The 285,092-nt window shown below is 41.6% G+C and overlaps 6 protein-coding genes and 1 long non-coding RNA gene across 16 annotated transcripts; 5 read left to right on the forward strand and 2 right to left on the reverse strand.

Annotated features, from left to right (window-relative positions):
• Positions 1-15,710: 15,710 nt before the first annotated feature.
• LOC119151237 (alpha-1-antiproteinase 2-like) lies at positions 15,711-36,291 on the forward strand. 2 transcript variants are annotated; one of them, XM_037394949.1, is made up of 5 exons: positions 15,711-15,815; positions 20,654-21,310; positions 22,310-22,580; positions 24,377-24,524; positions 34,524-36,291. In XM_037394949.1, exons 2-5 carry the CDS (start codon positions 20,671-20,673, stop codon positions 34,530-34,532), a joined length of 1,068 nt encoding a protein of 355 aa, XP_037250846.1. In that variant the 5' UTR covers positions 15,711-15,815; positions 20,654-20,670; the 3' UTR covers positions 34,533-36,291. The 2 variants fall into 2 exon arrangements, with proteins under 2 accessions (XP_037250846.1, XP_037250845.1); XM_037394948.1 differs by lacking the exon at positions 34,524-36,291 and adding an exon at positions 25,133-25,379.
• A 6,367-nt stretch (positions 36,292-42,658) lies between these two features.
• Positions 42,659-55,870, forward strand: SERPINA10 (serpin family A member 10). 4 transcript variants are annotated; one of them, XM_037394673.1, is made up of 6 exons: positions 42,659-42,755; positions 45,831-46,576; positions 48,061-48,334; positions 49,071-49,218; positions 50,393-50,590; positions 54,093-55,870. In XM_037394673.1, the coding sequence occupies exons 2-5, from the start codon at positions 45,868-45,870 to the stop codon at positions 50,582-50,584; spliced, it is 1,323 nt and encodes a 440-aa protein (XP_037250570.1). In that variant the 5' UTR covers positions 42,659-42,755; positions 45,831-45,867; the 3' UTR covers positions 50,585-50,590; positions 54,093-55,870. The 4 variants fall into 4 exon arrangements, with proteins under 4 accessions (XP_037250570.1, XP_037250568.1, XP_037250569.1 ...); XM_037394671.1 differs by lacking the exon at positions 54,093-55,870 and adding an exon at positions 52,812-53,239; XM_037394672.1 differs by lacking the exon at positions 54,093-55,870 and adding an exon at positions 52,089-52,805.
• On the reverse strand, positions 54,095-123,536 carry PPP4R4 (protein phosphatase 4 regulatory subunit 4). Of its 4 annotated transcripts, XM_037394666.1 has the most exons (25): positions 122,968-123,536; positions 122,378-122,451; positions 98,240-98,342; positions 89,966-90,113; positions 89,171-89,244; positions 86,892-86,998; positions 84,263-84,370; positions 79,923-80,044; positions 77,226-77,348; positions 74,462-74,631; positions 73,279-73,398; positions 71,206-71,283; positions 69,595-69,678; positions 68,136-68,318; positions 67,278-67,383; positions 66,333-66,480; positions 65,401-65,545; positions 64,554-64,595; positions 64,388-64,462; positions 62,040-62,115; positions 61,560-61,640; positions 61,129-61,222; positions 60,613-60,683; positions 59,680-59,818; positions 54,095-54,209 (listed from the first exon to the last, which is right to left on the reverse strand). In XM_037394666.1, exons 1-25 carry the CDS (start codon positions 123,082-123,084, stop codon positions 54,185-54,187), a joined length of 2,613 nt encoding a protein of 870 aa, XP_037250563.1. In that variant the 5' UTR covers positions 123,085-123,536; the 3' UTR covers positions 54,095-54,184. The 4 variants fall into 4 exon arrangements, with proteins under 4 accessions (XP_037250563.1, XP_037250564.1, XP_037250565.1 ...); XM_037394667.1 differs by lacking the exon at positions 64,388-64,462; XM_037394668.1 differs by lacking the exons at positions 98,240-98,342; positions 122,378-122,451; positions 122,968-123,536 and adding an exon at positions 91,772-91,848.
• Positions 123,537-134,057: 10,521 nt separating this feature from the next.
• On the forward strand, positions 134,058-149,925 carry DDX24 (DEAD-box helicase 24). 2 transcript variants are annotated; one of them, XM_037394798.1, is made up of 9 exons: positions 134,058-134,185; positions 134,646-135,372; positions 138,418-138,795; positions 140,480-140,633; positions 141,021-141,536; positions 143,576-143,651; positions 144,254-144,442; positions 146,840-146,969; positions 148,729-149,925. In XM_037394798.1, the coding sequence occupies exons 2-9, from the start codon at positions 134,652-134,654 to the stop codon at positions 148,962-148,964; spliced, it is 2,400 nt and encodes a 799-aa protein (XP_037250695.1). In that variant the 5' UTR covers positions 134,058-134,185; positions 134,646-134,651; the 3' UTR covers positions 148,965-149,925. The 2 variants fall into 2 exon arrangements, with proteins under 2 accessions (XP_037250695.1, XP_037250694.1); XM_037394797.1 differs by having other exon boundaries at positions 134,064-134,185; positions 134,632-135,372.
• Positions 149,926-189,259: 39,334 nt separating this feature from the next.
• Positions 189,260-193,767, forward strand: LOC119151706. The gene is made up of 3 exons (XR_005105518.1): positions 189,260-189,863; positions 190,362-190,454; positions 193,567-193,767. It is a non-coding gene; the product is annotated as an uncharacterized LOC119151706 (long non-coding RNA).
• Positions 193,768-201,873: 8,106 nt separating this feature from the next.
• On the forward strand, positions 201,874-228,402 carry ASB2 (ankyrin repeat and SOCS box containing 2). Of its 2 annotated transcripts, XM_037395919.1 has the most exons (9): positions 201,874-202,284; positions 203,882-203,986; positions 209,161-209,327; positions 210,002-210,157; positions 212,099-212,344; positions 214,618-214,789; positions 219,632-220,193; positions 223,978-224,131; positions 224,877-228,402. In XM_037395919.1, the coding sequence occupies exons 1-9, from the start codon at positions 202,040-202,042 to the stop codon at positions 225,011-225,013; spliced, it is 1,944 nt and encodes a 647-aa protein (XP_037251816.1). In that variant the 5' UTR covers positions 201,874-202,039; the 3' UTR covers positions 225,014-228,402. The 2 variants fall into 2 exon arrangements, with proteins under 2 accessions (XP_037251816.1, XP_037251817.1); XM_037395920.1 differs by lacking the exon at positions 203,882-203,986.
• Positions 228,403-231,310: 2,908 nt separating this feature from the next.
• Positions 231,311-232,180, reverse strand: FAM181A (family with sequence similarity 181 member A). Its single transcript, XM_037393253.1, has one exon. It carries the CDS (start codon positions 232,178-232,180, stop codon positions 231,311-231,313), a length of 870 nt encoding a protein of 289 aa, XP_037249150.1.
• Positions 232,181-285,092: the final 52,912 nt, after the last annotated feature.

The raw sequence follows: 285,092 nt of genomic DNA on the forward strand, positions 1-285,092 counted from the left end.
CCCCACTTTTTTGTTTAGATGTAAATATTAGATATCTGAAATAGAAACCTTTGTAAAAATCCTTATCTTCTTAGCAGATCTGTAAGATTTTCTTACAGAAAATAGTGCAAGTCCACTTGGTGCCCTATGGGTTAAAAGCAGTTATTTGAGGGTGGAAAAACTGTTTCAGCTGAGGGGATAGCTCCAGCTATGCTTTTGTAACTTCCTTACAACTGCAAGTAAGAACCACCACTCAAAAAAGTTTTAAAAGGCAGGCCAGCGATTTCTCAAATAAGAACTTAAGTTCAAAGGCTTTGTTGAAGATTTATATGTTTTTTTGGAAAGGGGTTTAAAGAGTTGGAAGAGAGCAAGAGTGTTGAGCTGATTTGCTCAGGAATTTTAGCTCCATGGTGGAACTAGGGGGAGTATAGCAAGAACATGATGATTTAACAGAAAAAGTGAAAACTTTACAGATGTTCAGAAAGCCTGCCATAAAACCAAAGGCGATGTAGTGGCCCAGCTGTAGATACCCTGAATCAGCTCTGGCTGAAATTCTACCAAAAGGAAAACATATCACCCTCAGCCGAGATAACACCAGCAAACTGCAGAGCCTTCACATTTTTGGGAGCAACATGGAAAGAAGAGTGGCGGGAGAGTAAAAACTTTCTGAAGAGGACAAGGAACTCTTGGTCACACTTGAACATCCAGATGCTCCTCACGCTTAAGACATACTGATCCAAGGGAGAGAAAACTTGGAGCCAGCACATGGAAGGGACTGCCAATAAGCTGTGCCCCTCTGTTATCAGGGGATAACTATTCTCTCCTCATCTCCCACCAGCACAGTACCTGCAGGTAATTAGCTAAAATCCAAAGATATGGATTTTGAACCTAGATGACTTCCCTTGTTAACTGAAACAGTAGCATGTCCCCTTACCATACAGGAATAATGGGCAGGATGTAAAACTGGACTGCATTAACTTTACAATGTTTTACCTCTTTTTCCCATAGAGTTTAACAGACAGGTCCCTTTATGCCTTCATTAACCACCTGTCTCTGCTACTTTTGGTGTCAAGGCCCTATCTGAGAAAACAGGCATCACTGAAGTGCTCAGAGACAGCAATGCTCTTGCCAGAGTCAGAGGGAGCCTGACCTGGCACTGCCTACCGACAGCTGTAAGTGGGGATGGAGATTGTCTGAGAAGTGGTAATGTTTTGTATTTCCAAACAGTCTAACCTGGCATCCAGCAAAATTCAGGTTTATGAGGAGCAATAGAGAATGTTGTAGGTGGCATGAGGAGCAATAGAGAATGTTGTAGGTGGCAAACTGGCATATTTGAAAAATAACATACTGCCCTTCAAAGTTACTGTAAACTCTCTTGATTTCTCTGCACTGCACCTATTGAAATAATGACCATAAACTGCCACCAAATCAGAAAGGGTCAGAAAAAGTCCCCATGTTTTACCTTTGATTAATATAAAACTGTATATTAAAAATGTTCTACAACAGCTAGATATGTTGGAGTCTTTTTCTGTTATAGGTCTTTTCAAGTCCCCCTTTTCTGTAGGGTTACAGTACCTCTCAGTTCACTTAGAAATTACATTTACAACTGCCTTGCAAGGAAGGGAATGCATCTGGGGATCTCAGGTCCACACATGTTAAAGGAATTCCATAATACCTTGAAGAAGGCCAGTGCACTCAGCTTCCTTGCTTAGAGAACCAGGCACTGGGAACCCACTTGGCATGAGTCATTTCTAGCAATACCTGGAGCTCCTCGGTGGTTGAGAATTTGAGCAAAGAATTTCTCATGAGCCCTTGGGAAAAGTGCTGGCTTAGCCAATAGCTATTATATGCACAGTCAAGTGGATTTTCTTGCCAGCTATATTTCTTTAAAAGTGTGGCAGTACAGGCAATGCTGGGGCAGCTTGTAAAACAGGGGCACCATCAGGTTTATAGTAATTTAAAACTAACTATTACTAGTTCTGTTAGTCTTCATTTGTAATCTGTGATCTTTAGGTAAGTACATCATATTTACATCAAAATTTTGCATCCCTACATGCTATGTGGAGGTCAATGGGAGCTGTAAATACATACTGACTGCCTGTTCTGCAGGTGGGATTGATTTTAGCCTTTAAATATGGCACCGAAAAAGGAAACAGAAATCCACAACTTCTGTCTAATTTAGGAATGCAGCCATTTTTTCCAAACCTCTGCAGGGTCTGTGACATTCACTGCATGCACAGTGCCTTTACACTGTTCTTTCTTCAACTCTCATTCAAGAACAAAGTGCCCAAAACTAAGTACTATCTGTTCTGTTTTGTGAGGGACAGTCCGCAACCCTGGATATTCACCTTAGGGCATAAAAATCAATAGCTGGAGCGTTGTGACTATTCAGAAAGTGGTGAAGTTGACCCTGATGAAGCAGATCACATGGAAGAAACAGGCCCCCCATCCCCAAAACAGCAGATGGCATTAGACCAAGCTTGAGATGTTGGTTCCCTGAATGTCCCTGCTCTCCCGTGTACAGCCTCGCTGAGGCCCACATGTCCGTATGGATGGGAAAGAGAGAAAGCAGCATCAGGATTTGTTCTCCCTGGCAGTATCAGTTTTGAACAATTTAATTTCACATACTGTAGACTGCTTGGTGTAAGGATTTTTGGTAGTCCATAAGCAGTGTAAGTGGGGGGTGAGTTGTGTGGAAGTCCTCTCATAACTTTTAAATTATTTGGATGACATCAACAATTTTAAACTAAAAAAAAAAAAAAAAAAGTATCTTAAAAACTTCAAACACTTGTCACTTTCCCATCTAGGTCTCTATCTGTTGCATTTGCTGTGCTACTACAGAAGGAAGGTAAATTATATATAGCTAAACATGAGGCAGCTCTCTCATTCAGCCATTGAACCACAAGTTGTAAAGGTTCAAGGGAAGAATTCTGAGTTGCACCAAGGAAACAGAGGGTTTATTAATTTCTTTACATTTCTAAAAGTGAGACAGTTTGACCTGGAACTGATCTGAAACACATGCAAGGGCCTCAGTGGAACAAGAGAAACAACTTAAAAAACAATTTAGAAAACTAGCTTTCCTAAAACTGCAGACTTAAAGAAAACCAGTTTCCATTCTTTTCACGTTAGCCTTTCACCCAGAATATTACTAGCTAATAAAACTTTCAGAGCACCAGTAATTATGGGTACTGCTTGGTGAATCCAACTATCTGGTTACAGGCTAAAAATGTCATTGCAGAAATAAGATTTCTGTGGTCAAAAAAACTTAAATAACTGTCTAAACAGATTCATTGGATATTTCCTAATGATTTCTCTTTTGCTTCTTTTAGCTTCATTTTCCACTGTTTCTCAAAAGCCTCATGAACAAAGAATTTCATTATAAAATAACCCAGGATTATGTTGGTTTTTCCTGATGGCAAAATGTCAGTTGAAGCCCAAATGAAGGCTGAACTGAGTAAAAATTATAGTAAGCCCTGTGAGCATTGAATGCTTGCCTGCCTGGGTGGTGAAATCCCATAGACATAGTAAATCTCTTGTTGTTTATTTTACAGGAATGAAAATGAACAAGGCATAGAAGGGCCATTGGAATGAAATGCTATATAAGCATAGAAAAAAATTCAGTGGAGTACAAATTTTTATCAGTTGCTATGCTTACATACACTTAAGGACAGAACAGGCTAGAAACCTCATGATACATATGGGACACTGTCAAGACAAAAGTCTCAAGAGATTTTATGATTATGCCATATGGGGACACTACTGGTAGCTGCTTTTTTTACTAATAATCTATAAGCAACGTTCCACTTTGGGTGACACTACATAACACTTCTACTGCAGTAATAATTACCTGCTTTTGGACCCAGAGTCTTTCAGTCTGAGATGATTACCTTTGCCTAAAGCAGCTTGTATTTGCAATACCTGGGCAGTGCTGTGCTGACAGGTCAAAATGTGTGGAAGGTCTGTGTAGCTGATCTGCAAATATTAAAGAACAGAGACAAAATAGGAAAGAGCCCTCACTGGCATCACAACATGCTGGAACAAACACATGGGAATTCCTGTTGGAGTTCAAGGCAAAAAGGTTGGCTTTGTGGTATCCTCACCACCTGTAAATGGTACTAGGATGTTGCACTTAGCAATTATTCCTTACATCTTGAGCTTCTGGCAGGGGTGAGCAAACACACCTACATGAGGAAGAGGGTTTTGTAACAGAGGCAGCCCTGTGACCCCAAGCCAGTGCAATGTGGCCACCCTGGGATGGCTGGAAGTGAGTCCAAGAATTATGAAACTCCTCAGGGAAACAACTGCTTCTCTTAGACAGAAACAGGAATGAAGAGAAAATTAGGTTCTCCCAACAGATTCTAGTGCAGATTTCCAGAAGGCTTTCTGGGGAAATCCTGAGGACCAGAGACCTAAGAAGCTATAGCGGGATTTGAACTGACAGTTCATTTCCTTATTCCAAATCCTTGTTATTAATCATTTCAGACAACAGTCAGTTTAGAAGCAATGAAGGACACCCCTGCCCAGTGTCAATGAGCTGCTACTCTGAAGAACATAACACTAAAAGCACCATATTTCAATTCTGAAACCTTGTGACCCACCATCCTTGATTTAAGAGGCAATAAAAAGGACATGTTACGCTCAGCCTTTCTTTGCAGTCTATGTTACTAAAATTGGATTTACCATTTCCTTCCAGTGGAAAAATCCACCAGCCACTGTCTGCCACTTCCCCTCATCTTCATCCCTGCTGCTGCATGGACTGACAAGCACAGCAGCACAGGGAATAAGGATGTGCAGCAGCCACTGCAGGTATCCATCCACTGAGATCCTCTAGAAAACGTTACTGTCTCTCTGTCAGTCCCTGGCCCTCATGGTTTGCTTTATGCATAGGCATAACCAAAAGACGGTCTAAGATGGCTAAATTGCTCACAACTCACGAACTGCAAGAACACTACCAGCTGGTTATTACCAGAGAGTTGGGATCTTCAGCAGTGGTGTTTTTCAGGTCTAAGGACAAACGAGGCTATAAATTATGTGCTTTAGACACCTGCAGATTCCACACTGCAGTTCATCTCATGGGCTATCTGTGCTTTCTTGTTGGTTTTCTTCCACTTCTATTTTACTGGAAATGTCCCTTCTTGATCCTGACCAGAACTACAGCCTTCTTTCTATACTGTTTTTCAAATGTGAATTTAATTTATTGAGCAAATAATTGCACATTTCGCCTTGCTATATCACTCTCCTTTGCTTATACTACCTGAGTTCAAAAGAAGTCACCTCTGACTGACTGAGGTGACTGATTTACATCTCAGACATGAGACCAGCTGCTCTCTCACACCCAGCAATATTGTTGTCCTTAAACACATCTGAAGAAATTAGGAAAAAAGCAAAACTGAAACAGGTTTCTTAAGAGCAACACCATTAATAATATTTCATAGCAATTAATTACCAGAATTTTCCATGCATCCATCATTTGTGTCATCTATTCCTTGTGCTTTCATGACATTCAGGAGTTTCAGTCAGCAGAAGCAGGACTCAGCTGCTGCTGAAGTGGGTGTGCATGGGATGGGAGCATTTCCCCTTGGAGAAATGTTGGTGTCTCTTTATAGTCCTGCACACTTTCTTAATCCTCACCAGTCTCATCCCCAGGTCTACCCCAGTGTGAACAAAACACCATGCCAGACTGGTGTTAACAACCAATTTCGTTAAGCCTCAGAAGAAGGGAGGGTTGGGAGGAAGTTGCTTTTCTGATTTGAATGGTAATAAATTAAATAATTTCCTCACGTTGAGTCTGTTTTGCCCATAGTGGTAACTGTTAAGTGATCTCCCTGTCCTTATCTTGACACATGAGCCTTTTGTTATATTTTCTCTCCCCTGTCCAGTTGAAGGGGGGAGTGATAGAGAGGGTTTGGTGGGCACCTGGCATTCAGCCAGCATCAAACCACCACAGATTGGTAGATGCCAGCTGAAGAGAAGTTTTGGTGAACTCCCTGAGGGACAGGATTTTGCTGCAGATCACCAAACAAGTTCATTATCTCTGGGAGAACAATGTATTACAAACATCCTGGGTGAGGGTGATCAGCTGCTGGGCCTTCCACTGCAGTTATCTTCCCTGGGAAATGCCAGCAGGTTTTTCACTCCACCTGATAAAGCACAAATGAATAGATGGGAAAGAACATAACCTGCCAGAAGAAAATCTGAGCTAAAAGGAAAACCAATTTCATAAAAATCCTTCATCTCCTCCTTTCTCCATGGATATTTTAGAGATGGAGATAAAGTGCTGAATTATGCACCATAGTTTACTTTTCCCTTGACTAGAGGACTAAGCATTAAACAAAAGAAAACAAGTCAAAAATGTGGGATGCCTTTAGGATAGGAATAACAGGCTGCATAGACATCAGAGTCCTGGGGTGGGAGCCAACTCCCCTCTGGGTGAAGCTGGATAGATGCCTTCTAGGACCTCCCAGCATGTCTACTCAGTGCTAGGAGACACCTGGTCCAAAGGGAAACTCCCCTGAAACAAGTCCAGTGGAGACAGTGGGTCCCCAGCACCAACAGGTTTGCTGCCCAGCTATAAAATAGCTCTATATTAGTTCTGTGCTTATTAAAGAAAAAAGATTAAATAAGATGAAATTATCTGTAAAAACAGCTTTAAAAAGTCTGTGTTTCCTCTTGTTGGATGTTATAGTTCATCCAATTCACCTCCTTCCCAAAGAGATTTCTCCTTTTTATTTACAACTTATGTACTGAGAAAAGTCTTATGCACCAGGGGTGAATAGATACTGATTTTCAGTCATCAATCATTGTTGATTGATCAACAACGTTGGGTGGTGGTAAATAGCTTCTTTTCAAACAGGCACCCTGTCACATGTGGGGTCCCCCAGGGATCATTATTGGGCTTAACGTTGGTTAATATCTTCATAAGCGATCTGGATGATGGATGAAGTGTACCCTGATGAATTTTGCTGATGATACCAAACTGAGTGGGGAAGTCATTATCCCACCCTCCTCAGTGCTTGTCAGGCCACACCCGGAATACTGTGTTCAGTTTTGGTCCCCGCTATACAAAAAAGATGGGGACAGGCTAGAAAGGGTCCAGAGAAGGGCCACAAAGATGATCAAAGGACTGGGAAGCCTGCCGTATGAAAGGGAAGACTGAGAGATCTGGGTTGGTTCAGCCTTCAGAAAAGAAGGCTTAGGGGAGATCTTATCACTATGTTCTGGTATTTAAAGGGTGGCTACAAAGACAGAAACCTCTTTTTTACAAGGAGTGACATGAAAAAGTTGAGGGGTAATGGGTAGAAGTTACTTTTGGGGAGATTCCAACTGGACACAAAAGGGAAATTTTTCACAAATTTTCACAAATTTCACAAAGGAAAACAATCAGCCATTGGAATAATCTTCCCAGCGAAGTGGTGGATTCCCCAACATTGGATGCTTTTAAGATTCAGCTGTACAGGGTGTTGGACCAGATGATCCTTGAGGTCCCTTCTAACCAGGTATTCTATAATTCTATTATTCTATGATTGTTATTTATGTTTTCAGTAAATGTTCATACTGAATCTTTTCCATACTAAATTTCACTGAAACTATTCACACTTATTTCAGACCAAACCTTGCTGGTTTTCTCCCCATTCTCTCCCATGTGTACTTCCATACTTTTCTGTTGGTTTAACAGATTACCACAGCATATTTGAAGCTTGAAGCTGAGGTTCAAGAACTAATAACTTTCACTGTACAGCATTTCCAGAGCAGATGGGCGATTATGTAGTGTGTGTAAGCTGATACTGGTTTAAGCATGTCATAAATACAAGGAAGTGAAACTAAACTTGTGCCAAAATATTCACTCGGTTACCCTAATTACGCATACAAGTGCCACATATTGCCACTAGTCTCCTTATCAATCAATACAAACGGCACCTTTTAGTGGTTGTGAATAAAGATTTTGACTACATACATGTAAAGTATTTATGATATTTTAAAGAATATAGTCACTTAAGTGCTTCAATCTTTATTGTAGGTTTCTTTTTCTGAGCAGTGGCAAATGTTTGTGTAACCCAAGATTGTCCAGCTGGCGTGAGCAAATGGACCTGCTCAGGAAAATGAGTGGGACCAAAGTATTCATTAAAGCAGCCTGATCTTGTTGGGAGTAACTGGGAAGTGAAACTGCTATTCAAAGCAGGTGAGCAGTGCCTAGACATACCTCTGTGTATGTCCCATACATACTTTAGGAAGGGTCTGCCTACCTACAAGGCATTTCATCAGCTCTGACCCAGGCAGTTCCTTCATGTTTTGATGAAAACTAAGTTAACTATGCATCATTCTTAGCTAAGAACCTTCATATGCTCCAGGGACGACTGCAACCTCTCTCTCTGTGCCTGCTTGGTGTGAGCATCACTGTTGGCTGTCACCACAGCCCTAAACTCAGGTGAACAAGACAATTCCTGCTCTGCTGTGCCCATGCAATCCACAATGCCATCTCATGGGCTGCTTGGATTAGACCAAGGACAGACAGTTGTCTGCCTGAATGAGATTTATTTTATTTTGCTTTTCTTTAATTAAAGATGAGAGTCAACCGCTATGCCTAATTTATCCATCTGTTGGGACAGTGATGGACAGGACAAGCCCGCCAGTCTGCTTGGACCTGCCTATGGTGCATGGTCTTTCCACCATCTTTACACAACAGTATTGGGAGATATTTTCCTCTTCCAAGAGTACAAGAACACTCTTGTTTGCTCAGTGAAAAGTGTCAGGTATTTGTCTGTTCAGGGGGCAATTCTCTTTAAAAACAGTTCACATCTACAAGTACTTCATCATAGACCCATGTCGCACATTCAAAAAATTAGGATTACTTCTTATTATTTCATTGCAGGCTGTTCCTAAGGATTTGAGATTGGAGAGATGACAATTGCTGCAAGAGATCCTTACATACATACAGAGGCAGGATCAGTTCCCCCTTCAGTACAGCTGACCTCACTGTGTTGATAGGCTGACCATCTGGGGGAGACAGTCAATCCTTCAGAAAACTCTATACTTGGCAATACCTACTGTTTACCTTTGAATCATTGATTACAGTGGGTTAGTAAAGCATGTTCACATCAACAACAGAAGGTGACTATTAAGGTGTATTTCCACAGTGGTTAATCTGTTACTAATTAAAAGCCTTCAGCTGGAGGGGTTAACACTGCCAGCACTGATTATAATGAGTTCTGCATAGACAGACATGACTTTGTTTTTACACTTGTGCATAATTCCTACTCAAGCAGTGGTTTAGGGAAGTGGAGAGAAAAAGTGTTTATGTGGGGGTCACCCTCACATTAATTTCCTGACATTTACAACTTTCCCCATCTCTCCACCCCAGTTATGGACACCTCATAACCCCTCAGAGCTTCCCAGTTTCCCCCCAGCCCCTGCAAAGGGGCAGAGAAGACTGTGCTTCTAAGTGAAAACAAGCCAACCTTAAAAAAAAACCAAACAAAAACAAACCAAAAGAGAAATAAATTTGCAGAGAACTGGAAAAGAATAATATGTATTTTTCTTTTTTTTAAAAATAGAAGAGTTAGAGAATTATAGGTCACTCAGCCCAACTCCAGTTCTTGGAAAAAAGTTGGAAATATTAGTAAAGCATCTAGAAAATAACAAGATGATAAATATCGAGAAAAAAACAGGATGACAAAATGAAAATAGCTTTGTCAAAAACAAACCACATCAGACCAACCTAATCCTCTCCAATGGCAGAGTAACAAGCCTTGACATTAGGAAATAGTTGAGCTAAAGTACAGCCTAGCTAAGCAATAGCTAGGTTATATTTAGGTTTAGTAAGGCGTTATTGTCTTACGTGGCATATTCTTACATAAGGTACAGAAATGTGCACTATAAGATTGGTGCAAGATTGGAAACCATTTTCAAAGGTTTTAGTGACCCATCGTTAAGGAGAAATTGGGTTCTCTCAGGGTGTGCTCTGGGTGTAGGCTGGTTCAATATTTTCATTATCACTGCCATGAAGACACCAGGTAAGACAGGAGGGAGAGGCAGAGTGCAGCTCAGGGGCAAGATACGGCAGCTGGGTACAGGAACGGGGGGGGGGTGGGGGGTGGGGGGTGGGGGTGGTGTGTCCAGTTTTGCTTCTGGAGAAATGTAATGTCAAATCAGTGTCAGCGGGGCCTGACTCCAGCACCTACCTCTGGCCAAAAAGCACAGCACAGCCACCTTCATCCTGGCATTTCCTAACCGCAGGAGTTTACAGTTAACATGGCAGCCTGTCCAAGAGTCCCACATTTTATCACCTGCAGTATCCCATACTATCTGTTTCTGAGGTGTCTAAGTATATAATAATCACTACAGATGGTAGATGGGACAAAAAATGAGATTCTGGGGGAAGAGAAGACAATGCAAATTCTGGAGCGATCAGCCTAACACACAGGTGATGGTAGATTTATGGGGATTAAATTCAAGCTAAATAATACGCTACTTTTCCCTCTGCTGGGTATTTCTGGAAGTGGCCAGGCTCCAATTTTGTAGCCATTTCAGAGAGACCTAGAGACATCTTGGCAGAGGTGATGTGTTTTTTAAAGGAGGGTTTTGAAAGAAGAAAGTGTTTCCACAGGGCATGTGCAGAAGTTGATGCCCTCTGGGCGGTTTACAGGGTTTAAATCTCTTATGGATCATCTATCTCACAGCATAGGGCAAGAGGTGTGCAGACATTTTAAACCTGCAGAAACCAAGGGCTTTTCTTTGGTGAAAGAACCAACCATTACCAAAAGAAAGATCTAATACAGAGTATGTTTAGACCACATAGAAGCAACAGGTTCACTGAATCTTCCTCTTCCCTACAGTTCTCTGGAGGGAACAATTGCAAACAGACACAGAAAGAAATGTGATTTTCCCAGATAAAAGGTAGAGAACTGTCAACATTTGTTCTCAGACCCACTCACATATATTTTTTATTCATGGCACAAGAAAATAGAACATAAGTCTACTCAGATAATAAAAAAAAGTAAATGTACAAAACAAATTAATGTGCATTTGAACATTTTCCAAACTCTGTTCTTCTGTGCTAAAGGATTTTTTCAATTACAGACGGTTCTCCCCACTGCAAGTTCATCTTTGGAGATGCTTTATCTTGTCCTGAGGCTAGATAGCAAAGAGTCAGACCCATTGAGACACCCGTGGTCATGCTTCTTGCATTTCTGAGGAAGAAAACAGAGTTAAATCTCAACTGCTGGCATGCCCCACTAAGGGCACATCTGAAAACTTACCATCTTAAAGGAGATATGTGAAGGAAAATAACAGTATCAAGTATTTCTTTGGCAGCAACTTACTTCTAATTTTGAAATAGCCCATTCAAGTTTTCTGCTTCCAAAGTTCACCATTTTCCTTCTCCCCTCCCACACAGGCTTTTAAAAAGCATATCATAGCAGGTCCTAATTACAGGCAGGTCTAGAGAAATCAAGGCAGATACATGGATCCCTACTGAGACCACGATCAGTGCTGGAAACTTTTGACATGTCTGAGGACAAAAGCACAGTCCTGTGCAGTGCTGCAAGCCTGAGCTCAGGCAGCCCCGCTGAGCAGAGCGTGCCGCCTGCCGCGGCTGTGGCCTGCTGGGAGCGTGGCAGATGGTCCACCAGATTTGTTTGTTCCCAGTGTGCATATCGTGTGCTGTGCTCTGGCAGAGCCTGTGTCTGGGCAGCCAGGAGAGAGGCTGTCTGATTGCCTTGTGCTGGATCTGCTGCGGTATGCCAGAGGATGAGGGAGATGATACCTTCCCAGGGGGCTGAGTGCTTCAAGGTTAAAGCCTGTGGAGTCATGTGGTGAGAAGCAGAAGGAGGTCTCTCTGCAGAGTGCAGTGCAAGCATGCAGTGCGAGTGGAGACAAGGACTCCTGAGAGCATGGTTTCACAGTCATTTTTATCAGAAAAGTCAAATAATTTAGGTTGGAAGGCACCTCTGGAGGTCATCCAATCCCACCACCTGCTCACAGCAGCACCAGCCTGGAATCTAGCTCAGGCTGCTCAGGGCCATGTCCAGCCAGGTTTTGGACGCCTCCAAGGACAAGCAGTTTCATAGCCTCACACAGTGATCTGTCCTTGTGTTTCACCTCCCTGTGAACATTACTTTCCTTATATCTCATTTGCATTTACCTTGCTGCAGCTTGTGTCCCCTGCCTTACACACTGCCACTGTTCACCTCTGGCTCCATCTTCTCTCTAATGTAGCCCATTATGTAAAGGAGGATGGCAGGTATAGCCTCCCCCCCTCACCTTCTCTTCTCCATGCTGAACAAGCTCAGGTTTCCCAGCCTCTCCTCACTTGTCCTGGGTGCCAGCCCACTGACTGTCCTGGAGAGATGGCAGGGATGCAGGAAGATGAGACACCCCTGGCAACAGCATCCTGCACTTTGGTGGAGTTAAAGCAGTTGTGCAACCACAGCCTGAGAAGAGGAGGAACTGGACTCCAAGCCAATTTTTGGAAGCGACTGAAAGTAAGAGTCTTCTTGGGACCCAGAAATAAACTGATGTTAGAATGAAAGCAAGGGTAGGGACTCACTGTGGCTGTGGTGGCCTGGGGACAGTGCTAGGTGTGCATTACCTTACCAGGGCTAGAATTAATGTCCGAGTGAGATGCTCCCCCTTGGAGTGAGCCTGGACCTACTGTGTGGGGCTGGCAGGGGGCAAGACCAGAGTACAGCATGAAATCAAGGAAGCAGCAATTTAAAGGTAAGGGTCTGCCCTATCTTCTCTTGGAAGGACTGGAGCAGACACGACACAGTTGTGCCTGATCTGTATTGGCACTGTGAGTAACTTCTTCCAGCAGGTCACTGTTGAACTATTCACATAACCACAAGTACATTTTCCCTTGAAACACAGAGAGCAACAGAGCTCCACAAATTAAACAGCCTGGCAGCGGAGAGAAAGATACAGCATTCACCAGCTCCATGCTGACATTTAACCTCAGCACTATCATAGCAGGGACTTGTGTGCTCTCTGTACTCCAAAGGGCACCATCAGAAGAACAGCAACCCATCGTGTTTTAGAATAGCTTTCAGAGTAATTAGTTAAATATTTAAAAATATTAAAGCATTTCTTTGCCACAGAAGCAAGCATACAGTTCTTCTAATTTAAATAATTAATTCTTTTTGGACTACAGCCAGACTGTTTCCAAGGGAATTCATGCTGCATGACACTTTTTTTTATGTTGCCAATTTACTGAAAATGAAATAGCATTATTAAGATCTTGCAATGATAATAATAATTTTAAAACCCCTAAAGTAACTTGGGGTTCAAATTATTAGGATACCTAATGTCCCAGACCAAGAGGAGCAAATGGAAGGATTCCTAACAGCATTACAGCTAATGAGCTGTCTTTCCAAATATCAGAAAAGTGCCTATATAAGCCCTCTGCCTGCACAAAAAGAGAGCTGCAAGTTCACATGCAATATATTCTGCCATCAAATATTGAGAGTCTCTGCAAATTTCAGGATAATTTACATGATTGGATGAAATTGTTGTATACATGAGGGAAAAAAAATCAGGTAACATATTGCATATAACATTGGAGACTGATATAGATTAGATATTATTGCATTCATTTTCCTTCTTGCACTGCCATAGAAATGTCAGCAAGTAAAGGGCACTTTCTATTACAACACTAAACCACTCTTAAATGAAGTCATGTTAAGTCAGTTGGGTTTTTCTTCACTATTCCCAGTAACTTTACTCATAGCTGCAGGTTTTTCTTCTTTAATTTTGTTCTCGTTTGTCTCTTGGTGCATGTATTATTCATCTTCACTCTGCACAGGTTCTGGGTAATGCTCTGTAACTTCAGAGGCTGTTTTCATTTGTTATTTTAAAGAGAAACAGGTTGCATGTGCCCAGCTGTTCTTTTCACTGATAAACAGGTTTTGCTGGTAAACAATTCAGACACATGTTCTAGCAGCCTGGATGTGAACTCTGCTTATCTTTGCATGGGTGAGAGACACCCGCAGAGGAGAAACAGAAGTCATGAAAGAAATGATTTGTAACAGCTCTGACAGCCCTGCATGCACAGAACCCTCCATGATACACCTACTCGTAGTTGCAAATGTGCAGGGATACATCCTGGAAAACAGAGGAAAATACATACTTCCATTTGTTCTTAACCACTGAGGAATTTCCCAGAGGAAAAACCCACCAAAAGAGTTATCCCATTATTCTAAAGCTTCTCTTTCTGAAAGATTCCTTCTTTGAAGTATAATGCAAGAAAAGACATATTCATTACAAGAAAGACATTGAGGCGCTCAAGCATGTCCAAAGAAGGACAACAAAGGTGGTGAAAGGTCTAGTGAATAAGTCTTACAAGGAGCAGCCTAGAGAACTGGGGTTGTTTAGCCTGGAGAAAAGGAGGCTCGGGGGAGACCTTATTGCTCTCTACAGCTTCCTGCAAGGAGGTTGCAGCGAGGTGGGTGTCAGTCTCTTCTCCCAAGTAACAAGCAATAGGACAAGAGGAAATGGCCTCAAGTTGTGCCAGGGAGATTTAGATTGGATATTAGGGAAAAAAATTTTCACCAAATGGCTTGTCAAGCATTGGAACAGGCTGCCTGGGGAAGTGGTTGAGTCACCATCCCTGGAAGTATTTAAAAGAGGTGTAGATGTAGCCCTTAGGGACATGGTTTAGTGGTGGATTTGGTTGGCAGTGTTAGGTTTATGGTTGGACTTGGTAATCTTACAGGTCTTTTCCAACCTAAATGATTCTATGAATTATAGCACCTTTTCTCCTGCAATCCCCCACCTCCCAAGGGGATGCTCCTTCCTGGATGGAAGGTATTCAGCTAGGCACTGACCTGTTCCAGTTCCTCTGTTTTTCCAGTTCCTTGGTTACACCCACATTAGCACAGTCCCTGTGGTTACCCTTCTATAGGTGCTGCAGAAGCACAGACTCCTGCGTGGAGTTTGGCTTTAAAGGGGGATCATGTAAAACACAGGTGGCCTGACCACATGGGTTCACCCCTGTGTGAAAGCAAGCTCTGGTGTACTGGCCTGACACTTCCTTGCCTGCATTTCAGCAATGCCTGCACCTTGTGTCAGCCCATGCTTGCAGAGCACAGGGCAACACTTTGTCCTTCAATTCATTGCTGCATGAGGTACAGGTGACACCAATTTGGCCAGGGTGTGCTGGGTACCATGACCTCCTGAGAGCCCAGCTCTGCTGTCAAGTAGCCAGCCCTATAGCAACCCTCAGCCACTATAAATATTAGTACTACTGCTTTAATTTTAAGTTTATTAGTGATGTTCCCAGAAATTGGCCCTTATTAATAGCAATGTAGATAATTAAGAAATAGTGGATCATTTAAAACAAATATGCCAGATAAAAGCTATTAAAAGTCTGGTGTAGAGGAAGCAAAATACCTCTGTGCAAAATACTAAGAAGAGATCTGGCTGCAGCATGCATCCAGCTGCCTTTTCCTTAGGCTCTTGCCTAGTATTATGTATGTTTTTAGTTTTACTCATTTCAGCACTTCTACTGCGTGAATTCATGCACTTTACAGAAGTTAATGATGCATGTGAAGTATTTCCTGGAGTGAGGGGCTGGATTCCCAGCAGGAGGATCTGCAGAAATGCAGGAAGACTCATGACTGTTGTAAGTAAAGTCAGGGTTTGACCATGTGTATATAGCAAAAATCAGGTGCCTTCCCCAAAAAATTGTCTTCACTGTTGCACCATTCCTAAAGTAATAACACTTGTCTGCCCTGGTTAATGTTTTCTAGAGGACGCTCTGCTTTCATAATGCTCTTTACAGTATAAATAAGAGAGGGAGCTGCAGGGTAGTCCTAGTGAATACAGCAGGATCCTTGGAAGCTACTGTAAGTAATTTTTTTGTTTCCTATAGAAACTTGAAAAATGTATCTTCTTGTTCCTTGCAATTGATTTTAAGTCTTTCCTAGGGTTGTATCTTATATTGAAGTCTGTTTTAGGAATTGTTCTAGTCATAAAGAAGCTTTTATTGGATCAGCTGGATATAAAGGACATAGGCATCACAGTTTATGCATGGAGTTGCCTGTACATTGTTATGTAGCTGACAGGAGGAGTAAGAATCTAAAAGCCAGGGTGGGGTGTCAGTTCCCTTGCAGGGAAGCAAGATGATCTCTGGAGCCAGCGTATCCTAAGCAATACCTAATGTATTGGCAGTTCGTTTTAAGTAATTCTTCTGATTTTTATATCCAAGGTCTACAAGAAATATCTTTGCTTAGGGAATGGAATATCTAAGGTCTGCTTCCCTTTCAGATGAGGCATCTCCCTGTTGCTCTAATCACCAGATTACAGGGCCATTGAAAGGGAAGGAGACAAAATTATGTTCTCCTCATGCTCAGGGGAGCTAAGATCACAGTGAGGCCAACATGTTCATGGAGCCAGAGACTGGGTAGTGGTCAGGTGCACACTTGAAAGTAGAAACTGTGAACCTGGTCTGGTCTATTCTTGGCACTGCTGCTGTTTTGAAAAGGGAAGAAAAGTTCCTTTGTCCCACCTGACTGCCCTAACCACTGCACTGGTTCTTTTTTATTTTCTTTTTTATCCTGTGGCCTCAAGGATGCTTCATCCCTGACTATGTGCAGTAATTCCAGTTCAACAGAAAATACTGATGGTAGAAGAGTGAGAGCTCATGTTCACCTCTTCCCAGGCAAAAGGAGGCCTAGAAGTGGGTGATGTCACTCTTGGAGGGTACACTTGCCAGGGGAGCTCTCCAATGTTAAGCTGTTTTACAGAAGATAGATGGCACTGGGAACAGCTCTGTGAACAGTCACATACATTTCTAAAGGATAGTGTAAACTTGGCTTCCTTATTTCTGCTGCAAAAGGAATTACTTTTAATGAAATAGTCACAGTGGTTGGATTCTCTGCAGAATCCAATGCCCTTGACTAGTGCTTGCAATCTTCCCAGGGGCCTCAGGCACAGAGACATTAAAACTCTGAATCACAAGAGTTATAAGCACCTAGCTGATCAGCCTGTAAAAGCCCTGGAGCATGTCCAGGCACATGCAATGAGGTACACAGAGATCTTTCTGGCTAGCCAGCAAAGCACATTTAAGTTTGTGGTGCTCCTGTGAGTAGGTGGTCCAAGACAGTAGGCTTCTGAGGTAATTTTTTCACACACAGATGTCAAGTCTTCCTTTTGTGACTTTTTTTGTGCGTTTAGGTGATTTGGTTTTGTTTGTTTAATTGTTTTATATGGCCCTGAGAAGCTGAGATTACTTCATCAGATACCACTGGGGGGGGGGGGGGGGGCGGCGGCGGTGGCGGCCGGGGCATGTCTTGGTGTACCTGGTGCTCTCCCAGTGAGCTTTCAGGAAACAGATTTCTTACATTTCCTCATTTAGAAGCAATCAGGAGGGAAGCAGCACCATCTGGTGAGCAAACAGCTTTCCTATATCAAGCTTGCATACGTTTTTGAGCAGTGCAAATTTTCATGTTGTCTGAAATGAGATTATCAGTGAGGACCCCTCATGGGAATAGCATAGGATGAATATTAATCTCCTGTACTATTACATGGTAATCTAAAGGCAGAAAACTTATTTCCAAATTGTTTCTCCAAATCATAGAGATAAAAATTAGCCCTAAAGTGGAAAAATTAGCTATACCCACAAAGAAACAGGCTCTGTCGGTCAGAAAACTTAGTCCAGCTCCCTTCCAGGTCTTCTTGCAGAATTATTCTAAGGTAACTTCAGCCAATCCCAGTTTTCTACATCTTCTTCCCAGAATATACTGTCCAAAATAAGTATTGCCATTCTGGGTTGCATGGTAGGGAAGATTGCGTAACAGGGAAGAGATAATACATTCAACAAGTGTCATTATGAAGTCTATTACAGATAAATTGCTTAAAGGAACACTGTCCTCCAGGTGTTGGCATGCTCTTGTGCCATTGTCTGGTTTGATTGAAACCTCTTCATGAAAGCAACCTTTTGAATACCACAAATATGTTGTCATTGCATAACATAGACAAAGAGAACAAAACAGGTTTCCTTCCAGGCTGTTCAACAAGTCAGTGTAGATTTGGAATTAGATTTTGAAGAGCTTTCCGCTTCTACTCCCATGTTCATGAACAAATTGTTTTTATTATATGAGTAAAGGTCTTAAAATGGAAGTTTCCTGCAAAAATAGTCCTTTCAGACAGGGAATTCACTGAGGTCTTTTTAGCACAGCGTCTCAGCTCTTTGCTTTTTAATAAATTGTTAGCAAATATGCTCAGTAAGAAAATCCCTCGATCATTAAGAACATATAAGAATCTGCATCTTCTGCTTCATACTGAAAGGATCTCTGTTGTCAATTTATCATTGGCTGATCACTTGCTAAACTAAAAGCCACAATAATATCAAATGGAAAAGTAAATATAAAGTATGAAATAACAATCACAAATCATATTCTAAAGGCTTACAGGATGCAAAGTCTATTATACATGTACCTTTACATTTCAAAGAAGGGCCTATTAGAGTGGGCCACTTCTTTATTCAAGGCTTAAACAACAAAAAAGACCTCTACAAACTGCAGCTAATGAGTCTTTTCTAATCTTATGATTTTAAAATCAACCATTATCAAGATTTTTGTGAGGGCTGAATCATGTGTCTTGACTGTTTGTGGTTGGCCAGTACTGAGTAACAGATGGATGATTCAGATTCAGACTGCATTTAATTATCTGTGAATTCAGAGCTGTAATAAAATGAAATTAATTCCATGAAAGTACATAAATTAACCATGAAATGCAAACATGTCATAACTACATAGAGCAAAGTATCAGGATAGGAAAAAACCTTCAGAAAACTGTAGCTGATATTTTACAGAATCCTTACAGCAAACCCATGCTATCTATATATCACATTAGCCATAATTGTGCGGCCAGGTCAGTTAAAATCTATGTCTATTTTGCTTTCCAAATAAACACAAATTGACAGTTGAATGTGTATATAGAAAAGTCTATCTATCTGCTGTATTTTATAATAAATATTAATGTGATGAGATAGGGAGCAGGTGATGACTTATATTTAAAATGAAATGTTTTATTCTTTGGTATTCGTGTTATTCTTAATAAATTATGACTGCAGCTGAGTAAATAGTTCACAGTGAATAATTTATCCAGAAGCGGCTTCTGAATCGCCCTGCTGGATATGTGGGGATAGATTAGGCTTAGCTCTCTTGCTTTTGTTCGGGAGTTGGTTTCTTTTCAAAGTCTGACTAATACATTGGCTCACTGATAGCGCTTTCAAACATTCAGAACTGGAGCTCTTAATGTTGAGTTACAAGTAGCTAGATATATTGAGAAGTATCATTTCAATGTCAAAATCTGAGAAGGCCAAGCTATAATTTAAAACTACTGTGCACAGTAATTGAAAATATAGTTACCAAGAACCCTTATGGTTCTTCCATTTGTCAGTAACACAGTAGATGTTATAGCAAATAGGCCTGCTTTTTAGAAATACTTATATCAAACATGTAAATGTTTGAATATTTGATTATAGCTCAAAAATGTTTTGTTGTTCTTATGCATGTCTAACTGTAACTGCATAGTCAACTAATAATACAAATTCCTCCCTCTGATGTTATGGAGAAAGCAGGACCATGAGCGTAGCACTTTCTGACAACAGGCTCTCAAGTTGAATCACACCAGAGCAGAAAGGTGCAATTGGTTTAATATGTCTTTCTTTGCACAATTTTTAGGAAATCTGGCTTATCTCCGCAAATTCTTTGCAAGTCTGTCACAGTTTCTTTGCCCTAGATTTCTCCTCAGAAATGGGGATCACTGGGATACTCATATCCACATTTCCAAGGTCCCTCTGTAAGAGCTTATACAGCGCAGAGTGTCAGCTCTGCAAAGGAATGCAGCTACCACAGCCAAGCATTAACAGGCTGATAAATGTATCGCCCTTTGACCAGTAGAGCATCTGATAAAAATAAGGCCTTTTTTTTGTTAATGACATCGACTTCTGCTGCTGTGCTGAAAATGAACCCACTCCAATGGTTCAGTTTCTCTATTAAGAGACAACATATTACTTCAGGTTCTTACTTATTTATTTAAAGTGTTAATCACTTTTATTCAGTAAGAAAGAGCACCTATTCCTTAGAGATATAGGGCTTTATATTCTATTTGCTACTGAAAAACAGCTGCCATCATTTGTCCTGTCTTGAAATAGGGTGCCTTACCAACCTGACCAAAAGTTTATTTAAAGATTTCCTTCATGCCTGTTTGCTCAAATTCTGTTTGTATGTAGCTACTGATTGCTGCCCACTTGCATGGATTTCCTCTTCCTCCCTTTAGTCACAAACCATCCAGACTTCTCCTATGAAGCACTTTGCAGGAATTGTCTTAGACCATTAGTGACAAAAACATGGTAGTATCACAACCTTCCAGTGATTAGCCATAGTGTGTTTTCTGATGGGATATGTTCCACTCTCTGGCATGCTGAGGTTGCTGTGTATTCACCTAATCCACGCTGAATTTTGCCTGCACAGGTGTTTAAGTTGAGGGTGGTAGGAAGAATTGGCAGAGACTTGCCAGGAGGCCAAGGGGATGGGGGTGGGGAATAATAAAAATCTGCCAAGAGCTGAAAACAAAAGAAAGAGTTAAGATTTCTTATTCACTGGAAATGACAGAATAACTATTTCTACTTAATTAATTTACTTATGTTAGTAATAGTTTCTTCTTTGTTCCATAGGATTTTAATACAAGAAGATGAAGACCACATTCTACATGAGTTTGCTTCTGGCTGGGCTTCATGCTGTTGCCCATGGTCAGCTCCTACCCAGCCACCACAATGGACATGATACAAATGAACATATACACCATGCACATGAAGCAGTTGCTTGCCTCAAACTGGTGCCAAACAATGCTGACTTTGCATTTCAGTTTTTTAAAGAGATTACACTGGAGGCACCTAATAAGAACATTTTCTTCTCTCCTGTAAGCATCTCCACTGCATTTGCAATGCTGGCCCTAGGGGCTAGATCAACCACTCAGACTCAGATCCTGGAAGGACTCACCTTCAACCTTACAGAGATTCAGGAGAAAGAGATACAGGAAGGCTTCCACAACCTCATCCACATGCTGAGCCATCCTGAGGGCGGGGTCCAGCTCAACATGGGGAATGCCATCTTTCTAACAGAGAAGCTGAAACCTCTAAAAAAATTTTTAGATGATGCTAAAGCTCTGTATCAGCTGGAGGCTTTTACCACTGACTTCAATAATCCCATGGAGGCTGAGAAGCAGATCAATGATTATATAGAGAGGAAAACACATGGGAAAATTGCTGATTTGGTCAAGGACATGGATCCACAGACTGTAATGCTTCTGGCTACCTTTGTTTTCTTTAAAGGTAAGTCCTCTAGGACTTGCATTCACGTTATTCATTCTTATCAATAGATCTAATGTCAGCTACCTCATTTGAAATTTGGTCTGGGGGAAATTTCAAATGCTCTTTGCTGGGTCAGAAGAGCCCCTAATGGCATACTGGAGGTGGTGGAGAGGTGGCAGGACCCTGCTTGGCACGAGGAGGCAGCCAGGGGCCACACAGGCTTGGTTCTTTTTGTGGCAGCTGCAGGACCTCTGATCCAAGCCGCAGCTTCCTGTGCAGCCCGAGCTCACTTTCATAGTTTAGCCATAACTGATGATTGCCCCATGTTCTTCCAATTTTCAGTGAAGGAGCTGAGATGCACGCATGACCTAATCCTTTTAATACCTCTCTTTAAAAGTATGCATGATTCAATGGCCTAATTTACTACATACTCTTTTTTTTATTTTTCTATCAGAATCCTTTATGTATAGACACTAACATATTTATATATGGAAGAAGCCAGGGATGAACAGGAGAGGACATTTCAAGGAACAAATTTGAAACATGGTGCATTTCTGATGCAAAATAGGTGGTGTGCTCTTCAGCCTGACATAACAACACTGAGAGATGAAATCCTGCATTAATTTTGTCTACAAATTGAGGCTTATGATTAGAGTCAACAGAAATGAAATGCATACAGTACATGAGAACACACGATGTCAAGTAAGCCCTTAAATGACAGCTTACAGAAAGGCCACGTAGATCACCTAAACAGAAAAGTAGTGGTAGGTATGAAGAAAATGCCTAATTAGTTCATTAACTAGCATCTGAAAAAATAAAGTGAAATTTAAATCTAATGCACTCTTTTGACCAGGTAAAAGATATTTGCCTTCCTGTGATACACATTTTAAAATATTATATTTGAAAATTCTGAATTTAACAAATGGACCAATAGGTGAATATTATTACTAGTTACCTAAAATACAGTTTATGATGGGATGAGGCACGGATATTCAGTTGTATTCTCCCTCTCTCTATCAGGCAGCTGGGAAAAGCCTTTTAAACCAGAGCATACCGAAGAAAGGGAGTTCTTTGTGGATCCTGAAATGACTGTGAAAGTCCCTATGATGCACCAGACAGGCAGATTCGACCTCTATTTTGATGAGGAGCTGTCATGCACAGTGGTACGTCTTCATTATAATGGGAGTGCTACGGCATTTCTGGTTCTGCCAGCAAAAGGGAAAATGAAGCAGTTAGAGGAAACTCTGGTCAAGGAAACCGTCCAGGAATGGTCAGAACATCTCTTCCAGAGGTAATCTTCTGCCAGTCAGCTGCAGCAGCACCTAGATTTATAGTCTTTTTTACTTTTTTTGGGAATGCAAACACTATGAATTTGCTGGTTCTGGGAACTGAGTGGGTTATTTTTGGCTTGTGCATCCTAGCTGTAAATATCTTGCAGCTGGCTGGTATTTAACTATTCTTTTGTTGATGCCTACATGACTTGCTGCTTTCCTCACTAGAGTGGAGACCATCCTGATGGGCTCCCAGGAGTCCCGAATAGCAAGCCTCAACCGACACTTCTAAAACAGTCCATTGTCTGAGTGGGAAGGTGGAAATTCTAAGGCAGATCTCCCATACTGAGGTTTCAGCCAATATGTTTTACCTCTTATATGTCACTGAACACAGCATGAGTCAGACATATGTACTAAACCTTAAATAAACTATAAACAGTTTGTAGTAATGCTTACATACTTAACATGTCCTACACAAATATATTCCTTACAAGAACCATTGCAGCACACAGTGGTTGTTAGAACAGGCTGGTGATTAATTGCAGGTGTGCTGATTTTCTGACATTTTGGTTTTAAAACTGTAAGAATCTAATGAGGTTCTGTTGTAGCTCCTACCATTGACACTAACATCAGCTGACATGTTTTACAACTTTCTTTGTCTCGGAGGGAAGAGCTCTTAGCACCAGTAGATGAGTAATATCAAGTTAATGTGTGCCTAATACCAAGCTCAGCCCTGACTCACAAGTAATAAGGCTGTGCAGTTCACAGCCACGATTCTTGGTGCATCATTATAGAAATACCAGCACAGTTAATAAAAACATAGTGGGTAACAAACTGGTTATGAACTATTAATGTGATACCTCAAATATGAAAAATACAAATATATAATTCTCAGCTGCAAAATCAGCAAAAATCCTTATCTAAATGAATTCTTGGTTCAAGTGCCTTCAAGGTCAACACAGGAATAAGCTCTTTACGGGAGATGTTGTGAGAACTGGATGGTAGTTTCAGATCTATTATTATCTTGATGCCAGTGCTAATACACTTGGTCCCATCTTCTAGAGCACTGGACACTATCAGATAAAGGCTACAGCTGTGTGGTTTGGTTCCTATTTGTTTTGCTATTCAAGCCAGGCTGTCTTTGAGTGAGACAGCAAAAGACTTGAGCTACCTAAAGGGAACCATTGCAGCAGGTGACTTGGAGGCTCTGAGGATCCTTAGACAGTACATGAAGAGAAATCCAACAGAAAGCACACTATGCAGGAGCTGCCTACAGATAGCTCGTAGTTAAAGGCAAACTCTATCACAGCCAACCCACAGGAAGAAGATTAGAGGATAGGGGTGTCCAAAGGTGCAGGCAGCAGGGCACAGACCTTCCCTGGAGCCATACCAAACGCCACAGTTATGCCAAAAACGCTGCTTCACTTTCAAAGTGCTGGGGTTTGTTACACTTGTCCCCAGGCAGACCTTGTCTGTGCCCCACTTCAGGTCTTCACCTGCTTGCGCAGCATGGGCTGTCACCTCTGCACCTTGTCTTCTCTAGCTGTGAAGAGGGGATCTTGTTACTGTCCTCCTTTGCAGACCACTCTCAGATTTGCTGAAGCAGAATACCAGATAGGTAGTATTAGTAGCAGTAGTAGTAAGAATCATAGTGCTTGTGTCACCATCAGCATCAGCAACTGAATTAGTGCTTATTGTATACTCAGGGTCTAAGCCACTGGGGTTTGACACTCATGGGAATTACAGAGCTTTCTCACCATCATTTACGTTGGTGAGGATATTTCACTACCTTCTGTGTTTCTCTTCTACATAACAGCTTGGTGAGCCTCTACTTCCCCAAATTTTCTATTTCTGGGAGCTACGAAATAACGAACACTCTTAGCAAGATGGGAATTGTGGATGTGTTCAGTGACCAGGCAGATCTCTCTGGCATCACTGGCACCCCAGACCTGAAGGTTTCTAAAGTAAGTCCATGGCTGTTGGCCCTCTCCTTTCTTTCACAAACATGCAGGAAAACACCTCTGTGGTAGCATCCAGAAACACCAGCTAAATTTGGCTCCCAGCTTGCCTGCAGCTGGGCTCACCCTGGCCTCAGCTAGTAAGCTTACAAGAAGAGTTTGGCCCTCAGTGACAGTGGAGATCAGATCACTTTGCTGCACACCTGTTTTTTCCAAGACTGGTATTGGCCAAGATTTCCTGGACAGTATCTGAAACATGAGAGGACCCAGCTCCTTGACAGGAGCCAGTAACACTCCTGGGCACACCACAGCCTGTCCTCCTACCCTAGAGACTCAGTTTTAGAGATAGAAACTCTTACAAGTGGAGCCTCCATCCTTCATCCAATCTTTGGGACAGAGGAAAAATAGCCTGGGACTTTTTTTTTAGGACATTTCTGTATCTCCATCACTCTGCTTATTTAGAGCAGCCATGACTACAACACAGCTCACATCTCTGCGGCTTCTACTCACTTTGCAATGGATCCTTCAAAACAGTGCTGCTTTAAATGGGGTCTGATTCATCTCCCAGGTGGCTGCTGTCTGCCCAGAATGACTGTCTGTTCTCTTCTTCTTAGGTTGTTCATAAGGCTGCTCTGGATGTTGATGAGAGAGGTACTGAGGCAGCAGCAGGAACTGCTGCTGAAATACTGACACTGTCTATTCATCCAACCATTGAATTCAACCGTCCTTTCCTCATGCTGATTTTTGATAGAGATACAAACAGTACACTCTTCATAGGAAAAATAGTTAACCCAACTATCACTAGTTGAAGTGACATGAATTCTGCTTGCTATTGCTGATTAAAGATGATGTGAAACTGCATGATGTGAGTTATTTCCATTTGTACCAGCCTAGTATATAGTTTCTTAGCAAGAGTTGTCATTCTATGCCATTTACCAAAACCTGCTGGTATTGATCGAGACACTTGCTTAAAAGGAAACAAGGAAAATGTTTTAAATTGAGCTAGCAAAGAATGACTTTTTTACTTGACTGAAAGCCAAGGGAAGACCTAAGACTTGCCAGCATTCAGAGAGAGACATCTGTATTACAACAGAAGACTCTTGCTTAATATGTGGTTGTCAGCCAGAATAGCAGGTAAAATGATTAACACTCTTGCAAACAAAGCAGAAGTGGTTGTAATTTGCCATAAGTAAGTAAACAAGAGATGGGAAGAGTTGAATCAACAATGCAGGGTCACGAGAAACAGAAGCTTCTAGTGGAGGGCAGCACTGGGAATGTGAAAAGCTGTCTTCAACAGAGAAAGAAATCTGCTTTCTCCACCAGAAACATTCTGTCATTTTTACTATTAATCTAGCAGCAAATCTTCCTGAGTTTCTTGCAACTCAAAACAGAGCAGAAGGATCAAATCTGCTCTTGAACCCAAAGACTTTTCAACTACATAATGCCAATTTGAAAGACTTAGCTAGCCCTTGCAAGCAGCTGACTGCTCACACATGTAACCATCAGTGGTCAGAAGGAGGAGGTAGTTGGATGGACAGGCGAGGTATTTGGATGGTAATTACACAAGCATACTGTCAGCTGAGATTTGTGGAAAACATATAATGATGGTCTAGAAAATTGTAGATATTTCAAGTGCTGTCCTCTTTACATCCAAAAAAGTAGGTAGGGAGCACCCAATAAGCAGATTGCCTGAACCAGGGGGTGGCTTGAGGGCTGGCTGGTGACTGCTTTCAACAGACCTGCCTTGGCAACAGGTACCAGAAAGAGCACAGTTGCCCCTTTCTTCCCTACAGTTGTGGGTTTTTTAAGGCGATGAAATGGTGGCATGGCATGGGAATCACACTGGGAGCAGTCAAACAGCTTGGAAAGCTAACACAGCCTCAGCAAGGTCTTGTGTGCCCTCTCTGAAATAAAATCATACCTGCTTTTAATGAGTCTGGTGCCAAGGGCTGTCTCCCCTTTCACAGCCAAAAGGAAAGCCTCCTTTCTGCTCTGTCTTCATAGTAAATGTTCCTGTTAACTCTTATATGTGGTGCTTGATGGTGTTTTTTGACTAAAGCATTTTGATGACAGGCATTGATGGCAGGGCTCCCAGTGAAAGAGATGCATGTGCACTACATCATCTTCCTGGCTCCTTCCTGCACTCACCTCCATCTGCTTGGGTGGCTTTGTGGCCTGACATCCACACAGGGATATAATTCATAAGGTACCCTGTCTGACTGTGCAGGTTTCTTGTCCTCCTGAAATATGACTGCACAGTGCAGCATCAATAGGGTCAGTCTTAGCCAGCATCACTCCTACTGTCAACTACTGTTCAAGAACGGGTATTCAGCCTGTAAACATTAGGGATGAGAGAGCTCACAGAGCTGAGATCCTTCGCTATGCATTGAATTCCCTAGAGTAGCACCAATTTGCACCAGTTGAAAAACTGACATAATTGATTTTAGTAGAGTGATCCTCATTTTACATCAAGAAATGTGGAAGAAACAGAGGTCCCAGATGCACAGTGCTGTAGGAGGGCGGTGCAGGGGCAGACATGCTGCCATGCAGAACTGTCACTCCACAGCTTGTGCTTCCCCTCTATACAATTTCCATGTGTTTGCAAAATGTGTTGGAGAGGTTGCAGGGACAGCGAATGATGCGGTACCTGTGTGCCAGCCATGGGAGACAGAGCGGTGGTGATGAGGGGTGTCTGCCATTCCCGCAGGGGATTTCCTGCCAATGTCAAGATCGGCATCCAGGAGCTGTCTGCCAGACTTGCTTTATCAGGCAATAGCTCCTGGTGTATTGATATCGTGCTGTGATTTTCCACTGCAGGATTTGCCAGAGACAGTGTGGAAGAAGAGGCAGGCACCACACTTAGCACAAAAGAGCAGCAGACAGCTTGCTCCCTGCCTACGTCCATGCTGCGCTATGCCATTTGTTTTGTGGCCCATTCTCAGCTCTCCCCCCCACATCCACCGAGTCCTACTCCCCTAAACCTGCTCTCGTCGCTGCAACACCAAACAGATTTTCCCTATTACGCTTGCTCTTCGTGTTTCCTCTCTGCACCAGATCTTTTTCACAGCCTCCCACTCTCCCTCCTGCAGACTAACATTTTACCTCTCCCACCCACTGGCGCCGTTTGTTCATGCGGGCGGTGGACGCTGCTGGCTCGGCTGTGTTGCCTGCTCCACCAGCAGGTCCTGCTCTCCTCCTTCCCAAGAAATGGAGGGCGTGAGGCAACAGGGTTCCTTGCCTCCCACAGACCACCTCAAGGGCATAGCACAGCCGGGAAGGCTGGGCAGAAAGGCAGGGCTGCAGGTCACTGAGCTATTTCTGTTCAGGCCGGTGGGTGATATGTGGATATAAATGAGCCAAAGGCTCACCTTGGGAGCAATTAACGACCAGGTTCATTAGCTGTCGACACAGCTATAGAGTGTGGGGATGTGATTCACAGCTGTGCTTGTGGTGATCCCAGGTTTGGGCACCCTGGGTGTCCTCTGGCCAGGCAGAAACCCCTGTCTCACTGACTGCACCCGGGCTATGCCATCGGCTGTAGCCCAGCAGCCTCCACGTGCTCCACGGACAACGTCACCAGGCTGCAACGGCCTCCCTGGCTCACACACTGTTTCTGGAAGGAGGCACTTGGGGTATGTTTTACTCTTTTCTCACTATCATCCAAGGCTGTACCTGGAGGAAGGGAACCAAAACTCCCCTCACTTCCCCCCCCCCCCCCCCACATCCCTCAGCCCCGCTACAAAGACAAGTCAAGGGGGAATCTCACATTTACACTTCAGGCAGGTGTAGTCTGACATCTCTTGTTCAGCATGGAGACAGACATGGGTCAGCATAGCCTTTAGCTTTGCAAATACAGCAGAGTTGTTGCTTGTCACACAGCTACCTGCCTTGTGTTAAACTGGCAGCACAGGCCTCAGGTCTCTGCACTTGTCAGGCTTTGCTTGGACTTGTCCTAGCCTGCCTGGTTGTTTTTTTTTTTTTAGCTTCTTTGTTTGTTACAGTAATTATCCAGCAATCAGGTACTATTACCTGATTTTCTGAAATTGTTCCTTAGCTTTATATGATTGTATGGTATAACATTTACATAGTTACACATCTAGATATTTCTGTAACTAGGAGATATTAAGTAGTTATTCTTAAAGTGAAGTTGTCTATGGCCCTAGTATGAAAAATGAAGGAGTACAGGCATGGCAGGATGATAGCAGGGGACTGAAGAGTAGAGGCACAGGATGATATTGGAGGCTTCAGGGCTATACCAGCTTGCAGTGCTCAGTTACTGGTCATCAAAGGACAGCAGCCTTGCAAGCTGGGTAAAACCAGTTTGAGGGATAACAGAGACTGAGTACCCAGTGTGTGTAAACCACAGCACAGGTAGTAAACTCACACGTAGTGTGGACCTGTGAACCAATGAAGGAAGAGCAAGGGGTAGAGCACACCAGCGAATGTATAAAAATGACCCCAGGCAGGCTCCAGAGCACAGAGGTTGCATCCACCACCATTGTACTCCCCCCAGCAAGGGTGCAGGATGCTGCCATCCTGCCGCCTCCTTCCCTTAGGGCTGAAGCCATCAACCTGAGGAACCAGTGGGCCAGAGAAAGGGTGAGCATAACACCAGAGAATGGGGAAGATACTAAAAAGTTTGTGTGTACTAATTTTAACAACACATAATCTGAATTGTAAGTCTCAGTATTGTAACCAGACTAACAATTCTTGGTTAAGACTGTTAAGATTTTAAATATTCTGCTGATAAATTCTTATCTTTGCATACAAGGCATGGGTTTTTTCACCATAACAGGATTTTGAGTATAAGAAATCCGTGGTAATTCAAGCCACCTACTCTGTTAACTGGGTGCAAAAAAACTGGTAATACTGAGTGCCCTGCACACCTGGGTAGAGCCAAAGCCCCATTGCTTTCTTGCTTGCTGTATGTGATATGAAAATACCCACACAGTGCAAGGTAATCTCTGAAATGAGTGGAGCAGCATGACCAAAGCCTCAGCTGTTCAAGAAGAGACAGTCCTGCCAGAACATGGTGTTCCCCTGACCAAAACTCAAGGTAGGGGCTGTTTCAGGCCACAGATGTGAACAAGGATGGCTAGTATCTCACTTGCTCTCTGTCATCGTAATTACTGCAGGATGTCAGAGACACTGAGCAAGACCCCAGGGCTGGGGAAAATGGGAGCTTTCAATGAGGAGGCACCAGCACCCACTACCCCACAACTGTCTACAGCTTCTCTCTGTTAAGAGACACCTGGAGGGCTGCCACACCAGATGCAATGATGTATCAGTGACAACAGACCTGTCCAACTTGTCGTCTTTGGCAAAAGGGGAAGGCAGCGGGTGAGCAGCCCCAGGGTGCACTGAGGCTGTGGCACCAAAAGTCCCTGTTTCAGCAGTAAGTCAGAGGATGTCAGCACCCATGGGAAAGCACAGAACATGGTGCACGCAGCAGCACAGCCATGGGAGGATGATCCCAGAGATTTCTGAGAAGGGAAGGGGGGCAGAAATATGCAAGAGACTCACAAGTAGACACATGCTGTGTCTGGAAAAGGAATGGTAAAGCTACCCCGGATGCCAGCTTTTGTGGTGTTTAGAGCAGAAGCAGGAGTAAATCGTGGGTTTACCCAAAAGGCAGTGTTTTAGCACAAGATCAGCTTCACAGGGTGATACGAGTGTCCCAGAGGTCCCTTCTCCCAGTGCCTAGGTGATGGCACATACAGAACTGACGTTTTGGGAAAAAAACATCCCTTCAAAACCCACCCCTTTGCAGTCAGTCACTGAACTCGTCCGGCTGCCGAGCATTTAAAACCTTGTGGACCAATATGGGACAAAAGGCAAAAAGATGGTGCAAGAAGAGGAAGAGGGATTCAAGGCAATGAGACAGACCTGGGAGGCAGCCATGTCCCCATCCTCCTTCAATGATCTTTGCCTAGCCTTCCCTCCCCACAGGTCCCCTGCCATGTGTCAGACCCCAGGACTTCCAGCTCTTCCCCACAGCTGGGCAGCAAGACCGTAGGGAAGACTGGTGCAGGGCCAGCCACATCACTGAGGGACAAGATCTGGGTGGCCACAGGTCAGAGACCCTCGCCACCCCCGCTCCCTCTGGGTGCAAGGGGCAGCCCAGGCAGGAGGCTGTGACCCACAGCCCAGGGACCTTCTGGGTCACCACTCCAGGGCTAACAGGCTCCCCTCCGCTCTGCTGAGGTGGTCAGAGGAAGCCTGTCCCATGGACAATACTTAAAACCTCTTTGTTAGTCTGGAAATAGAGGAAAGCAGGACAAAAGCGTTAGTATGTCTCCTTTTTCTTTGCTTCCTTACCTGATGTACTGATACTCTGTTATTCAGTCACTAGACATTTAGCAACTTGACCAAAAGCACCTTTTTTTTTTTTTTTTCACAGATAGCCATAAGAAATAAGATTTCATCATTATTTATTCTGTCTTATCTTCAGTGACTAATCCAGGCAGCTACAGATTGGTGGAAGGCATCAGCATGCCTCTACCACTGACAAGGGACAGCAGCTCACCAAGAGGAGGTGAAATCACAGCTGAAAGCTCTAGTAGGTAATTTTCTTCACGGTTACATGGAAAAACTATTTAAAAACAAATGTTCCCAGCTGTAAATGACTGTGACTGTCCTCCTGTGACAGCTACTCAGAAGTTGCTGTGGCAAACCGCCCGTGTGCTCATTCACATGTGTCAAAATCACGGCTCCCAGAGCACCCAGCCTCTAACCAGAACTGACATCAAAACATACGGTTCTGTTGGTGCTGGGGCACTGATAACAGCCAGCAGTTTTAAGGACAGCTTGTTGCAGGCCAGGTGCAACATGGTTGTGTGGGTTATTGCTTGAAGGAGACCAGTGTGAGAATCTGATTGTTTGTGACCACTCTCCAGTCGATCTGAGCATATGAATGTCACAGCCTGATCTAGTTCTATCCATTATTTTATATCCCTGGGTGTGCTATGGTTTTTTACACAGAGAAGCTATCTGCCTGCTAAATGATGCAGCTGAGAGATTATCAGACTACCTAGTGTGTTGAAATAGCTGGCTTCAAAGCAAGGGAGATAACTGTTTAACTAAGGTAACATGTTTGGCCACAGATAAAAGCCTAGCATGACTTAATATTTGTATACCAGCCAAAACTTTAACAAAAAGCTTTAGCAATATATGCTAGAGGGATTTATTTTTCATATATTCTCAAAATATATCTTGAGTTCTTCATACAGTAGTGAGGAAAAGAGACACTTTCTGGAGTGGCCTTGCAGTGGAAATGAGCTCAGCCTGTCACGCTGGGCAGTGAGGGTAATGCTGTCCCACGTAGCCCCCCAGCATCAGCTGGGGAAGCCTGGCTGACTCAGCAGTCTTCCCAAACTGGCAGATCTCATGTGCATTTTTCTTCATGAAGTCAGCTTCCTCTGGTCTCAGAAGAAAAACTTTCTAATGATTCCAGATTTTAGCGAAACACAAATCCAAAGTTCAAGAAACAAAGTATGTGTTTAATTTGGCAGCTGCAGAAAAGCTCAGCCTTCCACGTTAGCATGGGAGGTTAGCTCGGTCTGCTTCTGCTCCTGGCCACCAGGACCAGCAGTGCTGGGGCAAAGCCTGGATACGTACAAGGCCACTTGGGATGAGAAACCAAGGGTATCCTTACGGTGAGGGCTGAGGATAAACAGGAGCTCTGGTGGAAGAAGCCACAGGGCTGCTGCTCCCAGCCTCGCTGCCAACAGGAGGACCACTGGCCATGATGCAAGAGCCCCAGTGTCACCCTTCCCATGCCCCTGCCTGTGCTGTCCTTCCCTGGGTAGCACAGACAGGGACTGCAGGGGAAAGAAGAGATCTCCATGAAGCTGGAAGTCTGAAGTCAGGAGCATAACTGTGTTTGCTGCCGCATTGAGGGCGCAATCTGCCCCACAGAAGAAATACCGGCATCCAAATGTCCCTTCTAACCTGATACAAGCAAACCCCATATTTTTAGGATATGACAAATGGGATCACCATACCATTGCAGAATCAAAATTAGACACTTCAAGACATTTTGTTTCAGCTTAGTTCTGCCTACTATGTGTATCATATTGTAACCAATGCAGATTGCATTGACCAACACAGGGCGTATATATCTCAGTGGTTCCTTAAGCGCTTCAGGAAGATGTGAGCCTCACACCCCAAGACCATTCAACAAGGTAGTACAAAATCTGGACATTTTCTAGATTATTGGGAGACTGTGATGACAGCGCTTTATAACAGAGATTTTGTCCCAGCTCAAATGTATTACTGTTGAGATTACGGAATGCGTACAGGTTCTAGGACCCTGTGCCCTCCTGCCTGCTCCCCCACTGCTGAGCCGTGCTGGTGCTGCTTGACATGCTAGGAAGGCCTCCTTGGGTGCTGTGCTCCATCAAGGCATACTTTCTTCTCAGCTTCCTTCTGCAGACCTGCTCTTAGACTGACAGAAATTTGCTACCATTCCTGAGCAAACCCTCCTAACGGGCACCAGGACATTGGCCAGATCCTGCCAGCTCTGCACCTGTTTGCCCTGACGTTCTGGCATTTAGCTATGTTCATTGTCATCTCTCCTACAGATTCACACACAAATGCACACGCACACACACACACTCATCTTTGCTGTATGTTTTGGGATCACAAAAGTGTTAACCGCTCGTATAATTAAACCAAATGACTCTATAGGAGATTGTGGCTAAGACACTCTCAATGCACAGTAGAGATTTTGTGAGAAAATGCTTTGCTAGTTTATACCTTTGTTTTCCAGTCTCTCAGAGTAAACTTAAGATAACCTTCATGTTTGCATTGCAGCAAGCACGCTGATTTTGCATACTTCTTCCACCCCATGCCTTATCACTTGATTTTAAACTAGGAGATAAAACTCTGGGCAAAGACTCCATTGCACAGCTTATTTTTCTTTCCAGCAGAACTGAAACAGAGAAGAGGCACTGACATTTCACCAGTGCTTAGGACCAAATTTCAGCCTGGCTTCCACTTTTGCTTTTGCGACCTCCTTTGTTAGAACTTGTTTGCTTGCAGGCTTTTCAGTATCATTGTGCAGACTGGCCTCAACATCTGCATCTATCATATCTACGTGAACTAGATGTGTTGTTACCAACATGAACTGCAGCATGTGCAATCGATTACTAAATTGGTCCTTGCCTGAGCAAGGCCTGTTAAACCCACAGCTTGCTCAGTGAAGTAATACAGTTACGTCATTACACAACTGCTTCATACAGAGACTGTTTATCGCACTTCCCCTGAGCAGCACGAGCTATACTGCTATAGGCCCAGCTGTATTCATTATCATTGCTCCTACAGAGGGGTTCTCAGTGGCTCAGCTCTCAGTGAGAACTCAGAACCCATGACACCATGTCCGGGCTGGGCACACCTAGGGTAAGAGCTGTGAGTCAGGTAAGTGTGGGAGTCACACAGACACAGGGTGGGCAATATACCTATTCCTGTGGTGCTAGCTAGCAGTGGAAGCAGTGAGTTTTGCAAGGCTTCACATGTTGAATTTTGGCCAAAAAGGCAGAAACAGTTGCACTGATTTCCAAAAATTATATTTGATGAACAATTCCACCTTCATATTAAAATAGTATGCACACAAGAACAGGTTTCTGCTATGATCCAAAGGATTAGTTTAAAGCAAAATACTTTTAGAGTGAAAATATTCTGTACAAAACTTTTTGTTCTGGCATAAGACATCCTTTTAAATTTGTCATCTGGCAAAGAGTTTAAGCTCAACCAAGAAGTCATGCTGGAATGAAAGTCCACATAAGGATTTAGGGTAGTAACACTTTCCTGTCACAGTTCTACTGCTTTATTTCCTCATGTAGACAGCCCTGTGTCAGGTAAATTTTACTGATACAATGATAAAACATACCCACACTGAAAAAGACTGTTAATTTCCCTCTCTTTATTATTGTAATGGTTTGTAACTTATAGGTTTCTTTCTTCAGATGAAATACATGAGTTCTCTATTTTTCATGTTCTCTTTAGGGCTTCTGATATGGCTGCTAGCAGACATCCCTCCTCTGCAGCCCATGTTACACATTACCTGGGAAGAACAATTTGATCTGGTACACAACAGCAGGAGGCTGAGCATCTAAGCACGTTTGTCACATGCAGTCCATGTTACTCATACACAAGCCTAAGAAGGAGTTGAGACCTGATGTTTGGAACATGTTAGAAGTGAAGACAGTTGCTTATACAGTCCAGCCTGTATGGAGTACAGACAAGGTGGATTATCACTGGGTCTGACCTACCACAGGTATCAAAGTAGGTCCAATGACTATATTCTTTCTATAGAAAGAGACTGCAGAGCAACTTAGTGTCCAAGCTTAGGTCTCCCAATGCATGTTACGAATGTGATGTGCCTAAGCTGTAAGATAACTAAGGTCAAGCTGAAGATATGAGTTTGGGTGACAAGTGTATGAACCATGATGCTAAAGACTAAAGCCTGTTCTCAAGCGCTCTCTTGATACACAGTCCTCAACTTCATGCTATTACTGCACTGGTGTTCCCAAGAGCACTTGTTTTCCTCTTGGTCAGAGAGCAGTCTTGTTAAATATAGCCACTTGCTTAATAAAAATGTAGTTGAAATATCATATTCACCCTACGTTTATCTTCTACTAAATAGACATGTTGGCTGACAAGAAGTCTCACCACAGGACTGGCTGTCCTTTAGAATGACAATGACTGGAACTTGAAGACACCACTGCTGACTGAAGAACGGGTGGTGAACGGTAATTTAAACCTCCTGTCAATGCAAATGCTTCCATGCTCGTTACAATGCCAAGAAGAAAAATGAATACCCCCATCAAAGACAAATTATATGATGCAGAAATGTCACATTCATTCTATAATCAGCTACTGACCAAGGTTACCATCATTCAGTATGGAGTGACTTCAGTGGGATCCAAAAATTGTTTCATTATACAGGGAGCAAAATAGGTGCTTTCAATCAAAAATGACTAAGAAGGAAACACTGAAGATACTCGATGAGGCCTTCTGGGAGGTAAGAAGGATGTCCTCGATGTGTTTAGCGACTTATTCTGATCTGGCCACAGAGCCAGGAAGTGTCTGAAGTAAAACTGCTCCCATGCTGGACACACCACTCTCTGTAAAGGCATATATAATACCATGTATTACAGGCTTTCAAATGCTTCAGTTTGGCACAAAATCCTGACTGTAGGAGAGCGGGAATCTTTCCAAGAAAAGGCATATAGAGCAGTGCTGATATGGTGCTTATGGCTGTAGCACAGAAAAGCAGGACTTACAGCTGAATCTTCAGAGAGGCTCTGACAGTGAAGGTGCTTTAAGTTGGTCCATGGTCCACAGTCCACATCCTGTGGGAACACAACTTTCTACTCCAAGTGAGTCAGTGTCCAAAGAGACTGCTTTGCCAACACCAAACACGTGGCAAAATGCTGTCACTAGCCAAGTCACAAACCTTGCATGGCCAGTTATGCTTCATGACCTGATGAAATCTGAAGCCAGGTTTTGAGCATCTCCAAGGAAGGTTACTATTTCTGAGCACTGTTCAGTAAAGTCCCAGCTTCCTGCCATCTTGCTTGTCTTCCTTTTTTCTCCCCTCCTTCCAGCTGCCCTATCACCCTCTAGGTATGGATACTTTCATAAAAACTGCTCAGCAAGAACGTATCTCACTACTCTTTTCTATCCAGCAAGTGAATGTTATGATTTCATTTTCCTCCAACACATCGATGGGCCTAACTTACCAGCATAAAAATAAACAGGCAAAAGCAAACCTGTGCACTTTTTTTGGGGTATATAAAAATAGTTATCTGTCCTACAGATTCAGTGAAACCTGGTTTCCATAGCTGCTCTGGTGTGGATTCTCTGATGTCTAGCAGACAAACTCACCAGCTCCTCCCACAGTGCTGGCTGAAGAAGTGTCTCTGTCCTAGATCAGGCCATTCAATTTCATGAAATTTGTATGAATTTGGTATGTTTCAGACCTTTATAATTTTTTCAGATTGGATGCCAGAAGAGAATACATTCAAAATATATAAAATGGAATGGAGAGAAGGGGGGAGAGAGAGAGAATGAGACAGAGAAAGTATAACCAAAATTTCCTTAAAAAAAAACAAGCTGAAAATTCACTGTGTCACAGTTGCAAAGTTGGATGGCACTTTAGCCAGAAAATACCAGGAACCAGGAAGACCAACAAAATGCTGTAGTGGTCTAAAGGAAACCTCTCAAAAGAACTATAAACTTTTCCCCTGGTTCCCATCAGGAGTGAGAGAGATTCATGCATTTGCTCCATTTCCCAAATCATTTTGCTAACTTAAATGTTATTCTCACTAGCAATGTATATGCATCCTTAAAAAGTTCCGTTTCAAAGACGAGTAAGGTTGCTAAGTGACATTAGCACTTAAATCAAGGAAATGAATAATTAACACCTCACATCTGGCACTGCCCACATATTAAACACAATATTCTTATGAAACATAAAACAGTCTTTGAGTCCCCACACAGCTCATAGACAGGGGTTGCTGTCCCATTTAACTGTTTCACTGTCTAAATATTTTTCCTTAAGGGAAAGAAACAATGAAAATATTAGTTACAAATTTTCAACTGATAGTGGATTTTTAGTATGTCTGTTTCTTGAAGACATTATATGTATGATCAAGTGATAGACACAAGTATCCAGTGTCTCTGGCCTTACATTTGAGACTGATCATTATGGATGTCTCTTGTATCTAGCAGTGTGTAACGTACTATCCTTGTAACTCAAACTCACAAGAACTATGCTGTTGCTATATCGCAGCTTTATGCAGAGTATTAAGAAAATGTTCGTGTCTCCTTAAAGATTTGTTTATCTGCCCTTGCTTCTCCACTTTAGCTTTATTGTTTTCAGGTAAACTCAGGGATTGCCTTTAAAAGGGACTGGTCCCAAAACTAGCATGCAGAATTTAATAGAAGCACACAGATACTGACTTGTCCCATTGAAGAACAGGTAAAGTGCTGAAGCAGCCTAAAGACATCAAGTCCTGTATGAAAACAAACCCTTATTTAAATGCTTTGTGAAAGCACAGCCAGGCAGATACATACTTTCTCTAGGAAGAAGAATTCCTTTTGACTACCCACCACATGCAGCCTACAGGAAGCTCACACTCAAGCCATCAGAACTAGTACCAGACCTGTAGTAGGTTACTGGATTGACATCCATGTTTAAAAGGAAAACAAACAAACAAACAAAAACAAACAAACAAAAAAACCCAACAACCCCACAATGCAGAGCTCTTTGCCAGCCACTCTGGACAATGTGGATAACGCTACCTGGCACACGTTTGGTACTTAGTAAACCTCAGCACATTTCACAAGTGCAGGAGGGCATCTTTTGCTTGTCTTTTAGAGAGGCCAAAGTGCAAAGATTTCTTCATTACATCAGGCCAGACAAAGACTGCAGGTCACAGGAACTCAACTTGATTATTACAGCAGTAAGGAGATGCCTGCACAGTGCACATAAACATGGAATTTGCATAAGGAATAGTGGGAAAATGCCATATTTGAAGTTCAGGCGATCAGAAATCATCAATGTTAAAATTTTCTGCCACTCTAAAGATGCAATAGTAAGGTTGGGGTATTTTTTTTCCCCTTAGACATACCAGTCTTTTTTATTAGACACTTTGTAATTCCTGCCTTTAAACTTGATTTTTTAGGGGAATTTAGAATAAAAATGCACTGGCATATCACATCTACTGGAGAAACTTTCAGACGCCTTCCCAGCAAAACAGAAATATCTTTCAGTGCTGTTTTTTTTAGATTTGTGTCTCCTGCCTGCTGAAGTCCTGCCTCACGATAAAAACTTTGTACAGCACAGAGAAGGGCAGATGTCCAAACACACAACATTGTCTTTCTTCCCATCAGAGAAACAGAGGTTTGGATGACACCTGCTGGCTCCGGGGGACTAGGCAAACAGCAGCTTGTCCATTCCTGTATGTAACAATGCGGGGCAAAAAAGTTATCAAGAATGAAGATGTTCCTGTGCTGTGAGTCAGAGGATCACAGGAAACAAGGGTGGGAGTGACTTAAAAATGTCATTTACTCGGTGGGAGTGACTTAAAAAGGTCGCTTACTCCATCTCCTGGAATAAAGCAGGATTCATGCTACTTCCACCATACCTCCTGGATGATTGTTTTACCTGTTACTGAAAACTGACAGTACTTCTCTTGACACAAATATACTTCAGTGTTGCAGCATTTTTGCTTCCCTATAAAAGCTTCCATAGTAGACTGTCCTATTAACAGATAATTATAAATTCATTTCTGTGTTCAAGGACAAATAGTGCTTGACTGTGAAGCTGAAAATGTTAAGGAGATAATTCAGCCCTATGATATGAAATACTGCAGCTTTACTGCTTTGTCCATCTTGTACAGTAACGCACCCATCCCACCCCAGGTGAGAAGCAGGAATATATACCTTCTAAAGATGCTTTCACTACAGGAATCCTCCCATATGAACAGCTGCATAGGCCTAGCTCTCTACGAAATGGGTTGGGCTTATAAAAAGTGTAGGTGTGGAGCCATTAGGGTGTTTGCATCCAGCTGATTTCAATTATAACTTGGACTCTGAGTGGGAGAAACAGCAGCAGCCACCTTGATGAATCATCTTGTTGACAAACTAAATTATGTTCAAGAGATTGTACAGAGAGCTGGTTTATACCTGTTAGAGCATGTTCATTTATGTGTTATGAGTAATTTCACAGTGAGACTTCAGAAGAAATATAGATCTTTGAAAATTATTTCTGTATCTCCTGCGCTACTCCTGGTACACTGGTATTTTGCTTAGTCTAAGAAAAGCAGAAGAGTTTAGATAACATTGAGCCCAAATATTGTCCTAAATTAACAATTTTTACCCTAATTCTTCTCATCAGACTCCAGCCTGGACAGTATTTTTGACTAACCTCAACTAGCTCCATCAAGACAGATGTAAATACCCTGTGTCTGCCCTTGAGAAACCAAATGGGTATCCACTAGCTGAGGACAGAAATTTGCAGGGGCTTGAGTGAAATGTATCTATTTTTGGTTACTACCTTTTTTGAGCAAGGCAAGAAAGTAGGTTCCAGAAAATCTCTTACTAGGAACCTGGTACAGATGCACTTAATTAAATCACCAGTTTCCTTCCTGGAACTGGTATCATGCCCATCATATCTCACAGCCCACCTGGAAGCTCAGCTATGGTCAAGTTACAAACATCACCAAAATGGGTCACAGCATGTGAAACAGGGGCTATTGCTGTACCAAGCAGCTTGTGACTAGAAGCAACCACAGTTAGCACAGGGAACCTAAACCCAAACCCCCCCAAATATTAAGATGACTGGTCACTCCATGGTCACTGAATATTTCCTAAAACAGACTGGCGAAAGTAAGTAAAAGGAAAAGCAGCCACCAAAGCAGAGGTGTTGCCAGCCCCACAAGAAGAACTGCAAAAGGATGAAAGGGCCTTATAACAGAAACCCTCTGAATACTTGGAACAAGCAACTGAGCCTGCAGTATCTACCCCCAGGTACTCAAGAGTCACAGGGCCTTTGACAAACAGATTGGTGAGGACCTGGAGTACATAATCACTGCCAAGTTTTGCGGAGCTGTATATGCATCCAGAATCGCTTTGCCTGTTAATGAACAGACAGTCTTTAGCTCAGCTGCTTACGTACCAGTCGCTTATTGCCCAGCCTCAGCACTGTCCTGGCACAAGCTCCCAGCAGAGACGCAACTGGGCAGCAACACACGTGTACTGCCCTTGTTTGTTCTGTTCTCAGGGACAGTTTTGTCTTAACTGTGGAAAAGTGCAATTTTGCCAGTGTGACACACCAGCAATCCTCTCCCAGTAAATCACTCTGTGGATACGTATAGTTTGGCAGGGTTACCCATATGCTGTGTGGTGTTTTACCGCTCAGAAAGCTCTGTTGAATCCAAGGGGTGACTGACAATATAAATAGTAGTTGGTGGGAGGAATATGTTACTCACAATAGTGTGTAGAGGATACTCTCAGGAAGGTATTACCCAGCATGAAAAACTAGCAAGGCCTTTGTGAATAACTAGAGAGGAAGACAATTCCCTCAGATCTCTGTACACAGCCAATACATCTCATAGCAGCCTCCTTTTTCTTCCAGGTAAAATAGGATTGATGTGGGTTTTGTGGTCCAGAAAAGATTTAACTGGAAGACTCAAAGACTTTAAGATTTCTTCAAACCCTTATTTTTCCTACCACCTATGAGCAAGACTTCAGCTTTTGAATATTAACTATCAATATTGTTGCTTCCTAACTCAGGCAGGGCTTTCAGCGGTCACCATGCGTGTCAGGGTCCTGGTGCAAGGGCTAGGAAGAGGCTTGGTTGCTACTGTCATTGCAAATAACATCGCTAATTTTGCTGAGCACAAAAGCTGGGTATGGTTTTGTGTGCGGCAGGTTTTCCTTGTATTGTCATCTTGGGTCGCAACCACAGTAGTGCAGCCTCCAGAAGACAAATGGATTCAGAAGCAATCACAGTAATACAGCTTTGTTTGACCATCAGATGCAAATTTCTTCCATATAATGAGAAGACATTTGAATTTCAAATCCAACTGAATTAACCACAAATAAATATAGACTAAGAAGAAGAAAAAAATGTCCAGTCATCTGGACAGAGAACTCAAGTTCTGGAGTCACTGGGGCATTCACGGTGGAGCTTTTTACATTTAGGAGATAGACCACATGATGTTAGGGCAGGGCCTTCCGTCAGTAACTCTGTCTTATATTCCTGCGTTCTTTAATACAATACCTGCACTTGGGGTCTACTATGACCAGGATTGTTTCTAAAAGGAAGAACATTTTAAAATAATTGAAACCAAGGAAGAATTTAGGTACCTAGAGCCTGCAACTCTTCATGACCCCCCCTGTTGAACTTCTTAAGAGCATAAAAGCTGCAGGTGTCCTCCAGTAATGTGTCCCTGTGACGTGGATACAAACCTGGTTAGACCATGGAGAGGCTACATTCAGGTCTTAAGCACTTCTTAATCAAATCTTATACCTTGTAAGCAAACACTGTTGTCACCTTTATATAAGTAATAATCAGCAGCAACAATGCCCTTCTGCACAGAGTCCTGGATGCCCAATTTCTTTATGGACTTTCTAAAATTTCATCCTTTGCTCTGACAATGCCTCCACTTAGACTGCGTATAATAATATATCATAATATATTATAAGTTGAAAAGTAGAGACTAGTCCCCTTATCTCAACTTTTAAGGCTAAATTATTTTTCTTCTACAATTTAAGTCAGAACAAAATGTTCTGTTTCATTTGCGAGTATTTTAAGAATTTAGGAACATGAGGGAAAGATAGGTAGTTCCATGTTTATATTTTATTTGGAATTAGGCCAATGATCAAAATAGTTACGAGTTTAGATCATGCCTACACCACAGAAATTGCTGAGTAAACTATCTGTCTTAAAAAACATGCCTTGCCCAACTAAAAATACTCAAGACCCAAAACTGGCCTGTCAAATCTGTCCAAGCAAGACAAACTGAAAATTCAAAAAGGTTATTTTTGCTTCCCATAGCTCTGTACAACTTTTGCAGGAATGTCAGCTCTCTCCATTTTGTCTTTTATACGAGAAACCACTCAGTTCTTATCAGTCAGTGAATTTTGGCATACTGATACGTTACTGAATAGCTGGCATGCTCTTGAAACAGGGAGCGGAGCCCCGGTCTCTCCTCCAACAGGAATGGCTGAATTGCAGGGCAAGGGAGCTGACAACAACCCTACACGTGTTCTGCACCTTCTCTGTCCCTCCCTCATGTTCCCACTGGCCCTGGTAAGCAGTGACCTATTCTTTTACAAAAGTGGGTATTTTAAGCAGGATTGGATACTGCTTCCACCACTGAGTAACTTGGAGCCTGCCTGTAAAATAATTCTCATGGGTGATTGGATGTGCGGGGCCAAATCCTGCTGGGGTGCTGAAGGGCTGGATGTAAAGAGTTTACTGTTCTCTTTTTTCTCATGGAAGGTATAACATATTTACTGGAATATAACCCTCCATCATTATGCCATTTATGGGAAACACAATACTTGGTATTTATAAAGCAGTTAATTTTTAACAGACAAAACCAGATTATCACTCTTCGGAAGAGCAAATATTTGTTGCAAAACTTCTATGTGGGACAGACATCTTCATCTCATTTTTCAACATAGTTGATTGAGAATAGTAACAGAGGAGCTGCCTAATAGGTAAGACAAGATTTATATGAAACATTTAGATTATAAAGGGAAGGATTATCATATTTTTATATATATATATAATTCTATATATTTATCAGTTATTCTCTAAATGTGACGTTTGAAATGGTTCTTAATGAGCATTCTATTTTTCTCCTGCTCTAATGCCTTCAGAAGAAAAATACATCTGAGCAAGAAACTTCTTTGATATCTGAAACTACTAGAAACAAATGTTTCTTAAAATGGAATGACTGTCAACTTTGCTTTAACACTTGTCTGTTTATTAATGAACTGTCTACTCTATGCATGCAGTGAGTTCTCTAAAATCAGCAATAAGCTTCACTCAGGTCTAAAAATACAAGTCTATAATGTGCAAAAATATAACTGTATTGTTTCCAGGGCTGTTTTTCCTAGTCTTAGAGGACATGCTTTATTTCTAACTGTTACTAAAGGTGAGCCATAAAGCTGCTGCAAGGTGAACTTTCGTTATTTGCAATCCCAAATTTGCAGTGAATGCTCAGTGCAATTGTGAGTTGCCTATTCCTGTGATGTTCATACCACCCAAATCAGTAGCAATTGTGTATGCCTGAGGGAGGACTCTTCCTGAGTGCTAAGTGGTCTGGGATGTGCCTGTAAACAAGGGCTTCTGAGTTTGCCCCATCCTTTCAATCTGAAAGCTCTTTGTGTTTGGAAGGCAGAGCCCTCTGGAAGGCAGCTCACCGCTTGATGGAATCTATAAGCACAAGAATTCTAGGCAGCATGTGGTAGAAATGACATGCTTGCCTTTCACAATTTCATTTCACTTTTCATCCTTCTGCTATTGGTTGTTTATTACTCCACTGAGATCACTCTTGTGATCACATACCATAGGATATGATTCATTCAGTCCCTTTACATGTCCCAGGGGATCTGGCAGCCCACCCGAGCGAAGTACTGTCCCAAACTTCTCAGGGACACACAACAGTGGCATCTGCCAAACGCAAGGCTGTCAGATGTTACACAGAAATTGCACTGTCCCCAGAAAAGATGGGGAAGATCTGGTGCTCTGCAACACTTAGTGAGCAGTTAGGCCAGATGCTCTCTCAGAGGGACTGCTGCTGTCACAGAAAGCCCTTCCTGTTGACTTCATATGACCAAAAGCAAAGTTTTCCAATCCCTGCCTCTTTGCTAGAGCCAGCTCTGCAGTGTCCAAGGATACCTCTTTGAAGCAGGGATGACTACCAGGGGAAAAGACCTTATTTGATGCCCGGGCAGGCATAGCACTGTGGCAGAAACAGTACCTTGGTGCCTGTGTTACTTTGCACAGAAGTGGCTCACTACATAATGAGCAGAAATTCCTAGCAGTTCTGTAATAGCTCTGGACAGCGCTGCTTGCAGTCTGTCAGGGGAGAGTAAGTATCCCAGCCCTGGCAGAAGTCACATGCGCCACTTGGCCAGCAAGGCAGCAGCTGAAGTCAAGTCATCCCCTTCCCTGGTCCAGTCCTGCAGAATCCAGACACTGGTAATCTCAATGAAAATAAAGTAAGAGCTAACGGGAAAGAAGAATAAAGGAAAATTATTCAGAACTACAGCATGCTGCATATTTTAGTCTGTTCCCTGGCTGCCATGCACGCAAGAAGAGGCATAACATTCAGGGATTCGCTGCCTCCTGATTAAGTCATTATAGCCCATCTGTGTTGCACCAAGTACAGAACGTGACCTATTATCTCAAAAGAAAATAGCACACCACCTGACTGCCAAAAGCACCCTGTGAGTTGGCACCCAAATGTCTCAGCACTCACATCAACACACCTTTTCAGCACTAACTCCCACATCCTGAATCAGGCAACTGTGAAATTCAGCTGAACTGTGAATAAATGGCAATCAAATAAAACCAGCTTTCCCATATGCCACATCACAAATTATACAATGACCGTAATTTGCTGTTACAGATCCTTAACTTAAAAGGAGTAGTTAACAGCTGCCATGTGTTTTCTAGATTGTTGAATCACTTACTACTTTAATGATGGCCCATATATTCCATCTTTTCATCTCCTTTATCCATTCCCATGCCACTGGTATACAAAAGGATTCTGTGCAGGCTTGGTGGTCTTGAACATCCTGTTCAATTTACAACAGGAAAATTCGTCTCTGAAGATTATGGCCATTCAAAATTTTTCCATACAGTGCAAATGAACCCTGCTGTATGGGAGAGCAGTTCATATATTGCTTGGATGGAAAGATGAAAGATGGGCATATTTGCATTTATGCTTGAGAAGTGCATTTGCATGTGCAAATTTACACAAGCAATGTCTGATGCTAAAGTTTGCCTGAGGTCTTCTGTAAGATGTGCCTAGCTCTCTCCAAACATTTTGTTGGACATAATGCAGACACCCTGCATTAACTTTGCTCAGACAACTTGTGTGAAATACTGTATTTTTAAGAACAGAACAACTGTTTCATCCTTGTGCTATTTCACACTGAAATATGGCATTTTCGGGGAGATGGCACTGACAAACCTGCTTCAGCGTTTGCTGGACAGAGAAGTACAAAAGAACAGGGAATCCTATGGTATGTGATCACAAGAATGATCTCAATGGAGTAATAAACAACCAATAGCAGAAGGATGAAAAGTGAAATGAAATTATGAAAGGCAAGCATGTAATTTCTACCACATGCTGCCTAGAATTCTTGTGCTTATAGATTACATCAATTTCACAGGAGCAAAAGCTGCAGCAGAGGTCCAAACAAGCTGATTTTTCATCTATGAGCTGTGTATTGTACTTGAAATGCAGGTTTTGTTTTGTAAAGGAATTACAAGTTAGCAAGGGAAAATTGGTGGAATACTTCTGATGTGGAACCACCAACATCAGAAGATCATAATTTTTTTCTGGATTCATTGAATGGTGTTGGAAACTTCTCTCTTTCACTGATCTAAATTAGACCTTTCAAACAGGAACGAGATCTTACATTTAGAGTATATACACTGAAGAACCAGAAAGACCATCTTGCTGCATTATGACTTTTTGCATTGTGAATAGAAGAACAAACTAAAAAATCACTGTGTTGCCTTTTTAAAAAAAAATATTTCTCCATTTTCTTTACTAGAAAAAAAAAGAAAAAAAGCTCATTACTGGATGTCAACATGAAAACAGGAGTTTACCTATTTCTTTTAAGTGAAATGTGTGTTGAATTCATCAAGGCTGGCATAAACCTTAACATTCCAAAGGAGGAAAACGAGAATAATTTATTAGAAGGAAATAAAAATGTCAGTATTTCTGAAGAGTTACATTATCTTGAAAATATCTCTAAGCCTTTTGAAGACCGAGGTCTTGAAGAGTTCACTCTTTACAACTTCACCGAAAAGACTGCAAATTTTGGATTTAACCTCTACAGAAAAATTGCAATGACACATGACAACAATGTAATCATCTCTCCCCTTTCTGTATCAGCTCTCATGACTGCATATACGCTTGCAGCCAAAGGGGAAACACAGAGACAAATAGTAAAAAGTCTAAACCTCCATGCTTTGAAGGATGGAGTGGATCGCCACCGTTTACCAGCTTTGTTTAAACAACTGAAAGATAACATCACAATGAATGAAGAACTACTCCTTGTGCAAGGTACCCTTTCTTTTATCCAAAAAGACTTCAGACTCAAGGAATCTTTCCTCAATTTATCAAAGCAGTACTTTGAAATGGAATTCCTGAGAGTGGACTTTCAAAACTTTACACAGGCAAAATCTGTCATAAACCAAAACATTAACAAAAGGACCAAAGGAAAAATCCCAGAGCTTTTTGAAGACCTTGACCGCCAAAATAAACTGCTACTTGTGGACTACATTGTCTTTAAAGGTAAATTGTTTTTATTTTGCCAAATTATTATTTATTAGAAGAATCAAGGATACAGCTTTGGCTACATCAGGGAAAATTTAAATTAATTCAGATGTCCTGTTTTCTCTATGTCTTTATCTAGATTTACTTTTGACTATTAGGTTTATTTAATAGGAAATGATTTTTCATGATAGGGAACCACAAATTCTTCTATGCTTTCGTCTATACAACAGAGTCTCAGAGAGAACAAAAAGCTCTGCATCAAACTACCTCAAATCCATCTCTGAATGATCCTTCTTCATGACTAAAAAGGATGTTTAATTTTCATTCACCAATTAAAATGAAAAAGCCTTAATCGTGATAGTCTTTTGAATGCTGGATACTGGGCCTAAAATAATTGACTGATTTTACACAGTAAGCAAAATTATGAAAAAAAAAAAAATAATTTCTCTATCTCAGTCAAGAATTTTTTTCTTCAGAGGAACTAGAATGCTCCGTTATATTACCTTACACAGTGAAGGGGAAAAATCGCAGTGATGAGCAGAGACTGTTCTGTGGAGAGGTCCTCTGTTGCCAAGTATCTTATGCTCCTTTTCCTGTTGTTGGGGTCTTTCTGACTGCTGGCTTAGAAGATAGATAAGGGACTCCAAAAGGAGGTCCTGGCAGTTGACAGGGAGCCACAGCCCACCCTTTACTCTGAGACAGCCATACAGAAGCCAGAGACACCCAGTTAGGTAAAAAGCAAAGACAAAGAGCTGGGATGACAAAGGGGATGAGAGGAATGCTGTGCAGAAAAAACATCATCATAGCCACTACAGTCCAAAGCACTCAGCAGGTGCCATCCACGGGACACCCCCCTAAAATAAATGCCCACGTGAGGACAAAGAACATTATCCCCCAGCCCTACAGCCTCCCTAAGTTTATTCTTTTGTATTTACAAAAGTGCAGTTTGTCCAATGATGAAGTTACTTTCCCTAGGAGAAAATGAGAGAAAAGGGATACATGGCTGTGGCTACTTTTGAAAGTAACAGCAGAGTTCAGAATCATTAGTATAGAAGAGGTCACATTCCAGTGCACCTCGTAAGTCAGTGCACTGCTCAATCTCCATCTAAAAGATTGTATAATTAATTTAAAAACAGGGTGTTGAACAGCTGGTACAGAATTTCAGAGAATGTGACATGTTAATAAAAGGCAGATGCTCATATGACATTCAATAAACAAAAAGATTATCAGTTCTAATCTTGACTGGCAACTAATCAACCTCACAAAAAGATTTCCCTTCTTTCCCTGCAAATGAAGAAATTCATTTTGCAGATTACCTCCTTTTCCTGCTGTAAAAAACGTAAAGCACACATACGACATATACTGCAATTTTCATCCCCATATCCCAGACACAATTAACATCCACTTCAACTAGATACATAAAAAATCCTATACTTTTTTAAGGGTTTCTGAACATTTTTCTTAAGTCTGAATGCACATAATTAATTTCTTTCTTTCCTCAGGCAAGTGGGTCTACCCATTTAATTCCAAATTCACAGAAATGGAGAATTTCCATATAAACAAATACAGAAGTGTAAAGGTACCCATGATGTTCAAGTCAGGTAAAGTTAATTCAAGTTTTGATGAGAACTTAAGATGCACTGTGATAAAGCTACCCTACAAAGGGAAAGCCCACATGCTGATTGTCATCCCAGAAAAAGAGGGAGATTACATTTCACTTGAAGACCATTTGACTACAGAGCTTGTGGAATCCTGGCTTGCAAACATGAAAACCAGGTATGTTTTGATACCTGTTGGTCTTAATGTCTTTCATGTCTACTGCAGCAAAGCAACAATGCACAACAAAGATTAGCGGGTCTTCCTAACCCTTTTCACATGCTAGCATCTCTGTGGAATTAGGTTTCTACAGAGTAGAGGTCTTTTAAGGTCTTACCCACAGCCCAAGTGGCATATGAAAGCTTCTACTCTGAGGTGACAAGTCAGTGGCTCATCTCAGAAATGTCCGTCTCTCTAAAGGCATAGTCAGTTTAGCTTTTCCAAATTCTTCCTGAGGCTTTCTCTCTCCTTAAATTTAGCACTGCTAGGCAAAGTGCAAAATAAATCTAGATACGCAGTATATTTATTAAACTTTTCCTACCAGTAGAAACCTAGAGTAATGAATAAATTTGCATATGAAAATGGAAACCCAGATTATCCCTGTGAAATGTAATTCCTGAAGTGGCAATTCTTTTCACTGGTCAGTAAATTATTGTGTCACCCTGGTGTCAGGGCACTGTAAGTGCTGGTGGAAGTATTTTACACAGAGAAGGAAACGATTTCTAGAAGTCTCTGGCAGTCAACAGGTCAGAGATCATATTCTATCAACCCAAATTGCAGCAAAGACTATTTAATTTTTGGCTCCTTTGCTTCCTTTTTCTGTGTAAAGCTTAACTCCTGAGTAGTGTGCCTTTCAGCAGTCAAGTGACCTACCATATAGTCTAATTTTGCATTGAAATATTTTTTTTCCAAACAGAAAAGTGGATATTTCCTTTCCAAAGTTTAAACTAGAGCAAAAATACAAAATGAAGAAATTGCTACATGCTCTTGGAATTAAAAATCTCTTTACACGTACAGCAGATCTCGGTCATCTCACAGATCAAGGATATGTAGCAGTCTCACAGGTAAGCCTTCTAAAATTACTTGCTATTCGGATTATAGTAGTATATAAATAGCCCAGTCAAGAGACTGTCATCTACATTTATAGGGACAGTAATGGGAAAGGACCCCATGTCCCAAGTATATGCAATCTGCACACCTTAATCAGTACGGACCTCACTTCAAGTATGAGGTGTGTAGAACTGAACTACACTGAACTGAACTACAGTTTTTCAAAAGTCTGCTGGCTTAAAAAAAATAGCCTTTCTGGGAAAACGTGTAATCCTAAAAATAAATATTTAATGGATAAAGTTGCAGTGATTTTCAGTTTGGGAAATACAATGGCAATCTGCAGCACTTTTCTCCCTTCCTCTTGATCATATAACTATTTCGTGCTAATTCTCAGCAGTTAACTATTGTGTTACGGGAAAAAAAAAAAATCACACCTAAATAGCAGCAGCTGGTAACTGATATTAGAAGCAGTATGTGCATCAGCTACAAAGTGCCAGAGGAGTGTCCTGTCCCTATGAATCATGATAGTCAGCTTCATTATTTAAGAATGTCTAACAGAGTGCTCAACACTGCTGAACTCCTTCAACTGTCTTCACCTAAGTCATTCCTAGAATTAGGAGTCTGGGAGTTTGGAATGCACTAGCTGTCTGGGCAGTTCGCCAATACAGACCCAAATACAGGGGAGTTACTCAGAGGTACACACAGGCTGAAAGAACAAAAAGGGAGAAGAATCAGATCCTGCCAGGCTGCAATTTCAGTGTGAAGGGAAGGTCCTCAGACCAATCCAGGACTGCACCTCGTTGCTGTACATATTTACTCTGTGCTACCAATATGCAAATTACAAATAAGCAGGAAACAAGTCAAGATGCAGATGCAATGGCTGCTTCACGCTACCAGCTGCAAGGACAAAATCTCTAAGTGAGGCCTATGCTCAGAAATGTGGAAAAGCACAATGACACCTGTACTAGCATCCACACTGTCGGTATTGTGGTCGTGGTGGCTGTACTAACCCATCTGCTGCTGAAGTAGACAGCATATGGGTCTACTGCTCTAACAGACAGAGCTAGATTGCACAGACGTACTCATTTCAATCCTTAATAGAAGCCTACATCAACTGAATGCCTTGGAACAACACTCTTCATGTTAATATTTATTTCTGTCACATTTTATTGCTACATTGCATTTCAGGTTGTCCAAAAGGCAGCAATCGAAGTGGATGAAGAAGGAACTGAGGCCACAGCAGCTAGTGGGTCAGAAATAACTGCATTCACAGTGCCTCCTGTCATCAAAGTGGATCGACCTTTCCTTTTTATGATTTTTGAAGAAACTTTTAAAACATTACTATTCATTGGCAGGGTGGTTGATCCAACAAAAATGTGAATACAGGTAACAGTTTCTATTCTGGGGTATGTAAGAGGCTTTATTTCTATTTTATTAATTTACACTAGAATAAAAAGACAGTTAAATATGAAAATGTGAAACCTGTTTTGTGTCTCTGGCTAGCAGTAGGTCATCCTATTAATGCCCAAGTAATAAATTAAATTCATTAAGGCCCAAAGTGACTAAAATATGTCTTATAAAATCTACCATGCAAATTAAAAACCCCACAGAACTGAACTTTGGAAATTCAGCATTTTAGCGATAAGTCTGAATAAAAACCCAGAAATTCATATGCCGTAATATTCAGGAAGCTCATTCACAAACAATGCAGGCATGATATCTGATGTTACCTTCTGTTGCAAAGAGCCTACTGACTTCAACGTTAGCAGGACTTTGCTGCTTATAAAAACAAATGAAGGATCAAGCCCTAAAAGAGAATGTACAGCCTCTGTCTAAAGATCTTTATTTTATTACTGCAGAAATTATGCTGAGTCTATCATGACGTCCATATCATCTGGAAGTGTGACCTCTTTCAAAGTGTTTATTCAGAGTATCAAATCACCTAATTTTCTCAGGGTACATGATGTGCCTGCTTTTAAAATACTCTATTGAAGACAAAATAATTATGAAAAAAACCTTAGGTATTCTGAACCTGGAAAATCCGAATCTGTACTACTTCATAACACCAAACTGGTCCTGTCCTAAAACAGAATTTCTGCATGTATTATTGTCTAGGTATTAGGGTGAACTGTGTAACAGGACTCTACACCTGAACTAAGACAGACTTTGGTAGGAAAAAACATGCCTCCATAAAAGTGGCATAAACCTGTTCACAGAGTTGGTCCTAAAATCCAAAAGGTGTTGCCAAAATGTTTCAGAGAAATATTTCCATGATCTAAACGCAATTTACATTATTCAAGTGATACAGTGATTCCCACAGAACAGCAAGAGCTTTAACATTTAGTAAATTTTAATTAGCAGCTGAGTTCTATACATAAAGTACAAAACAATGCAAAAAGCTATTTCTAGCTATATGTAACTAACAGATTTAAGCATTACTCTACTTGCTCATACTGCCTTCACAGAGGAGCTACCCAAAAGGAGGTAGAGGAGTTTTTAAAATCATTTGGCATAGAAGATTCAAAAATATCTGTCAGTAATTGCACATAGAGAGATGCATCCACAAGAGAAGATACAAAAGATACATTCCAGGGTAAAGCTGGTAAACATGTCTAAAAATCACTTCAGTTACCATCAGATGTCTACCCACAGAAACTACCACCAGGCACCTGGTGTAAGCCACTCACAAAAGGATTTAGCAGGCAGACTCGGGTATTTGATAGACTACAAAGGTGCATCTAACCTGACTCCGCATTGCAGTACGTACTCAGAAAGAAAAGACACTCCTTCCTGCCTCCAGCTGACTGATGGGAGGAATGCTGCTATAGAGAGCCACCCAAGTATCACTGTACAGTTGACCTCCAGCTGTTACTCTGAATTGCAGGTAAAACCAATGCTACAGAGGGTTCCAAAGTATTGGTGCTGCCCAACAGAAGTAACCCAGAAGTAAGCAGCCTCATGAAAGATTGCTGGGATGGAGGTCTACAGTGTGAAGGACTGATGAAAGTATACATGAGACACTAGGAATATTGTACAAGGAAGATGTGCAGACCAAAAAACGTCTAAATAGAGCATTTAAATATTGCATAAGCAGAAATTTAATATACAGTAGGATTATTGAGTGGAGCACATGTTATCAGCACTAAATAAATTAATCAGTTAAAAATGACAGACAAATGACAGCCAATAAGAAACAAATGACAGACTGTATACAGAATTCGTTAGGTGCTTATTAAGGGGAGAAGTAGCCTGAATTCAAGTTTCTGGACTTACTGGTTGTTCTGCACTGCTCTAGTAAAGGCATCTGAGGGTCAAACGCAGTTTTGAGTCCTGTTCTGCAGCTGGGTACTGCTGATCTGAGTTTGGCCCCTGGCAGAAATCAGGCTGAGAACGGATTGAACAGTGTCCTGTGGCCCATGGGTGAGCAGCTGTAGCTGGCACGTTGAGTTAGATGTCCCTGGGGACCAGGGAGCATGTGCCTTCATGGATGAGACAAAAGCAGAAACTGGGAGGAGCCAGCATACGTCATCTCTATATCTGCATCATTATTGCATGTTAAACATCGTAATACTTGAAAGAAGCTTTTAAAGAAATCTGTGATTTACAGGACCCTACACCAGGCTGCAGAACAAACTGAAACTTGAGTGTCTCTACAAAATCTGAACAGTGTTGGTGACTGAAGAAAGAGAAGACACCTAAATACAGCTGCAGTGTAAGAAGCTTAAGAATTCAGACAGTAAACCACTGCTAAAACTGAAGACACATTTTGTACTTCACACATGACAGCATACCTCTAGCATTATTACTATTTAAAATAAATACCTTCTATAGGTAAATGGTTTTAGTTATTTTAATTATAAAAGATGCCCTGAGAAATTTTTGTTTCAAGAACATGCATGTACAGCATTGTCCCACATTTTATTTTGAGTAAATCATCATTCATATTTTTACATTATAAAAAGTAACCACGCACGCATATGCATTCACAGATCAGATCATCTTTATCATACACCAATAAATTTTAAAAATCACATACTTCTGATATCAATATATTTATGCTGCTTCCATTTTGAAATAGAGAAGCTGACAATAGCTTCATAGGCTCTTTCTCAAGTATTGGCATTAATAGAACTCTTTAAAATAGAATTGCATGTTTTTCCACAGACAAATTTTGATAGAAACATTAGCATTAATACAAACAAATGCAGATGACATCACTAAAGCATGATAGCTTGCAATAGCAGTAGATTAAAAACTAGATTCATCATTATAAATTGTTCAAGTGAAAATACAATCTGAAATACTAAAAATTAAAACAAGTATTTATACAACAAAAATTATGAAACAAAACTTTTTTGTATCATCTGGAGACATCTACTTTTAGATTGCTTTGAAACGTACACAGGATTTTTATGAACTCTACTTAGTACTTGTGAAAACATTACCTCCAAATTCACAGCACAATGCTACTGAAGTTTACATTTTTTTATAGACTGATCAATGGTTCTGGACTTTGGTCTTAAATTAGGTTTAAAGGTTCCTTAAAATGTGGGATTACTTTTTCATATTCATAACAATGCCTTCTATTTTTGCATAAAAGATGGGTGCTAAGAATTGCTATAATTGTAAGTAAGCCAATTAAATAATGGATATGTGCATTCTAAATCCAAGAATTTGAAGTACAAAGGCATAATTGAAGAAAACAAAATCCTCTCTTTTAGCTGCAGCAGTGAAGAGCACATAGCTGAAGTTATATTTTGTAACATTTCACTACAACGTAAGAATTCTGCAACCGTTAGATTACTTACTGGAACATATTCTACAGCTTGGGATTTTATTTCAATGATAAAAATTTTTAACGTTGCAAGATGCATTTTATCTATTCCAGGCATTAAAGAGTCCCATCTGCTGCTCCCACTTTATCACACCAGAACATTGCTTCCACCAGTCTCTGGTTCCCTTCTTTTTCTGTCAGAAGATCTAAGAGTTTGATTTTCTGTTTTTTCTTCATACAAAAGAAGAAACACACATAATATGTTGTTGTTATATTAATAATTAACATAGCAAAATAAATTGCTATTGCATGCAACATTTTAACAAAACTCCTAGCTGCTGTACCTTAAAAATTACTAGCTGCTATACTGCACCCACTGAAAAAGTCAAACAGACACATTCTGAGGGCATTCTTCACAAGATGGGTGTATTTCATCATAAGTTTTCTACAGAAGCTAATGTAGGCATACTTCTAAATGAGATCGTTAAGGTAATACAATTAGTCTACTCAAGTCTACAAATAATGCCAGAGGTGTTCAGCTTAACCCATGATAAGATAAAATCTGGGAAATGTGGGGAGGGGGAGAAGCTTAGAGCTCTTTACAGTGTTATTTCTAGGTCTTCTGTTGATCATGCCACTTGGGCAATTTCTGAACTTTTCATAGCCTGGCTAATTTTGAATCTTTACATACACTGTTTTTGCAGAGTTGTAGTTATGTCAATTAACAATTGTAATGGTCAGAGATCTTTGGAAGAACAGGGTTCAACTTTTAGAACTCTGTGGAAATATTTGCATCCATATTTTAAAACACTATTTACAAACAAAGCAAGATACTGTTCTGTTTCACCCTTTTAAAATCGCTGATGGAACCTTTCATGATAATACACCACTGTTAGGATACCAACTAGCTTTGTCCTAGAAATGGCCCCTAAATCACATGCCAGTCCTACTGGAGCTCAGAACTCTTACCAGCTTAAGTGGCAGAAGGAAAACATGATCAGAAGCTGTAAGTAAGCAACTAAAACTGTAGTAGCTTAGTAGCAGAACTACTTCATCTTGTGCTCAACTTCCTAAGCAGTTATATGACTGGATGAAAGACACTACTTTAAGATACTTACGCATATAATTGTTACAACATAGTCACACCCCAATGTGGATGCCTTAAAGGTCAGCTGCGTACATATTATAAATTATTTTATTTATTATTTATTAATTTAATATTTATTTATTCATTATTAAGAAATTGATTTGTATGCAATGATAAATCTACACCCATTTTTTACAGGATGGAAAACCTGCACCCCTCATTCTTGAAGCAGGTTTTAATTGAAAATGAAATAAAATCAAGCACTATCTGTATGTCTATAGGCCAGATGCAAAATTCTGAAATGGTGGATATTTTTATTGATGAATCTATAAAGTTCTGGAAAATAGTTTTAACCAATTGCATATCAAAATCAGTCCCATTACAGTTATGTAAACTGAGGCAGAACAGCTATTCTCATCCTAAAACAAAATATCTCTAATCTCATAAAAATGAAAACATTTAAAAAGATCATAGAACTACATAGCATAATAATACATGATCGGACTACTTAATGGAACACAGTTTTTAGGAATCGTGAATTTCTGCACTAGGATGATTCATGGTCTTACTGGCGACTCTTCAACAGAAGAAAGTCAGAAAAGCACATCTGCTCTGCAAATTGACTTAAGAAAGGTCTCTTGTAGGATGAAATACTCAACCAGTGCTCTTTGTGATTCTTTCCTATTCCATAAAGTACTTACAATCAGCATCTTTTGTGATACCACCATTAAGTTATATCGGTGCATCTTCAGCATAATTCTTGCATTTTCTAATGCCTAAGTATTAAATAAGGTCTTACAAATGACACCGAATTCATGATCATTTTCTTGTCACCTGCTTGTGAGCAATGGATCAGGATTTACTGAGATTTTGGGGTTTTGTTTACATCTACATTATTTTCAAAAAGAAAGAACATTTTAATTGGCACAGACATCTGAAATGGGACAAGCAAAGTGTTTGAACTCATGAGTATGGTAAGTAAAGATCTCAGTTCTGCATCAAAGTAACTTTGGGTTTTGACAAGTTCCTCTAACAACATGAATATATGAAATTAGAAATTCTTCATCCCTGCAAACTGCACTATGTTGTCAAAAGTGAACATCTGCCAATATTCAGCAGAGCAGTTTTATGGAAAAGATTACTCTTAAACAATTAAATATTTTCTCCAAACATACATCACTTTGAATTAAGAATCAATAACTATATCCGTTGGTATTTTAATTATTAAGCAACATATTACTCCCCAATCTTCCATTCTTCACAAACACATAATTACTTAGAAAAAGTAGTATAGCAGAATTTACATTATTCATGTTGCAGAGTCAAACAAAAAGCTAGGACTTGCCAGAACTGAGATGGTCAGTGCAATATTTAACCAGCACATATAGAAATTTACATAATGATATAGTCTAAATATATACTCAGTTATTATTTTTTTACAAGTTTTCTGCCTTACTGAATGCATAGATTGTGACACTCATGAATATCTATTCAATTGCAGCTCTTATTGTACAGTTTCCAAATTCTTCTCTTAGTGATAGTCATTTCTGTGAGCCCATATATTTGGATATTAATTTTTCCCATCATTCAACTCAGCAGAAAAATGTTTCCTTGAAACTGACTTTTTTTGTATTTTAGTATGTGTATATTTAACACCAAGACTGACTTTCTGAACAAAGGAGAGTTACACCCAAATATATCTGTGGTCAGCAAGGTTATCCAGATGAATGCATATACCACCAACCATTCCTGTATATGTATCTCAATATCTCTTTATTAAGGTGCTCCAATTTTTTATGAAAACAATTAGGTATTGAGCCAGATTACAAAAGAGAAATCGAATCTACAGTGCAGCAGACATTATACCAACTTGAGAGATGTGTTTTCCCATAAGACCACAGAACACTGAAACTCTTATTCAGGGCTAAATGTAGGTCATCCTAAGCCTGCTATTCTTTCTTTAAAAATGTTTTTCTTTCCCTAGTATATCCTTTTGGCTATAGTGCAGTTTAGGGACTTTCTGAACGAGGGAGACTGTCCAGATCATTGTGTTTGATCAGATATCTACTTTTAAGTAATGTGCTGTTAAAGTATTCACTTGGGAATGGTACAATGAGACTTGAAGCTGAGCCTGCTACGTTCCAGTGTCCTGCCTGAAGACAAAGGTACAAACTTCTCTGCATGGGTCTTTTTCTGTCCCCTTGTATTAAAACAAAAGATATCAGTTTTATGTGACAGATAAAAAACCCTGGAAATCTGGAAAAGTTTTGTGATATAAAAAATATGTTTAACTGATCTTTGCATCTAAATATGAATGTTATAATTATTATAATATTATTATAATTATGAACTTATGAATATTAATCCATTTATTTCCCCAAAATCCTTGTGAGTTGAATAAGTAATTGGAATTTCTACATTGGTTGTTAAAAATGTTACAACATTTGAACTAATTTTCTGCTTTTAAAGAGAGGGAACAAAGGTATACAGTGAAAGCATATGGGGTTTTGAGCACCCCTAATTTTTGAGAGTATGTAGCACTGTATATCATACTCAAGATACATGTCCCATTTTCTTTATAGATAGCTGAAAATGTCAGCATGCCTACAAATCTAACTGCTGAGTCTGAAATCACAAACTTCGAAATAAGCAACCATCTAATGATCGCCTATAAAAAGCCTGAAGTACCATGTGTAGTGTTTAAGAGAATCACAGAATGGTCAGGGTTGGAAGGGAACTCCACAGATCACCTGGTCCAACCCCCTGCTAAAGCAGGTTCACCCAGAGCAGGTTGCACAGGATCGCATCCAGGAGGGTTTATAAAGTCTCCAGAGAAGGAGACTCCAAAACCGCTCTGGGCAGCCTGTTCCAGTGCTCTGGCACCCTCAAGGTAAAGAAGTTCTTCCTCACATTCAGATGAAATTTTTGTGCTTCAGTTTGTGCCTGTGTCTGGGCACCACTGAAAAAGAGTCTGGCCCCATCCTCTTGACACTCGTCCTTAAGACATTTGTAGACATTGATAAGATCCCCTCTCAGTGTTCTCCAGGCTAAGGAGGCCCAGCTCTCTCAGCCTTTCCTCACAAGGGAGATGCTCCGGTCCCTTAATCATCTTTGCAGCCTTCCACTGGACCCTTTCCAGCAGTTCCCCGTCTCTCTGGAACTGGGGAGCCCAGAACTGGACACAGCACTCCAGGTGTGGCCTCACCGGGGCAGAATACAGGGGGGATCACCTCCCTTGACCTGCTCGCCACGCTCCTCCTAATGCCCCCCAGGATCCCACTGGCCTTCTTGGCCACCAGGGCACACTGCTGGCTCATGAAGGCATTAGACTCTGGCAAAGACAGAGATAGAGTTCAACTTGATTTGACACCTAAAGGTACTTCTGCTGTGAAACCCTGCCTTGACACAGTTCACCTTCATTCACTACTTACCTTCCAACCTTTTCTACATAGAAAAAGCTGTTTTTAAAACAATAGGTCACTATATGCAAGCTTGATTAAATTTCATATCAAATTTCTCTTGTACAGTGAAGGAGGTAAAATTCCAGTAGAACAAAACCTACATGATCACACAGCAAGAGACTGTATCATCATATAATGTATACAATTAGCTGAATGCAAGCCTCGCATTCTGGACTCTTCCTTTCATTCTTGGTCTCTCACCCCTGTTCAGACTCACGAGGCCTACTTGCATCTCCCCATCCTTCTCAGCTTCTAGTTCTACTTGCTGTTACACTCAAGTCTACTTTCCCAACACTTCTTGCTATAGCTGGCTCCTTTCCTTTCTCCATTCTGCCTTGGCTAAGAAAGAAAATTTCTGATAGCAGAGAAAAAAAAATAAATCTCAGTTTGAGCACTCAAACTTACAGGCAGTCCAATGATAATAATTCAGAACTACAAGTTACAGTGTAAAAGGAATCTGCAGGGAATTAGCTGCTAGAGTCTACAGAGATTTAAGTGTACATCACAGCAATTTTCTAAGATTGTTACGCTTTAACACGGGAGCAAACAAATTAATTTTTCATTTTGTTCTTGCGAAACAGTGAACAGTTTAGGCTGATGTTTAAAGAAAACCAGCCTGAGGGAGATGCCTAGCATTGGATATTTTTTTTTATCTAAATGATTAATGTAAGGCAAGGAAGGCAGCCTTAATAACAAGTAGCAGTACCAGTTCATTGTAATTCTCAAAATTCATCATGAAATTGTTACATAGTAAAACATAAACATATATAAGCACATAAAAGCAGGAAAAGGAAAAATAAAATCATCTAACACCACATACATTCTGTATCTCAAACTATAGGCACCTAAACCACAGTGACTGTAGTTATATATCAAACGCATTAACCTTCACTTTGTCCCATTCCACCCTCCTCATCATTCATCAGCTGAATGCAAAGTGCAGGAGAACCAATGTGAAAGACTAATTAAAAGGGAATGCAATGCAATCTTAAAAACACTTATAATTGCACACATCACATTTCTAACCTGTTTAGTATTTCAAAATCTGGGCAGAGAAGTATCATAAATATAGATTTCATTTCACATGGTGTTTTTGAGTTCCCTTTGAAAATGTTACCCATAAGCTTAATTTCACCTCTTGACAACCACTTACATGCTCATCTTTCGGGACTGACTCTCCTTATTTCCAGTGGTCTTTTGGTCAGCTGAGTTAAATAAGTTGCGAGAAGAAGAACTGGAAGGGAAGGCAGCATTGCCACTATTACCAGTAGAATGAGTCCGGAAAGAATCATCTGAAATAAAGAGTTGAAGTTTAGACAAAGAATTATGTCTGGAAAAAAATACACAGGAGTGTGAATGGACCAAGCTGTTTTTCCTGTGGGAGTAGTGGCATATTTCCTATGGCAATAATGCAAAGTTTAACTTTTTGTAAGAAACCGGTTTCAACTTAATATTTCTTCAAGTATTTTTATGAAAAAAACACTGAATAAAAATAAATAGAAGACATGTTTTGGAAGAGAAGTTTAATACCTTTAATATAAGAAAATAGTGGGATTTAATTGGCCAACCTTTAGCTGCTTAAAATGTACTTATTTCATCTAAGCCAATTGTCTAGTGAATGGAAAAAGACAGTTTCTTCTAGGAAGCAATTAATCTCATTCTAATCTTTAATCATCCAAACATCCACCAGCAAATTGAAAGAGGGGCATTTCCAGGCAGCGGTTTCTCTATCCTAATTCAAAGAAGTTACACATAATATCCCTTTCCTCACATAAAACAGGTCGAGGCAAATTACAAGACTGACCGTTTTATGACATCCAAAATTCCAATCAAGAAATGTCAAACGCGTTTTACTTTTACTACTTTAAAATGTAAATTTAAACAAATGTGTAACAAACACACACAACAAAAGAAGAATCTGAAAAATAAGTCACCTAGACTAGCACTTAAGTGCTCAGATATATTTGATGTATATTACTCTGTGTTCTTTAGGAGTATGATATCTTACAGTATGCCTGCTTAATGGGGCCCCAATACACTATAACTAAACAAAAACCTAATGTAAACTACATTATAACTTACTTACCACTAAAGGATAACATACAACTCTTTCCCAATCCTGATACTGAAGATGTATATCCTGTAGCAGAGCTTTTACTTAAAAAACAAAAGAAAAATGTCTTATTACAGAAAAGAATTCTTCTCAATTGCATCATACTACTGTTTATAATATTTGAGGTTATTTCTTAATTTTTGAAAAAATAAATTATAAAGTTATGCTGAAATTTCTTTAGAAATGTAAAAGTTTAGATTTAGCAGTTCATACTGAAAAAATATTTTTGAATATATAATAAAAGTTGATATACGTTAACTTAAAAAGAATTCATAAGAATTTGTAGACCTCGGCATGCCTTAAAATGGTATTTCTTCCCTCAGTTCAAAACTGCATACCTTAATCAGTTAAACAGAAAGCTGAAAATTTGGGTCACAATTCAGTGAGCATATCATTACTTTCAGACATTTATCTGCATATAACTTCATAACTGTTGTCTATCAGGTAAACAGTTGCCTATGAGGTAAGCAATGAAGATAATAAAGATACTTAGGACACTTGTCTATGTTGCTGTATTTTGGATGTAGTGCTTGAGTACTGAAAGACTGACTTCGAACCAACTTGGATTTCTTGTCTTCTTTGCCTAAAATTGTAAGTAGCAAAAAAATTCAATATGGATATCATTGCATTCCCTCAGTAATTAAAAAGTTTTTTATATATCATTTTCTCTGCCTATGCTAGCTGAAGAAACTGATTTAAATACTTCAATAACAATAAATAAACCTTACACCACCTATTTATTTACTAAAGAACAAAACAAAATTAAAAACTATAGAAAACACATTCAGTTCTAGGAGTGGAATTTTTTCCTGTGGGCAGTAGATGAAACTGGCCCGCAAATGCCAACAGCAGTTTTGCTGGGCTTTAACCTGCTGATGTGAGATCAAAACATTATAGAAGAGTTTTTGAAGAATTCTTACCTGCTGATGTACCAGAAGAGTTTCCAGGAACAGATAGAGTGATACTTTTTGCCAAAACTGATGATGTTTTACTGTCTCTACCTAAAAAAAAGTCTAGCATGAATACTTCTTTCTTAAAATTTAACTTAAAATAAAGAAAGAGGATATAACATGACAGAGTCCTGGGGTAAACAGTAATAATATGTAATCCAGTGCTACTAACACTTCATAAATACCACAAACAAGTACTTACATTACATCCCAAAATGAAAAATACCAGAGAACTAAGTGTCATGTATTTTATTAACAAAAAGTCTTCCTTCTAACATAATGAAGCCAGTTTTCATAAATCTCTTTAAAATTATATAGACAAAAAGTTTTATTGCCAATTTCTAGAAATATGTTATTTGCTGTACAGTCTCTTTTCTGTTCCCTTCTCTTCTACCTTTGTAGAAGAATAATGCATGCACAAACAATATGTACACAAAAAACCAGACTTACGCTTCTTTTCAAAAATTTTATCATTAATATTTGTAGATCTTCCTTCATTTTGTTGTTTCTCTTTTTCTAACTGTTCCTAAAAAAAATTGAATAATTTTCTTAGGTATCATTCAGGAAAATAAAAGAAAGAAATTGTATTTCAGTTAGGGATTGTTTAAAATCACCAAAATAACAGTTTCTATTCCCTCCTTCTATTAGTACAACCCCTAGTAAATATCCAGAGGACCAACTAAATAGCACAGAATGAAATAAAGGTACATATCCCTATATAAAAATCACACCAAAAATTGTTGACTTTAATTAGGAAGGAACCTCAGAGTTGAAGTTTGCATTTATAATTTCTTATTAAAATTATGCCTGGCCATTTGGGTTTTTTTAGTTAAAAAGATACAGAAATTGGCAGCTCATGATGTAAAACTTTTGTGCTACACAGATACTCTGATAATAGAACTGGCAATATTTTGAATTCAACCATACAATTCAATTAAGATGTTTTTCTCAAATAGTAAGGTGTGTCACATGTTCAAACTTTTTAAAGGTCTAAAATTAACATCTACAGTTGATAAGCCTTTATGCAAAACAAAACCAAGTATTACAATTCCTTATGTTTAAGAATTTTGTTTGCCTTTCGGTAATATTAGCTAGCCTCAGAATACTTTTTGAGAGCACATCCATAGACAGAAGACAGTGTTAACACAGGTACATCAATAATTTCAAAAGTCAATACTTACTTCAGGATTCTTGGTGAATAGATATCACACTATCAACTTCAAAAAGCTATATGATATTAGCTTATTTTCTGTACTATGTTCATAATAGAAAGTGCCAAGTGAACCTTAATTGTCCTACTCTGTTTTTTCATTTCACTCTAGTACCAGAGTTTAAAAAACTAAAAAAAAGGTAACTAATTCAGGTCAAGGTTGCTGGATAATATCTACAAAGTCAATTACTAAAATTAAGGAAACTTATTAACATGTTCAGTGTTAAAATCTGTAGCAGTCAAATACATCTAACTGGGTTCAATGGCTCCTTATCTATTTGGGACTGCAACATAACACAATTTACTGCGTACATCTCAGTCAATCCTTAATGAGACCTTTCTGATACAGACAGTATGCCTATATCAATGGGATATATCATAAAAATACAGGTGCTTTTCTAAAGTCTAGCTGTGGAAAAAGGGTAAAAATTAACGTTAGACAATACACAATAATACAGAGCACACTGGAGGCTATTTTACCACAGCCCCAAATTGTATCTACCTAAAAAATGCTAAAGCTCAGTTCAAGTCTTGGAATATGTGTACGCAGGTCCCGAGAGCAAAGCTGGAACCTTTGGCTCGAGCTAAGGGCAGGTGCCAGGAGGTACACGAGGCAGGCGTCGTGAACAGAGGAAATCAGCTGTGCCAGGGAGCACCCGTGACCGACATCAAAGCGGGCCACAAACACGGGCTCTGCAGCAACCCCAAAGAGGAAAAAGTCACACTTTTTGGACAGTCTTGAACCTGTTTTGGTTCTCCACAGAGGAGTTTAATTCCGACAAGTCAGAGGAACCATGCTAATGAAATTTAGCCTCTTCTAAATCCTGTCAGCTTCTCAGCGTCTCCAGCCTAAGCGGAACAGAGGACTGCAGCAACCTCCTCTGGGCTTTGTGAAGGTGTAATAGGCTATGTGGTGAAGTGCCTGCTGCAGCTTCTGCTTACAGCCACAACTGGGGATAAACAGTTTTTGTAAGTTAAAAAAACATTCTTCAGACTTGTCTTCCAAATCCTAAGTAACCTGTATCTTCTTTTGCTCAATCCAACCTGCACGAAGTCCCCCTCCTGCCAGGCTGAAGGTGTCAATGGCCTTGCTTGCTTTTTTTCTGGCTAACAGGAAAGCTTGTAACACAGAGAGCTTCCTTTGGCTTCCTTGGTACAAAAGACGTTACGATATTAATTTCTTTGCCTAAGGAAGCTGTATGTGAATTCTGAGGTGTTTCATTATTCAATTGATTATGTTATACATGCATGACAAATTGCTAAGTGCTGTCAAAAAGATTTCCTAAAGGTGTACTGAAGGGCTTGGAATATTAGAACTATAGATGCATCAAGCATGAGTATTTTTCAAGAAATTCCAGTTTGCCTTTCTAATTGATACAGTAAAATTTAAGTGGTAAAGAAAAGGAAGTTATTCATTACTTTGAAGGACTTAATCCTACTGTACAGTGTAGAATAAAACCACGCACAGATTATGAACCTACCAGGGTGTCTCCACAGTATACACTTCCCTTACCTTAAAATTATTGCCTCATTAATATTTAAGCTACAAACTATTAAAAAAAGGACAGAATGTACTTATAAAATATACCATTTCCAAAAGCAGATGTTCTTGTCTCTCTTTTTCTTGATCCAATAAATCATTTTCGTAAAATCTTTTCTGAAACTTCAAAATAAAATCAATAAAAATAAAAAATCACTACAAGAAAATGGGAATTAAAAGTACTTGGCAAGTATTAAAGTTAGTAAGTACTTACAGCGTCCATAGAGATCTCCATTCTGTCCAATTCCAACACTGTCTATAAAGAAAATCAAAACATTATCCTTACTCAACAGTATGGCACATTTAATTAAAAAAAATGTCCAGACAAGAAGCTTAGAATAGTGGTATTCATAATTAAACATGCCTTTTCTTCTTAAATATTTGAAGCCTATGCTTGTACAAATGCTACCAATGCAGTTAAAAACTGTCATAGTTTTTAAGAACTCTTAAAAGAAAGAAACAACTCAGGAATCTGTGAATAAGCCAGGGTGCTCCAAGCAGGTGTTCATCCAACCTCTCCTGCAGACTGGCTCTGTAAGGAAGCCAAAGGAAGCCACCTACTTTAGCTACTTAATTTCCAAGCTTATTTAAGGGGATGCCCATGCTCTGTCTCAAAGATGAACTTTTTCATGAATATTCACATTACAAAGACACTTGTAAATTTCAAAATCCAGCAAATCATTTACCTGTATATTGTAAAATAAATAAGGCTATCAAGCTATCTCTACCTCAAAGACATGATCATTTTTATTACTGTCAACCTTTAATCCCATCTTTACTCATCTGCTATTTTTTTCACAAATGGTCATTGAGCCAAAATTCTGAATCCATCACTAAGAAATAACTGCAACATAAGTAACCAAGGGAACACTAACTCTTAAATTTGACAGAATGCACTATACTACATGTTCTCTTAATTGTTCAGAAGTACATAACAGCAATAGAATTCTTTAGTCTTTTGTTCTTACATTAAGAGAATCAACAGAAGGCGTAAGTTTGATCATCTTAACTTTGAGTGATAACCCCAAGATAAAATGCTGCGGGAAAAGAAAAATACTTACTCTTTTCACAATAGTCAGGACATCTTTGTCTTTCTCTTGACACAAAAGTTTCCTTATACATAATTCCAACTGCTGAAGTAAATGTTTATCAGTGGGAATCTTCAGAGTAGATTTAACTTTTGGCAACAAGTAGCATAGTTTCATTCTAAAAAAAAAAAAGAAAAAAGTAAATATTCACCTTTTGATGCAGGTGTTTATTAAACCTTATTTTTTGTATTGCATGCTAGCATTTGACATAAAATAAGTTAGTAGGTCTGTTTAAACCGTTTCACTTGGTAATCAACTTTACTTAGCAAAGCTTACTGAATGCACACATGTGTGTGCAAATTATGCTTATGTAAATCTCTGCAGCATTAGTATTATTAGACATGTTAATGATGACAACATGAAGTACACACATCAGGAATATGATTAAAAGCATAAAATCACACAAAATACATTTAAAAAAAAAAAACCAACTATCTTTTTTACCAGTAATGACTGTTTGGTCCCTATCTCTTTAGTAAAGAAAAAAATCTGTGCAACCCAGACCACTGAAAGAATTGCTTGTGTGTCTTACTTTCCATACCACAATGTTGAAATGGATGGAAATTAATGGAGACTGTGAAGTTATGCTTCTTTCTCTACACCCATGAAACAGCATATTGCTTAGATCTCACCTGTTGCTTGCTCCTCTGCCTCCGTGTTCCTTTCTCACTCCCAAAAACTGACACTTTGAACCAGTCCCCCAAACATTCAGACTAACCTGCTTCTGTGGTTTCCTGACATTGTCCTGTAGTCCCCTACACCTTTAGTACTGCTCACTTTGAAGGAATCTATCTTTTTACTTAAGTCCCATTATTTAAACAAGACATAAGACGTGTAACTATATTTCGTAATATATTATTTAGAGCTTTTTTCCTGTACACTGTTACATACTCTTCATACAGTACCTCACATTTGCCACTGGATCATGTGTAAGTTCAAGCACAGGTAGAAAGAAGTATTTACAGAAGAATGATTTTGAAAACAGTTCCATAATGAATTCACAAGTATCTAGAAACCGAAGCCTGTTCCAATAACTTTTTCCTTGGCCCAGTTCTGAAAAATAACAATCCACAGATATTGTTGGTTAAGTTTTCAATGTCAGCTAGTAAACATTTCAAACATTAACCTTTGACTAAAGATGATTATTACACTCCTCACAAGGCACTCCTTCTCAGCCTGTCTTAATTCTTCCTTTCAGTGAAAGCCTAACCTTTTCAATTCAATGACCATTTCTGTCAGCGAGCATTTTTTGTCCTCAGAAATTTAATCCATCCCTTTAACCATTTGCAAAAGCAAAACCAGCAAGTTAACTAGCTACTGTGTTGAACAAAGCCCTGTACGCCATTCAAACCACATCATAAGTGTGGCAGAATTACTATGTAAGCATTAAGGATTGCCAGTGGGAACTATTCAACCTTCTAACCTATCTTTAAAACACCTAGCATAGACCAGAAAGTTAACTTAGGTGACTAACTCACTCATAAATTCATTTCTGAAAAGATTTATTCAGCACTTCTTACGTTGAAGCCTCTAAAGAATTTTACCTCTACAGAGGAAGTGTGTTTTGTATGTTGCAGCACCTACAGCTGAGCAATTTTGGATTCAGGGAGTAGGGTTGAAGGGATCTTGGCATATTATCAATTTCCCACATTGCCTTTTTCCCTATTCCTTTGCATAAGCTTTAGATACATTCCTCGCATACACACATGTTTTGACTGATGATAAAAGGAGCAACTGACTGCCTTCTAAGTAATGATAGCAGGAAGTTACACTGAATAAATATAACCATAAATAGATCTTCAGTCAAAACTAACTTGCATCTCTAAGTAATCATGGAAAAATCATCTTACGTTCAATCAGTTTCTGAATAACCTCATGCCTCTGTTCTTGTTTGCGATTATAACGCAAATAAACGCAGAGAGTTCGAGCAGCTGCTTTTTGGACTGGCAGGACATTCTTGAAAAAACAAAGGGACCAGAATTAAACATACTTGAAGGAATGTGACTAAAAATGTACAAAAATTCTAGAAGCAGAAAAGTAGCTAAAAAGTTTAACTTCATAAATTTTGAAGTAATTGCCACAATATAAGGGAGAATAAGGAAGTTTGGCCAATTCATGACCCACCTATGTCTTTTATCTCTTCTGCCTAACATGTTTATTCAACTATTTCATAAACACCTTAAAGTATTCCATGTTTGGAAGGCACCTTCTATATTGCAGGTGTTAGAAAATAAATCTTACATATTTTCTTACAACAGACAGTTTTACTCTTGATTTAAATTCAGTAAAATTTCAGATTAGTGGCTCTAAATGATCATTCATTTTTAGAGTAAACTGTTCTTTCATATAGAACAAAACACAATGGAAAGTCACGTATGGAATCAAGAAAAAGGCGCATCTCAGAGGGAAAAGTTTTGATTTACCTAGAAATAAACTGATAATAAGCACAAGGAAAGGAAAGAAATCTTGGGTGGGAGGAAAAACATGACAATCTGTCAATCCAATTTTGTTCCTCAAATGGGGGTTAGTTCTCAGAGCAATTTCTCAGTCATATAAAAAAACCCCAACCTGATATACCACATGCAATGAGAAACAGTACTTTAAGACCCTGATATATTTAAGTACTACACATAGCAAATATCTGGCAGCCATTGTTCTAAATAGCATAAACAGATAAAAAACAATGTGAAAGAGACAGGCAGGCTCACATTTGTCAAAATGATTGTCAACATTCTGTGAAGAAAACGGTAATAAATCTGATCACTTGATATGATATGAGGGAGACATGCATATTTTTGCAGTAACTTCTCGTGAGTTCTCCATTTTAAAGAAGTTGCTGCCCTCTGTTCTGCTGTCGTTAATGCAGGAATCAAGTCAGGAATAGACAATAACTAGAAATAAAAATATAAACATGAAAATAATTTTACATCTTCTAGCTGTATGGTGTGTTACTATGCGTAAAAAGTACATCACAACAATGTAAGAAGGAAAGAGATTTTAAGGGGTCAATTAATTACTCTCCTCAGACAGGATCAGCTATGCTGTGATCATTTTCAGCAGATATTAGTTTAACTTTTTCTTACAAAAAATTAACGATCGGGATTAAGCAATCTCCCCTAAGCGGTAAATTCCACTTAACTAGTCAAAAAGCTATTCCAATACCTGATTAAATACACTTGCATTTCCAACCCTCTTCCTGACAAAGAAAAACTGATCACTGTTCTCTTCATAATACTCTTTTATAGCTATGAAGACCATCATAACACCCCTCCCCAGTCTTTTTCTCGAACCAAATAAACCCCATTTTCCTTCTAGCCTCTCAGTTTTTGCATTTATTCTTCCCAGCTCCCTGATTAATTTTAGCAGGAATTATATATCTTTTTTCAGTAGGAAGCAAAACTTTATAGTAGCCAAGCTAAACTCTCTTTAGCACTAAGCAAAATGAAACAGACTGCCACACTTGACATTGCAGTTATATACATTTACAGCTATAAACATCCAACAGATTCCCATTTTAAAATTACACTCTCAGCTTTTGTCCATACATGAAAATAAATTGATTTAGTTCTTATGTTGTAATATCTCAATTTCTCTATACATTTAGGAAGCATGCTCAAAGCAGCATCCTGAAGCAACAGGTGGTCTTTCAACATGCCATTTTACAGGTGAGGAGTTATTGAATAAAATGTTGTTCAGTGGTTCATACAATTAAATCAGCAAAGTTGGGAGCTGAATATAGATCTCCTAAGTCATAATTCAGTGCCTATACTTCAGGCAATAGATTTGCTTCTAGCAGAAGCTGTGTCTGAAAACAGCAACCATTGGCAGTTGCCTATATTTTTTAAAAAATAATATTTAGGTATTAGCTATCACATCTTCAGCATGAAACCAACTTTTGTGTTGACTTAAATATTATATTTCAAAATGTGATCTATTTCAGCAAATCTCTGGTTAATTAGAAAAAAGTCTGAACTTTCAAAACCTTTTCTTTTTACTTTAAAAAATTATAATGTCAACAAAAAGTCAAAACAGCACAGAAATTTTATATTTTTCCAAAGCAGAAACTAACTATCTAAGCCTTTTCATACAATATATGCCTGAACAACTTTGTTACTACCTTCATTAGAAAGCAAATAAAAAAAATATAAAAACCCTGAGAATACTCACCTTGCTTTCGGATCCACTGTTTTCTCCTCCATTAGTCATTAGTTCAAGGATTTCAGGAAGGTGACCTACCAGGGCATCTAACACCTATTTAAAGAAAAGCTGCATGAATGAGGTCTATATATTAACTTGACACGATTTTTATCTCTCACCAACATATCCCTGCTGACACCTCTTACGTTACTGTTCTCTCATATCCATGTAAAAAAAAAAAAGAAAGAAAAAGAATGAGATTAAATACATTTGCATTGATGAGGACTGGGATTTAAAATTGATGTTTTAGTGTATTAAGTAATACCTTCCTTACTAAGTACACACTTAATTAAATTTATCTTAAATTTCAGTTTAAGAAAACAAACTATAGTTTTGATCTAAGTGAATACCACAGTCAGTGCTTTCTAAACTATTCACAGCAAACAATATTTGAAAATGTACATTCATACTGAAGAAAGATCTGTATTTCATAGACAGTTAAGTAAAAGCCTTGGCAAACACAAGGAATGTTTTCATATATGTATTTGTCAGCTGAATCTTAAAAGCAATTTTTCTTGCTTTACAAAAAACTCCAGTAGATAAATGAAAATAGAATATATATCTTCTATTAATAGAATAACCATACTTTCAAATGTTGTTTTCAAATATTGTACTACTTGAAACTAGACTAGAAAAGTACATAATTAAATATTTTTGGCACCAATTCTGCCTGAGGTGGTGTGTAAGACAAAGCACCGAGTACTTTTTATTATTTAGTATTTATTATTATTACCAAGGAATTTTTCAAAATGACCAGCTGCTCAGTCTCAGCTTTCAGGTGTTCAGTTTGAGAAATCTTTTAAGACGGGTCAGAATTTCATAAACAATAAGTAGATATGCTATGAACACTTTTAATTTCCTTGAAAATGTCTAACAAAGGGAACCAAAAGAAAAACCTGAAAGCAAAGCTCATTTTTCTATGCCACATCTAAAGATCCTACACAGAAAACAAAAAAGATGAATATTGGAATAAGTGGTATCAGAGGAAATGGTGATTTCTGTCTCAAACATAAATATTTGTCTTTTTTTCAATCCAAAAAAGTCTGACTATATTGTCTGCAATATAGCGAAGTGATTCATGTTTTACACAGGTTGAAACTGAGTTAAAGTGTCCTATAAACACTCACAGATTCTGTACCAGATCTTGGACTGAAACTCTTTCTATAAATCTCGATCTTTGAACCACACACATCTTTTTCATCTCCTCTTCAAGTCCATAAATGAAAATAAAACAAAGCAAATAACTGGAATGTTATCAATGACTATTTTAATATAGTATGAAAACCAAATCTTTCCATAGAACTTGTACGCTAATAAATAATGGAACAATTAAAAGAATTTAGAGCGATTATTTTTAAAAGCTAATAAATTCACTGTGGGTTTACTAAATTCAAACACCTTTCTATTTTCCTCCTTTTTATTCACAGAAGGCTGGCATCTTTATGAAGCATCTGTGAAACAGAAGTAAAAGCTGTTTATCATTTCAAACAGTTACTGTACCGTGTTATTGCAGTTATCAAACATCAAGATAATCTGCCTCAATGTAACAAGCAAAAGAAAGTTCCAATAAAAGTATATTACCTCCAGTGACTCATCCTGTAATAGGGTAACCAGTTCTTTATGTATTGCATATACACCAGAATTTAAAAGCTTAGCAACCTAAAAAATGACAATGAGATAGCAAGGTGAAACATTCTTTACTTCCATGGCACTACAACAACTATACTACATGTGCTTATTTACAGCAAGCATGAAGAAGGGATGCAGAACAATTGTTTAATATCAGCCTTCTAAAGCTGTACACTTTCCCATGGATCACATTAAAAATATGCTTATACAAAGAAACAGGCTTGTTACCTATCCATGAAACTTACTTTTAGAATTAATTCTATTTCACATTTACCAAAAACTTTTAAGACTGCACTGCAAGGCCAGAAAAATTCCTTCTAGAATAATCAAATGTTGTACTTTATACTCCTTTGGAGAGTGAATAGTCAGCCTGCTATATAATTTACAGAAGATAAAATATAAAAATAGGCTTAGCCTGTGCTGAATTTTAAGTCTCCCTAACCTTTTCATCTGAAGTTTTCATTCCTTAGTTCTCTGGTTGTTTTTTTTTACTCTGATTCATAAGTCACATATAAATTTCTAAAAAAACCACCAGCAGTCTCCACACTGTTAAAAAGTTTTTATAGCAAATATGAGAAAAATATGAGGAATGAGATTTTTTCCATACAGAATATTTAGATGATGCTTTTTAATAGTTTTCTTTGTTTATATATGCCAAGCAAAAATAAAAGCTTGCTTCCAATCAAGACAAAACTTTAAGGAAATGGCCACAGGAGTTTATTTAACAAAAAGTAATCAACCTTGCAGTTAATGTCATAAACTACTCATTTTTGGCTGTCATTGGTTGCCTAGTTATGGTGTTAAAATTAAATCAACCAGCACTAAATGTATATTCAGATCAAGGTATAACTATACAGTGTTGGTTTTTTTTTAAATCAGTTAAAATACTTTGCTTATATTTAGACAGTACCTTAAAAGTGTTATACACCTAACACAAAATATTACATAGAATTAGATGCTAGCTTTACAATTTCAACAATTACTTTGCATTATTGTTCATTAAGACAAGTCATCAACAGGTAATGAGAATGGGAAATTTATTAAAATGGTGGAAATAAAGCCACCTTAGCTTCATTTATGCCTCTACTAGTGATTTAAATGCTTTCAGAAGTTGGTTAACTTACTAATTCCCCCAGCAACAAAGTGAGATAAAAGGCTAGCTCGAGTAAAACACTATGAAAATCTTGAAGGTCTCCCTATATGGGTTACTGCAATCAGGAAAGAGTTCATCTTCATTTTCAGAATTCACCCCATACAGTGAATAATATCTATGCAGTTGTACATTTTTTAAATTTTACAAAAATAATACAGTGGAACTTAATGTAAACTGGATGGAATAATAAGAATACATATGCCTTTACATCTGCACAAATTTCCAAGCAGTTTCATATTAAATTAAGCATTTAACTTAGATTTGATTCATGTAAATATATTCCACAGAACACAAGCATAGTAGCAAACTGTACAGTTCTAAAGAAGGTTTTCAAGACCAGAAATGGCAAGTTCCTTTCTCCCTTTTTCCTCATTGCTTTCTAATAGCATTGAAAGCCTTCAAATATTGTAATTACTACAATTGCTTATGTTTGTGGTACTAAACCATTATAAGTTTCTTCTAGCTTTTGCTCCTTAAAATCTCGCCTAGGAGTAGGCTCTTGTAGCCAAATGTCACACAACTTAGACTAACATATACATACACATGTACAAATACAGGCTAGAAGGGATTGAACACTTCTGAAAAACTAAATCATTTCAACAGGTTTTCTCAAGTCTTTTTATTTTGGTTAAATAGTCACAAACAGGCTTAAAGCAGAAAACGGCATAAAATAAAAAGATTTTATTAAAAAAAAGTATTTTTATTATTTTACTAGTATAATTTTACTAAATTCACTAAAATTTATAAATTAAATTTTATAATAAAATACAATTTTATAAATTTTATAAATTTATTTTTTTTAAAAAATATAAATTTACTAGTATTATTTTACTAGTATAAAAAGTACTAACAAAGAACTGTTGTAGACTTACTTCATAGAAGCTTATGGCCATAGTATATCTGACAGGAACCTCAGGGTCATGACAAAGGCAGAAGAATATAGAATACAGTTCTAAATGGAAGTTCTTTGGATCCACAAAAACGATCATAGCCTGTGGAAAGATAAATTCCTTTATTAACTGTATAGCTAAAGGACCACATTATCGAAGATTACTAGGTGAAAACATTGAGGTACAACAAGCAAGACACTTGGGAGATAACAGGTTGTGATTTTAAAGAGAAGGTGTGTCATTTCTGATGGCCATGTCAAAACACAGGTGCCAGACAAGTTCTGGAGTTGAGAACTAAACTGAATTTACATATCTTCCAGACACACTGCAGGATTTTCTTCTGATGACATAACTTAAAACCACAACATAAAAACACCTTAGTTGTATAAATATCGTTAATGTTCCTGTACACTAGTGGAAGCTGCAACTGGAGACTTCAAAAACAAGAAACATTTTAGCAAGCAGCAAAGCGAGCATCTGAATTTCAACATAATTATGTGTGTACATACCTTGGTTTTGCTCAAATGAACCAACAGATGTCTACCTACCTACAGGGTGCTTGTCTTTAAAAGGTAGAATAAAAATAACTGTCTACTGGCTCTCCGTACAAACATGTTTTCTTTAAATATAAATGCAGAATGTTGAAATACAAAGTAGATTTACAGAAACATGAATGGCAAGTTTAAAGACATCACATAAACTTGAAAAGACTTTCTGTATTCAGACAGGAATATTACTAAAACATGAATCTAACCGTTCAGATTCAATCTTCAACTCCCTGGAATACCATGGTTGACAGCAAATGCAAAAACCTAGCTCTGAGCAGTTTGAAACCAGGGATTCTCACAGCCATTTTCTCAAAGCCCTTGTGGTAACGGTTTGGAGAAAATGTGTAGGAAAAAAATGAGACCAGTAACCTCTTAGAACAACACTCTCCAAGTCAAAAGTTCCCAATAATTTTCTGAGGCTATGGAACGAGGAATCTTTTCTGGTAACTCTTTTGGAGAAGCTCTACTTTAAGCCATCAACTTGAGCTTTCCAGAGGAGAGCTAGAATCTAGCTAACAAGGCACAATTGGGAATAACTTCTCTATCATTCATGTAGTCCTATTTAGTGAACTATAGGCATGACACAAATTATTTAACCTGAAATTAATGTTGCTTACTGGAAAATTGTAAGCACAATTCTTCCTCACTGAAATATACTTCTTTTCCTGTTCCAGAGTTTGAAGTTGTAGTTGATTATCATTGTGGCCATTTTCCTGCTGTAAACCCAGTGTGGAAAGCTTCTTATAAAATTCCAAAAACCGTAAATGCTGTTCAGGAGTAAAAATGCCTAAAAATAATAATAAAAAAAATTACTTTCTTCATTACAAATGCTATTAATAATGGCCCAAACAAATCTCATTTACAAATCTATCAAATATGTCGATCTTTATGCCACCTCCTGCCTCATCTCAGTAGAGTATCATCAGCATACATTATACAGAAAAAGTGATCACATAAAAATAACATCTAACTATAAGAGAGTGAATCTTAATTTCTGTCCATATAGTTATTGAAATACTCAGAACATTAACTGCAGGATTATGAATATGTATGTTTGTTCCTCTAAGACTGATTTCTTCTTGATTAAAATCTTTATGGAACTCAGCCATATGAAGAATGCATGCCTGTAGAAAGTTGAAAAATAAGGTCATGTTGCTACAGATAACAAAGAGGTGTAAGAATAAAATTAGAAAACTCAGAAAAAATGGAATGCAACTAACAAGATGACTTCGAAAATTACAAGTCATTTTATAAATACATTACTAATAAGAGAACAATCAATGAAAGGCAGTTTTCTACTGAAGAGAGAAAAGAAAGCTATCAGTGATTGGTACCAAGAAGGTTGAAATGCTTAATGCTTTTATTTTCTTTCTCAAATTCCACTAGTATCATCAGACTCAGTATAATTAATATCAGTGACAAAGATTTAAGCTTTAAGTAGAGAAGGGACAGGTTGGTAAATACTTAAACCAGTTTTTCAAAATGTGCAGGGTCAGATGTGCTTCATTCCAGTATTCAAAACTATTTAAAGTACTAGCTGCTGAAATCTTAAATAAGTGAGATATCAGAATAGAAAAGTGGTACTGATATTTAACAGTTGGAGAGGGGAAGGACAAGTCACATAATAAGAGATCGGTCAGATTACTTTCATGTTTTTCAAAAAAACTGGAATAATAATTAAAAAAATCTACTTGTAAATACTGAAAAGAAAGTAAGAAAATGAGTGGCAGCCAACATGGCAAAAGCAAAACTTGTCAAATATATTCCATTTCCTTCTAGTACTGGATTACAGGTCCTCTGAATACAAAAGATGCAGTAAAGGTCACGTTATTCACAAGCAAAATAAGGGCTCAGGAAAGAGAGATGAAAAACTACAAAGATGATGCAAAACTGCTTAGAAAAACAGTTAAAGTTACCCATGGCTCACTGACAAGATTAGGCAAATGTATAAAGAAAGGTCTATCCTAGTTCTGGTGCTATTTGGTATTTTCATTGGTTTTTTGAGATGTTGGATTAGAGACTTGGCTTATTAAATATTCTGATAGCATCAACCTAGGAAGAGGACTGTTTACTCTTCACAAGATAGAGTTTAAAATTAACTTCAGAAACTGGATACATGGTCTTAAAACTTTAGACTATTATTCCATTAGGACAAAGGTAAGGTACCATGCTTCGCCACATCCATATCACCAGCACAAGACCAGGAAAGAGAGAGACTAGCTGTCATACTTATGTAAAAAACCAAACCAAACCAAAAAAAACCCCGAAAAAACCCAAAACAAAAAAACCAAAAGTGCCCTTGAACAAATACTGTCAAACTATTGGAAAAATAAAAAGGGGGGACAGATTTTCATACTGAAAAATGCAAAGAGCAATACAGCTGGGAAGACCCATGAAGCAACCCTTTCACTTTGCTCACCTCTGCCAAGGTGTAACACTTCAAGAAAAATATGAACTTGCTAGACAGCATTCAGAAGTGAAGAGAAATGGGCCATTAAGTTATTCAGCCTAGAGAAAAGATGACTGGGAAGACACGATAAAACCAGTATGGACTGCCGTAGCTCTGTATCTCTGTAAATAACAGTTTGACATGTGGAACAGCCCTTTCAAGTTATTTGTAGTGAGGCAATGGTCCCTTTGACAGTCTCTAACATGAAAATTTTAAAGATCCATAAGAAAGATCAAAGGGTTTAAGAGTCTAGGAAGAAATTTTCTACAATATAAATCCATGATTCTGTGTTGTCCCTCCCCAGGTAAGCTCTGTGTAGAGGGTATGTGGTGGGCAGAATTATCAAGGAAAGATCTGCTGCGCTTAGGTGAAAACCACAATTGTAGGTACAGATTTGGCCTCAGCTGCAGCTGGGAATCCACATGCCATTAGGTCTCCTTCCTCCCCCGAAGTTCCTTATGGGCCACCTCTGTGCGGTGCCTCAAAAAGGGTATCAAGCACAGAAGTGAACATACACAGTCAATATCATACTGCGTTTTCAAAGGTTTCTAGTTTCAAGAGTTTAGTCATCCAACTCATAAGCTCTAGAATATACAAGAAGGAGTCAAAACAAATCAGTCAAACCAATAAACACAAACCACCACATTTCCTCTCTGACCTTGTCTAAACAAACAACTCTGTCCCTCTCTAAACAAAAACCTCTGTCCCTGTCTAAACAAAAAAAAGAAAAAATAAACAGATGGAGACCCAAAAAGGAAATTTACAAAACCCAATAGTTACGCAATAGATGATTTCAGAGTTTTACTTCCATCTTTCCTTCCCTAACAATCATTTCATTTGATACATTCAAATCTGGATATTTTTCAAGGGCTTCAAATTCTCCAGTCTTCCCTAATTTTTAAGATGTTTTTTAAAGGAACATTAAATCATACCATATAAACCATTACACAGTTTCCCTAAATGGAATGATAAAGAAACCAAGATAGATTCATCTGCTTTGAAGGATTTTTCGCAGAATGATTTCACTAAGGGGAGGACAGTTTGACTCCTATCATCTGAAAAACAAAAGACATTTTTAATGTTAGCCATTTATCAACATCTAAAATAAAGCACAGAGAGTAGACTTCCATAACAAGTTATGAAAATATCATTTAACATGCTCAGGACTATTTTTGGCAGGTACTTACTGGAGGTAGAAAACAGAAAGTATGGAGAATGACAAACATACTACCATAACTCAGGTCCTAAATTTCAGTACCTTACCTGTTTTGTTTGTTGTTTGTTTTTAACGAAAAGGCATTCCCCCACTAAAGGTTGAGACAGAATAAATGAACAGGCACTAACTTCTCCATTCACCGAGGATACAGGGAGAGAAAGAATACTGCAATACTCCTATAATAAGATTTCCTACAATAGTAGGAATACAGGGAGATCAAGACCAAACATGACCATGACAGGAAAGGAAATATCTGGATACACTGGAAGTGAATTTTTCCAACCTACTGAGAAGAGGAGATTGAAAATCTTTTAGTAAACAATAAATTCACAGAGAAAAAAAATAATTAAGGAGAGAGGAAAGAAATTAAATCATTCAGAGATTAAAGCCAAATCCAAGCACTCTGCCTCCTTATAAAATAAAGGAATAAATTGTCAAAGAAATTTATGTGCTTTGGCTTGTTTTAAATAAAGTCATCATATTTTAAAATGTTCAAGTTTTAAAGGGATTAGGATTTTTTAATTGTAGATCAAGACCAAAACTCAGGAGATAATTATGGCCGAATAAAATACTTAGGTCAACGTGAAGAAATGTCTTGATGCTGTGAGAAAGACACCCTAGGATATAATTTCGGGTCATCTACCTTCAAAATGTTCATTTTGTAGTTCAGCCATGAACCTAAAAACCACACAAAACCAATTTCTAGAAACACATTCTTTACAAATCTGCAAACAATCCCTGATTGCTTTCTCTAAGCTTTTTTCAACAGCTAAAAGCAGTAGGTACAGCGATTGAGGGAGGGAGGAGTGAAGACTGGGAGGTGCAAAGAGAAGCACAAACTTGTTAGCATCAATGCAAAAGCTCAATAATTTGAAAATTAACTTACTATCATACTTTACTGATATAAGCACTAACTGCTAAAAACTCCATTTATGGTATTCTCCCCAAAATTATCTTATTTCTTTATGTACTCTTCCATATGGCTTATATGCAATCATGTATTTTAGTAATTCATCACCAAGTTCCTGCACAGTAAATATTTGCTCCTCACTTATGTATCAGGAAGGAGTAGCAGAGTCAGTAAGATGGGAGTAGGAGTGAGAAACGTGGTGCAAAATACAGAGTTGCTAATGAAGATAAACAACTGAGAGTTTGGAAAAAGACAGTATAAAGAGCAAAGTGGCAAATAATGAGCAGCGAGAGCAACGATCAACAATATAAAATATTTTTTTGAAACAGACTATAGCAATGATCCATCATGTACTTTGCTGTTTTGTACATTTCCAGTTCTAAAAAACCCACAAATAATCAACACCAGAGAACCAACCAATACAGAGCCAGAAAACCTGATTGTTATTGTCTTCTACATCCCTCTGAAAAAATCTAGATGGAGCAGTTGATTGGAGGACAAGGCACAGCAGTCACCCAGAATGTTCCCCTGTGCTGGAGCAGTCCTAAAGTTTGTCCCGGTCAACGCTGAGCTGAACTGGCAACAAGAACCCAAGAGCCATGACTGTAAGTAATCCACCACCATTATGCCAAAAGAACTGGATAAAGAACAGAGAATTTCTCCTTCCTTATATGAAGACACAGACACTCACCCCTACACCTGGAGAAGCATGAAATACGCATGTTCGTTAGAGGAAAGATAAAGCATGCTGAGAAAGATACAAGGATGTACATTTTCTCTTTTAAATACAGAAAAGCTTTATTAAATACACATACTTTCTCGTTGCAAAGAAGAAAGCTTTCAGTGTCATATATCTGCAAGTTTAAAGGAATTTAAATAGAAGTTGATGATGCTTAGTACTTCTAAAACCAATCAATTGTGCGCACTGCAGCTTATGGGACTTGGAGGAATATTTTTTGTTCCAAAATTTGCAAGTGTATTTGACATATAACACTGGATGTTAAAACCTGCAAGACTTACTGATACACACACAAATATCATATCATTGCCCCAGTCTGGGTGCTTCAGCTCAGAAGTCAGGTTGCAGCCTTTAGTCAGGACTGGCTTTACTTCAGTTAAGAAGCAAAACCTAGCTAAAAGCAAAAAAAATACAAGCAATTGCATCTGTTGAGCTAACATTCGTATTTTGTGTATTGACAGCATTAAGTGAATACTAACAACCCAATATTCCCGTCATTTATACAGTACTTTTACTCATTCCATTTAACCTTATTACATTAGAAACTTGGAGTAAGATAACTGATTTTGGGGACAACTGGTTCACCTTCCTTAAAAGTGCTATAAAGCACTGCAAGTCATGAAATATATAAAGGATAAAACAATAAACAAAATAAAAACAGAAATGTCTGAAGAACGCAAACGGAACAAAAAGCATTTCAATACATTTATAAGATCCATTAAAGCATTAAGAACTGGGCTAGTAAGCCTAAATTAAATGCTTACCTGCATCAAACATATCAAGCAGATTCACTAACGTCTCAAAAGCTGCAAGGCGTACACTGCTGCCCTCATCTCTTGCCAGTTCTACTAATTCAGGAAGCACCACAGTTTTTGTTAGTTCTGTCCTGCAAAGCGAGTCAAGCAGTCAAGAGAAAATATGTAATGAAAAAAGTATTGCTCCAGCAAAACAGAATTCTTCCTTGAAACACTCATTTAGAAATTCTTTGGGTGGCTAAGAATGAAAACTCGACAAAGTTGTAAGAAAATGAAAATAAAATAAAAACTTCCAGGCAATCAGAGGCCTTTATTTTTTGTCAGCCAAAGAAACATGCAAGTTTAAAATGTGAAACTTTATCCCCAAAAAGGCATTGAAATTAGCTTGAAATAAACCAGAGACAATGCAGTCTGAAAAAACACAAAGGAGTCAGCTACTTCCCTGTGTCACTAAGAAAACTCTTCTGATCAAACATGTAGAAACTGCTCAATGCAATGCTCCACAGCCAAAATGATTAAACGTGAGTCATGCTGAAGTGTCTGGAAATCTTACACTCCAAAGATGTTCCTTATTTACAGAGGGTAAGCAACTACTGCTCAGAGAAAACACGGTTTCCTAATTAGTCCAAACACTAGCTTTTAGGCTTGTTTTAAAGTAGTAAGGAACAGGTTCTGCTTCTCTTTTTGCCTTGGTAATTACTAGCAGTGTCTGCGTGTGTGATGGTCCTCACCACTCAAACATCGGCAGCAGAACACTATTTATTAGGGACTGACTTTGAAATCAGAGTTTAATCAGAGAGGTGAATAAGGAAGAGTTAAATACTCTTGGACACAAATATTTGCGCAGTAAGGTGACTGGCACAAGTAAGATGAAAAGAAATTCACTTCTTGGAGCAAAAGTACAGCTTCTGTAGAAGAAACCAATCAGCATAATTTCCCATGCCCCAGTGTATAACTGATTCCTGATTGCTTTAAGGGATTAGAAGGAGCTTTTCTGCAGCCCTACTATCAACAAGAACAGGGAAGACATACTCGGTACTTTTTTCTTTTTTTTTTTTTTTTTTTCTGTTACGCTCATTTTATATTTATAGTAGGCAAGTTTCTAGTGTTTGAATTTGCCTCCATTTGAGCTAAGAAGCCCATTTTGCCCTGTTCTCATGTACTGCCTCCCTGTCACTTCCTGAAAGCTTTTGTGAGCACCACATTTCAAGGATGGGACCTCAAAAGTTTGTAATAACCAGAGATCCAGCCCTCAGTGTTTATACTGCCCAAAACATAAAACTGCAGCAAAAGACTGATAAAATTACACTATGTGAGCATTAAATAAGATGACGAATTCACACCTATGTTTGACACTGAGCAACTGTGCATGAAGAGTTTAGATTCTGTCATTTCAATCACAGTTTTAATACAGGCCTGATCACAACCTCCAGGAAGGATGACAGATTTTTACTGAAAATGCCCCAAAATACTTCTTCCAATCAGGCTAAACAACTAGCAGCTGTCCCTTTTGTAAGTCAATTATGAACAATAACACTTTCAAATGTTTATAATCAGCAAAGTGATTTGCAGCTTACAGAGTTTATTATTATTACCAACAGATTAAGATGTAGCTTAACAAAAAGATGATTAATCATTCATATAAAGTTATTTGAAAATGTCATGATATCATTTAGTGGTAACACCACTAAATAGTAAAAATAAGCATTGGGACTGTTGTCACATTATGCTTTCAGCATTTACCTAATAATGTGCTTCTTTCTGTTTATTTAATTGTCTTTATTTTCCTACTGCCTACTCATCCTCAATACAGTTCACACACCAAAAATACCGACAGTTCACCATTTGTTACTAGATTAAAGCATCTAAATCATTGGGAAGGGACTAGACAAAAACCTGTGAAAGTAGTGTATATGGATACATAAATGCTAAAAATCAACACTGGGGAGGAAAGAAAGAAAAATATATACAATGGACCACTAACTGATAACTACATATTTAGCTCTATTAAACCAGTACTCTAAGGCTGGCTAAATCATCAGCAGTACTATCATTTGCCACTGTGTAACACCTATCTTCTTTCAAGACTTGCAGCTCCCACCTATAATAAAGTCAATTTTGTTAACAAACAAAACTGCTGAAAGCAGATTCACACAATTCACAGTGCTCCTAAAAGCTACCACTAAAACCACTTTTTGGTTCTCAATAGACTGAGCCACAGAGCAAGACAATCTAGGCAGCCGTACATTTTTAAAACATAAAAAATGTTTCCAGTTATATCTGAAAGAAGTATTCTTTAACTATATGTATATCCTAGATAATTTATTTTACTCAGAATAACCTACTTACATTATTTTAAAAAATACTTTTCTGTATTATGTGTCACAAATCATTTTCAAAGCCAAATTAATATGATTGCTTCTCAGCTCTTGACTATAGTAGAGGTTAATTGAGAAGGTTAGAGGAATCCATGGAAATGCACACAGTATCTCAAATAACACACCAAAAAAAAATCTCATGGAATTGATCAATAACCAGTGAGGAGAGAGGAAGGAAGGTGATTGAGACAGACAAGAACGCAAGGCCTATGAAGGGTCAGGGGAGCAAAGGATAGGACTACATTCTGAAATCAATCAGGAAGCAAAAAAAACCACAGATGCTTTGGAAATGCATTTCTGTGGATTTCCATTTTGGTGGCATCAAAAAACTTCAAAATAGTATGACAGTTAGAACGGTCCCTCCCTTCAAAACTCAGTATATATGAAAAAAAACCCCAAACCACCCTGGTCACTCTCTGAAGACAAACAGAATCCCCTCTTTCACTCATCTTTAATCTCCATGAAATAGAATCCAGTTTCAAGATACATAAAGATATATATGAGATACACACACACAGTAAAAATAAACACAAGCGCAGATTATTCAGTAATTCAGTTTGGCAAAACGTGTCTTAAATTTTCAGTTTTACAAATATCAACAATACTGACAAATACTCCTTTTCTTTTCTGTAATCACAAGTTCTTTTAAACCCAAAGCCATTCAAGATGGAAAATATGAAAATTATTTACTGTGCTAATTATGTTTTGTTATCAAAGACAGTAAGTATAAAGACAAACAAATTATTTAGTGAGATAAATAATATTGTGTTTTCACATTATTCACATTCTCTGAACTTTTGCAGGACAAGTACCTTGCAGAAGAGCTGCCTAAAGCACATATATATAAAATTATTTTGTACACGATATAGACAAGTTTATCTAGGCATCTATAAACTACTATCCTACATGATCTTACCAAAACAAAGTTAAATTAAGCACATGGCAGTAATGCTTAGTTCTTGTGTGAATATTCATTCCCTATAATAGAGTAAGCTAAAACACTGCCTGAACATACACTTTCCCAGTATTCCATGGCTGAGAGGTAAATTGCATTGTTTCAGGAATTTTTGGTGGTTTGTTTTTGTTTGTTTTTTAAATAACTCAGAATCTGAGCCACAACATAATTCTCCATTAAAAAAATCAAAAAAGCAAACACCACACACACACACACAAACTCATTCCACAGCCACACTGAAGTGCGGATTTACCATAGCTTTCAAATTACATCTCAGTTTCAGCCTCATCCTTGAATTTGCTCATAAATTCACAATTTTAAAGGCCAGAGCGGCTCCTAAGATCTAATCTATCCCGTCTGCATAAACCAGGGCAGGGAACCTCACTTGATAATTTCTTCAGGTCTCTAAAAGCTGTTACTGCTTTTGTTTTCTCTTCCTGACACAGTAACAGGTGAACAGACCTAAAATTTTAAAATATTATTTCACTCAGAGACCAATCCTGTATGGGCAGTTAACATGTTCTTTTTAGCAAAATAGAAGTTCCAGTTTTTTTCTACTCCTATTGTGTGCAATCTTGAAGGTCTTCAAGCTTAGAGTAAAAGTTGATACTGAACTGAAATTTGCTTACAAAACACTTTTAGCATCTTTTTGCAAAAAACTGCAAAGTAATTGATTAGAAACTGCTCAAATTTGCCATAATCCTCTTCCACTTTTTAAATAAGCCTAATAACATCAATGGATAATTGAAATGATTTCAAGATGCTATAAACAAACTCATTATTTACAAAAAACTGTATGGTTCAGCAGTTTTACTATCAGAGAGGAACAAAAATCTGAAAAAGGAAAAAGAGCCAGATGCCAACAGCCAATTCCTAAGAACATATCTGTACGCTCCAGATTCATCATTGAGTACACATGAATTAAGCTAGAGATCTTAAAAGTAGCTTTTAGGTTACCATTAAGTATTTTAGAGAAAGATTTTGTGTTGAGAAGCCATTATGTAAATTGTACTCACCCTATTCCTTGAGCTATATGTTCTAGTTGCCGACACATGCAAATTCTCACTTCATACTCCACATCCTGGCACAGTGATTTTACCAATGGAAGAATCTCTCTTTTAATACTGAGAATGTGAATACTTTTATTAATATACAGAACAAGAATATATAAAATCCACTGTCATACTCAAAATTTACCTATATATTACTTCTAATGGCATTTTTTTAAAACTAATTTATCACACATGGCAAATTTTCTGAAAATGTGCACTTATAAAAGAATACTGTACATCGGACAAATATGTGCCATAAAGAAGCAGAAAAAGGATTATTTACAGTCATTATAATTTGCTCATATTTCATCTTTTTTTTTAATTACGAAAATAGAAGGTAGGCTTAGAGATGCTGTCCTCATTTAATAACAATCTTCAGTAGAATTTTTGAACAGCCACTGTAAGAATACAAAGAATTCTATAAATGGAATCCAAATCCCAATTAATTGTCTCTAATACCTCATCTTTGGTGTGTGTGTAGCACCCAAGAGACATTTAGGAAGCAGAAAATTAATTTAAAATTAAAAGCTTTAGTACTGCAATGCTTTTATGTAAGCAGTTCCAAGCATTCATGTTAAATCAATGGCAGATAGAATTCAAAACAGTTATTTTGTATTTAAGTAAAAACACATACTACAAATTGGCAGAACCAGCCATTGTGTTTCCTTTCACTGCCCAAGATGCTGTCATGAGTGTTCATAAAATATCTCTATCCAAATCCTTATGTTGTTGCAAAACTCAAGAGAAATACTATGAAGCCACAGACAAGCAAATTTTCAAGCCAGCTTGCACAGCCTCCACTCATCCTAGTGAAAATTAATTTCCTTCTTACAGTAACATTTGGCCTCAAGTTACAGAAATTGTACAAAGTCTTGGGAGTCTGGCATTTTAGAATACTTTGAAATGGGGACTACTTCCAAGAAAGCCTTGTTTTTAACTAGCTATTGGAACAGAGGGTAGAAAAACTCATGTTCTATTCCAAGGTCAGGACTTTTTCAATACTCTATAAAATAACCTGGGAGTCCTGTGAAATATGGAAAAAAAATTATAGTATAAATTTTATGAGGAAAAATGGTGCCTTTCTGAAGAAGAATGTGAAGATATGCTTATATATTGCCTGCTCCTAAGGGCAGACACGTCTCCTGAGCCTACACCAAGACCCCACTTGCAGGGGGCATGAAAGGGTGTCACGAATCTTACTCAGTCTGCCACATTCTAAACCTGTGGATCCAGGTCTCTTCAGCCCTCTGAACTGCACGCAAAGCCCTCTACCACAGGAGCAGTATGTTTCAGAAAATTCTCACCCACTTCTTAACATGTAGCTTCGTGCAGAAATGGTGCTACTGTCTGTTCCCTGAAATGAGGGGTTTCCTATTTAGTAAGAAATCATATTAAATAACGTAGTGAAAGAGGGTATGGTTATTTGAACTTATTAATGACTAATACTACCATAATTTGTTGTAAGATTCCAATTCTTCACTTTATTTTCATAAGAATGTAACATCAAATAAATAAAAGCCACTGTGATTCTGCCAGAATTCTATAAATTTTGAAGATAAAGATTTGAAGGCTTCAGTAACATTCTCAGAAAATACTACTTTACCATGCTTATTGACTTTTGCATGTCTGACAAGTGCAGTCTACATAGCAAATAAAGGTGTAGATGGCTTCCTTTTGGTTGCTTCTAGTTACTTTTTACAGAAGAAAAAACTGTAATTTAAAGATCAAAATTTAATTTAAATGTAATGAAACTGTAAATGTCTTGTCATACGATCCTGCTTTTTATCTTTCTATCTTATGCTGAATTCTTGCATTCTGGGGCAGATCAAAATCATTATTGGAGCTGACTTCCTCAGCTAGACATGTTTTCTGTGCATTTGGTTGCCCCCAGAGTATTCCTTTTGTAATGTAAAAGTCACATGGACAATTGCCTGGATAGGAAACCCGTGTTGTGAAATGGTCCTGCTATCATAAGAATGGATAAACTGTCCAAAGAATGCTCCATACCAACTGCTTTGGGCAGATGTTATTCAGATTTATTTTTATCATTGTTTCCCTTTTCTGCAACACTGTCCAAAACCCACAGACACTGAATCTAAGAGCTGGGATAATATTAGGCAACAACGGTGGCTCCTGATACATCTACATATAATCCAGGTTGACAAAAAAATGTATATACAAGTCAAATTCGGTTAGACAAAAAGTTAGGAACAAGAATTCTTTTCTTTATGGCAAGAAACTCTAAGGTGATGAAGTTGGAATTTGTCTTTAAATTGCAGAGAAATCCACAGTTTGGCTTATTTCCTGGTGAGAAAAATAATATGGAAGAATGGCATGAAAATGGTACCCATTAGAACCTGTGGAAGAACATACAAACTGAAGGTGTAAACAGATGAACATCATCCAGTCTGAATATGCTAGTTACATAATGAACACTTTTCTTAAATTAATTAATATCTAGATAAAGGGATCTGTAAAAAGAAAGCATTTAATTTTTGCAATAAAGTCTACTTTTCTTGTAGTAATTTTTGTCCGCTAACAAAGAAATTCTGGCATATACTCTGGACTGAAAATACAGGTACAGTCTACTTACATATGAGCTTCAAATTTGTTAGCTAATTTTCCCATGATTTTACAACTAACTAAGCGGGACTGAAGCGTTTGAGAAAGCTGTGCTTTGGAAACAAGTGGATTCAGGATCTATATGAAAGAAAAAAAGAAAACAGAAAAAAAAAAAGAAAAAAAAAAAAAAGAGATGTGAGCAGTAAATAATGTATTCCTCTTCTTAAAAAAAACAATCCAAAAAAGCATATCCCAAATGTCATCTACTCCTTTCATGGAATTGCTCAATACTAACAGTAATAGTGGCTGTGTAAATTAATACTCTGTTGGAAACCTGTCTTTAATATTCAGTGCTAATTATAGTATATTAAAACCATATCTTGGCCCAAATAACAGTTTATGATTCACATCACAGACCCAGTTTTACATCTGTCTACTTGTGTCTTAATTTTAGGACTAAGTTGTATATGAATATTTATAGCTGTTAGCTGCTAATTTTCACAAAAGTTGTTAAACATGTTCCTGAACAAGAAAAAGAAAAAGGAAGCCTCTCTAAGGTTCTTTTTCATAAGTTTTCCCAGGAAACACCACTTAACATAAAGCGCTGAGCCAATGATCCCTCCTGCTTATGCATACTGTGGGGATCTATAGGGAAGAGGTTTCATTTCTGTACAGATGCAGAAAACCTGCATCTTTATTGGAGCTCTGCTTTCATTTTTCGAATCACCACTATGGTGCCAGAAACAAAGGCCCGTAGAGCACCATATTTAGATCTATTAGTTTTGCCCAGAAATAATCACAGAAATCCAGGTGCCAGGCCAAAAGGAACATTACAGAGTTATCTCCTGTAGTCTGCCACAGTTCCTCACCCAATCTGTCTTGCAGAGCTCTATAAAAGGGTAATAAGGGTAAAGCTCAGGAAAGTATTCTAAAAGCATTTTTCTTCTCCTTTTACCAGCTGAAATTTTGAGGTGAGAGAATCTGAGCGCTGTAAGGTCAAACAGATCACTTAGACTAAAATTAGTATATAAGGTAAGTTTCTAACTACAATACTGGATAAATAAGCATATCATTAGTTATGTACAACACTGCATGTTACTTATTTGGTCTTTGAACTACGACGGCAAACACACCATGTCCAGTAATACTCCAGTTACTGAGCTAGACACAGTCTCTCCCATGAAGTGACCATTGCCAGAAACAGGACACTGAGTTAGGTTGACCTTTGGTCTGAAGCACACACCTTTCCTCACATCCTCAGCACCTACGATTGTTTTACGGTTTTTACTTACAAAAAAAATTAACAACTAGAATAGTCTCAGTTTTCTGATACAAGCATCCTTCAAGTAACATAAAAGGCCCCTTTTCAAATTCAGGTGTCTGTACAGCTGCTGAATCAACACTGCTTTATCAGTTGTGATCTTCCCAAAGCAAATTCTGGTGGAAACTTACAAATGTGTTCCTAGAGGCAAACCAGGAGAGAAACCCCATCTTGCTTAAACGGCATCTTTAAAATTACATTACAAATGGATTTTGGAGGTGACTAGAATAATTTATCTTTTTTTTTTTTTCCCAACCAAACTTTTCACCTTTTAGAAATTTATTTTTTAAACAGTGTTGGATTTTAATTACCCCCTATTTTAATAGGTACTTTTATACTACACAATCAATCATATATTTAAATCTCCATATTGTTATAAATTATAAAAACAATAAAATATGCCTGTTGCAAAGCTTTTAAACTTAATAATGAAATATGAATACTTAAAACTGAATAAATTAGCTGAGTAAAAAGGAGTGACTTTATGACTTAGTGACAGACTTCCTTCCTCTTTCTTGAGCTATACAGTGAAAAATTAAGTCTTTGCAGGGCATTTGGGGTTTTGTACATCAAGAACAACTGAAATACACAATCAAATGGATGTCTAGTATTTGGTCCCACTTAGTAGAAATTGGAATTTTAGTCCGGTAGCAAAGAAAATGTAGTTTCTTCATGAAGACACAGAAAGAGATACTATACTGTAAACCAAAACAGGATACATAAAAACCTTTTACTGAGGATACTAAGTGTGGTGGAAGTGTTACAGTAAATAGTCTTTATCTGCCAAAGAACACCAAAATTTGTTTTTAAGGTCACCTTCCTGTCTCACCTTTTAGCACATTCCTCTCTTACAGTATGTTCCACAAGCATTACTGTTTTCACAGGCATGGAACTGCCACAAATCTTACTGAAGTGAATGAAACTTGCAGGGAAAAACAATCTTACAACATATTATTAACTTGTTAGCGTATGTGGGAGAATATTATTACCTCATGTCTGATAGTCTCTTTTGGTAAAGCTTCTATTACAGCAAGAAGAGTTTCTAGCCATGCATTGCTGACACCTGTTAGAAAGAAATGGGTTGTATGTTGTTCTACAGATAACAAGTATAATAAAACACACATCAGTTTTACAAAATTAGTTCTCAATTTTTACACACACCTCTTCAAGGAGCTATATATCTAAAAGCCACTAGACTAACATTCAAGACTTCAGACTAAGAAGTAGGATAGGTGAGAAGCAAATTCTGTCCCTGATGCTTTTACCTTTTCTGTTCCTGTACAAAAATAATAATGATCCTGTTTGTTTTGAAAAGATTATCTCCCTCATTTAGAAGCATAATGTTTTCTTATGCCCCCCAAAGCATATTCTTTTCTTATGCCCACTGAAACTTTCCAGTTTTACAAAAGGCCACTTTTTTTTCCTTGCATCCTAAAAGTAGCCTCAAAGTAGTCAAGAAAAACTAATCATCAACCATCCTTCCTCCATTTTCTCAGCCAAAAAAATTCCAGTACTTCAGTAGAAGCTCAGACTCGGTAACAACTTTGGGATTTAGTCCTTCAGGCACAGTGGTTTTGTTTGCTTCAATCAGAATTACATTTAAATATTAGCCTGTAAGTGCTCAGCATACAAAAATCTTTTCATTCATGCAGGTCTAGGTACAAAGTCACACAACTGCACTCACACAACTGCACTCACTGCTTTACACAGTATTATTGTACGGTCACTAAGGAGACAAAATATATAGCAGTAAGCAGTCATCAATACAGTTTTAGAGCCCTGACCTGCATCTCTGTGTTCCAGGTTCTGGAGAATGATGTGTAGGAAGGAGTGGGAGTATGTATGAATGGACACAGACTCCTCTTGCAGAACAGTCAAAAATGAAACAGCAGCTGTTAACTGCATTTCCACTCCTGCAACATGCAGCACCTCCTGTATAATTACAAATTATATCAATTTAGTGCAGAAGTGCACTGAAAGAACATTCAAATTTTTACATTCACTTCTAAGGGTGGATATGAAACAACCTGGGTAAACTACGAAATTGGCTGTATAATTATTTTCTCTTAACAGCAATTACTTGGAGATATTCAAATCTCTTATATTATAGCATGAACCTTTTAAGAAAAATAAAGCTAATTATAATATTTTTTGTGACTTTCATTTTTATCAATGCACATGTCTGAATTTTTCTACTTTAAAAAATGAGAGGTAAAAAAAGACCAGCCAACAACTGCACTTCTGCTGTTTATGTGCATGAATTAAATTAAATATTTCATTCAGCCAGTGAGAGATACTAAAGTAGAAGAAGGCAATTTAAATTTTGTCCCTTGCCAACCGATGTGGAACACAAATGAAAATGTGTGTATATGTATAAAAAGCCCCTTAAAAATAAAGCAAGATGTGCTAAAATATTTAAAGTAACTCAGCATTTACCAGTACTCAGCTTTAACCTATAAGAATATAAGTAAGTAGACTATCTTTCAAAGCATCGGTTCAAAAGTTAAACAAAGATAACATGGGAATGAAATATTACTACATTTTTTGAATGAAAGAAAAAAGGCAATTTATACTTCAGATTTATGCACACACCAAAGACCTTGCAGGATGCAATCTATGACATAGCATTGTAAGTATGTACATCAGCTAGATGAACATCTCATTTGTTTACTTCTCTAAACGTCTCTCTCTATCTCATGAGAAAATAAAGGGCATTATTCTACCACTAAAGCAATACATTTATTTTATCCAAACCCAGTAAGAGTTTAAAGCACATACTTCCTATTTAACACTTAATATATGTGGTTTTCTTTTTTTTAAGTGCTTTAGATGAACCGTTTTTTCAGCAGATCACATATCAAAAATCAAGGATAAGCTATATTTAATTTTTTTAAAAATCAGCCTAGACCAGATTAAGAAAATATCCATTGTGCACCTGAGTATTACATAGCAGAGGTATTTTGCTGAGAAAATACAGTTTGTAGAGAACATCTGAGAAATTATTTAGCAGACATTGCTTACTTCAAAGTTAAACAACAAGTTTTCATTGCACAGATGTAAACCAGCTTGTGTGTGCAAATGTATAATTGTATTTTATCTGGTTTCAAAGAGAACCACTGCTTATCTCTCAACAGCTGCCTCAGTTTACAGCTGTATATATTTGTAAAAGCATTCTCCGTGCCCCTGCTCCCCAAATGAAAAAAAAAACAAAAACCCAAACTAAAAAACAAACGACAAAAAACAAACCAGCATTGCACAGCTTACCAATCAAAGTGTGCTAAAACATTTGCATTCAATAGCCATGGAAACTGCTTTTGTTATCTCCACAGCCTGCCTCTGTCCTTGTTCCTCCACTGTTATTACAACAGCCACAGCCAAGAATAAGGACACCTACCAGTTTTGTAATTTCAATGTGCATATTATTCTGGATTTTGGCTTACACTTGCTCAAAAGAACATCTCCAAAATAATCAAAAGAACTATCTACCTACTGTAGATGTTAAGACACCACTGCAGACCAGAACATAATGGAGCTGAATTCAATTCTATGTACGTATTCACTTTGTATGCAATGCAAACAGGGTTACTTACCATCAAATAAAGTTTCCAAATAGTCTCCTCCACAGATCCACACAACTCTGGATAATCATGTGTGAGAACACATTCTCTGGATGTGCCTCCTCATGGACCTCGGGAGACATTGAAATGTAAATTTCTAGATTGCTTACATGCCTGCCTGCATTGACGTTTGCACTCAGAAACTCATTGATGTTTCCACATACGAAAATATATGGATCCCCTCATTCCAGTTTCACTGAACTCAAGTTGAGGGACTTAAACTTATTTGAAGTAAATTCATTTAGGAAGTAATGTATTTTTCTATACATGGACCCTTCACAGATTCTTATTCTGGAGGAAAAAAGCTTCTCCTCTTTATCTCAGACAAGTGTATTTAATGGAATTTAAGTGTATTGGCATGTTCTTGAACTATCCTAATGTCTACGGATTAAACTCAGGCATCAAAACCTGCAAAATTTAGAAAGCCTGGCTTATTCCATTAATTGAAAAGCAGAAAATTTACTTCTATTTTAATGCACTTTATGTCCTGCAGCGATAGAATTCTCTTGAAAGAATGCTGCAAGCAGAAACATAGTCAATTGTTTTAGGAACTGTGTTGACATGACAGAAATCTTGATGTAGGACTAGAAAGACACAGAAATAATGGAGATTACAGAAGCTCAAAGGTACAATAAGGATGGACCTTAAAATCAATGTTTGGTATAAGAGAGGATGAAAATTACCCCACCTCCTCTTAAACTATAAAATCAACTAGGGAAAAAGAAAAGCTTTCAAGGGGAGACTGATAGATTAGAAAAATAAGTAACTGCGAAAATTAGTTTAGAACTTATCAGGCAGCACTAAATGAGGCTTGATGTGTACACCTCAACAGGAATAGCCGTATTTTTCTGCAATCACAACATTTGGAAAAATCTCTTTATTAGTCAATCAGATAGACACTTGCAACCTCCCTCCAGTACTTCTGGTGGCAGTGCCCAAGGATGGAAAACACGGAAAATACTACTAACATTGTTTGAAAAAAGCCACTTGGTGGCACAACAAGAAATGCCAATAAGAATGTCTAAGTGTTCCCTAAACCTGCATTTCAATGACTTCCAAGGTTCATGAGGAGTTGCATGCAGAAATCCAGAGTGGGGATCTCTATGCAAAAGAACCCATACAAGGATGTCACTTATTTTTAAATGTAGAATTTAAAATTATTTCATAATCTCATTCCTATGTTAACATCTAAATGATATACAACATATTTATTTTATTAGCATAACCAAAATACTGACACCCAATTTAATCATTACTTAGATCTGGCATATTTATTGATGCATTGTATTTTTGATTTCATTCAACTCAGTCCTAAAACCCTTATGTTAAACACATAAAGGGTCTTTGATATAATTTTAATTTAATTAGGTTTTAAGGAACTATAAGCAATTTGCATATATCATTTTCTACATTTATTTATAAAAGTAACCAGACTTACCAATTTCTGGCAAGTGAAATAAAAATTTGTAACGTATCCAGCCAGAATATTACTTTCATTTATTCCTTCCTGTATCTGTTTTATCCTCAGCTGTAACCAAAACAGTATTTACATTTGCTTTGGGTTTTCTGCAAGTATGCTAGGCTAGTTTCCCTATCCAGTTATATGGTGACAATACTTTCAAATAAATAGCACCCTGAAACTACTATACAACTTGTTTTTCATGTGCAAATTTGAATTCACAAATGATTTTTCCCAATCTACAGAAGTGAAGCCAAGGCTAGCAATTTAAGTCAGCTTATTTCTCTGCAATGCCAGACTACATCTGCAAGACTCCAATCGCAGTTGAGTTCAATTATGCCTTTATAGACTATAACAGTTTCCAGTTAATGGTCTGGACTATTCGTCCAATAAAAACAAGGATAAGAAAAAAATAGGTCAAGTGGTTAATGATGCCAGATACTCTTTTGCAGTTAAAAGTGCAGTGAACATGGGCAGAACAGAACTGTTCTTCTATTACAGATTAAATAAATATTAGATAACAGAGCACCATTGAAGAACCTGCTCCATAAGAGTATAGCCACAGAAAGAAATTTAACTCCTATACATTCCAGAAAGTTTCAATTTATAAAGCTTAAATCTGAAAAGAAGACTTAGATTTAGACTGACTTCATTATATTTCACTCTCTTACCTCTGCCTTGAGCCCATTAACTTAAGTTTCATTTAATTTATCATCTAGGAAAGCAATCAGTTTGGATTTAAATTCCATTGCAAGTTGAAAAATACACTACTTTTCTCAGTTATTTGCTCAAAGATTGAACAGATTTATTATTGTCTGCTTCATGTCTAATATTTCTATCTTCAGTTCCTAACTCTTCCTTCTTCATATACATGTCCTATTTAATATTATGCAGGAAGATACTTTTACAAAGTAATTAAGTACTGCCTGATCTAAACACACTGAGCTCCAGCTCCCACCGTACAAATATTTTCCAGGCCCTAGGCCCTGATCACAATAGTCATCATCCTTTTAGTTATTTTTCTCCATCCCTATATAAAAAAAACTAAGACTAGAATCAAAAACTGTATTCCCATATTAGACATCCTATTAAACACAGGCAAAGGCAAAAATTTCTCCATATCCTGACAAATAAGGGTAAAGAAAACCCCAGCATTTCTTATTATTCCTTCATTTGAGGAAGGACTCTGCTCTCAAAGCAGAAACACCAGAGACAAAAATGGAGTCATTATGTTAAACAGGAAATAAATAAAAAAACAACGAGAAAGCAACTTTTTTTTTAAGCCAGTAGGTTGGTTTAGGAAAGAATGCATTATAGATATCAGAATAACACATGGCAGTAACTCCAGAAACTTGGTGTAAGTTAAAGGGTTTTCAATTACTTTGCAACTTCAAGTCATTCTTTTTTTGCAAAGCATTTTTTATACACACACACACATATATATTTAAACAAAACCCCTATTGATCTGCAACTTATAACACAGACCATGATAACCTGAAGTACTTTAATGTTTTTTAAACAGTCTACACTAATCCTCGGTTCTGAAGACTGCTGTTTCTCGGCCATTTGCTGAATTCAAATACTCAGACAAAAGTTGGAACAGCTCATCTTAAGGAGTATCCTGGGATCACAAAAGTTTCAGGAGATGATATGAAGTTGAAAGGTGATGTCTGATATTCACAGAATCACAGAACGGTTGAGGCTGGAAGGGTCTTCTGGAGGTCAGTTTGCCCAATCCCCTTGCTCAAGCAGGGCCACCTAGAACCAGAACATGTCCTGACAGCTTCTGAATACCTCCAAGGAGAGAGACACCAAACTCTCTGAGCAACCTGTGCCAGTTCTTGGTCACCCTCACAGTGAAAATGTGTTTCCTGATGTTCAGAGGGAACCTATGTTTCAGTTTGTGCCCACTGCTTGTTGCCCTGTCACTGGGTACCACTGAAAAGAGCCTGGCTCTGTCCTCTGAGCATCCTCCCTTCAGGTATTTATACACATTGGTAAGTTCCTCTCCAAGCCTTCTCTTCCGCAGGTTGAACAGTCTCAGCCCTCTCAGCTTTTCCTCATAGAAGAGATGCTCCAGTTCTTTAAACCTCTTCACGGCCCTTCATTGCACTCTCTTCAGTATGTCCATGGCTCTCTCGTACCAGGGAACCCAGAACTGGACACAATGCTCCAGGTGTAGTAGAGTAGAAGATGGAGTAGAGGGGAAGAATCACCTTCCTCAAAGTGCTGTCAACGTTTTGTCCAGAGCAGCCCAGGATACTTTGCCACAGGGGCACATTGATGGTTCATGTTCACTTCGGTGTCCACCAGGACCCCCAGGTCCTCTTCTGCAAAGCAGCTTTTCAGCTGGGTGGCCATCAGCACATATCAGTGCACGGAATATTGCCAAGTACCCCTACCACACAGAACCTAAGACTCCTATGCAGCAAGGAATGTGTTTTAATAATGTACAGAAAAATGTTTGCTAAATAATCATGCTGAGAACTATGTACATATTTGTTCCTCATCTTTCAGTCAACCAATCCATAACAAATGAGCAGAATGTAACTCATTAAATTAGTTTTTCACAAATACTGAGTTGTCCCTTGAGCAGCCTTTTTCTTAAGATTAGAAGACAGAGGGAGGATTCAGTTTAAGACCAATTCCACAAGCAGTAAGAAATACACCAACTAATTTTTCATAATATGACATTTTTTCTGGAATTATTATACTGGAATTAATATAATGTTAAGGTAGCTGCCTTAAAAGTAGAAGAAAAAAAAAGCTGAGAGATATATATCCACGCAGCATTTCAATGAAAGAAGCAATTAATTTCTTCAAAACTTCAGCAAAGAAAGCAATGAAATATAAATGAGAATTTACTGTAACAAATATGTATCATTTTTGTACAGGCGCATTTTACCATTTAGTAATCATCTCCTTGGTAGACAGAAAACCGTGTAACATAAGCATGTGACTCAGCCATCTCACCTCTGCTACTAATATAATTACATAGTTTCTTACAAACTGGCAACAAGAATCAGATACAGATATAGCAAGAAAACTCACACCAGCTACTACAGAAGACTTTTTCTTCTCATCCACAAAGTGCTTGAGATAGACAGGACAATGCAACCGAGGAGATTCTTAACAGAACTGAAACTTTCAGTTCAATATAGTTTAGATCATCAGATTTAGTTTGAGTCAGTAACTAGTTAAACTCTTTCTGTATTTCTAAAGTGATCTAAATACTCTTCTTAAGCATTAGTTGTTTGTAACAACAAAATAACATTCCCGTTGGCAAACTGTGTTAACAATGGAAAGAATTTTAAATTTGGGGGGGGCGGAGGAGAGCGGAATGGAACCTAAATTCTTCAAAGTGTCCTGATAAAATCAGGACTGAATCACACCACTGAAAATGTCAAATGTAACTCTAAAAAGGCATGGGGCAACTGAGTCTGTCCATAACATTATGAACAGAACTCAACGCTTTGAAAATTAAATTTCTACAAGAAACCCTGCTGATTTTTACGTCTTTTCACATAGAAAGCACATACATTCAAACAGTTACCACAGCCAAACATCTACGAACAAACACAATGTTCCTTTAGCTGACAATTTGTATAAATTGGAACCAGGTTTATACCAAAGTGATCAATTGCATGAGACCAGGCTAGAGACTGTTCTAAATAAAAACTTTGATTTCATCACATAAAAATTGTCAATAGTATCAGTAGAAGACTGACAATACACTGATCCAATAAAAACAAAACTCAGAAATTTGCTGTTACCAAAATAAGCCTTCAGATATTTTGACATCCAAACCCAGTGTATTTTTCCACTCAGCTGGTAGCATTTAAAATCACTGAAACCCACTCTGAACCGGCAGGCTAACATAACCAAAGTCTTAATTCCTGTTGTAACCTTACCTAGAGTTACTAGAATTATTTAGAGTTATTTTGCTTTAGAGTTATTAGACTGCATTTGTGTTTGCGATGCAGTTTGTTCTTATTTAGCCAAAGCTGCTTTAAACCACACATTAAATGCACTTTTTCATTTCTTCTAGGCAAGAGGTCATAGCCAGGGCAGAGCGGAAATATAGACCTATTTATCTGCCTTAAAATCACAGAACAGTTTGCCTTGGAAAAGACCTTTAACAGTTATATAATCAAATGCCCCTGCAATGAGCAGGGACAACTTCAACTAGATCAGGTTGCTCAGAGCCCCATCCAACCTGAGCCCGAATGCTTCTAGGGATGGGGCAGCTGCCACCTCTCTGGGCAACCTGTGCCGGTGTTTCACCATTGTCATAATAAAAAAATTTCTTCCTTATGTCTAATCTGAATCTAGCCACCTTTAGTTTAAAACCATCGCCCCTTCTCCAGTCACTACAAGCCTTACTAAAAAGTCTGTCCCCATCTTTCTTATAAGCCCCCTTTAAGTATCGAAAGGCCTTAATAAGGTCTCCATGGAGCCTTCTCCAGGTTAAACAACCCAAATATCCTTTATACAAACATATGCGTATGTGAAATAACTGTATAACATTACATGGCCAGCATACATCTACCACAGCTAGCAGTGACTTACTAAACATGGGGAGGGCAGCACATGAAACTTCAGACAGTTAAAAGCAAAGTATACTTTTCTGGGTAGCAGAATGAAAATCTTATTGTTTGGATGGAAGGAGATCGAGAATGTCAAAATGAACTGTTATTACAGTCTGGTTCTCAAAAAGAGTTCTCAAAAAGCTGTCAAAACACTGGTAAATATTTAGAATATGTAAATAGTACTAATTGTGCTTTCTTTTCCTGTGGTAACATTTTTCAAAAAATACAATACCTGACATACTTTGTAAATCCAGTGAATTAATATGGAAGATCTACTGGACATACCTCTCCTAGAGAGTGAGTTTGCAATAAAAGTGGGATTTTTTTTACCTTTGTTAAAATATTTGTACTGGCATAAAAAGATACAGTCAAACCTCATTTCAACCAACTTACTCTGATTTTTGGTAAAACCCGACGAAGTGTTTCTGCAGGATTCTGTCGCATCAGGACCGGAAGATTTGCCACCACACTTGTTCCTTGGATATCCTGGCCAGAACTTCCAAAAATATATACAAACAATATGTTAGTCTCTACAATGGTTACAGGTTCACAGCTTTCACTTAAAAAAACCACAACCAAACAAACAACAAGCCCACACTACCCAGGTTATTCATATAGTAAGTCAAAAGAAGCATTACTTTGTTAATGTAATATGTAGTAGAAAACAGCATTAAAAAATATCAACCATAAAAGCTGTTATGTATCATTTCTCATATGTAATGTTTCAATTTTTAGTGTAGCACTGGGAAAAAATATGAAATGCTTGAAAGATCTTTTCAAACTGGATGATGAAGGCAGTGTTTTTTTGGAAGCTTTTCTATTATAACAGTACAAGTGATAAAGCATTGGAGGGGGACAAACAGAAGACATAAACGAAAACTACAATCAACATAGAACATTTTAACAGAAGTCTACAATTTTTTCCTTTTTGTAGGGAAAAAGCCATATGTATAATCAGATGTACATTGACAAATATGATTAAAGAAGGATGCAATAACTTGGTTAGATTACAGATCTTGTACCTTTCTCCTCATTCTGTCTGTCTCAGTGGTATCCTGCAATTGAAAGTGGGGAGAAAAAAAAAAAAAAAAAAAAAAAGCAGGATGGGAGGGAAACAGTAGGCAGCAATGAAGGTATGAGATAAAAATAAAAAATACCCAAGTGGATAAATTTCTAGAACAGAATCAGAAATAGAAAGGGTCTGGATGCCAAAATTAAAAATAAAACTAAACATCAATACATCTTTTTCCTGTTTAAATGCATAAAATCATTGTGCTAAACAAATTCAGATTTGTTCCAACAGCTAAGAAGCTATTTTTTAAATAAGCATGCAATGTTCAACTGCACACATGCAAGCATTTTTCTTCGTGTGACATTGCAATGAAACATACAATATGATTATACACGTGATAAATCATAGTAAAACTACTTTTAAATACTCCCATATACCACTTTTTATTCTGTCATTATTCCAAGTTTTCTTAGTGAAACATATGAGCTCAGGAAGGAAACCAGGTACATAAATTGGTCACAGGACTGTAGATCTGCACAACCACCTTCCAGTTGTGTTCTGCCTCTGAAGTATATTAGGGAATTCACAGTTAAGATGTAAAGCCTTTCTGCAGCATTTAGAGTTGAAAAGATCTTTACACTTTCCATTAATATTCTACACCATCCTCAGCATTCATGTCTTTCAGAAGATCAAATGAAATTATAGGTACAGTCAAGCAGGCCAATTTAGATCTATTTGGTTAAATGCATACAAATATGCTTTTTAAAATGAAGATATGTTTGTATAAAAAGTAAGAAACAAAAGTAAAAGGTTTGGTGAAAATCAACAAAGACTAAAATATCCCAACAGAAATACTGTAGTATCCTACCAGAGAGATTTTTTTCTTTGCACACTATAATTTCTGAGTAAAAACATTCAAACAACAATTAGGTATCACCAAGACTAACTTAATCATGTTTAGCAAACTATTTCAGTGTATTTTTGAAAGAAAGTATTCTTCACTATCCCCGCAAAGATAATTTTCCATGTTAGAAGGCAGTATGTCCTGGAAGATTAAGCACAGGCTAGAAGGCAGGAATTCAGGAATCCAAATTCTCTTTGCAAGGTGGAGAGTCACACCCACCAGTTCACATCTCTGTTAGGTTTCTATTCTGCAGACAGGTGTAATTACCTAACTCATCAACTACAAACTATCACTCTGTACAGGGGTCTTAACATGGGAAAACCTCTGCCCCAACAAAACCTTCCCCTCCCAGAAAGGGGCAAACTTGCGATGGCAGATACATCTCATTTTTTGTACAGAGTAACATAAAGTTCCCGTAATTTGAAAGCATGTATCAAGAGCATATATAATAGAATGAACCTGATCTTAGATTGTTTGTATCTGTGTCTAATTTTCCTTTAAAATCAATGGAGAGAAATAGGACTCAATCAAAAGCAGTTTATCTCAGCTTGAATAGCTGAGATGGACAGTGCTTCTGAACTGCATTTCCCTCTACCAGCTATAAAAACAGACACAAAAACTAGTTCTCCTGCATGCACCTGCACCGTAAGTAAATGATGGCTCCTGCCCACAGAAACGCCTGACAAGCCTTAGTCCTACTGGCCTTCACGCTTATCCTTAGCTTCACCATTGCAAGGGGTCCCATTGATTTCTCATGTAGTAATATATTAGAATCATAGAGTATCTCAAGTTGGAAGGGACCCATAAGGATCATCAAGTCCAACTCCCTGCTCTTTGCAGGGCTACCTAAAACTAAACCATATGACTAAAAGCATCATCCAGACACTTCTTGAACTCTGACAGGCTTGGTGCTGTGCCCTGGGAGGCCTCCTCCAGTGACCAACCCCCCTCTCTGTGAAGAGCCTTTTCCTAATGTCCAGTCTGAACTTGAATTAACATCTTTAGAAATGCTTGTATGACTATAGCACTTAACTAATGTGGGACGAAATAAAAGATTCCTACTTCCCGGAGTTCCAGAGCAATCAAGAAGGATCCATCACACACTTAGTAATGGCAATAACTGTTTTAAATGGGTGCTACACACCACGAATGCCAGGAATCAGTATTTTTGTCTTATTTCCAATGGACCGTCTACACCTTAAATATTAGAAAGATAAGAAACCAAAGAGAAGAGCAATCATAAATACTAAGATGAGTAACAAGTGAGTAGAAAGCTGTGAATACTGTCCTGAGGGTATTCACACATTGCTGACATCAGGGCTGCAATGTTCTGACCTGCTGAGCAAAATCTGGGAATCATTCCCAGAGCAGAGACTTCACTTTTATTGTGCCTATACATTTACAGCAATAAAGAGCAAACAAAAATTATAGCTGGGGATGGAGCTCAACACAGATGTAAAAAAACCCTAAAATACACTCAAATTAACAATATCACAATGTAATAGTAAAAATATTAATGAAAAAAAACCCTCAACAGGCTGAAAACAAGACAAATTATTTAAGATATATTATTTCAAGGTCAAGAGGAAAAGGCTTGACAGAGCATAAAAACAATCACCAATTCCTGTATTTTTTTGAATATGGGTTATCTTTTTCTCTTGGTTTAAACCTTACTTCAGGAACACAGAAAATTACAAATCCAATACTGCACGTTTGGGGTTTTTACAGTGTATATTCTAACTGAGAAAATGGATCAGTATTTTTGTAGCTTTTTAATCCTCTGTTAAGACTACTAGAGATGTAAAATTAAGCTGATACAATTTTCTCAGAAAGTATTAGGAATCAATTTTCTGGATAGTTACCATATATACCCCTCTATATTTGTAACTGTTGTCTGTAAACACAAGAATATTGACAAGTTTTGACAGGGCAAAGCTACACCAAAGCCCTTTTCAATGCCATTCAAAATCAGAAAGAATGGATAAGAGTACAGATTTTGAGACTGATTTTAATATTAGCTTCCCTGTAGTCTTATTTCATAAACATGTATGACCTCTTTCAATAAACACACATCTCCAAATAACATCTAAACTCAGTGAAAAGGACAGTATTCTGTCAACTACTGAAAATAGACTTAAGTTAATGATTAATAGCTGATCTATTTACAGCTTGCAATATTTTTGCATTATGCAAAACCATTTTATTATCCAACTTAAAACCATGAATATTAAAGTATTTCATGTTTATGGCAGATTCCTCTGACTATCACATACTAATTCCAACAAAGCTTTTAAAGCAGAACTGAGAAATATAGAGCTCCCAGAGTAGAAAAGGGTCATGGCATACATAAGGCCCACAACTTCTTACAATACAACTTGCAAGGAAAAGCTGCGTACCTTTGTAATATTCAGCAATAATGGAAAAGGTCAAGGTAACTTGGAGAAGCTATTTAATTTTAAATTCTATTCATTTTGTATCAAGTTGGAAGAAATCCTAACTGCTAAAAAATGCAGCCAAAATGCAACCTTTATCCATCGGAAATGTAAAGAAAAGGGGAGTATTTCCCTTTAAAGCAGAAATGCTTAGTATCTGGCTTGCTGCCAAGTAAGAATGTGAAGCAGGAGGCATTTCAACACCTACACAGCCTGTAATTTTCCAACTGCAGAAGATTTTTCTTCTATTTCTACCAAAGGAACTGCACCAATAGATTTTCTTTAAATATTAGAGATTCAGGATTATAGTGAATTATTGCTAAATGCTCAGATTTAAACATTTTTGTACTAATAAATATATTAAAATAAATGCTAAATCTTTTATTCAGAGTCACAGTAAGCTCAATGTAATGAAGGTACTCCTCCTTTCTTAACAGTGCTAACTATAGAAGAAATCAACGCAGCCCTATACTTAGAAAGAATTTAGCTCAACCTCTTTTGTGCTAGCAAAAATCCACATAGATAATATCATTTAAATATAAAACTTCAGGACTCATCTTCTGAGTTCATCCTACAGGAGATCCCAGTGACTTTACGGTGATGGGAATCCTCAGTCAGGGGGGGGCGGGGGGGGGAAAGCTCTCACGCCTGAACACTTTGTCCTAATGCTTATTGCCTCTGCAACAGCAGCTGCTCGCTGCCAGCCAGCAGTACCAGAGCCGGTCTAAATACACTGCTCGTTAAAGAGCTGGTACTTCTCAAGTGCAAGCGTAGCATTAAGCCTCTCCCTCCAGCCCCTGCATTTGGTTTTACTTGTTTTTCCTACCCTCATAAAATGAAGTCTACGTTCTATTTGGGACTGCCGTGATACTGGAGCAAATCCTCCTAGAAACCATTTACAAACATAAGAAGGACCAAACAAACAAACAAAAAACAAACCACAAAAAAAACACTGGGAGTAGCACCCTGGATTTGTGAAGGGGAAATCACACCTGAACACCTGACCAACCAACTTAGCCATTTGCAATGAGATCATTGGCTTGGATGGTGGAAGCCATTTTAACTTATTTTAGCAAGGCTTTTGACATAATTTTCCATAATATCCTCATAGATAAACTGATGAAGTACAAGCTAGATAAATGGAAAGCGATGCAGACTGGAAACCAGCTGAACTATGGAGCTTAAAGGGTTCTGATCAGCGGCAAGGCAGCCAGCTGGGAGCCAGCCATGGGTGGTTTACCTCAGGGGTCTATGCTGGGGGCAATACTGTTTAACGTTTTCATTAATGACCTGGATGATGGGACAGAGTGTAACCTCAGCTAGTATACAGATGACACAAAACTGGGTGGAGGGGTTGGTTAGACCAGATGGTTGTGCTGCCTCAACAAGCTGGAGCGACAAACCAACAGGGATCTTACTAAGTTCAACAGTGGGAAATGCAAGTCCTGCAGCTGTGGAGGAATAACTCAGTGCACCAGAACAGGCTGGGAGCCAGCCAACTGGAAAATAGCTTGGCAGGAAAGGACCTGGAGGTCCTAGTAGACACCAAGCTGACCAGGAGCCAGAAATGTGTCCTTGTGGCAATGGCAGACAACAGCACTCTGGGCTACACTAGGAAAAGCATCACCAGCAGCTCAAAGGAGGTGATTATTCTTCTCTATTCAGCACAAGAAACTCCTAGACAGATGGCAGGGAGTCCATTGAAGGGCCACTAAAATGATTAAAGGATTACAGTACCTAATATTTGAGCAGAAGCTTAGACAACAGGGATTTTTAGTCTCGAGAAGACTTGGGGGTCTTATTTAATATGTATAAAATGTGACGTGAGGTGCTAAAGAAGACAGACACACATTATTCCCAGTGGTGCCCAGTGACAGGTCAAGAGGCAATGGAGAAAAAATCAATAGACTTGAAAAATGTTCTTCTATGTCAGACTGCTCAAATATTGGAATGAGCTGCCCAGACAGCTGGTAGAGTCTCCATCCTTAGGATTCAAAATCCTGAGTTCAGGACAAGACCCTGAACACACTGCTCTAATTGACACTGCTTTGAGAAGGGAGGTGGACTAGATTATCTCCAGAGGTCCCTTTACACCACAACTATACTATGATTACATTCAGGAGGGGTGTTTCCAGGTTTGCAAACTTTCAGCAAGCTCAGGGCAGACAATAAGATTTCTTATATTTCAAATAGCTAGCTACTAAAAATGGATGCTTAAACATTCAATTTGAATTTCATTTTTAAATCATTTTTCAAAAACAGATTCTGCAAATTAGGAGCAAACAAGTTTTAAAAGTCCCTGGGTACTCAATTAGGAACATTTCTATCTGGAAAGGGAATGAAGGACTACAGCTCCTTCTACAGTATGAAGAAAGAAGATTAGTCACTGAATGTTCCCCAAGAGAATATTACCACAAAGGAGTTTGAAAAAGAGAACATAAATTTACATATATCTCTCTTCTCCCCACCTTCATTTGCACTAGCCTGCAAAACACAGTGACAGGAGCAGAATACGGCATTGTAAAGACGACTGAGGTACAATGTTTACCCAAGCTCTAACTAAAGCACTGTGTTTATGAACTGACTTTAACACTGTGGCCAACGATATCAGTTCAGCAAAAATGATTTGCTAAATAGCCATTGCTGAATCAACCACTGAAGTCCATGCTTTGTGTAACTTAGTTTTACAAATCTAGTAGTTCTGATGGATGGTTGCAGGGGATTACAGTGTTAATACGTATAAGTGACATATTCTCAGCACAAGATTCCAAAATGTTCTGTGTTGGTCTAAACCTGCATCCATTGAAAACACAAGTAAAAATTTACCAACCTCAGTGAGTGTCTGATTAGAATAACATGATAAAAAAATAATAAAGTATTCAATAACTAATCAGGTACTGGGAAAAAGAAAGTCAGAAAGAACATTATCAAACATTGAAAAAGGGTGCCTGGAGGTTGGGGGAATCCTTGGAGATATTCAAAACTCATCTGGACAATGTCTTGAGCAACCTGATCTAACATCAAATTACATTAGACTTGGAAGCTGGCCCTGCTTTGCGCTGGGCATTGGACCAAATGACCTCCAGAAGTCCCCAGCCACCTAAACTATTCTGACTGTCATTCATAAATACTAAACTTAATTTCCTATTTGTATAAAAGCTCAGAATGTGAAGGATTTAGCCCATTCAGAATGATTTAATATCAATTCTCCTTCCAGGATTTTTGTTCTTCTGTGCAATACACTGGTTGCCAAGGAAAACTAGAAATCCTGATAAATATTTCTGTCAATAACATAAAAGTGCTTGGCCCATAAGACTTCGGGAATTAGACAATCTTCTTGACTTCTATGGTGAAGATTTTTACATAGCAATCTTTCCTATGCAGACACGTAGACACAGACTTAAAATTTATTAAAATGCTTTCTATGTACTGCTCTTGCTAAGTAAAAACTAACACTTCTGTAAGTTTTATTTTTTAATGTTGTCTTTGATTGCATATTTTAAGGGTTTTGGTAACAAAAAGGGAGAAAAAACCTAGCAAATAGGAAAATTTCTTAAAATCACAAATATCGATAAATTATTTTAAGACCAATTTTCATTTTGTTTCAAAGTGAATACTCCTTTGATAAAGTACAGTCAGTACCATATTTCACACTTTTCTGTGAAAGTACAATCTTTTCTTAATACCACTGTAAAGTCATAAGTTTCCTTTTATTTCATGTTATGTGTGCTTACATTTCAATTATACTTTTGTAAACATAAATTATATAATGGTAGTGTCTGAACATCTATTTGACATAAATTGTAACAAGTGTATTATAAACAGACCCAGTCCCATGGAGGAATCTGTCATTTCTTTAAAATAACTTCATTTGAGTGCCTCAGTTGAACAAAGACTTTGTTAATATTTGCACAGCTCATGCTTCTCAGTCTTGAAACTATATTTTACAAGGAAGATTTTATAGACCGTAAGTGCTTTACAAAATCGTGCATTATCTTCTACCATGTTGCAAATCAAAAAAGTATCTGGAATCAAAATTATGTTTTACCTGATAATCTGCACTAGGATTTGAAACTGCAAAGATACACAAAATATTTAGGCTGTATTTTTAAAAACAGTTTACTGATGTATCAAACTACTTAACATTTCTGGCATTGTACAGTAACTGCTAAAAAAAGAGGCTTCCTTCTGAAGAAAATCTATTACAAGAACTTAAAAAACATTACTCATTTAGACACACACACATAAGCAATCTTATGTATTTTAAAATACAATACTGGGGCTCCTAAACCCTATGTTGCACTTCCTTGACTATCAGAACAACTTTTGAAGACCACACTTAGCTGGGCACCATATGTAACAACCTCAAAACTGATTTAAATTGTCCTAGAAGTCAATGGCCTTTTTCTGTATGTACTAATACAGTATAACATTTATGTATGCAAGCCTTCGTGTGTATGACATATATGATAAAAAGCAAGATTCTAGAATAGGTATATAAACCAGACTACAACTAAGTCCAAGACTGGAATGGGGCCAAAGAAGCGATAAGCAGCTTTGTCTTTTAACACTTCCCTCCCTTTGTTACCTGTCTAGCCAGAGCAAATAAAGGGAAGAAACTTTATTTTCAGGCTTCTATAATTTTACTGAAAATAAGATAGAATAAGGTTAATCTGAAAATGTAACACTTGATATATCCATTTTCAATAAGTCAGAAGTTCTGGTAATATCGCAGTATGAACACCTCATTTGACACTGTAACCCTTTTCTATTAAAACGTAATTTTCAAACCCACTTCCTCATCCTGGTCTTCTACTTCAGATATATGTGATCGTGATCATTTTACAGCACATCTGAATAAAACCTCCATGATCTATACATTAAAAAAAAAGAAATTAATCTGATCTTAGTACATATCTGAACGTGTTCCACTACACATGAAACTTTTAGTGCAATTAAAACAAGAATGGAAATCCAAGATTTAGCTGCACAGTAGTTTTGTATTCATAGTAACCTTGTTTGCTAGGATTACTCTGATCAACTGAAGTTTCTTCGTTCTGTTTGCTTGCTGAAAAACTGTCAGAGACAGAAAGGATGTCCAGTTCATACAAATACTCTTTTCTGTTCCTGAGCTAAAACAGATGTACTATAATGATACAATAACTTAATTCTTCCTAATACCATCAGTTTCTGTGAGTTCAGACACAAATTACTTTCTCCCTTGAATTTTAAGAAGAGTTTCAAGAATATAAAAAGTGCCTCAAAGGAAAACATTTTTCCTTTCAAATATTACCTTAGTATCAACATTACTATCTGCTAGAAGATAAGTGTTTCCTCTTCTTTAGAGGACTTATAACGCATATTGCATTTTGTACGGTCTCTGGGTAGAATTCATCTAGAGTCAAAATAAAAGACAGCAAAACTTGAAATGTAAAACCAGCCTTTTCACTCCAAGACGAAGATAATATAATTTCCAATTCCTAGGTGGTATAAAAAAAACAAGCTAGTAGCTGATACTATTTTTCCTCTGCCCAGCCCTCATTCACTAACCCAGAATTTATAATTTCCACTTTCAGCAAGATTTGTCATTTCACAGCATGCGTTATATGATATAAGTCATCTTCTGAGAAAGTACAAAGCCTGTAATTTTTCTACACAGAAAGTGAGGAAAAAAATAATCACAGATGCTAACCAAATTCTAGAAGGGTAAATTACTTCTGCTGACCTAAATTTATCTTCTAGTCTAATTTAGACACAAGATCTCTTTTCATTCTCCAGTCTTATTTTTTGTACCAGTACATTTCATCCACTGAGTTAGCTAATGGTGGCATGAAAAAATGAACACTTCAAATGACCTAACAAGTACTAAAATCTACTTAGAGTCTTCCTCCACCCATGGGTCTTACAGTTGTAGGGCATCATAATGAATAGATCCCAAAGCTTCCACTTTATTACTTATTTGTGTGACTTTTCATCATGCATTATCATCCTTTCTGACCATAACATATTCCACATTGTATCAATTTTTTTATTATTATTATTTTTTTTACAGCAACTCTGATAGTTGTGGAAGTTGACGAGAATCTTCTCAGGAATATTTAAAGGTTCTTGATTGAGAAAGCTGTATCTGTGCATTTCCACCTCTCCTTGGCAGGTCTAAAAAAATTGCCTATTTTTTCAAGATTTATTGACTGCTCTAATAGAGGATAACACTTCCCTTCACCTTGCTATGAATCTCTTCAATCATTTAAACCCAAACTATGCTATACTAATTTAATGAGGAATTCCTCTGGGTACCATTAGGAAAAACAAATCATAAGGTTAGGAAAGCAACTGTTACTGGTCTATTTGTCTATACTTGCATTGCTTCATAAAAAAAAAAAAAGCCTTTCTGTATAGGCAAGAGTTTGTTTTATATTGAAGACCATGGTAAAAGCCTGAAATAACCATAACATTCTTAGCGTTAAAGTACAAGGAGGACTTTTGAGTTATCTTCCAAAAAATTCAAACTTTTTCAAATAGGCTTATAAGATTCAGAATGAAAAATCTAAGTTGCTGCATCAACCACTATAACATAGACAAATAGTACAAAAACCATACTTTGCACATAAGTTGACCATCCATTTTCAAAATCACACAGACTGGACTGAAGAAAATGTAAATGTAAAAGACCTGTAGAAACATTGTAAATAACGCTGAGTACAGAATGAATGAAAGTACAGTGTATAAGTACAGTGAATGAATGAAAAGCCACAAGAAAAATAAAAAAGGGTAAAGACACTGAACCCAGGGGTTTGAAGCTATTGCTCACAGCATTTTCCCCACATGCAAGATAAATGTATCTATATATTGTATATAGAGATATATATAGTTATATAGAGAGACATTGTAAGTAGATAGGTATCATATGTAAGAATACAAGCTGAGCTCATGGTTCAATGTAAATTGTAAGCACTGAAAAATATCTAAAATTTTAGCAAGTCTTTTCAAGCTTTAGCTGCAGAAGCAGTTCCTTTTTCTCAACCAAGGAAATCTGACTGTGACCTCAAAATGATTTCAAACAGGTAACACTAAATTTCTGCCAAATTATTATTGTCTTACTCAAAGGGCCTGGTGACTCAAAAGAAAAAAAAAGAATTAGAAAACAAACACAAAACTGTGAACTTACTCCTCAAATAAGCTAGATTTTAGACAGCTGAGAGTGGAAAGCCTTATTTGTTTGTCTTCTGTTCATTATTCAAATATTTTCAAGTAGTATTGGACATCTACTTCAGTTACATGCATAAGCAATACAATGTCAAACAGATACCTCTGATAGTGATTTCTCACGTATCAGAAGCAACCACAGATCAAAGGCAGCTTTTGGAGGTAAACATGCAAATAACTAAAAATTAATTCAATTCCAAGCTGTTGCTGATTCACATTCTGTCAAACAAAAAAGTGCTTTACTTAATTCATGTTCACTTTAGGAAGTAGGATGAATTTCAGCTCCTTAGGTTAAAATGAAGAAAGAGTCAGAGTCATGCCATTGTTTGTTCCATTGATGGCATACAGCTTGGAGTGGACAGATAATCAAACCAGATAATACAATTAACATCATAAACAAATTGAAGTGATGACACAAGTCTTGCATATTTCCATCTCTCTGGCAGAATAATTTCAAACAGCAGATACAAATGAGTATTATACATACGGATAATTCATCTGTATTTACATTCCTGTCAAAATCATTATAAGCACATGATCAGAATCTTCCTGCCTACCCAACTAGTTTTAGGTAATTATAATCCTAATAACATTCCTTACCTTCAAAATCACTACAATGATCTTGAGTAGCCTTTTGTTAGACTATTTTTTTCCTCACATAATCATATTTTAACTTATTTCTAATAGCATGATTATCCCAAAACAAGTTTGACATTCTGCAATGGAAAGAATAAATACAGCATTTACCAGTAATTCCACCCACATTTACTAAAATTAGTTCAGAATCTTCTCTGGAAGAAAATAATACCTCTTCCCTTTGAATGTGTGTCAAACATGCTCAACTGCATAGATCCTTCACAGCAAACCAGTGTTAACCATCAGAATATCTGGCTTATTTATTTACTATGTCAGTAACAACATCCTTCTACGAAAGCAAAAGTAATAGAAAAAAGAAAAAATTCAGAAAAAGGCAACCATTGATACAATACCATTTGCAAACCACCACCATCCCCCCTTTGGTTTGTTTACAAAACAAAAATTTGGGTAATTGAACAGAATTAACTGATCACTAAAAGGTGTGGGACAGTAAAAGTTTAGCCCAAATTCATTGTGCAATATTAAGACAATGTATTATTTGCATGAATAATACTTCTATTTCGTGTCTGATACATCATCCATGCAAATGGATATCTACAGGTAGAATTTACCTTAAAAACAGCACACAGTGCTTAGAATATCAATATTACATTGCATCCAAAACTCCAAATTTCTGTATGAGTATCACAGGGCCAGCATAGTCTTTACAGGTATCACACAAACCATCTTAACTGGTATTCACTCAGTGTGTAGTTTCCTGAAGATAATGATCTCAAGGCAAACCACCAGTCATAGGGATGATGGCAAAGAAAAGGAAAATAAGATGTACACACTTGCAAGGGAAGGAACAGCATTTGGCAAAAAATAAAACCAGCCTTCTGTATGCTGGACTCAACAGCAGCAACAGAATAAAGAAACCTCAACCCTAATACTTGCATCTGTTACCAAAAAGCACGCAAACTGAATCATGAACACCTCAAATGACCTAACAAGTACTAAAGTCTACTTAGAATCTTTTTCAGTTCAGGGGTCTTATAGGTGTGGGACATTATACACAATAGATCCAGAGGCTGCCACTTTCCAATTCTTCTTTTAAACAAAAACAAACAAACAAAAAACCAAAAACAAACAAAAAAAGAAAACAGCCAACAACAAAACCATCTTCTTCATTTAATCAGGAAGTAAGATGAGGCACTGGAAAATTAACTACTTAAAGCCTTCAGAATTGGCAATAAAAAAGTAGGACACAGATCTGGATATTAATTTTATTGATCTACCTACTCTCTAACACACTGTTTTAAAATAGGTAGAATGGTTTAAGTGATCAAAGCACAAATGCATTTATCTGCCCTTAAGAGCTGATTTTTCCATACCGGTATGCACCTAATCATTTATTACAAACTCATGGTACAACTATTTTGTTCATGTGTAATACAACAGGCATGCAAGGTTCAAAACAAGTTGCAAGTAACCCTCAAAATGCACCTGCTGTTGGCTTCACATGGTGATAAAAGTAAGAGGAAATAGACATATTCTTGTCTTAAAACCTACATTAAAGCAGCAGGTTAATTTTAAGTAGTCATCATTATTTTCTCCATTGATTTAGTTGTTAGCACTTGATGCAGCTGTAAAAAGCAAAAATAAAACTAAATCTTGCCCTGAAGACTATACCCTGAATAACTTCTAGCTCCCAAATGGCAGAGAAATAGGTATCCTAATCCTGAGCTTTCAAATGAAATTACATAAACGAGATTAACTGTTTATAACAGAAGAATTTTGGTACAAGCAGCAATGAGGCAGTGACTCATGTTTTGCTATTTAATATGGACATAAATCCTCCTCCTCAAAAAGCTCAGTTACAATTTCAGCAGTGAAAATGGCATCTTTTCTGTTTCTCCTTTTAAAGCCAGCATTTTTATCTCCAGGCCTGCCCAACAATGTAATATTACCAAGAAAATACATATATTAAGGCAGATGCCCTTCAGGTTTCTCTTTTACATGTTTATTTTGTCAGAGACAATATAATTAATTCATAATTACAACAAAACTATAGTTAGCATTTTTAAAGCATTTCCTTACTGTCCCTGGTCAAGCTTTCTCAATATACTCTTGGTAAAAGAAGTTACCAAGCAATTACACTTGGGGGGTGGGGGTGGGGAGAAGAGAATATAGAGAGAGTATATACTACTTTGGAAAGTCAGACCACCTGCAGGTCAACTGCACTTCTCGTCTAACACTATGCTGTGTTACCTACAGAACAGGTAAATAGTAAATCATCCCATTTTGTAGATATAACCCCTAGCAAGCAAAATGCAATAATATCACCGAGTGCAACAGTGCTTCTCCTACTGTGCAGCTCTGTTTATATCAATTGAGTTATCAATGCTTTGACCCAGCTTGAATCCAACTTTCCTGCTCTTCTTCCAGCTGGTAAAGAGAAATGTGTTGGAGTTCTACAGACAGCTTTGAACAACTATTTAATCTTAGTATAAACTGATGGCTCCAGTGCTTAGTGTTCTTTGTTGTTTAACAGTAGTCATCGGATTGGGGGGGAAGCTAATTGATACCTACCCAAATTAATCCACTGTTTTTACTTCAAGAAACGTAGACCTTTTACTAGGGACATAATTGACAATTTGTATACAAAGCTATTCTCATAAGCAAAAACACGGGCTCCAAGACTTTCTGCTTGTACCCTTCCTCATGCTTCTGTAATACCACAGAACACCACATGCCAATTTTGCAATTTTATTCAAAGTTACAGTGCGTTACCATTTAAAAACATAAAACCACATTATTTTATTCCAATTTAAGGTATGCTGGGGAAAGAAAAAAAATCCTGTGGGTTTTTTTCACAATAAAGCAGAAGACAACTTCAAAAACCCATGAGAAAAATACCTTATAAAAAAAATACCTGTATTGATCTATTTGCAAAGCCAGAATTCTCTTAAACTGGAAGTTTATTGGAAAATGGATAAGGACAAGAAGAATAGATAAATTACTTCTTCCCACACACACTCCCAACAGAAAGAACGTAAGACTATATGCTCTTTGATGCTTCACTCTTTCTTCATCATTATAGATTGTTTTGACTTGGTGATGCTGGTCACCTTCATTTAAATAATCTTACAGAAAATGTAAGGTTAACAAAAAAAAAAAAAAAAGTCTGAAGTCCTACAAATACCTTCCCAGCTACCTTAAGTAGACAAAGTCAATAAAACAAGACCCCTAGTTATTACACTCACCTTGGATTCATACACACTTAAAATGATGCAATTCCATTCACGTCAGTTCATCTATCCCTGCTTACACACAGCCTGAATCTGACTTTCCTATGTTATAGTAAATTTAAGAACAGTGGAAGAACAAGAAAGTAGGAATTACAGGAAAACACTGGGACTGAAATCACACTGTAGCATATTTCTGTAAATAAAGAGTAATTTTGGAATTATACAATGACTGAGAAGTATTGTTTATCCATAGTCTGTTAGAAAAGGAGTAAGCATCTAAAATCTATTACTATATAAGGCGTAGATGGGCAAGATGTTTCCAACAATATTGGAAATTGGAAATAAATAAATATTGGAAATTGGAAATAAAAAAAGTTGGAATAAAAGTTCAATAAAGTACAGTAATTCCTCTTGGTCCTGCTGTGAATTGATAGGACTGACAAGGAATGACGCAGCTAATCTGCACATGTGAGTTGTACACATTCTCAGAACCCACAGTCATGCAACATGGAATAAAGAAAACTGCTCCCGAAACAACTGCTACCAAGATATGGAGGAATACATCCAGAGCATGGTATATTTATTCATTAACATTAACCCCTCGTAGGATAACACTTTGCAAAAAGAAACACACTGAAACATTTATTTGAATGCAAAAGAAGCTAAATGGTAGAATTTAGGTAAGAATACCTGCATCATCAGGAATCCATTCAAATAATAACATGTACCAGAAATATCTGGTACATTTTCCTGCTTGTGTAAAAGTATCAGCCAGAGGCAACAAAACATGCCTCAGACAGATGTATCTAAGAGATCTAGCAGAAGTTTCCAAGTGGTTCTTTGTCTCTTTTCTCATTCTGTTTTATTATGACTCATAAAGCAGAAAGACATTTTTCTTCCATGGATAGGGGTGCTCATCTGGTAGGCTATAGGGAATTAACATTCAATGAGAAAGACTCCATCTAGACAAAAAGTGTCTCCGTGAGACCCGCAAGGTTATTCATGGAGAGAGGAGAAACTTCAAGAACTGCAACAAACGTGAGCGCCATGTAAAACTAGTTTTAACAGACTAGGGCATAAAAGTTAGAGAACCCTTCATTTCAAAGCCTGTAAAAGATACTTCTACTGTTCAGACTGCAAAGACCCATACACAACCTGATCTAGAAAGGTAATTGGGGGGGGGGGGGGGGGGGGGGGGGCACGGCAGAATCAAGATGTAAGAACACCAGTGACATGTTAACTCTCAAAGTGTGAGTTTTGAGAACTTACTTAAGTAGCATTCCTATCACTATCATGTTCAAATGAAAAGATTCTTCCTGTTTTTTCATCGCTGGCCTATTTCTAAAAATCTTTCCCTGAGGACGTTACTCTGGCTAGATGCCACTTGCGGCATCAGGTTTGGAATCTGAAGCCACCTTCTTTTTGAGGCAGAGTCCTATAGTTGTGTATACTTTAAACAGTTGGTTCTTTAGCTGTAATATGGGTTTTGCCAGGCACTGCCAATAGAAATCCTCACTATAGAAATTACTTCCAATTTATTTTAGAGTTTGTCTTCAAGACCTAAAGAGAATTTTTCTTATACAAAAAAGGGCCCTGAAAGATTAAAATGATGCTCCTAACAACGTAGGAGAAGCTTTCAATCAATAATGGAGACCTACTTGAATTGCTTAGTCTCAATAACTGTCTATATTCCCACTCCCTTTTCCTGGTATAAAAATTTCTGTTTAAGTGATAAATAATCTTGGTTTCTTTCCTGTGGCATAAAGCTTTGGGCTCTGAAGCTTGACAAAGATCCAGTGTAACTTTACCACGGTGTTGGCATTTAGACTACCAGCTGGTGGAGCAAAGACAAAACATTATTACTAAAGTTAACTCTAAAAATAGCTTAATAAAACAGTTCTACAAGTATACCCCAGAGAACAGGATTAATTTTAAATCTCGATGAAGCTATTTCTTGTCTCATTCCAAATTATTCCTGTCACAGCACATCAGCTGAGGCACAGACACAGGCCCAGGCCTGCAGTCCTAGTTCCTGAAGTCCTAGTTCCTGAAGTCCTTAAATTATGATCAGGATTTCACCTCAGTAAAACAGGTTCCCCTCTCACAAAATTTCAAAGTGCAGCAATGTGAACCAACACTATATAATGTGTTATCTGCCTCATTTTGTGGAGATTCAGAGGAGTATCTAAAACAACTCTTATTGTAAAAATATGTGGTATATCAGCATTAAGAATCATTATTTGGAAGTCTCAGAGTACTCAGATTTTTGATACACATGGTACACGTTACTATCCTTATACTCACAAAGCTGAAATGTCTACTGCTTTTACGGGAAGAATAGCTAGGCCAGTACTAACTGCCACTGCTTCTCTCTGTCGACAGCAAATGAAGTAGTCAGAATGCAGGGCCATGGAAGCACCAGAACATGCCATGTGAAGGGCTTCCTATGTCTACAACAGAGTAGTCCTCAAAATACAAGAAGGAATTTGCAAGAAAATCCGCTAGGTACTCTTGTTTCAGTCACTAGCACGCAACATTCATCAGGGCACCATCGTGTGAAAGTGTTCTCAGGTTTGTCATAAAAGGACAGCTTCACCTGCTTTTTAAAGGGTTTGTACCTTTGATATATTCTAATACAAAACGTTATATTTTCCCATCTACATCCTCATGCAGTTTCCATTCGATGCATCCATAGGTCTTGATGTAAACTGGTACAATACTATTATTTCTTGCCAAAGCAGGCAAAGGATATAAAAACATAAAGTAGTAACATTGAGCAAGCACAAGGATAAAAGCTCCTCACAAGTACAAAACATTGTAAACACTTGGAACTTTCCACAGAAGGTGATATAAAGGGAATTATTATACTTATGTATTAATTATGTGCTATCACAAAATGAACTGTGCAACTGTTAAAGTTATTATCAAATGCCAGTTCTCATCTAAACAAAAATAAAACAGACTCAGTCTCCTGCTGAGAAACATGCTATTCCTGTATGTGATTTGACATGTAGAAAGAAAGAAGCATTGTAAATATTTAGCTGGATATTCCTATGCAGATCTTCTCTAGGAGAGCATGATACGGTTTTCCCCAGGGCAACAGAACAAATTTTAGAAGTCAAGAAAACCCACAGTCCTTTCAACTTTGTTTATAGAAACATACTCTGAAACATAAACGTAACTGACATCATCTCCAGAGGATAATTTGACAATGCATAAGGAAGAGCCACCACTGATCTTGTTGCAGCTTTCAGGTAGTCTTCCAGAAATCCATGTAATGTCAAAGGGTTCATTAAATACACTGCAGTTGATACTTTATACTCTCTGGTCGTTTCAACCAGTACTTGACTTCACAGATTCAAAGTACAGATTCAATATTAGAGTAAGTTGAACTAAATCTGTTCTGCTGTTGATGAGTGATCTACCAGCTGTGACATCTTCTCTGCTCATGTTCCAGCTTATAGTAGCATGAGCAGTCATGCAGTTGCACATTTTGTTGGAAGAAAGTACCTGAAAAATTTGTTAGAATTAGCAATGGTTCCCTAAACTGACCAAGACTGCATGGCTGCAATAACATCAGTGCTGGCACACAAAATTTGCCAGTAACACACAGTCATGTAAGGAAAGGAGAGAAGAGCTGCTTTTTCTGATATAGGAAAAGCTTCGTTCAACTTACTTTGACTGTAAACTACACACGAGGAAACCTTAGCTTCAAGAATATGATAAGCCAGACAAACATAGTGCTAAATCTCAAAGCTATTTCACCCACTCCTGAGCACTGTTCCCACACTCTACTCAAGTCCTTCGTGCTGAAACAGGTCGTTTTTAAGGTGCACAAAGTCCTGGGTCACACAGTCGACCTGTTTTAAAACTAACAACTATGTTCAGGGTTTGTCTCAGATAAATCCCCCAATGTGTACACGGACAAAACCATAGCACAAACACTACAAGGGGGAAAGGATTGGCCCTGCAATCTTCCCACACTGACTGGCCCAAGAAAGAGAACTGAAATGAAGATTTTCCTCTCTCCTTGTCTTTTTTTTTTTTTTTTATTAAGATTTCTCAGAGCACTATATTAACTCTGGTCTGTATATTTACAGCTGGTTTGTCAGCTGTAGTTTCTACTCAGCAAACAGGATCAACAAAAGCATTTATGTGACTTAGTGTCATTCCAGCAGACTAAAGGTACACCCTTCACTTTAAGGTAAAAGAATAAATTTCATATACATAATTTATTTGCATAACAGAGTCAAGGCCAAGCAACTAATTAATCCATCCAACTAAGTCCATCAGGAATGAAACTTTTATAAAACTGAAGTTGTAATTTACAAAATAAAAGATATGTGTGTGTGCGCATGTAGGCTGAAGAAATACTTTTTATGTTAATATTTACAGCTTGGCACTATAGTTGAAAGAATAGTTCTCCAACGCACTTAGCATGACAGCTGGATCTTTCAGTATTCTATGTATGCATCAGGGCCAGAAATTCAGAAGTAGTCAGAGTAGCCAGTTCTCATGCTTATGTAGCACAAATAAAATTGACAATGTTTCCATTAGAAAACCAGCTCCTAAAGTTATATTTAAACTAAAGCTTCTGTTTAGAATCAAAGGTGAGTTGTCTGCACCTACAGAGAAAATCTCCAAAACTAACATGATGAAAACTAAAACTAGAAGAAAAATCAAAAAATCTTTTAAATAGTGGTTTTGACACTCACAATTAACAACATATTCTGTATAAAAGGATGTTTAGAATTTAGGAATATTCTAGCTAATCAAGGATGGCTACAATAAAGTACAGGGTGTGGGTTTTTTCTTAACACATGCTAAGTTTATAGGCACTGAATTCCTTTCAACCTAGATAAAGTATCTATTGTGTCTTCAAAACCTGTGCTAAATGTTTTGGAGGGGGATTTTGTTTTCTAGAGATAGGATCACTCCAAAACCAAAGTACAGTATGTTCCCAAAAGGATGAATAATTCAATCTCCCACCTTGACAACTCATTATTGCCCTGTTGTTTTGAGTGTGACAGAAATGTCAAGGCCTGGAAGCTCTAACACTAAGCAGACACAAGCAATGGGAAGTAGCTGAATACAAAATAACATAGCACACACAACAATGTAAAACCCCTAGGGAAATCTACTCAGTCCTCAGAAAACAAACCACTCCACAGTGTGCATGCTATACCCAAACCAGATTCACATCGGGCAAAGAATATATATTTTGCTATTGGCTGTATGCCATAAAAAAGTGATCTAGAGTAAGACATATAAAAGTAGCAACATCAATCAAACATCAGAAAACATGGAAACTAAGACTACAGGCAAAAGTTTGTAACAGAAATAAAAATTACTGTTCCTGAGCTGCTTATTGCCACTGTCTTGGTAAAGGTCACCATGCCCTCAGGTGGAACGCAAACTATTCAGTCACTTTAGTGCAAAGTCTGGCAGCTTGTCTGAATCTGCTGATGGTATTATGATAAGCCATCAATCTTGACACTGACGTGGTTGAGATGCACATAGATATTTTGCTCTCCTCCTTCTTCTGTTGGGCCAGCAACATGTGAAACACAGTCAGAATACAACTCTTCAGTGATTCCAGTTAGACTCTCCAAAAACCACCAAGCACTCCAGCTTAAGCTGTAAAACATAGATCCTAGACATTCAAATGCCTCTCCCTTTTTAGGTACCTAAATCCAATTGATTCCAATGGGAAGTTAAAAAACATCCTTAACAACCTGGTCTAAGGAAGTCCAGTTCCTCAACCAGAATCAAGGTTAATTGAGATTACAACAAAAGACAGTCCAATTTGCTACCGCATTCTTATTAAATTAGAACTTGTTCAATCTAATTGCAGAATGTTACCTAATTAAAACAGTACTCTGGGCAACAATGATCTAAACTTGAAGTTCACCCATGGTTACGTCATATTAAAGTGACTCTGGCCACCAGGAGACCTACCGAGTCCTTTCCTCTTCCTTGCACAACTCTTTCTATATACACATGATGAGCCAAACCAAGGAGTTGATTTAGCTGAAAACTAATCTGACTGAAAATTATCAGCTTTACCTAGATCACCTTGCCAAACTACCTCAATACATAGTTATTTGAAGGATAGTACTGGCAGAGGAAGGGAGACTGAAAGCAAAGTCATCCCCTAAACATAATAATTAAAAAAAATAGAGAAACTTGCTAGGATTATCAAAATTACAATTAGCACTTTAGACTGTAAAAACAAACTGGTAGGTAACAACAGAAAATTCATTAAAATGAAGCCACATCTCTATGAAAGTGAGATCTCAAACAGGATTAATGTGTAGACATACTCACCACATGCTAAGAACATTTGCAGACACGTCATACTTCAGACAATGAACAGAAATTTACAAAATTTATAACAACACATCATGGCTAAATATAGCCAGACAAGACACGGTGGAAATACAAAATAATCATTAGATAGATACAAATACATACTAGATGAGCAGAATAAATAATTTTACAATATCAAGAAGTAGAAGAGCATGCCAGAAACTCCATAATATTATTGGCAAATGAGAAGTAAATACAAGAGGTGAAAAAAGAATGGACTGACAAAACTGATGAGAATTGGGGAATTAATACCTTCTCATATACACAGTATAGCAAGTATCAGCCACAGAAAAGAAAAAAAGACAAAAAACCCCAAAACACCTCAAACATAAAAAAGCACACGCCAAACCAAACCACCAACACTATTCAGGCATCAAAAACCTCAGACAGTAAAAGGCAGTACTATTCTCTTCAACTAGGAGATGTCAATGTACTTGTTTTCAGATTACAACAGTAAAAGACTTCAGAAGCAGAAATTTAGAAAAAGCAAGTATCCATTATTAAACATGCAACAACTCTGCATATAAGCAGACCAAGGTATCTAAATTCAAGGCTGGGGAAGAGAAGTTGGGGGCAGGTTTTGGAGGGAAAAGTTGGTGTGAAAAGAGAAGAAAGTGGTTGGGCTGTTTTTTGTTCAGAATGAAAGTCATTAAAATGTGAGGGCTCTTTTTAGATTTTCACAGATAATAATTAGTAAACATTAGCTTTGCTGTATTATACAAAGGTTCTCTCAGTATTAGTCAGCCCCATAGTACCATACAAGCAATACCAAAGACACCCTCCTCAGTAAATTAAAATTCTCCAATCTGCAGACTAGGGTTACATAAATGACAATATAAAAGACAATGTGACACAACATTAAGTATTTTGATACTACCTCTAGATAGTGAAGAGATTTTCTTTCTATTATTGTTCTTGTATATTTCTTAATGTATATGGAGATAGCACCATCCTTTCCAAATGGGGCACAATACAGATATCATTAACAATTCATTTCAATGTCACCAAAGCAATTTTTATGGTGAGATTTTCAGAAAAGGCAGTGTCTTTTTGGATAAAATCAAGGAGAGTCCCACATAAGGGACAACCTGAAGGACAGCAAATAATGCATCTGTGTGAGAAACTGAAGCATGAAAAGACCAGGCTGATATTGTTGTCAAACAGGAACAGGAAGGGGTAGTGTATTATAATAGATCAAAAATGCCACACAAGCCAAAAATACATACTTTTGTACATTATATAAAGGATACTACCTGTGTTACAGGCAGCTTTTCAACTCTAGTACAGGGAAGGCAGTACGCTATTGAACAGCAAAAGCTTCCAACGGATTATTGTATTAACATACCTGGACAATCACAGTAAGCGATTGACTTATGAAAAGCTTATCAAGGCAAGCTGAAGCGAAGCTACCTTTCAGCAATGAGGACAATGCAGAGACAAAAATGAAAACTTCATCACAAAGAAAAAAAATATTATGTCCCCAGAGCAGCTGCTCAAGTAGAGAGAAAGCAGATGAAGATGTTAGGAGTTCAAGGCCAGGGTGAAAAGCAATTAGTAAGACAAAAGATATGAAGTGGAACCTTTTACCCTTTAATAAGGCAATGATCCAATAAAGACATAATGCTGGAAACATGATCTTTAATTGGGAAAAAGCAAAGAAATTTGCTGCCACATAGGAAAAGGAAAAAAAAAGTTAAACTATGCTGATTGCAGTCTAAAATTGATATGCATCCTTTGCAATGATATGCACCACGTGCAGACTTGTTTCCTCTGGATTTCCCTAGAGTCAACAGACTCCTTTGATTACAGGAACTATTAGCAATGCAAGTTTTAAAATCTACTATTTAATAAAGTTAAGCATTAAAAGAAAAAATAAACAAAACTCAGTATCAAAAGTAGTATCAGTGGAGAAAAATGCTTACCTAAAAATAATGACACAGACCCCAAAAAGAGAAAATTAAGGCACTGAGAATATCTACCCTAACCATTGAAGACAAGCATAGACTAGAAGAGCACTTTAAATAGCAGAATAAGCAAACTGAGAGGGAGCTGCAGCTGGTTCTCCAATTACTAGGCATTGTTTAAAAATGCAAACTCAAATTAAAATCCCTCAGAACATTTGTACTCTCAAAGATGACTTACACAGTAGTTGAAAGATCTGTATTTTAAATTATCAAAATTAAAGTTATTCAAGTAGCTGCCAGTAAATATCCTGAAGAACAAGAAGAAAGAAGTAAAATAAAATAAATAAATAAAACACCACCAGAACACAGGGAAGTATTTATATAGTATCTTCTATTGTATTTCCTACGGACTATAAAACTAATCCTCAAGTTTTCTCTTCCGAAAGCCCAGACATATACAGTATGATCAAACAGCTCTGTTATCAGTCTGTGATAACTGTTCATGCCTTAGAGTGACTATGAAATCACTGAATGATTGGTGTCATTAATGTTAACACTTAGGGAATCTTGCAAAATCAACTGCCGAGGAAAAGAAGATGAAGTACAACTCAGTGTGGTGAGGGCCATATTAGAAACTCAGAAAAGAAACGTTTATACATGTATGCAGGCATCCTATTCTATGCAATTTTTTTACATGACAGTACTTATTTTTGTTGCCTACACGTTAAACGAGCAGAAAGTAAAAAAAAAAAAAAAAAAAACAAACACCAAAAAAACCTACTACTGAAAGACAAAGTAATAGTGAAAAGTAAAGCACTAAAAAAGCTCTGTGTGAGCACAACAGTCAGCAGTGTTTCACAGTAATGTTAGGAAATACCTGAGTAGATAAACAGCCCTTTCAATATCACCGAGTTCTTCATCAACTGTCAATCTTTCTATTTCTTCTGGTGTCTGTCAAGCGTGAAATAGAGATTATGAGTTTACAATGCCTTACTGTTTCATCGCTTTAATCTTCTTAAAACATCCCCTTCCTCCCCACACAACCAGGGATAGTTCCACGTGCAATTTGAATTTAATCCCTGAAATCTGCAGCCAGTATTTCAAATTCAATCAAATAAATCTTTCACCAGGAAAAGACGGAATGCAATAGAAGTACAGTTCCATGTCTGACGCTACCACTATTAATCACTTAAAGTCTAAACAAATCACATATAAATTAATGTAAAGACCTAAGCTAGTCTTTTTTTTTTTTTTTTTCTTTTCTTTTTCGAGGACGATACTCTTACAGGGAAAATACTAAGTCCCTGCTACATAGAATTCGAGGCCGTTTATTCCAAAATGACCGAAAACAATCTTTACTATTCTGGTCCGTAAAAAATAAACTGCTTGTTCAGTTAGCTGTGCATAAATCAAACAGACACAATTTCAAATTGATTTTAAAGCATCGTTCTATTTTGAAGTATATACCTTCAGGCTCCTGCGTACTGGCCTCTCTATAATAGTTAGCTCCTGCAGGTCTTCTATGTATCCAAATAAATTGCTCTGACTAAAATCCATTTTGGAGAAGAGGATTATCGGACGCATGTAACACTACAGCCTCCGGCAGCCGCCGCTCGCCCCGAGTCTCACATCGCACCGGAGGAGGCAGGACCGGCGCCCCGGCCGCGCCCGCCGCCTCGCCGGGCGCACACACTGCGGCAGCGCCCGCCGCCGCGCCGAGCCTCCCGCCGGGAAACTTTGTCCGCTCGGCCCGGGCGGGCAGGCAGCGGGGCCGGCGCCCGCAGCCCCCGGTGCCGGCAGCCCCCGGCGCGGCCCCCGGTGCCCCGGCGCGGGGGGAGCTGCGAGCCAAGTTTCCCCTCTTCGCGGGCCGCCCCTGCCCGCAGCGGCGCGGGGCGAGGGGGACGGCGCCGCCTCTGGGCCGGGGAGGGGGCGGCGGCGTCTCTCCGCGCAGCGCCCGGGCTGCGGGGCTGGCTCCCCACCGGGGCAGGGCGCGGAGCGGAGCAGCCCCCCGCCGCGGTGCGCGGGTGCCGCCTCTGCGCGCCCCCCCCCACCCCGGGAGGAGGGACGGTTGCTGCGGTGCAGTGACGCTCCCCGCCCCCGTCCCGCGGCGCAGCCCCCCCAGGCGCCCTCCCCGACGGCGCGGGGGCGAGCGCGACGGCTCTCCCGGGCCCGGCCGGGGCAGCCCCGCAGCCCGCACGGCGCCGGCCCCCGCGGTGGGGCCGCCCCAGCACCGCCGAGCCGGTCGCCGGGGCAACGCGGCGCTACAGCGGCCTCCGCGGGGCAAAGCCGCTCCCGGGCGCGGCGGCACCGAGCGCGCGGAGGGCGCCGCCCCCTCAGCGGCCGCCACCGCGCGCGGGGCCTGGCCCCGCCGGCCGCGCTCCCGCGGTGCTGCCAGCCGCCCCGCCGGGCTCCCCCGGCACCGCCTGCCCCACCTGACCCGCCGGGCTCCCCCTGGCACCGGCTGCCCCGCCGGGCTCCCCCGGGCTCCCCCAGCCCCACCGGGCTCCCCCTGCCCCACCCGGCTCCCCCTGCCCCACCGGGCTCCCCCTGCCCCACCGGGCTCCCCCTGCCCCACCGGGCTCCCCCTGCCCCACCGGGCTCCCCCTGCCCCACCGGGCTCCCCCTGCCCCGGCCGCCCCCACCGGGCTCCCCTTGGCCTGCCCCGGCCGCCCGCCCGCCGGGCCCCTCTTTCCCAGCTATGGGCTCCCCCCTCCCTCGGCGACGACCTCCCGGAAGCCGCCGGCTCCCAGGCCTGCTGCAGCCGTGCCCACGGGGCTCCGTATCCCCACTGCTACCGTCCCCCCAGCTCAGGCAGCATCCCCTTCCAGCTGTGCTGGAGCTCCTCACCAGTCCTGCCCCACTGTCACCGCTATTTCAGAGCAGAATTGCCCAGGTGGAACCTATAAACACGCTGGTTTTGATGAAAAGTCCAAAGCGGGTTCCTTCCCCGGTGAATGCTTTTACATTAATCTATAAAAAAAACCCAAAGAAAAGCTTTGGACATCCTGGCAGCAAACCGCAACTCTACACCAAAGGTGTCGCTTCCACTCCTCACAACTTCGTGCGCCTCACAGTTACAGCCCTTCCCCGGCACAGGTCACACACCACTGGCACTTCCAGCAGGGCAGGTCTCCGTGAACATCCTCCCCAATGGAGGCAGTTAGGCCTTGGATGCCAGAGGATTTAGCGTTCTGGCTCACAAATACAGTACACTGGGGCTACAAGGGAGAGCATTTATTTCAGAATAAAGGTATGACATTTTTAGCCCCGACTGGTGAACAAATAAGCATGGAAAATCTTTTTTAAAAATTTAGTGTGACGGCTTCCTTTGGGGTGGCTCAGTAATGCAAAAGGCATGCAGGACAAGAATCAACACACAGAGCTTCACTTAGCTACTGAGCTAAGTAATTCTCCAGGCCTGAAGACAGCAGCCTTTGCAATGATCATATGGAACACAACCGAGCAATCACACTCACACCAGGAGTTTACACACACCACACGCACACACCCCCCCGTAAATATTTCACAAGGGCCTATTTCAGTGGGCACAACCATTTCACTACTACGGTGAAATGCCCACATGACCCAGTGAGTTTCGTTGATAAAGTATAAAATTAATTCCAGAAACTGTAAGGATTAGATAATACTATGTAGTATATTGCCCAGAATTTGTTTAACTTTTATTTTATGATTGGTAAGTACCTCAGCTTCTATTTAGCAAAAAGTAAATGTGGTCCTTTATGTGTTACTTCTCTGCATACCAAATAGAGCCTTTGTTAGGCCAAACCCCTGTGCTCAGTTAAACCACTAAAGCAGTAAAAAATTAAAGCATCTCCATTAATTTAAAATGTATAACAGAATTACTAGCAGAAAAATCTAATTCAAAGTACATATAAATAATTAAACTATTATGTAATAGGAAACCAAAACCATTTGGAGTTTTCAGGGCATGATGATGAATGAGAACAAGAAATACTACTTTGAACATCTCCTTTGCGTTATTCCCTTTTAACCAGAGAACATCATCAGACAGCAAATATAATAGTTATAACTGAACCCAAGTCCTCTCAGAGTAGGTAACTAACTAGCTCCACAAGGGGGGGCGGGGGGGGGGGCGGCGAATAATTATATAACATTCTCCTCTCAAATTCAGAATCCTGACATGCAGGCTTCGGCCAATGCTAAGTATTAGTAAGACATACTGCAATCCCAATCTCAGTTAGAAAAATTCTTTTTGCAAGTTCTTTCACAGCCAACTTGTGGTTATTTCACCTTGCAAATACTTCCCATGAATCGTAAAGGTTTTATGAGACCAAAGACATTCTCTTTTGTGTGCCTTGAATTACGAACTCATTGCAGTTTTCAAATCAGGTATTTCATAACTCAGTTTTAAAGACTGAAGAATGTGGAGTTTAGATACATAATTAGACTGATTTATCATAGTATGTTTTACATAAATTTTGTAAGCCAGTAAAGAGGAGGGTGTTTTATAAACACGTAAACAGCTCCCTTAACGCCTTTAAAAATCTTTCTAACTTAGCCCAGGACACACTGGGCAGGCATGAATCTCATCAATTTCAAAATTGGAAGCTTTGTCAAAGAGATTTACAAATATCCTGGAAATGTGAAAAGCAGAATAAAAATAAGATTAATTATTTTCTGTAAATTGAATACTGGACCAGAATAAAGATCACTGAAGGAATTATCTTGCCCAGATTCAATATAAACACATTTCCTTTTGACCCACAGATTTGCCAGACAGAAGGAGAAAAAAAAATAATAAAAAAGCTTGCATATTTTGTTCCAAAACCACATATAGAAAAATTAATCCCCTCTGATAGTAAATCTGCAGGCATATTCACCCCAAGTGGTCTGTCATTCTCATCTGTGATGAAAGTCACGCATCACTTCCCTTCCACTGTGGCTACATGCAGCTCCTCCCTTTTCCACTACTCTCTTCCCCCAAATAAAGCTCTACTTTCAGCTTCATTCTAACCTTGTCACAGCTATTGTAATAGAATAAAGAGCTATTTCTTACTGCTTTTGTGAAATCCAGAGTGAACTGGAACCTCCATTTTAACACAGGAGCCACGTAAGCTTGCGAAGCCAAAACAGGGCTGATTTTAAATAATCCTCCCTTGATGGAGACAACTGCAAAGCACCTGGGGAAATGGCACTCCTCCCTAGGGGAAGAAGATAAATCCTGTTATTTGTGCCTTTGAAAGCAATAAACTAAATGCAATACAGATGAAATCAAAAATAATGAAATAGATGGAAGGACTTTGTACCCGAAGGATTCTTCAAGTACACTGACCTGACCTAAGGACTCCTAGGTGCAGGGATTTGTCTTGCACAGATGCACAGTTCTCCTTTGCCACCCAGCAGCTAGGTGTCTGCCTTCTGGAAACTGCTCTGAAAAGGCTGTGATTCTTCCTCCCCTAACTGTTCCATGTTCCCAAAGAATTAACCTGTAAATCAAATTACTCACAGAGAAGTTAAAAATTTAGGAAGTCTCAGCATGTATTCTAATGCCCGAATCAGCTGGAATATGAAGGAACTGGTTTGGGGGGATTTGGAAAGACATGCCAAGAAATGCTTTCAGGCTAAATGTCTGCACTCCATCCAGGTTAAAAGCCAGAATTTCTTATGGAGTGGCAAAACCAGAAAAGGAGGAAAAATACAGCAGAATATTTTTGGATTATATTGGAGGGGGGAAAAAAGGCAATATATTTTAGGTCAACTTGAAAGCAATCTTTTCTTTTTTTTTTTCTTTTTTTTTTTTAATTTAGACTACCAAAAAGTTTCTGTAAAGGTCAAAATTAAACACATAATTGTTCATTTCCTCTTTTTTCTGTCAATTTCATACTCCACAGAAAAATATCAACCAACCTTTTCGTAAAGTACACTATGTAATTATGCACTGTGTAATCACAGTTTGGCTCAGGACTCAGCACGTAAACTGTGCAGAAGTTCAATTCAGTCTGTTTACCACCATTGAGAAACAGCCAGAGTTGTATCAGTGGTCACTCACCATTTCCAAATGAGCATCCTCTGCCTGCAATGGTTTGCCCCTTTCATTTTTTTTTTTTTTTTTTTTTTTTTACAGTTCACCAAACCCTTAACAAATGCAGCTTTAATGTTCCATCTAATGCCTTAACCTTAAAAAGATTTTTCATTCCAGTCATACTCCAGGTAAGAATGTCTCCACAAACAGTGGTTCTTCGGAAAATCTTCATGTCAAGGCAAACCTGTAAGAACATTAATGTAAACGAAACACAAAAATCTGGGTCTACATCAGAACAATGCTTGGAACGTAGCATACACAAACCTCAGCAGGAAAAAATATTATTTAGGGTTTTTTCCAGTTTGTTGCTAAGAAACTGTTGCTTCATATTACTATTGTCATTTGCAGAAAATTTCTGATTGTTCTTTTGCCACTTTGGTCATCTCGTTGGAACACCTATATCATTAAAAGGGTTATAAAGGAAAGAACACTGGAATATACTCACTGTGCTTTCATCTTCTTTAGCTTGGTCTCCCGTATTCTCTCCTCTAACTTAATACCCTCCAATAAGATTGTTTTACAAGAACATAGGAAAGATCCTTTTTTTGTTTTTACATAATATATAACATTTGTAACATTGCAGTCACTGTGTCCTTCATGTCTTTCTGTAAGAACTAGTAATGTTCTCTTTCTATAGTGTCTAATCTGCTACCCTCTGTCCAAAAGTAGTTAATAGCACATGCACAAAGACAGAATAACAACAAAGTAACTAGAAAGCACCATTTTTCCTCCTGTCTTCCAGCTATTTGTTGGATTTTTGCCCTGAGAATAGGATCTAATAGCAAACTACTTTATGAAGTTTAAGTGAATTATTCCCTATTGTAAAAAAATGCACATTTTTTTTGTCCAGGTTTACTATTTTTTCAAATATTCACGTAAAGCAGAATTTATTTACATTTTAGAAATAGGAATAGTAATGACAAAAATCTCAGTGCCATCAGTAGGGAGTTCTACATCACAGTCTACCAGGAATTTTCTCAACCCTTCACAATGAACCGGGAAGGGAAAACACCTCTGGACCCAGTAACAGATTAAACAATACCGGGCATGGTACGGGACCTGAGGGTCAATCTTTCAACTCCTTCAGGCCAGGCTTTAATGCCCACCCAGGCACCTCGCCACAGGCAGTGAGGATGCCAGCACACTAACCTGGGAGGTAAGAGTGTACCAGTACAGACATGGCCAAGCCACGCCAGTCTGCCTCACAGCCCAAGACTGGCACTGCTATATTCGTAACAGAGATAGCCGATGAGTCCACTTCCTCGCTATGACAACCATGAACACTATCTGTCATATGCATGTCAAACTTTATATTAAAACTAACAACTTTTTGCCTTCAAGTAATCTTTACTCATTGGTTGCCATAGAAACCTCAGATTTCCTACCTAAAATTACTGTTGGCCAGTTTACTGAGTTTCTTCTTGTGCCAGTGCTGTCCTTTAAACTATTTTTCCTTTCCTGATATTTAAAGACTGCAGCCATGCCTGCTCTAATCCTAGGTTAAACAAGCTAAGCTCAGCATTTAGTCTTCACTCCTAAAACAGGCTCTTCATTCATTCCCCTGATCACCCCAGCAGTCCCCTTGGTATCTGCTACAGTTTGACTTCACCCCTCCTGAATTAAGGTGATGGGAATATAGTATTGCAAGTAAAAATTCCAGGAAAGTAATGCCTCCTGTGAAGAATGAATTTCTGTACAGGAATTTGGTTACCAAATATACTACACTGGCAGCCCACAGTTAACTTGTGATTGATTAATACTCTCATCCACAGTGATCTAAAACTAATTAACTCCCATTTTAATTGTATAAATTCTCAGTAGTAGCCTTAGCTGAATGGTACTGCACTTTGTATGAGTAAATTCATCCAATTATTCTGGTCCTCAAGGTCATTTCATTCTGCCTGATATCATAATTCCTCTCTGTATTAATAACTGTGTCATCAGTAAATTTAATGTTGTATCACAGTTATTAACGAAATAAGATTAGTCCAAAGACTTTAAGAAACTCCTTGAGTAAATTCCATGTACCCAACAGGTCAGTCTGTCAATACGCACACTGATGCGCTCCCCCAAATGAAACATGCATTTCCCTTCCTCTTTAGCCAGCTCCCTTCACCTCAAAGTTCTCTCCTATTCCTTAATCATTTCTCATATAAAAAATATTTTGAGGATGTCCAGATAGATTAGATGAACTTTATTTTTCTGCCCAGAAAACCAGTCACCCTATCACGGTAACACACCAACATGGCCCGATTTCCCATTTCCCCTTGGTTAACCAGTACAGCCTTTTGTTTCATTTCCTATTTTCTTCATAACTCCCTTTATCATTCTTCCTTTCAAAATACATTCTGAAGTATTTATTGCATCTGACTGCATCTGTGACCATTGCAAATGTTCCCCTCGTGTCTTTGCTATTCTTCAGTCACACAGAAAAATCTTTACCTTGATATATCTGTGCTTGAAAAGGTCTTTGCTATTGTAACTAGAGTTAAATGTACCAGTACTCTTAAATCTCATGCCTGGAGATTATCTTGTTCTGGCTTTGTGAAGACATTAGCCAAAGCAGCAGCACTATGTCTTTGACAAAGCCTATTATATACCAAAAATGCTTCACAGAGGTAAGCAAGCAACTCATCTGCAAAGTTAGAACAAAGAGCAAAGAAAGTAAAAGAAAAAAGCAGCACAGGCAATGGGGTATACGTTTTCAAATAAGCTTTAACAATAGAGAACTAATAAACTGGAGAAACATAGGAAAAATGTTGCAGAACGCTGCAGAAGACAGAAAGAAGAATCCAAACTAAAATTCTCCTCCAGTTAACAACCAGTTATTGATTTTATAATAAATAACTCCTAGAGTTATTATTTTTATGGTCCTAAGATCTTGTCAGATCCTAGAACAGTATTCCAGAACTTTTAAATATGACAACAAAAGCCTTCAGCCTGAGATTGCCAAGATTTTACCTTCCTGCTTCAGAACCAGGACAACCAGCCTCACTCATCTGGCATGCCAGAAAAGATAGAAGAGCAGATTCTGCAGCCTACAAAGCACAGGAGGCATCAAGTACACCACAGACCATATGTTTTTCATGTGCAAAATGCACCGTAAGTATTAATATAAATCACAGTATGGTGACATTCTTTTGTTAGCAGTAGTGGCTATTAAAATCAGCAGTTAAGCAGATACTGATCTTACTGCAAGTGATAAAGAAAAAACAAGAGAGAAACCAAAGAATTTGATTACTGAATGAAAGCCTACATCAGTTGCTCACATGCAGATTCAGCTGTTCCTGGCACTGAATTCAGCTGCTTGAACACCAGTACTGGTCACAAAGGTCTCTGGATCGACCTATCTTAGGAGAAATCTTTTATATGTTACAAAACAGAAAAATATTAATTGGCAAACTACGATATCTAGTATCTAACACTGCACAGTAGGGACCAAATGACAATCTCTGGGCTACTGATCTGCAGGACTGTAAGCTTATAGCTGGGAAGGACAGAAGGATCAGTTGACAGCTAAAGTTCTGTAATAAAGACATCAAATCCCTCAATTTCTCTTGGGCCCTCAGACATATTGGCATAGATAATTTGGAAATCGTTGATAAAATAATCAAATATTTATGTACTGCCATGAGTTATGCAAGCAGACAAATGGCATGACTTGTTAACTATTAATACCTGTTATTATCTTCAATTCACAATTTCCTGGTATTTAATTAACTGTTGATCTAAAAACGTCCTGGGGGGTAAAGCAAACTTCTGTTTCATTTTTCGTGGATAGATGCAAGAGTTGGCTTTGCATCGTCAGCAACGGAAATATATTTACCAAGAGTGTAACAGCTGACTCTTTGGTAGGACACAAATGCACACTTCCCCTTGACAAATCTGTGTCACAACATACCAAAGCTGTGTCAATTTCAGGTTACAAAAGCTCAGAAAGATTCATGTTACTCTCAAACTAAGGAAATGTTTAGTTCCCTCAGTTATCCTTTTTCAAAGCAACTCAGAAAATGAATGCCTCTTACACAAGTCCATACCATGGCAGTAAGAAGAGTCACAGCCTCAATGTAGGCAAGACCATTCTGAACCTCCAAGTTCATTAGAAATAGGCATGTGCCTTCTTTCAAATTAAGATTTAGTAATAAATAGTCTATAAATAGCATCTAGAGCTCCATACTGATCAAGAAGAAAAGCCAGCTGCATCCACAAATGGATTCTTGAGGAAAAAAATCAGAATACTCCTATGCCTTGTAAAGATATGTCAGTAATTACATTTAAAAACATAATTCAGCATGATTTGGCAAGTCATTTCCATATTCAATTTTTCTTTCAGGACAGAGGTACAAATTCTGAACTATATATGGAGAGATTTTTTACTTTTTATTTGGGATCAACATTAAGTCAGCCACACCAGAATTTGAGAGAAATCTGTTTCCTTTGTTTCTGCTAATATCCAGGGGAAAAAAAAAAAAAAAGAGAGAGAGAGAGATAAAATGGAAAAACTGTAAACCAGCAAAACTGTCACTTACAAATTTGAATCCACACAACCTGGAAGGAAAGATACTTTTAATGAAGGAATGCATAACGACTGCTGAGACCCCTAACTAAACTTGGACATGAAGATGCAGTCACAGCTCCTATCAGTGAGCTAGCACCATCAGTCATTGCTATCTCCAGTTCAGTACTACATAAATAAGGTTTGCTGGTTGAAGTGTTAAAGCTACCGTATCAAATCCTGCTCCCTGAACTTCCTTTGAGATTCTCACTGATTTCAACCGTTTCTTACAAAGCATCAAATGTTCTTTAGCCTTGCTCACATGAGGATATGAAGTGGAAGCAACTCATGTTACGCATTAGCAGGTCATTAACAATGATTACCTGAAGCTGTCCTTGAAAACATTTAATGTGCTTATTTCTGCCTTTAGCCTTACCATATTAAAAAACAATAAAAAGCAAAGCAAGCAACCCTCTGTTTTCCTATATTCTCACAGAACCAAGATACCACAGAGAAGAAATAACTGCAATTGTTGGTGTAATCGCACCTTAATCTACTGTCCTGGTCTGTACCACCTAGAAACCTGTTTTTTCCTCTCTTCCCCATATTTACTCCCAAAAGAAGCTGTTCAGAGTATCAGAGTACCAGCCAATCTTTTAGCAGAAGTAAAAATCTCCCATTATCATAGCATATAATTTCTGATGTCCTCTTTCTACACCCAGATCAAATTGCAAAAAGCACTTGATCACACCAGAGGGAGGGGAAAAAAAAAAAAATCATGCTGTGACCTCAATGGTATGCTTGCTTCTATAGCTATTTGCAACTCTTCTCCAAATCGCATTGATTTTCCCACAATACTCTTCTAAACAGGGAATAATAAAGAATACATTAACACATGAGCAAGTATGAATAACAAGTTTTTTTATTGAATGAGCAATGCTAACGACATTCAACCTTATCTGCTAATTTCAGAGTTGAAATTTAAGCGGCCCTTTATGCATTTTTGTCTTGAATTAGATTTATTATGCACACAGTAACACACAAATGATCTATAGAGACGTTTCTATTCCAGAAGAAAATTTTCAGTTGCAGGAAGGTAAACACATTTTGCTATTCCTTCTTAGCCAAGGCTACAGCAGCATGTCTAATCTTCACCTTAGTCTTATTTGTGCTAACAGCACGACAGCTACTGATGTTCCCGTGAAAGATAATCAGTGCCTGATTAGAAAAACCCCATGTTTTTATGGTGATGCGGCTGCCACCATCAGCACTGGCAGTGCAAGGGGGCTGCAAGCCACTGCCTGCCGCTCGCTTTGTGTAACACCTGGGCTGCAGTAACGGGTTATGTCGGTAGTAACGCTAGCAAGGGGACGTTACTCTCCGGTAACCCAAGACGGGAGAGAAGCGGGAGTGCCCTCACGCCCTCACCTGAGCTGCTTACACGTTAGACGGCCCGGCTCCCTCATCTCGCCCGCACCGCCACCGGTAGGAGCCCAGAGCGCTCCTAGGGCCATTACAGCCCCTGAAGTCAGGCCGTGCTGAGAACAGCCCTCACCGCTGGCCGGCTCACACGCTTCACCTCCGACAGAAACGGCGGGCACCGGCGGCTACACACCGCCTCTCGGCACGGCCACCCACGCTCCCCCGACCCCGCCCCACCGGCCGGCTAGGCGAGGGCCCAGCTGGGTGAGAGCCGGGCCGGTGCAGGGCGGGCCGAGCCACCGGACTATCAGGGCGCCCCGTCCCGCCCGGCGGCACCACCCTCCCCGCACAGCCGGGGCGCGTCACCGCAGCCGCTCGCCCCCGAGGCGGCCGCTCCGCAGGCCCGGACCCCCGCCGAGGCCGGCCAGCGTGGCGCGCGCCGCCGGGTAAGCAGGGCCGGGCCCCACCCCCCGCGCCTGCGCAGGCCCCGCCCCCCGCGGGGGCGCACGCGCACGCCGCCCCGGCCTCACGCCGGCCGGCACCGCCCCCGGACACGCGCTCGCCGGCGCGGCGGAGTGACGTCGCGTGGCAATGGCGGCGCCCGGTGGCGCACGCGGCGCGCGGCGGCGTTAGCGGTGCCGTTAGCGGCGGCGGGCAGGGCCTCGCGGGCGCTCTGTGCATCGGTCTGGGGGCTGCTGAGCGCGGTAAGTGCCGGGGTGGGGGGCGGGGCCCTGGGGCTGCAGGCGGTGCGGCCCCGCCGGCTTCCCACGGGTCTCGGCAGGAGCCCGGAGCCCCCGTGCGCGGCGGCGAGGGCTGGGCCGGGGCAGGCGGCGGCCGGGGCAGGCGGCGGCCGGGGCAGGCGGCGGCCGGGGCAGGCAGGGCGGGAGCGCTTCGGGGCCGGGGAGTAGGGGGGGGGTGGTTATCCGGCGGGTTTGGTTTTATCCCTGGCGCTGTTCCAGGGGCGAGGCTGTAGGCCTGGCCTGTGGTAGCTGTATGCCGTTAATTAATATTAAAATAGTTAAACATTCATATTAACGCTCTTAACAAAAAAAAAAAAAAAAAGGCAAAAAGGCTTGTGCCTTCCCCTTTGTTTGAGTCATCGATGTAGTCCTGATTATTTTTGATCTGATGCGCTGCTCCCCACCCCCACACTTTCTTTTTTAGATAAAAATGAAGACCAGAAAAGGAGGGAGATTTAGATCGCACTTTAAACCGAAACAAAAAGGTATTAAAGTACTAGGAAAATGGAAAACTGTGGAAATCGACCCCAATCTATTTGGGGATGAGGACTTCGGCGATATAGTATGCTTGGAGGAACTTACAGAGTACAAATTAGTAAGTTCTTCCAAAGTAGGGAAAGTAAAAGAGACAAAGAGAAAGGCTGAGAGTGTTTCAGAAGTTAAGGAGGAGGAGGAAGAACCTGTCGTCCCTCCCAAAAAGAAAAAGAAAAACAAGGATTTAAGAAGCAAACCAGATAAAAGTGATGATTCTAACACAGCAGAAGTTGATATGCCAGTTGATAAAGAGGCAAAGTCTAACAAAATAATCGAAGCAGCAGATTGTGAGGCCCATGGACCTGTGGCTGAGAGCACTTCAGACAGAAAGGATGCTCCAAAGAAAAAAAAGGTAGCTAAAAAAAAGGCTTCTCAAGCTCAGGAAGCTTTTCCATCAGTACCTACTTCTAAAAAAGTTAAAAACTGGACAACAGAAGCTTTATCTGCCTCGACTGATCACAAAGCTGATGTGTCTGCATGGAAAAACCTGTTTGTACCTGAAGCAGTGTTGCGTGCCTTGAGCCACCTGGGATTTAGTGCTCCAACTCCTATTCAAGCCTTAGCCTTGCCTTCTGCCATCCGGGATAACATGGATGTTCTTGGTGCTGCCGAAACAGGTACAGATCTGTTAAACCAGTTGTATATGCTGGGAACTTCCCATCTACCCTATTGAAATGCACGTCACGTTTACGAGTTTTTCTATGTAGCAGAAGCAGCATTTATATGTAGGAGAAGAGCTTGTATCTTTGGCATATCCAACATATTAGCAATGATTCATTGGCAAATACTAAAATTTTCTAACTCAGAAACACGGGACATTCCACCTTTACAAAACACGCTGTGCAAAGCTTTGAAGTCTCAATGAGTTTTTATGCTTTTGACAGAAGTCTCTTTTTCTGTTGTTTCTCAAATTGTTTCCTAGTTTGGGAACTGCAAAGTCATACACTGCAAAGACTGGAATTAATGAAACAAACAGGGTCATTTTTCCAGCAGTTTAACTCCTGTGGATGTCCCTGTGCCAAGGCAAAGCAGAGACCTAGGTTCCTCTGAAGATGATTCAGTAGTAGCTTGGAACAGTAAATAAATACTAGGTACCGCGTTAGGCATGAATGTGGCCTAGGCCTTTGTTGTAGCACAACAGGCCCACCCTGTGCTCTGTCTCGGTTTGGCCTGTATATTGTCACCAGCCCTTCTCGCTGCTTGCACTTGAAGTGAGTATTACCTTGATCACTTGAGAGGTATTGTCTCTTGTCCATCTCGTGATCAGCTCATGCCTTTGTCATTGAGCATTGCGAGCCTTCATGAAATTTGTTACAGCTCCTTTTTTACTTGATGCTGTGAAGTCTCAAAGCATTATGTTCACTCTGACTTTTTTTTGCTGCTCGTACCATTGAAATTTTACCATCTTTAGCAGTGCAACGTCTCTTTCCCAAAAAACCCTAAAAATAGGAAGCATGATTGGAAGCTGCCTTGGTTTAAAGGCTTCCTTTGCATTCTTTTCATCTGTTCCTGTTGCCTTATCTCACTGCTTGTCTTGTAAAGCCATTTACTGCTTTTGAGCATGAAGGTATAGTAACTAATAAGATATGCAGTCATTTGCATTTTTATTTTAATCAGAGCTAGGCTGGTGCTATTAGCTTTAATAAGATTAGAAAACCCTGCAGGGAATGTTTTTGAAAATGGAACTGAAAATTAAAATGGTGTTCTTGCACTGCAAAAAGTGCCATTTTGGCAGCGCTGAGGCACAGTTGGTGGGAGGTTGTATTGTTGCTCTCTAATTTCACATTACCCTGAGGTAGTAGGGCTGTGTTTTGCTCTTTTTATTTTCTTCTTTCATGAGAGAAAGCCAGGTTCTTCTCTCCAGAGAGCCCAGTGGATCATCAGTGTTCTGGAGAAACTTGAGAAAAGATGTAGACAACTGTCTGTTAGGAAGCGCTGCAAGCTGGAAGGGGCTGAAGCTATCCAGTTCTTTTTTTTCTACACCCTGCAACGTCTCTTAACATTGGGACAGAGGGAGGAATGTGTCAGGTGAAAGTCCCTTGTGTAGCACTGTAGGGGAGAACGGCAAGATTTTGATACGGCAGTGGATCCCTGTGGAGATCAGATACAGGGAATGTCAGGGCTTATCGTTTTTGCAGTAGGTCTAACTGGCTCTGTTCATTACCTTGCAGAACTAGTGAAGTTTTTGGTTAAGGAACCAAACTGTAAAATCTTACAATCTAAAACTGTTTAAAAGAGCATGAATTGGCTTGAGCTGCTGTAATATCTAGATATACGAAGATTTACTTTTCTCCTGGTTTTGCAGGCCTGGCTGTGGTGTGTGATTCATGTGTCATGAAGATAATGTGCCCCATGAGCTGATTATTTGTTTAATTTTTGGGTGAATCTAGTGCCTGCAGAATAGTCGTGATTATCACAGCCATAATCTAGTTTGAGTGCAGTACTGACACTTGCACCAACCATACTGTATTACATTTAACTCAAGATCAGCAGTGTTCTTCACCTTAAAAACAGATGTTCTGGTAATACAGAATCTTACTGCGTAAGTGCTCTGCAAATCCAGATTATAAATGTTTTCTACTTCAAGTGGAGAAGTCATGAGATCTCCCAGACATGCAGAAAGGTGGGGAAGTGAATACGAGGAGATTTTGCAGCAGTATTGGTCAGGATAATGCCGGTGGTCATAGCTGTATAGTAACTATTACTAAGGTTCTCCCCTAAATAGGCAAAATTCCATGTTGCTGAATTTGGCAAACCATAATGGGTTTGTGATAACGGACAAACAATGCTCAAGGAATTGAGATGCGATCTCCAGAGGACTGCTTGCCAGCAGTGGCCTATTGCAGGAATGGTGTAATAGTGTCTTGTGCTCTGGATGCTGCTTTTGTGACCAATGAGCTGATATTTATGAGAACCTTAACTGGGATGGATGTGTCTACCAGACTTCGCTTAACATCTTTATTCATGACAGATAGTTCAGAAGGGAATATGTGGCATGGATGTGACTTGCAGTTTGGGACAGTGAACCTTTGAAATTAAAGTCAGGGGAGCATTTTTGTGTTTCACAGCCCCCTTCTCTCCAAAGTGGATTATCTGTTTAAAATCAGATATATATGTTTTGATTTGGAAAATGTGAGCTTGTGATAGATCAGGAAATTAGATGGTGGCGTATTTCAAAATACAGTTTCTTAGAAAGTTGTAAACATGGTACTGTAAACTGAAGATGAAAGTGAATCCTTCAAGTACATTCCAGTTTGCCCTTGGCCTCATTTGCTGTTCCTTTATTTGGAGAACACTGATCAGAACTGTCAATTAGGGCATGGTATTCTCCTTACGGGCATACAGTTCTTTAAAAATATCTTGGCTGCAACTGCAGCTTTTAAAAAACAGTTTCAGAACAAATGAATCTGCCTGACCTGCTAGAGATTGGAAAAATACCTGTTCCCTGGGGAGCATGCTATTGGTGCCCTCAGGGAGATGTACAAAGGGAACAGGAGAAAAGATGCTATTGCTGCAAGTTTCTAGTCTTACAAAGATCAAGAGTTTGTGTCTGTTACAACTGTATGTTTCAAGGTCAGTATGTGATTAGATGATGCTTTTCTCATCTTTTCAAATAAATGACTTATTGGTCTATATTATTATTATTGTTTGTTTTTTTTCAGGAAGCGGCAAAACGCTTGCATTTGCAATTCCAATGATTCACTCTGTGCTGCAGTGGCAAAAATCAAATAGCTCAACAAGCAGAAATGACAGTGCTTCTAAAGAGTCCCATCAGCATTATGAAGAAACAAGATGGGAAAGTGAGGGTGAAGTGGAAAAGCTAATCCATCAGCAGGTTGAAGTTAGCGGAGATGAAGATGATGCATCTTTCACAACAGGCTGTGTGAAGGTGCTGGAGAATTTTGACTTTGATTCTGGTGACGAGGCACATACTGTTGGCTCCCATGAAAAGAGACCTCTTTTAGGACTGGTCCTTACTCCCACGAGAGAATTAGCTGTGCAAGTAAAACACCACATTGATGCAGTTGCAAAGTTTACAGGTATGTAGACCCCATGGACCATGTCCCAAATTATGCTGTGTTTGGATCTTGGCATTGGGATTGAGCCAGAATGCATGCCACAGCTTCTTCTGCATCATAAAACTGGGGTGGCTTTTGAAGAGTTAGGGTTCATAGTCACTGATGTTTGAGAAATGCATTGAGATTCTTCAAGGAGATGCATGTGGAAGTAAACAGTTAATGTGGGATATTCTGCTTTAAAATGTTTCTTGAAATAGCTGTTGACTAGTCCTTTAGCAACAGAGAATCGGCACTAGATACCCAGTCACAGCTAACTTGTCCTGGTTTTGAGTAATGTAGGTTATCTATAAAAAATAATTTCATTATGAGTGTATATATATATAATTAAAAAAATAATTTCCCTTTTTGACAGATATATCTATGTAGATAATAGATAGATCAAACTATATATATAAATACATCTGTCTATCAAAAAACTTAAATTATGGCCATAAATTTCGAGGGTAGAAGGCACTGCTTGATTGTCTGATTCACCTATGTGGCAGTTGGGCCACAGCATATTGTTGGGTGACAAGCCTGATGAAAGCAATTCCATTCTGTACCTTTCTTTTCCAGACCAGAGGTCAGCACATCTGTTAAGTGAGTGAGTGAGGATGTGAAACTGTTCAAGTTGAGGAGAATTGGGAAACAACTCCCTACTTCTCCAACAGTAGTAATTGTTTATTTATTGAAAAGGATATTTGTGCAGTGTGTGAGATGTGCTTAAAAGCCTTCTTTTGGTGTCTCTATGTCCTGCTGTGCTCATCAGTCTACAACTGATTACAAAGCTAATTTTAACTCCTAGCCTGAAATAATCAATTTATGTCAGTACGGTTCTGATAGGAGCAGTGGTATTTGTGAGTAAAAATCTGCTGTCCAAGTGATATATCATTGTAGCAGCAAGAGAAAATGTTTTGATGTAGGCTTTCTTTGTTGTCTCAAAGTCACTTTGAAAAAAATGCCCACCTGGAAGCGTGGCGTTCCGCAGGTAGTGGGGAGGAAGGGTCAGTGGTATCTTAGATACTGGAGGAATCTTGCACGGTGGCATTGAGGTTGTCATGGGCTAGCGTATGTTTGTAGAGTAGAGTGAAATAAGCCGTGTGCGGAGTCTGTGCTTCTCTTGCTAAACACCTTTTAGTACCTGAGCAAATTGCTTAAAGCTAACTGAGGGTCTGCGCTAATGTGCGCTCCAGAGAATCATTACTTGGGTGGGAGCCTTCTTGTTTGGATTATTGGGATTGTTCCATAGCAAATGAGCAGTTACTAGCTTGACAAGCATTTCTCAGTCTTATTCTTGGAGGGGCCTGCTTGTTATGAATAACAGGAACACGCTGGTTCATGCAGATAAAATTGGCAAAATAGGAGATTCTGAAGTACAGGTAAACAAAGCTAACAGGTATGGAGGACATACACGATTCTTCCTGCTATTTAAAATGGGTGCACTAAAAGAATATTTTTGGCTTCTAACTATAATGAGGATTTTTCTGTAAAATTGAGGGAATTGGGGTGTGTGTGTTCAGTGTTACATAAACACCCTGAAATTTCCTGGCTAAAATGCTTGCTGAAAGTTGTGGTAGAGACTTTAAAAATACTTCTTTGTCTGGATGTATGTAAAGACATTCACTGATAAATTAGTGAGATAAAAACTATTATTTATATGTTCTAGGCATTAAGACTGCAATTCTAGTTGGAGGCATGGCTGCACAGAAGCAAGAACGTTTACTGAATCGGAAGCCAGAAATTGTAATTGCAACCCCAGGCCGTCTGTGGGAGTTAATTAAAGAGAGACACCCACATCTTTCAAATCTTCGGCAGCTCAGGTAAAGGTGCCTGTTAGGCTAACTGCTGGATACTGAAGGGGGCATCACTGCGTACTGATTACATTTACTAACTGATTAAATAATTTAGACTATGTAAGAGAACTTATGTCTCTGCCAGAGTGTTTATCGACGTGCACACTGGTTATCTTGATAGGCAGAAATGTCAATTAAAGCTAGTAGCAAAACCCTCATTTTTCTTTTAGAAACTTCATTTTTCAAAAGGAAATGTGGAAGACTGCTGTAGCTACCCCAGCATACCTGGTGCTCCTTTGGGTTTTACATGCAAAACTTCCCTTACATGTTTAGCAGGAAAAGTTCTTTTTGAGTGTAGCAGATTTGCGTTTATCTGCACAAGTGTATTTTTATTGTGTGTTTTCTATTTGACAGGTGCCTTGTGATTGATGAAGCAGACCGAATGGTTGAGAAAGGTCACTTCTTAGAGCTGTCTCAGTTGTTGGAAATCTTAAATGATTCACAGTATAACCCTCAACGACAGACTTTCGTTTTTTCTGCCACTTTGACTTTAGTCCATCAGACTCCCACAAGAGTTTTACAGAAGAAGAATGCTAAAAAGATGGACAAGAAGACCAAACTAGAATTGTTAATGGAAAAAGTAGGAATAAAGGGCAAACCCAAAGTAATAGACTTAACAAGGAAAGAGGCTACTGTTGAGACTCTGACAGAAACCAGAATCCACTGTAATACAAATGAGAAGGACTATTATCTCTATTACTTCCTTCTCCAGTACCCAGGAAGAACCATGGTCTTTGCAAACAGCATAGACTGCATAAAGCGCCTCACTTCTCTCCTTACAATCTTAAATTGTGATCCTCTTCCTTTGCATGCCAACATGCACCAAAAGCAAAGGCTGAAAAACCTGGAAAGGTTTGCTGAGCGAGAGAGGTGAGTTATTTTCTACTTACTAGTAGAGAAAAAAGAAATCATGTAAAGGGTAGTGGGGAGAGAGAACAGGTCTTTCAGAGTAGGAGCAGGTTGAGGGAGTTAGCTGGGGATGTGAGTACCCTGTTCATGAGTCCAGGTTATTAACGATTAAGGATGAGATTTCGCCTGATGGTTGAGGTGGTGAACTGGAGTGAGTTCAGTGAGGGACCACCAAGGTAGTCAGGAAGCACTGGTTTTGCAAGGGGAGAGGCTGAGGGCACTGGGCTTATGTCACCTGGGAAAAGTGTGTGTAAGTTGAAACGTGCGGTTCAGGCTATATAAGAAAGAACTTTTTCTCTGTGAAGACAGACAAGCACTGGAACAGGCTGCTCATTCGTTGAGGCTTTTTTTAAGGCTCAATTGGATAAAACCCTGAGCAGCCTGGTCCAGACTTATAATTCATCCTGCTTTGAGGAGGTTGGACAAGAGACCTTCTGAGGTCCCTTTGAGCCTGAATTATCTTGTGGTCATCTGGCAGCTCATTGCTGCTGAAGGAGCTGTCATTTGCCCTGTTTTCAGCCAGATACTTTTATAACCATCCTGCACATCTCTTTGCCCTGTGCCCTGGCTGTGCAGCTCACTTGATCCTGCTGTAAGTTGTTTCATTTCACTAAGCCATCAGAAAACTAACCACCTTTTGCTGGGTTAGGGCTTTGTGGGTTTAGTTAGATAAATAGCTTCGTCTGGGTCAAGGTATCCTACAGCAATGCAAGAGAAGGGGCAGTTGAGTTGTGCCTTTCAGCAGCAGTGGGCGCTCAGGTTTACCCAGGCAGTCCTATCCTGCCATTTTAAGAATTATTGTTTCCTGCTGGCTTTGGGATGGCCTTTGAGAGGAAGTTCGTGGTCTCAGTGCTTCCATAATCCAGAAGCCTCCCAGCGTAGTCCTGCTGTGAAGTGCTGTGTGCTGTCAGACTGCATGGAAATTTGTACCGTGGTAATAGACTTAGGCAGAGAGAAGAGAGGTTGAATTGCAGTGACAGATCTGCAGCATCCCTTGGCAAAATGTAGTATCAACAGCATTGGCCGAGGCCACATGGGGTGTTTTCAGAGACTGCAGATTTTCAAGGCAAGAAGAAATCTATGAGACCATCTATCACAGCCTCCTGCAGGTTGCAAGCAGTAGAATTTTCTCTGTTTATTTCTGCTTTGAACCTTGTAGCAATAGAGTATGCTGTCAGATGCCGTAAAATCTTAACAAATTGCTGTTACCTACAAGTAACTTGATTCAGTTTCTGGGAGATTTTTTAAAAACTAATTATTTCATACCCTAGGGAGACTTTAATCTCTCTAGTAGGCTGTTTATGTAGAAGAATGACTTCTTTTGAGTTCTTAATTTCTAGGGTTAAAGGAGAAATACTAATTGTCAGAACAGAATCCCCCCCTTATATTTCTACTGAGAGAACTTATTTGAGGGCAACTTGGTAGAAGATATTTCAGCTGCAAAAAGCTGTTAATTAAATCTATAATGTTAATAATGTGATTTTTCTCAGCTGGTGAAACTTGTAATAACCTGTCTGTCCTGCCAAAAGATCAACTGTGTTGTTAATGGTATGGTCATGTCAGGCTAAAGATGTGTTTAAACCCAGTCTGAGCAGACCACTGTAAAAGGTAATGAAAGTGAGCATACCTGCCTTCCAGGTGGTTGGATTAGGTCATTGAATAGTGATTTGCACTAGCATTCCTGTGAGCTGGGAGAGAATAAAAGCATAGGAAAACAGGATCAAGCAAGGTGGTGAAATTCTTTATTGGAAACAGAATAGACCTGCTGAATGTAACATTTGCATTTTTTTCTTTTGAGAATTGCTGTTTCAAGACTGCCTCTGTAATACTGGGTACCCTTTTCTGTACGGGCAAACAAACAGCATATTTCCAGCAGATGACACAGTACAAATCTGTTCTTTAAAATGCTGTGGTAGAATTCTAGGTTGCTGTGTTTCATGTTCCTTGGCAAATGGTTTACTTTTCAGTTTTATGTTCATTCAGTGTTCTCACTTTCTCAGCTGTGTCCTCCTGACAACAGATGTTGCAGCTCGTGGTCTTGATATTCCCAATGTGCAGCATGTCATCCACTACCAGGTTAAATATTTTTAATATTTTTTCTTTCACTGTTTTGATTTTGAAATAAGCTTTTGCTGATCCAAACCCTGAACACTGTAAAGCTGTGATTCTCTGTCCTGTGTATAGTATAGTCCCAAGTACAGAGATTTAATCACTATTAATTTAACTCTCCTTAGTGCTTTGTACTTAAGGCTATCATTGCTGCAGTGACTGACTGTAGTAGGTAGCACTTCATGAGTGCATGATTATATATGAGAAATGATGTAACAGATATCATTCTCCTTGTTTTTTGCTTAACTTCAGTATACAAAGATGTCAAATGACTCAGCCCTGTAGCTCCTCTCTGAGGACACATACAATTTTTTTCCTGCTTTGCAAGGAAATGACAGAGGGTCAGAAGTTAGGAGAGACTCACAAAAGATTGTGCAAGGAAGAATACTGGACCAGAGAACAAAAAATGTGTCCTGACATCATCTTTTAGGTTACCTTCAGCTATGTTACATGCAATGCTCCATGTGTATATTAAAAACCAGTATTCTCTGGCAACCTCTTGGCAAAAGCATGACAGGCTGCTGCTAGCTTTCCATGCCCAGCTTAATGGTTTCTCTGAATCTTTGCAGGTCCCTCGTACGTCTGAGTTGTATGTACACAGAAGTGGCAGGACAGCCCGAGCTGCCAATGAAGGCCTTAGCCTATTGCTCATCGGCCCTGATGACCTGATGAATTTTAGGAAAATCTATAAAACATTGCAGAAAAGTGAAGAGCTGCCATTTTTTCCAGTTGAAACCAAGTGCATGACTTCTGTCAAGGTAAAGAAGCAACAATCTCTTTGCAACTTGAGCAGGTGCTTGCTTACTTACATTATTGCATTGCCCATCGCTTTCTTCCTGGTTTCAGGTGAAATCGACTCTTCAGGACCTGGATTTGAAAATGAAGTTGATCACACTATCTTTTTTTAAGCAATATTTGTGATTTCTCCTCAATAACTAGCCCAAGAAAAGTGTTCAAACATAAACATCACATGTTTCTTGAATGTTATTATGAGGAGCTTCTGACTAGATTCCCAAAAACAGTACAGGGAAGGGAATATGTTTTGTGGCTGGGGAGCAGGGATGGCTCTGTTAAGTACGTTGTTTATAGCCTCTTGTGTTAGTAAGACTAGAGAACAGTAGCAGGTCCGCAGATCTTCAGTGGTCTTCATCTGCCTCAGTTGAAGTAGTGAGTTTTCTGCTTTTCTAAAAGTTCCTATACTTTGAGGCCACAGCTGCCATTGAACCCTGTCAAGCTACGTGTGTTTCATTTTTCTAGGTTATTGCCCGTTTTAAGGAGAATTTGGTCATTCATGAACTCACAAGATAGACAGTAGTTAGGATTTAGAAAACAACGTATTTCAGAAAGCATCTGGTCACCACAGATTTTTCTACTTCTCATGTCTCAGCAGTCTCTGTAACAGTTTGGGTGACATCAGCCATGTACAAATGGGGCATATTTAAATATTGCATTTGAAAGGAATCTGGCTGGGTTTGGAGTGTGTGAATATTGTACAATCATTGAGAACAGGAGAAAAATGCAAGCAGCCAGATAATGCAACGGATACCTTCCTTATAGTATTCTGGTTCATGCTTATCCAGTTGGCTTGGACTGAGCCCAGGGTCTGCCCCAGTGGCAGCAGTGGTATCCTCACCGTGGGGATAATGTCAGCAAGTTTCAGAGCCCAAGCTTGCTGTAAATGGGGTATTTAGTGTGAATCTTTCAGGAGATGCAGCTTCCTGAAAGAGGAAGAAAATCAAAGAAATGCTTCCACAGACTCATTTTTCTCCTCTTGGTAGTAACAAAGAGAGTTTGGCTTTTATTTTTTTTTCCCTCAACCCCCCCACAAATGTTTCTGGTTAATGAAATAAATCTGTTGTTTTTAGAGTGTTTCTTCAGAGGTCCCTTCTGTGTTTCTTGACGACTAGTTCTTGGCTCTTATCATGCTCTATCAATTAATGGGCAAATAAATATTGTTTACATACTTAAATTTTCCTGCCACCATCTCACAATCTTCTCTTCTATCCATAATAGTGCTCCTCTCCCCGGAAAAGATGTCTTTGTAATTGTAGTTGCAGGACTTCAGCCTCCTAGGTCCTTCATATGGTCAGGTCTCATTTAACTTTGCCCTGGGCTTAATCACAAAGCCATTGTAGTTGGGACCAATAGTGCTGCTGGTTCTTTATGTCCCTTTGGCACATTCCTTCCCTGGTTCTGCATGCCTGCCTTCAAGTTCAGGAGAAGTCTGAAGGGATTTCATGCTTAAGAGGAGTAGAATTGGGGAACCAGGGTAGAGGGGAGACTGAAAGTGGACTCAAGTTTTACAAAGATGTTTCTTTGTAAAGTTTCTTGTAATGATGTAAGAAGTGACTGACTTGTTTTATTAGACCACTGCATGTTTTAATTTCCTCTTTCTCTGCATCTTCATTATCCTGGCAGTTCTGTCTGGTGCTGTTAACTGTGTAGCACCAGACTATTCAATTGAGGTGGTCAGGGTGTACTGCACAGGGTTTGTTTTGTGTAACTGCAGGCACATTCCAAACAGCAGAACTTTGTTTCATTATTGTTTACTGTCAGTGCAGATTTTCTTGGCATAATGAATTAGTTATTTGAGACAGCTTGGCCCAGCTGGAAGGCTGCAGGTCAGGTTAGGTTTGCTGGACGTCTTTGTTCCACCTGTGTGTAGCAGGGAAGGAGGACAGGACATTTTGTCCTGTGCCTGAACAACATGCAGGTGCATTTCTGAGAACATAACTCCTTCCATATGGCCTGCAGGCACTTCTTCAGAGTAGGATGAAGCTAGTGGTTGTCCTTTATTGCCGAGACTAGTAACTTCAAGATCCAGCTGTGCTATGTAAATATGTAACTTGGAAATGATAGGTATTTAAATCATGATTTGCCCTTGATGTCTCTGAAGTGTTTGCAATGATTCGCTTAACATTCAGGCATGTTTAGTGGCTGAGATGTTTTAGAAGTCAGATTCTATCATGGATGTGAAGAAGGAAAACCCTTTAGCAAATGATTACATGTCTTTGTGACATGGGACATCTGCTGGGACACCAAAAAGTGTCTCTGTACCTCAGTTGCGTTGGAATGCATGCTCTGAAACACTGATTCTGGTGAAGTGACCCACATTTAAACCTGATCATACTGTCTAAAATGTACTTTTGTTGCAGGAGCGGATGAATTTGGCACGGCAGATTGAGAAGGCAGAATTTTTCAACAGTCGAGCAAAGCAGCACAACTCGTGGCTCCAGCAAGCAGCAGAGGCTCTTGAGATTGATCTTGATGATGACATGTTTATGGGCAAGTAAAAATCCTTGTTTAAGGGCGTGCTCAGCTGATCCCATAGCTGCTTCTGGTATCCAGAAGAAGCCTCACCATGACAGAGAAACTCTTAAAACCTGCAGGACAGAAGGGGAAGGAAAGGAGTGTCATTACTTTGTATGTGGTGGTGCTGGTGTTTTCAGGATGGGCGTGCAGTAGTTAGTCCTGGAGCTGAGGGAGCGAGGTGTGACAATTCTGGCAAATCAAAGGCAAGTCCACATGTCATAAGACAAGAACTGTTTAGGTTCCGGCAAATATTTTAGGGTAATCTTAACAGCCTTATATGCCCCCTCTGTGTCAAAGAAAAAGCTGTTTCTCCACTTCTGCTTATCTCTCCCACCCCACCGGTAGTCAGGCATCAGGACAGGAGCCTGACAGCTCTGTGTGGGAACACCCAGGAAGCACTAGCAAACACCAAAAATTATGTGAGCCTTACGTAGGTTGAGTTGTGTGGGCTAAATGGCCAATACTTACATTTAAGTTGCCGAGGTTTTTGGTGGTCTGTTAGAGGTAAATGATTTCTTCTATTTTTAAAATTCAATGTTGTGCAGGCTGTGCCCGAGAGAATGTGTAGGGCTGTGCAAATACAGGTACTTATTAGTTCAATGCCGTGAAGTTTTGCAATGTTTAGATGCACTGTAAAATACCGCGTTGTGTTCAAATTTTAGGAGCTAAAGGTATGATTTCCTACCAGTTCTTTGAAGGCATGCTGAATAGGGGTGCTGCCTGGGTCACTTCAGCTTAAGCTGTCTCTAACCTGTTAGCTGCTAAATATGCAGATGCCTTAATTTTGAAGCATGTTCATATTAATTTTTTTCTTTCCTTTGACTCGTGGCTGGACTAGTTTGTTCTTAGCCACTTTGCAAGCAAACAGTAATCGGCTCTGTCCAAACTGCAGGAGCACTCTCAGATAATTAGCACTCTGCTGTCTTGTTTTGACATAATGTGAGTATGCTGTGCTTTGGCGTGAGTTCCAAAACAGCACATCCAGTCCAAGTTGTGGCTCTCAAGCAAAGCACTTTGTAATTGCCACCCAGAATCTTGCCAAATTCATGCTTTAAAATGTATTCAGTCTCCGATTCTTCTGTAGCTTGTTTGAGACAATAAAATCTTGGTCATTCCTCCCATAAATGAAATGCCTCTGATGCTGTTACAAAGGATTTAGTAATATCCTTTCAATTTACATTACAGCAACCTTGATATCATTTATTCTCTCCTGTTCAGGAGACCCTATTAAAATATCTCAAGTCTTTCTTATGTTATGCTTTCTCCTATGTTCTTAAATCTGAGCACCTAACTGTTTTTTATGTATAAGAAACAAAGGGCATCCTGTGTTGCAGTTGCTGAAATGAGGCATGCCTAAAGGAATGAAATACTCGGAAGAATCTTCTGCCCCAGATGGAAGCCCTGGGTTAATACTTTATGTTCTAGGCCCCCTTTTCTTTTGTTCCCAAGTCTGTTCTGGGTTGAGAGCCAACTGAATGATTTAGCAGAATGATACCTGGGCTGTAGTTACTCAGTAGTCAGGATTCTTCTTGATCTTGTTATCTTGTGGACAGCCTGGGTGATCTAAAAGTGTCATAGATGACTGGAAGACTGTATGGGAGTTGTATGACCTTGTTAGAGAGAGAAAGATGAGATTAGCATCTGCCTCTAGCACTACAAAAGCCTGGTTGAAGAGGCCAGTGCAAGTTACTGTCTTTTTGTAACTTTCTATATCTTTGATTTCTGCCCCAAGGAAGAAAAACTAGTGAGCAAGAAGAAAGCCAGAAGCAAAAGATGCTGAAGGGGATGAAAAAACAACTAAAACATATGTTGTCCCAGCCACTGTTTAAAGTCCTTATGAAAACGAAGTACCCAACACAGTCTGGAAAACTACTTGTGCCTCAGACATCAGTGGGCATTTCAGAATCTGCTCTGTGTACCGTGTCCAAACAACAAGCCAAGAAGAAGAAATCAATAAAATTAAATTAGGTAACTGAGCAAGATCACTCAGTGACAGAAGCAAGGACAACCCTTATCAAGGCTGTCACTGCTTATGGAGGAGCTCAGCTAGAAGACACGTAGTATCAGAGGATGGTGCCTGTGTCTTGGTTTTGCAGGCACAAAGGAAAATGTTGATTTAAAAGGCTCTGTTAACGTGCAGTTGGTTACTTACTATTGAGTCTTGTTTTGGATCTTGTTTTCTTATGCTCATACTTATTTTTTCTTACTCTCTGTATTGATAGAAGTTAATAAGTTTTGAAATAATTCTGTTTATTACTCCTTTTTGTGAGATTGATAAAAGTTACTGGGTGAAATTTCACTGTGGGCATACTGTAATGATAAAACTTAATTTGAATTTTCATGTCCTTAAAGGACAGGCAAAGATAGGCTGTATACAGTCTGAATAGAATCTGAACTGGTGGTAATGGGAGGTTTGGCTTTTACTGCAGCTACTTCAGTGAGAAAGGCAGCGAATATAGGTAGTGTTACCAGCGAGTCTACAATTCTGGTTATGGATATCTCTCCCAGTTTTCTTTCTCCTCTGATGATAATATTTCTCTGTTCTGTTCTCCTGGGTCTAATTTCCTTAGTCCTGTGTTAATATGTTTTAGTTTGTGCAAAAAAAGTAAAGGTGGCAATGGGCTGACCTTGGGAGATACGTATATTTTTGAGGAAGAAGTGTTGCTACTTGGTGTTTTCTTAATTAATATTTGGAGTTAAGTCTGTATTTGAACACGTTAGAACCATGACCTTTGCTTTAATGGAAAAAATGATGTTGTGAAATGTCACTTTTGAAGAGTACTTCCTAATAATTGTGCTTTTAAATCATTTAAACCTGACCTGGGAAAACAATTTTTTAAATTATTATAAAAAATATTTCAGAAAATTATATTTTGAATTTTTGTTAAATGATATCTGCTATAAAACCCAAAGCCTGTGTCTGTTTTCAGTTAGTTGAGATTTCTGAATTCCTCATAGCTGATGCTGTTTGCACTTAGCGGTCAAGGAGAGGCGGAAAAGCACCCAAAAGTTTGAGGCATGGCAGTGGGTTCTGTATTGGTGGGAGCACAGGGAACCTTGACCTGCCAGCTCTACGTTGGGCTGAGTTTTTGTCTCATACAGTACAGAATAGAACCAGTGTCACTGCTGTGATAGGAGGTACCAGTTTGCTCAGCTGGTCAAAGAGAAATGTGTGGAGTTGAGTGCCCCCTCCAACCACTTGCTGGTTGTGTAAGAGCAGCAAACTCTGCACTTTCATCTATGCAAATAAGTGAAGCCCCCTCCCCCATCTCTGGAGGGCTTTTCTCTTGCTTCCTTGCGTTACTGAAGAAGAGCTGTGAGAATTTAATCATAAGCATGCAGAGCTTATCAATTATGTATGAAGCTCTCCCTGCAACATACTGTCTCATGCCCTTTGAGTAGAGGGGGTAAGGTTTTTTGGGGGAAGAGTTGGTAAGCTTTTGTTTCCTCACCCATGTGAAAAGATGACACACTTAGGGGTTAATGTGACATCTGAAAAATAAAACCAAGAATTTAAATAAATTTGCTTGTAAGGAAAGCTGAAGAAAGGAACTAAGCAAAGGCAAGCATGCCCTCATTCCTTTTCTGTGCCATTTTAATCACATTCTTACATTATGGAAAGGGAACTTGCACTGGGTTTGCATCCCTGAAGGGATTGAAGACCAGGTGGACCTTTCTGCATCTTCTGATGTATTTTTGCTTACAATTCATCAGCAAAATCAAGGCTGGATTCTGACATGAACTCTGCATCTTCTCCACTGTCTGAAAACCTGCATAAGGTAGGACAGTTTTGGCAATTTCTAATTCCAAATGATCATGAGGAGAGCTCAGCTGGGTGGACAATGAGAGTATCGTTACTTCCTCTCCATCACTGCTGTGAAGTTTTTCAGCTGCTTCTGTTTCCCTGTGTTTAACCACCTAGTTAGTTCTCACTTCCAGTCCACTGCCTTGCTAAGTCTCTTCAAGATGGACCATGACACTTCTGCCCTCCTCACCTTCTCCATGCTCGCCTGTGGGGCATACTCTGGTACTGGTTTTCTCCTGCAGCCTCTGATGTAGCTCAGCATGAGTTCTCACTGCTTAATCTGCTGATGCTGCACCCCCACAGGAGCTCAAGCAGAGCTTGGACCCTAAAAATATCTCCGTGTCTTAAAAAGAATACTTGTCTAGCACTGAAAGCTCTCTTGTGACTGTCTTCTTTGCCTTGTCTTTATCTTACTAGGATACTGAGTCTTCTACCTAGAGGAAAAACCTTATATTTGCTTTAGCTAACTTAAACAAATTATTAAATGGAAACTGGAAAATATTACTGCTTGGCTGCCCTCCTTTAATGTGAACTAGGTTACTGCAGGAAGAGAGGAAGGCAAAGGAGAATGTTTTCTCCAGCTCTGATCATTTGCATGTGTATCACTGGTGCAAATTAGAGATGAAGTTTTCTACATCAAGTACATATGGGCAATTTCATTCTAGTATTTAATGAAATACATAGTATTGAATGGTTTCTATAATGCTCTGCTGGCACAGCAGTTATGCTAAGGCCTCAAGTAATCTGGTGTTTTGCGACAGCTTATATCTACTAAAATACGCATTAATTAAAGGACTAATTAAGTCTATTTAGGCTGTCACAGCAACTTCCAATAATAAAAGCGTGAGTTCAGCAGTGTTGGTAGGGGCCAAGCTGATACAGAGAAACCAGTACTACATACCAGAAAACGGAAACCTAATAGCTTCTGAGCCTTCGTTTTTATTTTGTGAATACATGGGGCCGGTTGACCTCATCCTTGACACAGAGTTCCTGGTCTGTTATACTCCGATCAAGAGAATAAAGAGTCCATGTTGTTCAAGACATCTGCTGAGGAGATGGTTTGGGCAGGATCTTGCAGGTAAGACAGCAGTTTCCTGATGTTTCCCTAGTCTTTTCTTTCTCTCTTCCCCTGTGCGTTAGTAGAACAGCAAGTTAGCAAAGCCGAAGCAGGAGTGCTGCCTTGCCGTGCCGTAGGGAAGGTAATCTGCACCTTACTGAGAAAGAGCTGGGTACTACGTGCGTACTGTGGTCACTCTGCATCCAGGTCCCCAAGCGGGAGAGAAGATGGGAAAAGGATGCTTTCTGATGATCTCACCTCATACTGCCTGACACTAGGAGGAAAATCTGGTAAGAAACGGGGGTGCTTTCTTGGGTGTTAAACACCCACAGCTTTGTCCTGTGCCAGCGGGGTGTGTTTTGGGTGCCCGAGCAATTCCAAATATTTTGATGATGGCTGGGTAAAGGATGGAGCTCGGAAGACCAGAGTTCAGTGACTAGTAACAGACTGACAAGCAGGCAACATGTAAGTAATATCCAATAGTCCTCATAGAAACGTAGGATGTTGTCAGAGGTCATAGGATGGGGAGAAGGGAGGTGCCAAGCAGAAGGGCTCTCTTTTAGGAAATGGTCCTGATTCTATAATCCTCTATAGATCCCTTCCATGCCTCCTTCTGATACTCGGGCAGATGTTGTCTGGTATTTTTTGGGCCCGTGTGAGATGTCCTGTGCCAGCTTCCTTTTGTGAAAGGTACTTCAAGGCTTCAGTGTTTCCTCAAGTCAATCAAAAGCTCCTCCTGGGGCTGGCCTTATAGATGGGTAAGAAGGAGGAAATGATCTGTGACTCCTGAGGAAAAATCATCGGCCTGGGGAAGCAACTGAGCAGAGATGCTACGCTTGTCTTGGAGTTCAGCAGCTCTTGCTGTGAAGCTGGAAGAAATTGCAGTCTGTTTCCAGAGCAACCAACTTTAGATTTTACGAACTGCCAAGTTTCTGTAGGCGAAGGCTGCAGTTACAGAACACAGACCCAAATCCTGGGTTGGAAAAGGGGAAAGGGCACTGCAAAGTATAAATGGGCTTTGGTACCACTGGGCTAAGTAGAGGTCTGATGGTCTTTAGACTGATATAATTACATCAATAATAAATCAGTACTGTTGATGCTTTTGTAGGAGTAGAGTTTATTTTCCTTTCCTTATGAGAGTGCCTACACCAGTATAAGCAATTTTAGTATTGACAGGTGTTATGGATCTGAGCGCACCGGCCGCCGTAACAGGTCCGACACTAGGGTTCTGCTGATTAATGTAAAGTTGAATGAAGGTTTCTAATTCCTCTTTACTCGTTCTTAGGTTACAACTCAAGCTGGGTGCTTCAAGAGAGGGACCCCTACCCCAGATCGTGCCCCTCAATTATATTCATACCACCCAGCAACCGATCCCCAAGTCCAATCACTTAGTTCTTGTTGGTGGTCTCTTGATTTCTCACTGGTTTTCACTGTCACTGGGCTGACAACCTTCTGAAGTTACCTCATTCTCTTTTCATTGTTTCCTTGGTCCTTGAGTTTCTAGAAAAGAAAAAGAATCAGAACATCTATACAAAGAAGGGTTAATGCCAGAACTAGGGTAAGCACTCTATTTCCTATTTAAGAAGCTATAGAAGATAATCTAATAATAAAAAATTGAGCTTTATGGCTAACACTTCTTCACTGGGCACTTGGTGCCACCTGCATACACAGCAGCAGCTTATGTATCTGGCTGTGCCTCTTCTGGTTATATTTCCCCAACTCCATCCTCAATGACGGTTTTCCCAATGACCTCTATAACAGTTATTAATACACCACCCAGGACGACATGGGCCACAACTATTGCAGGATAATGAAAGCAAGACATGCTAATGCCATCTCAAATCCTTCCCTCTTGGAACTGAGCCTGGGGTGATTTCCAGTCTGTAAGGATGGTGGAAACACCAAACAGGACACTGTCCTTGATTTCCAGTATCTGATGGTCCGCTAGGTCAAGAAGCAGGCGACTCCCTGGTCCAGTTTGTTCTAGAAGGAAAACAAAAATGATGTGGTTCTGGGATTTCCTTCAGCCTTTATGAACTCAAATGGTTCCAGTTTCAGTCTCTGAGGTAGGATTGACAAAGTCCCACAGGGTTGATGATGGTCTATCTAACTGATAACCTTTTGGCAGTTAGCATGAGAGTCGTGAATCCAGTTATCCTTTTCTGAAAGCTTTACAGCAAAGTAAGAAGTTCGTAACACAATACAGACCCCCTCATTTAGGGTGCAGCTTTGTTTTGCAAAAGTGGACTTTTATCATTACTGCATCTCCAGACTGGATGTCATACGCTGCCATTCCAGCTCATACTGGTTGAAACCATCTGGCTTGTGCCCTCTTTTCTTGTAGATATTTTTGTATCCCAAATACAAATTTGGTGACTCATTCATCTCAAACTTAGAGGCTGGTCCTAGCAGGGACAAAGGTCCCAGGTACAGCTAAGTGCCTGCCCAAACACTCTGCTGATGACAACCCTAAATGTTGGCGAGGGGTCTTTGTAATATCCTGTAGCACTATTCCTAAAACTTCAGGCCATTTCAAACCTACCTGACTACAAGTTCAAGCAAATTTAGTTTTGAGAGTCCTATTCATTCTTTCCACCTCTCCTGAGGACTGCAGATGATATGGAATGTGTAGTTGTTGCTGTATTAGTAAACTTTCATAGATAGCGTTTAGTATTCCCACTGAAAAATGAGAACCTCTATTGGATTCTATGGTTTCAGGTATTCCATATCCAGGAATGATTTCCTATGAGTGCTTTGACAATTCCTGCAGTATCAGTTTTCCTGGTGGGAAAAGCTTTTACCCGTCCTGAGAGTTGATCCACGATTACTAGCAGGTGCTTAAATCTACTCGCAGGAGGCATGTCAGCATGATCGATTTGCAATCTTTGGAATGGGAAGTATGCTTATGGTTGTCCTCCCACCTCCTGTTTGGGTTTTGCGTTGGAAAACTTCCAACACATGGAACAAAAATTCACAATCCTTTTTACTGCCGTATGTATTCTGGGGGCTGCCCACACTTTTTCAATCTAGCTAACAATTGCTGTCATTCCTTGGTGTGTTTTATCATGAAACCACCTAGCCAAAGTCATGAAATAGTTTCTTGATAAAAAGGGTTTTCCCCCAATAGTCCAAATTCCAGTTTCATCTTTCTCAGCTTCCCAACTTTCCCATTGAGCTCGTTCTTCCTGAGTAATCTGTGCCTGTGTTTGGGCTGGATTATTGATCTCTGGCCAATCATCATCAGAGTGAGCTGTTACAGTAGACACTCACGTATACATTGGCGGGCAGCAGCTTTAGTTGCTTTATCTGCCAATTCATTATTTATTTAAATTTTGCTGGATCCGTTGGCTTGAGCTAGACAGGGTACTACAGCCATTTCCCTTGGAAGCTTAACAGCTTCCAACAGCATCTGGATTTCTGTTCTTTCAGAAATATTCTTTCCCCATGAGGTAAGGAACCCCCTTGTTCTTTCCATGGCGTACCCATTGCATGACACACTCCAAAAGCATATTTAGAGTAAGTATAAGTAGTAACCTGCTGGTGATGTCACCAGGCTGCCCTGGCCAATGCAGTTAATTCAGCCCCTCAGGCACTCACCAAGGGTTGTAGGGGTTCTGCTACAAGTACCTCTACGTTTCTCACCACTGCACAGCCTGTGTGGTGTTTTCCATTTGCGTAGTGTGAAGATCCATCAGAGAACAGGGTTAGATCTAGGTTCTCTCGAGGCTGATCCTGCAGGTCTTGCTGTAGGCAGCTGGGGTGAAACACTGCCTTAGCACAGTCGCGATCAGAGGGAACAGACAGTAAGGTTGCTGCATTCAAAACGTGACATCTTTTCAAAGTAGTATTAGCTGCGTTTAAAATCAGTAATCCGTAGCGATGCGCTCTTTCTGGGGACAATGCTGGTGTAGCTCGTTGCTTAAGGATCAGCTGTCCTTCATGCAGTACACACACGGGTTGTTGGGTGACCCAGGACTAACGGTCTGCTGCCTTCTGTGACAGGCCCTGTGGCTGCTATCGCTTTCAGGCCGGAGGGAGTCCCTGCGCCACAGGGCGCCGCTGCGCTGAGCGCGCAGCCACGGGGGGGCGCTGTGCGCCCAGCTTTGCGCAGCGCGCCCCTGCCCGCCCGCGCCCCTGCCCGCCCGCGCCCCTGCCCGCCCGCGCCCCTGCCCGCCCGCGCCCCTGCCCGCCCGCGCCCCTGCCCGCCCGCGCCCCTGCCCGCCCGCGCCCCTGCCCGCCCGCGCCCCTGCCCGCCCGCGCCCCTGCCCGCCCGCGCTGACAGCTGCGGGACCTGGCGTAATCCAGCAATTCACCCGCTGGAGCTAAAGCTAAAATTCATGTTACAGTTTGGAAAGCCTTTGCTCTCTCCGGACACCACTGTACGGGCTCCGCTTCCTCTGCCTTGGTAGCTTCTGTCCATGGCTTCCTTAAGCCCTCCAGCCCCAGTATCCAGGGTCTGCAGCACCCTGCTGCACCTAAAAATCCTTGCAGTTGTTTTCTTGTTACCAGCCGAGGTATTTCTACAATAGCCTGGACCTGCTCTGGGTCTGCTAATCTTTGTCCTTTTAATATGAATCCAAAGTATTTTACTTCCTGCTGACACAGCTGAAGCTTGGAAGATGCACAGTGACCTTTTCCTGCTAAAGCAGTACATGGGCAAATAGCATCTTTCAAGCAATTATCACATGTATTGCTAGCAAGTAACAAATCATCTACATATCGTGCAAGTATAGAACCTCCAGGTAATGTAGTATCTTCCAAGCTGCCTTCATGCAAATGACAGAATATCATAGGAGACCCAGTGATCCCTTAGAGCAAGTGGGTCCACATTAGTTGTTGGCCTTTCCACATAAATGCAAGCAGATGCTGGATGTCTTCTGCTATAGGAATACTAAAAAATGCAGTTATTAAATCAATAACAGTGAAGTATTTTGCCCAGGCTGGAATTTGTAATAATATTGTTGATGGGTCTGGAACCACCAAATGAGGTACAAACACATGTTCATTTATTGCTCTGATGTCCTGTACAAACCAATATTCTGGATCTCTGTTGCCTAACCTATTTTTGCATACACATAAAATAGGGGTATTATACGGGACACTGCATTATCATAAAACTCCTGTTTTCAAATGGATCAATTTGTTTCTGAATACTTTTTTATGCCTCCTTGGGAATTTAATACTTGATTGCTATGAGCTTTCCTCCCTTTGTTTTTATGGTGACTGGTTATGACTATTTCAATAAACTCACATCCCTTCTGAAGGAGCTCCACAATTTTGACATTTTAATAAGGTCAGGTGAAACCCCAGGAGTTTTGGATGAGCTTTCAGCAAGTTTTATCTTCTTCATTCCTTATTCTTCTTCATTCCACTCGTATCTGCTGGATTCGGCTAGTTCTGTGTTAGCAGCATTAGTTTTATTAGAAAGTTTACTCTCGGTCAGCTTTTGAAGCCTGAGGCTTCACCTACTTTAGCTACTAGTGCTGAGCTAACAATGCTAAACAAGACTATTCAGACCGAAGAATAGTTAATCAGATTTCTTCTATAACATGAGAAACATAACCCTGTTAGATTTCTGTACCGGTATTGGTAATAACAGTGTTGTGAGGTGCAAGGTATAAGGCACAGTCATTTCAGACTGTTTCTTATAGTGTTACTTTTAAGCTGACTCAAGTGAGGTCATTTCCATCCTCTCAATTCTGAGGTGACCTCACAGTGTGGTTTTCTTGGCAAGGTAAAAAAAATGCAAGAATTAAATTTGCTGAAATACTTCTCGCTGTTTTTCTTCCTTGTTTTCCTAGATTCTCAAAATCTCCCGAGTTCTGGATGGGGTAAAAGTTTATTCTTGCACATATATACATGTATAAACTTGATTGGAAAATATGTCCTTTCCATCATAGAAGTTTTCAGAAGTCTATTTTCTACTGCATCATTCAATTATATATGTGTATACAAGTATACACAATGTGACCTAGCTTTTAGCTAATACAATTACATATATTTATATAAGAACAAAGTACTGTCATTAGCTCTTCCTCCAGGAGTTGTCTCATTCATTAAAGAAATGAAGTATACACTTACCAAATGATAAATAAATGTGAGCTGGAAAAAACATTGTCATCACACATTTCAAAAGAAACAAGAAAATCTCAATTAAATGTCAGCCAAAAAAAATGCACCCTCCTTTAAGCCTTGAAACAGGATCTCTGATATTGACTTACCCTTCTTCTTCTTAGTTTCCACCCAAGGACAACAAAAATTACATTTGTTCATTGGCAAAAAAAGAAAAAGAAGGGAATCAAGACCTGATATTTGGAGCATAAAAACCAGGACAGCTTTATCAAATTGAAATCCCATGTTGTTTTCTCCTATTTAAAATATGATTGACAATAGCACAAAAATAAACATTGAGTAACATTTATCAGGAGCTGTTTTATTAGAAAAGGGTACCATCATTTATCCCAGCACTCTTCTGTACACAGAAGGCTGCGTGTTACCAATAGCCAGGGGCAGCTTTCTGCTTGCAATGATGAACATGTTTGCATTTTCCATTATACTTCATTATACTAGAGGGGCTTATTATTTTTAAAAAACCAAACAACAAAGTAAAAACGTAGGCTGGGAAAACTGCCTCTTGTAAGGCATTGGTCTGACTGAGAAAGGTTTATTTACTGTATGTCAATGGCAGCTGTCTTTGTTATTCCTGCATTTTTAATTAAACTGTTCCTCATACTGAGAGGGTGAAACTAGAATTCAGTTCACGATGAATTACAGCCTCCCAGAGCAGGGCTATGGTGCAAGAACAAACAGCCATAGGACACTGGTTCCACTGCTGGGCAAACAATGCCATAAATAAACATTCCTGCTCTTTAGCGTACTTATATTTATGACCATTTTGTATGCTCTGAAGAGCAAGTCAGGCTCTTGAATATATGGCATCATTTCCCCAGCAGAGGACTAATGCACAGGCACACACAGGGCTGGTGAATGTGCTTTGCTCTACCAAATGGCCAAAGCGGAGGAGTTAGGGAGGAGGGAGTTCAGGGAAAAAAACATCTGTAGCCTTGCAATTGCTAGAACTACATGTTCTCTCTCTGCTTTGTTTTTAAGCAATCAACATAACTTTTCAGGTGAGTTAATGTGAAAAGTAAACACTCATTTAGAAAAAGTGATCAAATACCTTAGAGTGTTGGGGCATGGGGGACTGGGTTCAAGCGGCAGCTTTACAAGCGGTGCTTGCCAGTTTCTGACAGCTCTCATTAGTTACTGGTCCAATACTATTAATATAGCCAGAACCACCAGATGCAGACCAGGCTCCTGTGTGCCGGTTGCTTAACAAGCATCAAGCAAGAGATTGTCCAACCCACATAAGCCTGAGCCCCTTTGGGGGTCAAATAATTTGTCATTTTAAAACCCTGAGAGTTCAGCAGGCGGTGTTCCGCCTAGGTAATAGGCAGACATCTTTCTCATTAAAACATTAAAAGATCCTGGCTTTATCTGTTGAATGGTGAATATCAGGCATTGCATTTGTTTGGCCCTTGCACAAAATTGCCACGATCATTCAAAAACTTTTCTCAGGTTCTGGAAGAAGGCCTTCAAATTCAAAAGGCTGCTGCTGTTGTGAGAAGTAAGCAGGTCTCTGCTTTAGCCATTGGCTTTACCCATTCTGGCAAAACTGCTAGTACATCTTTTCTTAGCCAGTGCTGAATTTTCAGTAAACAAATTCACTTTGCTGTTAATTTATGTAGTGCACAGCACATTGCAGCAGTGGACACATTGAGGGATGAGCTGGTACAGGGATTAACTCCTGTATTAGTTTCATACAGAGGTCTCTCAAGGAGATACTGTTTTGTCCCATGTACAAAACTTAACCAGAGTGATGGTGCTGCACAAGCGGTGGTTATTCTCCTTGTGCAATCCTACCTCTTCCTTGCAAGAAGGAAATTAAATATGGTAAGAGCCTTGCTTTCCTCTTAGTTCTACTTCAGAATCCAAGTCCCTCACCTCTGGCTACAGTTAGCATTCCACCTTTCTGCCCCGCTCCCCTAGGCATTATCACAATAATAGAGCATGAGTTATCACTGTCTCTTGTTGGTTCCTACCATGGCTGAATATATAAATCCCTCTCAGTCCCTCTCTTCTTTTTACATTTGAAGATTTCTGCATATTTCTTTTTTTCAGCTATTGCACTAAACCCAAGTCTTGCCAGGTGTCATTTGTATTGCAGCGATTGAGAAGACAAGGAGAGCTCCTAAAAGACAATTAAATACTCACAGTAACTACATTGCTGATAATTCACTTTTTGGAAACACTAATGGAGCAAAATCTAAATTGTTAAAATGTCTCTAGTTAACATGATATATATAAAAAAATCTCACAATGAGGCAATGCTGTTCAAGTCACTAATGCTAGGGGGTTCCTAGTTTGGGTATTTCCCTTCAGTATCTTCCCCTTCCAAGCAAAATTCTCTCGACCTGCCTGTCAGCTTGTCTGTGCAAAGAGCCTCCCGCACAGCCCTTTTCCCAAGCACGCAGGAGCACCTTAGGGGAGCCGAGAGGCCCGAAGCTTGGCCTTTCCTCCTGTCAATCCAGAGTTAAGGCAGCAGCTCTGCTGAGGTTTCCCCGCTGGACAGCGAGCACACAGGCGGTAGCTGCGCGCCTGAGCTGGCCGCACCGCTGGCAGCCGCTGGGCTCCGCCGCACCCGCACCCGGAGGCAGAGCCGGGGAAAGGCTTGGGACAGACCCAAACACTGGCAGAAAACGAGAGAGGAGGGGGTTTTCTGGGGCAGTCGGGTTTGTTTCTGCTCTACATTGTGCTCTGCTAGCCATGGTCATAGTTGCCAGCAGGAAAGTTTCCTCGAGACTCGCAGATTTCTCAGAGTATTCCCTTTGCCCACATTTTACCCCATTTCCTGCAACTGCCTGTTGCTCCTTCGCTTGTTTCTATGCAGGGAACAGTGTCTGGTCAAGCAGCTGATCCATCCTGCTGTAACAGGGAGCCGCAGCCTGCAGGCATGTGGCAGCAGCATGGGGAAACGCATCTGGCCGGAGTGCTCACCTTCAGCATCTCTGCCACATCTGGCCGGAGTGCTCACCTTCAGCATCTCTGCCGCATTGCTTGCTGCCCTGCAGATGTGCTCAGCTGCTCTGGCCTGGCACACGGCTGCCTGGTGGGGCTTTTTTCAGCCATACTAAAAACATCACGTGACATTAAAGAAGTTTCAGGCTGTTGCACATAGCAGCTTCGATAAGATCTTTAGGTTCCCATGAAAATGTCAGTGCTGCCTGCAGGAGTTTCACTCGGCAAGTGACTCTCCTGTCCTGCACATGTCAGGCAGGGCGCAGGGACAGCTGGTCTGGCCAGGTCAAAGACCTGCCCGGGCTGGGATCCTGTCTCCCATAGGAGGCAGCAGGCTGCATGCTTCAGAGAGTGTACTGGTCCTCTGAAAACATCAAGGAAGGACTTTTCTGTAATCCAGAAGCCTTTTTGTGTCTTCTGAAGCCATACAGATGTGATGTCAGATAAAATGCTCTATTATTTCTATTGGCTTGGGGGGAAAAAATCGGAACTCTGGTGTCTTGCTTGAACAGCTATACTGAAGTCAGGCTAACTGGCAATGATGGGTTGGGGGGATTATTTATTTTTTTTTGGTTTTGCCTTCCTCTGTGTTGTGAACTATGGTGACTTTTTAGATGAAAACATCTAGATGACCCTTACAAAATTCTCTGCTACAGCAGGAACCACCAGCACTGAAGATGCCCATTTTCCTTCGCTCTCTTCTGGTCACATAGTTTTGACATCTTGTACTGAAGACCCCCAGTATGCTACAAATATGTGAGTAAGGGTTTTGGGGGCTCTGATAAGCAGAGGCCATTGGCCATGTTGCTCTTGAAGACCCATCTGAATAGAGCCTTATGATGTGATTAAGTAGGGGCTTAATTAGAGAAAAGGCAAACATTAAGGCACTTCATGCTTGATTTACCTCTGGAGTAACAACTCTAACATCTGTTTTAATGAATCTTTGTACTTTCTCTCCAGAGGGACACATCCAAGCACTCTGAGGCACTTAAAAAGACATTGAGGGATTTTTGAATGCCTTCTGAGTGGAATTTCATTGCATAGTTCCCAGAGGGCAAAACTGCAGCACTTTCTTTTTCACATGTATCAAGAAAAGAGAGCAGAAAGGGGAGAAAGAAGTAACTTACCTGCGTTCGTCTCTCCCTGATGTTTAATGACTCGATGATTGCGTGCCTATGGATGCCACAGACTTTGTGCATCTCCTGCCTCAGGTATATCTTTACCCAGCTAAACTCATCAGCGTTACCCAGCTAACTAGTTCCCAGAATGTCTTTCCCACAACCACGGGATGCTCCTAGTGGGACGTTTGGGTAGCGAGGCAGAGCAGGCGCTAGATGGCACAGATGCCTTGCGAAGCAGGAGGAGGCTGGGCTGGGCTGGGCTGGACTGGGCTGGGCATCCCCCCCCCCCGCGCCGTCTCGGGCCCAGCCCCTCCCCCCCCCCCTTGCAGCCACGCACCCGGGGCGGGGGGACGGGACACAGGGGCTGGCCTGGGACACTGTGAACCGTCACTGCAGCAGCCCCTGCTTCGTTAGCCTCTGCTAGGGGTGTCACAGGCCAAGTATATCTGTAAATGTTCCTCTGCGTGGTTCATGGGTGAAATTATGAGCATCGGATATTTCGGATATTTGCACTGCCTCTTTTACTTGCCCAAACTTACTGGGTTTTGGTAACTCATTTATCTCAGCAAAAAAAGAACATGAAACACACCGTAGTTAAGCTTCATTTAAATCCTCAGCATTTTGCATCCATTTTGCTCTTGTGCACTCGTGTTGGTCTGTGTCTGTTCAGTCCTAGAGACGATGATCACAATTGTCCTTTAATTCCATCCTAGCAAGGACTTCTCTCTCTGTCAGTATTCAGTGTTTTCAGTAATTTTCCCAGTTTGTAGGGCAGAAGCCCTACTTACAAGTTTACAATTCCTTCTCAGGTTCCTATAAAGGAGTGAAAGTATAAATCAAAAGTAGGCTGGATTTAATTCAATCAGTGACATCAAACACTGTCCAGATTTAATTCTAACACTGAAAGCAAGATACTCACTGAGTGACAGTCAAAACCACAAAGATGTTTCTTCAACTAGGAAACTGAACTGAACTATGATTCCACATATTTAATCCTATAATGTTGATGTGATAAGAATCTTGTTTTAATGAGATACGCATGTACCAGTTCCGTAGCTGCCGAGGGCATGCAGCCGTTTGGCAACTGGGTGATTTGTGAAATGTAGGAATTGCCATTGCAGATTGCAGCAGTAGACCAGGTTCCATCTCTGACAGCAGTCAGAAGCAGCTGTTGAGAAGGAATATTGCAAAAATACCAACAACTGGCAACAGGCAGATGTGGGTTAAAGAGTCCTCCCTAGAGGTCTCGTACTGATCCCAGAAGTTAGAGATTGGAGTAATATTTGAAACACAATGTTCTTAACATCTGTGTACTTCATGAGAGATTGATTTTTATCCTATTCTCTTCCCATTCCTGTCCTTCTCTTTCCCTTGTCCCTGGAGAACATGTTTCGGGTGGAAGAGATATCGCTGTTCCACGCAGAACACGGTACGTGATGGGAAAAATCTCTTTTGAGCATGATGATCTTGCCTCATGATTACAACCTTTTTTTTTTTTTTAAAGCAGATAGTTTTGGAAATAGATATAACTTCATCAGATTGCTATCCCACCAGTTGATGTCTTTTTATTAGTGTAAAAATAAAGCACAGTCTTCTTGCTGAGGCCTTTTTCATTAAGCAATTAAATTGATAGATGTTATTCAAAATCTTGTTTAGGATTCAAATATTCCTGATGGCTTTTTATATTTAACAAATTCAGTCTTGCTTAAAAAATATAAAACTTCAATTATTTGACCCCATTGCTCTAATACTGAGTGAGCTACAGATTAAGTTTCAACAGTATAAACCAAGATTTGAATTGCTTGATTTAAGGCAAATCTGCATTTGTCTCTTTCTTGGATCTTGGGCTTAGTATTCTGTATATTACTGAATGCCTTTGACCTCTCTCCAGCGTAGGGTCCCTGCATGAAGCGCTATGCATATAAGTAGTAAGCAGAACCAGCCAAAAGTGAGGTCGTGGGAAATTTTTTAATTTCTTTTTCTTAAAAACCTGGTCGTGATCCAAATTGGGTGGGAACCAACACTTTTGCGAATTTTCAGCAAACTGAAACCTCCACAGTCTGTGGTGTGGCTGGCTGGAACTGACAGACTTGTCGATTCCACTGCTAACAGCATCTGTCAGTGCCCCAAGCAGCTGCAGGAGGCTCTCCAAATCCCCACGCTGGGGCAGACCCGCTGGCACATCGGGGTCCATCAGCCCCAGGGTGGGTGTCAGGAGCACCTGTGCTGTGGCCACGACCTGTCAAGCTGCCTCAACTTCAGTAAAAAATTATCAATTAGAACATTGCCTTTATTGCCAGTAAATGGATTATTTTGTTCTACCTTAGCTTGGCAGATCTGAGGTTAACTGATATTCCTGTCTAGGTTTTCTTTTCCTTTAGGTATACAGCCCTTAAAACCATGGTTTTATTTGCGGCGCTCACTGTTATTCTCTGGCACAGCCAAAAGTCACACCTCCACTTAGCTATTCCGGGCACCTTGGAAGCTGGCAATGCCACCACCTGGATGGAAGACTCTTCTTCCTGTTACTATACTGTTAATATTCTTTTACATTTTTTTCTTTTGTGTTGTTGCTTAATTGCTTCCAAAGGCTGTGACCATTTAATATTTTTGGACATAGGATTTTTTTTTTAACTTGAAGTTGTTATTGAGTTTGTGCAATAGAGTTTAAATATGACTGGAGTCAATTAGCCCTCCAAATCAGCAGCTTTAAGTCAGCAATTTACTTTCACAGTGTAAGGCGATAAGGTCATTCTTCTATAATATGGATGCCTATGTGATATAGGAAGCACTTTATAAGTAATATGCCTGCTTTGTGCTTCTGCATTATTGTCATGGTTTAGCCCCTGCCAGCAACTAAGTACTACACAGCTGCTTGCTCAGCCCCCCGATCCCATGGGGAGGAGAATAGGAAAAAAGGTAAAACTCATGGGTTAAGAACAATTTAATAACTGAAATAAATAAATAAATAAATACAACAACAACAAATAACAACAATTGTAATGAAAAAGAGAGAGAAAGAGAGAGAGGAATTAAACCCAAGGGGGAAAAATGCCCCAAACAAGTGATGCACAACACAAGTGCTCACCACCTGCTTACTGATGCCCAGCAGTCCCCAAGCAGTGATCAGCCCCTCCCCCCAGTTTATATAGTAAGCATAACGTTCTATGGTATGGAATATCCCTTTGGCTAGTTCGGGTCAGCTGTCCTGGCTCTGCTCCCTCCTGGCTTCTTGTGCGCCTGCTCACTGGCAGAGCACGGGAAACTGAAAAGTCCCTGATTTAGAGTAAGCACTACCTAGCAACAACTAAAATATCAGTGTGTTACCAACATTATTCTCATACTAAATCCAAAACACAACATTGTACCAGCTACTGAGAATAAAATTATCTCTTATCCCATCTGAAATCAGGACAATTATACATTTTTATCCTAATGTATCTAAAGTCACCAACATATTCTAAACTTAGCCATGCAGACTATTGTTAGGGAAGGGAAGACCACATCTTAGGTCATGACAGTCCTCTTGACTTTTGGAGGAAAGAGAAAGTTCAAAGCATCCATCCAGAAATAGCCAAGCTGGACTGGTATTGAAGCCGAATTAAATCCCCATTTCAGTGAACTGGTAAAGCCAACATTCAGTGGTTTCTTAACAGCATCGCTAAATGATTCTCCAGTTCAGAACTGTATTGTGTACCAACGTGGAAAGTAGCTACTGCACATTGTAAAACATGGTTATTCTGCAAATAGGCTCAGTAGCAGTGGTGAGGAAGGGAACCTACACAACATTAACACCAACTTTCTGCAAACAACCTTGCCACCCTCCTGAAGCCTGCACTGAAAACGAACAGCTTTGCCAGAGCCTGGAAAAGTCTGATTCTTCTTTTAACTTCTGGCTTTTCACACAGAGCAGTCTGGAGATTTCAGGCCTACCACCTTCTGCCAATAATCCGTTAAAGGAGAAACAGCCCCTTCGCGTAGAGAGCAGAAAATGAGCGGCTGCTTGCCCAGTGCTGCTCTGGGGAAAGAAGATCAAGACCTGGCATAGCCAGTCAGATAAACTGAGCTGCCCAAGCTTTGGTTACTGCCCTCTTCCATTGCCTGAGATGGGAAATTCTGATGCTATGCACAGTCTTTCCTGAATTCCCAGAAGGCCGTTTGTTCCCTGTAGTACAGCCAGTCATAAGTTCAGGATCAGGATGGTCCTACTCTCCCCTTTCCTCTTTCCTCTCTTCCTCTTGGAAAGTAAACAACCAAAAGCCTCAGCAGGGTCATGTTTACTTTTGCTCTACAGATTCTGGCTGGCTGCTGGAGAAAAACTATGGCTCTAAATTGACAGTGACCAATGATAAATCTTTTCAGTTGTGTTGAATTTCCTTTGAATTGTTCCAGTGGCAAATGCACATGCTATACGTCCTTTCTGAGAGGCTCTTTCCATGGTGGGTATGAGCTCTCCAGCTGGGGGTTGCCTGGTGAGGAAGGAAAGCAGAGGGCTGGGAGTCCAGTCATCTCTCTTCAACACAGATGAGCTGGGCTAGCATCAACAGCATGTCCACGCAGTGGGTAACAGTGAGCAGCTGAAGGCAGAAATCTCCACGGGACCTGAAAGAAGATGGTGGGGACTGCAGCCCTGCACCCAAGCTGCTAGGGACCAGTGCAATTTGGTTGCATTTTACACACTACACAGGCCAAACAAAGGTGTGACAAGGAGGAATGAGAGGTTTCTGGGGTTTGTCCATGTAATTGTCCGGGCTTCTGATTTATGCCAGAATAACCAAGTCCAGCATGAGCATCATTCTGCCCTTGTAGACCTGTCACAGAAACAAAGGCTGCAGCAACACACTGCTTTCTTACAGAAAAGGGACTTTGGGTGGCCTAAAGAAAAGAATAAGGAAACAAAAATTGTATGCAGCAGTTTACAGCTTTAGTTTAAATCCTTTGAAGCTTATTGGTAGGATAGGGGAAGCGAGCGAAATTGTTGCTGAACTGGAAATGTTTCATTCAGTGGAAAATTCTGACTTAATTTCCAAAATCATGAAAGACTGCAGTCAAAACAGGAGTTGTAATGCCTCTTAAAAGTTGCATTTTACATTTGCAGCTGTCATTCTGCTCTTAGGCCTGGGATCCCAAGGTGACCCCTATGCCTCCTCACCCTGGGAGGTCCTGGCCCCGCTCCCTGAGGGGAGAGGCTGATCCTGGCCTCTAGGAAAGCTGAAGGATACAGGAAGGAAAGTGCAACTCCAGTCTAAGGGCTCTGTGACTTTCATTTTTTCAGGTATTTACATATCTGGTTTAGTATCTCAAAGGACAGTTACATTTTCTGTCAAAACCCACATTTCTGGGAAGTCTTGTTTCCATTCAGAAGCACCCTCAGCGTCAGCAGTGGTTCCGTTAACAAGATTCGCTCCAGGACTGGTGCGTGACAGCCTTCTCTGTGTGACTGGTGCTTTGTCCTCTCCTCTGCACAAAGCCGGCTGTATCCACAGTGATAAACATTGGAGGTGAGACCCATGCAGCAGGCTTGCATGCTCATGCAAGAAAAAATGCTCAGAGGAAAGAGAGGGCACCAGGAGATGGGCAGAGGCAGCCAGAATGAGTAGGCAGTACCCAGTCACCTCTAAATCGGGCTTTTTAAGGCCCCGTGAAGCTGATCACATAAGATGCTACCCATATGCTACCCATAATTAAATGAAACCTTGCAGAGCTCTGCAGTGCTGGCGGTCCCTTCCATCGGCAGAACACACTGCCCCTCTGCTGACTGACCTGCACGGGGTTATGTGGCTCACGTTTTCACACGCATGATCTGTTCTTCAGTCATTTCTCTTAATACATCATCAACCAAAACACTTGCCTTCTTCAGACCTTTAAACATGTTCTGGTTCTCTTCTTTACCTTACTGTACAACTTAGTTTGCTGTTGCTTGTTGTTCCGACTTTGTCCTGGGTGGGTTATACATTAGTTTGTTGTGCAGGGGGTGTCTTTTAAAGGCTTCTAAGCTGTGAACTGAGTTTTGATAATTCCTATTTATCAAACAATATCAACTTCCAAATACTATTGGACTGAACACCAAAGGAAAATCCATGTCCTTCTCCAAATAAGCATGCTGGCGGTTTTGTTAGGTTTTTTTATATCTGTACAGCCCCCAGGGATACTGATTCATTCTGAGTTTTTAACTATACAGCAGCACTATAAGTAGGAACTATAGTATCAGAAATTCATTAGAAAATCATTAAGAAATCTGAAATGTGGAACTTAGCAGAATCTGGGGTGACTGAGTCAGGTTGAGTGGGGTGATTCTGCTCCTCTACTCAGCTCCCATGAGATCCCACCTGGAGTACTGCACTCATCCCTGGAGTCCCCAAAGTAAGAAGGGCATGGACCTGTTGGAGCAGGTCTAGAGGAGGGCCACGAAGATGATCAGAGGGCTGGAGCATCTCTCCTAGGAAGACAGGCTGAGACAGTTGGGGTTGTTCAGCCTGGAGAGGAGAAGGCTTCAGGGAGACCTTCTAGCAGTTTTTCAGTACCCAAAGGGGGCCTGCAAGAAAGCTGAAGAAGGACCTTTTAGTAGGGCTTGTAGTGATGTGACAAGGGGTGATGACTTTAAGCTGAAAGAGGGTAGATTTAGATTAGATATTAGGAAGAAATTCTTTACTGTGAGTGTGGCGAGGCACTGGAACAGGCTGCCCAGAGAACCTGTGGATGCCCCATCCCTGGAAGTGCTCTTTGAGCAACCTGGTCTAGTGGAAGGTGTCCCTGACCATGGCAGGGGGGTTTGAAGTAGATAACGTTTAAGGTCCCTTCCAAACCAAAACAAACTATTCTACTCTATATCCTATCCTATTCTATCCTATGAATTAACTGCAACATGACACTTTTATGAAAGAAGAAGCAATTGCTATTTGTTTTCCAATGGACTAACTGGACATGAGCTGTGGTACCCACTGAAGAAAAGGTATTTCTCTCATCCTCCATGTGATTAGAAGGTAATTTTCATGCAAAACAACATCCAGGGCAGTCCAGTGAGTAGCACAGCCCTATCCATCCCACTATCCTGTGCTTTGGATGAAAAGCCATCACTACTGCACTCTCACTGGAGAGAAGGGGGGTGGACCAGGGACAAGCCTCTCACCAGCAAGTGCCTACTCAGGTGCTTGGCACCATGGGTCCCCATATCCATATGACTTTCTTGGATCACTTTGGTATGAAGGTGGGCAGGAGTGTTAATCTGCTTGAGGGCAGGAAGACTCTACAGTGGGAATCCCATGCAACACTACAGGCTTGGGGCACAGTGGCTGGAGAGCTACCTGGTGGAAAAGGACCTGGGGTGCTGGTCAACGCCAGCTGAATACAAGGCAGCAGTGTGCCCAGGTGGCAAAGGCAGCCAAAGCATCCTGGCCTGTATCAGACACAGTGTGGCCAGCAGGACCAGGGCAGTGATCGTCCCCCTGTGCTCGGCACTGGTGAGTCCGCACCTCAAGTCCTGTGTCCATTTTTGGCCCCTCACTGCAGGACAGACACTGAGGTGCTGGAGCGTGTCCAGGGAAGGGCAATGAGGCTGGTGAAGGGTCTGGAGCACAAGTCCCATGAGGAGCAGCTGAGGGAACTGGGGATGTTTAGTCTGGAGAAAAGGAGACTCAGGGGAGACCTTATCGCTCTCTACAATTTGCTGCAAGGAGGTTGCAGCGAGGTGAGTGTTGGTCTCTTCTCCCGAGTAGCAAGTGACAGGATGAGGAAATGGCCTCAGTTTGCACCGGGAGAGGTTTAGATTGGCTATTAGGAAAAATATCTTCACCAAAAGAGTTGTCAAGCATTGGAACAGGCTGTCCAGGGAAGCGGTTGAGTCACCATCCCTGAAGGTGTTTAAAAGATGTGTAGCTGTAGCCCTTAGGGACATGGTTTAGTGGTGGGCTTGGCACTATTAGGTTAATGGTTGGACTGGATCTTAAAGATCTTTTCCAGCCTAAATGATTCTATTACTCTATGCTTCATTATTATGCTGTTTTGGGCAGTGGTATTATGTCGTTCCCTGCTAGTGGCTTTTTAAGTTGACAGGGGTTTTCAAATGTGTGTGACAATACAGTGCCTCCTGTGAGAGGAACAAACCACTGGGAACAGAGAAATGCAGGTTTGAGTCCCCAGTGTCCCAGGTCATCTATTTAGCACTATTTAGCAAAAAAAAAAAAAAAAAAGAAAAGGTCTGTGAAGTGGCACCCATTCCCAGAACTGAGTACTTAGTTCCCTTTGCTCAAAACACCCACAATCACTGGAAGGCATTACCTAAAAGCTGCTGCTTGGGACATTATGGAAAGAGGTCGTGATCTCCCGTACCTTCAAGTAGCTTGGGCAGCTGAGTTGGGACTGAAGGGAGGTGGTGTTTCCACCAAGGAGCCAGGCCCACTGGTGCCCAGCCCTACATGCAGCCTACAACCAGCAGCAGCCACTGATTTTTTTCAAAGTGCTGCAGCACAGGCATGCAGTGCTCATCAATGGCATGGTGATGATAAATGAATTAGGGGCTCTTTCCTTGTCCTGACGTTGAGAGGTCCAAATTATATCTCATGGCAGTGCCTGGGCAAGAGTCAGGTGGAGGCAGTACCAAGCACTGCTTCAGCAGCTGCCCAGGGCAGAGCTTGAGATTCACAGGGCAAGAAGAGAGCAGGACCTGCAGCACAGTGGTGGAACATTTTGGAGAACATGTGTGAATGTCCACTCCTGGGCTCTGGGCCCAGCTCCATACCTGCCAGCTGAGGCACCAGTGCTGGCTCGTACTACCTCTTGCCTACCTGTTCTAAAAGTTTGCATCCTTGGTACCAGTACCACTCCTGATGGGTTTGGCAATGGGGCATGAACAGTACTCAGCTGCTGTCCCACAGGGCTTTTACTAGCTGGATAATTCTTGGTGACTCAAAGAGGGCTGGTCCTGAGGAGTGGTTTGATGACAGAGCTATTAAAACTGATGCTACCTTTGGATTAAGACAAAAGACAAGGAGTTCGAGGCTAGATCTGAAAGAACTTGATGCTGCCTGCAATGAATGCCTCTAGCTTCATCAGCTGGTGAGTCACTTAGGAGTGTCTAATTCAGTGACTCTTAGGAAACAAAACTTTAGCAACCAGCTCTCCTGTTTGGACTGGTGTGAGGGAGATGTCAAGGGCTTGGCTCACTGCAGCAAAGCAGCATCAGATGCTTCCTTTGCAATTTGGGAGTGTTTTCCAGCAAGCTTGCTCTAGTATAGAAAATTGGCAGCACACAGTGAATGGAACATGCTGTTACAACACTGGAAATCTTGTGCGAGATGTTAACTGGGCACAAATCAGTACCTCTGTCTTTTGTAAGTAGTGAATCAGCTCTCGCACAGACTGGTTGATGCTGTGATAACACAATGCAGCACACATGTTACTGACCAGTAACAAAATACTGCCATGGTATCATGGGATCTGTGATACTGGATTTGCATCCTGCCCCTTCATGCTCCTTCATTTCTGCTCACACCATCTGGATCTGGAGAGCCTCTGCTCCTGATGCCCTCCTATATGTCTTCCAGCCCAGAGCTAAGGAGCCCCCAGGGTTAGATTGCCATCAGGGAGGAAGTATAGGAAGGAGGGTGAGTGAGAGAGAATTGCATCCCACTTTCCTCTTTTGGCTGCTGGTGCTCTCAGAGCTGCCAGGTGGTCTCAACCCTTGAATAACGGACTGGGGAGGGGGCTTTGTGCAGAGGCAAGGGAGGGGAGGGCCAGCTTCAGCACAGCCTTGTTCAATTCAACTCCAGGATCAGGGGGAATTTTGAGGGACTGGTGTAAACCTCATGGGCAAAGAGAGCTGGATAGAGCGAGGAGCTAACATGGTGAGAGCAAGAGGCCAAATGCCTCTGAACCCCAGCAGCCTCACACTGAATAGGCTCTGCAGCATCATGATATGGTTTGGGCACTGTGAGTGATTTCAGTAGCATCACTCATCACCATTCCCACAGTGTTCCAGTATGTAATACTTCGTCCATTTTGTGATGCCTTCTTTCTCCCAGAGAAGGAGGAACTAAAATGAGGGTTCCTGCACTAATTTCAAAGTAGACACCCTGAACCAGAGTACACCAAAATATGTATTGATCCCACTCATTCCCAGCACGACCAGTGTAATGTCAAAGTTTTTTATAACCAGTGTGTTTCCATTCTGCAGCAGTTAAATCTATTTTCACCAAGCTTGGATATGCAGGGCAAACAAACAAAAAAGAGCATTAGAAGAAGAATTATTTAAGAAAACCAGCTAGCCTGATGCTGAAGTTCACAATCTTACTCTGTTGAAGCAGCAGTACATTAATCTAAAATAGTGCCATGTGGATGCTTTCCACTTTTTTACACCACATTGTATTATTTCACCACTGCCCGCCGGCAGCTTGTTTTGTGCCTTCTTTGTAGCATCTTGCTCTGAGTCTGGTCTCCTAAACCAGACTGCAACTTCCCAGATTCATCAGGCTGTGTCACTAAGTGTATGATATGAATTTTTCTGAAGTGAATCCTGCTGATGAAGAGGAGAAGATTTCTGTGCAGGAGACCATTAATTGCCTCAAGTTCCCTGCTAACCTACAGGATTTGAGTCTACAGCTCTGCTCTCCTCAGCCTGTGCCCTCCCCATAGTCTCCTCGTGGGGCTGTGCTGCCCCTTGCAGGCACATGCTGTAGCCAGGAATGCAGGCAGAGTGGATCAGAAAAAGTGAAGGTCTGTTTATGTAGCCCATTAATTAATCTTGGACTGTACTGGGATCATTTATTGCTATTAGCATATCCTACCTTCAGGATTTCCTGCCCTTGCTATAAAATGCATATAGATGCAGACTAGTCCACAGTCTGGGTTTTGAGACCATCAGCTGGACTCATTTCCTCCTTCCTCTTTATTTTTGCAAGGTCAAATAATTTGCCTTGTCTCAGTAAGGCCAGGATTTTGACTGAAGATTGAGAGAGCTGAGGCAAGGTTCAGAGTTAGACACAAAGCTGTAACAGTTTGGGAACTTTTTTGGACACTGTTCTTGGCCCTTTCACTGGCTCCTCCTCTGACCAAGCGCTTCCCTGCGTCTCTGTTATCTCTCTGTTAAGACAGGATTATTCTGCTAAACCACTTTAATACGGGCCTTTGGGAGAGGCTGGAGAAGGTCTTTGAAATATTGATGGAAAAAACATTGCAGTTCTCACTTTCTAGAAATGTCCATATATAGCTAAATTTAGGCAGTCTCCAAGTGGGTTTATGTATCCTAGCAGACTGTGTGCTCTGTGGCTTTCTCCAACGATACTCTGCTCCTCAGGTTTACATTCCCAGGGGCTGTATCCTGAAAAGATCAGCTTTGAAGAACATGTTGTGACATATTTCAGACAAGAAGTACAAGTGTCCCTGTCCTGGCTTTATATCCTGCCTATTGTCACATCACCTCAAAGGAACCTAATCCACTCCTGCTGGTGTTACAGGCTGGCAGCAAGATGAGAATAGCAAAGCTTTGTGCAGCATGCATACTATACATGCATAGGTGCACATGCTGCTGCTGATAGATACCCCTTTTTAGCAGCCTTCCCCTCAGTTTTTTAGTTGTTCGATGTATCTAATAACTTCCAGAGAAAATGTGAGAAGTGGAGAAATATTACTCTTTGTGGGGAAACTGAAGCATGGTGTTATGTGACTTTTTCCCAGTCTCTTCATAACTCACTGGTAGAGCTGAGGGACAGTTTGGGTCTCCTTGTTCCTGGCTGTTTGTGCAAGACAGTGCCCACTGCTGCGACACTCCTGCTGCCATCAGCAGACCTGCTAGTCTGGGTGGCATTGCATCTGCCAGAGTGCTTCGGCGAGCAGGGTGAGTCGCTGGAAGTTTAGCTGACCATGGGGGTGTGCACGCCTCTTGAGGAGGAATGCCACACACACACCATGCCCAGAGAGTGTTTGCTGCTTACCAGCCTCATGTCCAGGCTTGACAGCAATCCCACCTCTCGCCAGGGCTGCGTGTGATGGGGTGGCTGACAGCAGCCTGCCTTGTGCCTGGCTCTGCCCCAGCACAAAAGTCCTGCATGAATTTCTGCCCACCACAGTGAGTACAGCATTGCCAAGTTCCCAGAAAAGGCCATTCCTCCCGCAGTGACAAAGCAGGGCTCCAGCACAGTACAAATCCCTTTGGGAGATCCTCTTTTTCTTTTGGGAGCTTCCCAATGATGTTGCTGCATTTGTCCCTGTCCCCGTTTCCTCCCTGTGACCCTGGCTGGTCTCTGCAACCGGCTTACCTGCTGTCTGCAGTGACCTTTCTCCTGGGTGATGTGTAGCTCCAGCTCTTTGGGTTTTTTCCACAAGCTGTTGCCCATCTGTTGCAGGGAAAGCTCACTCATCAGCAGCACCTGGATGATGAAAGCAGAAAGCTTGCCCACTGTTGCGCTTCTCCCTTGCAGAAAGGTGGCCAGCTGAGATGGCTTCCAGTTGCCAAACGGCTTTCCAAGCGACTGTAAGTGTCTGCAAATTTACCAAGCCTGCTTCTGGGGCTGGGTCAGGAGAAATGTAGGCTGGTCCGCAAGCACCAAGGCTCTGCAAGGGGCTGTGCAGCTCTGCTTTGCTGGCAGGGCCACCTTCTTCTCTTACCACCGACACCAAGGTAAAACGCAGCTCCGGCGTCAGCACTTGGACATTGCCGAGCAGAAAGGTCGGCGCCAGGAGGAGTGCTGCCCAGGTACAGCCCAAGCCTGGTGGGTGGCACTTGAGCCTCCTTGGGACCTGGCCTGGAGTATCAGATCCAGGGCAATGATCTGAGGACACAGGCTTTTGCGGGACTGCTTTCTCTTCCCAGTAAGGGTACAGTTTCTCGATTTATCCCAACTAAATTAATAACGAGGATGACTGATTTAACCAAAAATATCAGGAGTAATCTCTTAACCATAGAAATCAGCTTCAGTAGCAACATTTTGTAAACACGTCTCAAAATTAGGCTTCAGTCACCACTTCTGTGTATTGCTGTGGCCTGGATTGCACTTGGCTCCCCTCCAGGAACGCACTTGATATCCATGAGAGACTTCCAACAGGGAGGGAATCCAGGCTGTGCAGTGGCCACTGGCACCACTCATTTGACAACATGGATTTTTTTCTAGCCAGTTCAAATGAGGGGGATAAATTTTATATTTACAGTCAGCAATAACTGGAGAAATGTCCCCCTTTTCAGCTGTTATATGTGAGTCTGGGCCCAAAAGATGACAGTCAGCACCACAAAGAATTTGATTTTTAGGTGGCATGACTCTGTTGACCTAAATACCACCCTATAAACCATAAATAACATGCTTAGTAACATTACAGTTTTTATGGTATCATGTTCCTATAGCAAGGCTTCAAGGTCACGCTGGTTTTAATTGTAGTCATCTGACAGGATGGCTAAATTCGTTATCAAGTTCTGGTTTGTAGCTGAGAGCCTCGTGCTTCCTATTGATAGCTCTCACCGTATTCCAAATAATCGCTAGAAGGGCACAAGGGAAATGAACCACAAAGTAGACAGAGGTGCTACCTATCATCTATCACATATACCTTATTGTCTTTTCTTTGCATGGTAGGAGCCAAATCCTGCTGATGCGCAGATTTCTTCCTGCAGGATGGGTTGTTCTGACTGCTCGTGGACCTCTGAGGAAGTGCCTGCACCTTCCAAAATCCACGAAGGACCAGGACCTCTGCATAACAGCCTAATCTCACTGCTGGGGAGTGTGTCTAGCACTCCTGGGAATTGATTCAAGTTGACGAGTTAGGAACATTCATATCTCAGCACTCAGATTTCTCATCTGGAGGTCATCTCCACAATCACAAATTCCAAAAATAGAAAATGGCAGTTCTTCGTGCTTGCCAGTTTTTAAATGTGGGAGTTTCACATTTTCAGGTTGTTTCCCTGCAACTTTGAAAAGGCTTGAAACAGACTTCTTAAGAAAAAGCCACACCGTGCCTCCTTCCCCACCCCTGCTTGAACGGTGGAGACCACTGTTTAATCTGTTGAGTCCAAAACTTCAGCTAGTCTGAGGTGTGAGAAAGTGATGTGAAGTGCCTGTGCTGGTGGATGTCTGACAAAAGCGAACAACCCTGTTTTACTCCAAGAGTGTGGAAAGGTAAGAAAACAAGGAGGCTGAACTGGTTTCATTTCAAGGTTTTGTCAGGGAAGTGTATTGGACTTCATACGTCTACTACTGAGGGCTTTAAGCTTCTAATCCCGGGGAATCTGATTTCTGGAAAATATGGTGATAAGGATGGAAAGGAGGAAGACTCTTCACCAAGTAAGGTGTTGCTCCGTGAATGGAATATGAATACAGCCAGAGTCTGTAGTGACCCAACAAGGAAATTAATCCACTGTGAGACTTCACACCAGTAAGTGAAATGGTTTTTTAAGAGAATCTGTTTGGTTTGGTTTGATTTGGGGGCTTTTTTTTTTTGTTTGTTTTGCTGGTTTTGGTTGTTGGTTTTTTTTTTTTTAAGTCTGCATGGGGATTTCTGTGTCCTTTAAACACACTATTCCTTCAAACAGACTTGACCTCATAGTGAAAACAAGCCAGTGACTTTTCATAGCTCAAGGTCTAAATGTTGCCAAGACAAACTATTTATAGGCTTAACACCTGACTTGGTGTTAAATAGCTCTTGCTGATAAACCTTTTGGTGCAGAATTATCACTTCAGACTGAGACTGGACTGAAAACCCAAAGACCTGGAAAGCTTGAAAGGATTCAGGTAGGATTTAAGATGCATTTCAGAAAGTGCATTTAATGCATCTTCTGTAAGATATGTGTAACAGCAGAATTAGAGAGTTTGGTAACGGTAGGCAGGTTCCTTTACCTGTATGTAAACAACACATCAGTGAATTTACTTAAAAGAACATCACCTAAGTGTTTAAATACATCATGGAAACACAAATGGGTTTGTTGATACCAAATGAGCTTTCTGCAAGCTGGATCTATGTTTAACAGCCTCCACTGGGTGGTGGCCCCTCTCATTCTAACACAAATATTCCCTTGACCCCAGTATATTTGTTATAAAAGCAAGAGAAAAAAATATCAAAGCTTGTTGGACTGACTTGCTTGTTTGGAGAAGCTGATAGAGCACAGTTGACCTTAGAAAGGGGGGGGGGGGCGGGGGGCAGGGGTAGAGGTGGATAGGGAGCAGGACTGTATTCATTTTATAGTGTAATAAATGTTTCAACATATCACAACCATCTTGGTTGCCTTGCATGGGGCCACAGGGGTCACAACCAATTTTCTGAAAAACATTGAGCTATGAAACAGTCTGGAACCTCTTCTACTGCAACTCTAATCCTCCAATAAATAAGTGGAGAAAACCAGATTGTGTCACTCACAAAAGGGTGGAAGCAGTTCAGAGCTGTCTCCCATCCACAATGCTCCCAGGCAAGCATGAGCTCTGAAGCCGTTTTAGGGCAAGGTCCACAGTTGCCTGGAGGGAGAAATCCAACCATGGTCAAAACCTAACTCCTGGGGGCCAAGAATGTGTCTGTGTGGTCTGAGAAAAGTGCTAAGCATGCCCAATGGGCTGCAATTTGTCCAGGCAGGTTTCTTCAGGCTGGCTTTACCCAAGTGTTGTATGGTTGTGTGGAGCCAGAAGTACAACAGAGCTGACAGCCAGCGATGGAAATGGGAAGCAATGGGGTCAGGAGGCTTAGGGTGTTCGTAGCCACTTTCAGTCCAGTTTGTGCTTGCAATGATAGTGTGATGAAGCCATCCAAGCATCACTGCTTTCTTCCTCAGGCACAGCAGCCCTGCTGACTGCAGTACACAGATGGAGTCTGCAAGTCTAAGAGCTCCCAATGCAAGAGGCATGGGTTTGATCCCACCTTCAATAGCAGACAAGCTCAGCAAGGTAGAAATGAAACACGTTGTGAATCCTTTCAGTGACTTCATGTCACCTTGGCCTAACCCAGTTCCCAAAAGGACATCATCAATTAATTGCTGTGATGCTGCTAAGTTGCACTATGCAGTCCTGACTTACTTTCTTCCCAAGCACAGCTGTATTGGTAAGTTGAGTGTTTCTGTCCCTTGTGCTGCTATCAGCTGCAGAAGAGTGTGCTCCTAGTTCCCAGCCAGAAGGCTATGCAGATCCCATGGTCAAACTGGGCTGCAGCTATTATAGAAGGGATCTGGCTCCCTTGCCCTCTACCTACAGCTTAAAAGTGCTGCCCGGGCGCACAGGCTCAACCCCAGGGACATGGGTCTGTCTTGCTCCCTGCTGTTCATGCCACCAGCTGCCAGCTAGACCCAAGCACACCTCTCTGCACAGCTGGTATTGCTGGCGACTGCATTTACCCGACCACAGCTCAGGAGCAAAGGGAGACGACGACAGTTGCTGTTACTACAGAGAAAGACCCAGCAGGTGCCTCAGAGCAGCACTTGCTGTCAGGCAATTTGTCACTGGTTTTGAGTACGAAATCTGTATGTACTTTGTATTTAGCAACTTTCCTCTCAAGCTTTTGCTGCCTGCAAAGAAAATTAAGAAATACCCAAGACTATTTTAGAAGGGTTAGTACAAACAGTGAGAATGAAGTATATTGTTAAAGGGATCCTTTGGTGTTAACGGGATCTTTTCGTGTTAAAGGGACCCTTTGGTGTGAAAGGAGCTTTCAATTGTGTTATGCCACATGAAGAAGATTTCAATAATGTTGGAGAAGTATATAAAAGCAACTGTCCTTTGAGGTGGAAATCTGACAATTCTGACAGTTCAGCCTCCCAATTGCATCCTGAAATAAGAAGAATGCTAATAATTATAATACTTAATAATAGCAAGTACTAACATCCTGTGGTACTAGACATTAACGAGATCTACTCCCAAATACTGTGTGCACTGTTCATGAAAGGCAACCTCAGACTAGACAGGTGCAGCCAGGGAGAGCTGAGCAGAGCAGGGGCACTGGGAGCCGGTCTGGGAGAAGGGGGACTTGGCTGGCTTAACATTGGCGAGAAAGTATCCCAGAGTGGATACCAGTGCTTTCTATAAATAAAGCAAGGGCATAACACGGGGGAGAATGAAGAGCCACTTAAGCTAAAGGACAGAGCTGGCAGCAAAAGAAATAAAGGGTCATGAGTCAATTACAAGAAAGTTTGTAATCAGAGGAGAGAGGTCTTGAGCAATGCATCACTGGGTGTAATGGGAGCTGGGGCTAGAGCCACGTTGGACACTGTCCCTTTGCATGCTGCCATTGCAGGCTACAGCCTCTTGAAAGCCCTCGAATGCTGGAGGTGCCTAAATCACGTAGCACTCTCCCATAGGCATTGAGAGTCTCCAGGGAGCTGCAAGCTCTGCGTCTCCACACGCTGAGCAGCTTCATGCTTTTGCTCATACCTGAGTCCCAGCAGATGCGGCTGACCACCAGCTGATGTCCTAGGGGTTAAACGTGGAGGGCCCCTCACTGTGAGGCTGCATCAGTCTGTGAGGTCCAAGCCTCTAGTAATATTCATTGAGAGCCATATTTCAAACATGACTAGAGGAGGGGGAGGCAGCGCTCCACTACCCACATGTTTGCACAGCTTCTTGCCGACAACCAGGGTAGAAAACAGGGGTTAATCCCCGCTGACTGCAGAAGGAACGTGAGCTCCCAAATCTCAAGTCCCCTTTGGCTATAAATCAGGATTTGCACTGCCCAGCTCAGCAGTTCTTGCAGCCCCTTACTGTGTCTAGCCCAGATTTCCTTGCTCATTTTTTGATGGGTCTTATTATACTCTGAAGAAGGATTGTACATAATGCTTACTAACAATAGCAAGGGACGAGGCCTGAAGATGCAATAGGTCCCTTTTAGTGCCTTGCTTCTATTACCAATACTGTGCTATCTTGCTAATTTGTTTTATTAAGTGAATCATTGGAATAATGGAGATGCATGGAGTTGGATGAGAGCGTGTGCAGACAGAGGCAGCCCTGTGTTACACAATCTGATATTGTGGCAGGGGGAACTTAGCCCTTACCTGACTCAATTTTTCAACCTCTGCTACCAGTTTATTTTTCTCTCAGTCATTTCATTTAACTCTACTTCTGCTTGGTAGTTTGGATTGCTCGTTTTCTCTTCACACCATTAGCCTTAAAAACATAACAAACTTTAGAGTTTGATTCCTGTTCAGGCACAAAAGAAACGAAATGATGCATTTAACAGGTGGATGAAGCTCTCCATTTAGGGACATGGTAAACTGCTGGATTATGCAGTGTCCTGGGTAGATTTATTAGCTCCCAGCAGATCAAGTCCCAAGCAACTGAAGTGTCCACACTAGGAATGGAGCGTGGGATAAGACACTCATGTCCCCAGTAACTGCCCCCAGTGTCATTGCTGAACCCAAGTCAAAATATTTTACAGCACAAGCAAAGACCCAGGCTTCAGTCTATGCAGGCTGCAGCAGTGACTCACAGGTCATGGTGAGATGTGAAAGTCACTCCTGCCACTGCATGAGGGATGTGCACTTGTGAGAAAGGGAAGGAGGCAGTGAGCACACTGTAGTGTCAAGCCTTTCTCCAATGGACTATGCCTGTTGCTTAAATTTCCTACCAATTGCAATGTGTTTGAATGTGCAAATGCTCCCTGTGAACAGCCAGAAGAGAGTCACTGAGGGATGAAGCAAGACTAAGCCCTGATGCCAGGGCTCTCCTAGCACAGAGTGAGAAGGATGCTTACATCTTGTGCTTGGCGGCCAGCTCTGCTCTCCGCTGGGACACAGCTTCCATCCTCACTTTAATTTCTTGCCTCTTGGCAACAAGCTCTGCTGTGACATGATTGACTTTGACCTCTCTTTAGAAGTGGAGTCTTCTGGAGCGTGTTGGCACTGCTTTCCGGCGTCTTGCTGGGGCCCAACCAACAGAACTGGCTTTGCAAGTCAGTAAAGACACATAGCAAATCCTCTTGTGCTTGCATAACGCCAGGTCAGAGTACAATAACTCTTTGTCCTAAAGCTGGCCAAAATGTCAGATTCCACCCTCTCACCCTCATAGTACATGCATACACTTTAAGTGGTGACCCCAAACCTAAGCAGGAGTGCAACAGTTTAAGAAGTTCCCATTTTGTCAAAGTAAACTATGAGACTTTGTTTGGCCATGCTAGGAGCCACCATGACCCAAGGTCCCATCCTGCCACAGCACCCAAAGGCATACAGTGGCAAGAAACCCTTTGATCAGGCATGCAGCTAAGCAGCAGCAAAGGGGACGGTGGTGGGCTGGGCTGTACTTGTACCATTATGACCAGTGAGGCTGGTGGGACACTGCCACGTGGGTCTGAGCAGCCCTCGGAGTCTCTGACATCCATGGAGCTGACTAGGTCAAGCTGGGAAATGCCCAGGCCGTAGCCAAGCCTCACTCAGTGCTGTCTTTATGCTGGTTTTGGTGCACATTGGTTTAAATGAATAGTAAATTGTCACACGCTGGCCAGTGTGGGATGAACTTGCTAGATATGGGCCTAACCTCCAGAAAGATCTAACCTTGTGTGGGGCTTTTAACAGGGTAGAGGGCATCCTGGTTATCTCTAGGCATGTTGAGGAGGTGCTAAAGTTAGAATATTAACCAACTCTGAAGCTGATGAACAAAAATAAACAGCCTGAGAGGTCACAGAATCACAGAATGGTCAGGGTTGGAAGGGACCTCTGGAGACCTTCTAGTCCAACCCCCTGCTAAAGCCAGTGCAGCCCGCCCAAGCTCTGCAATGCCCAAGGAGGTACCATATCTCTTGCTCATGATTCAGGGGAGCGTAAGGTGGTAAGACGGTGGAGCATCACTCAGTGCCTACAGATACACAGGACAAATCTGGCCAGAGAAGCTGGGCAGGTGCCAAGGCATGTCCCGCTTTCTGCACGGAGAAGAAAGTGCATGAGGTAGGACTTGAAACATGTCATGAACCAAGCAGGAGCTGTGCATAACTACAGATGCTATTGTTGAAGACTTGGTATTAAGATTTATTTCCTTAATACATTATATGTCTTTTCTTTGGTTGCACTCCTGATTTTTACCTTTTTCTGAAAATGAATAAATGCTTTTGGGTTATTGTATGTATAAAAAGATGCATAATTTTTCTGATGCATAATTTTGTCTGAGGGAAGCCCCTGTATAATAATGTGGTGCAGCTCAAATTTGAATAGACCCTTTGAATCTACCGTATGCTTGGCTTCCTGCACTCATGACACCACCTCACCTCGGCTGTCGATACACCGCACTAAGGTAATTTTCCTGAAGAACAGAGTGCCATGCACTCCCTTCTCTAGGGGCCCAAACTTGGATCCAAACGATAACAGAAATAGCTGAAAACACCTGGGGTGAGCTTAGCTGACACGTGCACTGTCCACTGAGGGCAGAGTTAAGGGTTTGCTTTGATTTAAGGAGAGAATGCCATTCCCTGAGATTCTCTGACATACACAAGAATAGGCAAAGAGATTTATCCAACCTCATAGATGTTGGGGACGTGAGTGACACCTGTCTTCTTCTTCTCTGGAAAAATACACAATAATCAAAGGAACCAAAGCATCACCCAAAGCATGGGTTTCTTACTTGGTGTTCTCTTGCCTGTACATGGTGAAATGGCCTTTGACTTCAGGAGGTGTTTTGCCCTTAGAAAAGAGTCCATAATGTTCTGACCTTCTCTGTGTAGAGCTGTTAAAGAACAGTTACCCAAGGATATGCAGAAAAGCTGAGTGGCATGCAGGACTGTAAGTCTTTCTGGCTTTATACCTGCACTATGAGAGCAAGGAGAGCAAGACCCATCCCTCGTCTCTCAGAGAGGGCTGGACATAACCATTTCTTCTCCCCTCCCCTGGGGACCAGAGGAAGGGACTGACCATATGTTAGTACTGATGATGCTGTCTATCCCCTAGACCATGCAGGGCACATTTTTAGCTTGCCTTGGTTATCTTCACTCCAGACTTGGACTCTCTCTGCTGGCAGGTAACACCACCAATGTAGGACAAGGTGTTTGCATCAGCCAGAAAATTTCTCAATTGAGATGTTTTCAAAAAATTAGCATTACTTATTTGCCAGCAAAGATTGACCAGCCAACAACTTTCATCAGATATCTTTTGATAATATTCCTGGTTAGTGATTTTCTTTTGAGGCACAACTGTTTATTTCTTTGGCCAATTCATAAGCTCGGTGAAGCTGATGTATGTTGAAAGGGAACCAGTTGTATTCATTGGTGTTATAATCAGGGGAGTTAGAAGAGCTGAGGGCAGGATGCATCTTGTCTCCAATAGATTTGTCCGTAGCATACTAAATGCAGTGATGGTTTGAAAAGTTCTTTAAAAATTTATGGACTGATGACAGGGGAAGTTTAATATTCTGATTTTTACTCAGCTTGATTGGTTTCAAAAACAATTACACTACTTGGAAAATTATATTTTATGAAGCAAGGTCATTTCTGTCATTTTCATGATTTCAACATTTCTTTCAGGTTAATATTAAGTTAAACGAAAATGTAATAAGAAACCTGATGTATTTTATTAGATTTTGCTTTTTAAAGAAAGGGTACACTGCATGTTAACAAAGATCAAGAATTTGCTTTTTGAATCAGACCTTGTATGAGAAATACCAGCTTGCAGTGATACGATCTTTTCCCTAATATGTTTCTTAAGCCTGATAATAGTAAGGATATGTGGTGCACTGCCATGGCATATAATGACACGGCTCTGCTCAGCAGTGCATGATAGCAAAGATGAGAAAGGGTTGAGTTAAGACAAAGAAAAGAGTTTCTGTCATTGGTCTGGCAACCCCAAAGGGGTTTTGGTCACAGTGTTTACAGAGACGATTGTACTTTGAAATCTTCTACGTACAAAATGAATGGGTGTTTTTATAAATATATGTATCTGTATGAGCAGGGCTCCTTATGAGGACAAAGTGGACTAAATACAGACTGGGGGAACATAAAACAGACCTGTTCAGCTTCTTGACAAGCTGGTGCAAAGATTATGCTTTAGCACTGCACTCAGGGGCCAGGCAGCAGTCACTTTGCATCATATTGCACAACGGAGAAAGGATTCAGGAGGCAGGCAGGTTTTCCAACAGGAAAATTCAACCTAGAAATTACCAGCATGACAGCCTTTGTATTGCATTTCTGTTTTAAGTTTAACATCAATGTTTAACGCTGAAGATTTGAAATTTTATAAATCTGCAAGCCCAGATCCTGATAGGCAAGACTGATATATATTTATCAGTATGATTCAGAGCATGATGGTCTCTGGAATGGATCCTTCTGGATGGATGGATGCTAAACAGCTCCTGAGGATTTTCTTCAGATGAAATGTTTGTCCTGACACCTCTGCAGAGATTGTTTCAGTGGACACAACTGTTGAAATCTTGGAGAAAGTACCTGTTCTCATAGGTTTTACAAATGAGAAAATGAGATATGGTCCCAGCTACTGATTTTCCACTGGGCACGCAATAAGCATGGTGGGTATGGGGTGAAAAATGAGGCTTCTCTTCCAGGATTAGTCCCATACAAAATGCCTTAAGTGATATTATGCATTTGATTTGTTTATGGTTATAAGTTTTGGAAGTCTAGAGTCTTTTTTTACAGGAGGTGGAGATCTTTAAGGGCAAGCTGCAGAAGAATGGTCTTGAAATGGGCAAAACTAATGGGCATGTCTGGTATGTGGCTGATCCTTCTGAAGATATGCTTTATTGGAAAGAAATGCTGCCAACACACATAGGAAGGACTGTGCCCTTGGATCTTTTGCACCATTTTGAGAAGGCTGATGGGGCAAGTCAGCTAGACATAGACAGCTGATCAAGTAGGTTTGAGTGGCAATTTAGGTAAAGCAGGTCAACGTATGTATGTGACAGAGCTCTGCAGTATGTAAATAGATACCACGGTGGTGGGCACATTACAGTTGAGGGATAGATTACATGGACTCACGTGTGAGCAGCAGCTGCACATACTTAGTTTCTCAGATCTGTCCTAGGCTTTTCTGGGGCTGAATGAACCAGTTGTGCACATATGTGTCATATTATGCATGGTGGTGTTCTGTCTTTTTATTTTTATTGACGCCATATTATCTGTTATAAATTCTGATTTTGCAATGATGAATCATCTCACTGCCTTCTACAGTCTCCCTTCCCCATGTTGCATGACTAATTTAAATTCAGGCAGTGCCTACTGAGATCGTCCCAGTTTGTTTTTATTTTCTGGGATGACACCTTTAAATGCACAGCACTTAGTTTACAGATAGAGCTGTTTTATGTGTACAGAAAAGTTACTACTCAATTATTCTTCCTTTTTATCCTAAATTCATTAAAACACTGCTATTTCTGAGATTCTCCAACCAGCATGTTCCCCATAAAGTTTTCTTCTTTTATATTCAAGAGTATGGTGGGATTTGAAGTCACCTACCTGCACTGACCCAACTGGGTCAGCAAAACAAGTTAGGCTGACTTTTGCCGTTCTGCAGCTGCAGCAAATGCCTCATCTGAGATTGCTGGGGACCCCCAGTTTCTCATGATGGGTTGGAAGCACAGCAGGAATCTTTCTCAACATGCAAGTTCTCTATGTACTAAGCCACGCGTATTTTGATGACTTCTGCAAAAGGATGGAACAGAGCTGGGGGGAAAACAGTTTTTAACAGCCTCTGCCTGCTTCAACACAACCCAGCTGCCTTTGTCTTATTTGTACCAAACTATGATTTGGAGCAATATAAATTTCTAGATGGATGCGAATCTGCTGTCAACCTCCACTGAGCAGAGGGGGACCTGTGGGGAGTGGCGTTCCCAGCCATGGCTGCAGCCCCTGTTCCCCTGGCAGCCTTGGCCATGGTGAGGCAGGTGATCATGGGCCTCGAGGCTTGCCTTGGCAAATATTTCTTCTGCATGCTGCTATGCAGAGACCTGACAAGTCATGTTAACACCCTTACCTGGGTAAATGTCCCTTCCTTGCCATGCATAACACCTTGGAGAAAATTTCAGCCTGAAAGCTTCAAAATCAATTGTAACAAATTCAATACAATCTATTCCCAGGAAGCCTCCAAGTGCAAATGATGCAAACAGAATTGAAGGGTTACAGGGTTAGATTTCTTTTATTTTTCAGAAGCTTTTTGACTTACTTGGTGCTGTCCTTTTTCACACACAGTTCCCAGTCCTTTCTTTGTATCTCTGTGTGTGTGTGTGCACATCTACTGCAGCACATGCAGAGACAGACAAATATTATCTTTTTTATCTTCCTCCAAACTACAGTCCTCTCAGCGAAGAGGTTTGATTTGCACAGTGAAGTGTGTTCTTACTTTACAGAATAAGCAAAAGAGGTACAGACCCATGCTTATATCTGGATTATGCCATTTTAGTTATATGTAATTTTAGCTTTCTTTTTATGTAATTTATTTTGGTTTTCTGCTACTATGAATATTGTGCTGCTAATTTGTATTATGACTTTTCCCTGAGGATGCTTAGCCAGTACAGAACTCCGACCTGTCCACCCACAATGTTGAAGACATATACTTCCTAAGACAAACCGGAGAAACTTTTTTTTCTGCTTGCTCCAAGTCAGCCTAACCATCTGCATAATGAGCGCCTCTTTTTTATATTTCATTGATGCTGTGCTCAGACAGTGGTGGATTCTGTGCACAAGTACATCATCAGGTCCTTTCCAGGTCTATTTGCAGCTGTGGTTGTCCGAAAGTTACCCTGAGCCATATGGCATCAGCAGAGAGCTTTTCACTCCTCTCCAATGAGCCTGAAGTCTTACTGTTTGTTTCTTACCAGACATAAGCTATCACCCTGGAGCTCAAAAAAAGGAAAAGTGTTAATGTATCATGAGAACGTCATACGGCAAGTCAGTGTATGCCATTTGCATGCCACATTGTTTCACAGATCTGATACACAATTTTTAAAATCTCATGATGGATCATACACGCCTCTCCCTGAAGTGCTTCTAGTGCTCCCTGGACTGAGCTGCACCTACTTTGGAAACAAGTAATTACAGTTCCACTGAAATAAACAGGGATATACTGATTTCTAATGGCTGAATATCAGCTCATTCTTTGCATAAATAAATGCAAAAGACTGAATTGTCTGGCCCAGTCTGTCAGGTTTGTAGCTTGAATGAAGAACTTAAGGATGGATGGAAAGCAGGTAGAAGCAGACTTGTAGCTACATGAAGGAATTCTTTATTGGAAGAAAGCTGGAGAAAGCCTGCTCCTTCTGCAGTATTTTGCCCAGCTACCCTCTTGCCACACTGATTTGTACCTGTAGTGGATATCTCAGGTACAGGACTTCACCCTCTTCACTCAAGTAGAGCAGATCTCCAGTAAGATATCTGTACATGTGCACATATATGTGCCGAGAGAGAGTGACTGCTTATTCACGTGTGTGTTTTGCATGACAGAAGGGTCAGAAGCGATGATAGTACTTTGTCATAAATGATAAAGTACAGTTACACTAGGGAAAGAAAAGGTTGGTAATGCCTGGTTGATCTATTCTTTCTCTGCATATTTATGTGTGTTATGAGACCTGAGTGAGTTTTGACTGATTGTTTTGTCCTCACTTACTCCAGTGTGACTCCATCAGCTTCTCTTGTACTGAACCAATATAACCAAGCACAGCACTAAATGAATATTAGTTCCCATGCTTTGTTATACATATGTGATGCAGAGCAGAAACAAACTGATCCTGAGGCCAAACATGTGGTACAGATTGTGGTTACAAAAATCAGTGATGAAGGCAGCATCCTCCAATTACTCCAGTGGTTTCTGGTAAATCTTTTTTCTTCTCCTTCTAAAAAAATAAAATTATTAATAAAATTATTATGAAACACACTCCATTCCTATTCACATCCTGAGCAGTGAACCAATAGCCAGAGACTTTTCTTAACACTGGTGAAAATTTACATTATCAATCACCTTTTTTCTGAGGGGAGTGTTTTGGCTCTTGCCAGACACGAAGGTGTCTACAGCTCTGCTGGTGCCCTGTGCTGCACAGGCTGCCCATGAGTGTGCTGCCACGTTCACTGAGAGGAGCTGCCTGCAGAAGTGAAGTCTTGATGCATATACGAGGTCTGGGATTTTTTTTTCTTTGACTATGTTTTAAAGCTAACCACAGTTCCCTGCACAACCTGAACTCGGTGTTCACAGCATGCCTCGATGTCCTTTCTGTGTGACTCAGTGTGTCAAAATCTAGGCTGGTGCGTGCAGCCTTGCTTTCCCCTAGTGCCTGGCTCACAGTGCCAGCATCCATGGGGATGGAGGTCCTTGCTGCTGGTGTTCAAAGCCACATGTGGGTCTCTGCTGCTGCACAGCAAGAGGTTGTCAGGAGTCTGACAACAATAGCACAGAAATGTGCTATTTGTGGCTCTGGGACTCATTGCTTCAAAATGTCATGGAGATAAAGAATTTAGCAAGATTCAAATTTGGGTTCAGTGTTACATGAAAATGGGACTGTTGAGGAATAAATAATCAGAATAGTATTTGGTTAGGTTGCAAAGTGCCAAGTTTTGAAGATTTAAACCAGTCTTCATGAGCTTGCAGGATGTCTCTGCGTGGAACTATTTATCCTGACAGAAGTTTCTTGCAAATGCTCCTAAACCACCACTGTCGGAGTCAGCCTATGTGGTCTGCTTAAGCTGACCACTGGCCCGATTGATTTTTAGGTACTAAACAACAGAAACTAAGGTTGTTATCAGAGATTAACCAATGATACAAAACTGTGACCACAATGAATGTGACAGACAGGATGTGCAATTGCAGCAGAGAAAGCAAAACCACTTTCATGAAAAATAAAATGTGCCAACCAAGAAATGACTCAATCTTTGCAGCATTTCAATAAAAATATCTTTGACACTCTGCATGCACCCACCTACATTCATATATACTGTGAGTAGCTTAAGAAGTTTAAACTTGTCTCACAATCTCAGGTCAATAGGAAATCACTCATTAAAGGAAAAAATGCTAAACATGATTTCAGCACTTTTGAAGGGTGTTGTGCTGGCATGCCCTCATAGCAAAGTGCTTTGGTATCTGGAGAGCAAGCACAAAGTGGATGCATAGATGTCCCTACACTGACATGGTAATGTGCCTCACTCAGGTCCCAGAAGACTGTCCCACCTAAGGGTGAGATTTTTTTTGCTGAGAGGACCAGGCAGTACCCACTGTAGCCCATGATGTGACAGATCACCCTCCCCCACACCCAGGCTGAGCTTGCATGTGCTCCCATCAGATACTGGGCAACTGTCAGGTATCAGCCCCCTCCACTTGGGCTGGATCATCTTTATCTTAGGGACCCAGGGAGCTGTTTGCATCCCATTTCTAATGCCTTGAAAAAAAACCTTCTCTTTGCATAGCTGCCACAGCAATGTCAGTTCCCCACACTCCCCCAGGGCTTGCTCGGCAGCACTGCATGCTGCCTTGGTGCTCTCAGTGCGCCCTGATACCAAGCTGATTCACACATTGCAGCTGTTGGCCCCTCCATCTGATGGCCAGCAGCATTCACCATTGTCTGTCTCATCCCAGTGACGTTCCCTCTGCCAGGCTGTAGCTCCAGGAACACAGGCGGACAGGGACTCTGCACCAGCTGGGGACCTACAAGGATGTTTCTGCAGCAAAGAGCCACAGAGGCTGCCAGCTCCTGGCAGCAGAGGAGAGCTTGGCATTGATGGCCATCACCCAGCCGTGGCCAGAGTGCCTACAGCCTCACCATCCAAGGCCTGGTGAAAACACTCCACAAGTGGGTCTAGATGAATGCCAAAGGACAGAAGCATTGCAGAAGCTCAAATGGAGAAAACACATCCTGTTTATTATCACAGCTCTCAGTAACATCAAGAGCTGAATTTCAGCTTTTTACTCCAGCCTTCATCTCTGCTGTCGTGCTTGTTCTCATCTTACCGTAAAGGTGTTAAACAGATTTTCCATCTCACTTTGTGGTTTTGACACTTGTGTAACAGTTGTTTTTTTCCTGTACTCAGGTTTTCCCTGGAGCTATGATCTCCAAACACAGCTCAGGAAGCTAACGATGCTTAGTTTGGAGGTGTGGGTCTCCCTGCCTCAGCCACACTGACTGCTTTCATCTAGCCCTGTTGTGGCTGAAGGAGTCATGTATTTAGCAAGCTACTTCTTCAGTGTGAAAGAATCTGTCCTCTTCCAGGCTGAGGGTGGGAGTTTTGACAGCCATTTAACTCTGGTCTTGAGGAATCAGACATCTCTCACTTCGGTGGGAAAAAAATTCTACAATTCTTTTCGCAATTCCACTTTATCTATTCCTGTCCATTTTTAAGATAATCTAGACTGTAATACATGTATTTCTATGGGACAGTAATTACTACTTGATTAGGAAAAAAAAGAGAGAAAAAATGCGGAAAAAGATTATTTTTTTCTGTCTTCTTGCTTTCAGTTGTGTTTCTTCCCTCAGTATACTTGTGACTCTTATTATTGCACTGCCTGCTTACCAGCTCAGTAGATAGAGTCCAGAAGCCTGCTGAATTAGGTAAGTGTACTGTTATTTATAACTGAGTTGAACATTACATATTCGTATGGCATGTTGTGCAACAGATACACACTGGTGTCATGACATTCTGTCCAGACACTTGTCCTAAATTTAGCTCTAAATTTAACCTGAGAGATGTAGGGCAAATAATTAAATGTCAGTCCTGTAAAACAAACCTGTTGCATTGTGATTTGAACTTAAAGGGGGCATAAACCTCTGGTCCTCTCTCATGCATGCTCAAAGCAGTCAGTGCAGAACAACAAAGCTTTCTCAGGGCAGTATGAAGGACAGTTCATTTGATCAGGGGGTCAGATATTGTATTTATTACATATGAATTTGACCACACAGCAAAACCAGCATTGGGTAAACAGAGATAATGGTGCAGTGCCCTTTAGTACAGTCTATTCTGGTTCTTCTGCTGCTCTTGTCAGCACAGCAGCTGACGATGTCTCAGGTCTGACCAGCTCACTAGGGGAGTAGGCCAGTGTAGCATGGCAGGAGTCAATGTGCATGACAGCTCGTCCCCCTGCTTTGAGTTTCTGAGCCCCATGGCAGCAAACCCAGTTCCAGTGGGGGTGGCCAGAGGCTGCCTTTGGCATTCATCCCAAGCCAGGCTGGAGCCCATCTCTCAAAAACCAAAAAACCCCACTTCTCCCTTGGGCTGTCCACAGGAGGGTCCTGTGCTGCTTTGCTGCTCTGGTGGCACCTGATAGCCTTAGTATAACTCCAAGCATAAAGAAAGTTGTAATTCCTTGCACTTCATTGTACTCAAAGTCAATGACATTTCTGCAACCTTCTGAATTTAGGTAGGGGCATCTTTTGTTTTTTTTGAGGTCTGTTTATCTGTGGCAATAATAAAGCAAAGTCAGATTTTTATCTAGAAAGCCTGTTCTCATGTCATTGAGGGAAGGGAAGGAGAGCAATGCAGCAGGTCTGATTGCATACAGCAGGCACCACAGTTACAAACAAATCAGTCTTAAAGGAATTAGGGAGTACCAGAGAACTGCATCAAAAGGGACTCTGTTTATAAACTAGCCTAAGGGATTGAATGGAGAGGAAAACGGCCGCTGTATGTTTCCAAAGACTGCTTTGAAAAAACTCTGGAAAGGTTGTTCTGCATCAAAATTGATGTCACTTTTCCATCACTGCTTTTTCTCAGGACTTTTGCTATTCACAGCAGCCTGTGTCTCTTGCCATTCTCATTCTCCTTCTCCCTTGCAAGAGCCTTGGAGCAATGGGCTTGCAGCAACATCTCTGAATTTTGTGGGTTTTGTAAAGGTCAAGAAAAAGACAAGTCTTTCATTAGAATTCTTACCAACATATATTATAACATAATATAAATGATATTTGCACAGCAAAGAGTAACTAAATGATAATGTTCATGCTTCCCCTGTTCCTCCAAGGAACACGTATTTGTTTATATAGTCTTTGGGTTGTGTTCACTTCGTATTAGCATTTCACATTCCCTCTGACTGATTCCTCTTTCAGTTTGAGTCAGTGGATGTGACCTTATGATGACATTTGCAGAGAGGCAGTGACGGCAGTAGCTATACGCTCTTCCAGAGCTCACTGGCAGGGCAGATCTGGGCTGAGTCATCAGATACCTGAAACAGGGCTTGGGACCCTGGATACTGGGTGTTTCCCTTTGTGCTCATGTTATATTTCCAGAGGAGTGAGGATTGCATTTTGACTGTATCTGAAAGGTAAAAATTTTCAGTGGGGAGCCACTGTGCAGAGGTGGAAGTCATACACTGAGCCGAAGTCCACCCTGACTCGGGGGTGTGGGTCAGCAGCTATTAGGGTGGGTTAAATTCCTCCTGAAAGGGGGATTATGTTCTTAGCAGAGTGATCTCAAAACACCTATATCTTTCCAGCACTGAAGTATTCCGGCAGCAGAGTCAGCAAGAAATAATGTATACTCTAGTCCTTACCCCTGGGCACATGTGACATCCTCCACCTTTTCCCACACAAGTGCCTCTGGCTCCTTGCCTTTCTCAGGGTACTGTGGCCAAAGCAATCATTAGTTCTCGCAAAGGAAATGGAAACCATCTTCCCCTGTGGGAGTTTCTATCGTCTTGTTTTTTGAACATCAGTTATGTAGCAGGAGGCACAGGAGAGTTGCTTTTGGTTCTGGTGTTTGCACTTAGTTTTTGGGAGTGTCTGATGGAAGCGCAGCACGGCAACACTGAACACCAAGCTCTGCTCACTGCAATATGATCACAAAAAGTACAGAGATGTGTGTCCTAGGTCTATTTCAGTGAAATATGCCACACAAAGCATGTTGTTGTCTTTCTGCAGGAAAAAAAAATTGTTCAAACAAGATATAAGTAACAAGAGAACAGTTCCAGGTAATTGGTGCACAAAGCAGTATGCTGTTCTGTAGCAAAGTATTATAAGGACTTTCTGTCCAGGTACTGTTGCTGCCACAACTAACCAGTATTTCCCTCCTTTCAGAACACCCACCCATGAGCCAAGCATTTGGATGCAGTAGAGTTAGTCATTGTTGGTTGTCATAGGCTATGAAAAATAATAGTTTGTGCTAATGTCCATTTTCACTTGCATTTCATCATGTGATGGCACATCTGTGGCAGCTCTGCACAAAATGAGCCTGTAACAAGCTCATCAGTGTCCTGGAATGCACAAATGAACTTTGTTTTTTTTCACCAGCCTCAGTTGCCTGATTCAGTTGTGTAGCTTAGTAGAACTGAAAGGCTTAGTAAGGGCTGAAGGGTTACTTAATGGAAATAGAGACTCTGAACAAATCCAACAATCATGGAAATGTTACATGTGCTTTCCTAGCCTGACTTCTGCTGGCTATTTTGAGGAAACACGAAGATTAAAGTGAATCTTTCTGCTCATTTTGCATGAACAGCGATAATAAAAGCAACATAAACATGTTATTTTCATACAGTCATCCTTCTTTGTCTTCTCTCAGATTCAAATCTCTTTATTGCACCTTGTTTATGAGATCCTAGCTGATTCCCCCATCATCATGAGTTGGCTATTTCCATAATTTTCTATTTAAAGAAAAAGCAAAGAGATCTAATATGCAGCGTCTGAGTTTGGTATCTGTCCCAGAAAATAGTGTAAATTTATCTATTTATTTTTGCAGGTGACATTTGTAATCTCTTGGAATGTCTTGGGGTTAAGCTGAAAATGCTGATCTATAACTGTGCGTGCTCCAGGGGAAATATTAGCAAATCTGATGCAATGCTAATAAAACATAATGATTGTTATTATTATGCTTTGGGTGTGTTGTAATAAAGCCACAACATTGTTTTATTGGGAAAAAAATTCAACCCCCAAATGTATGATTTCATTCCTGTATAGTAACATTTCTGTAATTAATATTTCAAACTTCTATGAGGTCTTCCTCTGAGGATACAAAGTATTTCACAGATACTAATTAAACAAGGTCTTATTCAGCAATCTCTATCCATATAAGTACTCTTGTTGGCTTTCCATCTGCAAGGAATTTTGCACTTTTCTCTGAACTTAATGCATTTGATTATTCCCACTTTACTAATGTAAAAAATGAGACACACAGGAGTTACATGATTTACTCAAGACAAAAGGAAGAACTAGTGATATCTGAAAATAGGTATTCTGAAGCAGAGTCCTGTGCTTTTATTAGAAAATGGTGTGGCAACATTCATAGGATCTCCAAATGTATCAAAGGGGTGCACAGGGCTTTGCAAGGAAACCCAGGAATGTGGGAGGGAAGGGAATTGCAGTGTGCTTGGTGTGAATGGATGGGGAACCACCTGCAATGTTCATAGCTGCTGGGACCTTGAGCCCCAACATCTTTTTTCTAATCAAGTGGTCCATCCTGGGAGACATAGGCACCCTTGCCTTTGCCAAGTGTGACTCTGCATCACAGTATTGGCATTTTTCCTTGAGTTCAGTGGGACATTAAGCAGGCTGTAAGGGTGCCAAGGGTGTGGATCGAATAAGAGACTGCCACAAAGGCAAGCAAAAGGGTTAAATATGTGAGATATTCACTCCTGTGTTTAAGCCAAGGCTGGTTACAATCTTTAAGTAATATAGGGGAAAAAAGTGCTGGGTGTTGTTTAAAAGTTGTGGAGGGTTGGCTGACGTGTTGTCAAGGGCATAAGAGTTTCACACCCTCTTGGTGATGACATCCAAGGCTCCTTTACCTGCCACAGTAACTGCTGAATGTCCTTAACTTTGGACAAAACAATAGCCCTAGCACTAGTTATGAGGGGCAGATGGGTTTGTGGGCAGCAGGGAAGGGGGACGTGTCACGTACTGGCCATCCTGTTGTGCCGAAGTAAGTTGGATGGAGAAGCAAGCATGGAAAGGGAATGACGCTGGTCCTGAAAGACACTACAAGCAAAGCAGGTGAGTTGCAAGGGATCACACATTAGTGGATGATGCGGTCTTGTTAAATTGGTTCCTTTCAAGATTGTTCTTGCTAAGCCCACTTAGATGGGAGTGTTTATGCACTGACAGGGTGGGTACAGCTAGCCTGAGGATCAACAAGGTACTCAAAAGGTAAACCAGACCCATTGCAATCTAGGTTTTATTCTTTTTACATGCAATGTTTTGCCATGGCAAATAGTGAAGCAGGAACTGAAGGAAAAAGCATAGGCATCATTGTGATGGTGTATTATAGCTTCCCTTCATTCGTCATACTAGCTGGACAAGTACACAGAAACCTTCCCAAACTATTATCCCCACGTTCCAGTTAATCCAAGTGTCAGTTCTCCTGTATGTGCCTGACTGTTTTCTTCTAGCTCACCCCTGGATCAGTGCTATCTCTGCCTTGGCCAGCTTGCCCTCTGCCACATGTGGGGAAGGTGGCTACCATTTCACGTTTATGGCCTTGAGGAGTCTGTCGTTCACATTTACATGGTGTAAGAGCAGCTTTTTTTCCACTAGTAAGCTCTTACAAATACTACTTGGAACAAGTTCACAGCTGCTTTTGTCATCTTTTGGAATCCTGAAGTCTCAAACTTGCAGCCTTAAAAACACACGAACCACTCTAAAACACCAGTAACTACCCATGTAATGTTTGGTCACGTTGTTTAACAAGCAGAAGCTAAAAGAAAAGAAAATGGACCTCCCTTCTCCTTGAGTAAATAAAACTCTCCAGGACAACGTATTTTACTTCAAAATTATATGGCAAGGGTTTTTTTTCTTCTTTAGGTTCCAGAAACATGTCCATATATGGTCTACTTGTCAGGGACAATAAATAATGATGTAATAGAAAGGTCAGCTTTGTGTCATTTAGCTACAGGATGCTTGATGAAGTGAAGTTCTTCAGATAATGCAACAAAGAAGAACTTTAGGATGGGTAAAAGTTTCTGCCGTTCATCTTCAAACAGGAAATCTGAGATTCAGAACAACTTATATTTTGGCTTGTATTCGCTGATCATGGGGTGATCCAGAAATAAACTCCGGGCTTCAAAGCGAGAGTGTTTCAAAGCTGTCCTGCAGTTGATCGAAACATCCAGGCAAAGCAGGGAGACGAATACCAGCACGGATTTTCTGAATTAAGACTTAATCAAGGAGATAACCCATTTCAGCAGTATTATTGCCCTTTTATTTCAGAACAAAAAGGTAATGCAAATATGCATGTTTTGAACATATTTAATATTTTCAATCTGTCAGTGTGCTATGTCTGTTAAAGAAAATATTTTTCCTTCAACAATGTCTATGCAAATATTTATTCCTATAGCAGTTTGTAACCTAACACCCTGACACAGTCTTGGGAATTTTTGTGGTTTGCTTTTGGGTTGGTGGTTTTTTTTTCAAATAAGCCATAAAACACTCACTAGTGTTAAGCAGAACTGTAGCTCTGTCATTTCCTTATTTTTCTTTTAATTGCAGGTGATACTTGTATCTTTGTCCCTAGAATAGCTTGCTCAGAAATGGTTGTTGTAGTTACGACATGCTAAGGCACAATGTAGTGTGTAAGGCACAGAGTGAAGACAAAAAATGACATCAGCAAGTTATTTCTTTCATTTATAAATTTCTAGCTGGTATGACATGAAGCTAATATTGCACTGATTGCTGCGTGAATTATTGCTTTCTGAGAAGAAATAAAAGCTTGCAGATGTATGCATTTCCAGTAAAGAATTTGCATAGAACCATGATTTCATGGCATCATAACACATGCCACACTGATAGGTGACCTGTTTTGACAGCTGGGGCTGGACAGGGGGATTTGTTTGCTTGGAGGATTCCTTTGGGAAGCCTGGCTTTGCTCCTTCAGCACAGGGCTAGAACTTGAGCAGTTTGCATAAGCTGTCATTAAAAAGTGTTTGCCTGTTGCTGCAGCTGGACAGCATGAGGTGTCATTCTTCTGATGCCTTAGTGCTGGCAGGTCTGATGGGCACTGAAATCATTACGTTTTTAAAAAATCACTTGCTTCCTAGCAGTAGTTACCCAATGTAATATCCTTGGAGAACTGCAAACGTTTATCTGGAAACTGATCTAAACTACAGCAAAAATGTGAATACTTCAAGTGCTGCAAATTGGTCCAGTTTCCATTGCCAGCAGAGGATCTGGCCTGAAAGGTGCTGCAGTAAGAGCTGAAGCAGAGGCTTCGTTTACTGTGAAGACTTCCAGCCGTGTTTACCTTCCCCCTGTGCGTGCTCCTGCTGCTTTCAGAAGTAAAGGCAAACACATGGAAAGGCAAACACATGGAAAGGCAAACATGTATCTGCAGAAGCTGGGGCTCAGTTGTTCCTTGCAAAAGGCAGAATGAGCAAGCCGCTCCTCTCTTTTGCAGCCTCAAAAGACTTGGTTTTGTTTTTAGAAATGTTTTGTTGCACCCTGAGCCATAAATACTGAGGTCCTGTATTGAGTTACAAACTGACCAGGGTAAACTCACTGCAAAGGCAGGCAAAGTCCCTGGCTCTGCTCCCTTAATGACCTTGTCACTCACCTGCCACCCTCCTCTGACAGCACTAAGTAATTCTGCTAATTCTGCTGCCTGGGATCTATTGAAGGAGGACAGGCAGCCTTGCTAAGCTTTTCTTTGAGGAAGCGCTATCAATGGGCACCAGTTGTTTCAGATGCTAATGGTATTGAATAGCACGGTTCTGCATGTTCAAAGCCAGCTGTAATCCCTGTTGTTTATTTATGTTGCATCAGGGATCAGAGGCCCATTCTCCTAAACACTATATGTTGACAGAGCTTGTAGTCCAAATATAATAGCAACCTAATTGTGTTTGTCTGTGGCTTTTGCCACAGTGTCAGTGGTTACTAGTAGTCACCCTGGTGAATAGCACCTTTGGCATCGGAGCTGTGCCAGGTACAGCTGCTCACTGATGCAGGGCAGAGCATCACAGTCTGGCATTTCAACCCTCACCTCCTGGCCCCTGGGTGCAGCTACATTACCTGACACAGGTCTGATTTCCACATCTAAATCAACAAACTCTCACTGAAATCGAGATGGCAAAATTAAGAATCGGGATCAGGACCTATGTGGAAATGATGCTCAGTTTAGATCCAGTAGATCTTGCCAGACCGAGCTATGAAATGGCAGCACAGGCAGCAGTATCCTAAGGGGTATCTCTGCCAAGAGAGATCACTAGTGAAGCCGTTCAGACCTGAACGGAAAGCAATCTCTAGGGAATGATATGGGCACTACACCCACAGCTTTAAAAACCAGGTTCTGCTTTTACAGTAGATGCAATGCTGTGTGCTGCCTGCATGTGAGGATGGGCTTTTAGGCTGCCAGGGAATTGCAGGGAACAGCCGAACATTAAAACTTCCTCCATAAACCTGAATTTAGGGTGAACAGTAAGCACAGCAATTATAAATCTGATTCCAATACTTTAAACCTACGGTAAACAGGCTTAGAGCAAGCAAATAGATCCAAGCTGCATCTAGAAAGGCCACTGGCCAGATCTTACTTATCCAAACCGGTTCAACCATACCTAGCAACAATGACTGATTTTTTTTTCACACCTTCATTACAGAAGCTGGAAAATATTTAGCTTATAGTGCATTAGTCTAGTGGGCTTTCATAAGGCCGTGGTTGGTAGTTCACCACTGGCCTTAGATGGGGTAACCTTAGCCCTGCTGTGTCAGCGGAGCCAGGGTAGGTCTGTGGGCTGCAGCAGTGCCAGGCGATGCCGCCAAGCTCAGCCACAGTGGGAGAAGGTTAAACTGAATCAGGCTGCATTTCATTAGCCTCCAGCAGAGGACATGCACCCAGCTGGCTCACCGTGGCTTGTTACAGAAACAACTTCATCCAGGGCCTGAGCCCTGTGGTTCTGCAGCTTCCAACAGAAGCATCTCCAGGTGGAAGGGGAGGGTGGTGGCTCGGCTCTGCTCCACCGGGGGCCATCACACAGGGAGCTGTAGGGAGGAGGCACACTTCATGACTCCAGCCAAACTCAGTTACACCACACAGTCAGTCTGAGCAAGGGGAGACAGGCAAGGGGATGCAGTAACAGCTCTGCAATAAAACAGTCTCCGCAAGGGTTCAGGACACAAGGCTGTCCCTGGCTGTAAGAACAGACCCAAAAGCCCAAAAGCTCCTGCAGCCCCAGGACGTGACCCTTTACACCTTCATTGCTGTTCTGCCAGTTAGATGAGCAGAACTGAAAGCTTTCTCTATTTTAAGCCCTACAAAGTTTCTTCTACAGGATGAGTCAGTGATGGGAGCTGCAGCCAGAGCTGTTGTTTCTGTACTCCATGGGACGCCGGTCAAAATATTTAGATTAGTGAGGATCACCAACATGCAGGGGAGGTTATCCCATTTCTCTGTGAGTAGGTGGGACCCAGTTAAAAGAATAAGAGGGTGAAGTATGAATGATCCCGTCTTCCTTTGCCCTCCCTGTGCCTTAACAAGGTGTAAAGCAAAAGAAAGAGGGAGGGGAGGATGCCCAGAAATGGCCTTTATATCTAGATCCATTGGGGATTTAGGGAGGCAGCTAAATCAGTTGGCTTCTCTGTGCCAGAGCATGGAGTCACATTGGCAGTGGTCTCCTGTATACTCCTCAAAGCCCTGGCTGCCCACAAAGGGACCCACTGCCTGGTTGCCTCCCATCGGAATGCCAACAGTGGGGCTGGGGAGGATAACAAGGAGGGATCTGTATCTCAGGCTCCACTGGTTCCGGTTGCCCTCAGAGAGGAGCAGTTAAATTTCCACTCTTGCCTCCTCCAAAGAGTCACTGTGCATCACCTCCATTAGGAGCTTACGATCAGATCCTGCCTTCACTGACTGCTTAGTTGAGGTCTCTGAGTCACCACTGGGGCCGTGCCCCTATATTTAGGCATTGCAGTGCTGGTTGCTGCAGACAAGCCCTCTGACTCCAGCCCGTGGATTTCACACATCTGCAGTGCACCAGTTACGAAGTGAGTACCCAGGCTGACCGACTATGAAAGTGCTGCCCAGCATGCCAGGAGTTGAACAAGCCAAGCAGCAGCAGAAGCTGCTGGGAAAACAAAGCTGTGTCATGGTTCTTGGCCAGCCGCTGGCTGGAGCACAGCCAAGGACAGGTACTGGAGCGGCTGGGGCATGGGGCAGGCAGCGGCTCCGCACCAGAGCTGCCAGCAGTTTGATGCCTGGGCTTGCTTCCCTGGGACAGCAGAGGGTCATAGCAGAGCTGAGGCGCTGCAGCTCTCTCTGGAGAAGGTAACCAACAACAGCTGTGAGAAATCTAGCTGAAAATACAAAAAAGAAAAAACAACAAAACTCGGTTGCACTATTTACAGCAACAGAAGGTTTTATTTTGGCAGTTTGCATTGCTGTAAAATACATCCTTTGTTGTTAAAAGTCATAATGTCAATCTGAAATCTGCTGGGCTTCCCTTTACCCCAACCTCTTCCCACTTCTTCTGGGGTGTGCTTGGAGCCTGAGGTGGCTCTTGATGTCAGAGATACCAAGATTGCTGAAGTGAAAAACTTAAATCCTAGATTTTAAGTTAGTTATGGCTTGGTTTAAGCTCTTGAAATTTCTTGACACTGTATTAGTCTAGTTTTTTAAAAAAGATGATGGCTAAAGAAATAAACATGAGTGTCTTGATATGGATAGATACGGCTCTGTTGCCATTTGGGGAGCTACCATTTCCTCCTGGTCAGGACTGTTTCCTGGCAGGAGGCTTGTGGTGTGCTGGACCCTGCTTCCATCGACTACGTGGGTGTGAGTCCCTGGGAAGCCAGGCTGCCCCAGGCACTCGGAGAGCCGGAGCAGAGCCCCAGCCTGCTGGCGAGAGCAGCTGTGCAGGGAAAAGGGGCTGAAGGCTTCACTCTGTCAGCAGTGCTGGTTTGGTGGGAGGCAGGTCCTGAGAAAGGGGGGCCTGGGTGGCTCTGCCATCCTCATGCCTGTGGCTCTGCTGGGTGGTCCAGCTCACCAGGACCCATGGTTGGGCAGGGCAGGGCTGTGTGGAGCTGGAGACCAGCCCAGCTGTGGTGTTGCTGGGACAGGGACTGACAGCACCCAGGCTGGGGGCTGGCAGCTTTGTCGGCAACCCTACTGGTGGACTCCTGCTGCTGGCTCTCCATCCTCCCCTGTCCTGGCCATGTCCTCCGCTGCCCCTCATCGCCATTATTTTACACAGTTCTTACTCAGTCCTTGGCTGTCATCTTCTTTAAAAAGGCAAGCTTTTCCATCTCCTCTCATGAAATAAGCCCTTGGCCCTTGAACACTGGTGGCCAGAGTGGCATCAAATGAGATCCTGCTAGAGCATTGTACAATTCAACACATTAGTACTTCCCTATCACTGCTGGAAATACCACAGTATTTTGGATTGTCTTTGGTTTTTTTGAGTCCATGCTGCAGTGAGGGTTCACAGTCATTCTGTGACTGCTGAGTGCGCTTTGATGTTTTCCCCCTCTCTCATTTCCAGTTCTCAACCACCAGTTTTTAGAAGAGAGCCTGACTATAAGTCTTAAAGCTTATGACCTTGAACTTTGTTCTGTGAAAAGCAAAAAATCAGAAGTGAAACTGAGCAGTCTCATGTTGCTCTCCTAGCTGAGTGAAACAAAGAAAGTCACTTCAAAGAACAGCTTTGCATGTTGCTCAAGAGATCTTCAGATAAGGTAGAAAAAATTACTCCACAAAGTTCTATACACTTTGTGGCAGAGAACTTACAACCATATAAAAAAAAGAACCAGCAAACATACAAACCTCTTCCCTTAATTTTCTGCAATTAGAGCAAGAAATAAAACAACCCTCCCAAAACCCAACAATAGATGCCCATTGGCATTCTCCTAAACAAATTCATTTCAAAGCTGTAGCTCTTCAATTTTATGGGTATTTCCTTTACTTATTTTTCTTTTGAGTGGTGGTAACCAGAATAAGTAGATAAAAACCTGCCTTGCTTGCAGCAGCTCACTTCCCTTTCTTAAACACCAGCTAAGTCAATTACTTCTCTGTGACAGAAAGGAGTTAGTTCATTACATTTACATGCAGATTTTAGCTGATAATCTTCTCTCCCCGGGAGGAGGTTTTCTGAAGGGTTTTCTGGTCAGTCTAATGAAGAGGCAAAGCCGAACAAAAGCACAAGATAATTGAGTTTGTTTCATTTTCCAAATTTTGATGATCACAATTTCCTTTTACAGGAAAGCCAAAAAAAAAAAAAAAAAAGAAAAAAAATATAAAAATGGCTACAACAGCAGCAAATACTCAAAGACAAACTATAGGCTGCGAGGAATACAGTCTGTACGGTAGCTTGAGTGAAGATGAGCTGATAAAGATGGCCATCCAGCAGAGCTTGGAAGAGGACCCCGTGGGTCAGCCAGCTGCCCAGAGCCACCAGAAGTCAATGGTGGCAGGTCCCAGCGAGGCAGCCGCCCCCAGCCACGCCAGCAGCCACAACCCGCCCTACCGCATCTACCCTTGGCAAAGGTGAGTGAGCCCCTGCCTGAGCTGCCTGGCCCAGACAAACACCCTGCCCGGGAAGAGAAAAACAGCTTCCCCTGTCAAAACACATGCTTTTTAATTAGCTTTACCAAGCGGCTGCTCTGTGAGTCTGTCATTAGTTTGAAAGCCAGTCTGCTATAAATCCAATGAGGTCAACAATTTACGCCCTCACAGCAAAATGAGAATTTGCTTGATGTTATCTGCTGTAAGCAACAGATAAAACAAGAAAAGGGGCACTGCTACATGCTTTCCTGAACAACAGCAGCCCTGCTGAAGCCAGTGGCTCCTTTCCCCACGGGGGCATGCTGTATGCTGAGCCTAGATTTTGCCAGAGACGGAGCACAGCATTTGTTATGGGAAAACAGAGGAGAGAGGCCAAAAATAGGTACATAAAACAGTGTGAGCTGGCTACCTTCTAAATACTGCAGTCTTTAAAGGATGTAGTTATTTCAGATCGGAGACTGGCCTCAGGCACACTGCTCTCAGCCAAGAGCAGCTCCAGACACCAAAGCGTGGCAGCATCCCCCTCCCCTGTGGTGCTGGGCTGTGGGTTACAGACACCTGCTGACAGTTTCAAACCCAGACATTGTTCTCCTTTAATTTTTTAAAACACAGATTTCTCAAATGGGGAGGGAAGAGGTTACAAAGTCACTCCAAAGCCAAGGGAAAATATCCTTTTAAACTCCTTTTTTTTTTTTTTTTTTTAATAATCTGGGAGTAACTGAAATTTTGTTCCTCCTTCATTCTCATAACTCCACCTTCCTCTGACACCTCACTCATTACCACCTGTGATTGTTTGGTTTCCAAGGCTGGGAAACTGGGAACAATTTGATGAGCAGTAAGCGCGTTTCATAGCTGTGGAATCAGGATGCTGTGCCGCAGGGCCATCCTGCTCCCACCAAAGGTCGTGGCTTCTTGGGATCATTACTGTGCACTTGTACTGTCAGCTCTGCCACAAGGACCTGATGCGGGGGAGAACAAGGGCTCCCCTAGCCATTTGGTCTTGTCCTCCTTGGGGGTCCTTTGACACCTGCTGTTTTGGCAAAAGACAGCATCTGCTGTTCCATGCTCTAACCTGTCCTGCTTCTGCCTCAGCTGAGCAGCTTTTGACCTCCCACTGGAGGGAAAAACTTTGCAGCCTGTAGCTCTGGATCTGTAGCATTGCTGTACTCTTCTGCCACCCAGGAGAGCTGAGCTGGAAATGGAGCTGGCACCCGGGTGCCCTGGGCCCTCCTCCACCCCTGCCTCTGCCTGCTTGCGTGGCGCTTTGGAGGTGATGAGTGTCACCTCGCCTCGTCCCTGCTTCCTGAGCGGTGGTGGTAGGGTTAACCTCACTGCTGTCTTATATGGTCATTTGAATCCCCTGACGCTTCCTCAGAGGGCCAAAAATAATCTCGAGCCGAGCGAGCAGCTGAATCCAGCACAGAGCAAGCCGTGGCCATCTGCTTTTATTCAAAGCCCTGACCGGCAGGCTTTCTCGCTCTATCTCTGCGGATGCGTGTCTCTGTTTCTGCCTCAACATGACCTGTTTCTCCTATTCGGAGTATTTCTCTTTATTTCATTCATGTCATCGCCACTCCAGATTGGTGGCCCAGCCAAGAGGCCGTGCTCAGCCGTCCAGCTCGGGGGCAGCCTGGGGGTTCAGGCGAAGGTACGATGGCAGCCTGTTCAGCACATCCCAGCCCGTGTAAGTGCCTTCCTCTCCTGCTTTTCCCTGTGGTCAAAACAAGCCTTGCTATTCACTCTCCCCCTGAGCCAGTTCTTCGGGGTGGCAACAGTATCTGGTGGGGGGAAATGGTGGTGTTCATCTGGAAGAGGTCTTGTTGATACCTGCACCGCACCGTCGCTGCCCTCCCATTCTTCCTTCCGACCTCCCAGCTGCCCCAGACCATGCCCAGGCTCTTGCAGGTGACCCACCTCAGACCTCCCTTGTTCTCTTCACCCCCTTGACCCCTCTCCATTCCTCCAGTGCACATGTCCTGGGTACTCTGGGTCATTCGGTAGCTCTGAGGGGACAAGGATGGCAGGGAAGGGATGCCTGCACTGTGGTTTATTTATATAGGCTGACTCCTGAGTCAACACAGTAGATGAGGCAGGCAGGTGCTGAGAGTAACTGTGTTGGTATTAAGTTCAGCAATGGGGAAGAGTGGGGAAAACAAACAAACATTTTATTGCAGTATGTAAACAGGGTGAGAAAGTCCAGTCCTTCAAAATAAATATTTTATAAACGCTCCCAAGAGGCCATGCCTGTTCTGAGCAATACCAGCACTGTTCTTCCACACTGAGGAGGGCTGCTGAGGAGCCATAGCACATCTTACCTGCCCAACGAGGAAACCAGCTTGACTGACTTTAATCCTTCTGGCCACATTTTGCAGTTGGCAGAGACTGTAAATAAGCTAAGGTGAAAACAGTCATGGATGAGGAAAGCAGACAGGGATAGTGGTGGCCCACACTCTGCCCCAGTGCCTGTATGTAGTGAAAATGTCTGGACCGTATTGAGTTTATTACAGCTCCCGGCAGGCAGAGAGATGCATGCACCTGCCTTTAGCTATGAGATGAAGAGAAGAAAATCAGCGCACTCTCTGTCCTGCAGAAAATTCTTGCCTGTCTTTATCTACCCAGTTCAAATCTAGTCTGTTTTATTCATCTTACAAGTCCCTCCCTGGATGTATGTTGCAGTGACCACCCCCCCCACACACACTTCTCCTTTCATCGCTTACCCAGCTCTACAATCTCCCCCACCTCACCCTGCACCCTAGCTGATCCAGCTCTGTGCCTGGCTCCCCACTGACATTGCCCTCCCTGACATTGTGAAAACCTATTTCTGTTGAAGCATGAAGCCTCCCTCAACCTTGTCACCTGCCAGTGCCCCTTGGCCACACTAAGATCACATCCTCTCATTAAGTGCTCTGCACACCTTACATGCCTCTCTGCTGCTCCGGGTGCAATGACTGGAGGGCAGGCATTTCTTCTGTATTAGGTAGCTCAGTAGGGTTCAGTCCACAAGAAGGCTGGGATAAAGCTGATAACTTAGGGCTCCTCTGCTACCAGGTGAAAGCAAAAATGTGTTTGGGAAGCCACCTGAAAGCATGATGTCATGACTGCTTTATAGCCCTGGTCCCAGAGCCAGGCAGGGATGATAGTTGGCTTCACCTGGGGAGATGCTGTTCCTTCATGCTGCCTGTATCTCACCATGCTGCCTGTATCTCACCATGCTGCCTGTATCTCACCAGGCTGCCAGGAAAGGGAGGAGCAGGAGCTTCCTGAACCTTTCTGTGCTCCACTGAACTGCTTCTGCAGCACCCAGAATTGACCCCATCATACATCTTATCTGCAATGAGTATTTATTATCTTGGCTGCTGGCCTTTGAAATGCCTTTATTCTTTTGACTTGCCTGTAAGGTTCAGATTTCATCAGATCTTCGGGTTTCCTCTGTAGTTTTAATACTCACTTTTTCTGTATCTGACAAAATCCAAGCTGTAGAATGTGTTGCATTTTTTTAGAACAGCCAATTATGAGCCAGGCAGAAAACAAGGATTACACATTGAAACTCATTAAACTTTCTGTACTGATCTGGAATTTGCTTGGCTAAAGCATCGACAGCCTTGTCCAGCAAACCCCCTCATTTTGCTCAGGAATCATTTAAGGTCAAGGAGCCCAACAGAAGTTTGCTTCCTTCAGCATCTGAGGGCTTAAGCAGAGTAGTAACTGATTCTTCACACATTTTTAACCCTGCCACAGATCCAAGGTACGCTCTGCTTTCACTGAGGCCTCAGCTAAATGTAATTCACTCTGCATTTGCTGTGTGCCAGCCCAATGCACAGCCTTCTGCACTGGCCCACCTGGCATGCAGTAACTCATTAAGTGCTGGTAGCAATCATGTGCCCAAATCCTCAGGCTGCAGTGAACAGCCCTGCAAGTGTAATCTGAACCTTCGCACAGAACAACAGATGGTTTCAGCAGCCTTGTGCCAGAGGCTTTTAAAGATGAAGGTCCCCCACCTCCGCCTCCTCTCCCAGCCAAATGTGCCAATTGTTGCTGTTAGCAGACTTCAACAAAATGCCCAATTTAAAATGCCTGTATAAAAATCTGTTATCTGTACAAAACTAGCAGTGTTAAGCTTAATCCCCAGGGTACTCTAAATAGCGTGGAGATACAACAGTGTCCCTGGGACCTCAGCAGGGCAGCTATCAGAAGGTCACTTGATTTCTCCTGGGTGGGCTGTGGCCAGGAAGGCAGCTGCCTGCTCTAGCTGTTATCTCCTCAAGCAAAAAGCTTGGCTTTGGGTCCCATATCTCCCTCCATTCCAGCATTGCTATTTTTGTGACCCTGCTGTCTTGAGATCACTGCTTCCAGCTATAGAAAAGGAGCAAGGGGTACTAGGTCCTTTTTCACCTGGGAAATGGTGTCCTTCCCATTCCTTGGCACACATGTGTTCACCTGTTCCATTGCAGTCCCTGAGTTTATCCTCACAGAAGCAGCTTGGTGACTTTTCTTTCAGTGCTAGGATTAGTGTTATGGCACAGATTTTGGTACCTCTAGGCAGGCTGAAACTAATGATGTCTACATAAATTTCAGGCTGTCAGTCTGCCCAGCCCCTGCAAGGCAACAAAATCCAGTGCTACTTCTGTAACTTGCACTAAATGCAGAGGCTGTACTAATGATCTGCTTTTTGAGGACTCCTGCGCTGTGAGCTGCCCCTATTTTTCTGTCTCTGATCTCTGTTGTAGAATTTTAGACCTTCTGCCATAATCGGAGTTTCTTCTGGTTGTTCCCATTGTCACTGCTCTGCATGACAGTCACTGCACACTGTATTCCTGCTCTGGTGATGCTAAAAGTCTCTCTGAGACATGCACTTCCCTTCCCTGTCTCTGCTTTCAAGGCTGCAAGATGTCTCTTTAGAGTTAGTTTGAACCACAAACTGTCCTATGTTTCCAACATCCTCTTGTTCTCTGTCTCTGAAATCATTCATTTTTTGCAAGTCCCCATTAGAAGTGGAAAAATGCTTCTTCCTTTGTGGTGTTTGCTGTCCTGGTGCTTAGTCATTTGGTGCCTCAGAATAAGGAAGCAGTGCCTGCCTTCTCCCAGCACAGCTGAGCAGGAGCATGAGCAGGTACTCACGCTGGAAGGCACAGCCAGCCCACCGCCAGGCACAGAGCCACTGCCTGCCAGGGGCAAGGGTCCTGCCTGCATCACCTGCAGGGTACCTGCTCCCTGCCTCTGCTGCGCTGTCAGCAGCCTCAGCCGGGGTGGAAGGAGGGTGGCGGGCCGGGCTGCGGGCACTGCTGACCCATGGTACGGTGACAGGCAGCATTGTGACCCCACTTTGCAGGGAGTCCCACAGCAGCTCTTGCTGTTGCTCGGCAGGACTGGTGTGCCCAGTCAGCCCTGCTCTGCAATAGCTCTTACAGAGCTTGGAGAAATGGGTTGCTGTCTGGACTGTGCAGAACACAAGCTTGGCAAAGAGAAGGCTTGGCAGAGCAAAGCACACTTGTAGGCTGCTCATTGTGTCTCACTTCTGGGTGGCATGGAGCACACTTCATGCTCTTTGTAGATTTTCACAGTACGCCTTGTCTTGAAAGCTTCAGAATTAGGTAGCATCAAAAGACGATTGTCACGTTATTTTTGTTTTCTGTGATAAACAGTGAAATACTACTTTAACACTTTTCAGTGATTCTACACATTTCAATCACTTTCTACTCTGTAGAGGCTTTAAAATACTCCTTACCTCCCTCTCTCCCTAATAATTTTTTATTCCTTTTACTCCTTGTGCCTAGAAGTTTTTTGACCCTGTGGAGTCTGACAGTGGTTTGCTGGGTTCAAATGGACCAGATCACAAATCTTTTTACAGCTTGGCATCAGGTCCCAGCTGTGGTTCCAGAGGCCCCTGACTGCTGGAGTTTCTTGGGGAATCGCTAACTTGTCTAAGAGGTTTGCAGGAATGGACTTGTCAACGGAGCTAACGGGTCTGCTCCCAAGCAGGCTTCTCACGACCAGATTTTTAGAAGTGCCCAGCACCTAATATCTCTTACTGGGACACTGAATACACACTTTTGAAGGTTTATAATTTCTGAGGTGGTTATCATTTCTGAAAATTTGATTACTCAGTGCTGAAATAAAGGCTGGGGACCTGTGGGGCGTGGTTGTGAAGGGCAGTGCAGAATTTCATTTGGGTGGGTGGATTTGGTTTTTTAATCCTCCCTGGCTGAAGAAAGGAAAGCCCAGATCAACACCCTGATGTTCACACAGTCTAACCAGAGCTCTCCCTTCTTCGTAACTGGACTGGCTAATGTCTGAAAACAGCATTGTGTAAGAGAAATTGGAAGTATCTTTAAAATACAAGAATAAGATTTGTTGAGAATTTCTGTTTTAGGGCTAAGCCACCTGCAAATCAAATTTAAAGTTTTCTTCAGGGATGAACAGAAGAAATTATCTTCAAAGCTGATCTTATTCAAGAGATCTCATATGGAAACACATGTCCCACATGGGACAGCAAATGGCAGGGTGATGCAGTTATCACAACCATGGACACTCATGGAAGTGTACAGAGCAAGGGTAAAGCTGGTCTCCCCCAACTCCAGCTATCTAAAATATAAGTGTTTATGTCAGAGATTAGTCACACTTTTCACCTTCCTCACACTCCAAGGAGAGAGCTTGGCACCTCCAGACAGTGATTTTTCTGATCTGTTGTGAGTGGCCAAATCAGAGAAGACAAATTTTACCTCTACAGGTCCTGTAGCAAGACACCTTAGGATGATAAATACTATATAGGCTAGGGATTCACTATATTGGCTAGACGATACGGTGATGTTGCTGCAAAAAGCTTCTCAGTAATGAAGGAGTTTTAATCTTATTTTAAAGAGAACTTGACCCTGTAGTGGCAGCAATCAAGGATGGAGATGAAAAAGCAGTATGCAACATGATGAAATCAGGAAAAGACCTTTCTGAACCTAATAAGGATGGCTGGATACCCCTCCATGAAGCTGCGTACTATGGCCAAGTGGGTTGCCTGAGCCTGTTGCAAAAAGGTCAGTGAAGTTAAAACTAAGTAATCACAAAAGGGAGAAGAAGAATATGAATAAATTAAAAAGCAGAATTAGCAGAAACCCAAGCCTGGTCTGGGACAGTGTGTGAAGCTTTTTTCCAATCTCTCTGAGCGTATGTTAATTTCACCTTCTCTTTGAGAATAGGTTCCCAGACTGAAGCTTCTAAAAGTTAGGATCTTCCAGAGAAAGTGGTATCTGGATAGATCTTGCCAAGTCCTGGACATCTCACAGTAAAGCCTTGTAGCTGAACTCTCAGCTGTTGTGAGCTGCTTGGCTGCCACAGCTGACAGCAATTACCCCACTTCCCACTAGTGGGAGATCCAGCCCAGCACCTCTTTGCTTATCTCTGAAGGTGGTTAACTACTATAGTTTGTTTTCAAACTGTTGCTGAAGAGCAGTTACTCCACAACTTACTGCATCACCAGTGGCCATAGCTGAACATTTTAATCTATGCCGGCCACTGATTTAAAGTGCTTGATCTGAGTTACAGTAACTTTATAGTATATTCTTAAATTGCTTTGCTCATGGAAAAGGAAAAGAAAAGAAATAAACAACAAAAAGTCACGTAAAGCTAGGAGGATCTTGAAAGGTAATGATGCTGCAGATACTTGTGCACTACGTGCTGTGATGGCTTTGGGCTTGCCATTTCTTCACAGCGTACCCTGGCACAATCGACCAGCGCACCCTCAATGAGGAGACAGCTCTCTACCTGGCCACCAGCCGGGGCAACCTGGACTGCCTGCTCACCCTGCTGCAGGCTGGGGCCGAGCCTGACATCTCCAACAAAGCCAGAGAAACGCCACTCTACAAAGGTAAGCGGCTGCCTTTCCAGGGATGCTGAGCTCTTCTGGCACCACCGAGGCAGAGCTGCAGGATGGCTGGTGGTGTGAGGCTGAAACTGTGATTAGCTCTCATTTTCTACTTTCCCTGTCTACTATGTCTGACCTGCCATGCCACAGCCTTTCTTCTCATCCACCTCAGAGGCAGGATTAGAGCTGCCCCTGCAGGATGCCACATGGGCTGAGGGTGGGGTGGGTGATGCTTAGTGGGGCCCTAAGCACAGGGTGTCTGCACAATGTCCCAAACTTATGGAAAGCTGGATTGTACAGGAATATGTATGCTCGTCTAAACAGTAGGTCCTGTTAGGTGTGGGAGTACGATGGCTGTAGACATGCCAGTGATTCCTATATTGTGTGCGCCAGGCCAGGCTGTGTGCTGTGGGAGATGCATAAGGTTGTAAACAATTCATTGAGGTAGGTAAAGTGTTTAGTGTGAACATGCTACTTTGCTGCTGGTCAGAGAGAACACTTTCTTTAGCAGAACAGCTTTACATTATGATATCACAAAGATTCAGAGAAGGAGATGATCTCTCACACTTTCATGTCCATGCCCTTTAACTGACTGCTCCTGTCATGACTATTTTTAGCACTCTAAAACATTAAAAAGCACATATTACTGGTTAAAACAGTAATCTTGCCTCCAAGTTTGGATGCCTAGCATTAGAGCTGTTTAAAATGCATTTGTTTTAAAATTCTGGCCTATAGTCTGCTAAAGGAAAGCTGTTCAACCGTGCATTTAGCACACAGTAGTGGTGGTAGTAGTAGTAGCAGTGCTCATACTACTAATAATAACAGCAAGTGTAATAGGAAAGCACCGTTTAGCCAGAGGAAAACTGTTATTAAGGATGTGCTACTCTTGATGCAAAATCTTCTGGTCTATCCTCCAACAACAACAACAACAAAAAGAAAAAATATCGTAAGAAACTAGTCATCCCCAGTGCGTAAACAAATTAAACTCTGCAGAGCCATGCACAGGTAATTACAGAAGTGTCTAATCACATAGTTGCTTTCAGTACACATGAGTGACACCTGCGTATGGGTGAGGAAGCCATGGCAATATCCCAAGGGAAGAGCCAAACCCAAAAGGTGGGAATTCTGTGAGGAAAAGACACTATTATTTCAAAGAAAAAAACCCAATTGCTATGGAGTGTGCTGGCCTCTCTATACATTGTACAACAAATGCTAACTGGGGTTTGTAAATGTCCCTTATTCTAAGTACCTTTGGTTTGGGGTCCCACCATAAAGGTGTGCAGGAAGCCTCACAATTTGGGATTCAAAAAACAATGGGACAAATTGGTAGAATAAAAATCAACGAAATACTATTAATTATCAAGAAAATATCTTTAGCTCAGGATGGTCCTGAACTATAAATTGTTGCAAGCTGAGAAAGTGCTGCTGACTCACATCATTACTGTTTCCTAAGGATCCTTTCCTGGGTACTGTTGGTTTAAGCTTGTTTTGGGTTTTTTTTTGTCTATATAGAGCTTTATCTGTTGTCCAGTCAGTTTGCACCGAATTTGGAAAGTTTTCAAGTTATGATTTCTGTAACATGTTGTTCTTTATAAATAATCTCCTGCACCTTGTCACCTTGCTGTGTCACTGTGGTGTCCAGTTGGTACAAACGTGCTGGGCTGGATTCCCCTCCATGCCAGGCCTGGCACAAGTCCTGCACAGAACACTTAGCCTCCTCCAGGCCCTGGTTGAAGATTGCCTTCACTGCCACATCATTTACAAGCCCCGGACAGTGTCATTTGGTAACAGCCTTGGCCCTCATATTCACCTAGATGGAACTTTGGTCTTTACTGACTATGGCCTAGTTGTATTATATTGCCTTATGCTACATGGAATGGATACCACAACATCCAGAATCTTCTCAAAAGCCTGTCCTAATCACTTCCCTTTTTTCCAAAACAGCTTGTGAGCGCAAGAATGCAGAGGCTGCAAGGCTCCTGGTGCAGTACAATGCTGACACCAACCATCGTTGCAATCGAGGATGGACTGCTCTCCATGAGGCTGTCTCCCGAAATGACCTGGAGATTATTGATATCCTTGTGAAAGGAGGTGCAAAGATCGAGTCTGCAAATGCCTATGGGATCACTTCTTTGTTTGTGGCAGCTGAGAGTGGGCAGTTGGAAGCTTTGAGATACCTCGCAAAATGTGGTGAGTACAGCTGTGCCATTAAATGCCTTTACTGCTTTCATTCTTCATATTTCAAAGTTGCCATTAATTCTCCCTGGCTCAGTTTTTCTGCTTCTGGAGACAAGACCTAGCCTTCAGAGGTGCTGAAACCCTGTTGTTCCAGGTGGCTGAATTGTGTAGGGTCTTCCAGTGAGCATGGCCCAGACACGTCCGCTTCTTCAGCATCCATTCATGGTCACCTACTTTGGGAAGTAATATCGTGCTCTCTAATTACACTGCCTGATTGAAAACCCATATTGCTGCACACACGTAGCCTAAAATCCAATCAGTCATAAAAGATAACTGTAGGTGGTAATAGATGTCAGAAGCTGAACATTAGCCAACCCCATCTTCTCATGAACATGTGCAGTGATGGGCAAGGTTAGCTGTCCTCCATTAATGAATCCTGCTGAAAATAGATAAATACTATTGTATAGTTAATGGATTTACACCAAGGAGAAGCAGACTTGCTCTCTCTGTGTGTATATGTTCAAACATGTGAACAGAGTGAATTTGATTCTAGTTTACACTAAATCTACCTTTTACTGCTCCACTCATGTAAAACAGCTTTAAAATAAGCACAACGTACTTTACTACTCTTCTGAGGCATATTTTATTTTCACTGTGGGCTAATATCTTCAATGTAGGTAACAGCTGGGCCCTGCACTTGTGAAATAAGAGCTAAACAGCAATGAAGATAAGAAAAACTTCTGAAGCAGTTAGTATGGCTAAAATATGAGTTGGGGAACAAAAAATGTGTTCTGCTGTCCAGCTAGCATTCTCAAGTCAGTTTTATGTGACCAGTTAGTCCACCACACTGCCTACAATTTTAGAAACTAAGCCAGGATGTGATTTGTGTTTCAACTTAGATAGATATTAGGATTTCCGTAAAGTTCAATTTTGAGAAAAATACACAGGAGAAAATCCATTAAAACTGTCCAATTATTTCAAGCCCTGGAAAGCTCCTCTGAGAATCCCAGTAATGATATCACTGCATTGTTTATGATGAGCAATGTTCATCATAAAAAAGGGTTTCTTTTTCATTTCTTTTTCATTAGGATCGTAGTCCTGTGTTATGTTTTGTCACTGCAATTCTCCTGATGTTTCCAGCTACATCTTCAAAGGGCCAAATACAACACAGATGTTTCAGTTTGGGGCGAGAGCACAGGGGAATGTTCTCTTTGGCAAGGAGTTTTCATGATCAAATGGGAGACTGATTGGCTCCTCTATTGGAGTTTAAAAGCAAAACTCCAGTGAAATGTCATTCCCATTTAGGATACACATAGAGCAGCCCTCCTGAGGACAGCACAGTACAGTATACTACAGTCAAAACCCAGGCTTCCAGGCCTTAAATATCTAGCACAGAAAAAGCTAGAATCCAAATTGTTTGTGGCCAAAAAGTATTAGGTCTTGGTTTATTCTTGCAAGTTGTTTATTAAGCCAAATACACGCTAGAGCTCCAGAAAAAAATGCCCCAAATAATCTAGTAGCTCATGAATAATGTTCATCTTTTTTTGGTAAAACCTACCATTCGGAGCCTAACTGGAACCCTTGTGAAGTGATGTGGCCTTAGGTGTTGAGTTTTGAAATGAAATAAATTTTCATTGAATAAGGCATGACCAAAGCTGATTAGAATTGTTACTCAATACCATGCAGATGTCATGTTATAGAGTACTCTTTTGGCCTGGCTATGTACTAAAACTAAAATATAGTGTAAATAGTATAAATGTACTGATAGCGTGAATATATAAAAAGTATAAATAATATATTTAAATATAAATAAATGTATATCATAAATATATAATCATAGAATTATGGAGAGCATCTTTTGATGTTATCTAGCCCAAACTCCAGCTCAGGAATAATCTATATACATTGTATAAACTCATAAATTCAAATGGAATTATTGTATCTAAAGAAAAGGCCATGCTATATAAATAATTTTATAGTTTTAAAGTTTTTTGCCTTTGAGCTGCAGCTGAATGGAGCCTAGAATCATGATTGGGAGCTAATAGTCACCACCCATGTTAAACTCTCCCTCATAAAATTCACATCATATTAAAAACCAGTGGAAAGCTATGATGTAACTGTATACAACTGATATGACTGTATCACCTCTGATATGACCTCATTCACATCCCGGTCCAGCACATTTTGTAGCTTCAGTGTCATGGAGATGTATGTGTCCATTCAAAGCATGTTGCTTCCACCTGATTTTAACCTTTTGGTGCTACAAAGGTTTTCTTCCTTCCTAGGTGCTGATATAAATACTCAAGCCAGTGATAACGCCTCTGCTCTTTATGAAGCCTGTAAAAATGGACACGTACCTATCGTGGAATTTCTTTTGTCCCAGGGAGCAGATGCTAATAAAGCCAATAAGGATGGCCTGTTACCTCTTCACATAGCAGCCAAAAAAGGGATTTGCGAGTAAGTTTTAGTTCATTTCATAGTTTCATCTTTTAGACAAGAATCTGAAGTCCTTATTAAAAGGAGATTGGAATGTTCTAGATCTAATTGTGAACATGGGATGCTGCCACTTGGGAGCTGGTCTTTCTGCTTGCACAGCTCAGGCTGGAAATGAAGAACGTGTTTGCAGGTTGGGATGGTCTAGGATGGGGTGAGCAGGAATGTGGGTGCAAGATTCCTTTAGCTTTGCCAAGATGTCACCTATTACAACTAAAAAGACTCATGTATCTTGGAGCAGATTAAATTGAGCTCCAGAAAATATGCTTGAGACAGAATAAAAAAAATCTGTGTGTGTGCATGTGTGTAGGGGTAGGAGTTAGTCCTCATTTTTTCCTACATGAGCCCATTGTGATTCTCCTGTACAAGCAGAACATGCTGCATTCACCTCTGGTATGTCCAGGTTTTATTAACAATAATTCAGATGCTGACAGCAGGAAGTGGTTAAGTGAATCTCTAGGGCATTGGAAAGATTGTTGCTAGAATATGGTGTCCAGTTCTGGTATCCTCCCCTTCAGAACCCTTTCAGGAAATTGGAAAGGCTTCAGAAAAGAAGTACAAGAATTACTCATGATCTGGAAAATATACTCTATTAGTGAGTGATTAAATGACTCTTAAATATAACAGACAAACGCATAAAAAGATCTAGCGGGATCTTTTTTTTTTCTGAAGTAAAATGTGTTTGGGATAGAGCTGAGCACACTTTGAACAGTGAGAAAAGTAACTAATGGAAAAATAACCAGGAATTGAGTAGACTTACTAGTCCTCTGAAGCAGAATTGTTTATAGGAGAAACTCTACAGCCTGTGATAAAGGATATCAATTTAGAAAATGCTGTCTAGGGATCGGATTGTTGCACTGTCATGGAAATATTGTTGACCTAGCTCTTTCAAGACCTGAGACATTGGAGTATGCTTCTGAGGATGAACTCCTTAGCATTCTGATCCTAGGGCAAGTTATAGCTCCTGCCTTTAACCCCTCACTGCTGGAAGGGTGAGTGACCCACAGCCATTTTGCAAAATACAGTCACATTTCACAGTGACAGACCCTTTTGGTGACTGTAGCAAATTCTTCTGTCACAGCTTCTATCAAAATCCTTTCAGCAATAGTCAAAGGAAAGAGTATATCCAACTGCAAAGACTGCTTCTGGATAGTAAAGCTAACTTTGCAGACAACTGTAGGAGCAGATTCTTATATATTTCACAGTGCCTGGGGAATGAAAAATTTTGACTGCACTACGCCTTCCCATAGCATCTTTTATCCTAGTGTTTAGGTCTGCTTGGGAATCCCTATTAAGCTTCTCAAATCACTTTGATAGGCCTGAAGATAATAATTTTCTGCAGTTGGAGTAGGCCTGCTTTGTGTGCAAGCTGTGTATTCTAGAGGGCAGCCCAGTGTGTGTTTATACGCATACAGCGTGTACATGAATACCCTACATAGACTAATGCAGGCATGATTCAAAATTTTCTCTGGGGTTTGAGCTGCAAAGACATTTTCTTGAAAAAAACCCCACATTTTAGATGAGAAATGTGCCAGAGACAGAACACAGCTTTAGTTGCTCACTTTCAAAAAAAGTTCATCTGAAAATACAGTAAGTCGATCTGAGTCCAATTTGTATATAGAGTCTGCACCAGCTCTCTGAATCTTCTACTCCCCTCAATAGTTCCTCACCCTGACCTGAAAAGAAATTTACATGGAAACTCTACAAGCTGAGTCCATCCCCATGTTATGAAGGAAAGTGCCTGGTTCAGATCTCACATCTGTTTATTCCCAACACCCAGCAGCATAAATGAGACCAGAATTTAGCCCAAACTCCGAGTTCCTTCACTTGTAAAAGACTGAGCACAAATATTTGTGCACAACTGCTGCAAACTAAGTGCAAAAGAAAGAAAAAAGAAAAAAATTTCTGCTCTTATAAATATTTATCTAAATGACAAAGCTTTAGCCCAATTGGCTGATCATTCTTAATTCCTTTGGTATTCAGTAAAATAACACCCTTCACGGTGACCTCTCTTTGTATTCCTGCAGATTTAATACGTAATTCTGCAGGAATTCCACGCTTCAACTTTTTGCCAGAGCACGAAGGCTCCCTACCATCAAAAAGCCAAGAATGCAGTCCCAAGGCTCAACTGTCAACTCTTGTTGCTTGGTGTTTGTTTATTTTAAGTGACACCTTGTCAATACTGACCTGAAATTCATAAGGGTCATCTCATCGGCTGTAGGACAATCACAAGCAGTTATTTAACTCCTCCCCCCTCGGAACTGAGATGCTGAGAAGGGAAGACTTTGTGAAGTGTGGGCAAATTTATCAAGTAAATGAAAGCCATTAAATTTTTGGCACATTCATGCTAAGGATGCTCTGCCTCATATATATATATATGCCTTTCCATATAGTTTCTAACAAATAGAAATTACAAAAACAGGTGCCAGGGATAAGGGGAAACTTGGCACTATTTCAAAACTGTACATGAGGCTCAGCCTTGTGATGGACGTAGGATGTAGCCTGGCGTGTCTGGCCTTGGCTGCCTTCTCCCTCTAGACAGACAGGAAAGACTGCAGAAGTGGAGGCACCATATTACTGAACTGACCCGCTTTGGAGGATGAGGAAGAGAGACGATTCAAGCCTCGAAATGAAACTGATACAAATGTGATGCTTCTTGTTTTTCCTCCCAAAATAAATGTGGGGTACAGGGAGTGTACTGAGGCCTGGGACACTGCAGCATTTGGATGCAGAGTCTCAGCATGGCACCCCTATGTTGAGTTTCAGGCCTCCCTTGCAGACAGAAATGACGCAGTGCCTCTTTAACTCAGATGTGAAGAGCTGGCTGAAGCACATATGCTGGAGAGAAAGAACAAAACAGACCCTTAAATCTTCAAAACAGTTGATCATGGGATGACTAATGCTGGTACTTGGCATGGTCCTCGCAGTGCTCTGTGCCCTTTTTGTTATTACGGCTCTTACAGAACATTTGCTAATGGTGGGAAGTTGCCAGCTCACCAGCGCCCAAACCTCCTGCTCCCTGGTGAGCATCAGAGTGCTGGAAAATGAGTGAGGCTGCTTAGAAAAAAAAAAAAGAAAAAAAAGGTGTTTGATTTCCCAAGATATTTACATATTTTAAAAGACTTTTTGTTTAAAAATGATATGTAGAAGTAACTTAGAGACATCAACAGTCCAACACTTAAATAGGAACATAATCCTGTAAAGTGTTATGCATCTTCAACTCTTATTTCAGCTCCTGGGAGCACTGGAGGCTCTGTCTTTCACAGGATCATTCAGTGTATCACAAAGAAAGGTCTTCCTGAGACTAGCGTTTACATTTGGCTTAGTTCATTATGTAAATATACGTTTGAGGGCTGAGTGTTGGGACCAGGCATTGCAGTCAAGCTGAAGATGTGCAGCATTTTAAAGGAGACATGCTACATGGTAGGAAACTGAGATTTGCATGTTTGAAGAACTGTTGACCGCTGGATAAAGTCTGCATGGAAGGAAGAAGAGGAGGAGAAGGTGTGCTTAGCATGCTGGCTCCTACAGGTTTCATTTTAGATATCCCTCTCTCTCCACAGACAACATACAGGGAACATGAGCATCTCCTGAGACAGTAGGCAGACTCAGGCTGGATGGTCCCTAGTCTTTCTGGAAGTAGCTTAAGGTGACTGGTCTGTATTTACAGAATCAACCTAGTGCCTTGGCTAAACCATCCAGTTTTACATGCAGGAAATGAGGGTTTAACCCAAAGGACTGGTCATGCAGCTCCATTGGCACCTATGGAGAATAAAAATGATCACAGATTTGCAACTGTGGGGCTCCTGCACATCATGTGTTTGAACTTCATGTTACAGAACGAGAGCAGCTTGATTTATGTTGCTGTGTCTGAGGCCACATCACACTTTCCAATAGCAACCCCTGATTACTGGGGTTTAGGACTTGGCTGTACATTTTTTCTCCCTGGGCTAAAGCATGGAAACCAGCCTGGAAAATATTTTTATTTCTTTTTCTGTCCTTTCCTAATTATCTTTTTGGCTCCCCATGATCTGGGATGGATGTTGATAGTCCCATGAATTTGCCACAGCCAAAAGCCACACAGTGAGAGCCTCCAGGATGGAGATCAAGCTAGGGTAATAACTGAATCGTAAAATTGGGCAGGGAGGCTTGGGAACCAAATATGTAGTTTGTTCTAGCTCAGTCCTGCAGAGGAATGTTTGATTTCACCCCATTCTGTCTCAAGCCTCTTGCTGTGGCTGTGACCCATGAGGCCTGCCAACATCTTGTGTTAGTGCCCTTCTCTGCTGAGCAATAAAACATAAAACAATGCCGATGAAGGTGGGGAGATACAGCCTCTCTGCTGGCACCTCAGGCCATGCACCTGTTCCTCCAGTCCTACCCACAGCATGCCGATGAAGGTGCAGAACATCTGGGAGATCCTGGCTGGGCGTCTGCCTTTTGGGCTGGGGCACCTAAGACAAGTTACAACAGGGTAGGTGAGCGCCAGCACATCATCTCTTCCATTGTAACTCCCCCTGTAGCTGCCACTATCTCATAGAAACTGGGTGATAATTTCAAAAAACACCTGTTCCTCCAGGAAAGAAGGAGTCACGCAAGTGACAGTTTCGGCAAGGTAGGAGCACAGGGAGTTGCTGACAGGTTTCAAGTTCACACTTTAGTTTCTCTCAGAGAGAGTTGTTCCTGTGCCTGAGTTGGCAGGCTCTCTCCGGTGGTTACAACCATACAGCTATGATTTGCTGTATGGTTGTAGATCCCCTAGGTCCCCTAGAGCTCACTGCTGTTCATTGACTCTCCACCTGACAGGATTGTCTCCATGCTGATCCCTGTGACCAGCCGCACCCGTGTCAAGCGTAGTGGCATCAGCCCCCTGCACTTAGCAGCTGAACGCAACAATGATGACATCTTGGAAGAGCTGATCGATGCTGGCTATGATGTCAACACCACCCTCTCCAATGAACGGTCCTGCCTTTACGAGGACAGACGCACCACCCCTCTTTATTTTGCTGTTTTTAATAACAACATCTATGCCACAGAGCTCCTGCTGCAAGCTGGAGCCAACCCCAATGTTGACCTCATTAACCCATTACTCATCTCCATTCGCCATGGCTGCCTGAAGACCATGAAACTGCTCCTTGACCATGGAGCGAACATTGATGCCTATATATCAAGCCATCCCACCACATTTCCAGCTACCATCATGTTTTCGATGAAGTACCTTTCCGTGCTGAAGTATCTCCTGGATCTGGGCTGTGATGCAGGTTCCTGCTTTGAGTGTCAGTATGGAAACGGCCCACACCCTGCATTAAATTACAGACGGGACAGACTTAACGATCCTCAGCTGTCCAAGGAGCCAACCATAGTACAGGTAAGCACTGCCTGTCTACCCACAGTACTTCTGAGGACATCTCCTACTCACGTATCCTGCAAATTTTAATGCATTTTTTCTCCCAGATTTCCTGTGATAGAAGATGCCTTCCCTCCTACTTTATTAACAGAAAAAAAGGTTCAGTGAAAGTCCTTGAATGTTCCAAGTCCATGTTCAATGACAGCAGGGTGGTAGGCAACAGCCGCTGTGGCCCTGGCTTGAATCTGTAGTGAATTATGGCCATCTTGACAGCTTTGCTGTCAGATCTACAATATTCTTTTCCTTTGGACCTGAGGTGCCAGGAATAAAGCATGTTTTCTTGATAGGCAGTGTCATATGGGCAGTAACATATGGACAGTAGCATATGGGCAGTAGAAACCTGCTTGTTCTATTTGCCCTATAAGATTTGTTTTGTCTGATACAGAATTTAAGCTCCTAGTTAAATTAGAATTGTCTAGTGCTTCTCTTTATGAGGGTAAACTAATGAATGTAAATAGTTGCAATTCCCCAGTTTACTGAACAAACAGCCATGGTGAGAGAGCGTAAATCATTACATTAGCTATATGACTGTGCATTATATTTGAAGTTTTCAAAAGACGTTAGGAGATGTAGATCCATGATTTCATATGTTCAAAGCCCCTTACAGATTTTAGATATCCACACTTTACACGTGTATCTTTGCAGTCCTTTCCGAATCTCAGCTAGGCTCAGCTTCTGTTGGGCTGGAATTGAACTATCAATTCCTTAAAGAACTTTGCAGAATCTCAGATTACACCTGGGTTTTTTTCTGATCTCTGTGTGCTGACTCCAATCAAAATTTTCTACCCTTCAACATGCAACACAACAAAGAAATCTCAGCATGGCAGTCTTTCTATTTTGCAAAGAAGCAGGGAAGAAATAAATCACCTTCTATCTAGTTTAAGTGTAATTTTGAGGGATTCAGAAGAAAGTGTCATTTAGCCCAAAGAGGTTGTCACTAATAAATGCTCCTTGGTAATGGAAAGAACAAAGGAAGACATTAATAGATCATAGGAGATCTTGACCTTTTTATTAGTCCTGTCTTCCAAAAGACTTTACTCTCTAGTAATGTGTCTGGGAAAAAATGAATAAAAAGAAATCTTAGAAAGAGGATTGTAAGAATCCATCAAAATAATCTCTTATACCAAACAGAGCTGACTTCTCCTTGAGAGCGTTTGTCACAACAAAATTCCTTCAGGATACTACACTTTTGTCAAAGAAGAAATAATAAAATACATCATCTCCAGTTCTTGAACTGTGATATAGTAGCATGTAGAGTGAACAGAGAGCTGGAATTCCAAGGCAAGGAGAGACAGTTTGTCTGTAGCCCTCTGTTGTATCCTAGCCACTCAAAACCCGTTCTGTTTTTACTTATTTAAGGACATTATTTCACTCTGGATCTCACCTACAACTACTTTTAGTGCCTAACAATATATTAGGTCATCACCTTAATGGTCAGACCATGTGAAGCAGAGGTAGCAGAAGCTGTATCAAATCATGTTAGTGCCTAGAACCAGTGAGAGGCAAATGCATACCGAAAAGAAGCAATCCCTTCCCGCCAATACTTTTTTAAATTTGCTTCCTTTACTGCTAGGAATTTGGCTAATGAAAGTAAGGCTTGTGTGGTATAGCTTCATAATATAGTTGTGATATGTTTTGTATTCTGAAATACAGAATGTATCTTATGAAACTATAGCTTTTTCCACACAAAATGCGTACATTTTTTATTTTATTGTATATGATTATGGAAAGATAATAAATCTGAAAGCTTAGTCTTTACACAGTAAAGACCATGAGCTACTGGAAGTGGATTTGAAAAATGAATATCTATAAATCATTACTGTTGCTACTAAATTAATGTGTGCTGGAGAGAGCAAACACAGGGAAATGGTTGCTGTCTCACTGCACCACGTTTCCAGAATTGCAATGTCAGACCCGTGAACACGGAGGGTGAGGTGTCCTACTGCCGCGAGAGGGCATTCGGGGGCCTGCCAAGAGGCATGCTCGGAGTCGCTTTGTCCCTGAGTCAGTCCCTTTGCCTGTAGCTGCAGGTTTGCATAATTTTGCTTCATTTTGTTGTGCCTTTTTTCCTGCAACATGTTTTGGAATATTTTTATTTCAGAGAATGTTTTTGCAGACTGAGCTTGTGAATAGGCAAGAGAGAAAAAGGCAGGCCAGGTCTCTGGCAGAGACAAGAAGAGGAAAGCAGTGAGATTCAGTGTTTTATTGCCCTACACATGTGTCCTCATTTAACTCGATAATGTGGAGTTACTGTTTGGAAGTGGTAGTGCAGATCCCCAGCTTGCACATCCTATAAGTAACTGCATGGCAATGGCATATGCACTGGAGAATGCAGCCAGATATTCTAAACCGAACTTCCTGTAAGTGGTCCAGGTAGGAAGCTGTAGGTTGTCCACTGGGATCCTCCCAACATTACTGTATCTAAATTTCCTGGGAAACACTACAGGGTGGTGCTCAGTGGAAAAAAGAAAAAAAGTCAGAAGAGTAATAAACACCTCTGTGAATGCTGTCACCTTGAATAAAATGGCCTTATAATTTTCTGCAGCTTTATTCTTTCCAGGGTGAGGTAATATAACTTTAATTCTGAGTAAGGGTATCCACACAAAAGTTTAATGCATTTTGATTTAGGGCTCATGCATGTGTAATAAAATTTGATTTTTGATTTTTTTATTAGATAGTTACAGGAGCTTAAACTGAAAGAGATTTAAGCTGGTGCGTTGTCTTTCCTGTTTGTGGTGGGCTTGGAGGGTGCTTGCAGACAGTCTCAGTGACTAAAGTGATCGACGGTGTTTAAGCCACCATCATCCAATTGGGTTTGGCCATGTGCCTGAGTTCTTACCCACACAGCATGATGCAATTCATGTTAAATTTTCTGACTGCTCACATGCACATACATCCATAGATATCTTCGTCATATGCAGCACCTTAACAGAGATAGATGAAGCTGTCTGGTGTATTATACTTAGTTAAAGTGGAAAAAGAAGTCGCTACTTTATTGATATGAGACTGCTTAAAGTCAGGTCCTTAAATCTGTTCTTCAATATCACCATAAGCAGCCCTCCATGCAACAGCTCTAAGTACTCTGCAGCTCCCATGGGGGGCAACAGAAAATTTGCTTAATCCAGGACTGTGTAAGGAAGACATCACTGTATTAGGCCCAGGATAGTTCTCCCATGAGTGAGTAAAACTGCCTGGGATTCATCTGGGCAGAGATTTACCCAGACTTGTTTCTAGTGAGGTGTTTCGTCCCCAAAAACTGCAGATGCTAGTAGGTTCACAAGAAGCAGGAGGTGCTGTGCTTGGCCCGATCTCCCTCTTTCCCTAAGCCTCCTTTCTGCACAGTTGCCACACAGAGCCCCTCCCAAGAAGGGGAAGGGACCCAGCATGCTGGGCCACAGTGCCCTAGGCTTCATGGACCTTTCAGCAGCTCCCTCACTGGCTTGGGGCAAAACTCCTCTGCCCTCCCATTTCTGCGGAAGTAGGACCCTGTACACAATTCAGCATCTTTTCCATGCTCTAGAGCTCGGACTTCAACAGAGGTTTGTGTCCTCCTGCTGTCACAAAGAGGGGATTCCATCTTCAGTTGCAAAAAAAAAGTGCTTAGTTGAAGTTTCTGAAGGGAATCTGGTAATTGCCCTCACAGCTGGTATAAGGTTGGCACCACCAAAGCCCTGTTGCTATTGATGTAGATTCCATGGTCGCATTCACATCCCACTGACTTTAGTCAATCTCTTTTTCCTTGAAGTTTTGTGAAATGGTGTCTACTCCAGAGATAAGTCGCTGGGCTGGTCCAATCATCGATGTTCTGCTGGATTATGTGGGTAATGTGCAGCTCTGTTCCCGGCTCAAGGAGCATATTGACAGCTATGAGGACTGGGCTGTCATTAAAGAAAAAGCAGGTATGGTCACCCAGGAGAGAATCGGACACAAATAGTCCCGCTGCTGGAATCAAAGCCTCAGTTACCATCTCTTCTTAGTATTCACCACTTGAACTTGATAGGATTTCCCTACTGAGACTGAATTACATTTTGGACCAGGCATGAGGCAGTAGAAATTGCTGAGTGTTGCTGGGTCTGTGATGTACACCAGCTGCGGATCTGACCCACTGGGAAGGAGCATTGCCAGTGCAGGAAGGCCCATTTGGCCGCACCTGGGGTGCAGTCACATCAGGGCAGGTGGGCAGCATGACCATCTCCACAGCAGCCCAGCAGTCACCAGTGGACTTTAAAACTTCTACTAACATTCTGCTCTCCCAAATATCCTTTCCCTCAGGATCAAGTCTTTCATAGACATTATCAGTATTAGTTTCCTGGCACCAAGATAATTTTGGTACATATTACATTTATTTTCAGTGGGAAGGCTGAGTACTGTGAAGCAGCTCGTTTAAATCTTCCTAGAAAGCCCATAGCTAAGGCTGAGATGGGATACAGCACCCCATCCTCCTGCCCTGCTTCCTTCCCTATGTCATAACTCAGAATAGATGAGCTGCCACTAATGCCAGATGAATCATCCCTCTATTACGGAAAAGCCCCCTTTTTTCATTCATCCTCCCATTTTCCTCTTGACACTGACCTGGCCAAGCTGAGCTGTCCCTCTCAAGTTTAAACCTGTTCTGCTCATGTTTCTGACCTGCCTGTTTTTCAGAACCCCCACGACCTCTTTCCCATCTTTGCCGCATCAAGGTACGAAGCCTGGTTGGAAGAAACCGCATTAAACTTCTTGACACCTTGCCTCTCCCAGACAGACTGATTCGATACTTACAGCACAATTACACACAGTGACCCCAGGCACACCAGACATGCAGCAGCTTCCCGGCATGGCACTCAGCATCATCAGCATGGTGAGGGTGCACGTTGTGCATGGTGGGGAAGAATTGCTGCTGGTTTGGTCAAGCGCCCTCCAATGACTAATCTAAGAGAAATATGCTTCTGAAGCATGAGTGAGAAGAAAATGGAGGAGACAGAGAGCTAAACATGGGACTGTTGTTAGGTTTTCCAAGAGAAAACACCTATGATTCACCTCAGAGCTTGGTCTGCAAAGAACAAAAAATGAAAGCCAGCACTGAAAAATTAGTAGTGCTGAAGCAAGTATCAGTGAGGAATTAAAAGGTATCCTGGGGCTGTGGTGGAGCTTAGTATCCTTGCTGCGATCACAATTCAGAAATTATCGAGAAACAACTTATTTGGGAAAACAATCACATTTCCTTCACTGAATGAGATTTTTATTTTAGTTTCTTTTGTACTGTTTGGATTTCTGCTAAGTGTGCTGGTTGCTAATTCTCTGATGCATTAACACCATCTTGCTAACACTTCTACTTCCATTTTTTGAACCTTTATTATTGAGTAGAATACTTGATTCTGAACATTCAAATCTCAGATCTTTTTAATAGACTAAAATTCAGAAGTTCTGATTCCTTTAGAAGTGAAGGAAAGGTTTATTTAAGGATGTATCAATTGTATCTGCGCATAGTGAATACAGTTCATTTTGTATTACATTGGCAATAAGGAATAGGTGAAATTCTGCTTGGGAAGATTTATTTTTTCTTTTTCTGGTGTAAATTAGAAGTAGCTGCACTGTAAAGAGTAGCTTTACTCAGTCATGGAGCTAGTGTCAGAACAGAACAAAGCCCTAGAGGTGCAGGAACAGAAGGGAGAGGCAACACTGCTAAACCAATTTTCTTTGTTCCTCCCATGAAGATCTTGTCCCTACAAAACCCAGCCTCTCTTACCTCCTTGGACCTCCGTGGCTATAATACCATCACTGGATGAAAGAGAGATTATTTCAAAATTGTGGAAGTCAGACTTTGAGATTTATGAAAATGGATACGCAGAATTAGGCTTCCAAATCCTTATTCAGGTGCCTAAACAATGCCAGCTTGCTTGAGCCAGGTGTAGTTCCACTTGAGCCAATAGGACCACATTTGGTGTCAGATATTACTGAGGCAGAATAAAAGGCTTAGGATTTAGCCCTGAATTTCCTGATTTTGGAAGTTTGAAGTATCTATTAGCTCCCTTTGACATTGATGAAAGTTATTATCTCAGCTTCTTTGAAAATTAGGTCACCTATTTACAGCTCAGATTCACAACTGATTTATGGCAGCTTAACAAGTTACCATCTATCAGCTGAACCGCTATAATTGTCCGTGAAATTCTTTTATTGAAGTTTTTAACAAGTCACATTCCCTCACAGCTGGGGAGGCCGAGGAGCCCATGAATGGTTATTGGCAGCGACTACAGCTCAGTTGATAGGTGTGACTTGCTGAACTGATTTGATGAGTGCCTCGTTCCTGACTCGGCACCTAAGTAAGGATGGAAGAGCCTAAATTTGGAACTACGTCTTTGCAAATCTTATGCTAGAAGCACAATCCTTCTTACCTTAGGTGATAGAGTTGTTGTGCACTATGGTTTATTTGGATTCCCCACCAGAGAGCTGACAGATCTGATTTTGTTTGTTGGCCTGCATACCATCCATGGAATCAGATAGAAGTGTAAGTAGGGAAAATGCATTGCACCGGATTTTATTTGTACCGCGTTTTATACCTTAATACAGGACTAAAAGTGTGTTGCACACATACAAGTCTGTCTGGGCACACAAGTTCAGATTCTGTAATGGTTTTGTGTGAAATGTGTTCAGCACTTGTGGAACAGGACGTGAGCAGAAGAATTGGTTATAGCTATGGGCACTCTGTCCATAGCTGTCCCCTTCCCAAACACAGAAATGTTGAAAAACTAAGAGTTTCAATTCACACTGAACAAGGATCTTCTTGCAAAGCTTTGGAAACTGCTGAAATTTTGTCCAGTGACTTCCATTACTACCAGTTTAGCATCTACCCCCTTGTCTCCTGCAACATCAACAGGGAATTGCTTCAGGCTGGAAAAATACTAGGTGGAGAGAAAGGGATGGGGAACAGGAAATCTTCAGACCAGTTTTGCCAGTGAAGGCCCTGTGTTGATAAGCAAGAGCTTGAGAGAGAGAAAATCACCTGTGGAGTCTGTGCATCTCTCACTTTACGGGGCTGAGCAGTGAAGGTCTGGGTCTTACTCATATTGATATAAATCTGAAGAAAATTCCTTGAAATTAAGTGAGTGTAACAGAGCAGAGCTGTAGAGGTTGATGGATACGGACACACGGCTTGGTGGAGACCATGTACGTAAGTGCTTGTTTGGTATGCAGTGACAGTGTCCTGCAGACAGCTGACTGATTGAAGAATTCAGTCACCAGCTGCATTTATAACCACAGGGTTGGGATTTCATAAGCTATCCCAAAGTGGGAATTTCCCCTGAGCCATCAGAGTTACGTATACAAAAGCCTCTTGAGTTGCAATTTCTTTTTTTGTCCTTTGAGAAGTTGAAACTGGGTCTGAGTGGAGCAGATACAGAAAGTCCATTTCTTCTTTCAGCCAAGAGACCTTTATGCCTCTATAGGAAGACCCGTGTCCTGTTTGCTCTCCACCATTTGTCCTGAGCAGGAGAGTCCCTGAGCTGCAGAGCACTGGTCTGATGGGAATGTACCGCACCTGCAGGAAGGATAAGTGCACATTCTGCACCGAAACTGAGAGGAAAGTCGATTAGAGGGGGAATCTGGTAATTACAGTGTTATTAATTCCTTTCTGCTTGACCCTTAGAGCAAATCTTCACATGTTCAGTTTACATTTATTTGCACTGAAATGGAGCTCACTACCTCTCCACTCCAGTCATTGACACAATATTTTGTGCACAATACTGAATCTGTACAAATTCAATGTGCATTTAATGCATCTGTCTAGAAGTTACTGTGAAAAGACAAATACCCTAAAACCCAAACAAACCAGGCTTTGTAAGCAGATCAGTAGTTCTAGTGCAAGGTAAAGTGGCTTGTTTTTACTGAGTGTGATAGATAGACTCCTTCAGAAATGATGACTTTATGTGAAATGTTCTAGGAATATTTCATGACCAGGTTACTGTACTTTTTTTTTACTGCAACATGTGCAATTCACTTGATGTTCTTGTGCACTTTTTTTGATTTTTTATTTCATTTTGTATGAAAGCTTTTTCATTTACCTCTCCCTTCCCCTTATTTATAAAAGCTGTTGTGGTTTTAACAGTTTAAATTTGCATTGTTGTAGTAAATAGCAGCTCTTGAATGTTATGTTTCCATCTTTCAAACTATGAATAAACAAGTAGATTCTGAAGGGCTATCAGCTGTCCTGAATAGCAACACCAAACAACCGAACACAAAAATAGCCAGGAAAGGTCTGAATCATTCCAAGCTTGAACAATTAATAATTTTGACGTTAATCTCAGGGGTGGGAGAAGAGTAAGTATTGCTAGAGAGGAGAAAGAGTTGCTATTCTTTGTAACTTTGGAAAGTCTCACACATCCCCATTCAGTGGTTTTGAATATACTTAACAATTGTTTTCTGGTCATTTGTGTTTTACTTCACTGCTGCTCCAGTTCAGAACCTCAGCAAGAGCCACTGCCTGCCCTGGGCTGGGGAGGGAAGTTCCATGTAACAAAGGATTTTAAGGATTTTAAAAAGTAACATCAGTTTAAATCTGAGGGCAAATGCATAAGTATCTGTGTGCCAGAGGTAATTTGAAATGGTCTGGTTCAATCCTTCATCATAACTTAAAAACATGCTATTCTACTACAAGGAAATTGTACAGCAATATACATTTAAATATGAAGCAGTTAAAAAGAAGAAAAAGAAAACAAAGAATTTAATATCGAAAAAAGTAGAAACTTGATTTTAACTCTCTTCTTTCTCTGGATTTCTTCAGAAACAGAATTTCTACAGAGGCTGTCCACTTTGCCAAGTATTTTAATTTCGATAGAAATTCATATTCTGGTGTGATACACAGCATTTTCAAATTTCCTTTCTGAACTCATGCAGGAACACTTGCCCATGGCAATCATGGCAATACCTGGGCTTCGTTCCACAACCTGCTCTGGTCACCCAGATGGAAATCCAGACCTATGCCAAGGACGCTGCTCTGCATTGACAGCACTGAGACAGAGTTCAGCATCTGGTTTCAACTGGATTACAACAGTGACACAGAGCTATTGGTGTGAGAAAACATCCCTATTTCTATGTAAAAAATTCCTTGCCTACAGCTTTGCAAATTAAGAGCCATAGCTCTCCTCCCAGTAACTTACACAGGGGTACTGCCTCTGGTTTCTGTTCATCAGCTTGTGGAGGGGGACAGAGTCCTCCTATGGACTTCCCCCCAACCCCCCTCAAAAAAAAAAAAAAAAAAAAAAAAAGACAAAACCGGAAAGACATCTTAGTACATTCATATCTTCATTTCTGGATCAAGAGCTAACGTGATGTCTTTAACCCTTAGATCAGCTTTTTATCAGCTTGCATGTAGTTGGCAGGTACGTGCTACCAAAGCCAATTCCTGCTGTCTCTCCTATAGGCATAGTCCATACAGGCTTGATACACGTTTTAAGTGCTGGTAGCAGGGAGAAAACAATGAAAGCAATCTCCATTTCTAATTTTGATCTGCTGGACTAACACATTACAGCTGTTGTTTCCATAAAAAGTAAACATTGGCGGGATATATTGTGAGGTTTGGGGAAAGAATGAGCTACCTGTAGCCTGAGAGTAGTTTATATCCTAATGAAAGTTGCAACTTGGTTATATAAGACCAAACCCCATCAAAAGATGCAAAATGATACTCTACAACTGCTTAAGATGGTAATTCTTTCATGACTGCAATGCGCTCGAAAGAAGTGTTGCCTGTTTTTCCCCTTGTGGAGATACCAAGAGTCATAGGGAGCTACACTAACCAGAGACCAAGCTGATCAAGGCCACTTTTTATTGAATCCTTGGAGAACTTCTTGTTAGCTTCAGCAAGAGCAGCTTCAGGCCCTGGGAGATCACCGGCATCCGTTCTCTGGCCCCTTCCCCCCCATTAATACACTTCTCTTGACCTCAGTGATTTACTCTAGTATAACTGAATAGATATACATGCCTGCAATATTAAACCTTTCAGATCTCATGTTCTGTGCCTTAGCACCACTGCCTCCATGGGCATAAGAAAAATCTAACTCAGAAAAATCCCGTTAACTTTTCTAACACTAATTTGTTAAAATAATTGGGAAAACACCAGGCAAATAATTTGCAGACAGGTCTTGTGATCGTATCTTAAAATCAGGCAAAATAAAAGATGCATGTGAGCCAGAAATCAAGGCAGGCTATTCCATGCAGTTTTTTCGTCTATCATATTTTATGGTTTTGTATTCAACAAATACAATTTCTCATTTGTTCCTTTGAATGCAAACAGTTCCTAATGTGGAAATTCGTGCTGCTTCCATTTGCACCAGCTTAGTGCTAGGTAATTTTCCAGAGAAATAATTTGCAGTTTACATCACTCTGAATAGGCAGAGGTTTCAGCCCTCATATCTGCCCACCAGTTGCAAATCAAACTTGTGTCTACCCAGTGGGGCAAAAATAAACAGACTGCATTTGCAGAATCACCAAAATAAAATTACCTCTTTTCTTCCCTTAATTTTTTCTTTTAATTCTCTCACTATTTACATACAAGAAGAGCTTAAATCAATTCACAAAGTGTGATTCCTACATTAAATACTGTCCTTCCAGTCTCTTGCATGCAAAAGGAAGTGACCTGAATATCTTGACTTCTCTGGAATTACTTTAAAGTACAAAAACTCTTTGAATGGGTTTAATTCATTTCATTTTGCTGCTGCTGCCGCAGGGCAACCCCGGAAAGATGTTCCCACATGGAGGAGGTCTCCTAGGTGTTACAAGTGCGGCTATGAATGGCCCGCAGCCCCGCTCGCCACAGCTCAGACAATGCCTGTCGATGAAAGAGCCCTGGTTTGCCTCATGCTCCGTGCCACCAGCTTCGTAAGGCTTATTCCTAATTTACACGTGTACCAAGGGGAGAGTCGAGCCCAATAGCTTCCCAACAGTTACTAATTCGCTCCAGCCCGCCCACGAGGAAGAGGGTGCGATTGCTGACCTCCTTCCCACTGCTGCTCCACGCTGTCAGCAGCTCACGCCTGGTGCCCAACCGGGCATTTCAATGCACTCTCAGGAGCTGTTGTGTTCAGCGTGACTCTGACACCCCCTGGCTAAAGATAGCCAAAAACATTGAAGATTGGCGGGGGGACGGCGGGCTTGGTGGGGATGGGTTTCAAAACCACAGGCCTATAGAGTTTCTGCCCTGTGCCCTCGGCCTCCTTGCAGAAGGGCGGCACCTCCGCTGGCAGCGCAGCCACACTCTTCCTCCACAGCCCCAGCCCTGGAAAGGGCGATGGGGGCAGCGTGCTGGGGGGCTGGTACACCCCCAGCCCAGGGCAGGGGAAGGGGCAGCAGGTCCAGGCACCCACCCGACCCGAGAGGACCCCGGCAGGGTCCTTCTCCCCAGCATGCGGAGCAGGCTCAGGGGGGCTCTCTGGGCCAGCAGCATCCGGGCTCCGTTTGCTTTTCTTCCCCTCATAGGGAGGAGGGTCTCTGGGGGCTGGGACCCCCTCGGGGCCAGCAGGAAAGGCCCTGGCTGGCAGGCTCTGGGCTGGCCGTGGCTCTTCCCAGAAGGAAGCGGGGAGCTGTCGCTTCCTCATGGGCACCTGGTCCGGCCTGGTGGCCTCAGAGTTTTGCTCCTGCAAGACCCGTTCCCCGGCGAGGTTCTCCTCAGCCTCAGCAGTCTGTGGCACCTTCTCGGTGGCAGCTCCGCCAGGGGGGCTGGGGTCAGGTGCCTCAGGCTGGGGGCCCCGGCCCCGGTCCTCTGCCCCCCTGCGCCAGCTGCACTCGGGGGGCTTGCTGGGGTGGCACCGTGGGATTCGGGAGTACTTCTGAGAAAACCGCTTGAGCTGCTTCTGCAAGTATTTTCTGTGGTCCACCGACCGGCGACAAGGAGCCGATTTATCCAGAGCCGCTTTGATGTCGCTGGAGGCCAGGTTGACAAAGTTCAGTAGGGTTTTTACCTCGCTGTCCGATGCCATCTCACTGGATGCACCACACGGAATTTCCCATTAAAAGTTTATAACCCGCCTTCAGTCAAACGCTGACAAACCTGCGAAACACGACAGGCAGACTTAAGAGCGGGAAGACTTGGTTCAAATAGCACCCAGCAAATGGAGGGAGGCTGGGGGGACATGTCAAACTTCTCAGCCACGCAGACAAGTTGTCCATCAGCCCTCCTCCATGCCGGCAAACTCCCGCCACGTGCCCGCAGCCCACGGCCCCGCGCCGCTGCCCCAGTGCACACCGGCATGGGGAGCGGCTCACCAATGCCAGCCCGGCGTCTAATCTTGTTAGATAGTGCTTACGTGGAAAGAAGCAGGGGCTGCCACTCCTGCCTCCCTGTAAGCAAGCGCGGACACTCACCCGGCGTGCGGCGGCTTTTCTCGCCGGTGCTGGCAGCTGCAGCGTCGCCGCGAAGAAGAGCCCCTTCCCCGCTAATCTCGTTAGGCAGGTTACACACCGCCAACCTCGGCGGAGGCGGCCAGGGCCTGCCAGTGTTTGGACGCAGTTTAGCAAGCACTTGAGCAAGCTGAATGAATATCGACTCCGGCGAGTTCGGGGCTCTCCCAGGCCAATCAGAAGCCACTTTGCCAAATACAAAGCATCCCAATCAGGCATCAGCCTCCCCTCCTCGCATTCTTTGCCATCACAAATTGTCACCATGGGGACAGCCACAGAAAGACAGCTAATAAATACAATCATTTCCCCACGATTTCTACCATTCTCCCTATCCTCTTCACCCCTACCGTGGCCTTTCTTTTTAAAATGACACAATCCAAAGTGCAAGTGCTGAGGATGAGTTAGGGAAGTTTAGACACCCTTTTCTCTGCACTCCCCAAAGCTATCTGGGGGCTGATACTAACCATGCTTCATTGGCACAGGACAATGTAATACGGGGGACAAGGCTAGCCTACTTTTAACCATTCCTCATCAGAGCCTTTTTTTTTTTTTTTTTTTTTTTTTTTTTAAGGGGAGGATGATGTCAGAAAAAGGTAGGAAAGGAACAAATCTCTAAAGAGATGTGCAGATATCCATGGAAAGGGAGCTTGAGCGCTCAAGAATCTTGTCTTTATGTTTGCCCCCTCAATTGAGTTACACAAAAGCTGAATTACCCATTCAAACTACCCGGACAAAAGGATGGAGTTGGATAGTACTCTTGCATCTGTAGTCAAACAGTTAGAGACTTAAATCGAGTCGTCATGATGGAGAAAGAGTTAGACAAAGCCCATAGAATTGCCATCAGCAAACATTTTCCTGTGTCATATTAGTGGGTCTCCATGACTCCCCCTGGCCTGGGGACAATAGCACAAGTTTGCACACTCGACTACTGTCACCCTGCCAACGCTGGCAAGGAGCAGAAACAGGACAATCCTTTAAGGGGAAAGCATGCCCGCTGCAGGGAAGGTAAGAAGAGAGGGAAGAAAAGGCGTGTGAAATGCTAATTGAGCTGCTTCCTTTACTGATCCAGAGTTATGTGAGCCCTCCGCCTTCTCGCAGGCTTGTCCCTAAGGGGTGGCAATAACTTAATAGCGCAGTAAAAACAAGAGCTGGAGGAAGAGGAGAGCAGAAGGACTGCCCTCGTTGTGCATCGGCCACACCGACGACACAGAGCTGGCAGCAGCCTGTGTGCCAGCCCAGGACCCACTGCCTCCCACAGCTGGAGCAGTGCTGCTCCTGCTTTCCAGACTTCAGCACCCTGGGTCTGGGAAGAGTGGAGGGAGGCCCAGGACCTGTGCATCCACCTTCAGGAAGATGCTGCTAGCTCTGGATGGAATACAGCGTGCCCCAGGGGAAGCAGGGACAGAAGTCCAAGCCATTTTGCAAGCAAAATCTATCTTACTGATGTGAGGCACCAAAGGCCTGAGCACTGCGGGTTGAAATCAGCTACATTTTATGGTTATTTTACTGTATTTCTATTACTCCAGTTTTCCTTGGAGGAGGACAAGATCCAGACTGTGCCATTACACCAAGCTCGGGGCAGAGGTCTCAGGGACTACTCTTCAGTGTCCCTAAACTGATGCACCCAGTGTGGCCATCCCTATTCACATCATTTCTCCCAGTTTGGCCTGAGTGACACATGCTGGTGCTCAGACGCTCGTATTTCAGGTCTAGGGAGACACCAGGGCCAGGACATCCTGCAGCAGAATGCGCAGCAGAGCCTTTGGCACCATGGTGGGCTGTAACACAGTTGCTGATTTGTCACTGCAGGTGTGCCTCTCTCTTCCCAGTTTCTTTTTCAGAAGCAGTTCACTCCCTGGGAGAGCTGGGGCAGGTAGCTCTGCCCGCACCCTCTGTCACCTACCTCATGCCAGCATGCAAATCTCTGTGCAATCTTATCCTTTCAGATCATTTGCAAGGGGCAGTTTCCAGTCACCTGCTTGAGCATCTATTGTGGCATGTGCTAGCCAGGGCCTGGCCGCTCTGTGACCTGTCACAGATCCTTTTGTGCAGCTCAGGCTACAGGGAGAGGTTTTGCCTAGCTCATTGGAAGAGATGCACACCAAGGGATCACATGTCTGCAGGAACAACCTGCCTCCTGTGCTTGAGCTTTTGAACCCAACCTGGACACCATGTTGCACAGTGCAATCTCCCAATAAAGCTAGTTGGTTGCCCAAAGGGGTGAGCAGGAGAGACAGGGTGACATGGGACAGGTGCCTGGGAGCAAAGGATTGTCTCAGGATGTTAATGAACTGTGTCCTCAGCGGCCTGGGAAACTCATGCCTTGTATTATGAGACTTTATATTCAATCATAGGGGCTCAGGACTTCTGGGCTGTGCTCTGAGACTGAGGGCTAGTGGGTGAGTTAGATTGAAGAGGGTGGATATGGCTTGCCTGCTTATCAGAGGATAAGGGACACACAGCACCCCTCTAACACACCCATTGCAGAAACCACCTCCAAGCCCCCAGACTCCAGTCGTGCCCGTCCCCTCCTGGAAGTATGCTTGCCCAGGATGTGGCTCCCTGGGCACCACGTGGCAGCGGCAGAGGGGGTCCCCATGCCTCCCTGCACCCCCTGCTCCGGCATCCTGTTCCCCTGCAGCTGGGTAACGGTGGGGAGCCTAAGGGGAATGAACTGGCAAGCAGGATTTAAAAACCAGAGCAATCCACCCTTTCAAGGTCAGACTCAGGTTGAGCTGCACAGGGTTTTCTCTAAGAGGCCACCGGAGCCCTTTTGTTCCTCGCTGCTCTTGCCATGTTCATCCCAATGTACATGTGAAAGGAACAATTAACAATAGGGCACTCCTCTCCAAGGATCCAATGCACTTTGAAGTGTCCACCAACCAAAGGCTAAAGAATGATACATCATTTTCCACTGTGAACGTGTCAAACTAGTACAGCAATTGAAAAAATGTCTCCACATGCCTTCCCAGCATGCAGACAGGGACCAGCTGGAGAGCCACTTCATATCCGACATGTCACCCCCTGACAGCTGTCTTCTTGGTAACTTTTGGTATGCAAAGCTTCTAACTCCTTTTTTTAAGTAAAGCACAAGAATAAATTCATATCACTTCAAAGTTGCAGCCAGGCTTCTCCTACACACGCAGTATTTCCTTCAAGACTGAATAAAGAGAAAGAAAAGATTTTCTTACACAATAATACCTGCAAAGTGTTTTTAAAGTGTCACTCATTGTAAGCGATGTCAAGCTTTAGCCACTTCTACATCAAAATCTCCCACAGCTTATTTCCAGGCTGAGGGGCCCTTTCAGCAAACATATTTCAGCATCAGGCCAGCCTGGACCGTGCAAGCAGACCCAGTAACAGCAACGCACACCGTTAGCTGGGTTGGGAATCCCTCCACTGGAAGTGCTTTGAGCAGTTCAAATAGCATGAACACCCAAATCACTGCTGTTATTTTAATGCCCTGTAAAGCAAAGAGCAGTTCAGTGAACAGCTGAGTGCTACAGAGATGATATAGAAGTCACTGTTTTGACACTAAATTTACTCAAAATTATTTTTCCTCCCCTAAAACAGAGCTTTTTCTCTCTCCTAGCCTGAGAAACAGATGTTGTCATAGGGTTCAGCCCACTGTCAGGATAAAAACTGCATAAGGCATAGTACACTTTCTGGACAGGCCTGGACTGAAATCAGCTCTTGGTGGTTTCTTGCCCTCCAGGTGTGGGATGGCTGTTTGAGGTATGTGTCTGTATGGCAAGCACTGTTATCTGCATCTCTTCCCTATGGGTGTTAAAACTAGGTAATCTCCATTCATTTAAAAAAAAAAACCACAAAACCTTTCAGATTTTTACTTGCAAAATAAGACTTCTTAACAATGGTCAAAAGTTTTTCTTTTAAAATTCTCTACAGATTTTGCTTGTTTGTGTTGAGAGAAGAGGCGAGGCTAGGCAAGGTGAGGAGACGAGGAGAGGAGAGGAGAGGAGAGGAGAGGAAAAAAGCAAATTTCCATTGTTTTGTGGAAAAATTCAGCTATTTTTCCCCATTTGGGTCACAATCCTAAGACTCCTTGTTGAGCTTAATGAATGTGCACTTTGAAGCAAAGAGAAAATGGAGCTCTAACTGTTTTAAAACATAAGAAAATAAGCTAGAAAATTCCCAGATGGGCCACCTGTGAATCATCCATTTACTCTGTCCATTAAGGGCAGATAAAAGCAAAGATATTTCAGTTGCATGCTATCTTTTCATTCACCTGCTGTTTCCTAAGCCTGTGCTCTGCCTTCACACCCAGAAAAAGAGAGAGCAAGAGTTTTGAGGAGAGCCAGGAGCCTGAGGGGAAGTGATGATGGCTCATGGTGAAACCAGAAGTATTGGCTTGGAGAGAAGCGTTGGGATGGAGGAAGACCACTAAAGCTTTTCCTCAGGGGTCCTGATTTTAGATTTGTTGTTGACAGTGACTGAAGTGGAAGGATGTAAATGATGTGCTTATAGCATAAAAATCAAAGATGTTATTTAACATCATACTGCAAGAATTGTGTGACCTTAAGAGTGAATGCGATGGGAGAAGAAAGGATTTTAGTAACTGAGTCATATGCCTCAGGCACTGACAGTAGGAAACTGTCTGAAAATTTCTGCCATGAGGAAAGATGTCACTCTCTGGAAATGAGAAGGCAAAACAGGTCCTAGGATAAAACTTAATAGCCCCCCATCCTGTCTGACCTTCAAACATGGGGCACTGCTGGTGTTCAGGCATCCAAACAGGTTGCCTTCTGGATTCAGCCTGATCCCAGCCTGTGATGTGAGCCTGCCCATCCCAGGACCTGCAGGTTCATTTGAAAGAGAAAGAAACCCCTATGTTACCTCCATAAATATTTCTGAGGATGAAACTGATCTGTGAGAAAAGTGTGGGCAAAGCTAGCAGCCTGGTCCTTAGTCCAAGGACGCAAAGGTCATCTGGGACAGGCAAATGGTGACAATGGTTGCAGGTCTGTCATCCCTTCCACCATTCCCCGAGTGATGTCTGACAATGTGTGCACAGTGGCACAGCCAAAGCCCTTGGCACCCCTTCCCACACTCCAGCACACAGGAGCTGCAGGCAGCGGCAGGGGCATCTAACCCTGGCACTGATCCTCACACAGCCTGGTCCTGCCCTGGAGCTGAGTCCTCTAAGCTCAGGGAGGGAAGAAGGAGGGAGAATATGGGATTTTTTCATGGATTCATGCTGTGCAGTCATCCCCTTTGCTCTCCCTCCTCATCTCCTTGTTGAAGCCAACACCTCTTTGCCAGGAGAAGAGCAACCTGGCACTCCCCCCAGATGAAGCTTTGACTCTTCCCACCCCTCTCTTTTCATTCCCCTCTTGACAGTCTGCTTTGACCTGAGTGACATCCTCTCTTTGCTTTCAGTCCCAGATTTTCTGCACTTGGGGACAGACTTTGAGCAGGCACTAAGTGTTGAGGCTGCGCAGAGGCAGCGAGGGGGGCCACGGCTGCCCCACAGCCTGCCATTCAGGCAGATGGTGGAGGGGCTGATATGAATAGCTCCTGTCAGTCTCATAGAGCGAACTTTACAATTGTGCTACGTGTTGGACTGCACGTGACTAATGCCATTCTTCTGCAGGCTGCAGGCAGGACACAGCTGCTTCTTTAAGGAAAATTTTGTTTTTCTGGTCACAATAAAACACCCATGGCAATATTGTATCCATTTATCCAATATTACACTCCATAATCAGGCATGATCAAAGCCCATCCTGCCTTTCACCACGTCCCTTTCTGGTAAATCAGATAACGTTCAAAAATGAGCCTGGCCTTGGTTTGGTCCTGCTGGAGGTTTAAATCCTGCCTCCCCACACAGCAGGTATGCACTGAGAAGCAGCAGCAGGGCCAAATATAGGTTTCTTTAAATAATTCTGGAGTAATTAAGTATTTCAAGATCAGTGATGAATTCAGTGACAAACCCTACATGGACCTTCTGCTGAGAAATAGTGCTGCAAAAAGGATTAAAAATATACAGACACGGTTATAAGCATGTGAAAAGGTGAAGCCCTTCTCTTAAAAGCTGCCAAAAGAGAAATGCACAGTGAGCTCTGGACAGGGGCTGAGTCTGGATCTTGAGCCTATGGTACAGAAGAGCCATGCCAGACCAGAAGGGTAGTGCTCCTCCTGCCCATGATTAGGTCAGACTTGCAGCCCTGTTCCCTGCTCCACTCTCTTGGACAAGGCTTCTCCACACTGGTGTGGTTCACTGCAGTGAAACCAATGCCAGACCCTCCAGCTCAGGTGAAGCCAGAGACACAGCCCTGTCACTCTTGCACCTACATTTCCTTACCAGGGGACATGCCCCTGACCCACAGCCCGGCTGGGGTTTCACCTGCAGCTGGGCAGCCCTTGGTTGTGGGGCAATGTTGAGGGCGGCCCCAGGCAATGCAGCGGTCTGCCCAGGAGGCTGCAGGTGGGCAGCTGTCCAGCAAGGCACCAGAGTGTGGTTAGACCCCTAACATTTCCTTGCGCCTGCCTCTCTCGTTGCACTTCCAGACACAGCCTCTGCCCACCAGCGCTGCTGAAATGCCCTGCGGAGTGTGGAGCAGGCCAAGAGCTTTGGTTTGGCTGGTTGTGGTGAGCATCACCCGCAGACCTGTGGGTGCATCAGCTCAGTACAGGCCGAGCTTTGCTTAAAGTGCCTTTGCCATCCCCTCTGAGGCTGAGCCAGGTGTTGTCTGAGCAAGAAGGGTATCTTTGATCTCCTTTCCCTCCTCGCATTAATGGGCCACAGAGGCTGTAATATACTGTGTTTCTGTGGCATTGCAGTCCCAGCTCAGACTGCATGATTGCCCTTGGACCCACACTTGTTTGAGGTACTTCATACATAACATCGATATAGAGAATAAAAACTAACTCTAGCTACTATTTTAGTTTCTCTCTGTTGAGAAACAATGTTAGAATTTTGGTCATTATTGTCAAACCAAAATGGTGACAAGAAATAGCTGATGAACTACACCCTTCTTCTTGGATCAGGTCTTCAAACTCTCCTGGTAGTTTGCAATATGGGAGCTACCAGGGAGCTCTTCCAGCCCCAAGTGTCCCTTCCAGAGGGATGCTAGGATGAAGACTCAGTGGTCCAGCCTATATCTGGGCTGAATTAGCCATGCAGAAGCCCTAGGAAAAACTCTAGAGAGACCTCTTAATCTTCTCTGTGCTGTGGGTTGTCTTGGCTCTTAGCACTATCCATAGTTCAGGGAATCTGGCCACCTTTGGCAGCTGTTCCCCCAGGAAGTAGCACCAGCCTGAGTTCAGTGTCATCCCTCCATCTGGATTTTGGAAAAGACTTTCTCTAAAGTTGTCCTTATGTTATAAAGGAGTGTGGAGGGGTGGCAAGGGCTGCAGCTGCTGATCAGGCTCACCCCAGGAACCACTAGAAGGGTCCCTGGAAGGTGAGTCCTGGGAAACATGAACAGCATGCTGCACTTGCCAAGCGACCTGGGAACAAGGAGCCTTGCCGGGCCTGCTTTTCTGCAAGGTGGGTAGATGGAGAAGGTTCCCCAGAAGAGGCAATGGTTATCATATGGACCGGAGAAAGAGTCGTTTCTCTGCAGCGTGGTCTGCTGCCATCTTCAGTGCCCTTACAGTGCCCAAACACGCACCTTTGTGCCGAGCACCTCGGGGCTAAGACGCTATGCCAGGGTCTGCCCCTCAGCATGACACGTTTGATGCACAGGCTGCGGCAGCACAGGTACGTGGCCAGCAGCTGGGGAAAACGCCTGTCCGTGCAGCTTCCGCTCCAGGGAACGGCCGTGCGCTCTCTCAGGGGTGCCCTGATGTGCAGCCCAGGACGGAAGAGCGCTCGTGTCCAGATGAACCGGCTCCGGGTGAGGCAGGATCGTGGCGTTTCGGGAAGAGAAGGTGGGCACGGGCTCCCGAGCCGCTGGCACAGCGGGATGCGCACGCCGCGGTGCCACGGCGGGAGCGGGCGGGAGGCTGCGGGAGCGGGTGGCCCCAGCCCGGGCTGTGGCGCGCCGCCGCCGCTAGAGGGCGCTGCGGGAGCCCGGCGGCGCGGGGCTGCCCGCGGGGTCGCGCCTTGCCGGGCTGGGGCCGGGGCGGCAGCGGGCGGGGCACGGTGGCGCTGCGGCCGGGAAGGCCAGCGCCGGGGGTTAATTGTTATTTATAACTGACCCGGTGCGGGAAAGGTCCCTTACGCTCTTTTCACCTTCTACACCGCGGTAGCGGTAGGTGTACGGAGCGTCCCTGCACGGTGCTGCTGCTCACGGGCTGCGCGGGAGGAGAAGGCGCCGCAGGCAGCCCTGAGCCTCGGTGTGCGGGGGGCCCTGCACCGCGGAAAGCTTCACAGATGCCTGGGCAAAACCCTGAGCAGCCTCAAAGCTCCCTCTGGTCAATGGTGCCTGAGTGTGCTCAGCACCTTCCAGGTGCTCAAGGCCAGCTGTTTGGGACCAGTCCTGCATTCATAAAGCATTAGGGAGAGTTTCAGAGGAAAAGGCAGTACATCTTGCAGTGAAGAAATGAAACGAATCACAAAGCCAATATTAAGCGAAGCATCAGTGATCAGAATGAGTCTCTGCTGGAGCTCAGGTGTTCTGGGCTCAGTACTCCCACTGAAGCCAAATTTGAGGTGGGTGTGAATTCCCACATGTGCCAAACCAAGTTCCCTTATGAGGTTTCCATTAAAAACACAAGAGCTGGATATTTGGAGCAGATTAGCACTCACCTTGTTTGGGATATCGCAGTGTTTATTTCCACTGGGATGCTATACATGGGTGTTGATGGGAGGCAGCGGGGTTTGGTATGTGCTGGTGCAGAACGTAAAGGACTTAGGACAGGAGGCAAATATGCTAAAGTGGAAAAAAAAAATAGATTGCTTATTGGCCCTAACACAGTTTCTTCAACGATCTTTTGCAAAGAGAATGCTAATAAAGAAAGAAAATGGATATTTTGTTTCTTTATGACAAATAGCAATAAGAATATATCATCCAATTTGGGTGGTCGCACCAATTTTTGCAAGACTGATGCCAAGTCTATCATTTGTCATCTTTTCTTTCCGCCCCCAGTGGATCTGGTAGATCAGGAAGTCTGTCACTGTTGCACGAGTTCTATCTGTGCATGAATCTGCCAGGCATGTGCAGAGCTCCACATGAAAGGCAGTGGTATCGGGGAGCCTGGTCTGATCCATCATGGGGACCACAGAAATCAATCCAGATAGATGATGCTTTAAAGTAGCACCTTACTCACAAAATTCTATGATCAGTGTCTCTTGGTGAATAAGAGGTATTTGTAGCTATTTTGAACAGTAGCTTAAATATCTATCACTTGCAGTGTGATTTGCACTTCAGCAATAAAATCTTATAGGCTTTTATATCTGGGGAACTTTTATATCTGAGGAGGCTTTTATACCTAAAATACTTTGTCAGAATTTGTATTATTTTCTTCATGAAGTATATTGTGGAGCCAGGCTGCAAGGACAGCAGAGTGGTACAAGGAATACTTTGGCTCAACCTTGACGATCCTTAACTTAGTGATTGCTGTTTGTTCTAGCACAGAGGAATGACACAAAGTAAACCAGAAAAGAACAGTGGCTTACTGGCTTGTCAGCCTGACTGAAGCAAAGATCTGCATCTGCTTATCAGAGAAAGATCTGTAGATCATTATGCTGCCTGCACTGAAAGTAAATGGGAGAAGGAAGGTTAAAAATGCAGCTTGCTGCCCTTCTAGGAGTCTCCTTCCCACCTACAAGAAAAGGTGCAACCATACCGGTCTGTTGCTATAGATCCCAGTTCAGGGGAACTCATGAGCACAAGCTTATGTGCAACACTACAGATGTCAACACAGACTTACTCAGATGGACCCTACTAAATTAACATTTGATTAGCAGCAGCCAGTTCCCCCTACCCCTCTTTTTTGGACAATAGTTCTCAGAAAGACATCATTCCACTGTGTTACATGCTCAACAATGCGAAAACCCAGCACTCTGGGTTTACAATGTGATATATTTGAAACAGTTCTCCAGTTGTAACTGATAGAACTTAAATTTTGGATGCTGAAGAAGTCCCCAGGCTGGCGATGGTGGATAAATCACACTCAAAGAGCTTAACCTGGGTGTACAGGGCCCTTCTTTTAGGGATTAGTTTTGCTGGAAGATGCAAAAGGTCGACATTTTCTGATAAACAAGTCATTACACCTGCATTATTCCCAAAGTTGGAGCTTTGATGGTGAGGTGGAACATCTTTGATCACAGAAGCACAGACAGCCTCTGGGAAGTAGATCTTCTTAGACAAATTGACCTGGATCAAACCATGAGGACAAGACGGCATTCAACTAAGTGCTAAAAGAGCTCAAATATGAAATTGCTGAGTTGCAAATGCAGAGCTTACAGCAGCCTCCACCCCAAGGAACAAAGGCGGGTAATATGACTAACAGAATAGATGAAGAAAGATTTCTTGTGGACTGGAGGCAGATTTACCAGAGGAGTACCCCAAGGGCTTATGCTTGGTACTGTTCACATCTCTGTATGTGGCATGTCAAAGCCAGTGAATACTGGCAAAGTTTGCAGATGATACAAAATTATTCATAATAATCAAAGCTAAAGCTGACTGTTGCAGAAGGAGCTTATAATATCAACTGACAGTGAAGTGCCAGATGAAATTCAATATTGACAAGTGCAAAGTAAGGCACTTAGGGAAAAAATAACTCTACTTATACATCTACGGTGATGGGCTCTATCTAGCAACACTCAAGAAAAATCTTGGGTAACTGAAACTAAGGTATGACGTTTGTTTCTGAAAATCACACTTATTGCCCTGCAACACTCAAAAGGCAAATGGGATAGCAGGAGTTGCTGAATGAGACAACACAATAAAATACAACAGAAAACAGTATTACAGCACCAAGCTAATAACTTTTTGGAAAATACAGAACATGTAGCAAAGATGATCAGAGTTTTGGAACAGTTTCTTTTTAAGGAAAGGCTAAATTAGACCTTTTCAGCTTGGAAAGGAAAGTACCTGAGGGGACTTGATATAAATGTATGAAAACATGAATGACATGGAGAAGGTAAAGAAAACACAAGGTTAATTTGTGTTTTTCCAATGCAAGAATTAGGGGTAACAATTGAATTAGTAGAGCTAAACCATAAGGAAGGAATTTTCTGCATAATGCATTAAACCATGGAACTTGTTGCCAAGTATAGATGAGTTCTAAAAAGACTCAGAGAAAGTCATATAGGACCACTATTCAGCTGTAAAATCCACCTTCAACTTGGAGCTCAGGGACTCCTGAAACTGTTGATTGTCAAAAGCCAGAAGAGGGTATCAGGTGCAGATCACTGTGCACTTCTCCTGTCCTTGTGTCCTTCCTTAAATAGCCACATAAACTGCTATCTGACGTGGGATACTGGACTACAGAGACTTTTCATCTCATTCACTAGAGCATTTTTTATCTGAAGGAATGGGAAAATACATCTTGGGTATGATTGTGCAGTCAAGACAAGGAAAGGGTGTACTAGAACCATGTGAAAAACAAAGTCCCATTTCCTTCCACCTACTATTTACAAGTTTGTTTGGGGCTATTCTGCATTCATAGCAATTTTGTTTTGATGCTTATAAAAGGAAGTCTGCAACTCGGAAAGATTTACTTATGATGCTTTTTTAGAAGAAATATGAGGTTGCTCTAAGGGGAGCTAACATAATTCCAAGTGTCATCTATCATGAAAAAATATGGGTTTTTTTGGAGAAGATTTTGTTTCGGTTGTTTTATTATGGTGTCAGTCACAGCATCTTTTCTTACACCAGAATATACAGTACTGAGCCCATCAAAACAAAAGCCCTCACCCAGTTCTGAAAACAGCCACAGACGTGCTTATCTGTGAAGCCTCTCTCCAGCATGGCTGGAAGTCAGGATGGCCATACATTTCTGTACACACGAATGTGCATGTACTTGTAGATTTGAGGCCCAGGAGAAAATCCAAGTCAGAGAGAAATATAGAGGAAAATTACATTCTTTCTTGTTGCTGGTTTGCAGACCCCATCAAGGGTTCAGATACACTGGTATCACAGTGTCTGCATCCAGGGCTGACTATGGGTCTAAGGCATAAACAAAGTAGGCTGTTGTTGAGGGCAATACACAGCTGGCAGCAGCCAGCTGTGGGCCTGGTGGTAGGAGCAGCCAAGCTCCATGTTCATGGGGCAGCACAAATTCAATTTTGCTCAAGTTGCTGCTGAGATTCAAGCTGCTCTGCCTGGTTTGCAAACACAGGGGAGCCATGCTCCCACTGGAGCTGAAAAACACTGAGATGGGGCTATTCCTGCTGTCCCATTTTATTCACACAGATCTCATGACCGCGTTTGAGGACATGTTTGATACATAGCCAAAAGCCAAAGATTTTGAGATTTCCCAGGAGTGAGACAAATACCCATCCTCAGACACATGAGCCTTCAGATACTGCAATGAAGTGTTTGGTAGGAAAACTTTGGTTGCTTTTTGCTCCAAACAGCTCAGCTTTGATAAATGCAGCAGGATTGATCTGCGCTGTGTGTCCCTTTACTGAGTTATGAAGTATAATCCTCCCTGGAACAGAACATTTACATTCCACTGACCTAGTTGAAAAAATGCATTAATTTTAATTTATGTAAAATTCTCCCAATAGAAGAGTGAGAGGAGAGAGGCAATGTCTTATTTGCAGTCCTTGCCTGCTTGGAGCTAGAAGTGAAGTCCAACTTTTTAATCAGGATTTTTGAAAATGCTGAAGCATTTCAATGGGTGACTTGTTCATGTAAATCCAGATGCACCTTTATTACCTTACCTCCCATTTTAGCTCACGGGATCACAAATAAAAAATGTGCCATCAACCTGTCTCCTCCACTGAGGGGGTGCCTCTCCTCCGCTGGGGACCCTGGGGCGGTGGGGCACTGGGGGCAGTTTAAGACAAGAGAGAGAGCAAAGGCTTCACCCAGACACCTCATTTCAACTCCCGCTGTTGCACACCTCTGTGGAGGCCGATCCCATAGCTAGGGAATTGGGGAACTTTGTTGTTGAGGGAGGAGGTTAATGGTGCACCTTCCTGCATCAGTGGACCTGAAGAGCCCAGAGAGCTGGTTAGCCCTCAGCCCAGCCCCAGTGCTGCTGTGCCTACAAAGGAAAAATGGCCAGTAACGCCTGTGAGACTTGGCTGTGTAGCCCAAAGTTTGGCTGTAGCATCACTTCATCTGCCTCAGTGAGTCAAACACCACAGGTACATTTACAAAAGGGACGGAGCAGAGGGTGGTTTTGTATTGCTTCAGCATGAAAAAACAGATGGAAAGATGTCTCATGTTACTATTCTCTCTAGTAAGAATTACTTGCAGGGCCTCACTGTTGTTCCTACTCCAGCCAGCCAGCCCTGTTCCCACATGGGAGGTTGTCAGAGCAAGGAGGTAGCAGAAGCCATAGTTATTTGCTCAGCAGGCTCTTTGGCTGCTACCAACGTCACTGTAGTCACTGTAGCCAGTGCAAAATAAAGCCAATTCAGGAGCTTTTAGTACCAAAATGGCCTAGGATCAGGGGAGCACAATGACGTCCAAGTCATCTTTTTCTTAACTCCTGCATAAAGAGTAAATTCGAGGCAGGTGAGTGTGGGGTCCTTTCTCTACTCCTGGAGGCTCGGGCCCAGCCTGCCTTACTTGTGCTGGCAAAAAAAAAAGTAAAAATAGGAAAGAGGAAAAAAAAAAAGTAAAAATAGAGGTATCTGCGTACAACAACCATGTAATTCCTACATCTCCGTATCATGTAGTACCCCTGCTGTTTACAGTCCTACATGTCTCTCTGGTTCAAAATCATCTCTGTTATAACTCCAGGAATGAGAAAAACTTCCCTTGCAGGGGCAAGTAAGCATCTGTGTCTAATGAAGATATTGCAGGGATGAATTTGATTGCTGATGTGTAAGGGCAAGAGCCACTGTGCTTTCAGGAGGCCGCTGCTCACCTGACACGATATTTTTTCTTGGTTGCTGGTATCTTTAGCTTACAGTAAAGCTCATTTCAGATGGAAAGTACTGTAGATGTTTTCCTCATTACCAATGGAAATGCAATGGTGTGTTCTCAGTAAGGCTCTAAATGTGCTTATCTCCAGCTGTTTAAAGACATGTTTGCATTGCTGAAGAAGGGCAATCCCTATGCTAGACTGCAGCTGCTCAGAGAGATATAGTATCGTAAAATGCAGACAGTGATTTGTGACAATGGAGAAATTTTTATTTTTCCCAGCCAAAAAAGCAGTCATTTTGCACTCTACCTTATGCAACATTAAAAAGCTATTATGAAAAGTAACCTTTCCCTATTTTCTAATAAATGAATACCAGGAACATCAGGGGTACAGTATCAGGCAGGTATAAATAATTAAGGGCAAGGAAAGCAGGAGGAATATTGTCCACAAAAAGAAGAACCCCGTCAACTCCTAGAACATTTCCAAAGATTTATTTGGTAATGAAACCAGCAATATTCATTTCAAACATTAGAACCCAATTGTCAGCTTTTCAGGCCTAGAGAACTTACAAGCTGTCAGATCTCCTTCCAAACACACTCATCCCCTCACAGACCTGTCTTTTTCTGCAGCTGGACTTTGGCAGAGTCTTAAAACAAATGTTTCAAGGGAGAGGAATGATTATGCAATGACTTTCACTAAAGAGAGAGAAAAGAGAAATAAGTAATATCAATGAAATAATGTGCATTACTCTGTACTGTTTAAGACTTGAGAACTCTGGCAGAACAGAGGGAATTTTATCAGCCATTCTTCCAGGTATGGAAGTGTTGAGAAGAGACAAGAGTTATTCCCTAGCATGAGTAGCCAAGGCTTGGTAAAAGCAGTCTGCCGGTTAAGATATTCTTTCAGCAGAATCTACATTTTCCATGGGATTTCTCATGTTCTTCACGAATTTGATTTACTCAAGAGTTTGTAAGGATTTGCTATTATTAACCTAGTTTGTTTTCAGAATCAACAACATGTTAAAGACAATGATTCTGCAATGTCGCTCTAAGGGCAAAGCTGACGAGGTTTTCTGACAAAGAAGATTGTTCCAAGATTTTGAACACACCTGGTATTTTGTGCAATCTAGCAGCCATTGCATCCAGATACTTGCAAAGAAAAGCAGCACAGATATGTGAGTGTCCCACCTCTGTCACCACACAGGATTGCTTCAGCTAGGGGTGGCCCACCATGCCAATACCTTGGAGTAGACCCTCTGTGCAGGGTCTCCACCAGTGCAAGCAACTCAGTGGACCAAACTGGAGATGCTGCTAAATGTGTTTCGAGGGAAGAAGCAATAGATATATCAAGAGTCTGGCAAGGCTTACTCTATCAGCTGAATTGGCCTGGTGTGATCCCAGAACATCTGGGAACAAAACTGCCTCTGAATAATTTTTGTTGTTTAACTTTTGTGTGCCACCTTTAGGACAGGCTCGGTTGAATACTACCAAGGATTTCTGGCATGGTAGCCTTGGTGGCTTGGTGCAGATACATTAGCCTCTTCCTTCTCTTCTTGCTACTACTTTAGTTCATATTTATGCAGACATACTGGTCAGAAAATCCTTGAAACTAAGATAAAGCTCTTTTTCTTTCTAAGAAGTAGTCATTAATTATCCAGTTATGATTCCCTGGACCATTTAGGTAACTCAGGTTCCAACTAACTGATAATTCATTTTACATCAGTTCAGCTGTGTCACATTGTGTCATTTTTGTTTCTTGATTGGGTGAATGAAACCTTTAAAATGGGATGTAGCAAGTAATGAATACCCTGTTCATACAGTAGAGTAATTCTTGTTTTTGTGTGTGACTGACTACACAAACAAGATTACATCCAGGCCAGTGCAGCCAGCCACCACGGGGTGAATGCAGCACGCCAGCTGCACAGGGAATAAGTGGAGTTTGAAAACATCATTGTAGACCTGGTCCAAATGCTCTGAATGGAACATCCCCCTTCTACAAAGCTTTTGTAGGAAAAAAATTAACTGGCCCTACCAAATGATCAGCTCTATTATCTGTTAGGGTTTTTTATTCAACGGTGACTTTCTAAAACCTTTAAACACTTGCTGTCACTACTGAACTGAGTTGAATTTTGTTATGTGAATGCTGTTCCCAGGAATAGCTGTTGCCAAAAATTTAATTAAAATAAAGGAAAACATAGTAAAACAATTTTAAATTGAACAATTGAAAATTGAACAAATTCAGAAGGATTTTTTTTTCTAAAATTGCTTTTTGTATTTTAATGCACAATCATGCCCACCAACTCAGCATTATTTTTGCAACTCAGGTGCACAGAAGCCTTAACATACCAGGATCTCATTGTCCGTTGCTTTAGACTTCTGTACAGGCTGAGCTTCAGTCATGAAAATATATTTCTCCAACAATTATGAAGTAGGAGGGTGGAATTTTCCAGAAATATCTCAAAAAGTAACTAGTGTGTGGATCAGGAACATGGACGAAACCAGCAGTGCTTGGGGGTTTCCACAAATATTTACAAACACTGCTTGCAGAGTGCAGGCAGCCCTAATCACCAGTACAAAAGCCATATCAGCCTGGTGTTTAGCAACTGTGGTGAGCATTAAGAGCCCGAATGCTTGTTGGCTCTGGAGAGATTGCTTGGTAGTGGGAATATTGATTTGCAGGCAGAAGATTTAGATAATCCATTTTCAGGAAGGCTTGTAGAAAAAATAAGTTCTGATTGCTGTGTATTTGACATGAAAGCAGGCTGCACCTTGTTTAGTTGCATCTGCAGTTTAGACATCAGAAGCTGAAGAGCTTTTCCTTAAAAACTGCCATTTGCCAGACTTCACACTGTTCTGCTTCAGGCACATGGAGGCAAGGCAAAAGGGTATAGAAATCAATTTTATCAGTGCAACTGATACGGTTGGAAAAAGCAGGTAAGCTTTTGAACACACAGATGATTCTTTAGGTCTGGAACAGGCATCAACCTTCAAGTGAAGTTTAACTTAGTTATGGTAATCGATTAAACAACAGTGCAAAGGCTGGTTGGTATGCATGGAGCAGGTGAACGGAGCAAGAGGAGGTATGATGAAGTCCTGTGGCCCAGGAAGAAATAGCTGATCCCAGAGGAGCTTTGTGAGAGGAAGACAGGAGATAATTCTATACCACAAAACTGATGTCTTTGCTGAGTTGGTAATACCTAAGCAGCAGCAGAACTGTGATTTATTTTTTTTTAGGTAGGTGAGCTAACCTGTTGAGCATGCATTATCTGCTGTTGACAAGGAAAATGGAACAGATCCTTCACAGTGTTATATCAAGCATATTATATTAAGTGCATCTGGTCAATGAAACACATCCAGGCTGTCTGACATGTCTCTCAAATGCTGAGATGTTTATTGAGAACAAGATTGTGGGGCAGAATGAAGACCAGTGGGAATATATGTGGCTAATATTGATTCGATTAGGAGCTTGCTGTAAAGCTAAACACAACAAGCTTCCAGGGAGTTCAGCTGCCTGTCTCTGTGTCCCAGGCCCTTCAGTGTTTCTGTCTATTAACAAGTGTCTTGTAACTTGGGGTGAGCTGCTAAAAAGGCTGCTCTGGGTTAGGGCTCCAGGTCCATCCTCCTAATCCTCCTCTGCTCTCCTGTGCCAGTATTGCTTTCTCCATGGGTCCTTCTTCTCTTTGTATTTTCTTCTGTCATAGACTGATATTATTTCTATCATGGTCTTGCTAGCAGCTCCTGTTTAGCAGTAGAATAAAGTAGGATCTCTCACCCATGTTTATCTTGCTAATGGGAATTATCTGAATAGAAAATGAGCACAAGCAACACTCATTTACCATGAAAAAAAGCAAGCTGGAAAGCATCAGAGAGATGCAATGAATGAACTCCTCTTGCTAATGGCTGACTGGCCTTGTTATTAATACAGATATAATAATGTTAAGCTTCTCTATTAAGTCAGCAGACCGGGACTACTGGTTACACTTCATTTCTAAGAAACAGGGTCATTTTTCAATTACATTATAATTCATGGTGTCTTTAAGGGCCTGGAAAATGCAAGAAGTTCAAGAACATCTCACTAAGGATGCTGCAAAGTTTCACTAAAACAAAAAACTCCGTACAGAAAAACCACATTTGTTGGATTGTGATTCACTTTCTCCCTATTCCAAGATGAAGGAAAGAAAGTGATTACACCTATGCAGATGGGGAACCAAAGTTCATAACAGATAAAGCTGAAGGTAAGTGAAGATCATCTTGACGACATGACTAAAGTCTGCTTAAGACCCTCTGCCAGAGCCCTCCAAAACTAAGCTACCTGGGTGTGCTCAGCAGTCGCATACTGGTGTGCAGCTGCAGTTTTGGAGTGCCTGGTGAGGTGAAGTGAAAGGTGTTAGAACATCTTTATCTCTTCCTCTTGCCCCTGTGCTGGTGGTGCAAGCACTGGGTTCACTTTCAGTCCCCGCCTATTGCTGGGCATAGACTGGCTGGAGTTCTTCCTGGGGCTGATGGCCATGCAGGGAGAGCAGGGCAGCAGCACCCTCATGTCTCTCAGGTTTCTGGGTGTGCTGGGAAATAGCGTTACCCCAAGGATGCTCTTGGACAATGATGAAAGAAAAATTCAGGCCGTGCTGTTTGCATCTGAATCACTATACATACACACCGCACATACCTGAGCACCCAGCCTTGCCCGGGTCTCAGCAGCACTATTGCTTCCCCTGCTGCGCACACAGCTGCAGGGGGCTGGCTGTCACATATAGCCTGTCCCACAAGGCCCGCTCAGGAAGGACGCAGAGTATTCTTCCCTCTCAGTGTCCTGGTTTCCATCTGTTCATTTTAGTGATGTTTTGACATCTAGGAACTGGGAGTCCCAGAGGATGCTGTATTATCTCGGTTGGAAATCTTGTGTGAAGGAGAGGGTTAATCATTGCCCAGGAAGGTGAAGCATGACAGCAGAGGGAACGGTTGGCTCCAACTTAAGCGACAAAGACAAATGTAATGGTGGTTGGCAGGAGAAGAGCATTTCCCTTGCCAGCACCCTCCCTTTGCCATTGCCTGGGGCACCAGACCACACACAAGGCCTTGCTGGGCCTCCTCAGACCTCTTGGATACATGTATTCCTGGGGTGTCAAGGGATGCCCTCCTCTCACTGTTGCTGGCAGAGGAACCTGGCCCAGATCGTTGGAGCTACTGCCTTACTCTCATTTAATTTCAGTAGCAGTAGCTTCCCACATGCTTTTCGCTTTTTCTCACAGCTGAAACCCAGGCCACACTAAAATGCTGCAAACTCCTTAGGTGCCTTTGAGGTCTCAGCATCCAGGGCAACCCCCAGAAAAGACTTCTGCCTCTCCTGACCCTTGTGATACCAGTTCATCTCTCCCTCACGCCACAAAAGCTGCTGCCCTTTGGCTTTGCCCTTTGCCCATCCAGCTGCCCTTTGGCTGCTTTGGGGACCTTCATTTGGCAGAGCTAAAACACTTGTAAAGGTGCCCTGGTCATGGGTTGCCGTATTCTCAAACAGGAGATCCCTGTTGCTGTCTGGGGTTCGTGGGTTATCTGGTTCAAGCTCGCCTAAGGTAAAACACAAATAAAGTCATTGTTCACAGCCTCAAAGTACACAACAAATTCATTATTTTTGCAAAAGATGTAGAATAAGATAAAGTTAATTACCTACCTGGTTTAGTTATGCTAATATTAACTCAAGAAGGTGTCTTTCTAGCTGTCTAGCTCTCAGCTGGACACAGGCTGCAGTGGCTCCAGCACTACACCCCAGACCTGGCCGCCGCAGACCCTGCCCAGCTCCCAGCCCATGCCCCGGCAGCCTGCTAGCCTTTGGGAGGGAAAAAGTGTTTGGGGCAGAGAAACTGCTCACACTTCACACATCAGGAGCAGCTGTGTGAGATCAGTTCATCCTCATGAAATTCAGATCCCTGTAATGCTGCCAAGGTCAGGGAGACCTGCCTGGCTGCCTTGGGTTGAGCAAGGGACAGTCAGGCAGAGGAAAGCTGCCTCTGGGTACAGCTAAGGGCTGCATCTATTCTTCACAAGATACAAAGCAATACTAACAATAAAACTATTAGTATGTGAGCAAACAGTGTGTGCTTGCTCTTGCTGAGGAAGATCCACCTGTTTTTCTGCTCGTGAGGTCTCCTGCACGTGGCTGCACATCTCCTGCTCCTCCAAGACTCCCAGTAGTCCCTTGGAGGTAAGAAGTGGCTTTTGCCTCCCAGCCAGGAAACAACAAAGATCTGTTCCCTAGTTCCCATGGGGATAAGCACTCTTCCAAGGGCCTATTAGAGGTGCTGAGAAACAGGGAATAAGTTCACTTGGAAACAGGGAATGACCCCATAGTGATAGGGGAAGAGTGAGCTCCAGTGGTTAAGCTGAGCTGCCCTGTGGAAGGTCCCAGCACTCAGCATCCAAGGAGCAGAAAACAACCATGTTTTCTCTAATTCCTTTTTTATAAGTCTCCTGAGTCCCACCCCAGTTGCACAAGTAGGCTTTATCCTTATGTTTACCTCTATCTTTCTTTCCAAGGCAGCCAAGTCCTTTCTAAAGCTGAAGCTGTCGTTACTCCCCCGCAATGCAGGAGGAAGAGACTGAACTTTGAGAAACCATTGGACCAGCCACAAGTTTAAACTTGAAGTTGATCCAGCTGCACAGCATGTCCATCAAGTACTTATTCTTTGCAAACATGCATCGCAAGTAGAAAAATTAAATATCTGCTCTACACTACTTGGGAGACCCAAGTGGTGGGTCTTCGTCAACCACTGGCTGCTGATCAAAGGCAGTTCAATTTCTTTCGCACTCTTTCTCACTCATTTTGTATTGCTCCAGCGAGACAGTTCAGCTCCTGCCAGCACAGCAGTAGTGTTTTACTGCTCACATTGTGGGTAGGGACAGGGCCTGAGATATGTCCCTTATTCCCCCATCGCTTGGTCTTTCATCACCAGTGACTTGCACTGCACTGCAGACACAAGCACACCTTTTCCTGGTGTCCACCTCAGCGAGACTTACGGTAAGAGACCCAGGCGGTGGCGGCTGTTGGTCAGCCAGTGATCCGCTTTCATTTGGGTGTGTGTGGGTGTCTACGATAACACTGAGCATCTCTGACACACTCGGAGAAGAGCATTGGCTGCAGAGGACAGCCAGCGACATTTTATCTCCCTGATTAGGAAGAAGCAGCCTTTTGAATTTGAGAGTGACTGATGTTCATGACCTTTTCCTTTTAGAAGTGAAGGACTGTCTTTAAAACATGCTCCGCCTGTGTCTGGGGATGCGCAGCGAGCTGAGCTGCTCTTGAAAACAGGACTTGAAAGGACTTCGCTTCCCAGGGTCTTGGTCTGGGACCAAGAACTTACCCTGTGAAGGGAGGGGAGATGGGGTTTTACTTGGTCAGGGTCAGAAATAACACGTGAGGGTTCACTGGTAGGCAGTTGCACTTTCTATCTTGCTCGGCTATGCCTGGCACCAGGCACTCTGCAACACAGGCTAGTGACAGCAGGAGGGATGGCTGGCTGGAGGAGATCTGCTAGAGCCCGAGTGCAGGCTCCACCACAGGACTGCAGGGCAGGACCTGTCCCGGTGCCAGGTGACAATAGTGCATAGCTTGTTGTCCTCCCAGCGTGCCTTGTGCTGGCATTTTGTGGTGGGAAATGTTTCACCCACCAGGAGGCTTTGAGAGCTAATGCTGCCACCAGCTTGTCCCACTAACGGACTTGAAACCCTCGTAGCTGCCACAAGCGCCTGGAAAGCTGAAGCCACATTTTGAAGATCCACCGAACTGTTGCAGTCTACAGCCTGTGCTCTGCTTGAGGAGGAACCCATGCGCTCGGTGCACGGGATGAAAACGATTCCTTAGCACAGATGAAAAATTACATGAAGATACAAGTTATCTCCACGCACACACTTATAAAAACAACATGCACAACTGAGCAAGGGGGTGGAGATCTTTATTTCCTATATACCTGTACAGAAAAAAATATCTGAAAAATTATAGTCTGATTCTGGTTCCTTGTAGGAAATAACAATGGCAGTATTATTGCCTGCAGCCTTATCAAAATTACAGCAAGATACAATTTTCTATTAAATGGTTTAAAAAAACTCAGCCAAACAAAAAATAAAACCAAGGAGTCAGTGAAGATGATTGTAGAAATCTTATGACCACAGTGAACCTTCCAAACTTTAAAATTATGGTGCTAGAGAAAGGTTGTTGCCTTCTATGCAACACAAAAAAAAAAAAAAAAAAAAAAAAAAAAAGTCTGCTCATTGCTACAGCATTATTCTAATCATTAGCACTAGTGATGCCTAAACCAAGGCAGTTTGTTTCCTGTCTACATAGTGGAGGGGAAGTCCTGAGAACTGCAGACCCACAGCTGAGAGTTAAATTAGGCTGAAGATATTTTTATAGCTTTTGGCTTCTTTCAGTGTACCTCCTTTGGATGGATGCTCTTTTCAAGCTGGAGCTCTGCAGCTGTAAGCAGGGACTGGGAAAAACCCAAGGAAACTTTCTCAAATACATGCATTAGCAACAGTCCTGAGGCTCATCTGAGGCTGTTGTACCTACTTAGGCAGTGTTTGAAGAGCTTTCAGATCATAATGAATTCATGCACCCTACTTCATTTAAATACACAGAGACGCCATTTTTCAGTGCAGAATCCCGAGAGCTCCCATTTCATTTTGCACATCAAAATGAAAGTATTCAGGATCAGTCTGACCCCATTCACACCGCCATTATGAGAGAATAAAACCTCCTGCTTCGATGAATTCATGTAGGGGTGACGCCTCAGGATGGACTGTTTGGTGCTGTTGAGCAGCCTCCAAGGGATTAATCCAGGGATCCTGGGACCCAGTCAGGTTGGGGGTGGGGAGCACAGCAGAGGTGCTTTACGTGGCTCTCCCTGCGAGCCCCCCGGCCCAGTCTGTGCCCAGCTCCCCAAGGGACCCAGCCCTACAGCAGGGCAGGGGGCTTTCTGGGCTGCGTCTTTCACTCCATTCATCCATCCACCAACCTTCTGTAGACAGTGGAAGGGATGACAGACTGTTTAGTGCAGATAGATAATGCTTTTCAGAAGGTGGAAGGCTGGGAGAGGACTTTTGCAAGCATGGAGGAGGGTGTGTGTACTGATAGATCAGTTGGTGAGATTCACAGCATCTGGCTCTTTCTTCCAACCGGCTTCCCATCTGGCTACTTTTTAATGTAAGTCTTTCAGCTCCACCACCACCTTGTCCTAGTGGTGGACCTTAACAAGCCCCCATACAGCTTTTGGACACACACTGCTCTATGCTAACGTGGCAAAAAACCTGTCCCTGTGTGTGCAGAGGAGCCTTACAAGAAGGCAAAAAGTTACACACTAGACACACTTTCTGTGCTTACTTATACCTAGACCCAAGCTTTTTATCTCCCTTTAGTGAATAGAGGGGCATCCCCACAAGCATGGGGTGATGTGTGCTCCCCGCTTGCAACACAGGGCTCTCTGCAATATAAAACTTATCTCCTCCATGGCAGCCTATAAAGCTGCATGGAGTGTCCCGTAATGCTAGTGGCAGGGGCCTGGTTTGGTGTAAGAAGTTCTGACTGCTAGTTATATGACCCCAAAGATGTCCCATTCTCCCTTTACATCTGAACCTGGCCCAATCCAGACCTCTCCCCAGCAGGGAAAGTAGTAAAAATATGAAAGAAACCCAGGGAGAAGAGATGCCTGGTCCAGAGGAGTTGCAGATGGCCATGGTGTACGGTAGAGAGCTGTCTGCAGATGTACAATGAGCCCTGGACTGGCCTAACACTGCTCCCATCACTGGCAGGGAGTGGTGGGGGCTGATGGCATCTAGTCCACCCTCAGTCCCAGGTGCCAAGCTCCCTGCCTCCAAAACACTTGATTCTTTAATTACTCCTCACCAGACCTTACTGCTATGGCAACTGCGGACACTTCAGACCCACCTGAGTGACTCTAGTCATAAATATTGTTGTTACTAACTGGTATTGTGCCCCTGGTGAGATGTAGTAGTACCTTGGAGTCAGGTAACTTTGAGACGGAGGTGTGCATTAGTATTACAATGAGATTATTTCATCTGAGGAAAGTCATTTCACCACAACAGTTGACTCAGCCATGGACATCTTGTGGATTCTTCGTGCAACAGCTGGTATGCAGCTTGTCAGCTGTGTGGTGCCATCAAGCTCCCGTTCTTGCAGGGAGCAAAACAGAGCATGGCTGTGGTGCCCCCACTCTGCTCCAGCCTCCATCACTCCTATCAGCCTATGCTGAGCTGGCAGGGCGTGTTGCTTAAGGAACCATGGTGATGCAGATTCCGTGCATGCCAACCATGCTGAAAGCGATAGCTGTGTTTTACCCTAAAAAAGCTCTGTAGTACTACACTTCTATTAGGACCGAATATTGTCTAATTTCCCCACCCCACCCCAAGGTGATTTTCCCAAAGTGGTGATCATGGACGGTGAACTGGCTGGAAAAGATGGATCTAGAACAGCATCAGCAGGGCCCATGCACGATGCTACCAGGAAGACCACTTCTGATCACATACAACCTGCAACTGTTTTACAAAAGTAAGCACAATGGATGGAGCCTAAATGCATGAATCCAGAATTTGCCTCCCCATGTAATTTTATTAGCTGTAAATCATGAGTCACAATCAGGTGTGCCAAGTATTGAGTTCTGTGCAAGCCCACAGAGAGTGGCCACACCTGGAAGACCCAGGCTTTGGAGCTTTTTGAGCACAGTCTCTAAGTCACGTCCATAGCTTGGTCTTTTACACTCAGCAATCTGCTTGAAAAGGTTGTCTCAAGCACAGCAGATCTCCCTCCCTACATGTGCCCTATTGCTCTGCTTTTGAGCTAGTGGCATCCAAGCCTTCCCAGTGTCTTTCAGCACCCTTTTTCCTATCGCCAGGATGAAGGATGGGAAGAAGGGAGTGCTATTTTTCTAGACATTTAGCAAAGCATGTGCATCTTTCAGACTTAGGCAGACTAAAGTCACCATGCACTTCAGGTGCCACTGTCCGTCTCACAGGTGGACAGATCCAGACAAAGCCTTGTGTATGCAGCTGAGGCTGACATCTGCCCTGTGATGCGACGGGGAACAAGGCCAGGAGATGTGCAGCAGCTGCACTACGAGCTGGCAAAGCAGCAGCAGTGGCAAGCTTGCCCCAGCAAACTGGTTAAAAACACCTTGGGTACCCCTACATTACAGGGCAGGCGTGCCAGCATCCTTCAGCCTCTTTTCAAAGTGTAGTGGCCTCAGCTTGCCCCTTGGTCCATGCTCTGGTTGCCTCCTATCTAAAGGAGAAAGTCCTTTCACAACCTCCTGCTCCCCTCTCTGCCATTGCCCCTTGCCTGTAGTTAAATAATAATGGACTAATGGAACATGGCATGATGGTAAGTGCTTGAAAGATTTACCTTTTTTCTTCATTTAAGACATTTTAGTGCAAGCCAGCAGTTTCCAGCCATCATGGTAATTTATTTAAATTCTTTTTGTGGAAAAACAAGACGTTCCACAATACCTCTAAGACAGCTCCTGGAGCGTGGCTGTTGCTGGCTAACACTGCCTATGGGAGCCAAGGTACTCATTTGCACCTTGTACTTCACATCTCCGCAGGGGGGTGATTACCCCTGATAACAACACCCCTTGCCAGGGATTTTAAGCATTTCTGCTCCAACAAGTATGAAGCTGCATGGAATAATTTCAAAAGAACAGTGCACAGGAACAACATAGGAAAGAATTATTTCAACAGTGTTCAACGTTGCAAAATGAGATGACAAGAAAAGAAACACCCCCCAGAAAGAGATTTCCCCATAGTGAAACCAAAATGTATTTAGGAACTTTAGAACAAAAACTGGGGGGAGAGGGTGGCTGGTTACTCTGTGGGAGCAGTCAGACACCAGACAGTGACACATTAAAGCTTTCAGAAGCATTGACTGAAAGCAGCTGCAGAAAGTACATTTCTGTTCCATAAAATAGTGGTAAGCCACTCTACAAAAACAAACAACCAATTTAAAGCATCACCCATTGCTTCTAGAACTGCCTGGTTTATCTATCTGCAGAGAAATATTGCCAGTTAAACAAGACGGCAGTGTACTAAAGGCTGACTTATCCCATTTTTGAAGCCCTTCGGTGAGAAATGCCACCCATTCCTCCCTGGACTGCATGCTATGACAGTTTGCAGCCTGGGAGTCCACCACCTTCAGCTTTACTGCAGATCACTTCCCGATACCAATGACATGACACATGCAGCCATATGACTTCCTCATCTGCATGCACCGGGCTGAGGGGACTTTGAGACACATCCTGCTGCCAGTCATGAGTTGCCCAGCTGGAGCCAAAGCAGTATTCAGTGATTCCTGCCTTGCAAAGACTAGGCGCAGGAGCACAGAGCAACGGGCTGGCTTGCCTGGACCTCGTGCAAGGAGGAAGGCTGAGTGGCGTGAGGGACAGAGCCCAGGGTCAGGATGCTCAGCTCACACCCGGGGCACTAGGGAGCTCTCCCATGCACCCGCAGATGGGTGTGCGAGCAAGCATGCTTCCAGTTTAGTGGTGGTGGCACCTCAAACACCGCGTCAGAGAGCCTTGGATGGAGCTTGCTCAGCTCTCCTCTATGCATATGTGTTTTCCGTCCTCATTTCATACCATCAGTGAGTAAATTAAGACCTTCAGCAGGTGCCTGTGACTTTGTTAGGGCCTTGAGCCTGTGCTGTTACAGTAGAAAAGGGACAGGCAAGAGACACTCGGCCCACATAGGGCACTGTGCATCCCCCTGAGGCCCTTCCCAGAGCATCAGTTGCCCGACTGCTGGCACAGAACAAGTGGAGCACAGAACAAGAAGGGAGCATTCAGCCTTGCTTTGCGTCTGCACTTGGAGGCAGCTGGCAGAGCAGGAGGACTAGTCAGAGATCTTCCAAGTATTCAAATGTATTTCCAGTTACTAAGTACGAGTATTTCCCAGATTAAATAAAAAGTTGTTTTTTCCTGGGGACCACAAGGCCTGTTAAGCACTACAGAGGGCAGGGCACGTTGAGTAAATCAGTAGATGCAAAGTCTTGCCACAGACTGTGCCCAAGCAGGGGGTCTCCAGGCCAAGGACAGAGACTACAAGCCTGGGGGGACCTGTCCTTGCTCTCCTGCTCTCTGCTGGCTTCATGGGACTGCCGAAGCTTTACTACTGCAACCTGAGCAAGCTCTGCTGGTGCTGCCAAGGGGCTAACATGCCCTGAAACTGCTGCAAGCATTTGCCATGTGTCTCCCCCCATGCCCCACTGCCCCTGGTCCCATCTCTGAGAAATTTCAACAGAACCAGCAGCAGTAGCCTTGCTAGATAATACCTGTTCCCCAAGGCCACTGCTGATGTGAACCAAGTCAAATATCCTTGCTTCTGGCTGGGGACTCTGTCCCTGACACACTTGAAGTTCAAGCATTTGTTCTCATTACACTCCATAGCATGTTCCACTAGTGTAGGCTTTCACAGAAGTGATCAAGTTTTGATCTAACTCCTTAGCTTTGATGAAGCTGTGGGTTTTGATAATAAAAAACCCAACTCAGAAATAGCTATTAATTATTCACTGGAATAGCAACTGCAACCTCAGTCGCCTCATGTCCCAAACCAATACCCTGGCCAAGGGGGAAGGACTGGGCAGGGGAACAAAATAGAACAAAATCAACCAAACAAATAAAACCAAAAACCAAACCAACCCCCCAGTTTGTTTCACTCTGCTCCACAGCTTATTGAACCTGTGTGCTTACTGCTTCAGCATTCTGGGGCAGAGCTATGTGTTTATCTCTGGCACATCCCAAGGAAGTGACCATGCTGTCACCAGGTAAATGAAATTAGTTGTGTCACCAGGGCAAGCCAGTGCAGGTCCTTGGCAACTGAAGACTCCATGTCAAGGTACCTCAGTTGCAGTCCAACCAATATTATTTGTATTAGCTCTTGCAAGAAAGGAAAGCTCTGAACAAGCTCTAAATTCCCTTGTAGGGACTTTGGGACTGCAGTCAGGCTGCAGTGTTCCTTGAGAGAAATTGGTAAAGGACCATCAAAGCACAAAGGATGAAGTAGTAAGATAGGGAAGAGACCTGACATTTCAGAACCATTCTCCTCATAATATCTCAGTGCACACCGTAAGCATGAAAAAGCCAAAAACCCCCACACTAGTATCTAGCTAAGCTCATGTCCATTAAAAAAGTCAGGATGTGCCAGCAATTTATCAAACTATGGTAGTGAGAAGTGATACCTGCCACCAGGCATTGATACTTTTCTTAATGACTTCTTCTGCATGAGTTATTATCCCTAGTTTAGAAATAGGGAGGATGAGCACTATGAGGTGAAGTGATTTGTACAGATTATTTCAGCTGTTATGGAAAGAAGCAAATGAAAACCACACCATTTAGTTCCCAGGTTGTGTGCCGGTGAGTCTTTGCTCTCTGTTACTGTCCTTTCTTCTAAGTACAGGGAAAGGGAAGGGGGTTGAGGTATGAAGACCTGCATTCTCTTTTTTCATAAGTTTCTTCTAATAAGAAGGGAGGTTTATCCTAGAAAGCAAACTTTAGCCCTGATTATTGCTCAAAAAATTTGCAAGTGTATAGATTTGTTTTAATGTGTTGTGTTGTTCGCTAGTGTATAGAGGGGGCTGCAGGGGTGGGAAATTGTTTCTTTTTGCACAGAAGGCTCCCATGGAAGAAGCCTCCTAATTTAGCCAGAGACAGCAGGTAGAGCTGTACCTGGCTCCTATGGTGCAGCTGCTGCAGAAGCAGCCACCAGCCACAACAGCACCTTTGGTCTTCTCCAACTTCCTCCTACCCCCAACACATTATACTGAGACATTTTCATTATATGCTTCAGAAAGACATTTGTGCCAACTTTTAAGTCTTCATATGCATCAGTCATTCCTCTTGAGATAGGAGAGGGCTTTTGTTACTGATTTAGGGCTTTGTGCTTAAATTTTTTTAGAAGACAATGCTAGGAATATTTGAAAGAGTGAAATATTTAAGTATTTTTAGCACATGGGACCAATGGGGGGGGGGGGGCGGGGAGCGAGGGAAGCCCACACATCACCGTCTATACTTTCTTACACTTAAGGAAATACTTCTTTACTTAAGGAAATCCACAAATCCACTTAGTGGTCTCTCTTTCTTTCTCTCTCAAGCCTGATTCTCCTGTCATTTACACAGCTGTAAATCCAGATTAATTCCTTTGAAGTCAGAGGAATTTGAGGAGTTCAAAACACATGAAACAGGAGAATAATTGGTCTCTCTATAAACAGAGACTCCCCAGCTGGCCAGAGCCTGATCCTGTTGATTTAGTGGGTATTTTCCATTGTGTTTAACAAGAGCAGGAGGAGCCATTTCATTTAGTTAAGTTACACTTGCAGCCAGATCTGCTGACTCCATGGAAGTTACATTGGTCTCCAGTGCCAGAAAACTGGGGATCTGATTTTGTGCGTGCTGGAGTAATTCAGCAATAATCTGAATAAGCAGGTGAAGTCTAATTTAGGTCCACTATTTGCAATGGTAAACACTTGCATTATTTGTCATAAAAACACTGATTGCTGGTTTATAGCTTGAATTGGGCAAATGACTAGCAATAAAATATCGTTAGGCCTCCAGCTGAAAGTTTGATAGCTGATAGGCAATTTGGAATATTAATTGGTGCAATTAAAAGATAAGAAATACTTTAAGGAGATATCCTATGGACAACTCTGGCCAGGCACCAGAATGAAGTCAATAATGAGGTGTCAAATGGGTACTAAGCAGAAAAGGCAATGGGGAGTGTGCTCAGATGCAGTAATAAAATGACACTCTCTAGAGGCTGGATAAAACCCTAGAGTTCTAGAAGAGAGTATCTTAGGTATCAGAAGGGCTCGTTGATTTCTATAGGTATCATATTCATCTGTAAAATCTACCACCTTTACACTGTTTTTTTTTTTAAGAAACACAAATGCTTTTTTACCTTTTAAAACAGAATTAATCTTTTGTATTTAAAGACTAACAGCTGGTGGAAACCTCAGTTATCTCTTGGAATATGGGCTGTCAAAAAGGTGCAGAATTTGAAACCAAAACATGATTTGTAGAGCTGAGAGTGCTTAGTGTTGTTCCCCTGTCTGCACGCACGGCAGTAACTGACTTTATCTTCCTTTAACACACCACAAGATACAGCATTTTCCTCTCACCATGCTATCTCCTAAGCTTAGATAATACTGGAAATGATGGCTCTTAGAAACTATTGACATGGTCTAAATACTGTGCATATTGTGTTTGCTTTGACCAAACTAGGCAGAAAGTCAGAAATGAAACAAGCCAGTGTGTCTGGCTAGGAACGGGTGTTCCTGTCTGGGCTGACACAACTACTGAAGGGAAGCCCAGCTAGGAGGGATATGGTAAATTCATACCCACAAAAACTTTATAACACCAGCACTGCCATATTGTCCAGTTTGGAAGGAAACCATATAACCACAGATTTGATTGAGCTTCTGCTGGGAAGCCAGTGTAATCACCACCTTCAAAAACAGGTCTGGTGTCTGTAACATAAAGACAAATTGCTTACAATAGCTTTGAGCAGTTCAATCATTCTTACTTACAAAAAGATTGAAAAGAAGTTTCTCGGGGTGCTTTTTATCTCTTTCCTTCCCTTTGTAGCACTAGCAAGGGTGCTTGGCTTTAGTATGTCTTTTGACTCCCTGAGTGGAGGAAGTTACCCTTTCCAAACAGCTGGAGCCAGGGCTTATTGTGTCCCGTGTTGCTCTACATGGTCCTTTGGCAGCTGGACACAGGCAGGCCAACATGAAAAAAGGTGGCAGGGATCTGCAGGATGTCATTGGCTTCAGCTATTTTATCGGCACATATTACACAAGGCAGAACCTGCCTTGAATATTCTTTTGCTGTTTTCACAGCAAAGGGCTAGATTATGCCCCCTAATATGTGTAAGAAGTTTTTAAGTTAACTTTCTGATGCAAATTATATCATTTTGCATTATCCACTAGTTACCTGCAGTTTGAAAAGTACAGGAGATGTTGAGCAAAGCCTTTATGTCAATTCTCTCCTCACCTGAGAACAGCATCCAAGTAAGCAAAACTGAAACAACCCCATGGTGAATTCAAGTTTAGCTGTAGCTCAAGGCTGGAATCAGTCTGGGCTTTAGAAAATTTTTTAGGTATTTGATGAAACTGGGATTAAAGGGCTGTGTGTGCCCAGCTCAGCACCTGTGTGTATACCTGGTCGGTTCCAGCACATGCATCCTCTCCCCTTGCTAGATACCTATATTTAGGACAGTGCATCATTACACTTAACAGGCACTTCAGGTCCATTAGGCAACAGCCCAGTGTGAGATCTGCCTTCAGCTCTCAATGCACAACACAGAATAAGTTGCATTTGATTGTGGCAACATGCCGACAATGCCAAGGTTAATGAATTAAAGATGTAAAACAAAGAATGCTTAATGAAGTCAAATTATGAGTGATTGATTTATAAGGTGCCATTTAGTATTAAGAATAATCATTACAAAGTAAATCCTCTACCCACCTCTGACTGGGTTCTTGTAGGGATGCACAGCATTTGAAAACACAGCTGAGTTGAGAAAAAGCAAATACTCAGGTCTGCAAAGCAACATCAAGCAAATGGGATATTACTTATTGTTTTTCAGGAGCAGTGATAGGAATGTTAGGGAGCAAAGAAGGAACAATATCATGACTCTTTGCCTTTATTATAATGTGGATAAGCCATCTTTCTGGTTTTGCCTGTGTTAAATCTCACCTAACTGGCTCCTTTGCAGGTTCAAAGTTTTGTATGTCTATACCATAGCTGGGGACCATAGTCTACAATTATTAATTTAATGGTGGTTCTGGACCATATCTTATTATCTAGTCAGAGATATTAAATTACGACAGAAGACTTCTCCAGAAGTCCACTGAGAGCACTTCCTCAGAATAAGAACACTGCCAGATTGTCCAGCATCTGAGATGGGAAGGAGTGGAGAGGAGCCTTTTCACCCAGTCCCATCTATTGCTCTGAAAGTCTGAGGTTTTGCCAAACTCACACAGTCCTTAACTCATGAAAGCTAGGGAAGATGTGGCTCTGTAGGGCTCTCCTTCCTCCTATACTGAACAACCTACAAGGTTGTAACAGGACCACAACACGCCTAAGACAAGCCTTGACCACACATCAAAGGGCAGGGTATGTAAGGCAGCTGCCAGAGCTGGAAGAATCAATGTCAGCTCCTTCTCTTTGCCAAAAAACTATTGATTCTCTATGCTTGCTGCTGTAACTTGGCTGACAGGTTCTTAGGACAGCAAGAATCTCAGCTAACAACAGTGCAGCTTCAGCCAGTTGTTCTTAATAGCCCTGCCAAGGAAAGATTTATAGACAGGACCTGAACAAGTCAAGAGGATATATTTTTTTTTAATGTAAGTATGTATCTCCGGACAGTTTGCCCGAGTACCAGTTTTCTCATATTCTTTTCCACAAAGGTGCAAGAATACAGTTTCTCTGGAGTGTTTTATGCGTAAGAAGTGATATATGAAGCTGGGGTAAGAGGATATATATAAAGCTGGTTGCTCTATGTGTTCCCTCACATAGGAGTAGCTTACAATAGCATGGGTTCTTAAATCATGACCTTCTAGACTGAGAACTAACCCATTCCCCCGTGAAGTTAATCAGAAATCTCTTGTTGATCTATACAGAGATTATATACTTATCACAGTCAAGGTTTGTCCCTCAGTATGTCCTCTTTTCCCAAAGCCATCAGCTTCTTTGGCTGTTATTGCCATGTGCACACATTCGTCTTCAAAATTAACCAGGTCCTTCCACATGAGCTCTCTGCTTTGTCAGACATCTATACCATGACCTTCTGTTTTATATACACTACAAAATCTGGCACAGCACACTAGAAACTAAAGGCAATACAATAAAAATGGGAACTAAGGTGATTGATCGGGTGCTACTAGAATATGCGTCAAAAGAAGGAATAAGCCCTGCTGAATATAGGATAGCTCTGATTTACTATGCTTTCAAGCCATACCTTATATACCTTGTGCTTTTGACCATGGTCCATATTATTTTTCCTCTCGCCTTAACATAGTCCCTTCTATCTGTTATCTTTATGTACCCTCTGTCCTCTGGAGGATATCTGGGTAGAAATATATGGGAGCTATAAAGAAGATGCTCAGCAAAAATACATTGATATCTGAGACAGTGCCTGCACATGCTTGATTGTGACTGTGACAATGCCACAAGGTGGAAATAGGTGTTTCTCAAGCTTTACTCATAAAAAAGAAGCAGAAAGAAGCACAAGTTTCATTCATTTAATTTCCTTTTTTTCTTTTTCTTTTTTTGTTCATGAATCACTTTTCAGTAAAACACATGAGTGAAAGTCACTTTTATTTTGAACTTGTTGGGCAACATCAGGCAGATAATGTTTGGAGTACTTATGAGGACTTCAAGTCTCTTGCTTTAACTTCTACAAAATATATTCAATACTGGAGCAAAAAGGCAACATCTTTGACAGCAAAACATCACGATCTCATAAAAAAATTTACCCCTCTTGGATTTTGGCAGTGCACTGAATGGGGAGTGAGCTTTGAACTCTGAGATGACAAGGTATGCCTGGTTAGTTTTAGTACCAGGTTGAGGAAGTCCCCTGGAGACCAAGTATTGCAGAAGGAGAATTCAATTGTTAAGGTGTTTCCAGGCTGGATTAGGCTGAAATACACCCACAGAATGTGATGACAGGTTTCCTCCAAGCAAGAAACAATTATAAAAGAAAGGCCATTTGTTTCTCTAAGTGCAAATCTAATTTCTGGTTGTTCTACTGAATACACAATATAGAAATTAGCCTACTTTAGTAGACAGGAATGGATCCTAAATTGTGCCTTAGCCTCCCAGTACTAAGCAATTATTTTTCCCTTTTTCCCACCCAAAAGCCTTAGGCCAGTATATTAAAAACAACAATGCTGTTCTGAAAGATTTGACTGTCACTTTGCTGAACAGTGTTTTCTGGCTAATAGGACACAGTTCACATTCAACCTTAAGAGGCCTGTGGTAGAAACTATTAAATACTCCAGTTAGAAATATGATGGAGCAGTCCCCTAGGGACCTTTGCTCTCTGATGTTCTCACTGCCACTGGAAGAATAAATAAATGCAAAGCCTGTCATCCTGGCTAATAACTCCCCCAGACAGAGGTTACAATTACGCAATGGGAGTTAGCCCGTGTTTCAATGATGTTTTGCTATTAAATTTGCCTCCCTGAAAGGCTTTTTATGACTGCGAGAAAAAAAAGAGGTGGCAGACTCAAAGCATATGACCCAGCAGTCTGGGTTTCATGAGAGCCAGCACTAATCAAGCAGAGACATTTTTTATTTATAATGTACCAGAACCTTTCCTTTGGAGGGCAATATGAATCAGAATTGACCAGTCTACAGGCAGTATGGATGTTCCTCAACAAGGCAACGTCCCGGGCTGCACAGGACCCTCGGGTCCCCAGTAACCACAGCAAGGAGGAACAGGGGAAGGACAAGAATTCAGCATTGCAGTGCTCCATGGCAGCAGACTGCACATGAGGCATTTGAAGACATACTCCTTTTACTAGGATATTCTTCATGCCATAATGTGGCCTTGCTACAGTTTTGGTCACTGATGTATGAACACTCAGATTAGCGTCTGATCGGTCATGCTTAAAAACATACATTTTTTGCATGCTCCAAAACTCATATTTAGATATATGTGAACAAAACCCAGTGTTCTGGGGCTATTTTTTTTTAAGTGGAGCTGAATTTTATATACATTACCAGAAGACGATGTGTACATCAATTTGGCCTCAGAGATACAGAACATTTAGGGTGGAAATCTTGCTGATGGAAAAGTTGGGAAAGGAATTCATAGCTGGAGCCTGCAAGGCTGGGAAGGGTGACGTTAAAAATGTTTAATGCTTTTGAGGGTTGCCTGTATATGCATGAATCAAAGTCAGCTAAGAAGGTAGCCAGTGTTAAAGCCAGTGCCAATTACTAGTTCAAGGAGTTAAGAAACAGCAATGGAAATTAATGATTTAGGGCTTTTATAGTGCAAGAAGAATGAGTGAGCTACAGTGCTGGTTAGAACAGCACTGCGTACACTGGGAAGCTGGTTTAATCAAGAATGGAGGAACTCTGGTTTTCTTACAAATATTTTAATCCTTTACCTCCATCACATGTCTTTTATTAACTTTCAAGTTAAAAAAATGATCTGGATGTTTCTGTATGGACCAAATTGCAGCAGAAATAAACAGAAAGGCAGCTTTACAGTGTGCAGGGATTCCTACTAGCTGTCCTGTGAAGGCAGATTTACAATCTCTGCAACACAGAAGCAACCTAAAAGGGCCAAATCTGAGGATCTGACCCCTGCTTACAAAAAATAATTTGAGACAAGTAAAGTTGTTAACACTTTTCTGGCACCTTCTCCATTTGCAACCCTCAAAGTGTTTTACAAACATAAGCTTAGTGCAGACCCTAGGAGAGCTTCATTACTTTCCCCCTGCTCTCTATTTTACAGGTGAAAAAACAATGCAGAGGTGAAATGTCTTCTCAAGGTCACATACCACCTGCCTTGTAACCACCAGCTTCCATGCTCCTGCTCATACCCCTAGATCACAATGACAAGTTAGTGTGGTAGTTCCCAGTGTGAAATAGTCTCCTGGGAATGAAATGTGTAACCTGTTAAATATACAGCTTGCTTATATTTGCTTACTTCTAGAGTACATCTTTAAATAATACGTTTTCAGTGGACAATTTGAATAGTTCATAATTTATAATATTAAATCATGGCAAGGTGGTTTTTTGAAGTCAAATCTAATGAAATGACTAACTTCAAACAGGTTGAGCCTGTGATTCATTGAAGAGTTTATCTCTGTCAGATTTGTAGTTACACATATTAAAAACTGATCTACTTACCTATATTTTGCTCTAGTTGAAGTTATCAAGTTATAAATTCCGAATAGTTCCCAAGCTTGTGGTGAGTAATACCAATTTTAGGACAATATTTAGAATAACCTTTCTTTTTGCACTCAAATGCATTTTTATCTGCAACCTGCATCTTTAACTTCTGATATTTCCCCTTCACAAAACACAAAGACTTCTGTTTTACTTGTGTATTTTAGGGATCACTAAGAAGTCATATACTTTCTTTTTCTTTTCCTCAATGAGTGATTGCCTTTGAAATCACTTTAAATGAAAGGCATGAAATGCTATTTGAGTTTACATATCTCTTCCAAAAGCAGTGGAAGTGTCAGGCAAACACATTCAAAATGGATTGGGTTTGAGGTTGTTTCCATATTTAGTTTTTATTTATATTTAATATTTGGTGTTTCCATAATTATTTCCATATTAGCCTGATTTGGGGTGTCTGAAAAAAACCTGATTCAAAGGGTGGATTTTCAATTTGATACGTGTTCTAGAACATCATGTAAATTTATATATGCAGTATGGGTGCCTACGCATTGACCTTCTGAGCGGGTGACTTTTGTTTCTGCTGTGAATGTCCCCAACCCCACTGAATGGAATCAAAATCCCAGATTCCAAATGCTGTATTTTGGTGGGAGGTGAGCTCAGGTGTCCCGTCTTGTCTGGCCATCTGGTGTTGAGCAGTTCTGGGTCACCTCCTAGCTCACAGCTTCTTCCATTCAGAAGAAACAGCATCATCCATGTGAGCATCCTTCATGGGAGATAAGATTTTTCTCTTGCTGCAGATTCCTCCCAGTCTTGTTTCTCCTGATTGTTTATCTCAAGCCTTCAGATTTTTCTCACTCTTGGATCTATTTTTAAAACCTTTTTTCTCCTATAATATATAATCAGCACTCACCTGACAGGAGAGTGTACTCAAGAATTATGAAAAAGCTGCTTTAAGACCACATGATAATAAATTCTCCTTAATCCCAAATATATATGAGATACAGAGCAGGGCCCACAACAACTTTTATAAAGAGCATTAGTGTCAGCAGTTTAAAGAGAATTAAAAGGAAAAGTAACATTCCATCCCTGAGGAAAAATCAAAGCAGTGCATAAGACTAAAAGAAACATTTCTATAGGGAATTGCTTATGAAAGAGATTTTTAGTTCAAAATAAGGAAATCGCTAGGCAGTGCAGGAGGACTATATTGATCAAAAACAGTTTCCTGAAATACCAGAATCCAAAGAAGAGCTCAAATAAAAGACACAAATTAAAGAAAAGTAAGCAAGCCCAAATGAGGAGAAACTCCATCTTTCATTTGCAGCAAAGATTGTGATCAGACTCCAGAATAAGACAGATGCTACATGTGGTTAGGAACATTTGAAAACTGATTTATAGCTATGTTATGATGATCCATAACAATGCTAGATTTATCGACCACCTGCTGTGAACACAAACCTCTTTTTTTTTCCAGCAAAACTTCAGCTCGCCATTTATGAAGTATCTCGTGTGACATTTTCACAATTTCCTGGAAGACATGATTGACCAAGGTGCCAGCACTGCTCCATTCCTGCACGTTCACCAATCAGTGCAGATGCCAGGTGAGACTACTGAACCTCCTGCTGAGCTATTGAAAGTGAGCATGCTAAAAATATTTAGAGACATTTATTTGATTTCTCCACATGAATTCCTCTATAATTTATCACTTCAGCTCATACTTGTTCTGTTTTCTGCTTTGTTTTATTTTAGAAGGGGTGCCTTCTCTCCTGGCTTTTACTGTAAGCACATCAGAGGTTTGGATCTATGATGGTTATCAGGGCACACTATGTTTAGCTATTTGTCCTATCTGGTAAACTAGCAGACTTCTCCAGTTGTTTTGATGAGCACAGAGGGACTGAAAAGATACACATTTCAAATGTATACATATTGAGCAATAACGTTACAGTATTCTCTTCTTTGCAAGTATGTATGGTGTCCATAAATACCCAGAGATATGAATGGGCATGGTGCTGGGGCAAGCAGGGGATGGATGCTTATTATTCTGAGCTGCAGAAGCAGCCTGCTTTGTTTAGCTAAATCAATGAAACAGTGAAACAACCCCTGTATCCAGTGTTTATTTAATTTAATCCAACATGTCCCCTTGGAACAGACAGGTTTTCTGTGAGAAGCTGAAAGCAAAATTAAACATGACATTTTGGGGTATTCATCAAAAGCAGCTGAATGAATGAATGTCTGAAAATAAACACCAGGTTTTGTCCAATATTTCAATACCCAGGATTGGAGACATGACAGATTTCAGAAATAAAAAGATTCTTGGGTTTCCATTGTAAACTGCTGACAAATAAAAGTGATCTGTTAAGTTTATTTGAAAACTTGTGTTTACTTAGCATTGTAACACGAAGTCTTATATGTATAGTGGAAAGTCTTATAAGCATAGCAAGAGCCCTGTGGAGTTGTTTGATCCGTGTATGCAGTAACAGCAACTATTTTTTGCATGAAGGTATGTCACGAGCAGTACAGACTACAAAGCGCAAATATGTGGATGAACATACAGGTAGTGGGTGAATTTGACATACTGGATGACCCACAGCTGGGTTTCTTACTACGTTTACTAAGCAAGGTTACAAGGCACATTTATTTCTGATGCTTCTAAATGGACACCAGAACAATGGCATAAGGAATAAACTGCTTGATAATAGACAATGAAATTAATTTTTTACTATAAAGCAAGTCCAAAATGGCCTATCTTATCCAGATTGTGATGTCAATATATATCTAGCTACCTCACAGGTGATTTGAAATAGAAAAAATGGTAGATTTATATGTGCTTGGGCGGAAAATTGTCTGAAAATGTAAGCAGTCAGACTGGTACTGACCTGGTGTAACACCAAAGATCTAAATGATATTCACAAAAATGTTTTGGTGAATGGACTCATCACTGTTTTGAGATATATCCCCAAAGTCTCAATGAAGTTGACACTGTTGTGTTGAGCACTCAACAATGCTACTCAAATTTATCAGCTCTCTTTGCAAATCTTGATCCTTTTATGTGGAGAGCCATTTCTAGGTGAGTGGGCATTTTTTTAAAACAAATGCATATATATATGTATGTAAGTGAATACATAAACAATTGCATTTATTCCATTCAAGAGAGGGCTGTGGGCCTGTTATTTTTGTCTCCACTGAGCACAGAATAAGAGCCTAAGAGCCTGCGGAAATCAGGGTGAGTGCCCATGGAAAAGGGAGGCAGGCATGGCCTGTCCTGTGTACTGCTTACTGCTCTTTTACTGCTCGGTCCTACTTTCACAGGACTTAACCACATACAGAGATTAAATGGCAAGAGTTTAGACGCTTACTGAACCCATCACATGAAGTAGGACATTTTCTTTCAAATGTGATTTATCTCCTCTATATGGCTGGAGCAATAGATACCCTGCAAATGAACTCCATGCTTGCTTATAAAATAAAATCCACATTACTCTCAGCTATCAGACACAACTATAAATTGAATGAAAGTGAAACAGCGTAAAGAGGGTTTGGAAACAACAGTTCTATCACCAGCAACAAGCACTGGGCAGACATCATGGCAACGCCAGCTGAGTTCAGCTGTCAAGAGGCCCCAGAGAACCGACATTTACATCACCTTTGACAAGGTCGAACATGAAACTTCAGGTCTCCATTCAGGTCCTGGAGATGACTGCAGGGAATAATTACCTCTGGTCCAGAAAGGATAGCTGAATTTTTTTGTCACCAAGAAGAGGAGCAAGTCATTGGAGAGAGGGAATAGGGACACAGCAGACACAAATTGTGACACAAGGCAATATCAGTCATCACAGGTCAACAGAACAGACGAAGTTCACCTTATCCAGTTTCTGTGCGTGAGTCATGGGTACGCACACACTATGTGTGAGTTCTCAAAGCTCTATCCTTCTGCGGCCAGCCTTCTGGGAGAGTCACATTATTTAAGTCTCCTATCAAAAAATGGTTCTAAATGTCCTTTCTTGGGTTAAAGGTCAATACTGATTTTTTTCAAGCTAGCTCTGAGGAACCTCCCACATAACTAAACATACAGGATTGCCTACAAGCAGTGCCTCCAGCTGACACCAATGGGATGGCATGGATGGAGCAGGGGTCATTCCAGATTTGAGAGCTAGAGGTAAGGAGGAAAAGAGGCAGAATACATTGCTGTTTCAGAATTTGGGTGGTTATTTTTACTGGATTATGAAATGTGGTGAACTTCCTATCGTTTTCTTAGCCTAAGTAAATGTATTCGTCAGGGCCCCTTTTCATCAAAGAATTTTGTAAGCAAGTATCTGCAGGTGCATGGCCCCCTGCATCCTATGGATGATACGTGGATTCAGTGCTAGATATACACTTATAAAGCCTGCTGAACTGCCATCTAAACAAGCATCATCTGCTATCAGATTTGCAGCACTGATATTCTGTGCTCCAAATCTGTCCTGGGCAAATTCCATCCCTGCAGCTCACCCATTTTTCTATTACAGCTAATCCAATTACCTCAAACTCTTATCTTCCTACTAGCAAGCACATATGTCATCTTCCTCATGCAAGTCATCCTGCAGAAAAGTTAATGAGCATATTTATGCGAGACAAGTTATGGACCAAAGTGTTTATGGGCACAAGAGTTTATTATGTTTGTGGTAACCAAGGCAATATATTGAAAGAAAAGATGGATGAGTGTAATTTAAACAAATTAAAAGCAAGCATGAATGAGGACCTGAAAAAAGGCTTAACCTAACCCCCAGTTCAGACTGGAAATAGCACAAAGAAAGATGTTCTTGAAAGCAGATGGTTGACACTGCAGAAAACTTTTGGACACAAATTTTCCTCCTTTCCAAAAGGAAACTATGCAGAGTGCCCATTGCTGATGGACTTTCACACCCTGTAGGTGCCGGTGGGCTCTGACATGCCACCAGAACTCTGCTTAAATCAAGCCAAAGCTAAACCGCACCTAAAACCTGGCTCTAGCTAAAACTGGTTGTGAAGAGAGAAGAATCAGTCTTTTCTTGCACTTGAGCTAGTTACTAGAAATGAGTTTGAACTGTGAGAGACAAAGGATGTCAGCAGAGCTGAAGGTGCCAGAAAGCCTCTGCAGACAGATGGCTTGTGCAGACAGGTCACCCTGCTGAAGCCAGCACATGAAAATGCACCTGGAGAGTTTGTTGGTTTACCCGAAGTTATTCCAACCAAAATCATTTTGGTGTAATTATTCTCTTTCTGCAGCTGTGTGGTGGTTTATTTTCCAATCTGGCAGTGGCGAGTTCAGCTTCCAGATTCAAACAGTGAAATGAAAGCCTGATGACTGAGTTACATTTCAAAAGATAAGGAGGGCAAGACCTGTACTAGCTGAGAGCTAATCATGCTCGAATGCCATAAAATTGGTGAAAAAAAGGAGTAATGCACACCCTGAACTGTTTTGCCAAACCCCACCAAGGAAAGGAGGAAGGAAAAAGGGGGAAGAGAACCAGCCTGTGGGCTCTGGGACCCAAAACAGCTCTTAGCTACGCTAAATAGCTCTGTGTGGGATTGTCAGCATAGTTGATGTTGGATTATTCCAGCAAAAATGAGCATTATGAGAATATATTCAAGTGCAGGAGATGGATGGGATAAACCAGCAGCTGGTAAAACAGCTTTGTTGAGAGACAAGTCTCTTACTCAAGAGTAAACAGTTGTTCCCCAGGCAAGAAGTCATCACAGCTAACATCCCCCATAATGAAAGGAGCCATAGGATATACCATTTTCAGAAGTTTATTTCCTCTCCCACTGGGAGGACACATGGCAAAGACCTTCAAAAGGACAGTGGGTGTTTGTTATGGAAAGCAGCATGGCAGGCTCAGGGCTTCTCCTGGCTAATAAGGTCCTAACTCTGGTCACATCCCTTTTTGAAGGCAACAGGCTCCTGCCTGCAATATCCAGTACGCAATGGCAGAATTATGTTCCTACACGTCTAGGACAAGTGTGTGAAGCTGGGTTTTGGATTTCCAGTTCACTGGACAGTGCTCTACAGGCGTGGGCACACACAGGCTGCTGCAGGCATTTCAGCTCCTCTCCCACAGCTGGGACTCTGCAGGACTGCAGCTGTCACCTGGCCAATTTATTTAGGGGAAAATGGAAAATGGCAGCTAAGGAGCCGATTAGATAACTAGCATAGTGTTTGCAAGAAAAGTTAAGTTGTCCTTTGCAAATGAAGATACTTCAAAGACAGAGAATTCCTTATCACTTTCCATTAATACTTGCATTTTATACCTTCTCAGTGGCTGCCTGTTCTGCTCTTAAGACCATAGGTGTGCTGGGGCATCACTGCCTATTTCTCAGCATTTCACCACAGCCTTATTAAGTGAAGCCCCAATATTAGTTCATCTCTTGGCACTGTAGTAATAAGTACGAGGAAGCAATATTCATATTAGACCGCCACTATATCTTTGGATACAAAGAAAACACAACGGATGTACTTGTTCATAAACAGAGCAATGTTTCCTCTGGCTACTGGTTTCCTCCCTGCTCGTTACAAACAACTGTCAACTATTCCTGCCTATAGGTATATCAAGATTGCTCATCACCAAGTCACCAGGAAGATGATCCACATTGCTTCTGTAACTCAGATTTAGGGTTATCATAGCAGCACGAGACAGAAGGATTAAACGAGAAGGAGGGTATGCTGAATACAGGAAAATATTACATGCAAATTGTGATTATTCATGACTGAGTCACAAAAAATATGTATTCAAAATCTGTCATGGTTTAAAGTTTTAACAATACAATGATTTGCGTTATGTAATGACTTTCACTGGAGAATCTCAAAATGCTTCAGAAGCACTGAGATGAATGCAAAATAACAGTCTCACAGGAGGGCTTTGGGTGCATTTGTTTTCAAATCAGCAGCTAGTGCAGGGTGGTGCACTTGGGATTTGAAGCAAGGGATAAGGCAAAGGACATAGGAAGTGTCGGCAGAGGCCTAGTATTCAGTTAAATAAGACTGGACCTTCAAACATGGGGACAGACAAAACAGTGCAATAGGCAGTCAGCAATGTAAGAAGTACCACATGTTAACATGTCACCTCCCAGAGAGTGAGTGTCCCCAGCCAGCACTTCTGAGACTGTGCATCTGTGTGCTTAGGAGGATACTGTGCTAGGAGAAGCTGAAATGTGTCATCATTAGCAAAGATCAGCTGCTGTTGCCTCAATTATCTTTTAGTAACACCTTGCACACCAGTTATCTCACAGCACAGCATCAGAGAAATGGGTGGGAAGGTTCCTCAAAACAGTGGATTCCAGTAGTTTCTAAGACATCAGAATGTGGAAAAACAAATTGTAAACTTAAAAAAAAAAAAAGCACACAGACTCTTCCTCCACTTCCTGCAAATGGGACTAACAAGAAAAAAAAATGAAAAAAGTGAAAACATCAACATTCAAAACCTAACCCATTTTGAAATGAAAACCATTGCGAAAATATGACACAGGGTGATACTTGGTGGTCTGGGGAAGAAAAAGCGCTGACAAAGATCGACCTGATCCATCCTCTAGTCTCCAAACAGGTTCAGCTTCTATTGATCATTACAGATAAGTTTCTAATATCCTTTAAAAAATCCAGTGATAGAGTACTTGAAAATAATCCAGCCTCTTTTGTCATTCTAATCACATCACAGTGCCTACAGGTAAGCAGCAAACAAATACATTGCAAACACAGTAATACCCTAAAAATGTACTCAGTAGCTGAGTGTTATTTGTGCCAGTGAAGACATGATGTGGTCTGTCACTCATCACAACAAGAAATCCTTTCCCCAAAGACAACATGGGAATTTTGCAGCACATTCCCTCATCCCTTTTCACATAGGTTGAGCAGGGATGGTGGAAATTTAAAGCAAAACAGAGTACATCCCCATCTGTGTGGAACAGAGTGTGGGCACTGAGGTTAGGAGACATGGTGATGGAAACCTTAACCACCATCTCCCTGGGACCTCCTGAGGGCTCTCTCACTGTTTGGTGAGACAAAGCAGACTGCCAGACAAAGAGTACTCCAACATCTATGTTCTTCAGCTGGAGGAACTACAGACTGCCAGGCCCTATATTGAGAACTTTCTTCTTCTATCTAGTGCATGTATTTGTTGCGATGAAGAAGAAAAAAGTATCAGATCAAGGATGTGAATGTGTCCAATAATAATGAAAAATAGAACACTATAGTTTCAGAAAACTAAAGATGGGAACTGAGATTTTATTGATAGAAGACACATTTTTTAGAATGCAATAAAATTAAATCCATTGGCTGATCCAGAGCAAAACCAACGATGTACTGAAAGTGTAGGCTGATAAGTGCCTGCTGATACTGGTGACCTTAGTAAGAAGACACCCTAGCATCCATACATTTTGCGTAAGATTTTGTCAGGGAAGCAATTCGGAGTTACAGTGACAACTTGTGATATAAAAAAAGTGACAGGCAGTGTAACTTGTGTTTGATTTCATTAAAACATCCATAGCAGAGGCTCAAGGTAAATTATTTCAGAACTTACAATTTTTTTCTTAGAACTGTAATTTTCTAAACATGTTTTTGTCTTTATGTCTAGCTGAGAAAATCCTTTGCAATGTGCATACCACCAGCCCTATCCCTGCGGTGAGCCTAGCTCCCAGAAAAATGTCTTCTGACCCTAGAAAATAATCAGAGGGGGCAACAGAAACCCACAGGACAGTGCCTGGTAGGACTGCTTTAGGAACACAAACATGGTTGCTGCTGAGAGAAGCAAAATGCTTGGCAGTACCTTAATTTCTAAAATATTTCATAATGTAGATATTTGGAACTTTCACAGCAGCTTTAATCTACGTCCTTCCAAGGCCAGGCAAGGATTAGTGCAGCAGCTAGCCCTGAAAGACCCCTACGTTTGCCTGTCCTCTGCACAAGGGAGGTGACACAGTCTGTCAGGCGGTCTGTGTGTGTTTGGTAGGGGATTGATAGTCAGTCTAAGCCGCGAGGAACCATGTTCCCAGCTGCTGCTTAATCTAACAACTACTCAGCTGTTAATTAGGCTGGCCTAATCTACCAAGATTCCAGCAATATTTTACCAGACATGAAGATAATCTGTCACCTATGGTCAGCAGGCAGATCCCAGCGTGTCTTCTGCATACCAGAAAGCGTATGCACCAGTTTAGGTGTCTCTTTTTCTCTTTCTTCAGATAGATACAGATCACACAGGATCTAAGAAATGACAGCGGTGGCCAGATGGATTGGCGTGCATGCCTCATGGTGACTTCAGACACAGATGTTGTAAAAGACTTGGAGAGATGTAAAAAAGCCTAGAAAACCACTGCCAAAACTGATGGATCTTCCTTCCCAGCTGCAGATGGAACCACAATGTATTTTCAGGAGAGCACAGATGTACCAGACAGTTTGAATTAATATATAAAACAGAGTTCTGTATTACGTACCAAATAGATGCTGGCTGGGAGAACTGGGAGCTGCTACCAGTAATGCCACTGGGAGCTGCCACTGTTTGTCCCAGCATAGGTTTTTGTTCTCAGCATCCAGATGTCAGAGAGAAACTCTTCCCATTAACCCCAGTGCTATCTGACTAGAGTGGATCTCAGTGGTGAGCTCTGCTGCCAGTGGTGTCTTCATGATAGTCTCCCACCAGCTATGACTAAAACCCAATCGATAGTTCTTATGAGACAGATGGACCCATTATAATATGACCTCCTTGGAGTCTGGCTCTTAACTCTTGACCTTGGCTAATATAAAATATTCACCAAAATTCTGTGTTAGACACTGGCACGACCTCATATTTCTTTCCGTGCTATTAACAAATCTTACACATTTGTCAGTGGCAAAAATTATCGCATCCACCACACCACAATGGATGCCACATTTGTCAAATGGATTGTTAAAGAAACTATAGAATGGCTCTTTACCAAAATCCACTGCCAGCTTATAGGTAAGTGGAAAGAAAAAAAACCAACAAAAAACCAGCCACCAAAAAAAACCAAACAAACCTTGGGTTGTTGTAGTGCAATGAAGCTGGGTTAATTAGCACTGATAATATACAGCTGTGGGTTGGCTTCAGGGGTGGTGGCTTGGTTGACGTAGATAAGGGGCAGCTGTGGCTGGTGCTGTTCAGTGGTTGAGAGCCAATGGAGAGGGAGCAGCCGAGGAAGAGAAGGAGATAGAACACGTGCCCTGGCTGAGGTGAGACTAGGAGAAGGCAGCAGAGGGACTGGCATGAAGAGTATGCTGGTATGAGATGGTAAAAGACCTTGTTGCAGCTTGATAGCCTGGAAAGCGCTGCAACAGGTTGTTTTTCTACTCATATTTTCTTAGAACAATTAATAAGACCCTTGTGATTTCCTCTTGAAGCTGAAGTCAGACACAACTCACGCTGATGAAGTCCCACAGAGTTTAGTCACGCTTTGCTAAATGGCAAAGGGCCCCCATATCGCCTGCCTGAAGAAATGTTGGTTTGTGTCTTTGCTACAGCCTGGAGTGCTCTTGGGAAGGGATTGCTGTGGAGGAGGCTACAAACCCATCCATCTGAAGGGACAGAGGTGGCACTGTAAGTGGTGGAAAGGGGAGGTTGCTCGCCCGGTAGGGTGAGTTCTCCGAGCTGCACAGTCTATGTGCACATTCAAAGCACGGTTGTACATGTGCCACAGTGATTCAAACCTGAAACTCCTTTTACTCAGCTGTCCGCATCAGGACACGCTCCTGCTTTTCCCTGGGTACAGGCTACACCTCACTTCACACCACTTCAGCATCCAAGCATCTCCCGCTCTTCCTGATGAGGCTTTCAGGGTAGGTGGGATGGGGAAGAGTGAATGAAAACATGGTACACACATCTCAAAAAAACCCTCATCATTATAAAATTACGGTTTTTTTCAGTGATTGTCCACATATCTGTATACACATGGTTAACTCTCTCCTTCCTCCCTGTACATGGATATTCCTCTCAGAGCCCCTTTGCACTGGGGGTAATCCCCAGGTGAGGGAATGGCCCAGTGCAATTTTGCACAGGATTTTCACAGTCAACACCCTCTCCGACAAGATGCAGGTCTGCTGTGCACTAGCAGTAGAAGAACTGAGGGAGGCAGACCTCCGAGAACAACTTATCCTTTCCTTCCTAAGCCTGTGCTCACACAGAGGTGAAAGCAGTGACAATCCATTGCTCAGTTCTTCAGTGAACACAGTTGCTCCCTCCTTCTGCCACCTTCAAGCATTAACTGCTTGCTAGCCAAGTCATCTTCTTGTCTTCCTGTAGCAGATTTAAATTTTTTTTTTGCTTATCTGTAAAAGAAACAGCTATTGCCTGGCAATAAGTGAATCCCTCACACCTATTCCCCCATACACAAATATAGGCAGAGGTGCTAAATCAAAATGGACAGACTTTGCCATCGTGTTTCAAATGTATCTCACTGATGAAAATAATAAGGAAAAAGAAAAATAATGGTGAGAAACTAATTGCAAAGCTTGTTTTCAGTGGCATTTCTGATTATTAATTATTGAATAATTTCATAAGTTATTCAAGCTTTTCCTGCAGTCTATGCTACCATCAAACACCCTTACACACTGGAATCAATCAACCAGTACCTTGTGCTCCTGCCTCCTGTGTAAATGGTGTGCTTGCACACGCAAGTAGAGAGAGAACCTCTATGTTCCAGGGCTTTGCTCTGCTGGTTGCCGTTTCTCCTGCTACCTTCTGTCTCAGAAGTTCTTCTCGGATTATTTACAGTCACTCTTTTGACCCCACACAGCAGCACGATGGTCTGTATTAAGTGCAGAAGATGTAGATATTCATCAGCTCTTCTCTGCTCTCTTTTATCCTCTGAGGATGTTGTACCGTGTTACTCACCCTCTCACTTGAGTGCTCAGGTTGAAGCATCCCCACAGCCTGGAACCCAGCTATGAACTCAGGTGGTCTGTGTGCTCGCAGCCACAAAGTCAGGTTGGACAACGCACACCTGAGATTTGCAGGTCAACAGCTTTCTAAAATCTGGTTCCTAATTTTTCAGCCTGGCAATCATGTCAATTAGAAACATGGGTAAGAGGTGAGTGAAAGAGAGCAGAAAGAGAAAGCAGTGTTCTGTGAAATGAACCATCTTTCAAGCATGTTTTAGTGAAACATTGTCAGATATACAGACCTGCAGACAATGGTTTTAGCCACCAATTCAATCATTTTTATTTTTTTTTTGTAGCCAATAGAAACTCCTGTATTTGTAGTTTTGGAAAAGATTCTGATGCTTGGGATTCGCTAAACTGACAATCAAAATTAGATCAGCCAGACCAAACAATAAGACCAAAATATGTGCAGGTTTCTACTTTCAAGGGGAGTTAAAAAAAGAATCTATACTGACAGGTTTTTCTTAGAAATAGTGATTCTCTGTCCTTGCCTTTCAGCTGGAACTACTTAAACTCTCATACATTTACACAGCCTTGTCCTTGCCATCTATCCATTTCCGTAACGGTCTGGGCAATCACAGTTCTGCTCTTATTTCATTCTTCATCTATAACAACTTCAAGGATAGTACAGAAACATATCCTTCATCGTAGTATGGAACAAAAACCAAGGTATATTTCCCGGACTTACTAAGGTTTGACAAACTTCTATCACCTCATCAGCCATTTTCCAGTGGAGCATCTACAGACCACAACCTATTAGGCAATTGCACCAGATCTCCACGGCAAAGCAGGTAAGGAATTCCTCCTGGAAATGTGTCACCAGTCCTGCCTTTTATATCAGATCCACAAGGGAGCCAGGGTCCAAAAGTAAATGTGAAGGCAATGTTTTCATATTGTCTTTTGCACATTCAAATAAAAGCATTTAATCTTCTGTAAAGACAGATGAAACCTAAGCAGCAATGAATATTGAGTGTAAAACTGATACAGCACTTAAGCGATTCCTGCAACCTGCAGCTCACTCAGGGTGTAGGGCCTTCATTATAACAGCCACAAGGGACTAAGAATGTAATATATGTAAGGAGAAGCAACATGTAGGGCAAGCTGGAAAAAACAGGCATATTTGGGATAGACAAGCCCTTCCTCTCATCTGGGACTTTTCTGAACACTTCAGTAGCTAATCCCACACATTTTAGCTTTACATTTATAAACAAAGAACAGTGATACTGCTGAGGAAATCCATTTGCTGAAGAGAAGAAATTGTGAGAAACTACCAAAAGTGAGTAAGCAGGAGGCCTGTTTATCACCAAGTGCAGCATTTCAGAGTTACAAAACTGAAAAGGCAAGATCGGGCTTACATGATGCACAGCCGCAGCTTTTCTGGCCATGAATACAAATGTGCTGTGTCCTCTAAATTTCAGGTGCTGGAGCACAAGCTGAAGATTACATGATGCAGCTTTCCATGTTGGTCCTACTCACCTCCTTGCCTAAACTGACGTGGATCCATTGATTTCAATGAAGATATTCCTGATCTATACCAAGGGAAAGGAGACACCCTGCCTTTGTTTTTGAGATGTAGTGCAATAGCCCATATTTATCTGGGAGAAAACTTGAAGATCACTTCCTGAAATTCAGACACTTTTAAAAACTTAAATGTCACTTCCAACATTTGATCAGCTATTAATTTAATATAATGAAAATTAAAGAAACAGTTGTTACAACAATTTATTCTAGATGTGCTCAAAGTTGGGAATCTTTTTGCACAAGCTGAAATTATTGAACAATTGAATGATCAAGTCTTCCAAAAATCAAATCTGTTACTTGCATGTGTAAATACAGTTAAGGGTTCTCATGTTGTTCTGTACTCTGTAAAATAGTTGGGATCATCAAGAAGAACCCTCTCCGCTCCCTGAGAAATGATGACGGTGTTTGGAGAACTGCAGATTCCTCCACTGTTTCTGCTGCTGTGACCTTTACCAATTTGTGATTTCCTAAAAACTTCCCAATAGGGTGTGGATTAAAAAAAATGCTTTCCATATGTTGAAAGCACTGCTTTATATAGAGAGAGCAATGAAAATATCTTTGACAGAATAGCAACAAAACTATTTTCGGTGCAAGCCACAGTGATGCTGTACATTTAGCAACCCGTTGACGGTATTCTAGACTCAAACCCAAAAATTTATCTGGGAGAGACAGTGCTTTCAGGCTGCAGAAGGCTTTGAAATCCCAGTGCTGAAATGTTTATGTTTTGCCTAGCGTTTCACCAGGTCGGACACTCTTCCTGAGTTCATTGACTCTCATCCAGAAATGTCATTAGCAAAAACAGCCTAAATGGATTCTTCCTAGGCCTGACTGACCACAAAGCTTGAGCAGTGGTCGCCTTCACTTCCTTTGCTGCTGGCTCCAGCTAAAAGCCCACTCTGGTGCATCACAAGACACAGACAAATTCTGCCTAGAGTCAGACTGGGGAATACCTATTGATTTTAATGAAGTTTTGACAAGTCAACCTGGAAAAGAACCTTCTCCTGTGCCCTCTGAACACTTCAATACATGTTGTAAACTCAATCTATACCAACAAAATAAATAGCCTCTTAGAGTCCATTATAACCATTATGGCTACTTAGATTAAAGGAGTACGATAATGTTTGTACAGCTAATCAGTGATGCAGTCCTTACTAATGTTTCCTGAGTAGTTGCTGTATTGGAGTGCTAATCATGATTGTTCTGATTATCAGCGATTGTTTAAAAAAAAAAACACAGAGCAAACAAGATAAACACTCTTCTACAATAATCAAACCAAAGAGGAAAGGGAAAAAGACTAAAGGTCATCATTTTGTGTAACACCATCATTGAGTGTTAATATTCATCTTACATTTTTTGAGACTGCTTGAACGATGCTGTTTGTGCAGTCTTTTTCTGAAAACAAACATAAAAAATCTTTTCAAATAGCTTAAGTTACTATTTTGAACTGTGACACTCATTTGTAAGGCACTTTTCATGTCCAGAGCCCTAAGCCAGAGCATGGACCTGTGTTCATCACACTAGCAGAGGGTCGGTCTGGCATTGGTCCTGATTTCTGTTATGTTGTAAATACATCTTGGCGGACAGGACCCCATTACTGCCTCCACCACCAAACACACTGCAGCCTTCAGATATCTGGATTTGGTCATGCTGTTTTGACAAGCAGGGAACCTGGTGCAGGTAATTTATAAACATGCGCCCAAGGTAGCAGAGGAAGTCATCGCTAGTAGTGGGACTACAACCCAGGAAATCCTGTTTCTGGTTCAGGGATGGCAGCCCTAGCAGCATCCTGGCACTTCAGTAGTATGACTGCTGCAGACAAATCATCATGTCGTTCCTCGCACCGGTCCTGGTGCTACAAAACACTTGTGTTATTAAGCAAAGCATATTTCAAGCCTGTCACTGATTCGGGGCCTGCAGTCTTGCAAGCACCTTAATATTTATCTTCCTTTTAAGTGGGAAAAATTCCTGGACTCTATTATTTCTCCATAGAAACTGCAAAAGAGAAGCCAGCGCAATTGATGGAAAGGACTGGTATCACACGGACAAGAGCAGGGCACATATTCAGCCTTTCTTCAGCCATTCAGTCTAACGGGAAATATGCCTGTGTGCGGACCGCGTGACTGGGGTCAAAGACTAGATTTAATATATCCACACACCAATCATTTCCCCAAGGGAACTGTCAATTACCAGTGTGAAACAGAAAAGATGCTGATCACCTGGGCCAAACTCTGCTCTTGTTTATGTCAGAACAACATCCCTGATTGCACTTGCTTCCGTGCGACTGCGGCTTGAGTTTGGCTCCATCTCCTCCATTCCCCGGGTTGTCTTTGAACCACAGGGACAACGCTTTGAGACGGCTACTTGGACAATTGCTAATGGCAGGAAACTCCACAGTTCTTCTGACATTAAGGCATTGTAAATACAGAAAGGGAAGAAATCTGTGTTGTATTTTTTTGGCGTACAATGCCTAAAGCCTTATCTCTCATTCTGTCAGGAACCAAGAACTATGTATACAGATGGTGCAATTTATTATGTTCTGTACTGTGACCAAGTGCTGAAATACCTTCAGGAAATCACCAGAAAGCCTGAAAAGCTTTGCTGTCTCTTGTGACTCCAGCGCACTAAAACTATAATTGAATGAGCACAATATATTAAGCACTGCATGTTACACAGTCGACTTACAGAAAAGGACGCCATCTTTTTCAGCATCGTTACAGAGAATATATTAGCAGGACAATTACTGCCTATACCCAAGGTCGTAATGTCTCTGCCTCTCTCTATTCTGCCCTTACAAACCCACAAGATGGGGACTTACAAATGAAAGTCTAGGCTCGATGAGTCTTCCTCAGCTCAGGTGTAACTCCATTAAATTCCGCTGTGTTGTTCTCATTTGTAAGACGTTGCTGGGCCTGACAGTCCTGCCATTTAAACTGGTGTCTGTCGGGGCTGAAATGAATGGAGACATGTAGGTGTAAACAAACAGTGGTACGAAAAGAGGATCTCAGCCCTGTGTCAGCTGAAAGGTTAATGTGTTTCCATTCCTGCTTCACTGAGCAGTTTTTTATGAAACTGATTATTAAACTTGGCTCAGTGGGTGCCAGAAATACCAAGAAAAACTAAAATCAGTATCCTCAAACTCATTCACCTCTGGGTGTGAAATACAAACCATGGGCCCGACATTTTGTTCAAGCCCATTTGCTTACTACGTTCCAAACACTGA

This window comes from Falco rusticolus, chromosome 7 (genome assembly GCF_015220075.1).
Source record: "Falco rusticolus isolate bFalRus1 chromosome 7, bFalRus1.pri, whole genome shotgun sequence".
Classification (NCBI taxonomy): domain Eukaryota; kingdom Metazoa; phylum Chordata; class Aves; order Falconiformes; family Falconidae; genus Falco; species Falco rusticolus.

What these genes read in the sequence shown, in the direction of transcription:
- LOC119151237 (XM_037394948.1), top strand. Translation starts at nt 20,671, where the DNA reads ATGAAGACCACATTCTACATGAGTTTGCTTCTGGCTGGGCTTCATGCT. An exon ending in TACCTTTGTTTTCTTTAAAG is followed by an intron (nt 21,311 to 22,309) that starts GTAAGTCCTCTA and finishes TCTCTCTATCAG; the next exon opens with GCAGCTGGGAAAAGCCTTTT. An exon ending in TCAGAACATCTCTTCCAGAG is followed by an intron (nt 22,581 to 24,376) that starts GTAATCTTCTGC and finishes TCTACATAACAG; the next exon opens with CTTGGTGAGCCTCTACTTCC.
- SERPINA10 (XM_037394673.1), top strand. Translation starts at nt 45,868, where the DNA reads ATGAAAACAGGAGTTTACCTATTTCTTTTAAGTGAAATGTGTGTTGAA. An exon ending in GGACTACATTGTCTTTAAAG is followed by an intron (nt 46,577 to 48,060) that starts GTAAATTGTTTT and finishes TTCTTTCCTCAG; the next exon opens with GCAAGTGGGTCTACCCATTT. An exon ending in CTTGCAAACATGAAAACCAG is followed by an intron (nt 48,335 to 49,070) that starts GTATGTTTTGAT and finishes TTTTCCAAACAG; the next exon opens with AAAAGTGGATATTTCCTTTC.
- PPP4R4 (XM_037394666.1), bottom strand. Translation starts at nt 123,084, where the DNA reads ATGCGTCCGATAATCCTCTTCTCCAAAATGGATTTTAGTCAGAGCAAT. An exon ending in GGGTTTTACCAAAAATCAGA is followed by an intron (nt 90,114 to 98,239) that starts GTAAGTTGGTTG and finishes GTAATTATACAG; the next exon opens with GAGGTGCTGCATGTTGCAGG. An exon ending in AACATCTGCTTTTGGAAATG is followed by an intron (nt 62,116 to 64,387) that starts GTATATTTTATA and finishes AATTTTTTTTAG; the next exon opens with GAACAGTTAGAAAAAGAGAA.
- DDX24 (XM_037394798.1), top strand. Translation starts at nt 134,652, where the DNA reads ATGAAGACCAGAAAAGGAGGGAGATTTAGATCGCACTTTAAACCGAAA. An exon ending in TGCAGTTGCAAAGTTTACAG is followed by an intron (nt 138,796 to 140,479) that starts GTATGTAGACCC and finishes TATATGTTCTAG; the next exon opens with GCATTAAGACTGCAATTCTA. An exon ending in TGATGATGACATGTTTATGG is followed by an intron (nt 146,970 to 148,728) that starts GCAAGTAAAAAT and finishes TTCTGCCCCAAG; the next exon opens with GAAGAAAAACTAGTGAGCAA.
- ASB2 (XM_037395919.1), top strand. Translation starts at nt 202,040, where the DNA reads ATGGCTACAACAGCAGCAAATACTCAAAGACAAACTATAGGCTGCGAG. An exon ending in CGCATCTACCCTTGGCAAAG is followed by an intron (nt 202,285 to 203,881) that starts GTGAGTGAGCCC and finishes TCGCCACTCCAG; the next exon opens with ATTGGTGGCCCAGCCAAGAG. An exon ending in CCTGAGCCTGTTGCAAAAAG is followed by an intron (nt 209,328 to 210,001) that starts GTCAGTGAAGTT and finishes ATTTCTTCACAG; the next exon opens with CGTACCCTGGCACAATCGAC.
- FAM181A (XM_037393253.1), bottom strand. Translation starts at nt 232,180, where the DNA reads ATGGCATCGGACAGCGAGGTAAAAACCCTACTGAACTTTGTCAACCTG.